The 251,760-nt window shown below is 42.1% G+C and overlaps 2 protein-coding genes across 7 annotated transcripts; both read right to left on the bottom strand.

Annotated features, from left to right (window-relative positions):
* Positions 1-25,383: 25,383 nt before the first annotated feature.
* On the bottom strand, positions 25,384-52,228 carry TRAF3IP2 (TRAF3 interacting protein 2). 2 transcript variants are annotated; one of them, XM_031504388.2, is made up of 10 exons: positions 51,852-52,228; positions 43,904-43,989; positions 42,913-43,662; positions 39,697-39,886; positions 37,309-37,484; positions 35,848-35,936; positions 34,085-34,153; positions 31,685-31,801; positions 30,502-30,576; positions 25,384-25,768 (listed from the first exon to the last, which is right to left on the bottom strand). In XM_031504388.2, the coding sequence occupies exons 2-10, from the start codon at positions 43,917-43,919 to the stop codon at positions 25,622-25,624; spliced, it is 1,629 nt and encodes a 542-aa protein (XP_031360248.2). In that variant the 5' UTR covers positions 43,920-43,989; positions 51,852-52,228; the 3' UTR covers positions 25,384-25,621. The 2 variants fall into 2 exon arrangements, with proteins under 2 accessions (XP_031360248.2, XP_077638396.1); XM_077782270.1 differs by lacking the exon at positions 51,852-52,228 and adding an exon at positions 51,489-51,535.
* A 7,446-nt stretch (positions 52,229-59,674) lies between these two features.
* Positions 59,675-196,660, bottom strand: FYN (FYN proto-oncogene, Src family tyrosine kinase). Of its 5 annotated transcripts, XM_077782269.1 has the most exons (15): positions 196,302-196,660; positions 137,071-137,141; positions 113,053-113,187; positions 100,436-100,693; positions 99,824-99,920; positions 95,752-95,850; positions 94,561-94,664; positions 90,196-90,345; positions 88,235-88,399; positions 87,607-87,762; positions 83,904-84,083; positions 82,048-82,124; positions 81,795-81,948; positions 73,112-73,243; positions 59,675-61,350 (listed from the first exon to the last, which is right to left on the bottom strand). In XM_077782269.1, the coding sequence occupies exons 4-15, from the start codon at positions 100,680-100,682 to the stop codon at positions 61,142-61,144; spliced, it is 1,770 nt and encodes a 589-aa protein (XP_077638395.1). In that variant the 5' UTR covers positions 100,683-100,693; positions 113,053-113,187; positions 137,071-137,141; positions 196,302-196,660; the 3' UTR covers positions 59,675-61,141. The 5 variants fall into 5 exon arrangements, with proteins under 5 accessions (XP_077638395.1, XP_021411163.1, XP_021411160.1 ...); XM_021555488.3 differs by lacking the exon at positions 88,235-88,399; XM_021555485.3 differs by lacking the exon at positions 87,607-87,762 and having other exon boundaries at positions 196,302-196,479.
* Between the last annotated feature and the right edge of the window lie 55,100 nt (positions 196,661-251,760).

Raw genomic sequence — 251,760 nt, 5'->3', positions numbered from 1 at the left:
AGTCTCTTTGTTGGTACTCTTACAAATCTATTTGTAGTTTCTACTTGCTTGTTATCCTTAGATCCTTTACAAATATGATACCTCTGAATATGATGCCATCCCACTGAACATATTCCAGAATCTGTTCCAGAATATTTCTCTCAGTCTTTTCCATAGCAGTAGCTTGCTTTTTCTTGTAGTCAGTTTAATTTTACAGTTTTCTGTCTGCATTTTAGCCTTACCAATTTATGTTGAAGTATCTCAGTGTCCTCAAAGTTGCCCACATTGTAGCCTCTTGTGGATTAATGAAGTTGTCAAATAAAACAAGGCCTCACAATGGTTCCTGTGGCACCACAGCTATAGATAAATTACTTCTTTTCTATATTATTATTATATTATTTTAATATTGAGATATTCTTCTTATTATTACTATGACAGTCTGAAGACCCCATTAGCACACAGATCTACCTGGACAATTTGAACTTTGCAAATAAAATTAATTTTCCTACCAGTGTATTGATCATTTTATGTCTCAAAACATGAGGGAAGGTACCACTGGATATGCAAAATGGGGAAAATTTATAGAGTAGATCTGCTAATCTAATGCTATGTACTAACTGAAATTAGGACAGATTGAAGGGCAGGGCACTGATTCCATTTCCAGATTTTGGGGAGGAAAATCATGTATGCTGTTTATGAACACGTAGTCGCATAGAGAAATGGGCCATGGCCTCTCTGGGAGCTGTGCAGTTAAGTGACTGGGATATGGTGCATGTTTCCTGCTGTGTCTTGAATAATCTTGCAGCTGTTTTACTTAGAAAATCAGTAACACTTGTTTTTGTCCAAAAGCAGGAACTTGATGACTTGGCTAATAAGATGAAACAACACTGCCCCCAAAATCTGTGAAGTACCAAGTATTATTTCATATTCGAGCCTCTTCACACACTCCACCTCCACCTTCCTTTCCATGTGCTACTTTATATCCTATTTTATGGAGACAGTATTTTGTCCTGTTTTTCTGAGGACAGGATTGAGGCTTTTTACCTGTTTCATTTTTAATCTCTAATAATTAACTGATGTGTTTTCATTAGGACAGTGGTCTTTTGAAAAAAAAAAAAAAGAAAAAGGTGAGTGAAATTACTAATACACAGGGGAAATAGGAAATTATTATGCCATAAAAATAACTTTGAAAAAGTCTCACATTGTTCAGAGAGGGAAGAGAACCTTCTAAGAAGTGATCACATTCTCCAACTCAGCTTTAGACACATTCTTTACCTTTAAAAGGAAACAGAAGATAATCAGTCAGTAAATCAAGTGTAGTTGTGGGCATGTCTGCAAAGCTGTAGCAACAGTCTGAATAAGGCATTAGGGCTGGACATTTGAAACAAGAATTGTCAGTGCCAAGGTCTCTTGTGCTTTGAGGATAATGGGTATGTCTTTCATTAAACAATACCTTTTCTCCATACCCTGATTTTTTTTTCTTGATCATTGTCTAAAGATAGCAGCTATGGTGGCTATTCTGGGTAGATTTTTAGGTACACATTAAAAATCAGACTGTATTTTTGTGCTGTAATGAATAAGCTTTTAAATGCATTCTAAGTTTTTTTTTTTCAATATCTATTTGTTTGAAGAGGAAATTTGATTTCTTATGAAAAATGTCCACCTTTACTTAGTTGCTGTTTGAGGGGAAAAAAGTATGTTTAAAGACCACGTGTTTTAGCTGCCACTGTTTTTTGTGATCAAGCTTTCAATACCAGTAATCTGAGTTTCCCCTCTCTTGTTCCAGCCAAGGTTACTAGTCAGTTCCCTAGTTTCCCTTTATTCTTACTGGCACAGAATTGCTTTTTTTTTTAAAGTACTTCAGAAATTACTTCTTTTAAACAAAGGAATCTACAGCATTCAAGCTTATCCTGACTAGCTTTAATCTTTTATCACAATTTGAAGTATTAGCATTTTTTTAATTAAATAGTTCAGTTAGAAGTAAATTCTACTCAGATAAAGGGAAAATACAGCAGTTGTTGCCAAAGGGATAAAGTCCATTACCTGGAAACATAAACAGCTTTATTTCTTGTGTCCTGAAAGAAAATGAGATGAACGAGCCTGTTACAGGCACAACTTTTCAGTAAATACTGTATTGATGTTAGCATAATATATATGTTCTTAAGAACCCAAAACTTTTAAAGTTTATTTTAATTTAATAATTTATAAAATTATAACACTGCTACTTCCAAGGCTTAAAAATTCAATTTTTTTTGGTGTGAACTGTAGCATTAGAGTAGAATTCATAATTTCCTCCTTTTGATCCTTTTTAATGTTATATTGCAACTATACTGGGAAATTAAAAAAGGCTGCTGAGACCACTGCATCACCCTGCCTTCCAGTGGTGTTCCTGACCACTGTGGGAATGCTGCTTTGGATGGCTCTTGCTCTTATGGTCCTAAACTGCCCCCCAGCACACTGGCCAGGTGACAAACAAGCAGGTGTTCAGGTTTGTTCCTTGGGACCATTTTAATAAATCAGTTTTTTTAAGTGTGCCAATTTGCCAAATTCAGGAAAAGACCTTTAGCGTTATTCAGTTTCATTGATTGATTTCTTTTCCATGTATTTCAAACAGAACCACAGAATGGTTTGTCTTAGAAGGCACTGCAAACATCATCTAGTTCCAAGCCTTCAGCCAAGGGGAGGGACACCTTCTACTAGGCCAGCATGCTCAAACACCCATCCAGCCTGGCCTTGAAATGCATTAATAACTTTCCATAACATCCAAATAAGTGAGTAATAAGGACCCCTGCCTAAAGGTCCTTTGTCCCTGCACACAGTACTGTGTATGTAAAGTATCTAATTATTGTCCAATGAAAAAAAACATCAGCAGGCCTAGGAAATTAAATTTCCTTATTCTTTTTGTCCTCTAAGTCTTCTAGTCATCAGCAATGATTGGCAAAAATCCCAAACTGGAGGTAAGAGATGCTTTATGTGCAACTACCTGCTGATTGAAGGATTCTCCTCATAGTGTGCCAGGCCTGTGAGACAGGAGAGGTTGGCTTGGTGTCCTTCAAATAGAAAGCCTAGAATCTAGTCTGCTGTTGCCTCTTCAGCTTCTGTTGGGTAATGCACGTCCTAACCACTCTGCTGCTACGTAAAAGTATGCAACAAGGTATATGTCCCAAAGAAGGGGGAGATAGCCTCTGCCAAAGACTTAATTCTAGAAAAACTTGTGCAGCGGGTGCAAATTTGTGCCTGAAGACTGACCTAAGTTTTGCCAAGGAGAGTGACAGACTGAACAGTAATAAATGTCCTGTAACCTGTTGTCTGGGCTACCATAAATATGTCTCTGGTTCAAGCTATGTCCTGGTTTGAAAAGCAAAACCAGAGAGAGGCTCTAAGTCAGAAGTACAATTTATTAGGAAAAGGAAACAAAGAACCAAATACATACAATAGCACAAAAGAAGGACCACATACAGAGTTAGAGATACAACCTGACACTTGCTGGCTAGGGCGGTGGTAGCAGATATGGTTCTGTCCAAGCAGTGGTCCTGTAGACTGATGTAGTTTTCCTCTGGAGGTCCAGTGTAGAGAAGGTCTCAGCTGTTCCTCTTGGAAGAGGGGCTCTACTTGCTGTCTGCACAACCCCGCTTATATCTTTGATGGCATCGTTTGGCTCCTCCCTCTGGGTGGAGCATCTCACAATAGAATGCTGTGATTTTATCAGTCATGTGGCTAAAAGAACAGGTCCTCCTGGAGGGACTTATCTCTGAGTCACCAGATAAGGAAAGAAAGGGATTGCAGCTCAAGGTAGTAATGGAATACACCGCAATATTATAACCTAGGACAAGTTGTTGAGAAGACAGGAGTGGTGGTGCATTACTGTAACCAGGTACTGCTGTTGGAGGACTAAACTCTCTAAGTTCCATACATTCACCCACCTCGTTGGGTGGGCACTGTGGCACCCAGTGGGAATAGCCAGGTTCTACACACCATTTGAGTTGGGCATAAATGGCTGCACAAAGGACAAAGTTCTAAAGAATTGGGACAGGAGGTTTAGTATCTAATTAGGCCTCTAATCCTACAAGCCACTTACAGTGTTGCATTATTGTATGTTGATTGTGTCTTAAAGGAACTACTCATTTGAGTGAACTTATGGGGGAAAATGCATGCAGGATCGGATCTGGGCAATCACATTTTGGCTTATTATTTGTACTGTAGCACTTTTGCAAATTAGGTATCTCTGATTTTATCCCTTCCTCAGACACAGTGAAGGGGTATGTGAAACTGAATATGTTTCTCTGAAATGGCTTGCACTCCATTACTGTACCTGTCCAAACCAAACACACAAAGACACATCATAGAAAGCATTTCAACTGTTAAGAGAGTCATGAGGCATAGATTTTCAATGCAAAAGGTCACGAGGCTGCAGTTTCACTGGGTAATGTGCTGCATTTGCATAGACACATATTCAGACAGTTAATGGTAGTGCAGAATGCTTTAATGATTTTCATTTCCATCAAGCTGTTCTCACCTCTTAGGAACATAATGGATAAATAGAAGAGGCCTTTTGTTTGCGCTTCATGAAAGTTACCAGTGATTAAGTGGTGCTGAGGGAACAGACTCATGCTCTCATTTGAAAAAGAAAACCAAAACCAACAACAAAACTGCCCATCAAAGCTGACTTCAAAGTGACCTACTTAATTTGGATTTAAAATGGCACTTGAGTAATTCATTTTAATGTTATGCAGATTTCCTAATTCACAACAGAGAAATGGTCACTGTTAACTGAAAATACAGAAATAGTTACTACATCAGTTGCAAAATACTCATTATTTGTTAGGGTACTCCTTATAGTGTTGACTTACAAACAAAGCTATATACACTTAGATCAGGTTTTCTTCCAAATGGATTCAGCAGTCACGTTTTTTATGAAAAAATTTGTCCAGAATAGTTGTGAGCAATGTGATACTTTTTGCAGTATGCTGTGGTGTTTCATGAGAAAATCCGTACCAGAAGCTTGCTAGAGAAAATCTTGTAATGATTCCATAGATGGTCTCCTTGTGACAAACTTCTTCACACCCTCCTGGAATCTAAAGGCCTACAGACTTTCAAACTATGTCCTGGACCCTTGCAACTCAGTATCAGTTTCTTGGGCACCTCTGTCATGCATTACCTCAAAAGATCCTTCTTGAAAAGTGTTTAAAGGAAGTTATATTAATCTCTGGCTCTGTTAGTTTTTAGGTATTTTCTGAAGGATTTCAGGTGCAGTTCATTCTCTCAGGATAAAAATCGGAGTGGCTTTTTGAGAATAAAACTCTATTCTTAAATACCTTTTTCTCAGAATAGTCATGCTTAAATTTTTGTTCCTAATTGTAAGCACACAAATTGTGATTTCATCACCCCAATTTGCACATTGGTGCCTTGGTATCAGTATTTTTAAATTACATTTTTCCTAATGTGTTAGAGTTTCAACTTTATGTGTAACACAGAGAAGCTCAGCCAAGACACTCCACATCCCAAATATCCAAATTTCAGTAATCTCCACTCAGGGTAAAAGGGTGCAATGTTTCTGAGAGTTGCTAGAATGAACAGGCTTTCAAGTACTTGGGTATTTTCAGTTAATGACTTCCAGTTCTTTCTAACCTTCTGCCTTCCAGATAGTGATCTAGAGTACTTCTTGTGGCATTCCAAGCCTGTTGCTTAAATCAAGATATGGAACTTGACTTCATATATTTGGAATATTCTCCATTTTCACAGAATCAGTAAGATGTTTGGGGAACACAGAATATGCAAATGCAGATCTGCTGAATGCATAATTTTTATGGCACTTCTGGTTTTTATTGGCTTAGTAATCTGTCCAGTGTTTGACAAAGGGGTAATTAAATTTACAATGAGAATATATAAGTCCCTCCTTCTCTTCACTGATTTTAATTCTTTACTCCTCCAGTTAATTTTCTTTTACATCTGCCTTTGTGTTCTCAGTATGCCATGAAAGGACTAGTCAACAGCCTGAATACAGGGGCAGTTGAGGGAGATTTCTGTCTGCAATCAATCTCCCCACTACAGGAGGAGTGCTGGATATCCTTACATGTACAATAAAACTGGCTGAATTCAGCGACCACTGACTGCCTGACCAGCATAATGATTCCTTAGCAATTTATGGCAGGTTTGGAGAGAAAGGATTCAGGATTACACTCAAGAGGTCTGTGCATGCAAGGCTATTAGTATCTTGTATTAGGAATAAAAGACCTGTTTGGAGTTAATGGGTAATTTCAGTGTATGGTAAGATGCAGTTCTTCTCACATGAAAATTAGACCAATTATTGACAGTGAATTTCAGTACATGTGGATAAAAAATGCATTTTACATGTATTATCCATGTAGATTTTTTGCATTTTGTGTGCTTATAGCCTCACAGTGGTCTTGATCATCTTAATCTTGTGTTTTAGTTATGCACTTGCATGCAATGAATGGAACTATAGTTTGTGTGGTATAAATGACTGAGGAGATATTCCAGAAGCAAATCCTAGAAGTGAAGGTGAAGCATTTTAGCTGATGCTGACAGAATTGCAGAAATTCCTTGCTATAGGGGGAAAACTTTGTTCAAAACCAGGAATGTTCTTATGGTTTTAATTGAGTGGCAGAAAATTACTTCTTTGTGGTCATCCCTGCTAAGAGATTCTTTAAAACAAACATTTTCCATTTTTCCCTGTTTATTTATTTTTTGGCTAGTAGTTGCCTTCCTGAATTGGATTTATAAACTATGAATCTAAGGAAGATAAAATGCTTTTTGAAGAATTTGATCCAGATGTCTATTACTGTTTCAATAGATATAGTTTAAGTTTTTAGGGTAAAAAGGGTTTTTGGGGAATTTGGGGGTTTATTTGGTTTTGGTTATTTGGATTTGTTGGGATATTTTGGTTGGTAGCTTTTTTGTTTGATTTGGTTTGGGGTTTTTGTTTGTTTGATTTGCACTTTTTTTTTTTTTTAATATCCCAGTTAGCTTAGAAGCAGCCAAATTCTTGCTGTGTAAAACTTAAGGAAAGTCTATAGTATTTCAGCAGGGATTCATGTGGCCCGTGAGTTTTTGGACTGTGTAGTGTTGCAAGCTCCTAAAATAAGACTATTTGGAAAGCTACAGGCTTCCCATCTTTTTGTCTGGAAAAGTTATAAAATGGAACAGGCAGGCTTTTCACTGAGCTGCTGAGAATGCACTTCTGGCTATGCAATCAGGACTAAATAAGGAGCAAGATCTGCACTAAAAATAGAAACAGAGGCTGATCCAACTGCAGCGTGAGTTATAATCCTCACACAGCAAAGGGCTGGTAGGTTCAGCTGAGGACACACAGTTGCAGAGAATCAAATAAACTTTATCCTGCCCCTAAAAAACTATCATACCCTAGCTGCTATAACCAGATTTTTACAATTCAGCAGAACTGTTATTCATGCCTGCAAATTATCTAACATGTTTTTTTCAAATGTAGATCTTTTGCTATTATTATTTTATTAGAGAGAGGATTATATTTGTGACATAGTAAGAGAGAAATGTGCGTTTGGTTTATGTAACTGTTTGAGGAACATGGTGGAAAATGACAGAGAGAGATTTACTGCACTCTTAGCTGGGTAGATATGTTCTTATCACTGCTTTGTGCCTTAAGCTAATGTGTCCACTGACATGACGTGACTCCAGCTGGGCACAGTGAGTTGATTTGGGTATCTGGCCAGGCCTGGGCTCTTGTCACATTCTGTGCAGTTCACAGTGTGTGCTTTGAGGGAAGTTGGTCTGCTTGTTTCAAGAACAAAGTACAGAACTATGTAGTTCATTCCTGTGTCCTTCCCTCCTCTTTGTTGGTAGAGTTGTTCAGAGCATATTCATCTTTCTTTTGTGTATTTCCTTTCCACTAACATATACCTCATAAGATTAATCCAAACTTGCCCAGGGAGTTCAAATATATCCTTTGATACAGAATAGATTGCTATTTCTTATTTATTGTTAGGAATATTTGGCTATTAAACATTTGGATTAAATTAGCCTAGCCGGCTACAGCTATATTCTGCTTGCTTTCTTTGTGTGTTCCTGCATCTCTCCAGGCAGTGATATGGCAAGCAATTTTCTGTTACTTCAGTCTTAAAAGGCAGAGAATCTGTAACAGACTCTGGTAATTCATCATAGAATTTCAATTATTCTAAATATGATTACATATGAACATTTTAAAAAGTAGAAGACACCAAATCACTCATCTACTTACTAAATGTTTAAAAATATTTAAATTAATTTTTAGTTTTCAATTAACTGCAGAATTTGTTACTGAAAATACACCCCATTCATGGCTTTTTTTTGCCTGTTAATCCCAAGAGTTGCTCAATCACATTGGAAGACAGTGAGTGGAGGAGAAACATCTGGGTCATTTGACACATGCAAAAGCTCTCATAGCAGTGGGAGTAAGTGGAAGAAGATCAAGGACAGAGATCATCAAACTTGCACGGGCCAAGAGCAAGACAAATAAAATATATGGTGTCAGTGAGTCACAAACCAATGGCTTGGTTGCATTTTCCTTCTTCAGTTCCCTCCACACCATAACATGAGCTACAATATTCCCTATTTCCAGCCTCTATCCCAGTACCCTTATCTCCTCTCTTCCACATCCCATGCTGAGTGCACAGCTTAGCAGAAGCTGCAAGCAGCTGTCTTGCAGAAAGCCAAGCTGATCAGCACCATCTTGTAGCTGGGGAAGCAGCAGCCTCATTCTCCAGCTGAGTTCAGAGGCCTTTTTTCTTGTTTTGTTGTTGTATTCTCATTATGCATGCTTGTATTTGAAGAGCTGTATTTTCTGGGGGAAAAAAAGGAGTGTGTGCAGTCCAGAAGGCATAGAAAAGGCATATTGGGTGATAATTGCTGTAAGTGCTTTACAGTGAAATATGTGTATCATGTTTTAGTCACATTCAAAACTTACACTAATTGTCTCATTTTTTGACATAAACTAAATCTTTATAAAACTACATAAGGTTATGCATTAGTTTAACAATTTTTTGAGATTAACAGACTCTTTATAAGACTACATAAGGTTATGCATTAGTTTAACAATGGTTACACACACCTAGTTTTTATGTACTGTTAGCTATTTGAAAGAAATACTTTGGTGTAATAAAAGCAATATAAGCCTGCAGAGCAGACACAGTAATTTTAGTGACTTTATTAAAAATAAATACTAGTATCAGTTTAGAGATTACAGTTTAAAAGTCACACCCAATCCAACTTAAATTATGTTTTAATAATTTGTTTAAATTATGTATAGAAAGGGGGAGATCCTTTTAATAACATATTTTAGGTAACTGAAAGTTACGCAAAGAGGAAATGGCATTGCTTGAACTCACTTTCAGCCCACATGGAGGCTTACGTGAACATCATATCCATTTACAATGAGTCCGGTTCTGTGTTGGAAAACAGTGGTGGTGGACAATGCTTTATAACTTAAATGTTAAGAGATAACTCCAAAACTACATATCAACAGGTGTGAGAGTCTCCCTTACCTGCCTCTTCACTATTAATTATGAAATTATTCCATGTTTTTATTACATTCAGAAGTCCTTATATAAACAGAATGAATGGCTCCAAATTAAGATTTTTTTTTCTTAAAGAGGATTTGTTTGTTTTTTATCAGAGACCTTTCGAAGTACAAGGGGAGGTCACAGCTGTTCACTTCATTCACATGTAGTCTAATAAAATAAACAACATATGTATAGGTCATGAGAGTTTAACACTCAGAACATGGGGATTTGTATATGATTTTGAAAACTGTAAATAACAAATTATGCTTAACCTTTATCATTCGGCCTATCAACCTGATTTGTTAGTAAAGATTTGTGTTAGAATTAAGGTTTTCATATATTACAATGCACATAAAAATAAAAACTCCCTCACCAAATGCAAGATAGCATGGTCCACATTTACATCCTCAGTCTTAATTCCAGTTGTCATAAGTCCTACAGATTTACATAATTACTTCATTTGCATAATCACTTAAGACCTGGATCTATGCTCCAATGAAAGCAGACCTGAAACCTTTTTGAAAATAACGCTTAACCACATTTTGTACTGCAAGGATACACGACTGACCTCAGAAATGGGCATGTTGTCCTTTCCTTAGAACACCTCAGCATCTAGGCAGCTGAGCGAGTCTGGTGGGTTAGTACAACAGCATCCCAATTGTCATGAGCAGTCTGCTGGTGGTCCTTGTGCCACAATATACCTGGAGTGGATAGGGCTTGGGGAGGAGGGGCTATGAATTATATACCATGTTTGCTCAAGGTCCAAAGGACTTTTGGTTCAACTACAGTGTCACACAGCTGTGGTGGTCTCATTTACCCTCAGAGGGGGGCTTTCAAACAGTGAGGATTAAAATAACAAACCCCAAATGCATCACTCAGTTTCTTATTAGTCAAGTGGGAAGATTAGCTGGAAAATTCATACATACAAATCAATGTGTCCTTCCCCTTTTTTAAGTTTCCTTGTTGAAGGCAGTGAGCTACAGAATCCAATCAATTTAGACATGGTCATGTGGCTATTTGCTTTTGAATCAGGCAATGAATTTCCCTTTGACTTCCCCAACCCATAGAACCCTTACCTTTCTTTTTACTATAAAAATTCTGTCAGTTCAGGGAAATTGTACTTGCTGAAACACTAGAAAGTAGGTAAATATTTCAGTGCAGAATAGGTGGTTGCTATTCTGTTATATGATAGTATAAAGTAATTCCTTGTAGGAAATTAATAACTTACAGGATATAGGTTAGGTCTTGACACCATACAAGTCATTACAGAAAGTTTTGTCATCTAATAGTTTTTGGATGGACTATTTACAGTTAAGTCAGACCCTTAAACCAGTTTCCAGTGGACAAATATTTGAACCAGAAAGGTCATCATGATTGTTAGCAATCTTATATGGCTTCATGTCAATAGTGTGAGAATGTGACATTACTCTCTGTGCCAGGAAGAAGTTAATTATAGTATTTGCATAAAATCTTTTTTTGTGTTGTGCTTAGTCTGCAGAGTATCTGCTTGAAAGATTTCAGCAGATACTCCTCCTCCAAACACGGATAGGAAATCAAAAACAGTTGAAGGCATCTGCTCAGAATAGAGTTGCCCTGAACAGACATCTTCAAGCACAGGCCAATAAGACAATGATTTCCATGTTCCAGGGATAGCTGTTTCCCTTTATTCTTTCCTGTCATTCCTTCTAATTGGCAGATTACTTGGCAAAATCAAGTAAGACCCAGCAAAATTAACCTTTTTAATCACTACTTGCCAAAAGAGTTCTGCTTTCCCAATATCCTGAAAAGAGTAACTGTAGAACTAATGGACTTCCAGCATTTGGAGCCACCAAAGAAAGGAATGATTTGGTATCTGTACTTCACGTTGTTCCCTCACTTAACCTTCATGCTGGATAGCTGTTAAGAATAGGAAGTGCTGCTTTTCACTCATTCTTGCACAATGGCAAGATCTCATTGAGGCAATTCTAATTGGCAAAAAAAAAAAAAAAAAAATTTCCTCCTAGACTTGTGAAGTATCTTGAGTACATTTTAGGAATTGCTACATGATGTTTTAAACCATCTTCTGGCTTTGGAGCAGTCGTCAGACCTGAAAGGCTGAAAGAAGTTGAACTTGCAGCAGTCTATATTCAGTGTCTTTGCCCACCTCACTGAATTCTTGAAGGTTCTTGAAGTGTGCATCTAATGTAAATATGGTAGTTCTCCTGTTTCACACTGGGACCTGTGTCTAGAACAATCAGCTCACAGAAGTCCCTATCCTTGACAAAAATTTTATGCCCTTAATGACTTTTGGCCATCACTTCAATGACAAGAGAGATGGAAAAATCAAGCTGATTCCTCTTCTGTGCTCTGTGCTCTGGATAGAGAGCGCTTAATGGACTCCTCCAATTCCTGTCAAAGATGGTTATGAACCTCATGGTTAGTCCACCTGAACTAGAAAATTCATCTTTCTGTATTCTTCTGTCAAACCATGTTATTGGAATCAGTCATCTCTTTACACTTGGGATGTAACAAGTGCCCTGTTAACTACAAAAAGTGAAGTATTTTAAGATAGTCACTTCCTACCTAGTTATTGCAGACTGCACGTCTGTTTTAAGATTGTTATAGCAATTCCAGGTAAAGTGTTAGATCATACTCTGTCAGAGCAACATCTGTGCTGACAATTTCAGCAAGAAAATTATTTATCTTAGACATCTACATAGCATCATCCTGAAGCTCTGTCTTCCCAATTCAACAGATGTTACATATATTAACAACTCTTGATGGGTTGCAACATCAAGTGTTGCTCCTGTTGCAACCCCTCAAGAATCTGAGTCTGCCAAGGAAGGAACTAATGGTTGTTATTGAGTACACTGTGGTGAAAATATAGATATATGCTACATGCGGCTAACTGCTGCGAGGAAAACAGAGAGCGAGTTACCTACCAGTAATGATGGGTGCTAGATGGGTGCACATATCCTTTTGTTGTACTTCTGCACCCTTGGGATTCTCACACACAAAGGCATGCTCAGTGTTTTGTTGTCCAAATTAAAATCTCCAGGTGCCTCAAGGCTTACATGTGCTATATCAACTATGTCAGCCCTTCAGTCCCATAAACAAATGTGCAAGTCCAGCAGATATGCAGATATACTTTTCATTGAACCCTGGTGCTATATTTTACCAGTCATTCAATCACGGGAATGAATATCTTTCCTGCAGGTTCTTTGTCCAATGCAAGTAGCAATACCAGATAGCATAAGCATGTTCAGTCATACAAAGGATAAAGTAATTTTAAAATGCATGCACAAAGCAGCAGTAAGAGTACCCGAGCAAACAATATTTGAAATAGAGTGAGTCACTTTTAAGATATTTTGCTTAAATTCCAAATTTTTAATATTATTAATGGAATGTGGCATCAATTAATAGCTTGTTCTAAACCTTTGCACAGCAAGCGTGCAGTTCTACTGTCATGTATAAAATTTAAGAGCACAAGCAAAATTGCCAGCAAACATCACCAGGCAAACAGTTATAAGACAACAGTAAGCCATCATCCCTAAAAGCAAAAATATGGACCAATCCATAATGAAATTAAAATTGCCAAGAGCACATCACATTTGCTCTCAAAGAATTCTGTACATTTTCAAATCACAGCCAAAAAACACAGGTAGACATCTGTCTGCAATCTGCATAGTTGCAGGATGTGTCTTCTGCCAATTCATCCCTTAAATAATGAGTATTTCTGTGCAATCCTGTTGTTGTCATACATTATATAGATTAGCTTAAACTTTTCAGTGTCTCATAAATAACAACACTAAACTAACCTGGAGGTTAGAAAGTGCAAAGCCTAATAGGAAAATAAGGATTTAGGAGACTAGACCAAAAAGAAAAAAAAAAAAAAAAAAAAAAAAAGGCAGAAAAGACTGAAAATGAGAGAAGAGCAGAAGGAGAGCAAAATAATAAATTCTGAGGAAAGAGTCAATGCCCATAAATGTAATATCCTATTCAAGAAAAAAAGAGCAAAGCACTGATGGAAACCGGAGGGCATGTTCATCCAAACTCATTATAGGAAAGCAGGACAATTGCTCCTCTTTTGTTCTTTACCATGTTTTAATGCTACTGTATAAACTCATGCATTGTAGCTATTGAGGGAAAGGTATACCTAGAATTTAAAAACAAGCATGTGCCATAAGAAGAGTCGTGAGCCACAGAGATAGGAAATAATGGTGTTGGTCATTCAAGGGCCTTCTGAAAGCCAGGGATCAGATTCAGACTTGATTCTTTCAATTTGGTTAAATAAGCCACAACTGTTTCCAGGAGGTTTGTTTTCTTGTGAGTCAAACTCCACTTTTACCTTTGCCCTTTTGTCTCAGTGGGAGATCAGCTTGTACATATGAACACAGAATTATTTTCTTTTCCATAATGATCGAACCCAAATGTTATTTTACCTTTGCCAGCTTTGTGTAGGGTGATGCGCCATCTTGCATATTTATTTTCCTGGAGTGATGCCCAGAAGTATGCTATGTTTTTTCTTGCTCATGTCTCACTAGCTTTATTTATGAGTTGAGTACACCAGGCTTTCAGTCCCTGAGGACAGGCCTACAAAGGAAATCTGTGGACAATATTTAATACATACAAGTATGAGACCAGTAAAAAGGCATCTGCTGAATGGCATTCCAAATTGATTCACAGTTTCAGATTAGATTGTGGATAAGATAGCATCCATTATTTAAAGCACCAACACCTTTACCTGTTTTGTCATGTAGGAGGAAGGCTCCTTTATCAAGTGGAAATGACTGAATGTGCAAATTTTTGCTTGGTTTACAGATTTAAAATTCCATTGTTCTCTGATGACTGAATCTAATAGCAGTATTGTTATTGTTATTGATTCTTACTGATTGCACAGAACCATGTTTTGAAGATACCTTTTTTCTTGCTATTAGATACATGAATTCCCTTTGGCTGTTAAAATAAATCAAAATAAGGCCCTCTTTCTCACATGGCATCACAACTGATGAGTTCTGAGAGGTGTATTATCCCTTCAGTTATAGTTTGCAATCCTATTAATTGAATAATAGCATGGCCTGGGGAAACTTAATGGCTAGTAAGGGTACCTAGGAAGGCTCACATATGGTTTGATGTACGTTTTAAACTGCTGTTGTGTTTACAGGTTGGCTTCTTGAAAAAAAACACCAACAGTTTTTACCATCCATTATGACTTTTTTGAGATTCCATAATTGCTGGACCATTCTTCAAAACAGGATGGATAAGCATTCTGATGGTCAAGCCGAGGAGCAGGGCATCTTCCCCCCACCAGTGCTGTAATTCCTATGACAAGTCCACTTGATATTCCTGCCTGTGTTCTTCATCTGGCAAATGTTTCCTCCCTAGGTCTCTTTGTAACAGCTGCACTAGGTGTGATGAGGCTGTGGACTCATGTGGCATGTTAACACCTTGCTATTTTATTTAAGGATGTTCCTAGACTTGCCTCTGGGCCAGCTCTAGTGTCGGTGCAAACTGCCAGCACTGGGTCTCACTTACAAGGCTGTCTGTGTGCCTGTGCACATCTTGGGGTTTGGTAGCTGATATTTAGTGAGGCGGTTTAGCAGGCTGCTCAGTGCAATGACAGGGGTGTGGCACTGCTCCTGGGCATGGGACGCAGATGGACTGGGGAGCACAGTTCAGTGCCAGCTATAACCAAACCTATTCTCCCAAGTGCTGTGCCAGAGACTTTCTAGTGATGGTGCACAAGTGATGGTGATGGCAACTCTATGCCAGGCTGGGCACTCTTGCCTTGAGGCAGGCAGAAGGGCAATGCAAGGACTGTACGTCTGATGCAGATGGTGCCTTTGAAGCCTGGCCTAGAAGAGAGGCTAGACGGAGTTAAAGAATAAAGTAGGTATTTATTAAAAGGCCTCAGTGGATACACCTTGGGCAGTACAAGAGCCCAGCCAGGGCTACACGCAAGATGCACCCAAAATGGTCACAAAATGGACAACAGGTCACAGGGTCTCACACTTTAATAAGTTCTGGTCTATTAGAATACTGGAGTTAATTGTCCAATTATAGCTTTAGCTTATTAAGTCCCATCCTTCTTGTTTTTCTGTCTTCAGTCCACCATTGTTTATGCTTGTGGGCCTGAGATTTGGATCATTTGTCCTTGGTCCCCAGCTAGAGAAGGAATTGTTTTGTCTACCTACTCTGTGAAGAGAGCTTACTGTCCCCTAATATGAAGCTCAGAACTACACACTAAAGCAGTACAGAATCTGAAGAATATAAAAGCTAAAACCTGAGGCATTGTAGGGATTAGCACTGCCAGTTTTGTTCCACTCTGTGGCATTGGCAGCTATCAGACCTACTGGTGACAGGCAGGACAGAGCTGCTGAGGTGACCTGCCAGATGTCAGGTGACCCTTTACCCTCTTCTCTCTACTGACACCTGAACTGCCAAAGCAATTCCCTTTAAGGCAATTCACCCAGTGACCCTAAAGAGCTGATTACTCAGTGGGATGATATGGAGCCAGGTAGCCTGAGGGCAGGCATTACTGTAGGCTAGCTTTGCAGCTTCTGCCATCTCAGCTACTGCTCTGTAAAGTTTGGGATCTGGACTGAGGGAAAACCAGTCAGTAAATAGCCTAAAGACAGGGGATGCCCTCATTGACCCTTTACTGAAATAAGGGTCCCAAGTAATACCAATTACCTCACTTAAGAGTCCAGCGCTTGTCTAACTCTCTGCATGCTTCCTGACATCTTTACCATACCCAGCTGGAACAGTTGCCTGCTCCAGCTGACACCCGAGCCAGGGATATATTGCTGGCCTTGAAGAGGCAGTGCTGTAATTTATGCTGGCTAACGGGACAGGAACCAGTGCATACATCCCATGCTTCATGCCAGAACCAGGATGCCTTTTGCAGAGGTGCTGTAGCTTGTTAGGCAGAGACAACTTGGGAGAGTAAAGAAGAGAGGCTGTGCTGCTGAGAAGAAGCAACAAAGCTGTGAACTGGGGGTGAGGAGAGAGCAGAGCAGATGTTGATGTATTACCTTGGTTCACTGGATGTTACTTGTGAGTTTATGTTAAATTGGGGTTTTTTTAGTTCTTTGGAATTTTTTTTCCCTATAGAATCATAGAAGGGTTGGGGTTGGAAGCAACCTTAAAGATCATCTAGTTCTAACCATTTCCATGTTTGTATGTATTATTTTATTTTCTTTAATAAGAAAGAAATAATTCAGAAGCATAACTAGAATTTCTTGCAAGTAGTTACATTTAGCTATAATCTGCCTGGTGACTTGTAGGAGAAAAATTGCACTAGTTTGAATTGGACTGAATAGCAAGGATACTTTAATCTGGGACAGCAAAGAGAAAATTGTGTAACACTGTTGTGTTGTCCTGAGTGGGAGAAGCCAGTGAATTGCATGCTTTTTCCGTCTTTGTAATCAGTTTGTTATGCAGAGAGCAATGCCATGGGATTCTGCATTTCATCTGCTGGGTTTTCCCTGGCAGCATCTGAAGAAGTTCATTATAAGTGTTTATCACATGATGCACTTAATCAAACCACTGAAACTCGGAGAATAAGTCATTCTAATAAGACCCTTCAGAGCTGCCTCATAAGCTACTTACTAATGTACTCTTCCTTGGTGAGTGTACAATGAGTTTCCTTGTATCTCAGTCTGTGATACAGGAAGTTCATTATCCCCAGTCCGAATTCAGACGTAAAGAAAGGAAGCAGGGCTTACAAAGAAGTGACAGATAATTTGCAAAGGATTTTAGTTAGCCACTCAAATCCCAGATAGAGTCAGACTGTAAGCTCTTCGTTAGAACAGCCTTCTGGTATTCAGCAGTAGGCACAAGGCAGCTGTATCTACATCACTGTTTCTAATGTTGTAAAATGCAGGCAACACACAAAAAATTATGAAAAATGCTTTTTTTGATTAGAGGTTCCCTAATGGAAGCATGTGAGAGAAAAGAGAAATCAGAAGTGAAAGCATGCTTTTACATCTTGCACATCTACAGCATGATAGTCAGAGCTGATAGGTGGGCTGATGCAAAAGGCCTCAAGCCTTCGCTAAATCCCCATGTGCACCAAGGGGTTGAGGCACTGAGACTTGTCTGACAGGCTTGGAGCTCACAGACATGCTGTTTGCAACCTGTGCTTGTACCCCATATGACTGGTAGGATAAATGCCTTTCCCTGTGATGTACCTAAGAAATGTCCTGGTTGTAGGGAGCAGGTAGGTTAAGGACTCTTCTTCCTTGAAGAGCTCGTTTTACTGAGCTCTGCCACAAGCAGTGTGACACCAGATTTCCTGGCACTTGTTGCCCTGATTTTTTAAGATTTTCTAAAGCCTTCTGAGTTTACATTCTTGTAGCAAACTTTCTCACACAATTTTCTGTAAATAACCTATTGTTTTTCATTCCTTCATAGAGGCAGGGAAATTTGATGGACTGGCAGTTTGTCCAGTGTCATTGGAGAGGTGGCACATTCACCCTCCAATCCACTGTCACCTTTGGTAAACTAAAAATGCTGGAGCCAGAGAAAATAAAAGTAGTCTCTTTATTGTGACAATAGCAGTAACTGCATCATGCTTTCTCGTGTCCTCTAGTGACAGGCACTCACTGGATTTTCTCACCAATGCTGTTTCACAGACAGTGTCTCATTAAGGCTTGTCTTCTTGCTCTCTGCAAAAAACCAGTTTGGGCATCACCGCAAATGTAGGCTTAGACCATACTTAATATACAAATGCTCTTGATAGATTTCCCCAGGCACCACCCTCTCTCCATACAATAGCACTGCTAAACTACACCTCTTATTTCATGTGATGTGAAGGCAGTACAGGATCACACCACATCCAGTGTTGATTTTGTGTAGGGATGCACAGGCTAAGCCTGATGTGGGTCTCTGGATGAACACTGAAAACAGCTGCTGTTGGGGCCTGAAACACCAGGCTGTTTGAGACAAGCTACTCTGTAAGACATCAAAACCAGGCAAGTGTGCACAACTAAGAAATATGGGCAGCAGAAAAATGATAACCTGGTTTGATGAGAATGGTGCTTTTTCCCTAGTACAGCTCCAGTAAAGCAAGTCACATCATCTGGGCAGTGCTTTGAGGGAGTGGTGAGACCTGTCTCTCCAAAGCCAAGTCCATCCAGCCCAGAGCTTAAATTTCAACCTGTTAATTACTCCTGGGAATAATTAACTCCAGCCTCAAGTGAGCAAGGAGTCTTGACTACATCAATCAGTGTTAGGGTCTGAGATGTGCAGTTTTCATTCCTTGTGTTTTGCACGTGTACCTGTGTACCTGACTTGCCTTGATGCAGCTGTCTGTCTCTTGACTGCTGATACACCGATACATCAAATTATCATCAGTCTGTGTCCTCAGGAGGGACTGTGCTGCTTTAGTAGGTTGGTTTCCAACTACTAAGTTAAAACGGGACACAAAAAAGCCTGGAGGAAAATACTGTTTTTCTCTTTTTCCTCTCCTTTTTGAAAATAATAAATGCTAAGTTATTTTACCTCTTAAAAAAAAGAAAAAAAGAGACCAAAAGAGATGAGTCTATGCTAGCTGATTAATTTTGCTACTGCATTCAATTTTATTACAGTGTAGCTCTCTTCCTCTTTCTCACTTCTTTATTGTACTCTGTCTGTCTTCTCAGGTGCTATTGTACCTATTTTAAGAGCTCCCCTTCATCTCTCTTTTGGGATAATTTTACTGCTGGCTTTCTGCTGTTTCAGCTTCTACACAGCTGGTGCTTCAAGGAAAAAACTATCTCTTGTAAGGCTGTGAGGAGAATGGAACCATAAAAATCAATACTTTTTGTATGTATGTGATTTTTTAATCAGCAAGTCTTCAGCAACCTTACCTAAATGACCACTTTACTATTGTCTCAGCTTCTTAGCTAAGGAAGGCTGCAGAAGAGTGAGTGAGTAACTTTCTGCTATCTGCAGCAGTGCAGTAATGAAGTGAAGAATAAAATCTGCTTTCCAAACGATTCTCTGCCCTGTATGTGGGGAAAGCCAGTACTGAGCATCTGGAACCATTGCTGGTAGGGATATTTTTAGTCTGCTGTTAAGAGGGGTGTCAGTTGTCCCCTGTATGCTGTTGGTTTGGCATTTGGGAACCACTAGTGCCTTATCAGTGCTGAGGATGGATTTCAGTGTCTCTGTACAGTCTGTCTGGAGGGAAGTTCTGGGAGGAGGACTGTGGCGAGAGCATCTGGCTGTGTGCATTTGCACATGTGTGAGATGCACACAGCACCCACTGAGAACTGATGCTACCAGATACTGACTAGACTGGGTTTGGTCAGTGCCAAGCTGGGCTCAATTCCCTCTCCCAGCCTAGGGATGAAAGATTCTTTATTGCATTCGCTGCTTATGGGATGTTCAACTCAATCCTCAATAGTGTTATCCGTTTAGAAGTCTTTCTCACAGAATTTCTTCCTTTGAAGACTGCAGGATTTTTAACAGTGGACTGCAGCACCTGCTGCTTGCTGGAAATCCCAAGGTTGGCACGAGAGCATTGCAGTGCTGAATGTGGCAGTCACAATGCATCACATTTACTTTTCACTGGGCATAGCTGATGAAAAACAGAACAGACATGCTGTAAGGATTGTCAGCCCAAGTAAAGGAAGGTAACTTTGAAGAAGGCCTCCAAGATAATATTTCCAGAATATAATTCCTTAGAAAAAAAAGTGGAAAATCCAAAGAATGGAATTCAGACAGAATGAGCTTACTGCAGGTGGTGCTTGTAATGATTTTTTTAAAAATAAATTTTAGTTATTAAGTATTTTAGTAATTTTTTTGGGGGTAGGGTGTTTGTCAACTGTCTGCCATTACAGTACCTTCTTCGGGCCCAGAGAAAATCCACACTTTTGAGGTTCTATAGAGCTTTCCAAAAGTGTGCATTTTCCCATTCTTAGAAAAGTACAAATCAGACAGAGAGGGCTTCATCTGCCTAGCCATCAAAGTAGCTCCTGGGAAGTTTCCTACTCCTTGGCAGATCCCCCTTCCACAACAGCCAGTCCTGCAGGGATTTTTATATCCACTGGGTTCATCCAAGATTCACCTGAGATTTCCTGGATCTGTTCATTAGCCCCAAGGACTTAGTACCTGGTGTTAAACTCCCGTTACCCCAGGGTTAGGTGGGCAAGCAGGCGCTTCCCCCTCACACTCTGGAAACTGGAGAAGTCCCTGATACTTTTCAATAAAGGACAAATATTTTTAAAACCCCTGATTTTGCTTCTGGTGACATTTTTCCAGTTTGCATGGATCTGTGCAGTGGCATTCAGTGCTCAGAGCCATGATGCAGGGAGTATCTGTGTTTGTATTTGTTTGGTCCCATCTACATCAGCGAGCCCTTGAAATGTAGCCCAGCTGGCAGATCTGGTTAGCTGGGCAACTTAGCTTTAGATGGTTTTTTGTTTGTTTACAAGTGATCTTGGCCACAGACAGAGACACACAGCTGGTGGTCTGTGCACTGTTCCATGATCAGGCTGAGGCTGGGCTCTGAGCCGATGAAGGCTGGAGTGGGGCTAAGCAATTCCATCTTATTCTTGGCCTAATTTGGAGTGGGATTGGACAAGCTGCTACTCTGCTGCCTTCTTCTATGGTCTGGCATCTCAGGGCCTGGTTTGGCTTTGCATGTGTAGGCAGCAGCATCCAGCACCCTTCTGCCATGGCAGTGGAACCTCTGCTTGCTCAGAGGTTCTGTATCCCAGAGACACCTCTTGCCGTGAGCAATAACTTGTTATACAAATGCCACATAAATACAGGCATTTATCTTCCTGCACTGGTTGTAATATGCAGGTGGGAGAGGTGTGTCTGATGTCTCAGAGAGGGTTTTGCAAGTGGCTGTTTTGAGATGCTCATGTGCCAGTGTGGTTCATGCTGGCTGAGGGGACTGTTCAAGGAGAAGTGACACACTGGAGCTGTGTAATACCAATGTGCAGTGTGCCAGCCTGGAACTTCTGCAGAAGACCCATGTTGGGGGTTCTGGGAAGAAGAAGCAGTGCCAGCCCATCAGTACTGCAAACTGGGTGCTGTGGCAGTGCTTCCCTGCAGCAACATCGTGATAAAGGGTGATAAAGGATGGTGGAGGAGAAGGCTGACGAAAGCTGTGACCTTCCAGGCAAGATCTGTTTCCCAAACACAGGTAAAACATTAGCAGACTGCTACAGATGTGGGCATAGAGGAACCTGTTAAATTAAAGCCAAAGTGTAACAAGAGAGATGTTTGCTTTGGGAGATAACATGTGCCTTTTCTGCACACTGAAGGTGAGGGAACCCTCTGTGACATGTTTTACTTCGTCACCACAATAGACCTCCTGCACTGTAAGGCCACAGAGCTCCCATTTCTTCCCTCCTACATCCCCTTCCCCTTTAAGACAAAGGGTCTCTGTCAGCTTTACCAGCGCCTCCATCTGACAACCCAGAAGCATCCTAAATGGTGGGAATTGCTCCTTTTCTTATCTCCTTGAGGAGCTTCCTGACCACACTGCCCAAGGTCCCTGCCCAGACTGATGCAGTTATTGAGATGCCCATGTCTCTGCTTCCTGCAGCCTGGTCAGTGGCTGGAGATGAGAGGAAGGGTCTCAGCAAGGCACCCTTTGGTGGAGCTGTTCAAATGAGACAGTTTCATTATGTGCCTTGCTGGTGGTCCCAAAGGGGCTGCAGGGAAGTTTGATGCTTTATTTTCTTACCTGGCATCAAATGATGGCAGTTAAGACCCTACTAGGAGCACATGAGCTCTTAGGTTCTTAGGGCAGCATTTCTTGTCCTGTATACAAGGCTTTATTAAATTAACTTTGTACTCAAATCACCCTACACATCCTTCTCTGGAGGGGTGGATCTAACTTGACTGAGGGATAAAATTTTGCAACCCTATTTTGGTCACACAGGTGACTTGCATAAAAAAATCTTTACATGCATTAATGTCATCTGAGTTTTGGCAAGCCTTCCAAGCTGGCTATCCCAATCCTCTATTTCTATCTTAATGCTGCACTCATCCCAGTGTTAAGTATGTAACTCTCTTGCTTTGCTTACTTTCCATGTTAGAGACAATGGATTTCCTCTCCCACTCCCTTGCAAATTTACAGGTGCTATGAGAAAAATCCCTGGTGCTGTTGCCATCCAGGTGATGCCTTTTGCCTCTGTGGGTACCTGCAGCTTGGCAGCTCCAGCTGGGCAGCAGGATGTCAGCCTGCAGGATGGAGTCTTGCATACTTTCAGCTACTTCTCTGTTATTGGCACTTAATAACTGACTCAATAATTCATCTATAAATATATATTTAGGGCTGCGCTTGGTAAATTTTCCTTCTCAGCCACAAAGCTCTTTGTTTTCTGCAATTTCCTTTTTTTTATTTTCCCTTATCCCTAATTCATTTTAACATTAATGTATTACTTTTGAAACAGCTGGTGTATTCGCAGCCTCTTCTTCTTCCTTACCTGATGATTATTTCCTTGTTTTTTCCTTTCTTCACCGTTCTCTATATTTCTGCTGTTTGCAAAAATCGGCTTTTCTCCTGCCTCTCCCTCTTCACAGCTCCCACCATCTGTCTCTCTGCAAATACAAAGCTTTAGGGGAAATGATTCAGTAGGCTGCTAGCTCATTACTCACACTCTCATGGTTTCTGTCCTTGTAGGATGCTCTAACTAATGTAAAGATCAATGAATCCTGGGAATTGTTATTCGATTAAAAAAAAAAAAAAAAAAAAAAAAAGGCCCCAGCAGTTAAATAGATTGGCTCTTTGTACTTCCCAAACAGCAAAGCTTACTTTTTCTTCCCCACTCTGATAGTATTGTTTTGCAGAAAAGAATCGTTCAAACAGAAGAATAGAAATAATCACTGGACCATTTAATGCAACCTTGTGCATCACATGATGCAGGAATTACTTAATGAAATTCCCTAGCCCAAACCATAGAAATCTGTGGTAAATCTAGAGCACATATTTTCGGATGACAGCCGAAAATGATGAAAGGAATTTACTACCCAGCCTCACTAATCATCTTGAATGCTTTACTGCACTCCCTAATACGCTGCTTTGCAAGCAGCAAAACTGACACAGCCTCATTCCCTACATGCTTCTCTCCTCCAGACTTGTGCAAGCTGTGTAACCCAGAAGGCCACCCAGACCCCTGCCAGGGCCAGGGTGACCAGCTGCCCATCTCTAGGAAGAGACCAGAACCTCTCCCTCCTCAGCATGTGCGTTTGGGAGTCTTCCCATGAAACTCACAGGCACTTAGTATCTTTGAGCTCTCCCTATTAAATGTGGCATAAATTAGCTGAGAGGCTCAGAAGCCAATTGAGACAGACAATTCACAGTGCTAAAACACTTCAGATACCTTAAAATAACAAAGGCAGCCATACTGAGTTGGCAGATAATGCCACAGCATTTCAGGAGACTCGCTCAACCTAGGGGCTGAACTCGATGCTGTAGTGCACTCCAGGTGACCCCAAATGTCAACCCACATCCCACTCCTTTTGTGTTTACTTTGTTGACCATTTAAGGTAAATTTCTGTCATGACTTTAGGCTGTCACCACATACTAGAAAATTATTTTCTTAATTGAAAATTTATCACAATGAAAATAGACCTCCCTTCCCCACGTGTAAGTAGGTGCCAAGAAGTACCATTGCCTAACACAGTCTTATTGTGCCTTCTCAGGAAGCTGCTGGCACATCAGGTATTGGCCTCTTTCAGTTGTTGAGCTTCCCTTTTGAAACTGGAGTTGCAAGAAGCACAGAAAATACCACAATAAAAATAATTGGAGCTGACAACAGTGAATACACCCTTCCCTTAAATGGCTGCAATTATTTTTGCAAAAGTCTGCTAAAGGAACATCTGAGTTGTAATTTTTTTCTCCATAAGCACCACAAAGCATGTGCTGCATCAACACATCATGTTGGTACCACCTCCATGAAAGCTAATTAAATAATTTGGATACTGTATAAGCAGTATCAACTTCTGGGCTAATTTTCTTTTCAGGCTACCAAACACATGTACTTTTTCATAAAGCCGTGTTTGGATCATTCTATGGCAAACATTAAAGCTGAGGAGGGTTTTGGTATGACTGCTGTAAAGAATAAGGGCTGCAGAATTTTAAGCCAATAGGGTCCACTGTTACCTCATTAAGGTTAAGGCTGTTAAAAACAAAAAACCTTCACTGAAGTCGTCCTTATGTGGTCTGTTAAAATATGTTTCATTTTAGCAGACGTGATGTTGTTGAGCCATCCTAGTGGCCAGCACCCTGTGGCTCTCCATCTTTGATTATTTTATTGTTCCATACTGCATATTCCAAGTTGTATGAATCAATGCTCTTTCTCTTAACAATCGCTGGCTTCCCAAATGCCAATTGTCCTTTGACATGCTCTGCTTTAAATAAGGGCTGAAGAGCAATAGTGAGTGAGGCTAAAGGCCTGCCATAAAAAATACTGCAGTGTTCCATAGCACTGACAGCACACATGTAGTCATGCATTCAGCTCTCCTTTTGGGGACTATTGCTGCAACACACTGGAGGTGTGAGGGACCAAGCTGTAAGGAAAGGGAACTCTAGAGATTTCAGATCTGAAAGTCCTCTAATTGAAGACGAGTCTCTTTATGCCAGCCAGGCTAAGGAAAATCTGCCTTACCCAACCCATTTCTCCATTATCCCCAGAAATAATAGAAGTAGACATGGTATATAAGATTGCCTTACAAGAGGCAAATATATTTAATAGTGTATATTATATCTACAAATTGATGGTTCAATAATGCTATACAAAGCAGGAATATCTTTAAAGAAACCCTGAGCAAAAAGGAAGATGTAATTTTTATTTTACACTTATTGCAATATTTTTTCTGGTATTTGTTTGCTATAATGACTAATAAAAGGAGTGTGTTGAAACCAGATGTTAAAATAAAAGTGGGCATTCTTTCCATTTCCAGCTTATTTAAAAATCTAGAGAAGAGGGTTATGCTCCATCAGCTTTGGAAATAGATGTTTAACAAGGTAGAGAACAAGCTGAGCCTGAGTAACCCAAGACAACCAATTCGTTTAGCAGAAAGAGTGTCTTCTGTCATCAAAAAGAGCCATCTGGAAGAGTGTTGGCTCCCCGCCAGGAACAACCCTTTAACAACCACTCTTCGTGTGCTTTAAGTCACAATGTTCATAGCGGCACAACCTGGAGTGTTGGTAAAGGTCCTATTGGAGGAGCAACGTATTCCTCCTCCCGCAGTAACCGCAAAAGGATGTTCTTCTTATTCCTTGGCCAGTTATAAATGTGAGTGTTCTGCAGCCAGGTAGGCACGTGTTCCTGAAACAAACAAGGAAAAGAGAAGCTAAATCCCATAAATCCGTCCGAATCTTTACCAGAATCTCAGATTCCGTCACACCCTGCCAAGGAAGATTTAATTCTGTCTGTTCTAGTCACTTCCTGTAACAACAAGAAATGTTAATTTGGCTTCAGAATTGTATTTGGGTTCCGAAATAAATGAACTTTATGCGATCTCACAGCTTGCCTGTCTCTCTTCTGCCATCACATTGGCTAATTTCACCATGTTTCAAAGGAAATCTGATGTCAATAACAGGCATTGAAAAGGAGGAGAGGAGAGGAGGGGAGGGGGGCATGGGAGGGAATGGGGGGGAGGGGAGAAGGAGAAGGAGAAGGAGAAGGAGAAGGAGAAGGAGAAGGAGAAGGAGAAGGAGAAGGAGAAGGAGAAGAAGGAGAAGGAGAAGGAGAAGGAGAAGGAGAAGGAGAAGGAGAAGGAGAAGGAGAAGGAGAAGGAGAAGGAGAAGGAGAAGGAGAAGGAGAAGGAGAAGGAGAAGGAGAATTTCAGTGCCCCTGGCAGGGAAAGGCTGCTACCCTAGTAGCTGCTAAAGGATCCATACAGCATGTTCAACATTGGGATGAGGATCAATAGGGAAAGACTGGGACCCCACAAGAACATTTCACATGCTGGTAGCCCTCTCCCCATCCCTTTGCACCATTCTTCGCCAAGCATGGTGTGCTCTGACCAACTGACCAGAAGGCTGAAGCTGATGCTGAGCTTGCAGAGAGACTAATGCATCTCCAGATTAGCAGGGTTAAACCTCCAATTTCTGCATCCTGCAAAAGATGCAGTCCTTCATAGGGGTTGGCTAATGCCCATTAACATAATGAAGCTGGGACCACCATGGCACTGGACGTGACAGCCAGCTGATAGAGACAAGCCTGTTCAACCCTCATGTTCCCATAGCCATGGGAAATTTCCATAGGGACAGCCTGGATATGTAGGGGTGAAGGGCTATTACAATACTATTAATTAACAGAGGGACAGATTATTGACTAAAACCAGTTCATGGTCACCATGAGAGAGAGATCTGTTTTGGAATTGGAGACATCAGAACCTAGCCAAAATGAGACAGCAGGTAAGCAACATGAAGAGCCAGGACATTCAGCACTTGGTCCCTGGACCTCTTATTTTCCCAAGATAGCCCCTGTTAGGAGCAACACAGTTCCTGTCAAGCTAGTGGAGCTAGCTCCAAGAGGAGAGAGCGAAAAGCTGCTGGCACGCACATCTCTGGCACCTTGCCAGGGGATGTCCTGGCATGGGCTGCACATGTCCTGCTGCCAGCAAACAGCCTAGCTGCAGCCCAAACCTGTCATTCCCATGATCATGCTTCTCAAGTTGGCTGTCTTTCCTTGGCCTGTAAAGCTGTAGGAACAAGGCCGCATCACTTTCCCTGCTCAGGGAGCAGTTTGTGTTAATTGATGCAACCACTCTGTTAGAGCTACAGGTTTTATGTATAGGAAGAAGGAGGTAAGTCACACAGACACCATTAGTATGAACTCACCTAGGCTTCTGAACAAGCAGCTTTATGATTAGCAGGGGTATCTAAAAACCTGACCTTCCTCTTTTCTCCAGTGGCTGAGAAAGGATAAGCTTTGGTCAATGGTCTCCCTAAAGTGGAGGTTGTTCTTCCAGATGGATATCTCACTGCACAGGGGTAAGATCCCACAGCATTCCTTTTGGTAGGAGCAAAAATAAGGCTTTTTGCCTCCACCTGCTAGTCTTTTTATTTTGGCATAGGAAGAGATTTTAATATTTTTGAATTTAATTCCTTTAACAAAGCTCTTTGGACTTGGCCAAGAGACTCAAATGTTACTGGGAGAAAGAAAGATAACTATGTTTGCATGCACATGCATACCATTGTTACATGGAATTTGTTTCTTTACTAAATCTTGTTACAAGCTATAGAAGGAAATGCAATTAAATGTGGCAGGGGGTTTACCAAATGAGCCCTTTCTCTGCCTTTGATAAGAAACTACATTTTTTGGACAAAGGATATACAGTATAGTCAGTCTAGATTGCAGAAATGCATTTGATAGAGGTCCAGATGGGTAACTTATTAGTTAAGATGGAAATTAGTGTGAGAAATGTGTAGTAAGTAAGAAATCAGCAAGTCAGGATATAATGAGAGAGGCACTATACATTCAGAGATAAGCTCTGTGCCTTGCAGTTTAGTTTAATACCCTCCATAATGAAGTCAGTGCAAAAAGCTCTTGAACATGAATCAGCTCTGGCAACAGTTGTAATTTGAGGGAGGTGTGTAGGGGTAAGGGGTAACTACAGCTGTTATTTTTATCCAGAGTGAGAAAGGGGCATTTCCATGCCATGCAACAGCATCTGTCATTGGAGGTGGGAGTAATGGGAAAATGGTTACTGTCCTTTACATTTTTAAAATTTGCCGTGTATCTGTGAACTGAGAAGAAAATTCTCTCTATGCCATAGGGAGAGTATTTGGTAACTCCACAGTTCAAACTGGTAGTAAGAGGGCAGAGTGTATTGGTGCAGAGGACAGGACTGTTCAGGGCTGTGACAGCAGAGCATGGTTTGACATCTTCTGCCTTCCCTGGCACCAGCCCTGTTCATCTCACTCCTTGACTGTTTCCAGAGGATGCCTCAGCATGGGGCAATCTTGGCTTAATGCTTTGGTCATCAGGTAGCCAGATGAGGAGGGCACATTTCTGTGCATTGTTGTGATGCAAACCTTGAACCAGCAAGACCCATGTTTCCTTTAGTAGCGAATATTGGAAGCTGGAAATGTCAGTTCCACCTTAACTGTGTGTTGTGCTTTCCTCGCCTCATTATTCAGTTTCCTAATGAACGCTCCTTGGATCACACAGATCTCTTCCTGTTGGAGGTCGACTAATTTTCACATACCAGCAGTGCTTTATGATGTGCTGTGTATGAGATTAACTCATCTAATAGCCCCATCCCCAGATGAAACCTCCAAATCTTTATTTTCTGCTTTTTTCCACTGCCAGCTATGCTAATACTTGAATGTATAAAGGACAGTATAAAAAAGACAAAATTGAAGTAATTTGCCTGCCAACATCATCCAATTGTATATATACTTGGCAGTTTTTCAGGTACCTCACTTCCTCTGACTGCGTCCAGACTTCATTACTGCAACATGTTCAGGCTCGGGTGCTCTCCTTCTACCCATGTCCTCAGTTACATTATCATTAAGCAGCTAGATGAAGGTAGGTGAGGTACCAAAGGATTATGTGGAGAAAGAGACTAAAGCTTAACAGCAGTAGAAAATGCTGATCTGCATAATTTAATGAGAAAGGCACCTCTCAAAAAACTAAAGGGTTATGGAGACTACAGAGGATGGGCAGGAAGGATTCCTGGAGCCTGATGCCCTGATAGAGGCAGCTAGATAAACCAACCCTGGAAAATCCTTACAGACCACTGTCTGAGAGAACTGCTGCTATACACTAAATAATCTTCTGATAAATAAAGCTGAGCCCAAATTAACATAACTCACTGTTCTGTCTCAGAGCCCCAAGACAGCTATAGTGCCTCCTGGGACACTTTTCTCTGCAACCCTTAAGGTGCCACATGGCTCCAGACTGTGTGGTCTGTTCATGGTGGGCACTCAAGTAGCCCCAAGGTTAGGAGCCTTTTTCCCCCATCCAACACTGACTGAAAATGCTGACTGCTTTTCTAGCTTTGGCCTGCCCAATTCCCACCACTGCTGTCTTCCAGGTACTTAGTTAAGATAAGTAGCGGACTAAGATCATTCAGGAAGGGATCTGAATGACATGAAATACCAGAGGTACTGTACAACCCACAGGACCTTACATATTTTACAAACTTGGGGACATATTTTCTAATTTCTGATCTTAAATTAGTGATTAAATAAAGAACTTCATTACACTAAAATCCACAAGTGCAGTGGGACTGCACAGCCCTATAACCATTAATAACATTATTTAAATTTTGGTTCATGTTCCAAAATTTGGGCACCAAAAGAAATATAAAGAATTTTTCCATACTTTTCTAAAATGCAGCTGTATCTAGGGGCAACATGATACCTACCCAACAATGCAGGAGACTGAGAAAGCTGTAAGTGAAGCTTTTTAATGTTTCTGTCTTTGTAAAAATCCAAGAGATCCTCTCAGTGAGGTAGAAGAGATGCATTACTTATTCTCAAATGAATCTTCAAAACAAGTAAGGAAAGAGGGCAGATGAAATTGCAAGTCCTAAAAAATCTTTGCTTGGCTTTGATGGGCCAGTCCAAGTTCATGAAACAGCCTTCTACTTTACTATTTATTATACTCTTTATTCTTATATTCTCAATACACCCTTTTCCAGACCCTCTCTTCACATCAGTCATAAATCCTGCCCATCTCACTCATCAGCATTGCATTTGGACAAAATTATAAAAGGGTTAATATAAAAAGCATGCTTCCTGGATAGATTGCCCCTCTCCATTTAAATTCTTTCAGTGCTCAAGGCAATTTGAATTTTAGTTGTACATTCATCATCAGAAATACATTTATACTCTGATTTATATTGTGGATGAAATGCTCTTTATTTGCATGTACATAACATAGGAACTTCAGAATGCATAAAACTATAAGCTTTGGACTATTACTTGCAGGCTGTTAAGAACCAAGAAATTGAGTGTTTGAGTTTTAAGATTCCATCTGCTGCTGTGATCAAAATAATATGCATTTAATCATGTGGAAAGTATATAAGCATGCTTGTATGTTACCTTCTTGGCATTTGGGAAAAGCACAGGGATGAATCTGAAGTTCATACTTCCTTGCTGTATAAACTCAATCTGCATCTAGAATAGAACAAAAAGTCAGTTTTATTGTAATGACGTGACAATTTTTCTCTGCATGCGTCTGATCCCTATGTATAAAAACATTCCTTGTTTAATTAAACTGCTCTCCTGTAAAATGAGTTGACCTATTCCTGGTGGACTTGGTGTTGTTTGGTTTGGCCACTTAATCTAATACTTCATTGCTACAGAAAGGATACAGGAAAGATCTGTCAACATTTGTTGAACATTTAGTTTCAGGGCATGAAATAATTGTGGGTTTAGCTGCAGGTGCAATCCCATGAAATCCATCTCAGTCTAGGGAAGCCTGACTTGACTAACACCCACCCCTATCTGGCCTACAAACAGGTGAAGCATTTCAGCCAGAGCAGGTCCGTGTCTGAGCCAGGGCCCAGCCTGTTCCCCACGGCCCTGGACACAGGCATCCCAGGGGTGGTATGGACAGCAAAGTACTGCTGAGAGCTCATCTGCTGGTGACAGCTTCTGAGAAACCCAACTGCATATTCCAGCTGGGGGATCAGATGGGTTACAGGCCGAGAAAGGCAGCTAACTGCAAACCAAGGGAGAAAGGATCAGCTTCATGGCTCTATGGGCTCTTCTGGGCTAAATGTGCATCCTGTGACAGGCTGTGGAGATGGGTGTCTAGTCCTCTGGCACCACTGTGCACTCCCCAGGAGCCTCACATTGTATCTCCGGCCTTTGCTTTGCAATTCCATCCTTCAGTCAGCTCTACTGCTGCCTTAGAAAAGACCAGGATGGCTGAAGCAACAGGGTCTGGTTTAGAGGGAGGAAGGTCAGGCACTGTTAGATAAGATTGTGCTCAGTGCTACACTAGGGCTCAAGAAGGTGAAGGAGGGGAAAAACATTGAACAATAAAGAATATGCAGAAATAAGATGAGCATGTTTAATAGGATTTTTCTTCCTTGAACCTCTTAGCAGATGTTAATGAGCATGTGGAGCTTATGAGAGGAAGGACTAATGATTTCCAAAGAGGAGTGTTTAACTATAGGGATTAGGGAAAACAAAGCAAAGAACCTGCCATTTGGAGACAGATCTGTCTTTTGAGAAGAAGACAGTCTTTGTAAAACAGAAAATGCATGTCCTTGCTTACCATCCTGTGGATGTATTTAGTATGTAAGCCATGTTCATCCCTGTCCAGCTGGGATTCAGCCCCTTCCACATCCTGTTTGTATTTTGGACTGATTGCTATGATTATCATCACCGTCTTCTGTTAGGGAGAAAAGCACTTTCATGAAATTGAGAAACGCAGCGTGTTTGGTAGAGGCAGATCGGAAATCTGCCAGTTTGTGTTTTAAGTGATCTTTGTGTTCCTGGCAAACACAAGAGGATCTCATACATTCTGGCAGGAAATACAGGAGAACTCATACACTCATTCTCCTCGTTATTTCTCAACATCTCAATATAGAAAACTGAAATATCAAGAGATGTATTAGCAGCTACCAGTTGACACTTGGAATCCTTGTCATAAAAAGCTACTTTTTATCAGTGTCGAGTGTCTATGTGTATACAAGGAAAACTTTTGTCTTTAAATTCAGACCCAAATGTTTTCCAACAGCTTATGTAGAAGTGCATCTCTTTAGTCATCTATGAAAAAGCTACTAAAGACAGCGGTCTGTGGAAGCTACTTCTAGGGCTCTCAGTGGCAGAAATTATGTCTTTTTTTGCTGATCTTAGTGGCAAAATGTGCAGAGAGGTTGCTGTGCAGACAGGGGGGCTGTTGTGGATGGTCTGGGCAGCTTCAGGGGTACCTGGCAGCTCTGTCACGATGGGCTGAAGGCAATGCTCCTTGACCTTGCTAGGACAACCTGGATCCTGCCTCTGACCTGTTTAATCCCAGCCCCACACTGAGCTCAGGTTTCCAGAGAGGGGCCATCCTTTATGTCTGGGAAACATCTCTCCGCCTTAACGGCAGGCCAGTTGAAATGCAGCAGATGAAAGCTTCCTGCTTGGGCTTACCTGAGGCCTGCCTTTCATCCCCGGCACATGAAGCCTGTGTAAGGCTTCTAAATCTTACAGTCTGCCTGGCACATAATTAACTCTTTCCTTCTGTGCTGTATCAAGAGAATCTGCCCCACCACAGGGTCAAATATGGTAAGGAACCATTATCCCTTTCACTGACTCAACATACTCCTGAATTACTTTTGCTTGTGCTTGACATGTGTGTAAGCACTTACAGATGTTGAGGGTTTGCAAGAGACATGCCCAGTTGCATACTTTCCTCTGCTTGTGTCCAAGCAGTCCCTTCTCCACACACATGTAAGGGTTTTGAAGTTAGAAACTGTCTCTACAGTCAGTGAGGGAAACCAAACTTTTCTGGGGTGGGTAGTCAGAGAAAGATCCTCAGGTGGAGGCAGGAGATTGTTCCCTGCACATACTGGTTTCTCCTACTGACTCTGCACAAGTCCCAGAGGAGATCTGCTAGCTTGTATTTTAAGTGACAATGATGTTTTTGGCAAAAGCAAAGTCACCCTGTCTTCTGGTTTCCTTACCTACATTACACACAGTGAGCCCAAGCCTAATTTGTCCTGATGCCCAGTAGGCATGACTGCATTTCCATGGCAGAGGTCCCAGGCTGGCTCTGCATGCAGTTGTATCCTGTCTGCATGGACACCTTCAGGAAACCTGTGTAGGACTGGCTCAGATGGTTGAGGTTCCTTGCTCAGGTGGAGGAGAGTCCACCACTTCTGTCATCCTGTTCCTGAACCATGGAGATCAGGCCAGACTGAGTCAGAGGCCCAGTGGCCATTCAGCAAGGCAAGAATCCAAGGAAGGCAGCCCATGATGGCTCCTGTCCAGCAACAGAATCACCAGTTTGCACCCAGCTGTGCTGGTATAGTCCAAGCACTTGGCTTGGTCCTTAGGAAAATGTGCCATCACTGCTCAGGGGAACTTCAGAGAAGTTGCTGCTGCAGGGGACAGCACTGGCAGCAAGATAAAATCTCCGTTTTACTGCTTAGATAGATACAAAGTGATGAGAGCAAATCTATTTATCAACCAAGAGAACACCAATTTCCAGTTTAAATGTAGGATGGTTTATCCAGAAGAACCCTTCAGATATTAGTATTTTAGATATCAGTGTAAAAGCTACAGGTGACAAAGAGGAACATGAGCCATGACTGTGCAGCCTGGGATGAAATATAGATATCACTGTAATGAAGCACAGCTAAACCCCACTATTGAAAAAAGGGATGGAGGAATAACTTTTCCAATGACAGTTTCAGGCTGGATGTAACAGGCAGCATTAGGAATTTGCAAGAATGCCAGAATTAGCACTTCATTTCTTAAAGAAAGCGCTCTGGGACCATCAAATACAGATGCGAGTGAGATTTGCTTACACTCTCTCTGCAATACCTCTGCTATTTCTACAGGGGCAGGGAAGACAACAGTAGGGTCTTGCATTTTCATTCTGTCCCTGCTGTGTATTAGAATAATTCAACCATTTTCCTCAGGTCACCTCTGCTATAAACAAGGTTAAATTGCCCTTACATACATCACCTAGGTAGCGCTCCATCCACTTAATGATGTCAATACCTCGTACCGTGTCCTCAAAGATATCAATCTGCAAGAGAATAAAAGTCCACAGTGAGCATCCCTTCACCTTTCCTCCTTATTTTATGGCACTGATAGAGCAGCTACTCCTTTGTTTATGACAAGCATTTCCAATTCCCTTAGGAAAAAACTGTGTACATGCACTTCTCCCCTTTCTGTGCAGTCTGGAGTCAAGCTGGACAGGCAGCAGGCAGAGAGGACTGCTGCAGGCACCTCCCTGGGCTCCCACTCAGCTGGCCCTTTGACTGGCTGCCCTGCCAGTCCCCAACTCCCAGGCATTTTTTACTGGACAGAACAAGGCGCTGCCCACCTTCTCCATCTGTATGCCTGCTATTTTCTGACTGCGAGGGTACACTGAGTGTGAAGCTTTAGCTTCATATTGAACTAAATATTCAGGGTGTGTGGTGGGAAGTCAGCCAGGTCACTGGCACAGATAACTGGGTTCAGTCACCCAGAGATCAATGACAGCAGAGCAGGAGGACTTCTTAGGACTGAATATGATCAACACTGCTTGCTTCTCTGCATGCCCAGTACACACAGAAACCAGCAATCAGTGACTGTCACCAATGGAGAAGTATTAACTTCTCCAAGTTTTCAAGATAAGGGTCATGATCTGCTCTCAAGTCTTTATTTTCGCCTTTCTGAATGCAGAGAGCCCACTTGTTTCCCAGATTTGGGGCCATTTTGCTGTATTTATTATTCTGCAACAGGCTCCAAAGGTTGCCTGTCCAGCAAAGGTGCTATTAATGAGGCTTCTACTCTGTAAAGCTGTGGTCATAGTACAGAATTGGTCATAGTACAGAACTGCTGGAGAGAAGTATAATTGCAGTCTCTGTAAAAAAATCTTTGATTCATGAAAATAAATAAGCATGTGCAAAGCTCCCCACTGAGTCTCGTTCAGTTTAATGATAGCCACTTGCTTAAATGCTTTCCTGAATTGGAGCCAAAGCATGAAGGCTGAGGGGTCAGATAGCATATGCTCTTGAAATAAGAAAATATTAATCAAGATTTTGATGAACACCGAATCCTAGAGCCTCTGTAGTCCTCTATGATGAAGCAAACTCATGAGAAATTCAGTAAAAAACTGAACGGCTTATGGGATTAGAGAGTACTACACAGACCTTTTCAGGCCAATGATTTTTAGAATCCCTTTTGATAGTATAACAAAGCAAAATCACTTTTAAAGGGATAACAAAGCAAATGAAACCATAAGAAAGGCTGTTTCATTAAGCTGTGTGAATTTTAGAATCTACTTTTAGATCTTTTTTAGCAGAAAGTTACTCACATCTGAAGAATCAATGATGTGATAGCATTGGAGAAAAGAAGATAGGATGGGAAGAACATAAAATTGACCTTTTGTAATACTCATATTACAGATCAAATATGAGACAATATTAATGGAATAGCTCACAAAACCTCACACTATTGCCCATCTGGTGTCACTAAGTGAAATTTTCCAGGATCATTATTAAAGCATACTTCAAAGCACAAAATTCAGTTAAAAGATGAATAAACAAAAAGGCAGATCATTTAAGTTACAGCTTGCAAAACCAAGGCTAGTTCATTCTATTTGTATCTTCTGTAGCCTACAAAATGTGATGACAACCAGAAAAAAATTTAAATGGACAGTGTATTGCCTCTGCTATTTTTAAAAAAAGTCTCTTCCCTGGCTGAAAGTAATTTTTTTCTGGAAGGAATACTTACAGCAGTTTGAAATCCGTTTACAGACAGGAAGTTCACAAATTTCATAACCTCCACTGCTGTATCCACTGAGTAGGTTATAAAGACCTTGCCTGGGAGAGAGAGTCTGTATGAATACGCAACACATTTAAATACACCATTAAGAGGGTGAGATTGGCACGGCCCTCCTTTTCCACCACGCTACAGGTTCTACCCACTTAGGTCTCTTTGGATTGTTCACTAAATGGATGTGGGATAGTGCAGTGGCCCAGTGTTGAAACCAACCCCCTGTACAAAACCATGCTCTAGATTTGAGCTCCTTCTGCTTTACTGACAAGCTGCAGAGGGCCAACTCCTCTGCTGCTCCCCCTGCCCTGTGGCCAGAGTGCTTTTTCCCAGCACTTGGGCATACCCGAGCCTGGGCTCTCACCCACAGCTCAAGTTACCTGACAGGCTGCAGCCAGCAGTTTTCCCCAGACCCACTGGTATGACAGAGCTGGAAGGGCCCTTATGCATGTCATACTGCCTCTCCTTGGAGCAACATTAACACCCTGTGCCAGCAGGATGCATGGCTGGTGACAGCAATGTCCTTGCCCTTGTGGGAGGGGTTTTCATGGCTTTGCATCAGGGTAAAGCAGCTGGCTGATCTAATCCAGCTGTGCATGTACCACAGATGAGCCTGTTTTACCCAATAATTAATTCCTCCATCTAGGACACACTAACTGATAAAGTAGGGTCTATCCAAGAGTGGCATCTGGTATCATAACTCACTCCTACAGGCCAAGAGGTGTGACTCTCTGGACTTGAAAGCTGATATGCAGAATGAAGAATAAAGGAAAAATCAAAACCTCAGGAGAGCTGTGGAGGGTTCTTAGCAATAGTACATCTCACCTGCTAGTCAGATTGGCATTCAGAAATAAGCTATTTTTCTGAAACCTGACTTTCCCTTGAGCTGGAGGGTGAATGCATATGTGGCATTGGTGGCAATAGAAGCATGTCAGAGCCCGTGCTGCCCTCAGCGTGTCCCAGAGTCCTCTCCAAACTCACCAGTTCAGGGAGAAACTGAGGTCAAGGCTCAACGTATCTGTCTGATTTGGGACAGGCAGAAACACTTTATTCCTCAGGCTTTGTTTGTTTTTAGTCTTTTACTGTAAACTCCAGCCCCTCCTGCCTCAAAGGGACATCCTGTTTAGCAAGGAGTCATAAAAACAATCTAAACAGTATTTACTTTCTGTAAACAAAACAACAAGCAATTAATGACCATTATGTTTTCAGGATTCAAGGGGAAAATTCCATCCCACCAAACACAGACACTCACACCCAACACATGTGGTGACACTTGGTATTTTCTTTTCTTGTTGTCTTTGTCTTAATGTCATTTCCCCTTGCCTTTTCCTCCCCCTTCACCACTCTGGAGCTCTCCCACCTAAAGCTGTTAGGCTGTGCTGTAAAAACTTGCACAGAACAAATTTGCTAACCACTTACGCAACTCCTCCGGCAGATTGCTGGTTCTCAGAGTTCCCCTGGCTGCAGGGTTACTGAGAGGTCTTGGGACAGCAGCTGGAGATGGAAAATTTTCAGAAGGACAACCACATGCTTCATCTGGTCCACATGCCTTGGGGGGCAGCTGACCATTAGGTAGCTGGTTGTATAGCTGGTTTCTACAAAGAAAAGCAATGGAGGATTTAGAAAATACTTATTTTTAGGCAAAATTCAGAATTTCTTCTCCTTTTAATAATACACTAAGAACTTTATCTGCATATCAGCTATGAAAAGTTCTTGCAGAAATGCTTGGCTCAGCACATCTGCTTAGTTATTACAGTGTCTTTGGAACGGATACCTTGGTGACAGGCTACCACAAGAAGCAGTTTATCGGAGAAACATTAATCACAGGAAGTAAGTCACATCATAGCTGAAAGCTGTTCAGTTTGCAATTAGCAGAAGCAAAGGCTGTTTCTGAGTGAGAAATAATGGCACGTCGTGGATGCTGTTATGCACATACAGCAGCAGGGTGGCCCTTTGGTAACCTCTTCCCATTATCTAAAGGTAAAGAACACTTCATGGCACCTCAGATACTCTCACAATATCCTGTGCAGTGCAAGAGGCTCAGAGAAAGGTGGAAATTTGGAACATGGGTCTAAAGGGCACTCCAGCTCGAGCTCTGGAAGGCCTCCAGTCTTGGACCCAGTGTTTTGCCAAAGGGAACAAAGTTCATTTCTTGACCAGCAATGGCAGACCCAAAGAAGAGTTTCTTATGTCAGGGACTGGCATTCCAGACCTGCAATAACCTTCCTCAATGTCTTCTCCATTGTAGTAAACAGACAGAAAGGGATGATTTTAGCAATTCTTGTCCTATTACACTTCGGTTTCAGATTTTAAGTCTGAAATGGGAAGGTGAATCTATAGAGATTTTTATGCAAGGTATGCTTGCAATCTGCTGGGTTGAATTTGTTGGATGAGTTTTAGGTTTCTCTGAGAGCTTTTACTCACAGAGCCATGATGCTTAGTCAATCAAGACCACTCTCTTTTTTTTCTTAGCCTTCCTTAAATGAATGATGACAGGCTGGTCACAGCATGTTTTCTGTTGTCACATTAAGATTTGGTTTATTCATTTTGGTGCAGATGTTTTCTGTTACAAAATACTCTATAGGCAAATATTACCAACATATAACTGCTGTTCCTGGAGTCAGCTGCAAGCAGCAGCCACACAGCCACAGGACAGACCCCGAGTATTCTGGATCTCTTTTAGCAGAAGAAAGTACTAATAAAAGCAACAAACGCCTCATCCATGGTCACAAAAACACTAGCCGGTGGCTAATTTACAGATCTTCCCAAAACTCCGCCTTATCTAACAAATGTACCAAAAATCAGGCTTTAACTTTTACTACTGCAAAGGATATCCACTATCCCCCAACATTTTTACATTTTCATACAAACTCTTCAGTGCAATTCTCTCTGCTGCAGGTACTCCCTGATCTTGCTGTCACTTTTCTGTTACAGCCCTTAATTTTTCACAGGCCAGATCAGAATGATATTTCAACTGTCTGCCCTCTTTTGTCCTGCCTATTTTCACAGTTCCCTGCCAAGACCATGTCACATAAGTGGACATTTTCAAGCACAGATGCCTGTAAGTTTAACACCTCTAAAAGCATTGTGGCACTTGAATAAAAACAGTCTGATATCAGGTATTCTCAAAACCTGAGGCTTTGTTTGATTTTAGATAGCTGAGTCTGAAGGAACCCCTGCATGAATAAGATGTCCCACCTGCTAATGAGATACTTATAAGAATATAAGGCCTGGTAAATTAGTATCTGAAAATCATTCAAAAAGCCCTGGATGAAAAGGGCCAGACATTTTGCTATGAAATCACATAGAAAAGGCTGCAAACTGCAATGTAGAGATATATCAGCAACTGATGGGATTTTCTCCCTTTTTCTCTGCACCACAGAAGAGGTATGAAGGAAATCACTGCAAGCCAGTGATTGAGTTGTCCCAGGCTGGTACAGTGTAAAGCTGAAGACCCCAGCAAGCCACCTAATTGACCTTTGCCCATGAGCAGGAGAGCTCTAAGATTTTAGGTGAGGTATTTTTCAAGCCCTCCTCCCTTTAACCTTCAAGCATTTATCTTCCTTAACGCATGCATTTCAGTGTGTGCTCTAACAATGTATCCGGCTTTGAAGTCCTTTCGGGAAGGGTCAGGCCCCCATTGGGTCTGAAACAGCAAATAAAGAAAACAACCCAGCATCTCACATGTACTCCTGCAGCCTGGGCACGCTCACAGTACAAGGATTCAGAATTACTGGTTGAAAGCCCACAAAATTAGATCAGAGGAACTTCCACTTCCCACAACCCCCGCCCCCCAGGCATACTTACGGGAATCGAGGAGGACCAGGGGAGGAGCAAGTCCTCTGGGGTGGTCGATCTCCAGTGCCTTTGGGAGCACGGGGGTTTGAGTAATTTGGGATGACTTGCTGGGCCGGGCGGATAACTCTCATGCAAGGTCCAGGAACAGGAGGAAGTGGTTGCGATGGCTCAGCAAAATGTTGGTAAGGAGCTCTGCCATCTGGGAGGGTGAGAAAATAAAGGCAGCAACTATCATTTCAGCCAACACATTTTTGCCTTAGTTTGTGTTTATTCCTTTCCAAGCATGTCTCAGGAAACTGAGCAGTTTGGAGGCATTTGCAGGTATCTCGCTCTGAAAGAAGCCAGATGAAGGAATGTTTTGGAGTCTAAAGCTTGCTATTTCCCATTCACATATGGCAGGGTTCAGATCCCTGCTTGGGGTTGGGCTGTTGGGACAGCTGACAGTTAAACATTCAGGGCTGCCTTGTCCCTGCTCTTACTGTGCCTCAGTGTTTTTTGGTTGGATTTTTTTTTTAAATTTCTTTTTGGCAATGACTTGTGAAAATGAATCATCCCGAAGTTCTCATGAAAGCAGATGCAAAATCCTGGAACAAATCAGTTTGCAACACTAAGGCTAAACAGACTGTGATTATTGTAAATGAAAAGAGGAAAAATATTCACTTAGCTTGTTACTTCACCCTGTGTGAATTTTCTGTCAAAGTGACATTTTAAGGACTTGTTACTGCTCCCGTTGCCATCCGAGAGGCTGCAGGGGAAGCCCAAAGTGATAATTTTGCTCAAGTAATTCTGAAAAACTTTACTGTTGCAGGTCACACATAATACTGATTAATAACTATTGTACAGTGGAACTGTTGGCATAAACTGAAAGAGAAAGCAATGTAAGCTGTTTGTTTCCCAATTGGGGAAAAGGAATATATTTTTTTCTCTCAGTCTTTCTGCTTGTGGTTTTCATTAGGCAGCAGCTCTGCACACTTCCAAGCTGCTGTGTGCAGATCAAAGTCCAGCCTGGCAGGGCTTATTAGCACTGTATGATTATGGTGTTATGAGCTGTCTTTAAAAGCTGCAGTACTCCAATACTCTTTTCCCCCTAAAACTGTTTCTTAAAATCCTTTTAGCTATTTTTGGGCCATGTCTTCCTTTCCCTAGCAGCCATGAGGACCATCTATCTCTTTTTGGTTTTTTCTTTAAGGGGAGGATAAAGAAGAAAACAAAGCTTTCATGGAATACTCCAATTCCAGGAGCCAATACTTAAGAAAAAACCCCCTCCAACCAACCCCATAATTACACAGATTCCTGATGAAATTGTGAGTCAGCAACATTGTATTTGTTGAGATTGTTTTAGGAGATTTTCCCACCCCCCTCTTAACAATTTGCAACAGGACAGGGTGAAAGGGACTGGGAGAACCATACTGCAAGTCAATATTGTTTCCTCCTGGATTCTTCGTGGCCAGCTCTAGGGAAGGTGACAGGGATTTGGGACACTTGGTTTGAAGGTTTTAAGGCCAATGTTTTATCAGCTTCCTCTGGATGTGTCTGGTGGTACAGTATATTGGATCCAGCCAGAGTTCAAAGCAAGCGTGGCCAGGCGTGTGTGCCCACACGCCCCCACATCCCTGGTAGACAAATATCTGAAATTATGGTCCCCAGGCACACGGCATTGTTGTGAACATTTCTTTGACTTCAGAAGCAGTTTTGTTGTTGTATCTCAAATAGCAGGTGCCCGAGCCAGCTTAGAGCCTCCAAGCACAGTTGCTATTCCCTAGGGGAGTGCAGAGCTTTGTTGTGGGTTGCCACTGCCCAACAATTATCTGAGACACAAGGAGCTGTCAAGAGGTGATTTATGCTGTAGCAGGCATGTGAGAAACAGGAGTACAGTTGCCAGCTTCTTGCTCCTGACCAAATCTGCTCCAGCCATCTGAGTTTATTTTACTCTTTTTGCCCTCTGGATATGGCTGGAATGGTAGTGATTTTTCTGAAGAAAGCCTTTCAGAGTTCCTGCTTTCAAACAAAATGTCCTCATTCAGTAACTGTCCTACTTCCCACGATGCCTGCTTGCGGAGGAGGTAAACAGAGGTAAATAGTGAGGGGTGTTGGGCAACCAGCTCTTTGTCTGCTTAGAGCTGAACTGAAAGGAGAAGGTATGAAAGGAAAACCAGAAGACATTTTCCAAATGTTAAGCTGTAGATGTTGGAAGTCCATCTGTAGCCCCTTCCCCTTTACAAAGTTCCAAAATCAGAGCTGGAAACCGAGTTTCTGAAACCCTCCTCTTTCATATACCTAATTATAGCACATAGCTGAAATGACAAAACTTAAACAGATGCAATATAAATGCTGTGGAGTCAAAACAGGTTAAAAAAAATATTTATCAGAACAGGCCTACAGCTTTTTATTACAAAGCCAGCCCAAAACAGGTCAGGGTCTCATAAGCCTAATGTAATATAAATTATATTAAAACAATGATATTGCTGTTGAATGTTCAAAGCTCACCTCATCACAGATAAAAATCTCAGAGACTGAAAAGGAATACTAATTAATAGCAGGCTGTAAACTGCACTGTGGTCTCCCAGAGCCAGAACACCCATATTGAGGGAGTCACATCAGCGCTCAGCGACACAATCACCAGCAGCTGAGAGGGCTCCATTTTAAGTAATGAGCTCTCATTTCAGCTGACAACAGAAAAAAAAAATTAGGATGATGGATGTCACGCTCTTTTCACATAGAAATAAAACACATGGGTGAGTCTGGTCATAGTGCTGGGAGATACTATTTATGGAGATCAAGGGTAACCTCCCATCCTGATCCTGGCAGGAAATTCTCAACTTTGGGGATCCAAAGGGGAGCAAGGAAATCTATGAAAACAACAGGAATTGAGTCGGTATAGGAGGCTGCTGAATGACTGATGCAAGGAGGAAGGAAATGACTAGAATATGAAATAACAGCAGGGAGAGGCTGTGCATGCTCAGTGTGCCCGACAAAGGCTGGTTTCTAAGCAAAATCATTTGCCTGCACTTGGTGAGTAACCACGACCTCTTTAACTTAAGAGGTTCAGAGGTTTTGCAGCAGAGAGTCCAGCCACATAACCCAAAAATCTGAAATTGTAAAATGGACTGCAATTAGATGTCTAAAGAGCTTAATAATTGCATGCTATGCTGGAAACACACCCTTGGTGAACAGTGGCTGATACACACCCAGAGAACCGCCCGTGGGGTGAGAGGTGCTACTCACATGGGCCCTGGGGGGGCTGCTGTGCTGGGCAGCGGAGCCTGAAGCAGCCGTGGGCTTGCGAGGGCGTGTTGGGATGGGGCAAGTGATGGCACATAGGGCACTGCTGATGCTCAGGAGCCAAAAATTCTCTGGAGATCAGCGGTCCTGGGAGGTCCTGGGGGTTCAGCACAGACACCAGTGGTAAGGGAGGCTCCAGATGCCTGATGCCCATGACATCTTGTGACTGAGAGTTGTACCCGGTATCTACAGTTCCCAGCTCTGCCAGGAGTCTGTTTCCTGAGGGTTGCTGTGACTGTGAACTCCCTTGGCTGCTCTCCTCCAGTGAGTCCTCAGGAACATCAGACAAGATCTGCTCTGATTGACTGGACTTGTGCATGGTGTCAGCTGAAAACTGTGATCTTGGCTGCATGCCTGGTTTGTCCACAGCTATAGAATGTGTCTTCGAGGGAAATACTCCTGATATTGATTCACCAGGGGAACAGAAGTGTCCACCTCCATCAGGATCAGTATATTTTGACCACAAGCTGCTGTCTGGCTCCACAGACAGTGCTGAGTGATGGTGTGCTGGTGCTCTGCAAAGGCAAGATGGATCAGCCTGAGGTGTTTGAGCAACATGTGAGCTCTGGGCCTCCTCATCCTCCATATCCTCTCCAGAAGGCTGCCAAGCCTTTTCCAAGACATGTTCAGGTAACTGGGACCATGGTATGGATTCATCCACTTCAACTGGTATGCTTCGACCCACAAAAGTGCCTGAAAAATTGAGAGAAGTAACACTGGAGATGGACAGCCACACAGTTGAACACCTATCATACATCATCATTCAGTGACTGTGAGCTGGAATACTGAAGGGCAATATGTATTCTTTATACTTTAATGATTTTTAAAAAGATGGCAGAAAACAGCAAGAAAGGTCTGGCTGACTTTTGGCAAAACAAGAAAGTAGAGGATTAGGCTGAAGTGAAGCTAGTAGAGAGTTATAATTTAGACTAACCTGACACAGAGGCCATTTTCCAAGGTTTTTTGTTGAACTGGAAGTGAGTCAGCTGCCTTACTGCAAGGCCAGGATTTTTCAGCAAGCTGGAAAACAAGAAAAAGGACTCTTGTAAACACAGTACAGTTTCACATGGGCAATAATCCTAAAATAACTCTATCTCAGATGCTGGAAAAGAAATAACAGTTAAAGTTTTGGAAACTGTGTTGCGCAAATCAAATGTTTTCTATGGGATTTCTGAAACTTACCGTTCCTGCTGACACTGCAGCAGGGCAAACGCAGATGAACTGTCTCTCAGAAGTAATTTTGGCACCCGACAGTAGATCAGACTGTTTAGGTCTGGAGGTTTGGTTTAGGCATAATCCAGGCAACACAACCATTTGCAATTATTTTACTACTGACCTTCTAATAACAGCTAATGCATCGGATCTAAACTTTATGACACACCTAGATGAGTAATTTCAACTCAAAATCTTGTTTCCAAGTGCTGCTGCTTAATTTATTGTGCCATTTCTTCTAGTCTATTATCACACCACTCATTATTTTTAATTGTTGAAAATTAAAAGATAATTTAGAGAGATTAGTTATTGGTTGGATTTTTTTTCCTTTTTCCTTCAGAACTGACTTGGGCCCAAAACAAAATTATCACTTCCTTTTGGGACTGCTATCCCAGTAAATTTGGTCTGGCCAAGTGACTCCTGATGATGGACACCTCTGCTTCACCCCAAGTCAGGTTGACAGCAGCAGTGATGGGTGAATGCTGAGCATGCTTCAGGAAGTGCAGCCACCTTTATCCTCTTACAGGGTGCAGGCTCAGCTTCCTCCCAGCAAATTCTCTTTTTCGTCATGGAATCTAGAAAAACACACTTGGTGCTCATCATTTCCCCAGCTATTCACCTTATATCAGATTGAAGAAGCTAAAATCCGAAGTAGGAAAGTTATCAGAGGAGAGGGGAGTAAGAACTCAAGCAATGGGAATGACAATATTTGGCAAAAGTATCTGTCCTGGAAGCTGGGTAGAGAAAGTCAAAATCACGTGTTTGAAGAGCTTTTAGAGATCCAAGGGTTTCTCCCAAATTCAGTCACAGTGTTTTGAACAAAAAAAAAAAAAATCAAATAAACAAATTTAAATGATCACTCTATAAAAAAAGAGTTGAACAGGATCATAGAGAGGTACAAAGCAGTGTCCCAGCCTTCACCCTGGCTTCCACAGTGATTCTGTAAAAGCAAATGTTGTGCCCCATGTTTATAGGGCAAGGTTGAGGCTTTACATTTTTGCTGATCATATCAAATGACACGTACTTCCCCCTGAAAGTACCTCTGGCACAGAAAATTCTGGGTGTAACATTTGCTGGGAAGTAGGATATAAACTGTGCTTTGCTGCTGGGCTGCAATGTAAACATTCCTCCTCTATGTAACTTAAACCTCCATCTGTGCAGGAGATTTGCCATATATGCATACATACCCTATGTTATATTAAGCACATCCACAGGGAGAGTTATCCTGGGATAATTACAGTGGGATAATTACGCTGGTAAATTTTCCCATGTAGGCAAGTCCTCAAAGCAGCTATTAGCTGCACCAGCACAGCACACACGCTGCTGCTGCTCCGACAGCTGCAGCCCCTGCACGAGAGCTGGGTCTGCTGCCAAACCAGCTCCTGCCATTCCAGCGCCCAGGCTGGAAAGGCTCATGGTCAGCTCATCACCATCACGTCTCTCCCTGAGGTTTGCACCCCTTTCCCTCTACACCAGGTCACAAACACCAGCCCAGCCCACTGAGTCCTGCTTTTCTGACTGGCATCAGAAAAGAGAAAAAGAAAAGAAAAGAGAAGAAAGAGAAAACCTCGAGCTCTCGGCACCAGCACAGGATTGTGTCAGGAACTTGATGCTGTGCAGGGGTGGCAAAGTGTCCTTTGCCTGGGACCTTTGGTCAGATGTCAGTTTAAATGATGACTGCCCTGGGGTGGTGACTCACCAGGGCAGCACAGCACAGTCAGATTTACACCAACCAGGCTGTAAAGCTGCTGAGTGGTCCCCTGACAGAGAAGCACCCTGACAGGAGAAGTGTCAAATTCCCTGCAAAGCATCTGTCTTCTGCTTACCTCAACAGTTTTGTAAACCTGACCCTTGGATCAGCTGGCCTTGAAGTGCCTGCTCAGACATGCTTCAACTTGAGCATATCTCTGTATGTTTGGTCATAAAGTGAATGATGCACACTCCAGCTGCACAAATCACATTGCAAACTCTTATTTCCTCTCTGAGCATATCCAGTAAACTGGTTCCTTGTGCAAAATTCACCCTGGTGTTCACAAAGCACAACTTGGCTGAGGACTGGGGTACAGCTCCACCTCTGTAGGCCACATGCATTGTTTGACCATCTCTCTGTTTGATATAATCCTGAGCAAACATGCCAACTAGACTTTTCAGAAAGAAATTTGCAGTGCTTCACACACCAAGATGCTGTTTTGATGGTCTCTGAAGTAGCTGGGTGAAAATAATAGAAAACACTTTGAATTCAGATCCTCTGTATTTAATGGCCTTTAGTTTAGCATTGTGACAAGAAGAAAAGATTTCTGTGGAGAAACTGGGATCTCAATCCAGAGCTCCATGAAGTAAGTGGAAATCTTCCTATTAACTTCTGTAGGTTTTGGATTGGGTGTCAGATGGGATTTAAGTCACTAAATTCCTTTGGAGGCTACAACCTCCAAAGTTTTGGGTCTTCTTTTTTTTTTAGTTCCATTGCTAACATCTGGATATCTATGAAATGAACTGCATGAATCTAATGAAAGGGAAAACATGGGCAAGAAAAATTCAGGTTTGCTTTCTTGAAGTTTGCTATTTAACGTATTTAGTCTGCCTTTTGGAGAAGGGATATTAGATCTTTATTAAACTGCATTGCAAATCACCAGCCACTAAACTATTCAAATGTCTTACTTCAGAATATTTCAAAAATGTCTGCTATTAGTTGAACATCAGAATGGATAAATGCCTCTTTATCTCCCAAATCAACTTAATATTTAAAAGACAGTCTTATTTCCTTCCTGTGTAGCATGACCTTAAAAAAATTACTCCAAATACCTGAGTGAAATAATTTGGTCAGACAGAAGAGACAACCAATTCCATCACTTACTGACGCGCCTGTCCCTCGCAGCCCCCAAATCACCAGGCTAGCCCAAATATATGGGGGCCTTGAGGGAAGGAGGGTCAGCAGCTGGGCAAAGATTCCAAAGAGGCTTCAATTCCCCTGATGTGGTTGTCCAAACTGTTTATTCCATGAGATGAAGGGGAAAAGAGTGTGAACCAGGAAAGGACAGGGCCTTACTTAGGCTCAGGAGAGGGAGGGCTCTTTGGCCCTCCGCCAACCCCGTTGGGGCAGGAAGGAGGGGATCATACTATCAGATCCCAGTTACAGGGGTCCCTGTGAAGGGAAAAAGCACAGCCCAAGAGCAATGCAACACCTTACGTTTTTACCTGCAAAAAATTCTACGTTTTTAGATAGGTTTTTGCTTAGACCCTGCTGCAGGGTGTAAGCAAAAGCTGAGCTTTCACACCCACGCACAGCCTCTGCTCTCACAGGGTCAAAGTAGGAGGCAGCAAGGGGATGAGGACTTTGGCATCAAAAAAGTAGGAAATGTGACTTCATCCTCCTCCTCCCTCAGTAGCCCTGGCTGGAGAGAGAAGCTGTTACAACAGCAGAGCTCTGTCTGTAGCAATGGCCCTGGGGATAAATTAAACCCAGGACATGCTGAACATCTTTTGAGCAATGCCAGCAATGGCATGTGGAGGGAAATTCCCAGGAGAAATCCCCACACTGCTGAAAATACAACATATGATTCAAAAATATCCTCCTCCAAAAGCAGTACTTCAGGGTGTTGTTTTTGCTCAGCTGAAGATTCTCAGCTTTTGGAAAAAGACCCAAAAGAGCCCATTATCCCTGTATTTTATGTTGCCTTGTGCTGCTGAGTTTCATTTTGTTTCCTTTGACTTTTCTAGTTAGCTTATCCTGCAAATACAGTTAGGCATAGGGCAGAAAAATGACCTGCTTGGTCTCCTGTGTTGAAGAGCTAGAGGAAAGGAATGCTTCAGCATACTGAAATACCCTGAGAAACCTGTAGCCTGATCCCTTCTCTGGCACAGAGGCTGCTGGAGAGCAGAGATCGTGCCCAACCTCATTTGGAAAGACACTACAACTTCAAGTCAGTTCATGATATTGCCAGAAAACGTCAAGAATTTAATATCCCCCCTGCACCTCTGACTATTCAGGAGATTACTGATAACCAGCTGGAGCCATTGCATATATTTCTGCTTGTAATAAAGTGAGGAGGCCCTTCCTAGAGGGACAAAGCCTGGACTGCTCCCAAAAATGTCAAGGGAACTCCTTAAACTACTCTTTTTCCTTCCTCTCCTTATACACCCAGCTCTGCAACGTGCATTAATTCAACAAATAACCTTTGGGGTGGGTGCTCAGTGATTCAAGTTCCTGAGAAGAACCCCCTTCCAGCCTCCTTGTGAAGTTTCCCACACCCAGAGAGCTTCTTCCTCGGCTTCTGCCAGGGAGACAGGGGAAGCCATCCAGATCTCCTGCTCACATCCAGCTGCTGCTGGCCATGGCCATTCCTGGAAACCTGCAGGGAGAGCATAAATGAAGGGGAGCAGATTCTTCTGCAGGCTACTAGAGATGGGCCTGGGCATCCAAGTTTGAAGCAATGGCCAAAATCCTCTAAAAAATCCTCCCACAAAGGCAAGGGGACAAGGGGAAGGGTGTTTGGCTTAGCTCATCTGTGCTGTTTTCTTGCAGCTGATTGCAAAATCCATCAGGTATTTATTTCATCTGTTTTCCAGCAGGAAGACTTGTCAGGATGCGCTGTCCCAAAACACACACCCTAACCATCTATCTGCTTTTGATTAGAAACCTTCTGTCATGAGGAAACAGAGAGAGAGACTGCAACATTAGTATGGTTGTGCTCTCTGCTGCTTCTGGAGAGGGGGAAAATATCTTTGCTCTTTTGATCAAAGTTTGATTTGTCTACCTTGTTAAAACAGAAAACTTTAGGATGAGAAAGAAGCCTCACTTTCCTTGGTGCACAACACACAAGGACAGGGTTTTTTATTCACCAGTCACAGCATTTTTGAAATGGCATGGGTAGAGATTAAAGCAAAGCTGGGATCACAAGGGGTGGGGACAGACAGGTATTTCTTGATTTCCAAATAATTCCTGTGTATTTTGGCTGAATCTCTTAAGCTCCCTGGTGCTGCTGATATCCATCTGCAGGATGGGAGTAAGTGGATGCAGAATCTGCAAGCTGCTGTGAGGATGCACATGCTGAGATCTCAAGGAATGCTGTTGCCACAGGGTGAGATGAGTGTAAGTGTGCAAGAGCACTTGCTCTAAGTGCAGCTTTCTCTACAGAAACACTAGACATAACTTTCCTCACAAAAAACCAGAGAGAAATCCTTACAGGAGGAGCATGTACAAATGTGGGAACTGGTTTGGGTCTACACTTTAAATAAGCACTGCCAAGGAAATCCAAGCTTCAGAATTTTGCACTTCACCGTGAGAAATTTCGGCTGCTGTCATCACAGATGCTCCCCTCTCCCTTGGGTACCCTCCACAGCAAAGACTAAGGACATGTGTCACATTCCTAGTCCAGACTTTTAGCCCTCTAGGGCAGGTAATGCTTATTTTCATGACTTCTGGAAAAATTAGAAAAATAGTATGTTCCTCTGGCTATATGGTTGCTCTCATGTACTTTCTGAAGCCATGGCAGGAAAATCTACATGTGCCAAGAGAACATACTTCAAACCCTGTCTGCACAGCAAACTTCACATTCTTTTTTGCACCACTAATGCTGCTTCAGTGGACAATCCACAGTGCAAAGGCTAGAGCAGACCTGGTATTTTTTGCCTTTTTAGTGTAGACATTGATATACATGTTGAAGGAATGCTGGCAGTAAGTAGTAAGAAACTAGAAGGGTGACACCCCTCTAGCAGGGTCCAAACAGGCACCTCAGATATAGGCAGCATTCCCTGCCAGCTTTCTAAACATTGTGAAATATGAAAATGTCTACAATTATCTTTAGTATCCTTAAAAATGTGATTGTTTTCCAGAGGCTACTTCCCACCCATTTTTGGTGCTGACAAAACTCTCACAGGCACTTAAGAACCCCCAGCCTGGGATATCCCAGGGCTCGGGGACATCCAAAACTCCTGTCACCAAACTGGGGCTGTCTCAGTGGGGTGGGATGGAGGGATCACCCTGAAAAGCATCAATTTCTTCAGCCTGCTTTGCTACAGCTTCATGCCTTACATCGAAGACTGTGGCTCCCAAAGAGCCCCTGGTATTTCTCAGGGCTGATGTCTCTCCCATCCGTAGCCACTCTCCCTGCTCTGCAGCACGAGGGCTGCGGGAGCGTGGGCGGCAGGAGGCTGAGGGAAGCCTGCGGGACCTGACGTGTCTCCCTCGGCTGGCGTGAGAACAGCCTCGCTCACTTGCAGTCATGAAACGTGCAGAAATGTGTGTATCTTTCAGACATGTACCCTCTGCCAAACTTCAAAAGCCACTGCTGGGGGTGGGGGGCACTGACAGACACGAACACCATAATTGCACATGCCTTGCTTCCTGCCTTAGGAAAACAGAAAGAAAACTCAACTCCATCGGAAAATAATTTAAAAAAAAAATATATATACAGCATGCTTCCAGGCACTGCCAGCATTCTGCAAGGACAAGGCTGGTTTCAGAGGCTGATGGCACTGCAGGCAGCAGCATCACTGGCAGCAACTCACCCACCCTGGCCCAGCCGCACGTGCCCCTCGCATCCCTGTCTCTGGAATCACCTGTCATAGATGTCACAGCAGCAGCTGGTCATGGTGGGGCACTGGTGTGGCCAGTCCAGGCCTTGAACCCACCCAGGGCTTGCAGGGAATGGGAATTTCTGGTCTCAGCGTTACTGGTGGTGGTTGAGGACCAGTAAGCTCAGATGTGCCAATCTCAGCGCCCAGCCAGTGCTAACCCTACAAAACCTGTATCCTGAGACTGGGTGAAATGGGAACGGGTTTTATATGGAAGCAGGTTTTATCCTAATAGAAAAGAAATACTACCACCTTGCTCCCACTTGTTTCTGTGCCAAGGCTATATAGAGGATGGGGCAAAAAGCATCTGTGATCCTGTTTTCTTCACACCTTGCAGCCACCTCTCCCTCACCAGGTCTATGGACTTGTCCTATGCAGCCCCGGGTCAGCTGGGGAAGGGAAGGGAAAGGAAGGGAAGGGAAGGGAAGGGAAGGGAAGGGAAGGGAAGGGAAGGGAAGGGAAGGGAAGGGAAGGGAAGGGAAGGGAAGGGAAGGGAAGGGAAGGGAAGGGAAGGGAAGGGAAGGGAAAAGGAAGGGAAGGGAAGGGAAGGGAAGGGAAGGGAAGGGAAGGGAAGGGAAGGGAAGGGAAGGGAAGGGAAGGGAAGGGAAGGGAAAGGGAGGGAAGGGAAAAGGAAGGGAAAGGGAGGGAAGGGAAAAGGAAGGGAAAGGGAGGGGAAAGGAAAGTGAGAGGGAAAGTGAGAGGGAAAAGGAGAGGGCCATCGGCCAACACACCACCTTGAGCCTGCAGAACCGGACAGGGCGGGATCGGGATCAGGCCTGGCCGCCACTCATTGCCAGGAAACTACGTAAATAGGCAGGACAACATTTCGACACCAGGCGTGTCCGTCCCCTGTGTTTACCCCAAACCCCTCCTGATTTAAAAAAATTAAAAGAACAAGAACCAACAAACAAAACAAACTGCAGCGAAATGGCTGAAACACCTTGTAACCATCTGTGAAAGCCGGGCTCCCATGCTCCGAGGAGGGGGAGAAAGCGAGCGAGGCAGCAATTTTGGGGGGTTAGCCCGGCGAGAGGCAGGCGCGGGTCAGCACCGAGGGCGGCAGGGCCGAGGGAGGCGGCGCCGCTGACCCTGCTTACCTTGCGGGCGAGGGGTTCGCGCTGGGCTGCCCCGGACAGCGAGAGCGCTGCGCCTCCCGCTCCCGCCGCGCCCGGGGCTCCTTCCTCAGCCGGCCGGGCGGCCTTCCCTCCTTTTACGACACGCTCCCAGCCTCTCCCAGGTGAGCGGCAGAACTGGCCTGCAGCAGGAAGTGGAAGCGCAGGCCGGCTCGGCGCGGTGGCGCCGGGAAGCGGCTCCCGGCCGTGCCTGCCGCGCTGCCGCGCCCGTGGGTGCCGCGGCTCTGCCCGAGCGCCGCGGCCGAAGGGCGCAGGGCAACCCCGGCGTGATTCCTAACCCGTGCGCCTCGCCGCGAAAGCCATCCCTTGCTTTCAGCCCTCGGCCGCTTGCTGTCAGGGCCAAATGGTAAATCAGCTGTGATTCAGACGGTCGAAGAGAATCACATGACGCGTGTGAGAACTATATAAAGAACAATAAAAGGATTTCTCGACTGGTTCTTTCTTTTATATTAGCTTTCTAGACACTTCCAAGTTTCTACACTCTCAAGGACCAGAAAATCGCTTTTCCTACAAGCTGAAACTTTGTGTTCTCCCAGCTCCGGAGATGCCCGGTGAGCTGCCCCAGGAAAGCCGCTCTGGCCGCTTTTATCCCAGGCCACGCCACTGTCCTGACCCCCACGCAGCGCATCTCCCTGCCGAGAAGCTCTTCGTGATCTCCAGCCTCATTTTCTTAGTTTCACCCTAGGAGGACGTTCTGGCACGGCTCCCCACCCTCCGGGTGGCCGCAGGCGGACACCGCGGCTGCCTGGATGCCTGGCAGGTCTGCCTGGCACAGGGACATGGAAACCACCCCCGAGCTCCGAGCTCTGGCAGTGCCACCGCTGCTCCTTCCTGTGCCCCTCCAGTGACACGGGGGGCCGAGGAAGGGGGCACATACCCAGCATTCCTGCCCTCGGGAAGGGCTCTCTCTGCACGCCCGCCACTCTGCCAGCCCCTCTTTCTGGTCCAAAGGCAAAGCAGTGACCCAGGCAATTATCTCCTCTCATCACGGAATGACTGCCCACATTTTTGGAAGTTGCCTTCAGGCAGCTGGGAGCAGGATGTGCCCCCAGCTGAGCACTAAGTGTGATTGTATTGATGGCAGTGCAGTGATGCCCTGCAGCCTGGGCTTACCTTCCCTGGTGAGAAATCCCACATCAGTCTGGCCCTGGAACTGGCCATCCTGACCCCCTCCTTCCCCGCTTTCTGCCTCCTGTGCCAAGGCAAAGGCCAGCAGGACACCAGGGCTCCCTTTTGGAGCACTCTGAAGTTGTCCTTGACCGCTGCCAGACTCCCTGGAGAGTCCCTGCTGCTCCCAGCCAGCCCCAGATGTGATGAGCACTAGATGCTTACGGCTGGAGTGGCTGCATTATGACCACAGCTGAAGGTTTAATCCCTCTGGCCTGGCCTCTGCTGCACAGCTGTTTTGCACCATGAGCACCCTGACAGCCGGCATTTTCTTCAAGGCTGCCTGAGCCCCGAGTTGCACCGCACTGGGCTTGGGTGGCTGCCTCTCCTGCCGGCTTTCCCACCGGCCTCCAGCTCAGGAGCAGTGATGGCTCCACTGCCACTGGTGTGCCACAGTGGGTGAGGGCGGTGAGGGGCCCACGGCCACACAGGAGCCAAAATCAGGACCTTGTTGAATGTTGACAGGATGGAAGCAGGGAGGGAGAGTTGCTCTGGGGAGCACCTGACCTTCCTGGGATGTGTGTGAGGGATGTATGTAGTGTTTGCTGTGCAACGACCAGCTCCTCAGGGAATGCAAGCAGCATGGGGACTTGGCAGACAGAGTGTCCCGTGGAATGCTTCATCAATACCCACATCTGTGGGGTTTCTTTATAAAAGGTTCTGCTATGGAGCCATCAAGCACCTCTCTTCACGCCGTGGATGGCCTCCCTCACTGACAATGGGTATGGACAGTCCTCTGTTCTCCGCTGGTCAAACCCTGGACACTGGTCTGTAACATCCAGCAAACAACAGTGTCCACCTGCCACCCCTGTAGACAGCTGTCGGTTGTCCAGGAGAGGAACATTCTGGTTGTGAGATCTGTCACTTCAGCTCCAGAAATGCAGAGATCTAATGATGTCTGCAGATGCGGCCAAAGAACCAGTCTCTGTCCCCTCTTTAACTTGCCAAGCCCCAGAAAACAGCAGATATTTGGAGCAGTTTCCTTTCTCTTGAGAATTATGTACTTTAGACAAAGAGGGGAAAAATAGCTTGAAAGTCACACTCTGTTGAATCTGTTAACAGCACTGTCTGCTGAGTGGGTTTCAAAGGTCCAGCCCAAACCTCAGTACACTCCCACAAAGCTGTAGAAACTGTTGTCAATTAACTCATTTTTGGATTAGGAAACTTGGACAATAGATACCCAAGTTAATTTTAGCATTTCAAAAACCTCCCTCATCCCCAAAACTGAAGCCATCATAATTGCCTTCTGAAGGCCTCCTTTATATATTTGAAGTCTTCCTACCCTACTGACTTCACTCACTGAAAGCCAGATAAAACTCTGAACTCTCTAAAGTTAGAATCTCATCTGTACATTATTTACAAGCAGAACGTGATGAGTCATATTGGGCCTGTCATAGAAAGAACAGATTCAAGTGCAGGATGGTTTTCTTTGTCAAGGCAAGTAACACGGACCATTTTTTTCTTTTTAAAATCCATTCCTTATCCGGCAGGAGTTGTAATATTTCTTTTTTCATTAGGAAGAAAATGTTGGTATTGAGTGCCCCGTCTCATATTTCTTACCACATCTCTGTTTTTGGAGAAATAAATAATGAATATTTTTGCTTCCAAATTATTAACTGTTTAAATAGCGCACTGTCATGTTACTCCTCTTTTAACATTGGTGCTGTGAATTAACCTGGAGACATTGCAGTGAGCCTTTAACCCCCTCTGCCTCAGCATAATGCACTGGTCTCACTCTGGTTCTCTGCATGTCCCTTGCTGCTTTTGCACTGTGAGGAAAACCGGGACTTTCTTCTATGTCTTGCTGTTTACATTGCTAGGCACATGCCTGCGAAAATATTTTCCACTTATTTTATTTTAAGGCTCTTGCTTTGTCAATTTTCAGTCACACCCTGGAGAGACACCTGAAAGGAAAGAAAACAGTACCTGGATGTTGGCTTGTGCAATGCATGTAATTAAACCCTGCATAATGACAAAAACACCTCCTGCCATTTGTTAAGATTTTCCCCACAGCATTATGTATCCTCTTAATTAAGAGCAGAAGCTAAGTAATACCTATTTTATTCCCTCTTGCATCCAATTAGTCACCCATTGATCATTACCCACTCAACATTTGACAATTAACAGAGCCCCCATTCTCTGCAGGACAGGGATGTGTAGTCCTTCAGAAATGACACGTCCAGAATAATGTGATGGGAGCTGTGTGGATGAGTCATGGGGGGAGGGGAGGAAAAGGCCACCCAAGTGGAACAAAAGACATGTAACATATGCAAATGTTCAATATGTGGAATGTGTTTTATACACTGGATATATATGAGGTCATAGACAAAGCTCAGCTGGTGGCTGCACTCCTTTTGGGAGGCATGGGAATTTGAGGGAGCACTTGAGCACTTGTGTGATCAACCGTAGCTAGTCCTCTCTGTTTAAGACACAAAGCTGTTTCTCCACTGTCACTGGGACTATGGGCTGTAGCACCACAGCCCCGGAACCCAAGTCACCCCAAGACCTGTCAGCAGCTCCACACACTTGTGCCTGAGCTGCTGCTAACAGAGCATGGCAGCTCTGGGTGTCCAAAGGGCCTCCAGGGAAGCTGCAGGTCCCTTCTGCATTGCCACTCTCTCCTGGAAGCCTGTCCCAGGAACAGTGATGGCCCAGGCCATGTGTGGTGCCAGGAGCGGTGTGCTGGGACCCCTGCAGCCCTTTCCCAACACCAGAGACCCTCCTATACGAGTAGCATTTTCTAGCTGGGGAAATCCAGCTGCCTGTGGAATTGAGAGGCAGCCCAGAGCCTGAACTGCAGCAGTGAATAAAGCACAGGGACTGCCAGGGCTCAGAGACAGGCCTCTGGCATGAGGCTGAGCCCCAGTAGTCACAAAACAGCCCTGCATTCTTTTTTCTTTTTCCAGATTAGAATTCATCCATTTCAGGGCTCAGGAATTTTGTGTGAAGCTGTGACAGTAGGTAGCTAAGCAAGGCTCTGGGTGCATGAGCTCAGCAACAAATGCTGATGCACAAAAAAGCAAACCAGAGCCCTTGGCAAGCTCTAGCCTGGCTGTAGGGGAAGAAGGATAATCTCATTTCTTTACTTTTTGCCCTTTTAGCTATTCACAGAGCTTAATGCTGAGTTATTTCCAACAATGAGCCAAACAATCCAACTTCATCTGGCCTAGTCAGGCAGAACCAGCACTTGCCTTGCAGTCACAGGCCACACCAATCCTGTGGTTTTTTAGCTCCATCTTGAACATACACTTTTTTCCTCTATGCTGTAACAGAGAAGATATTTACATTTGGAAGCAGAAACCACAGTTCTTGCTCCTCAGCCTGCTCTAATCTCATCACCCAAATCCCTGGGCACAAGAAGCACAGGCGCTGTGAGCACAGCTGGTGCTGCAAACACAGCTGCTGCTGCAACCTTTGGCTCTGCCTCTCCACAACACGATGCAGTGCCTGCCAGCTAATGACCTGCTTTTCCTGGGAGGGCAGTTCTCCCTGCACTCCTGCACAATCCCACTGCAGGCTCCAAACTGCAGCCATGCCCTTGGGAGAAATGTTTTCTCTCCCTGACTTTATGATAGCTGCAGGCTGCTCTTTGCAGTAGCCAGAGACCCACACCATCTCTGGACTGTAGCAGCAGTGCTTGCTGCTACCACCTCTCCTGGTGTGGGAATAGGGATTGTAACAGATCACGTAGTGGGAACCAGCAGGGAAAAAAAAAAAAAAAAAAAAGGAAAACAAGAAGAAAATAAGAGCAGCTCTTTTGTTGTTAACAACATCTTGTCCTCTAATCTATTCATGTCCCAGTTTTACATTTTTGTTAAGCTTTCAGCTACAGGGGAGAAATACAAGGAGATAGATTGATGTTTGTGTAGATGTTTTTATGTATGAATTTCCTATTGAGTTATAGATAACTGCACACACACATATGAACAGGCTCTGTATTAAAAGTCAACAGAAAATATTTAATGGACTTATGGGAAGACAACATTTCCTCTCTAACATTCAAAATGTGCCTCAGCAGCCTGGTTTTAGCTGTCAGAAGTTCTGAGAAATTTAGAAGCACTGAGAGGGAGGCACTAGCACCCTACTTATGTGGCAATCCCAGCAAGGGGCCTCTTTTCCTTTTTACGCAGAAAGGATACAGGTTCTGGTTTGTTCTTTGCAGGAAAGTCTGCAACTAAAGTGCCCCTTTCTTCGGTGAAGACGGCAGGGAATGCTGCTGCAGTTGACAGGAGTCCCCTCAGTGATAAAATATCCCTGTGTGTGAGTCACAGGAAATTATAATCACTGCTTTCCAAGACTGCAGAACACAATGAGATTTCTGAGCTACAAACAGACTTCAATTATTCTTGAAAGACAGACAGACCCTCAAACTGACACGACTGGAGAAAATAAATATCCTTTTGTCTGCACTGCTGGTGGTAATTTCCCATTAGACAGGAAAGGGCTTCTTTGATGAATGAATATTGTCTACACTTTAGAAGAGGAGCTACTGTATATCTCCTAATAGCTCTTGCATGCTTGGGCTCAGCCTTGTGTGAGGCCCTTAAACTCCTTGGGTGCAATATGGTAGTATTCATTAGTGTGCTGCATTTTCTTATTGGAGCACTTGAGAAACGGATGGTGCATGTTTAAATAAATTTGAGCAACTTTCCACTCACCTTGAAGTTATGTGGCAAGATTGAGATATTTAGCAATCTGCCTTCTTGGGCTGCAGGTAGTCCTTTCCAGTCTAGAGGCTTCAGGAGAAACCCTCACACTGGAGACAGATTTTCCATTTGTGATTATTCTTGTAATTTTAGCAGTTAATCACTTTTCTGTTTTGTATTTACTTTGTTTTTCTACAGTGGTAATTAAATCAAAACCAGAGCGTCACCCAGAAATGCACTGAGCACTGTTTACAAAAGTTAAAGAATATCATGTTAGTGCCTTTTGTCTTTTTCAAAGACTTCCAAGTCTCATGTAAGTGCCTTCTCACAGAAATATAATAACCATACTAACCATCCCTTTTGCAGCAGTGTCCCATTTCCACTTGTCACTTTTCCTGAGACAGATCTTGGATTAAACTTGGCTTAGAGACACCTGTGTCACCCCATGGAGTCCTTTCTGCTGCTGGTAGGTCTTCTAGAAGACCTCTTCTGGAAATCAGCCACCACACCATGAATTGGTTGGGAATAAGGTGGGCTGGTGAGGGAAGCATTTGGCCAACTGTTTTTACCTGTGTGGAATTTATTTAGTCTTACATTAAAAAATTACTGGAAGGAACAGAATATTCTTAGTCTCATAAATTCTCCTTTTACAGTCACCACACAACTACTTGTGGTGTATACACAATGCTTAAGAAAAGGCTTTTATTAATTTATAGCAAAAAAACCTAAAAACCTTGTTTAAATTTTTTGCTAATGTTTTTATTTGAGAGATTAAAAAACCCAAACAACAAAACTCCCAACATTAAGAAAAAGAAGCAGAAGAGCTACCAATGAGAAATGGTCTGGATTTGCCACTCAACAGTGGCACCAGTCTGCACACAAGCCAGCTGCAGGCAGAGATCCGGCAGAGACCAACATGGTACTCAGAGACCGAATGCAATACAAGAAACAGCAAACCCAAGAATCAGAAATGAAGGCCATAAAACCCCAACAACGCCCCGTCTGAGTCTTACTTCCAATGAGAAACACAGGCAAACTAACATTTTAGGCTCGTCCCGCATTATAGATGGAAACTGCACTTAAGTTTGTGGCATAGCAAAGGCTGCTAAGGAACTTGGCAGAATGGCCACGCTTCACCACCGGGCTCTGGGCTGAGGAGGTGACATTTTGGCTTTGCCAGCCCGCTGAGTTACTATCGAGTCCTCAGTTCCATGGATGATATTTTAAGGCAGGGGGGTAGCTGTGGGAAAAGAAAGAGGACCACGACTTGCTTTGTAAGTACTAAGAGGAAGCTAGAAGTCCAACAAGGATCATGGCCTCTTCAGTACTCCACAGCTCCAGGTACAGCAACATTGAAGAGATAATGTACATAACATTACTTATAGACTCTACATGTAAAATGTTAACCAATTTATCATGGAGATCTGGTACCAAGCAACATTGCCGTATAAACTCACACTTTGAGAAAGGCTAAGTGTGGAAGCCTCCTTTGCAAGAGGATTTTCAGTGAAAGTTTTGTATAGAAAATATTAAAATGATGACAATTTGTTCTCTGAATCTCAATTGATTATTGGGTTAGTTTTCACAAAGGAAGAAAGGTTCTCTTTAGAAAATGTGTGAATCTTCAGAATATGAATTCACAATCTAAGTACTAAATAATTAAAAAAAAAGTTTCAACTGTCAGGAAGTCTTAGTTGGCCACAATCTTTTAAAGCAGTAACAGCAATACAACACATAGAAAAGCTTTTCCTGCAATACTTGTAAATGTAAAAGTATTCATGTTAAATGCAACAGAACTAATAAAGAACAAACTGCTGTAGAAGAGAGACTAGCTATGCATTCAGTCATCTTCCTTACAGTTGAACTCCAGCTATTTAAAAACATATTGACTTCATAATTTGGAAAATGATGTCCCATAGGTAATTGGTCTGCATACTCCTATGAAATATGATGCCCCAAATGGCATGACACCCCTTCTTGAAAAGTTTTTAATCTCATGTCCAGCATTAGCTCCACAGTTTAAACAAAAAAACAACTATCCAAATGTAAAATGCTCTTTTTTTTTTAATTACTAAATTAAGAAAGTTAAACAGTTTTAAAATGTAAACTTGTGAATAAACCATAACACAATGTAATTAAGACTTTAAAATTTGCAACTCGGTATTAAAAACTCAATAAAAGGATTTTTTTTTTTGGTGGTTTTTGGTTAAATGTAAGTAATTCAAGGCTGGTACAGACAACTGAAAAGGTAATACTTTGTTCTGTGCATCCCCCATGAAATGTAAAGAAGTGCATAGTAATTCCACTGGAGAACTTGCAGACACAGAGAAAGTAATTTCATTAGCAGTACAGGACACTCAACACACTTATTTTACAATGGAAAAATGTTACACATAAAACAGAAAAATCCTAGTTGCATGACCAACAGTTTAGCAGGGGGACATGGCTAAAATGCTATTATTTTAAGACCAACTGAATGTGGTTACACGGCTTAATAAATCTTTTTGAAACATTTCAGTATACATGTTTTGATACAAGAAGTCCTTGCAGTTTCAATTTTCCAGTTCAAACGGTGATGGTGTAGTTTTCTTGCTTTAAATATGTTTGTTTTAATTTCAAGAACAAATCATCACACACTTGTCAAACATTGGAAACATTACTGTAAATACAGCACGTGATTCCTGAAAGAGCAAAGTTACAACCATCTACAGGTACATAATCATAAACAAAAAGTGCAATCCAATTTAAAAAAAATCATGCTTGGCAAAAGCCAAAAATTAGATCACTGGCTTTCAGAATCCCACCAGTGTTTTCATGTCTGCAGTAAAATTATCGCTTTCTGGGTACAGCTGCAGCAGGATTCATTCAATTCCAAATGAGCCTCCTCTGCAATAGCACCCATATACTGTATGTACAGGTATGTATATATATTATATATTTTTTATATATAAAAAAAGCAAAAACCCAAACACCTGTCCTGATTTTTTATTTGTTAAAACATGAAAAAAAATGTTTTAGACAAAGAGGCCACTTCTGGAAAATAATACTTTTAGTTGAATCAGGAGAAGACTAGTTAAAATCACATAGGTTTTGCATTTTAAAAAAAGGAAAGCACTAGGATCAGTTATTGGCACTGAGTTACTATTTACAATGAACAGAGGTTTTGCAGTTTACATAACATCAATACAATGCAGTTTTGGAGTCTTTGATTAAGAAAAAACAAGTGTTTTTCTCCTTTTCATCCAGGACATTCAGATTATTAGGACAAGTGGTCATAGGCAAGGGCTGTGGAAGTTCCCAGCTGCAGCCCCTCCTGTGCACTGCAGTGCTGGAAGATCTTGCACTCTGGAGAAGCCGATCACAGAGCTGGAAGGTGAAGAGCAGGTGGGACAGGGCTGAGAAATACCTGGTAATTCATGACAGTGTCTGGAAACCAGGGATTTACAGGTTATCTCCAGGCTGGTACTGGGGTTCTGTTGCAGTGAAGTAGTCTTCAAGAAAACCCTGTAAATATTCAAAAGTCGGACGCTCCTCTGGGTCTTTTTTCCAGCAGTGAATCATAAGCTCATGCAAGGAGATGGGACAGTCCTGGGGGCATGGCATCCGATAACCTCGTTCTACTTGCTCCAAGACTTCCCGGTTATTCATGCCTGTGAAGGGCATACAGATCCACAGTCAATTACAGGAAAATTAACCAAGTGCAACTGTATCTACAGCACACGTGGCTTGCTCAATCATACTAATTTATTTTGGTTATGACAAGTGAAATACAACCACAGTGATGTCCTATTTCAGCTCCTCATCTACTGCAAGGTAACCTGGATTATTTTCTTTCTCAGTAGAGGGTTTTTAGGATCCAGTGGTGAGCAGAACACTGCTCCCATGGTTACCCTCCTGGCTTACTCACAATGGGCAGGATTCAGTGCCTTCCATCTCTGACAGCAGGAATCATGAAATGTAATATGTGATGTGCTTAAGAAAAACAAATGCATTGCAAGAAATAGAAAATTCAAAATTCTAGAAATTAAGATGAATTTCTGAAACCCTCACACTGAGTGTGGGCCTTTGTGAAAACATTCTGTGAGGTCATGCTGCAGGGACTTCAAGACAAACTCTGCTACTCCTACCAGGGCTGTCCAGCAGCATTGCCTTCGGTGTCAGCCCAGAAATTTATTGCTGCTGACCTGCACTCCCTCCATCTATGCTGGTTATTGCAATTACTATCATATTTGACTGTTCCCAAACCAAAACAGAACAAAGCTCCTCACAAGACAAGTCAAATGCCAAGCAAAACATCTCCACTAAAGAACCATAGCTCTCTCTCTAAGAAGAAAAAAGTAAAAAGTGAATTACCTTCACAGAATCATAAAAACATTTAGGTTGGAAAAGACCCTTAAGATCACTGAGTCCAATTGTTAATCTAACACTGCCAAATCTACCACTGAACCATGTCCCTAGACTTCTAAATACCTCAAGGGATGGTGACTCATGTTGCTTGACTCTGAGAGTAAGGCCAGGCCCTATGCTACTTTTTCTTTTCTGTGTAACCCCTTGGCTCCTCTGCTGAAGTACTTTTCACCAAACATTAGCTGCAAGTCACTCTAAGCTTTAGTTTGCACCTCTCTCCCAGTACTCTCTTTTTAACAGTACCAGAGGTAAGACTGGCACCACAGGCATGCAGAGGTGTTTCAGAGGAAGCCTGCACACTGACTGCAAGCTTTGTGCTTGCCCTGCCCCAGTCCCTGCTGAAAAATATCTGCAGAACTCATTCTCCTGACTTAGCAGGTCCTGCCAAGCAGCTCTGCAGGAGAACCAGCAGGGACACTTCAGTTTCTCCATGACTGAATCTAGAAACCAGCACCTCAGTGTTTCACTTTCTGTTAGCTTATCCTCTTCCTGGCTTCCATGACACTGGGAATCCTCCACTTTCTTTTTGCAGGATGTCCTTTTGAGGAGTTTGTTGTTCCACCTCCAGAATCCAAAACCTCATATTTTTTGTTAACTTATTTATGAGGAACAATTCAATCACCTTCCTCAATACAGATTCATTTATCCACTCTACACTTTGACTTGTAGAAATGTCTGGTTTTTGTTGGGATAGAGTTAACTTTCTTCCTAGTAGCTGGTACAATGTTATGTTTTGGATTTAGTTTGAGAATAATGTCGGTAACACACTGATGTTTTAGTTTCTGATAAGGAGAGTTCATCCTATGTCAAGGACTTTTCACTTTCTCATGTTCTGCCAGTGAGGAGTTGCACAAGAAGCTGGGAGAAACTGTATTGTGCATAATTTGTTTTTCTTGGCTTATATGCCTCTCTTTTTAATTTCCAATAAAATTATTATTATATTTTACTTTATTGCAGATATTAAACTGTTATTATCCCAACCTCTTGGATTTCAGCAGGAGGTTATTATCTTGTCAAGATAAAAAGAAAAGCTTTTACCTTTTTTCTGATTCTCCTCCCATCCCACCTTTGGGGGGCCTGGGGGTGGGCAGTGGGAATGAGCAAGTGTCTGTGTGGTACTGGTTGGGGTTAAGCCAGGACAGGGAATAAAATTCTTACACGATGTAGCATTTAGGCTGGTAACTTGTCTGTAACCTTGGATTTGGTCTTTAGTCTGTATCCTTATGTCCTGGCTGTGTTTAATTTTTATGGATGCTTAGAAAAAAACATCTGTATCATTCAGCCTTTCCTGACCATCCACCTCTAGATTCTCATCTCATGTTACGATTACCAAACCCCCTTTTCCTCTTATCTTGTCAGTGTAATTTCCTCCTACTGATAGCCATTTGCAGTGTCTGGGCAAGGATCATATTCCTATCCTGTCACTGTAACCACCCCTGGCATGGTCTCCCCACTAATTCCTTTTAGTTATATTTAGGCTCTCAATTATCCATGTTGTGGTCACAGCATGGTTCTGCTTAGCTTACTGCAGCACCTCCCATTTTCAAACATGAGGAGTATTTGGTTTAGTTTCATATATGGGTTTTACTGCAAGACAAGGGAAAGGAGAAAGGAAAAGTAGGGCACTGTTTCTTTTGCTGCCTGTTGTTGCACACATGGAGGAACCTCTCCAGAAAACTGTCGCATACTCTTACAGGCCTCTCCTTAACCCTTCCTTTAGCAGGGATAATTGCAAAAAGAAAGGTTAGGTCACTGATTTACAGTATTCCCTAAGGTGCAGACCAACACTTCAGCACTGGTTTCTTGTGTTTCATTTATCAGCTGCATCCACCCACCATATTTGTGGTATTACATATTTATAAAATAGGAGCAAATGCTTTGAATGGCCTCAAGTGGACCATAGTTAGGTCTTCAAAATTATGAAAACAGACTAATAAATAACAAACCTCTGCAGATATCAGATTCTGCAAAGAGTTAAGGTTCTCCTATATTATTGACTCCAAACTGATGTTGTTAGGTCACAGAGGCACACAACAAATCAGAACACACTGAACAAACATTTGGGTGTTTCTCACTATCCAGTAAGAATATTTCCAAAGATATTTTTTCTTTTTCATTAGACTACAAAACTCTACTGGTCTGTTAGGCACCACAAACCCAAGGCAGCATCAACCCAAACTTTCTGGCCTTGCTGTTTTCAAGATACTACAAAAAAATGCACATTTTGTTCACATTCTGTTCTCAATACTAGTTTCATAAATTTATGTTTTGAACAAAAATCTGCACCTTTTTTCATATTCTTGTCTTTGAATCAGCTGAATTACATCATGTTTTGGGTGAGAACTTCTGCTGTGCTTTGCTTCCCTTACATATTAAAGGCTGTGAAAATTACTGTTACTGTTAACTCATCTGTTTGTGTATAAATAACCCCTAACTGCATTCCTTGCTTTTATTTTGGCAGTACATCCTTAAGTGCAACACGGATGGAAGCAACAGCAGCAGAAAAGCTCCTTCCCAACTGATTTGTTGTTCTAAGATATCAAATGTTTGGTATTTTTATCCAGTGCTTTACTCAGTGCTGCAAAGCACACTCTGAAACCTGATAACGAACTGTGTGCTGGAAGAAAAACCCTGAGGAGACAGAAGGGGGAGGGAAAACATAAACAGCTCTTCACTTCCCTTTGTTTGACAAAAAGGTAGAAAAAGGAACATGAAAGAGACATTGCTGTCTGAAATCATAGTAATTTTTTTGTCCCTGGAAAGTGAGTCAAGCCAGGTTTTTTCATCACAGTTTAATCCAGGAAAATTCCCTTCTTTTCTTTTCTCCTTTCCCCTTTCCCTTCCCTCACAGTAAACCCTGGTTATGAAACTAAAGCAAGTAATCCTCATGTTCCTCACCAGAATTCATACATCCAGCAAGGGCTGAAGTATCTAGGATTTGCCAAAGAAATTCTGTTAGTTTTGACATGAACTGCTAATTTAAAAACAGAGTTTCAAAGACTTTTATGTCTAAATCAATTGGATGACTAGTCAGACATAAAAATAGCAGTACTTCAGGTATACATTTTACCTCTTAAATGGCCTGTTTATGTTTACAAACCTATTCTATAGACTTACTTATTTTATCCTGTAAGTTTTAGTGTTTCTCTTTTGATAGCTGGAGTCTGTCATATTTTTACATCTAACACCATAAAGAGAATATCTGAGCAGTCTGTACAACTCTTCTCTCCTAATGAATACCCAAGAGTTTCAATTCTTAATAAATAATAAATGACATTCTGCTTGCAGTATGCTTCCAGACCCCTTAAAAGTTTATCCTTAAATCCTTAAATCTGTGAAATAAAATACTCAGCATTTTCTTCCACCTGGGTTGGGGCAGCACCTGGTATCAATCCAGGCTGGAGGACAAATAGACTGAGACGGGCCCTGCTGAGAAGGACTTAGGGGTGTTGGTGGATGAGGGGCTGGACATGAGCTGGCAATGGGCACTTGCAGCCCAGAAAGCCAAAAGTGTCCTGGGATGCATCCAAAGTAGCGTGGCCAGCAGGGCAAGGGAGCAAATTCTGTCCTCTGCTCTGCTCTGGTGAGACTCCACCTGGAACTCTGCATCCAGCTCTGGGGGTCCCAGCACAGGAAGGAAGTGGACCTGGTGGAGCTAGTCCAGAGAAGGGCCCTGAAATGAGAAATGGCTGAGAAAATCAGAATTGTTCAGCTTGGAGAAGAGAAGGCTCTGGGGAAACCTTATTGTGGCCTTTCAGTACTTGAAGGGGGCCTATTAGCAGAGCCTGTTGGGAGAGGACAAGGGGTAATGGTTTTAAATTGAAGGAGACTAAATTTGGATTAGTTATAAGAAAGAAAGGTTTTTCACAATGAGGGTGACAAAAAATTGGAGCAGGTTGCCCAGAGTGGTCATGGATACTCCATCCCTGGAAACATTCAGGTTCAGGCTGGACAGTGCTCTTGAGTAACCTGAGATATCACTGCTTATGGTAGGATCGGACTAGATGACCTTTAAGAGGTCCCTTCCCACCCAGACTATTCTATCATTGTAGAATTCTATGAAAAATCAGCTTGTGCTCATGATATTTCAAGAATTACAATTTGGCCAAGAAGAACACATCCAATTCCCAAAAGATGGCTTTTCCATTACATTTTTATTCCCTGAGAAGACCAAAAATCAAATATCCTCCCACCATCCATCATTATTAGTGAAACCTTCAGTAATCTCAGGATGCCACAGGATATGGCCACTCTAATGCTCAGTACAATAAAAATCTACTGCCCGTACAGACTGGGGACAGAAATGCAATACTGCTTGGCTTTTCCTAGAAAAGGTGTAGGAACTTTAAGTAATGGTTACCTGAAGAGTTACTGTGACACAAAAAAGAATGTGGAGTTTCCAACTGTGGCTGAAGAAAACACTGGAAAGTATTTTGGTGTGCTCTTAGGAGCTTGATTAGATGGAGTACAGCAGATGTACAAATAGAATGGATCTGGGCAATGCTGCTCTTCCAGAAGACAGGAAACATTACATGTCCCTGCATGCAAACTAATGAGCTATAGAGACTACTCTGGGAAGTGTGAAGTCCAGTGAGGAAGCAATTGTTTTAGGCTACTTTACTATTGCTTTCTTCTCTTAGACTGTAGTGGGTTGACCCTGGCTGGATGCCAAGCACCCACCAAAGTCTCTCTCACTCCACAGCTGGACAGGGAAGAGAAAATATAACAAAGGGCTCATGAGTTGAGATAAAGAGCAGGATAGATCACTGAAGAAATAGTGTCATGGGCAAAACAGGCTAGAACTAGAGATACCAACTCTAACAAAATCAGAGCAGAATAATGAGAAATAAAATAAGACCTTTAAAACACCTTATCCACACCTCTCCCTCCTTCCAAGCTCTAGCTCCTCCCTCAGGGGTGCAGGGAGACAGGGAATGGGTGTTATGGTCAGCTCATCACTGGTTGCTTCTCCTGCAGCTCAGGGAGAGAGAGGAGACCTTCCCCTGCTCCAGTATGGGATCCCTGCATGGGAGACAGTTCTCCATGAACTTCTCCAGCATGGGCCCACCCTACAGGTAGCAAACAGTTCTCCCCAAACTGCTGCAGCATGGGTCACTCTTCCATTGTCCTTCAAGGTCAGGCTGCTCCAGCAGGGGTTCTTCTCTCCACAGGCCTCCCACAAGGTCACAGCCTCTTCTCAGGCACCCCCCCATTCTCCCACTACGATTGCTTGGCCATGCAAACCCAATACACAGACTGGGAATGATGTTCCTTCCAGACCCACTGCATGCTTTCAGACTAGTGATCAAACTAATACAGTGCACAGAAGGGAACAACAAAGCTGCTCCTAAGTGAAGACAACCTCTGAATGCTGTTCTTACTGAGTGCAATGCAAAACAAGATAATTCTGGGGAAAAAGAAAAACAAATTTTGAAACTCTGGAAGTTATACCACTTCACCTAGAAAACCCTCAACATCTCCTCATCCTCAAAGCTAGACTATCAATATCTATTTTTTGCTTTGGTTTTGTTTTTTAAAATAAGTTATTTGCTTGGTATAACACATGAATGGATTGCAACCTTGAGCTACAGCATTTCTGAATGGAGCTTCCTTGCTTACAAATAAACCCACCTGACCTTATCTATCCTATGTGGTGAGTACACATCTTTCTTAACCTCTTATTTACCATCCATGATGATGTTACACCCACTTACCTATGCTGGCTCTCTGTTATGTACTTGGCCTCAGGCTTTGGTACCACATGCTCTCTGGCACTCTTGGCCCAGCTTCCTCCAGGCATGAGGAGGCTGAATACAGCTGCCCAAAGGCTGCAAGGCTGCTTGGAGCCCAGACTCAAAGACCTGCCTGGCCAGAGGCAGCAATGTGAGTAGCATCATAGCTATCACACTAGAGTTAAAATGAAAATGCTCTTGACATGACAACTGCAGCAGAAAGCAGAAGAGGCAAGGTCAGAGGTGCTTGTTTGGTGTGGCTGAGATTTTTGCCTATCGCAAAGGTAGCATGTTAAAAACCCACAAATTCTGCGACCTCTGTTAGGGAAGGGCATTTATCAAAGAGAAGAGAAATTGACACTGAAAAAGGTCCACTAAGCAGACTGTTTCTTAAGCTTGGCTCCTCCTCTGTCCTAATCTATTTTTCATTTCTCCACTGTAACACTGGAAATAGAACCTCTGTGTGAAAAACTGTGAAAATTGCTTATTTGAATCTGTTGCCTTGTGAAAAGCATAGAAAAGGGTATAAATTAGTTATCATAGTGGGCCCATTATGATCACTGATGGAGAAACAGTCTTGGTTGAAATATGAACATGAGGACACCTTCCAAAAAGGGTCTTGCTTGTGGGACCTATAGGGTTTGGGGCAAGGCTTCATTCTAAACTCTAGACTGATCTTTATCTCCACCAGCAAAATCTTTACTGCTTTCACTAATCTTTACTGATCTCACCACTGCACCAGCCTCTCTTCCAAAATGGGACATCAGGACAGGAACTGGTTGAAATCTGTAGGACAAAGAACGCCAAGTTCTGTGCCAGCCAGTCTGTTTCCCTGCTGTAAACTGCCTGCTTTCCCCCTCTGTCCTACTGTCGTGGTTTGACACGGAAAGAGAATTTTTTTCCGGAAGGAAGAGGTCAATTTAGATATTGACCAATTGAAGGTGAACACGCCTCTGAGAACACAGAGGGGTTGAAAGCAGAATTCCCAGGGGAACTCGCTCTCTTTGGTTCCGGTCAGCGTGCAGTGCAAACCTCCCCTGCCCAGCCACGAGCTGGGTGGGGAGGGGAAGCCCCATGGCCTGAAAGGTAGGCCCCAAGGGTGGTGGAAGAACTGGAACCGGGCTGGCCCCTGCAGATGGAAGGGTGGAAGAAATCTGGGATGTCTCCGTTCCCCCCCCAGAGTTTCTCTCCTGAGAGGGAGAGAGAAAGAGACAGTGACAGTCCTGTCAGAAATTCCACCGCGAGGAAGGAGGAGCTGGGGGAGCTGCAAGGTGCCCAGTTGTGTGGGAGTTGCTGGATGTCCGGGCATCGAGCCATCCCTGGGAGTTTGGACTTTTAACCCTTCCTTGAGAAATGAAAGCTTTGTGAATTTTCCTTTCCCCTCCTTGGTTTGAAAGAGAGGAAGAGGGACACCTTGGACCCTGGGATGTTAGAAGGAGGAATTCTGGATGGGAGGGGCACAAGGAGTGGCTTTTGGCTGGACTTTTCCGTGTTAGCCACAACCTGAACCAATCTTCTCCTCTGAGAGAGACTGTGTTTTGGGAGGATGCCAGTGAGTCAAGAGACCTGCTTCAGCTGGGAAAAAGACAAAAGTGAACAGAGAAAAGGTTAGGGGGTTTGTGGTGGCGTCCCCCTGTCCTGGAAAGGAAAGAGAAGAGAAGAAGATCTCTGTTCTTGAGCCCTCGGCCCCAGGGGAAAATGGGGGGGACTGTGGTCCCAAACAATGAAAACTGAACTGTTGTTTTCTCCCCTCTTGGCAGGGCATCCTTGAAAGGAAAAATCCTAAAAGCAGTCTGTCCATCCATGCATTAGTGGTGAGAGCACTGTGCATGGAAAGGAGAAGGGTCACCATGGCAAACTTTTTCTCTGGGCGGTGCCATGTGTGACATGGAAACACAGGATGTGGAGCTGTGTTTTCTTGGGGGGTCTGTGGCACAGGAGAGACTCCTCTCTCCCTTGATGGACTGAGTATCGATTGTTTGGAGGGTGGAAACCTGATTGGGGTCCAGATTGTGTCTCACTGTGGTTTGTTGGAGTTGGGTGGTGGGGGGAGGAATGTTTTGCAAGGTTTTCATTTGATCTTTGTGTGTTTTTTTTTTTCCTTCTTTAGTTTTCTCTTTTCTTTTGTAGTAGTAGTTTAATAAAGTTTTTTTCTGTTATTAAGCTTGGGCCTGCTTTGCTCTATTCTAGATTCCACTTCACAGCATTCAAGGGAGGGATCACATTTTCATGGGGGCACTGGCATTGTGCCAGTGTCAAACCATGACACCTACTCACTGTGCTTCTTCCTCCTTCTACACAAGCTTAAAACAATGCCTGGTTCCAGACATGGGAAGGCACGAGGTATGGTGTCCTGCAGGCATGGGTACCACTCCAGGACTGGGATGTGTGCTATAAATAATCTCTCCAGGCACTAAGAGCTTGTCAAGCAAGAGAGAAATCCCTTTCCCTGAGGGCTTCTCTCCACTTCTCCCAGCCTGCTACAAGCTGTAAGCAGGAACATCAGGACAACATGCCCACAACTATTACAGAAACTGGATATTACAGCAGACAGACAGTTCCATGACCCTCTTTGTTTCAAGGCTGACACTTTTCGGTGTCACATCTTGGGTACCAAAGTGCTGGCAGTGCCAACAGACAGCATTCTCTCACCTATGGGTTGTCTACTTGGATGAAGAGGGCTGAGTCTTGCCTCTCAGGACAACAGAAATCCCATTTTTCTTTGTTGCACAACACATGCCATAATGGCAAGAAAAGCCCTCTGGGTGTCTCTGAACCCTACTCCCTATCTCAGACAGGGATAGGTATTCACAAAACTTTGTCCTGCACAAGGTCCTTCCTTCTCCCAGTGTGAAGCAGGAGATAGATGGTCCCTTCTATGTCAGGGGAAAAGAGAGTATTTTCTAAGGAGCTCAGGAGGCTTATGTCACCTTGGGAAATCCAAGCTCTTTTCAATCCACTTGCAAAGACAGATCCTTCTGAGAAGGTCCCAATTCCCCTTCACTGCTGCCTCAGCCTATAAAAGCTTTCCCATTCAGGGTCTGGGAAATGAGACTGGACTGAAATCTGTAAAGACTTTGGACATTCAAATGTAAGATCCAGGATGCCCTTATGTAAAATTGGCAGAGAGGAGTGATGGTGACCATGAGAATTGTTAAGACCTCCCAGATGAGCAGCAGGGGAGTCCTGGTGGGATGGAATGGCCCTGGCATAGAGCCTGAGCAGGGTGTAACCAAGGCAGTACATGACTGCCCAAAAAATTGCTGACTTAGTAACACACAAAGAATTGCTTCCAGCTACTTGGTGTCTTCCTAGTGCAGGTGGAGGAGAGTGAGCCGGAAGGACTTTTGGCATGTGAGGGCTTTATGTAGTGAGGGATGAAGGGGTAGGGACGGTGCTGAAAGAGGAGAGATCCCACTGGTTGTCTTTGATGTGCTTAAGCTGCCACATAATAAAACTGTCCAGAATTTCAGGATACAGCCCATGCCTGAGATTACTGTCATGGCTCCTACAAGAAGTTATATATTGCAAGCACTTAAACACACATCCTGTGGACTCTTTCTCCTTTGGTGAGGTAAAGAAACATTTATGAAGTGCAGACATCCTCTGCAGCCGTGGCCAACCCTATGTTCAGCTACAGACTTGTGAGTAAACATAGGGCTTAAATGGTTGTTTTTGCATGGAATGCTATTTTCACCTTAACTCTGCCCTGGCTGGTGACAGTCCCTGTGCACCCACTCTGCTGGCAGTGACTAGACAATTCCTGTAGCCCAGTCAGGAACATTGCTCACCCTCTGGGAGCTGCACCACACCAAGTAAAGCTTATACATCTTTTTTCTCTCTTTGACCTTTGCACAGCATGAAATGTCTGCTTAAACTCTCAATAAACCCGCAGAAATCATAGCTTTCTCACACCACTACCAGGAATCCTTATGACAGAAAGACTTTTGTGCTGATTGGTGACACAGCTGCTCTGACTGGAGGCAACACCCCACATGGGGAAGTGCTGGGCAGAGGGACTCATCCATTCCACAGAAACATGCCATTACATTTTCTGCTACTTCATTTAGTTGTCACAGCCACACCTTTGCTGAGCTGCTCCCTGTTAATGATGCCAAAGTTCACTGCTGATCATGAGATGCCTTCCAGTCCCCATACTCTCAAATATCAGCTACTGGCTGCTAGGCGCTAGCAAACTTGAAATTCCTGGTAAAAGTCTGGAAGATTAGTTTTGCTGAGTTCAGTCTTCTGAAGGGGTGTGAGACATCACAGGATAAACTGAACTCCACCTTGATACTTCCCCTGCTCAATTTGATATATGGATCTGACTGCTTGATCACAGCACAGATTGGAAAACTGAAACTGCTGTAGGGCATTTTCCATTAAAGCAGCTGCAGTGCACAGAGCCAGACTGTTGAGTATTTATATATATATATATTTAATAAAAAGACTAAAAATGCAGCTAGAGGTATCTTGAAATGCAGGACATCCCCTGTTAATATCTATGCTGATGAGAAAAAGGAAGGATTGAATTCTTTTCCATGTAATGCATGGCTTTTACCTCACCCCGTTCCTCTTCACCTGAATGACTACAGTCTTGGGGGGGAAAAAAGAATAAAAAGCTCTTCCTGCACAGGCAGATCCAATCACCCCCTCCTACAAATCTTAATCCATTGGACACTTGGCAGGGTTTCAACAAAGAGCCATGGGGCCTCCAGTTCCCCCATGCAGAGAATCTGGCCCTGCTGTGACCCTGCCATGAGCTCTGAGCTGCACATTACCAAACTATTTTCTTCCCTTTCCATCCATCTCAAAAGTAAGGATTAAAATTTAAGAGTTTATGAAAAAGAGATTTGATAGTACCAGACGCTCAGACAGTCATCAAACCTTGCAGTGAACCAGACTGAAAGAATAAACAGAGTAAGGCCTCTGTGGGAGTTTAATTGTAGGTATCTTAAAGTAAATGCAATACTCTGGAGAGCTATTTGCTCCAAAATATAATAATTTTACACTGCTTTTATTAGTTATACAGAAATTATATTAATTGAATTCAGCACAATTAATAGAAATGAATATGCTGAATTGTCCCTTTGTCATTTTTATCATGACCATCCCAAAGCAGCTTTAAGTCAGAACTGTTTTCAAGCATACATGAAACTGACACATTATAGACATTCTCCTTTGAGCTCAGAGAATATAAATAAACATTGCAGCTTAAACATATGGCCCATTCCCACTCCTTTTTCCAGGTGAAGCAGGACATTTTTCTTACCTGGATATGGCACTCTCCCTTTTGTTACCAGCTCTGTCAGTAGAATCCCAAAAGACCACACGTCTGACTTTATTGTGAACCTTCCATACAGTGCTGCTTCTGGTGCAGTCCATTTAATGGGAAATTTTGCACCTAAAGAGAGAATACATGAGTCTTAACCAGAACAGAGACAGAATCAAAGCACCAGGTCACAGGTGACTCTTGTGTTCTGCAACACCTGCAGGTGGAAGGAGCTGCAGACAAGGTTAACCAACAGCTCCATAGAGTACAGTCAGAGTGGACAGGTGGGCAGAACATGTAGGGTATCAGGAAAGACTCAGCAGGGAAAGGGTCAGTTTGTCCCACATCACAAGAGAAGAATAAGATATTTTAACTCAAGTTTGAAGTTTTATAAAATGAAAAAAAAAAAAAAAACCAAAACAGTTTTAAAAACAAATAAGCCAAATATAATAGAAATAACTTCTCCCAAAGTGTTTTAAATATTTGCAAATCACACACAGTTACTACATATGTACATACATATGTACATACAGTTCCTTAGCAGAACTAAGATATACTGGATATGTACCTCCCAGTTTGCCTGTTCAAGCTGTGCAAAATGCAAATGAACAAGCATGGTGAAAACAAAAACTAAAAGCAAATCAAATATTTCATTAGAAACACACAGAGACTTTAAAATAATACTGCCATTTGAGTTGCTTGGAGTCAAGGCACAACTTTGGCCTGTGATTTATAACTTGACAGTGTACTTTAAGCTTCTGGCACTGAAAAGCCTGTAGTGCCTTAAATATGTGCAGTTCTAATGTGCTCATCCATCATCAGAGCTTGCAGGAGCCAGTTGCAAGGATAGTAAGATAACAAACCTTTAAACACTGATTTATTTGCTTTTCCAATCACTGATTGTTTTCTTAGGAAAAATATTTTCAGTATGACTTTAAAGAAAAGTCTTGTGGTAATAATTAACTCATAATATGTACAAAAACCATGCAGACATTTCCCTGGTGCCTTATATTAACATACAGGCAAAAGAGTTGTATTGCTTATTGCTGATCCCTAGTGACAAACACTCTTGAATTTGGAAACAGACTGACTTTGACTTCACATCACCCTCTCATAAAAGCTCCCTTCGCTTGTAGGAGGAGTGTGAAAGTGTAACAACATGGACAAATCAGTCTCAGAGAGTGAACTTAGGGCACTGTTTAGAGTTCCCTGCTGGCACTATTCTGCCATCACATCCAGGGCTCAATGTCCCGTATCTTCTGCCACACACCCCAGTCTGATGTGACTTAGAGAAAAAAGGAAACACGGTAATTCTCATCTCCTTACTTAGTAAAACTTTGATGTGCTAAAATTTTTTCTACATGTAAATGATCCTAAGAGAGACTAGTACTCTAGAACATGTTTTTTTCCCTAGGGAGTATTGCAGCTCAAGTAAGTCCTGCTAAATGACTTGAAAATGTCCTGCTAAAGGACAAAAAAGATGCAAGAGAAAGTTTCAGATACCTAATGCTTGAAGACAGGAACTTAAGTCTAGCTAAGCATCAGCACATCACTGGCTATATTTGCAAAGATGCCAGAGGATTTTGGATGCATGTTTGCTTTTTAAAGTCTGTCTCTTATGTATTGTCTCTTATATATTGATTGATATGTAGGCAGGAACTAAAATTTGGGTGCTTGCCTTTTGTGTCAATCTCCTTCACTTAGCACTTCTTTGTGTGACCAATCTTAGTTTACAAGACTCAAAAATTGCAGAATTTCTCTTTTTGCCTTGACTGTGATGTATGAGTCCTTTGCAGCAGAAGCTGCCATCACTTGAGCCTCTGTCCTGGACACTGGCCCTGCTTCAGCAGCACCAGCAGCCACATGGGGTTGGTAACTGGCTGCTCCAGCTGCTGGGAGGTCCTGGGGCTCTACAGCCCATGCCAATCCCTGGAAAAACTGCAAGCTGCATGTATCTGGTGGTCAGGCTGCCCGGGCCTGCAGTGCATGCCTTTAGATGGGTCTGTGCAGGCAGCCCTGAACACGAGGGCCAATGTCCCTCTGCTCTCTCCTACGTGCAGCCCAGATAGTACCCACACCCCGTGCCAGCTGAATGAAGGAATAGCTCCAGGCTGGCCAGGAGCCTGAAGCCTCGGATGCTGGTTGGTGCTGTGTGAGATGGCCGTGCAGGGGGGTTGGATTGTTCACGTGTTGCACACGTTTTATTAAACAATTTTCTTTTTCTTTAATCAGCTGTGTTTTTCTGAGAAACTTAGCCAAAACTGCTCTAATTCCCTTTTGCTTCAAACTCAGATCTAAAGGTAGCAACCACCTACAACTCATCTTTGGAGGAAGGAAATTTCTTCAGATTCTTTTGTGGCCAACTCCCCCAGTATTTCCTCTTCCTCAACCTACTGCCAGTGTGTCACTGGGAGATGAGTATGTTGTCAAACCACAGGAAAATGAGAAGCAAGGCAAGTACCTGAGAAGGGGGATCAATTCCAGGGGGGATCAATCCCTTTTCCTGAGAACTAGAGCAGTACAATCCTCACTGGGGTGTGATGAGCACTGCTGGAAAGATGAATGGTCTGTGCTGAGGATTTTCCAACAGCAGGACAGCTATTCATTACGTTTCTGTGCTGCCCCTGCTGTGGATGATTCTCTGTCTAAAGCAACCCATATAAAAAAATCACGTTTTGCAGTTTGTGCAGCATTTCCTGATAGATGACAGATTTGGAATGGTGGATGGGGAGGAGAAAAATGCAAGCTTGGCAGAGAGCTTGCTAGCAGAGCCCTGCCTCATGGTTTTCTGGCCCTGCAACACATGTTGGAGGCTAGATGGTTCAAGAGAGTCTGCAGTCCAGTATGGCAGAGCTGTCAGTGAAGGGAGATCAGAGACCTGGGAGAACCCACCAGGCTGGTCACCTGCAGGTACAACACATGCACTGCCCTAACAAGGAGATCACACACGGCGTGTGTGAATTGGGGGTGTGTGTGTATTTGTCTAACAGGGATCCCTCCAAGGTGCTGCCCCTCATTCCATCCCTGGAACTGGAGACAGAGACAGTGCACTGCTGTAAAAGCACAAAAAATTCCCAAATGTGTTAAGCACTGCCCTGAAGATTCCTGATTGCAGTAGCTCCATGGAGTGTTAGCACAGGCTGGATGCTGTGCATGGTTCCTGATGGACGCACAGTTCCTGTGCTTAACTCTCTTCCCAACACACTGATTAAAAACCCATTGCCTCTCTCTGCCTAGGCCTCAGAAGCTTATTAAACAAACTGACTTTGTGCTGCAAACAAATTACAGCATCTGATAAAACGTGCATTACTGACAAGCAAGTTAATAAAGCTGATAAGCCAAATCACCCCAGCTGACAAGGCAGCCCATCTCCTACTCTGAAGGCGGATTTTGCATCAGTGGGGGAGGGATTTTTCTCTTTTTGTTACCGGAACCTGTTTTATTACAAACCAGCACATCAGTAACCCCATGCATGGACACCAACAGCAGACTGCATTCATCAGGTCAGGATAACCTCTCTTTGCCCCAAAACAGAGTACTAATCTGCAGCTTTTATCTCAGTCCCCCTTTTTTTTTTTTTTTTTTTTTTAAATGTTACAGCCCAGGGAAAGCCTTTTTTGGGTTTCTGCACTGCTTGTGACCACATGAAACCACAGCTGCTGATACAATTTATGGTTAGAGCAGCCAGGCCCGAGCCTGTGAGGATTTTTGTGAGGCTCAGCCCTATTCTCGGGACCTTTGCCCAACTCTGCCCAGGCATTCACACAGGTTATCTCCCAGGAGGATTTCCCTGGGAAAAATCAATCCATGGCCCTGTTTCAATTATTTGCTGGCTATAAGCGGGTCATGTGCTGAGAAGGAGCAGAGGGGGTTGGGATGATTGAGTGACCTTGAGATACAACTCTCATCATGGTTTCTTCTGAGGCAAGCGAAAATCCCTCAGAGCTTTGGTTTCTTTTCAGATCTAAATCTTGATGAAGTAGAAACCTCTGAAATTCATGCCCCAGAGCCACTGCCAGCCTGATAATGATCCTGTTGCTGGAAGTGCTACAAAGCTGCTACCTCCTGTACCTTAAAACCAAACCCAATGGAGGACTCCAAGCTCTAAGACCCAAAACCTCGGAACCGCTTGGGTTAGCAATCAGGGAATGCAGTGTGGCATTGGATTGCTTTGCGGCTGGAAAGGGAAAGCTGTAAAAGGTAAAAAAGAAGCGCTGAAGCAAGCATGAAACAGGAAACGAGTCAGCCCCGGCCGGCGATGATGAGTGCCGTGTGGGAGGGACCGTGCAATCACATTTTTTGTTCTGTGAGAGCGAACATGAAATTACAAGCCTGGCAAACATCAGCGATGAGGAGCAGGCTCCGCAGGCGGACCCCTCCCCAGGAAGCGGGGGGCGGGACTGCGGCTCTGAACACTCCTCTGGCTCTCTGCCTGCAGCCCCCTTCCCTTCCCTTCCCTTCCCTTCCCTTCCCTTCCCTTCCCTTCCCTTCCCTTCCCTTCCCTTCCCTTCCCTTCCCTTCCCTTCCCTTCCCTTCCCTTCCCTTCCCTTCCCTTCCCTTCCCTTCCCTTCCCTTCCCTTCCCTTCCCTTCCCTCTCTCCCTGGCCGCGCTCCTTGCCGCGGGGCCGCTGGCACCTCTGCAGGATGGAACCGGGATCCCCCGGGACCCCGCTGGCTGGGAACCAGGAGTCCCTTCTCCTGTCCGCTCCTGGGCCGGCTCAGGGACCCGCAGGTAAAGAGCAAGAACAAAGCCCTGGATGCTACAGCCTGCAGTACAGTCAGTCACAAACAAAACAGGTCTGATCAGCTGGTGAACAAATCTCTGCAAAGGGACTGGAGAGAGCCTGGAAGAAGTGGGGGTGGAAAATCCCTGTCTATTTCTAGGAAATCAAAATAAAAAGTATCACTTGATTTTAAGCAGGGCAGGAAGGAGTTACTTCTAAGTGTTAAGAAGGCAAAAATGATCTGTGAGTTTGCAAACACATACTAGAGCTCCCAAAATAGCTCTGACTCATCTGGAAGGCATCAGAAAGATCCTTATTGTTTCATGTGTGCTTAGAGTGGCACTACTGCAAGTGCTGCTAAGTGTGTGCAGTAGAAAAATGGCCTGGAAAATAACTCCACACTTTTTATTTATTAAGAAAATTTTAAATTTGTATCAGCTGCTGCTGCTTAGAATAGTAACAACTCTAACCCAGTGACTCTGTGGAGCACTGGCACTCGCCACAAAAATGCCACGTACTTGGCCAAAACTCCACATAATTGTGAACCATATCAATGTAAGGATAGCAGAACTGCGTGGGAAATCCTTTGCTGGGGCTGATGGGAAGTTTGTCCTGTAGGATACCAGGAGTTTTAAGTCTTGCCTTACAGGGCTGACACAAGCATCATCACCGAAGGAAGGAAGCAACACTCCATGCCTGACACTCTGGGTGTGGGGAAGATGCTGCAACAGCAACAGCCAAAAGAAGCAATGGGACAGACTGCAATACAGTCTCCCAGTGTAGCCTTTGAAATGGGTGTCACTCTAAACAGGCATGTTTTTCCCCTTTGATTACTCACTTCCTGTAAAAGCAAGAGGAGCCAAATGCTCATTACAAGCCAAGAACTTTTTTTTTTTGGTATTATTTAATGGCAGTGCATAGCTGCTAGTCACACACTTTAAATCATTAGTGGCATGACCATCTTTCCCTCCCGACAATTGCTGAGAAATGGCAGTGCAGACAATGAAATGCTTTTTATTTACCTCTCATAAATCAGGAGCAGTCAGGCCTCCTTTGTTCAAGCCCAAAAGAAAATAAACCGGTCAGTAAAACATTACCACCAGGCTAAGTAATACCCACACAGGTTCAGGAATCCTGCACTCTAGCCTGCTGGGGCTCAAAGCATCCCCATCTGTTTCCTTTCAAAATATTTAATCAGAGACAAAAGTGACAGTGGGGGAAGGGAGTAGGAGATCAAGTGAAGCTGGAGAAAACCACCTCTTCTCCATGCCAACAATGAGCTCTGTACTAACACCCTTAAGCCAAAAGAAGGATGACTGCTGAGGAAAGTGACCAGAGACTTTAATCTTCAGATTTTGCAAGGAAAAACATTTCCTTGCTCCCACAAGATCTGCCAGTCTGGAGCGCTCCCTGTTCCCCTCCCCTCTGCTGGCCAAGCTTCCCTCCTGTGTCAAAATTCCCACTGAAGCAGTAGTCAGCTAGATAAACAGAGCAGTCCCCAGATGCATCCTCTTGGAGGCTGAAGTAATAGGTCATGGGAAACAAGCAGAGTTTCCTCCTGATACTGTGGTCTCCAACAAGCATTCCTCAAACTGAAGCTTAACTAAACAAGCCAGAACTGAAATCCAGTTAAAAAGAAAAAAAAAATCCATTGGTGCATTAGAAACCATTTTTCTCCCTCAATAAATTAAAGGTCTTAGGCTCACCCTGGCTTGGAAGCCAGGTTAATTGCAATGAAATGTAAATTGAGTGTGTGCTACTTGGTCAAAAAAAGCACCCCTTCCAACTCCTTAAGAAAGGGACAAAAATATTATTGAAAGTAGGAAAAACTTTCTACATGATGCCTGTGGCTACAGCTCTTTGGGTCTCTCTTTTAAGGAATCCTATAGCTCTGTAGGACTTCAGCCTGACTTGGAGATCATGGGGAGGAATTATTGTCCATTGCCCTCAAATATGGGAAAGATGGGTGACTTCTCCATACTGGCTCAAGGAGATGAAGCCAGGCAAACATGAGTCAGATCTTGCAGCTCATCAGCAATGCATTTTAAAAACCAAACTAATTCTCCCTTCCCAGACACTTTTCCCTCAATACAACTGATTTCTCCATGAAAAAAGGGCAGGAGATACCACAGCTATGCTCCCTCTCTCTGCCAGGCCTGGTGTTATACTTTTCTCAAAGTTCTCTACCCCAAATCCAGTGATTTTCATTTAAAAATCTAAACTTTTCTTCAATATCAGTCAAGTAGGTTTTCACAGCTTTTTTAACATGTGAAGAGGGCAAAACTGTTCTGAGAGATTTAAACTGGGAGGCAAACAGGTCATCATAGGATTTCCTAGGGATCAGGAGCCTGAAGAGATTTGGCCAGAAGTAGGTCACATACTTGTCTATGAAAACAAATAATTAGTCATGTAAAACTATACATTGGGTGGTTTCCAAAAGGAACAAAAGACATGGCAGCAAACCAGGCAGAAATGGAGATAATATAGGACACTGTTTCAAAGCCATTTTGCAGACTGGATCTGCCCGCCTTGTTCAGGGAAAACTCTTCTTGTTTTACACAGGGGAACAGCAAGCAGGCAGCTTTCTGTTTGCCAGAGCCTCTCCAGACACTCTTATTGCTCTAGACAGAATGACACAAGCCTATTTTTTCCTAACAAGAAGCAATTCCCACCCTCAGGCTGAAATCAATAGGAGTTAAGGCTCTGCATTAGTATCTGTCACAGGTTCCTCAAGGACCCCACCAAAATAATCAGACCTCGCTGTCTGACTGTGAAGCTGGCACCTTTTAGGGTGGATGCAGCCTGTGGCCCACACCCCTGTGACTGGGTACTGCCCACAGCAGTTCAGGGGGTGGGAACAGCTTGAGAGGAGCTGCTGCTCCCAGGCCAGGGCAAGGCGTGCTGGAAACTCTGGCTGCTTCTGTCAACACTTAGAGTAAAAGTTACAGAAAGAGGTTAGCTGTTTCCTAAGAATTAATGACAGGGTCCATGCTGAAACAGGGACTTTGTTCAAGAGAAGAAACTCACAAGAGGAAACCCACAAAGAGAGGTTTTGGTGATGTATAGCAGGGTTTAATGGGATCCCCCTTGGCTTTTGAACTGAAAGGATGGACTTGTGTTTACCAACGCATATTGAGCAAGCACTACCAAAGTACTGCCAGCAGGAAGAGATCAAAACTGTAGCTCTGCAGCTTGGACCAACATCTGACAGCTAAGCATGACTTGTAAATAATAACGAAAAAGGAGCCTGTGACATGGCTTAGTTTGAACACACATGCTTTTTAGAAAAAGCTGATACATTTCTATAGTGTATGAATGGTCATCTCTGCCCAGCACCCTGTGTAGCACTGGAAGATGTAATTTCTATTAAAACAACTTTTAAGGCATTAAGGCAGGAAGCCAGGCAGGCAGGCAGGCAGGCAGGCAGGAAGGAAGGAAGGAAGGAAGGAAGGAAGGAAGGAAGGAAGGAAGAAAAGAAAGAAAATAAGAGTGCTTAGAGAGGCAGCTCCATTGCACAGAGGCACAACTCTTGGACCTGTTTGAAATAAAGAACATAAGAATAGTACAGGAGTGAAAATAGTGGTTAGTAAATACTAGAAGGCACACTACAAAGTACCCTACACACACTTTTCTGGATTACCACATTCAGACTCTCATATAACCAGTAAGTAAAAATCTTCTTTGCTATGGCACCATGAAGATCCTGTCTCTGCTGTAATTTCCAGCTGTGTTCTCACTCATCACCTTTGTTTCATTTTGTTTTTCAAGGAAAAGACAAACAAATAAGACATTCTCTTTAGGACATGCATTCAACAGTGAACTTCTGACTAAGAGTTAATATGAGTTCAGGATTTACTGAAAGCAGCCTCGAAGCATAGGAGAGAGAGTTGTTCAAAACCACATTCCACTCTTTCCCTGCCACAGGAATGACATTCAGTGCTACATCACCTGCTGCATTACCTTGTCTGGCTGTATATTCATTGTCTTCAATCAGTCTTGCCAATCCAAAGTCAGCAATCTTGCATATTAGGCCGTTGCCCACCAGGATGTTTGCAGACCGCAGATCTCTGTGTATGTAATTCATCCGCTCGATGTACGCCATTCCTGCGGCCACCTGCGAGCAGCAGGAGAGACAAACCATGCATTTAAAACAAACTCAGTTCATACACGGACTTTAAAAAACACCTCAGTGCTCAGTGCTCTGGAGACAGACCTGGGCTGCCATGTCCACCAAGTTCGGTAACTTCAAAGCTCTTCCTTCTCCATCCTTTAAGAAATCTAGCAAACTTCCTGTGAATGCAGAGTTGACACAATAGAGAGATGTTAGGAACACAACTCATCAGAATGGAGGTGTAGCAATATGTGCAATATTAAAGACAACAATATTTCAAGTTCAAGGGACAGTTTCCAAAAACCCCATGATATTTCCCTATTGTACTCGCTTCACTCTTTAAGCTGGCTTGCAGAAGAATGAGCCACTAGAACAATGAGAATTGTAGGGAAAGGAAACAGGATTGTTTTAAATTTTCCTGACCATTACTGAGAAAGTTGATATTTCCTAATTTTTCCACTGCTCTTTAAAACTACATACCTTCTGCTCTCTAAAGGCCTCAGCTAACTGCAAAGCAGCAGCTCAGTTCCAAGCCACAGAAGTTATGGAAGAAGTCAGATCCTAGCTCAACCTGCTCCAAAGGAAAGGTCAGCCCAGAGCCTGGTGAGCCCAAGGGGGATAGCATTGGTAAAAGCTATTTTTCCTTAGAAATTAGCAGTGCTCCTCCTCTAGGTAACCCAGAAGTAAATGCAGCATGAACCATTAATTTTAGAAGACAAAGAAGAGATGAAATTAAAGCAACTTTAGCAAAAGTTATAAGAACATCACTTTCCTGTTCAAGGGAAAAAAATTAAGTACCATGTTGCTTCAAAAAAAGTGGATATTATAGGGTATTATAGCTTCTGTCTTAATCTTGTATTTGAACAGAGAAATGTAGCAGTCTCCTTTAAATAAGGTCAGAGAATTGGGTTAAAAAATAAAGGAAAAAGACAGATTATTAAGAGTTTCTCCCTTGATAAATTGTCAGTCTCAAGCTCATATCCAAAGATGTAAAATGTTACAGTACAAACCAGTAAAGTAAGCCAAAATAAACCCCATACTTCAGAAGGGTTTTGAAAAGTCTTTATTTTTAAAGGGCAAAAGCATATGCTTGTCACTGAGACATATGATTAAAGTATGAGTTAGTCAGGGTTTGGATGCCTCTGAGGAGGGAGGTGGGCAAGCACCTGCCAGGAAAATAAAAGTCAACTCCAAATAGACTGAAAGAATGCACTTAAAATTTCAGAGTGTATCCTCCAATGTACAATGAAACTTCCCTGTGAGAACTTATGTTTCCTATTTGGTTCATTTGCTTTTCCAAAACAAGCAGATTTTTTGCTCTGCTCTCAGCACCCTGCTGGAGATCTGATGGAGCAAAAAGTTTTCTTTCTCTCATTTTACTACACCATTAATAGATAAGTAGCTTAAGGAAGAGACAAGGGGGAAGGGGAAAGTGAAGGAAAGAGAGGAGGGAAAGAATAATACGTGCAAATCATGTATTAAGATGGTCATGGGGTGAACTGAAAGTGAAGTGTGATCTGAGAATGAGGTGCAGTGACAAGATTCAGGATTGGCTAAACGAAGAAACAGAAATCCTAGTCCAACAAGTACACACTGAAAGAAGATGTCCTAAGAACTCTCTGATACCAGGAAAAGCTAGGATCTTGGGAAGCAGCATGTGGTATCATCAAACCTACAAAGTGCATATCCCTTGTCAGGGAAGTTTAAATGCTGATGCAGTTGGTATCACTTAGCCTGCACTAACTTCCCTTTTCCCGCTGTTAGTACAGATTTTCTTTGTGCATCAGGTTTTGGGCCCAGTTTATAGTGGAACTCATAGTTCTTCTGAAGCCAGAGGTGACTCTAGTTTCCTGTTCCCTCTCTCCTTCCTTGCATGCACTCTGCTGCACCTCCCTCTGTATTCCCAAGGAGAAACAATAAAGAAAAAATATTATCAAGCACAGCAGCTCTGGCTTCACCTTTACTCATGTACTCTGTGACAATATAGATAGGCTCTTCAGATACCACAGCATAAAGTTGGACCAGTTTGTCATGTTTTAGCTTCTTCATGATTTGAGCTTCCTCTAAGAAGGATTCTGGAGACATGGTGCCAGGCTTCAGGGTCTTGATAGCCACTTTAGTATTTCCATTCCAAGTACCTACAAGCACAGACACTTAGTTAGATTAAATATCTTCTGTTCCTTTTTCTGCCTGATGCCTAATGTAAGCAAGGGGAAAAATACCAAGGACATTTAATTTAAGTTTTTTTAAAAAAAGTTTGGTTTCCCATGTTGCCTATCATTATATCATTCATATTTTAGTCTTTTTCTGTTTCACTGAAAAATAACACTCCCATTGGCACTGGGGCACAGTTGCCTTTGTCCTACTCAGACAATGTTTCCAGTGATCTCCACAGAAACCTTCTCTGAGTAAGAAACGTGGGACTGCTGAAATCCATCTTTGTGTATTCCCTTGCTAACAAGTAATTACTAAAGAAAACAACACAGCTCCAGTCACAGATTTGGACAACAAAACTGGTTAAACAAGAATTACTCATTTGCAACACTTTTTAACATTTTGGTTTTGTTTTGAGTCATGAAAAAAACCAAACCAACAACAACAATAAAAGAAAACCTCCTGCGAAACAAATCCTGAATTGATTTCATTTTAGAAACACAGGTGTGTTTCCAAACTGAAATGTGTCTTTTTCCTTCTCCTCCTTATCCCCAGGAGCTGCTGCCAGAAAATGAGGTGTTCCTGTCCACTTCAGTTTGCTCGTTACTTGTGGCCAGCAATGAAAAAGACAAGTTGCATTGTTTTTCAGCCCTCAGCTACCAAGCCCTCTGGAACACCCGAAAGCCTGCACGAGAACCTGGAGAGAACTGGGGAAGGCTGACTCAGGGCATCGTGCAAGAGGTGGGGCTTCACTTGGGTATTTAAAAAGGGGAGGAGGACTGGAAAGAAAAAAAAAACAAAAAACATAGAAGACCTGTTCATGTAAATAGTGAGTTTTGTTTTGTTTTGTTTTGTTTTGTTTTTGTGTGGAAGGAAGAAAAATTAAAATGGGCAGAAATACCACTTTCCTACTGTCTTCTGGTTGTCCTTTGCCCACATTAGCCAGAACTCTGCTCCAGAGTCAGGGCTGACATGGCTTTGAATGTGATCTGTAGACAGGGAACTGCTGTGTGGTAAGGCAGAACAACACGAAATGACTTTAGGAATTAATCACATTAAAAATTACTCCTTTGCACTTAAGCATGAGCATAGTAGAAAGCCCACAAAGTACACAAAGGCTGTGTAATGAAAAAAGGTAACATGTAAAATAACCCAGTTTATCTTTGTTAAAAGTACATGAACAGGGCTCAGCTGCTGCATGGGAACTAGTTAGGCCAAAATAATTTTATCATAAACTTTTGCAACCTACCAGAGTAGAAATGAGCCATAAAATGAGTTTTTTTGTGGAAATGCTCAGGCCCCAGGTCTACCTTGCCTGGCTGAGGATAGCAGAAGAGCAGTGAAGGAGCTGCTGCTCCTGTGCTGTTCCTCACTTTAAAGGGCAACCCCAAATGTCTGGCAGGGCTTGATGCACATATTAATCAAAAATGTGCAGTGCAAGTTTGGTTTCCATTATGCCTTGATTTCCTTATGCCCATTCAGTGCCAGCTATCACTGTACTGTCAGTGGAGTAATGCCTTGAGTTACCCACCTCTGCTACCCCAGAGAAGAACTCCTGAAGCCTTAATTTCTCTCAGTCCTTCAAACCAGAGCTGAAGCAGGACTTTGCTCTAGTGGCACTCCTGTGTAAGCTGGGAAGGATGTGGTTTTGCCTCTAATTTCAAGCAGCGTGGACAAAATCTTTTCTGATGGGTGACAGGGAGCATGTTTTGTCTGGAGTCAGTGAAACTCCAGACTGCAGTGTGCCGCCATCAGTCATGGCCACTTTGCAGAGATACCATTAATTATATGAACTAGGAATAAAACCAGAGTTTCATGGGCACCAGACTGGCCTTAATAAAATAGGCTCTCACCTTGTGTGTTAACAGGATTAATTGTGTCTTATCTGTTTTAATAAAAATTCCAGGGCTTGTTCTATTACCATGAAGTGTTGTCAGCAAGGCTGTTTTTAAATACTTTGATGAAGTTCTCCAGTTTAAAAAAAGAAAATAAAACAAAAATGCTGACTTATCATCTCAGCTCTAATTCCAGTTTAAATTCTTAAATTTTCTTTTTCTGTTTTGGTATATTTTTCTAATAGAAAAGTAGCATAGACTTCCCTCTGAATTCCTCTCATATGTAGTTAGTTACTACTTAATGTGTTTTTTATTAGTTTTTACTGTGTTAATCTACTCCAATTTGGTAATGCTTCAGGACTGTTAACATGTTTTTTACTATACATTAAGAAACAGAATTTCATAATTGTAATTATAATTTTTGCATTTCTGCAGCTACTTGGTACTGGTACTTGGCACTTTATTTTTCATACCTGATTTTCTTTTATTTTTCATTTGTTCCTTTAACTTGTTGTATCAGTTTAAGGTCAATGGCACACAGAGCTGACCACTAAGTAGTAACATCAACTGGAAACTTGTGTGTGCATTCAAGATGGAGAACAAGAAGGAGAAACTGCAATTATCAGGAAACACCAACAAAATGTAGGCAGCTTTCTTTGCAACAGGTCAACTGTAATCCTGTGAGATTCTATAAATTTCTATATTTCTAGTCTATAAATTCTGTAAATCTCACAGACTTGCTGCTGTGCTCTTTGCTGAAGCACCCACTGGTTGTTTTGGCTTTACATATTTTTGTGTCACTGCAACAAAAGGAGTTGCCCCCTCAAATTTTTGTGAAGAAAAAACATAATGATTCTTTATTTGAATTGGTAATTTTAGAGTCTATACAGAACACAATTTGACATAGAGATTGAGCCACATCTCATGAAATGGCCACTATATTGTTTCAATGCTATGGCCATACTAAGATTTATGTAAATTGTAAATTGCTGTTGTTTTATACTCATTAAAAGAATGAGGCCCATAATGGGTAAGTTAAGCTGGCAAATGTGCAGAAAACAATGTCAGTGGATTTGGAAAAAGTCAGTATTTCTGGACTTCAAAGTGGGGATTCAGTTGGGCCCAGCAAGTTTTGCCTCTGTTGTCCCTGGTCTCTATATCAAATTACTGGGTTCTGCTGCAGACACAAATTGCAAACAGACTTGAATAAGTGGATGCATGGGAAAGCTAGCTTGACAATATCAGCTTGCTGATATTTGCCATTATTTTTAAACTGGTAGAGTGGATGGAAACATTTTCAGGGTCTGATTCCATCAGTGTTACAACACACAAGGAAAGAAAAATGTCTACTTACCAGATTAATTTCTGGTTAGCCATACTGCCTTACAGGTTTAGCATCATTCCTATTTTAATGCCTAGCAATTGTGTAGTCACCCAAATAAACCCAAGGCAATTAATTAATTTTAATGCCCTAACCTCTCATACCACTGTGTGGAAATGAAAGGAAGCTTCTCCATGAATTACTGTATTTACATTTGACTGTTTCAGGCAATATAAACTAACATTTCACACTATTCTGATCTTTTAGCTATAAGATCTATATTGAAATGCTTATTTCTGCCAAGAGGGCCTTAAAAGATCCATCCAAAGCAAAATATATTCTCTGCCTTACCACGCCACACTTCAGCGAAACACCCCTGACCAAGCTTCTGTTCCAGAAATAATGAATCACGTGCAACTTCCCATGCATCTTTAGCCAATCCAACAGTTTGTGGGGTATTATTCGTAGCAATCACAGTTAAGTTAAAACACAAACCATCAGCTTTCTCTATAGGAGAGGAAATTAATAAAAAAAACACACTTATAATCCAAAATTATGCATGCATTGAGAAAGATGGAAGGTGAGGGTCTCTCAGTGCTGCATTAAAGTTCATTTGCAAACACTGTTTTTTGGATGCTGAAGGTAAGGACTTCTTTTGTTAGTTTGCAGAAAAAGGCTTTTTGGTATAGCTAAGAGATTACTATGTGAGCCTTGATTTATTATTATGACAGTGGTAATTTGTCAAAATCAAAACCTTCCAAGGAAACATGGATTTTCAGTTTTCTTTTGCCATCAATTATAGTGAAAGTTGAAGATTACCGAATTTCAAAGTCAAAGACATGATTCCAAAGACATTTTTCCTAACCGTTTGAGCTTTACTAATTTTTTTTCTTGTCGATCACAATGTCCTATATTTTCACCTTCCATCTTGTAATCCCCACACAGCAAGCTATTTTAGAGTAATTATTTTGCTCCATACCCATCCATACTTCCCCAAACTGCCCATTTCCCAGTCTCTTGATCAACTGTAGGGATTCTCGTGGAATTTCCCAGACATCTTTGGTTTTGACAGACAGATCAGTAAGCCTTGGCATTCCTTTATGACAGGGGACTACTAAGCGGCAGCAAAGACCTGCAGCTCTCTCTGATGGAGCCAGAAGTGAAGCCAACAGCAAAGGAGAGGAAAGAAAAAAAAGTGTGACATGAAACAAATACAGTGAGCATAAAAAACAATGCTACTCACAACAGCTGTTAGTTGCATACCACAAAGCATCCTGGAAGATTAGGAATTGAACATTGAAACATATTCATTTGAGACAGAACAGGAAATATTTTAGTCTCTTCACAGCCTGAAATGGAAGGTGACCACCATTGGTTTCTCTTGTAAACTCTGGATTTCCCTCCTCCCACCATGCTGCATTAGGATAACCTCTTGAGCGACTGGTTTATTATGGTACAGTATACCTTTTTAAAAATAATCTGTCAATTACAAGATGAATTGTTTCAAAACTGAGTAAAAGAAACACAGAGAAGATTAATTACTTGTTTTTCTGAAAAATCATAGCCATGAAAATTTGGTGGACTTTTTGTAGCCTGGGAAAAGGCATTTTTCTATATTTTGCCCTGTGAAAAGGTCTTTGTAGGTGTCATGCAAGTCTGACATTCTTTCTAGAGCAAACCTTCATTAGCATATGCAGTACCAAGCCTCCAGAGCTACCCTGCCTGGATCCCACTGATTATGCCTCTGTGTTGCACAGAAATGGCTGCTTCCAGATCTATTTGTTTCTGCATCTGTGCATGGAAAATATGCCACCCAAATAAGTTGACCAGAGGAAACTAAAATTTGACATATACCAACTGGTACAGTGAGGTTCTAAATTATCTTCCTTATATGTGAGTTTTTATACCTCATTTAGTTTAAAGTAGAGTCACCAGAAACAACTAGAATTTCTCCCTGGCAGCACACACCCATCAGGAATTGGGTGGAGAAGACAGCCAGATGTCTAGTGTGAATAGCATAAGAATACAGCAGACAGAATACAAAGAATACAGAAAAAATGCCCCGCAGAGAAGCTGATTTCCCAAGTAAAAATTATGAAAAGTTTTTGAGCAGCAAGCATTTGGGGTAATCTGTTAATAATATTATGAAAAGCTGAAGTAAAGGGAAAAAAAAAAAACCCAAACAATTCAAAATACAAATTTCTGCTTAAAAAAAGACCATTCTGAGATGCATGGCAATCTTCTGTGTAAGAACCAGTTGTCCTATGCAGAGGTTTGGGGAGCTTTGAAGCTGCATTTGTTGTACACCAATTGCCAGTGACAATAGGATGTACTTTTGAGTGGAATAATGCATGCCACACTATTTACAGGAATAATAAAAAAAGGGTTGGATGAGTGGGCACAAATAATGTGCATAAAGAAACACAAATATTGCCTTATTTATTTAACATAATGTAAATGTTAATACTTTGCACATAGAACAAAAATCCAGTGAGAAAATATATTTCATGTATCTAATACATGCAAACCTTTTGGCCATTGTTTTAGGTGACTGAATTCCACAATGCAGTTCATATTTGCTTCATTAGCAATAGTGTGCTGCAAAAAGGCACATATTAGCATTCGCTTATTCACAGGGAATTCATGCTTGGAGATGTCCAAGTCAAATTCGGTAATTCTGTTTGCTTAGAAGAGGGAGAGCTGACAAAACCTTTAGCACAGTAAAGTGTTAGGTTTTAGAAGCTCTGCTGCTGTACCCTGTGAACAGCACTCAAAGACATTTATAACTCTAATGGGAAAGGGATAACAGAAGATGCATTACAACAAGCCAGAGTCATAGATCAAACGACTCTTTAGGGCATCTTACACATACATCAGCTCAGCAGCAAACACTTTTGCTTTAAAATACTTCAGAGTGCCATGTATTATCTGAAAAATTACCTGAGTAATGCTGAACCAGCTGCTGAAGAGTTTCAAATTGTGCCCGAGTTGTGATATAATATCCACCATTGTCAAGTTTACGAATCTTATAATGTTTGACATGATCTCCTTTCATATCATCCCAATCTCGAATAGACAGGGAATAGGCACCTGTTCCAAGCAAAGGAGAAATAAAAAATTGTAATTAGCTTTTAGTCACAAAGATTTTGGTTTCCTGGTCAGTTGCTACAAAGTGAAAGAGAAATTGTTTCCAAAAAGCTCACTGTATCCTGAAAAAGAACAAATTAATCTAACACAATGAGGTAAGCGACAGAGAAATCCTGGGATGTTCACAGCATGTCCCTTTCACAATGTTCTAGAAAGATACCGGGACTTCTATGTAAATGAAAACTCACATTTTAACATTTACTGCTCCAGGCTGTTAAATTGACTTTTCCTATTCTCAGTGTCAGGTTACACTGCAAATACTGCACTTTATCTAAATGCCAGTGGGTGGTAAATATCAAGATTTTCATAGGAAGCTCTGGAGATAATGACTTTATATGTGGGCAGTGTTGTTACCTGGATGGATCCCAAACATCTTTATAAACAACCAAATAAGCATACTTTGTACACCACAGTCTCTGGAAGGCAATACTACACCAAGACTGAGCACCAGCAGATCTGCAAGAACTTCATGTTTAACTTCCCAAATCCATGTGGGGCTTTAGAGCTTACCAGTGGGATTCAGATGCCCTAGCACAGGGATTAAGTGCCATGTGAGATGCCTCAGGACATGCTACTTGGCAGTTTTCCCACAGGCTGTCACATTTTTCCAGCCATGTGGATGCCCTGCAGGCATTTGAAGTGGCTCTGGATGCTCAGGGCCATGTAAAGGAGCCTCAGTTGATGGGCTGGGTTTAGTCTCAGGTACAGTGGTGGCAGTCTGCAGGTGGGCTGGGGGCTTGATTGATACGCCCATGCATAAGCCCCTGGTGCTCTGGGGGGGGCTGAATGCCAGCCCAGTTGCCATGAGCGTGATGGCACTGTGGCCTGGGCACTCGGTGTCTGCGGTCACGGGCAGCTGAACAGCTTCAAAAACAGCTTGGCCACCTCCGTGGGGACCTGCACGTTCAGGTGTCCCACTCTGGAGGACAGTGCTATTTTACAGCCAGTGACACACGGGTTGGTTCTCTGCAGTGTCTGTTTGAGCAAAGCCACTTTTTTACAGCATCACACTGCATCTGAACAAAAACATGGCCCTTTTCAAAGGCAGCAAAGAAAATGAGTTTTTGCTCATGGCTCAGACAAATATTGTGTTTACTCAAGAGAATCTAGGTATTAAAATGAGAAGAGGAAACTGTCAGCTGCAGAGAGCTCAGGAAGGTCCTCCTTCTGGAGCCTCTGCTGTTTTCACTGGTAATCGTGTCAGCTGGAAAACCACCAGCCAGTTTTGTATGACATGAAAGGTGGTCCCAGTGTAAGATGTCTTTCTTGGATGTATCCTCAGGAAGAAGCCTCCTTGACCACATTGATCAACAACAGGTTACACTGGTGGTTGTCTCATCCCTGAGGGAGATGAAGTGAGCAAAATCTCTCCACCCTGACTCCAATGACTTCTCAAATTCCCTGTTGTTTGTCCTCTATATAGGAGGAAAAGAGCCAGCACTTAAAACAGATGATTCTAGTTTATTTGAATGGGAGGCACCCTTAAAGGAGTGTCAGTGGTTGTTTTATGTCTCTTTTTTTTCTCCTTTTTTTTTTAAATTTTATTTTAGTTTCATGTATTTATTTTGGTGGGGTTGGAGCTAGATGATCTTATAGGTCCCTTCCAACTCCAGCCTTGCTGTGATTCTATGACTTCCAAGTGCAGAAAAATACTGTTTGTTTAGAACAGTTTTCTAAAGAGGCTCTCCCCGAGTCAATACTTTTGTCTCAACTAGGAGTTCAAAGCTTTTATGGTGATTTGCAAGCACATTTGTGCATGCTTTGTACGACCACTCTGGGCTGTACATTGTCAGTCTCCTCTCGGAATTTTCCAGGCAGTCTTCTCCACCTCTGCATTTTTGAGTTTTGATCCACTGGCAGCAGCTGTATTTTCTTTAGTCACGCTCCCTGCATATCTGCTCACTATTTTAGATTCTTTAGGGAAATGTAAACAACCTGTGGTTCCAGGTCTGCAATCAGAGCTGTGTGGGTGGCCCTCTGTGGACCCTCACTGACCTCAGATCAAGTTGCAGGACTGGAGCTTTAGCTCAAACCTGGACATAAACAAGAACCACGATGTATTTCATTATTCATTTATTTATGTTGTTGGTTATCTATACTATCCATTACTCTCTGATGATAAATTTAAATACAAGAGATAAAAATAATAAAAATTTGGGATAGAAATACGACATTACAATATATCATACTAATGATTTTTTTAAAAAAGGCAAACAACTAAAACCAGACAGTCTTGAAAGGTGGGGATTGAAACCAGATAAAGGATTACACAGACAAGAGCTGATGAAGCACCTGTGTAGTCAGGCATTGAAAAAATGAAAAGCCAGCTCCATATGATTTATTTTGAAAGTAAGAAGAGAAGGCAACCATGATCAAGGGAAGTTAAATTAATGCTGAAATCATCCATGATGATACTTCTAACACAATCCTGATTAATTTTATTATTGCTATTATTTAAAGCAGAAGGGACAATTCTAGGTCATAAAACAATTCCTGCCTTAAGTCCACGACAACTAGGTGGGGTAGGGCATTTTGAGAAGCCTTATGACAGAACACACCATTTAAACCCACCCAATTGATTTTTTTTCTCTCTCTTGAACAACAAGCTCTCTGTTTTCTTTTAACAACATACTTAAACACCACAAGGATGAGAAAGGAAATAGGCATTTTTTACAATAAAACATGCATGTCTGTTTTTTTTTCCTATAGCTTTGATGCAAACTCTGCTTGAAGATGTAGAGAGCCTTAAGTTTGAATGCAAAGAAATTAAACTTGCTGCTGTAAGTCCATCCATGATTGATTACTACATTTCTCCAATGCTTTTGTGTCTCACAAGAAATTAGAAAAAACCCTGACTTGGCTAAGTAAACAGCGCTGCAAAACATATCCCCTATCACTGTATAAAAACTGGGGAAGCCAGACTAAACTGATAATGTGGTTTAGAGAAACAGTGTTGTGTTTGTTTTTAGGATCCATGACTACATACATGAGTGAGTTTTTAAACTTGGCACAGAATGGGATGAAGTCCTGCTCCTCACACACATCAGAACAACTGCTGGTGAAAAAAAACAGGTGGAGACTATTTGCAGAAAAAAAGCAAGTTAGAGCCTGTCTTGCTACTGGTGAGAGTGTCTCACTGCTATGGGAAGCATGGTGAAGCTGTGGGGTGACAAGAAACTGTCTGCCTGGAACAACAGCAAGTCTATTTAGATTTTGCATAAAAAACAGTCTTCAGAGTTATAGGCAGCAAAGGGAAGAATCCAGTGACTTCAGGAGGCAATAATACAAAACTTACAATTTTAGATGATTGAATGCAGCATCTGAAGATAGGTCAGGGAAAGAGAGGAGTGCAAGTACTGCTTCTCTTCTTTAAACTCTTTCACTAGCTGTGACATCTTGCATGCTAAGCGTAGCTGATAGTGTGCTCTGATCAAAGCACTGACAAGTCGGTGCTTTAATTATGTGAACCAGCATTAGACTACAGAACTTGTATGGAATTAATTCTAGTGACTTATGCCTCCCACAGCTTTTGTTTTGGATTGTTGGTTAATTGAGAAATGGCCAGGTTTGTTTTTAGTTAGTTGCAAGTTTTCTGTTCAGTAGTTGTATGAATTAGAAAGATCTTTTCATACATGTGAAGCTTTTGAAGAAGATGTTGACAGGCCTTGTGAGTAAAATGTAAAAGCAAAAATAGCACCCGCCAAGTAAATTGGAACTCTTCCAATATTTTTAAAGGGAAGGAGGAGAATACACCCTTCCACTTGACTCCAACAGAATGGATACAGTTGAATACTTTATGAATATATTAATTAGAAGTATATTCAAGTATTTTCCCTGTTAATATGTGAATTCAAAACTGCTGCATAATTTTTTTCTCCTTTTTTTGTTCCCCGCCAAGGATCCAGCATTTCAAAGGATCACACCATGTTGCTTGCACTGCAGATACCATGGGTTGAGCATGAGTTGTATTTTGGTTGTTCTCTACTTTGAACACTCACCCTAAGACCTAGGATATCCAGACATCCAATTCCCTAACACAAATACATGCAAAAATGATACTTCATCTCTACCTTCAGACCACTGAAAACAGTATTTCACACACTCAGCAAATTTTTTCCCATATTATCTTCTCATTCATAGTCAGAATGCCCATCCTACCTTTGGTAGTTTCACTTTCCCGGATCAAGAAGGTACCTCTGGGGTTTCCAAATGACAGCAGCTGCCTCTCTGCATCTTTTCGGCCAAGCTTGCCAAAGTACCACCTTAGGGAAATACCAGAAATAGTAAGACAACATGTGATGTAGCATTACTAAATAGTGTCACAAAGCCCAGACACGGAGAGGATTTTGTGTGGAAACCGTGATTACTCAGATACAGTTGTCCTTTTTGTCACACTGTGTCTCTTTTATCTTGCTGGAAAGCCAATGTGACAAATCATGTAATAGATGTTCCTTGTGTTGGGCAGTAACTCTTTGCATTAAGCTTGTAATCAGTAGGTGTTGAGAACACTTGGTGTCCTCCAACAAAGGCCAGAATTGGACAAGCAGAGAGAAAAGGGTAGAAAACTGTTGCTGCCAAAAAACAGTACTTGTACAATGTTGCTATAAATATTTAACCTACACGGTGATTTACTAGTACTCAATATTTTTGTTGCAGCACAGCTATAAAATCTCAGTAGAAGGACAAGATTCAACCACTTAACTTGAGGTTCTATACGAGGCTTTCAGAGGCTTTTACAGCCTTTTTTCCTTCCTGCAGCAATGTTTTTGTGTTGTTTCACAATCAGCCAAGGACAGCCTGAAGTACAGACTCCAGTACTAATTATTAAATTAGTACTGCTCGGCTCTATAAGCTCCTCCACTGTATCTTTCATATTGGAAATAACATGAATACACACATCACTCTTTTTCTCTGCATAGATGGTTCCTCATTAGGCAGCTTTGTGTATGAATTGTGGGCATCCTACCTATCCTAGGAATTGTATTTGTTGATACAACATGCCCTTTTTAATGGACAGTTTGCACACTAGTCGACTCAAAATATTTTTACAAGTTGGTTCAGGAAAAGCAAGGGCACCTTTTGGTTAAAGCTTGAAATTAGCTGACAGTTGAAAAAAGGAGGCAGACCTGTGTTCCTTTAGGTTTTCTTCCTTTGTTTTGACATTGAAAAAGCACTGAGCTCATGCTTCTTTTGTTACTAATTACCTAATTATTTATCAGTGCAGTTAAGAACTGAAATAAATATAACGTAAGTAATTTGAAAAATCGCTGCAATCAATCAAAAACAACTCCTCACACCTCCTTCTAACACAGCACTAATGGGTCTTTAAAACACAAAAAGAAAACATACTCCTCTGCTTGGATGGAATCGACTGGAGCCACATAATTACTGGGAATGTAACCAGTTTCGCCTGTTGTCAAGGAACGGGCTTCCCACCAGTCTCCTTCCCTGTGGAAACAGAGGTGAGGAGGAGAAATGAGAACAGGACACAGCTGTAAAGACAATGACCTGACTTCATTAACAGCACCCAAAACTGCATGGCTGCAAGAAGCTACAGCAACTTGTCTCTATCAGCAGTGTGCTTCCAAGAGAGCTGTTTGCACTTAAACCCAAATAATACACATATTTCTTTACATCTAGAATTATTGCAGCAGTGATTAGTACTTTAGCTTTTCAGATGCAGCATAATGGCATGAAGAGGCAGAACAGCCCAGTGTAATCAGGTTTGGTGAGGGATGAATTTGGACTAGAATATTGAAAACTGTCTCCATGGCAATTATTCTAATACAGACCCTTGAAAAAGCTTATAGGAAAATTGCCAAATTGAATGCTGTGTTCTGATTTTGGCTGGGAACAAGTTAATTTTCCTCAAAGTAGCTGGTATGGGACTATGTTTTGGATTTGTGCTGGAAACAGTGTTGATAGTGCAGGGATGTTTTCATTACTGCTGAGCAGCATTCCCACAGTGTCAAGGCCTTTTCAGCCTCTCACCCGAGCAGAGAGGGGCAGGGGCTGTGCAGGGATCTGTGTGAGGGGACACAGCTGGGACAGCTGACTCCAGTTGACCACAGGGCTATTCCATAACCCATGACAGCATGCTGAGCATGTAAAGCTGGAGAAGAAGAAGGACAAAGAGGGAATGTTTGGAGGGATGGCATTTACCTTCCCAAGTCATGGTTAGGCATGATGGAAGCCTGCTTTCTTGGGGATGGCTGAACACCCACCTGCCTATGGGAAGCCATGAATGAATTCCTTATTTTGCTTGGCTTCTGTGCATGACTTTTGCTTTACCTTTTAAACTACCTTTACCTCAACCCCTGAATTTTCTCACTTTTACCCTTTTGATTCTCTCCCTGATCCCACCATGGGAGAAGTGACTGAGTGGCTGTGTGGGGCTGAGTTGTTCTCTGGGGTTAAACCACAACACAGTGTCACATTCACTACTAATTTTAAATTTCTATGGGTGCAATTAATCTGAAACACAAAGATATCAAAAAGCCATCCATCTATGGCATTTTAGATGGCCCTTAAGGATCACTTTTCATTGTCTAGATTCCCTCTGCTGGCCACCTGGAGGAGGTAGCACAGGACTAGGCTGCATTTTCAAATGCTTACAAAAAGCTCTTCTTCTACAACGTTCTTCATGTTTAAATGCAAAGAAGTTCATGCAGGACTATCTTAAGGCAGCATTCTGTAGGCTTAGCATGAATTTTTGTTTTACACTGGTACACACAAAGGGACATGGTACTGCCTTTCAGACAATGCACATTGGTGCAGGATGTGCAACTTTAAGAGAAGTTTATTTCTCAGCTTTTTTGCAGGACGCAATGACTTTGGATTTAGCAATTTCTATTTCATTCTCAGCACCAGATTCACGAGTGTTTAACTCCTACCACTACTAATAAGCATTCTCTTTTCTATTTCTGGACTGCTTAGAAACTCTTTTTCAGTTCTCTTCTCTGCAAACCAGAGACTTGTTCAGTAAATGAAACACTATTATCAAATGTGACTGGAGAATCCAGCCTCTTCTAGAAACAAACAACTACAGAAAACACATTGTCTAAGCTTTTACTGGAAGGAAAGGTTGTGTCAATGTGAATTCTTTAAATTTGCAAGTTCGCTTTTTTTTTAACAGTTTAAAGGAGCATGAACTCTATGGAAAACAACTAGAAAACAGCTGTGATTAGTCAAAAAGGAGACGCTTCCAATTTTACAGTTCAAGAAACATAAAGTGCAAATTGCTTTTGCAGAGGCTGGCAGTTGATACTGTTTTAATACACCCTGTGTGCACTAGTATATCAGGCAAATGGCCCTTTCTGTTTGTGTCTCTAGTGCTGCCAGTGAAGTGCTAACCCTTCCCCCATATGCTGCTGTAGAGTATTTCTGAGGCATTATGCCACACTGAGCTTGATAAATGGTACTGTTCCATCTCTTCTCCTTACTGTGCAGAGAGTCCACTAGATGGAGGCATTTTGTCGTATCTAGGGAGGAAAAAAGCAGTCCTGTGGATGATTCCAACGTCAGGAACAACCTCCTCTGCTTTGACAGAGAAGCTGAAATCTCTCAAAGCACTGCCAGAAAGGAGGAGGAATGCAGGCTTTTTTCACAGCTTTTAATTTCAGATCTGCAGCTGAGGTAGGAGGCAGCTAGTCAATGGGGCCAGACAGGGTGTGGTGGTGGGAATACTGGGGATGGCCCAGTGTTTCGAAGCCCCAAAGTCAGGCTCTGCTCTGGACCACTCTGCAGGCACCTCTTTCACCCAGAATGCCTTTAGTAAAATATCTGGGTTCAAATCACAGGGATACCCCCTGCATGTAATTTCAGGTGTTGCGCTGAATGTTTACTCCAAAGCATAAATCAAATTTTGTTTCTTGAAAGTTAATCAAAATCCAAATCCAAACCTGTCCAAAAATTCCAAACTACTTTTTTGCACATATATGCGTTCTATTTGCAAGCAACATTGGCAGGTGCTTAAAAAATGGGCTTATTTAATGTAATTCCAGATGTAAGTGAAGAGAGGAAGCATTCTTATGGAAAAGCAGCTTTCTGGAGATTCCCAGTCTGGCTGTCACTACTCCAGGGGTGTGGATAGGGCCATGTTTATAAGCAAGTATACCTAACTACAATGGGAACTGTGCTTCTGTGATTCTACAGGAAAATCAATGGATGCTTGGTCTTTTTTCCTTGCTTGGAAACCCTTCTTCCAAGCAGTAATTACCTGCATCAAAATGCATGTGCTGCAGCCACCGACATGAAGGGGAATCTCTCTGTCTCACCAGCTCCAAGGATGATTGCTCTCTAAGTCTAAGTTGGGGAGCACTGCCAGATTCCACCAACTGGCACATACAAGGTATTTATAATGTGTGGAACTTCTTGTTTCAGGTTATGACATAGTTTGTGCAAGGTTAGGAAGGCACAAGGCAATGTGAATAAAAATGGATCATAGGTTTAAAAAGGGTTTGTTTCCAACCTCTAAGTCAGAAGCAGAAAGGTTTTTAATTGCTGCTCCCTCTACAAATCATAACTGAAGTTTCTGTGCTTTCATCTACATCAAAGCTCTTTAGCTTCATGAAATATTCTACAGAATTACCTGATTTTTAAAAAAACTTCAGTGCACATTGAGCCAATTAAAACCCTGCAGCTGCTATATTAAAATTAACAGGAGTTGCACCAGGGGTGAATTCACCTCATTGTCACATATTATAAGAAAAAAAGAGAGGACCCATATCACAAAGCCTTTAGAAAGTGACATACTTGGTTGTTAACCCATTTTTACCTCTACATGATAGCAGTAGTGAGCATAACTCAGAGCCTGCTACTTTATGCTCTTAGCCAAGAATTACAACATGTTCAGATATAGGTCAGTAGCACAGTGAGTTTTAGAAGTTATTTTTAAATTGCTAAGGGATTTTTTTTTCTATGGGCAGTTGATAAAATTAATTTTAGTTTTATGATTTCCAGGATGGAAATGTGGTTTTCATGTCAGATGCAACAGAACCTAGGAAGTTCTGACTGCATCACCTACCTTTAAAAGACAAAAATGCTTTTAAACTTGGCACATACATCTGGATAACAGCTCTTTTGTGAATCATCTTTTAGCTCATTTCTATGTAGGGATACTTGCAGCAGATTGGAAAATTGTTAGTATATGCCTTGCAGAACCTCTGTAGCTACTGATAAAGGACAGAGCTCGTAGTCTCAGTTCTGAATGTGGGGTTACTGTAAAATGTAAGCAGTAAATCACACATTCTAACACTTTTTTTAAAGTAAAGCTGCATGTGGTTGAAGTGTTTTTTCCCAACAATACAGCACTTTGCTTGAATATCCAACATAATATTTTACTAATAAAACAAGCAAACATTACTGTAAACATTGTAAGTTTGAAACTATTAAAAAGTAGATTCCCAAGCCTAAAACTTACGAGCTATTAAGTATCTGGAATTTTTCTCCTTTGTGAAAACTCAAGTCATCTTCTGTTCTTGCTTCATAGTCATAAAGCGCCACAAAAAGAGTTACACCTAAAGAAAAAGATAAGTGGGTTATACTCTGTCACAAAAGACAGGAGGGAAAGGAACCTCAAGAGATGATGTGGCTAAGCTACAGGTAAGCCACTCCAGCTGCTGAGGGGCAAACCAAACTGAACCTTCCAACTTTTTAAATTATTCCCATGTCTCTCGTCTTATGCAGTCAGTGAGCATTCCACCTCCTTCACTCTGTACAGTCACAGGATCCCAAGCAGGCAAAGGGGGTTGAAGAGACAGTTTAGATATAGCCATGCCAAGTATTTAACTACTTGAGGTGTCTCAGTCCACACTTTACTCTCCCTGGTAGAGGGATGAGGCATTTAGCCAAATTTGGCATGTACACATAATTTCTCAGCCCCAAGTGAACCTGCAAATTAGCAAAGGACCCAGCTCCACCCTACTTCAGTTCTTTGCGCTATTTCATTAAATAACTCTTCCTAAAAGCAACATGCTGAGGCAGTCAGGCCTCTGCTGTAGATTGAGCACTAAAATAAGATGTTCAAGCTCACCTGTTCCTCCTCTTGTACGCAGCGTCCCTGTATGAGAGGAGGAGTTGACTCCACCAAACACGGTCAGTCCTTGGCCTCCTGTGGCATGGAAGTTGTTGTAGTTTGGGATTGAGGTCACACCAAAGCTAGGATAGTGCTGCGGAGTAGGATCTGTCCCATAGCGGTAGCCTGAGCTTTGAGTTAAACTGCCATCCCTCTCGTCAGTCAGTTTTGTTGCTTCTTTATCCTTACATTGCACACAGCCCATTATCTAAAATCCTAGGAGAGGAAGGAAAGGACAGGTCCTCATATGTCGATGCTCACCAGATCTCCTCCAAACACACATATGATGAGGCTTAAATTAAGTTCACTGCTCAAATGTTAAGTACTTTGGAAAAAAAACATGCAATGGCTTGAATACAAACAGCAACATGTTGGAAAAAAAGCTCACACAAAATCTTCCTCTCAGGAATCTTCCATCAAGGCCTGGGAAAGGGGGTCCTGCCTGCTTTTAGGATAATGGCAGATCATTGTCCAGCCCTGACAGGCAACATTTTGCCCGGAGGGACCAAGAGGATAAAATCCACCTTGCTCACCCTTTTCCAGGAGGATGCATATGGCAAGTGAAGGACTCGGCCAAAAAAGTGCTGCTGGAGGTGTTCAAGACTGCCCTCAGAACACAGAATGAGGCACTTAGCCTGCGTTCATATTTGATCTTGCCAACTACACAGGAATGAACTTCACCTAAAGACAAAACCCTTCTTCCATTGCTGGAGCTCTGCATGGCAGGCAGAAAAGCAGCCACAGTGAGCCAAGAATTATTACAGCAGGAAAGTAGGAGGGAGCTATCAGAGGGCACAGCTAAAATTAAAAAAAAAAAAAAAGAAAAAAAAAAAGAGGAAGCTCCTTTTCAAGCAGGACCAATTTACCAATTTAAAGGTTGAAACCACTGGCAACAGAAGGCGGGGCTGGCAAAGGTAGTACACACATTAAGAAACTAGAGAAAGTCCCAGAAGAATTAACAAGTCAAATGCAGAGCAACTCCAAGTACAGATTCTGCACAGGATGAAACTGAGAGGGTTTCAAAAATTACAGCTTCAAAAAGGTTGCTCCAAGTTTTTTTAAATCTTGTAACCTCTTGCTCAGTACCCTCATGGGGTGCTAGCAGGGCCTGGGTTAATCTCTGTTTTAGGTGCCTGCCACTCTCAGCGTGGAGGGAGACAGAGGGTGATTTGCCACATCTCAGAAGCACTCCTGCAAGGTTAGTCCTGTTACCTGGTGTTGCCTTTTATCTGCTAGCTCTAACTTTCTCTAATCCATGTGGTGGTGTCACTGAACTCTTTCCTATTGGCCCAAATTGAACCTAGACACAAAACCTGAGTTTCTGGAGTGGGGTGTGATGAACCTAGGGAATCAGATACTTCTCTGGAGGCATCCTTGATCTGAACCAGTACAGAGACTCTTAGATGCAACCTGGCACACAAACAACGTACTCTGAACATCGGGGTTGGAAGAGAAATGGCCGAAAAAAAAGTTTAAAAATTACTTAATAGATACACATTTTTTTCAAGAATATATAAATAGGGAGAAAATGCAGAGAACAGAAAAAATATATATAGTGAAGTACATTTGTTTTTTACCCCACATTTCTTTTCACATTTCAGACCAATATCTGTCACTTTGGGTAAATAGAATGTCTATGCTTTTTAAAATTTCCTAATTGCTCTGTAGCTGCCAGGCTGGCTATTTTCTATGCCTTACCCCAGCATCAACACAGGAAATTGGTTTTGACAAACTCATGGGATTCCGAAAAAGAATGTTTCACCAGTGCTAATGCTTGAAAAATTATGCAGCAGCTCCCTGTTTTTCTGTGACAGTCTACAGTCTGGATACTGCTTCCCACATCTAACCTGCCTAATTAAAAAGAGAAACACTTCTGCTTTTCTACAGTTTTCAGGTACTTCCAGTTATTCTACAAGTCAGTTCAGAAAAACAAGCATAAGTTTGTCTGCCCAATGTGACACCCATCCACAAGAAGAACCAGAAGGAGGACCTGGGAAGATACAGGCCTGTCAGTCTGCCCTTGGTGCCCAGGCAGGTTATGGAACAGCTCATTGTGAGTGCAATCACAAGGCACACACAGGATCAGACCCAGCCACTTTGGGTTTAGGACACGGCCCTCAGTGCCATGGCCTAGTTGACAAGGTGGTGATCAGTCAAAGGGTGGATGCTATGACCTCAGAGGTCTTTTTAACCTAAATGATTCTGTTATGCTGCAATTTTATCTTTATTTATTTCCTGGAGTTGTATTTCCTGCATTTAGCATGGGTCTACCCTCTGTTGCTCTTAGCCTGACTTAAAACTGGTCATTTTGTGTTTCTTTATTCCCTTCAAGACACCACATCCACTCAGCAGGGCTCCCTCACCAAAATGTTTAAGTCTTTTGGGGAGAACAGAAAAATGGACTCCTGACTCCTCACTTGCTGAATGGGTGGCATGAGATGGGATCCCTGAAGAAACTAAAGGAACAACTGGTTGAGGGAAAGAGGTTTGCAGTCTGGAGGGTGCAAAACACACTGCTGCTGCTACTGCTGACCTCCTGCCTCTGCTCGCCCTGGAAGCTGGGTTGGAGCTGCAGGTGCAGAGTACTGTGCACCCCCAGGACCAGCAGTGACAGCAGGGGAGCCCACAGGGACCACGAAAAAGGTGCAGAGGTGCCCTGGCCAGCTTCATATCAGCTGTGAAAAGCTGCTTGTGGAACTATGACTACTGCTTTTACCATTTCAACAGCAGGACGGTCTGGCTCTGGAGACCCTTTGTTTGGAGATGTCACTCAGAACTGAGGTTTTCCTGGCTCCTCTCAGAGCCTCTGTGAGCATTGCCAGGGAGTGAAGCAGGACCACACAGAAGGCAAGAGCCCTGTGGGGTGATGGCTCATCTCCCTGCTCTCAGCATGGCCGGAGCCCAGAAGGCTTTGGGTGGGAGGGATGAGTCTGGGGCTCACTACTTGGACCCTGCTCCACCTCTGTGAAAGCGTGGCTGTGATGTGCAGAGAGCAAAGCGTGGCAGTGAGCAAATGCTGCCTGGAGATACCGCGAGAGAAATCCCAGCTCAACAGGAAGGGTGGAGAGGTGCTGACCACCTGAGCAGGGAAGAGTAAGCCATTAAATCAGCCTGCTTAAAAGCTGCAACGTGGGCTTATTCACCTACAAGCAACTAAGTGATATGCAGGATTTAGTGTTTAAAGAATTTCACAGCCTTCTTGTTGGCTTGCAGACTTTACATCCCTGTGAAACTCTATCACCTCCTCCCTTTCCCCTCCCAGCTCTGTTTCTCCTTATTTTTTCCCGTGCTTTCATGAAGAAAGAAGAGAAAAAATTAAAGAAAAGAAGAGATAGGAAACATGAAATCTGGGAGACCAGCGGGAGGGAAAGTGGTTTTCTTGTTGCTCATTCACAAACATTCAGCTGAGCAGGGAAAAAAAAAATCCCCACTGAAATCCAGGAATATTTCACGTATAAATTTACAACTGCTGACAAGACAACCCTACATATTTCATTTACACACTGATAAGGAAAAAGTTGAAATGATAAATCAGCTGCAAAAAGAAAAATTGCTACGAATATTTATTCTGAAAAAAAGTGAATAAACAAGGGGATGGTGTACATATGTACTGGTAGTTTAAAAAATGGTTTGGGATTTTATTACTAGGAATTATATGTATAGAGAACCATTGAACTATGAAAGTCTTAATTTTAGCTTGGTTTTTGCTTGCTTTATCTTTTTGCTGACAAAGGCAGCACACAGGGAAGAAGAATTTGATGCAAAGTGAACGACTGACAAAATGGGCTTTTTCTTTTTCTTGTCCCCTCCCACTGTCAAAGTGTCTAGACAATCCAAGTATAAAGACTGCTTGATTGCAGCCTCTTGTAAAATGTGACAGAGGGTGTTACATGCACACATCTTTTCAAGCCAAGTCCCTGAAAGTTGTCTGTTCTTGGCTCAAAGAAACAGCATCGTGGGGAGTTGGCTAAATGTGAGAGAATACATGTATGCATGTACATGCCTAAAGTGATTTCAGCTTACTCAGGGGTTTTACAGACAATAAATATCACCTCCATTCAGCACTGGCTTTTGTGTCAATGAATGGAATCCAAAAACTAATCTCCTTCAGTATCACAGAGCAGGATTTTAATATCCAAAAGTTTTATCTCCCTGCATGTCAGCATTTGGAGCTGTGGAAGGCTGGAATTATTCATCCAGCTCTGAGATCACCAAACAAAATCTGGAGTTGTTTTACACTAAACTCCCTAGAGATGAGAACACAATGTTACTCATCCAACATGCTGTGCATCTTAGAGTAAGGGAACAAGTTTTTAATATACTTCCACTAGGAAAGGCAGCATTTCTCAGATGTGTGAGTTACTGGTGGCACAGCATTATCATAATCTGACACTAGTAATGTTAAAAGGTATGTTAAAAGGTATGTTACTGACCTAATTAAAATTAACTTTTCTAGTGCAAGCAAGTTGAATTTGGTTATTTTGAAGTTGTGTTTTTATAGGCAATGTAAGATGTGTTTTTATGAAAACATATAACCCCTCATTTTCATGGGTTTTGAGACTTCCTTAGAGACAAATGAAAATAAACATATTATTTGCCTCCTTTCTTGTCCTTATTACATTTCTTGAACTCCAACATTAACATTGCAACCAATCCAACATGTGTCTAACCAGAAGAGTAGTTTCCACCCACATTGTGGAAACATTAGTTGACAAGGATATAAAATTCATTATATCATTATTAATCATTTATATAGTCATAGCACCTTAATCACTTTCAGGTAGGATATGGATTATGGCTAAGGAGATGAATTAACATTATTATTACTACTGTAAATAATCCCCCTTCAGTTTTTCTTTTTGTTCTTGATACAAAATGGAAGCTAAAACTGAAACACCAACAGAGCCAGACATCCACTCCATTAACAAAAACAAAAGCTGTCCTCGGCTAGCTGATCAAAACCTAGGAAAAGTCCAAGAGTGAGAGGAAAATTCCTTTTTTCATACTTCTATTTTAAAAGTAAAAGCTCCAACATATGATATCTGAAAAGCCAAAAGTACTGATTAACCTTTGCTTCTGCAGTAGTAAGCATATGGATGGGGGGAAGAATGGTGTAAATTCACTCCTTACAAGCATAAGAAGTTTTCTCATAAGCTTTTGCAACTCACATCTGAAAGTCTGATTTATGGTACATCTTCAGAACCTTCTTTTTTTAGAGTTGTAAGAGAAAATAGGTTTCAAGAGTGTTTGAGAGAGAGGTAAAATGCAGGGAAAAGCCTGTCTACCCTGCACCCTTTGATCCATGCTGTGGCCTCTGTCATCCAGCCCCTTGCACGTGAAAGGGAACTGGCACAGGAGAGGGCTCCAGCCTGCAGAAGAGATGGAGAGCAGGCTCAGACCCAGCAGGGTGCATCCTGGACTTCTCTGGAATGAAATCTGATGGCATATTTTTAAGATAACTTCTTTCAGTAAAAAACACAAAAGGGATAGGGTGGATGACTGGCAACTGCCTTTTCTGACCAAGTCTTACAACTCTTGTCTGGAAAGCATCAGCAGGGAAGCTGAGTTAAGAAATATTTATGTTAAAAGGAAATCAGAAGCAAAAAATCCTTGGCTTTTATTCAGTCTCTGTGGTGAACAGGCATGAATCAAACTAAGGGTTTCATCCAGCATGGCTGTGAAAAATTAAATCTCTAAGGGCCATCTTCATGGTGCTTTATGTTCTGCTGAAAGCACCACAGAACTATCAGTCTGTGATATCAAATAAACCAAATTTTATGAGCTACTGTAGGATTTAATATTCAAAATGCCACATTCTGAGGTACCGTGAAGGTTCAAGGAGGACGGAAAAGGCTTTCCAAGAATAAGAACTCCAAGAATTTTTAAAAGATACTTTAAAAATTACTGAAAATTACTGTGGAATGCCTCTTGCAGGATGTGTATGGGAATAATCAACACAGAAATTTACCCCAAAGTTGAAATGTCTTACTTTCCATGCCCTATTAGAAGCTCCTAAAGACAAAGCGATAGATTAGGTATTTGAAACACAACTCTGAGACACATTAAACTCCCCAATTTTCAGAGAAGTCTCACTCACCCACTTTGACCATTACAAGTCACTAGAAGGCATTCCAAGTTGGTCAACAAATAGGCACTTTAAACCAGTCTTATGTAGGTCAGTAATTCTCATGCTATCTGTTTTCTGACCTCTCTTTGACTCATATCTATGCTGATGGGAGCATTTTGGATTTCCAGAATTAATACTGTGTTAGTTTCAAGCCAACTCAAATGAAACAGATGGAATGAAACAGCAGCACTTATTGCATTAGTTTTTGGTTTTATTAATTAACTCTGGGACATTTTAGAGGACTGCCTACATTCCAGCTTAGCCAGTGATTTCCCAATTTTTAAGTCAGAGAGATACAACAAATACTTTAAAATTCAAAGTCCTGGATGTTATTCATGAGTTCCCAGGCTTGTGGGTTGGAGGTTACTGTATATACATATAATTTTTATACTAAGGTCCAATCTAGAAAGAATATAATTTTACTGCATTGTGATAGATCCAGTTCAGCCTTGAATAAAGCTGGAGATTTGTGCAGAATTCTTGCAAATCTACATGTGCACCACACTTGTCATGCTGCATTAAAAAATGTAAATCAGAGAAGACACAGTACTACCACTGGATGTCCTCTGACTGTTAAACATACGCAGAAAATCTCACATACACAAAGTCATGTTCCTGAACAAAAAGCCAGAAACACCAGGGCAAAACTTCAAGTATGTTTCAAAACATCACTCAAAAATTCCTGGGCTGCATAATTTGATTTTTAATGTTTCACTCCCAGATTCTGCTTTAGTGGTCTGAGCAGCAAAAATCCACCAGCAGTTCAATTGTTTATCTGTAGCAGTCAAAAGTTAGGCTGTTGCCCAGTGTCCATGGCCATCCATGGCTGGAAGAGCAGGAAGAGCAGTCTCAGTTGAGCTCCTGCTGCCATTCTGCCCTGGTTCAAAGCCAATGCCTTTTACAATGCTGGAGTGCTCTTACTATTGTTTTTTGTCAGCTTACAGTTGCTTTGGAAGTCCTCTACAATGGTGGCAGAGGGGGTTCAGGAAAGGGAGCAGCTCCAGCTGCTGCAAGAAGAGCAGACCCTGGAAGGGGCTTTGAAGTGCCATATTCTGCCCTGCTGTTCCTCCCCATTACTGAGTGACTGGGCACACAGCCCTGGAAACAACAGCTTCCTGACAATACAGACAAGGTCAAGTTATAACACATGCCTGCAAAGTGTGGCCCTGTGCTTGCCTTCCCTCTTTTCCTCTTTGAGATTGGCACTAGAAGACAGTTATAAAAAATTAAGGTTTGGGCTTCACCTTGCCCATTTAATTTCAGCCAGCCTTGGAGGTCAGTGTTGGGAAGAGAAGGTGCATGTTGAAGGACTTCACTGAGCTACCACCAGAGCCTTGGCTTCTGCCAGAGGCTGTGAGCACAGCTGTCCATGGGGCAGGGCGAGTGGCCACTCAGGGCCAGGAAGGAAGAGCCATGAATGTCTTGGTCCCCCTCTGGCAAGAGATTTACTACAACCCAGACAATCTGTTCATTATCCATATAGCTATATGATCTATTTATTACAAGTTAGAGAGGAAAAAGGAAGTCAGTGTTCCAGCTGGGCAGGGGGAACAATAACCACGTCCACGTGCTCTTTGAGGGTCAGTTGTGGTGGCGAGACTGGCTGGCAGCTGTCTGGTGGGGACGTCACCTGGCAAGGTCACAGGAAGCTGCATTACCACAATGCTGTTTGAGCAGCCATAATCAAAAGCTCCCCAGTGCAAGAAGAGAAGATGAACCCTCCAAACTGCCCATGAAAGACACATCTCCACCCTTTTGGTTTTGTGCAGTTTCTTTGCCAGCCAAGTCTGTGAATGTTGGGGCCTCATCTTTTTCAAAAAGCAGTGAATTCTTCTCCACTCCCTGTGATACATCCCTTTCAGCAAAACCAAACCAGAACAAAACACAAGAAGCAATTAAAGGCTCATGCTGCAATCTCTTAAAGTTACACTAACTGAGTTATGCCTCGTACTGTCTCAGGGCTTTTATTACTTTGAAAAAAAGATGCCCTAGAAAAATGCAGTAGTTCTGAGAAAATGCTCTTCTGTGTTTGTTTTTTCTTCTTTTCCCACCAACCTCCAAACTTCACTTGTAATCTGAAAGAAAAAGTCTTATGTGTAACTAACTTCAGAGGGAAGGCCTGCAGGTTTTACGCTCATGAACTGAACTGCAAGTTGGACTTAAAACTGCACATAGGATTCTTTTATGCTTAAAATGTATTAAAAGAATCTTTGAAATTAAGAACTAATGGCAGCAGCTACTGCTTACTCTAGAGTTAACCCCCACAAAGGACAGATCTATCCCTGGTTCTGAGAGAGCACCATGTAAATTCAATGGTGTGATTTCGAGCTACATTCCTCCTTCATCAGGCTGCTTGTGGTAGCTCTATTCATGAGCAGAGAGAAGTGGGTGGATGGTCTGCATAAGCATTCTGAGCTAATGCACCTAAATTTTGAAGTGCCTTTTAAGTGTGTAAATTAGAAAACCTATAGCAAGAGAACAACTGCTGCAAATGCCAGAATAATTTTGTCTTGGAAAGAGAAGAAGTAAAACAGAGTCTCCACTGATTTCCTCTTTCTTTTCTCCCATTAGGAGAACAGAAAGATGATTGCAGGTTGATTCACACTGTTCTGACTTTTTTCTTTCAATTCCTATTTTTAGCTTCTACCCAGGATTAATGGGTGTTCATCTAACCCACAGTATGGGAGCGGTGCAGAGCAGAGTGCCAAATGTGAATCAGGACAGACAGGGAAGGAAGGGAGGAAAGGGGAAGGACGCAGTAAATAAGTTCTGCAACTCTTTGCCACTATGTACCATGAAAGGGGCATAGAAAAATATTTTCTCTCAAAAAAAACCCTCACTGCTCCTCCCCATCCTCCTTCACACATGCAGGAATGAAACTAACCCCTTCTCTGCCTTATCTGATTTCTGTGCTGTGACCAAAGAACTTGGAGGATGTGATAGCAAGAAAAAGGGAGCAAGCTGAGTCTCAAATCAGGAGAGAGACTTACTTTGAAACCCTTCCAGGCACCATTCCCTCCTGAAGGGGCTCTCATTTCTTCTAGGTTGCTACTGCTAACATCTTAATAGAGTCATTTAAATCCCTTATTTGTCCAGTTACACTGGGGGGAAAATCCTCTTCTTCCTAAACACGAGCAAGTATTTGCCTGTGGCCAGCCCACAAAGAAAGCCTCAGATTTCTCACCATCATTGTAGCTGGCTTCACCTACAACAGCAAAGATGCTGATGGGCGGGGTCCCCAAACTGAGTGGCAGCCACATTGTGATAAAGGCAGTGAGTGTGAAAGTACTGACTACACCAGTAATGGGGACACGCAGAAACCCTGCCTATGCTCACACACACAGAGAAAATTCTCTAGTGAGACCTGTTCTCCCAAACCCAGCTGTTGCCACTGTGGTTTCAGTGTATGACAACAGCTTACTGCTAGACGACATCTCGGGTAAATTTACTGTGTCTGGATGGGGTTCAGTTTCTCCACAGCATCCCAAACCCTGCTGTGTGAGCAGAACAACGCTGGTAACTCACCAGTGTTTAAGTTATTGCTGAGCAATGCTCGCAAAGCATCAACACCTTCTTTGTTTCTCACTCTGCCACTGTCACAAGTAGGCAGGGGGAGGCTTGGGAAGGGACAGAGCTAGGAAAGTTGAACCCAACTGACCAAAGGTATATTCTACACCCTCAGTGTGTACAAAGTCCACTCTATTTCTGTGTATTTAAAAAAAAAAAAAGGCAAAACTGGGTGGTAATCTGGAGCAGATAGGGAGGGTTTCACTGAAAATGACCCCGTGATATGCCTTGTGAAATACACAACTCCTGACAATTCAGGAGATCTGGAGATCTTGTCTGGAGTTCCTCCCTGTTTCCTAGCACAGAGACAAAAAGCTGAAGGCCACTGAAATTAACAACTTTGCTGTTCCCACAGCATAGGGGACATGTCAGATTTGTGGATTGTGTTGTAAAGGGAAAAGGACCTCTTGATAGGGAACAAATTGACACTCTAAGCCAGGCTGGGAGAGTCAGGTCAAATAAGCAACCACAAGCACATTTAGCACAAACCGGATATCGAGGAGATCATCAACCAAAGCAAAGGCTATGAGAAGATGACCCTTTTCAGTTGCTTATATGCTAATTACAGGATTCTGAAAAAAATGGATAAACCCTCTGCCTATAAAGTAGCAATTCAAAATAGTACTCTTGAAAAATAATAGCTATATTTAGACTATTATATCAGTAACAGAAACAGCTGTAGCAAATTTAAAAAATCCAAATGGAAGAGGGTGGTGCCAGGCCATATGTGTCACAAATGACATCTGAGTGACTGACAACTAGGAAATAAATTATCTTGGAGAGTTATAGGGATAATGAGCTTCTTCAATATTTACAAACAAGAAGTACAAAATCCCCTCTGTGTTACTCTGGAGACCTTATGTGATTAGCATCAACACAAGCCTGTCCTTTCCAAAGGGCTACAAATGACAAGTAACCCCTAAATTCCAAAAAGGATTGGCCTTCCTAACCTTGTGAAATTAAGCTCTTGCCAATGAGTCATCTACAACATTAACCTGGCAGCACCAAAGGGGACAGGAGCAGCTCACAGCATGATCATCACAAGGTGAAGAGCTGAACTCCACCACACATGAACTAAACCCCAAGGTGGTCACACAAGCACCCACCCCATGTGCAGCAGGACCCACCTGCTTCCTGCCCCAGCCAGGGGCTGCACACACACAGCTCACCACTGGTTGGGTAACACAGCTACACCTGAACTGCCCGTGAGTCATACGTGGGTTAGCACAGGAGCCAGAGCATCCCTGCTTGAGACTTTGTCTCAGTAGAGAGGAAATGATCACAAACCAGAAGGTTACTGGTTGTTTAGACTGAAAAGGACCAACACTTCCTGTGCAAATAGTTAACAATGTCTGCAGTCAAATCCAGACCAGAATTTTATGCAATATGTGAGCGTATACTCTTTATAGATGCATAAATTAAAGTCCTAGTGCATGCTTTCTGAGAAGCAGTTTCACAAAACTGGAGTGAATGGGAGTCAAATCAGGCTGAAGGAGAACATACAGAAAATTGCTGACATCTGCAGTTTAAGACATTTCCTAAATGCCTCCAGTGTTACAACCATGGAAATGGGCTAGATAAAAATAACACACAACAAAAAAAAAACCCCAGCAGCTGGGTTTACCAAGGAAGTGAAAATACATATAAAATGTTATATAGAAAACTGGTACATGAAAGGGGGAACAGGAAGAGATAATAAGAAGCAAAAAAAGCTAAAATAAAGATTATATACAGGAAACAAGAAGATATTAAAAAAAAATAGAGGCACATAAAATCAGAAATGCATTTCAATTTTTCTAAGCAGATTATGAAGGATGAATCCTGAACAATAAAAACTGTAGAAACGTTCATAACAATGTGACAGCAGCAGAAGTTATTGAGTAAATGTTTCCGATTAGCACACAGGTAAAAGGCTGGATGATCTGTTTATGATGATGATAATGAAATAGCTTCCCACCACAGCAGCCCCTGGAGAGGGGATTTTAGGCAGCAGATAAACGATTCTGGGTGATACAGATTAGTTGCTAGAAATAAACTTGTCTCAGAAGGTTTACAGAAGTAGTCTTGGAGCTGCTACTGCATCTAAAGCAGTTCTTGGCCCTTGGGGAAGGACCAAGGACAGGAAGAAGGCTCATACTGGGCTACTATTTGAGAAGGGTAGAAAGTAATTACAGGCCAGTTGGATGAGTCTCCAGTATTTTGCAGAGGATAGATCAACCAACATCAGCCTCAATTAACAACTTTTTTCAGAGCTCTGTAATTAAAGTCAATTAACTTGGCTTTAAGGAAAATAGATCCTGTCAAACTAATTTGATGTAATTTCTTGCAAAAACTACAAGTTCACTTGATGAAGGCAGCATTGTTAACAGTATTACAAATCTAAGTAATTTGACTTGTTCTGTTGAATGCTTTAAAGCCTACATGGAGTGTTTCCATCTGTACATGGAAATCAGGACTCCACGGTGGAGAGCACTGTATAAGACAGGCTAAAACCTTGACCCTATTTTATACTGAAGTCACTTTTGAGTCCACAGTCATACTAGAAGTATTAAGAAGCTGACAAATTAAGGAAACCAAAGTGTAACTGTAAATCGGAAACTATTACCAAACAAATGGGTTCCTGTTGGATTCCACAGGCATTGGTGATTATCCCTTTACTATTTAATAGCCTTACCAGTGACCTGAATTAAAGTTAAGTCATTGCAGTTAGACATGAGACTGGGAATGGCAGAAAACAAACCACAAAAGAACAGGCCTGACACGGAGCAACTGGGGTCTGTAGAAAGATGGGAGAAGCCAGTTTAGGTTTAATATTAAATTAGGTTAATATGGCCAAGTAAAAAATCACCTTATGAGAATAAAGAATCCAGGCCATACTTACAGGATGAGAGGGAGAGAGAGGACTCTATCCTCCGAAGCACAGACTGAATATGAGACCTGGGGTCCTGGGAAGCAATCAGCTCGACATGAATTCCCCACGCAAGGCTGTGGCCAAAAGGGCTAATGTGAGCCTCAGCTGTACAAACAAATGAAAATCAAAAGATGAGTAGGTAGGTTACAGTGACACTGTATTTGGTTCTCGTTCCTCTGCTCCGTGAATAATGTATCAGGTTCTGCTGCTCCATTTTACAAAAAAACTGTTGGAAAAACTGGAAGAGTGTTCAGGGAAGAGAAATTAAATAACTGAAACCACTGGGCTAGAAAAAGTTTTGTTATAACAAAAATCTTAGAGGGAATTTTGTTATTTTGTTCATGGTATAGCAGTATTCTTACACTGAATAAATTTTATAACAGCAGACTCTGACCTAGCAAAGATAGAAATTGCATCAGGTCTGAAAATTATTCCAATCCAGGCTGTGAACAGGCAAGTTTGTTCTGCATGCTCAGCACTAATGGGTTATAGGCATTTAATCAGTAATTAACTCTTTGCACCACATTTTATGAGGTACTGCCCACCTCTGCAAAGCTGTGAAAGTAACCACGCTTGATTCAAAAAGGATGCGTGCCCACAGGGCTTGGGTTAATTGCTACAAAGCAGGAGCTCCTGCAGGTGAGCCAAGTGGTCACTGCATCACACTGTGCTTTGTGTTGCCACCAAGAAACACTCCTTCTCCTTGCAGGGTATTAATCCTGGCAGCCTTCCTGCTCACAGCTTACAAAACATCTCCAGGGAAACCCCAGGCTTTTGGGGATGAGGTGCCATTTAAGTATGGTTGACACCCAACTGTCCATCTTCTCCAGCATCTGCAGGCAGCCTCTCTCAATTCCCAGCACCTGGCTGCACACAAAACCTCACAGTACAAAGCTCCACATGCTGAGATGCCAAGGAAACCACTTTTAGGGAAACGATGGGTGTTGTTACGACTCTGCCACTGTGAAAGCAGCAGTGACTCCTTGTTTCAGCAATTCACTTCATCTGCTGTGTGCCACTGGGACCTTGGCCCAGGGATCTGGCTGGGATCTCATCGCAGCAGCACCGGGCCACAGAAGGTGACCTCAGAGAATTATGCTGCGGAAAAGAGTCCTCCATACCTCACTGGTATTTCCTCTCCCAAATTCACCCTAGCTACCTTCTTCATGGAAACAAGTTAGATCCTTATGCAGAATGAATGGATATGAGCACTACTCCTGCAGGAACCTCCCAAGTCACTCAGAGTGTCTTTGTGTCTTCTCCTTCCCTTTCTGCATGCCGAGGGAACTGGGTGCTGCCAAGAAAGCTTTTGGCTATCTGTCTCAAGGCTGGGGTTGGGCATTTGGGTTCCTGGGGACCATGTGTTTAGCTGTGGGGCCCTGGTTACCAAATTTGCTTCATCTCACAGCCTGCCAATATTTAAATTTGGTGTTTTTTAAGGAGGCAGCACAAGCTTTTGTGCATGCTGTCTGTCTTAACCTGGGCCTTTGGCCAGAAAGTATTAATCCTATCAATGTTCAGGAGTGGGAAGGCTGGAAGTGTTTGATTTGTGCCAGTTGCTGGCATCATCTCATTTTAAGCTTCTGGAATGAACCCATTTATGACTGAATGCTGCAGTGTAAATGCTGCAAATAAAACAGATAAAATAGTCTCAATTACTTGAACTCAGGACTACTTCACATATGCCACTCCAGAGATTTAGAAGGCGTTATTTCATACAAACATCTAATTAAATTTAATTATGGTTCTAGTTATTTTTATGCTCAACAGGTGGAAAAAACATGTTTTTCAAACTTTTGGTTAACTCAGTAAGTGATGCCTGCTAAAACACAGCATGCACTGCATAGTACAATCTTGGTCATATGTCACAAACATAAAAGAAAGATCCTGTCTTCAGTAAACACATAGTACAAAGCTTCTGCAGAGTGAATCACAGCCAGAAAGTTTGTAAAAATTTTAGGGAGGAAAAAGGCCCGTCCAAGGGTGGTGTGTATGTACATGTATGTGTACATGCATTCACACACACCCCACTGCTTCAGCTCTGCTATATCCAGCATTCCTATCAACAGTTCCTGTCAACAGTCAACTCAAAACTGTGATTGGCAACTGTTAGTCACTAACAGAGCAGAAGTTTAGGGAAAGCTGATCAAGGACAAGGTTTTAGAGCCACTAATAAAAGATGAATCTGAAAAAGTACAGTTTGAATTTTGCATTTTTGCATCTTTATACTTTCTGTCCTCCTGGATACATTTTCCCCCCTCTCCCTCTGGCAGAACCCCAGCTACATCCTACAGTATGAGGATGTTCTGTTAAGCACACATGTAACTGTGTTTTTAAACCTTGTAAAGGCTTCTGTCAAAAGATGTACCAAGGATCACATAGGCCAGACTCCAGAAATAGAATTTTACAGATGAAGTAACTGTGAGAATCTTCCTAACTATAAATGATAAAAACTACATAGAGGCAAAGAGCTTTAATGCATGGATTTAAAAATATCTTTTTTAAAAATATTGCAAAGTAAATCAGATGCAAGGCTTTTCCTTTTATTCTAGACACACAGACACATAATTAAATAGGAGAATGTGAAACTAACCATCCCATCTGCCTTTGTAATTCATCCAGACTAGACACAGAAACGCTATGGAATTTAATGCAATGAACCCCAGAAGTGTCACTTTCACAAATCTCAAGAGGCATCATTGACCTGAGGCTGGCTGCAGTTTCTGCCCCAATTCCAGTTTAATGTATTCCAGTCTGACCCTCAAGCGACAGTGCTGCTGGAGAACACGGTAAGAAACAAATGCAGGCAATTGCTTTGACATAATTCTTTTGGACGCAGGCAGATCGAATGTGCTGATGTCAACAGAGACCAGAAAAGAGTTTTATCCAATCTCCTTTCCTCACTGAGGAAAACAATGAGAGGAAACAAAGCACAACCCAAACCCCAACCAAACAACATGCTCACCTCCCAGCAGCAATACTGATACGTCTGAGAAAGGGAGAACTGAGACAAACGTTCCCAAAGTAGCATTTGTATGTATACACAGCATTTAATTTATAGCTTAAATTTGCACGACTTGTGTATATAACAGGTTCTTTGCACATAACACGCATGAAACATCTGTCCTATGGAAAGTACTAATTTAAAACCCAGGAACAGCCTAATTCAGTCCTTTATGGCCACAGTACATTCAAAAGAGTTCCTAACACTTCTCTCTACTTAATGTAAAGCACTCTTCCCTTTCTCACATGCTTCTAAAATTTAGGGGGCTGCATGGACCTGCTCTCAATACAATTGTCAGGACCATTCCTTCCTGCCTTGCCACTCACTTAAATATCCAAGCTCTAGCATGCTCTGGGCCTACATAGTTTGAAGTCAGAGAACATTGAGACAACACACATTTTTCTGCACAGGGACAACAAGAAGAGAAGCTGGGAATATTTTTTCCATAAGAAAGATAAATTATGGTAGGATTATACAATGTCTATCCTGAGGATAAAAGACTGAGTTGAAACTTTCCTTTTCCACTTGGTGGTGTTGCTCCTGAAATGACTTCTGTAAAAAGAGGAACACCCACACATCAATGATACAGTTTTTCAGAACTCACCAGGGAAAATACCAGAGTTGAACGTGGCTAGTCCCCCAACTTTATACAATAAAAACCAAATGAAAAAGCAGATCTCAAGCTCATTTCCTCCGCTCCCTTTTACTGCCTCTCCTAAGAAAGGCTTACAGCTCTGTTATTTACTGTTTTTCTTTCCTCCCAGTCCTCCAGTTCCTCCCCCATCAGTCCATACAGAAAGATTGTCTGCAATGGTTTAACACAAAAAACAGGTGAGATACTTAAGGCTTCCCCTTTCTGTGTTCCTGTAGTGTTTCCAGGAAGATAAAGTCCTGTGAGGATTCTCACTTTGCTCTTCTGCAGCTACTTGTGTAGGTCACTCTACCACAATAAAAGCCTGCATCTGTCATCTGACCATGACTGAGAGACAGATAAAGATTACCATTTTTAATGTCTGTAGGAAGTGTGGTCTGAGACAAGAGTGATCTTGTGTAACAGCCACTGAAGTTACTTGATGTGGAACATTAAATCACCCCTACACCAAGTAGAAACAGACTTTTGCCCTTTGTCTACCACCCTTTATGTGACCTGCCCCCAGAATGTGGCCACAAGTTGTGGCCCACAGTTTGGCTGAGCATTAGAAGCCGCAGAATCTTTCACTCTATGCTGGGACCTGCGCAAGCATCACAAGGCTCAGGCAATAAGGAATTATATACAATTTAGTAATAAAATCATAGAGTGGCTTGGGTTGGAAGAGACCTTAAAGATCATCTTGTTCCAGCCTTTTGCCATGGGCAGAGACAACTTTCACTAGACCAGGTTACTCAGAATCCCACCCATCCTTGCCTTGAACACTTCCAAGGATGGGGCATCCACAACTTCTCCAGGCAACCTGTTTCAGTACCTCACCACCCTCACATATCTCATCTAAGCCTACCTGGTTCAAGATCTTTGTTAATGGCATAGGAGTGAGATCGAGTTCACCCTCAGCAGGCTTGTGGATGACACTGAGCTAAGTGGTGCCATTGACACACTGGAGGGAAGGGATGTCATCCAGAGGGACCTCGGCAGGCTTGACAGGTGGGACTGTGCAAACCTTGTGAAATTCAGCTAGGCCAAGTGCAAGGTCCTGCACATGGGTCAGGGCAATCACCAGCATCTGTACAGACTGGGGGACGAAGGAACTGAAAGAAGCCCTGTGGAGAAGTACTTGGGGGTACAGGTGGATGAAAAATTGGATATGAGCTGGCAACATGGGACTCCAGTCCAGAAAGCCAGCTGAATCCTAGGCTGCATCAAAAGGCAGTGTGGCCAGTAGGTAAAGGGAAGTGATTCTGTCCTTTTACTCTGCTCTTATGGGATCCCACCAGGAGTTCTACATCCAGCTCTGGGATCCCCAGTACCATACCTTAGACATGTTGGAACAGGTCCAAAGGAGGGTCATGAAGATGATTAGAAGGATGGAATACCTTTCCTTTGTAGACAGGCTAAGATAGTTGGGGTTGTTCAGCATGGAGAAGAGTCCAGGAAGCCTTTAGAACAGTCTTAAAGGAAGCTTACAAGAAACATGAAGATAAACTCTTTATCAGGACCTGTTGTGATTTTTTTTTTTTTTTAATTCAGATTTCAACTGAAAAAGGTTAGTTTTAAACTGGATATAGGAAGAAATGTTTTACAATAAGGGTGGTGAGACACTGGAACAGGCTGCCTAGAGAAGTTGCTGGGTGTCTTGTTGCTGGAAATGTTTGATGTCAGGTTGGATGGCACTTTGAGTAACATGGTCTAGGGGCAGGTATCCCTGTCCAGGGCAAGAGTGTTGGAGTAGATGAACTTTAAAAGTTCTTCCAATGCAAACAATTCTGACTGGTGATTCTGTTACTGAATTGGATTCTCACCTCTATGATTCCTATCACAAAACACAGCTGGTGCAGTTCATGCAACTGGAACTTAATCATGCTGTAAGAGAACATGTGGAATATGGGTACAAACCCACATCACTGTAGACAGAGATAAGGGAAGCACGTGCACTCCAGGATAAAGGCACATGAAGAATAGGGGATTAAGATACACACATGGTTCTGTCTAAAAGCATAGATGATACAAAACAAAAAAGCAAGAACCAAATGCACTCATACCTTTACACTGCCATGTGTATGAAGAGTCAGTCTATTATTTCTCCCATATTGTAAAACCATGCTTGTTAGGACAAATCACAGCAATGGTTATGTAGTTCACGCTCACTGTCTTTTCAGAGCATGAAGATCCAATCATCTGCAGTCATCCAATACTTCCCTCTAAACATGCTCCTCTGACTTCAGTTTTCAGCAACAGCAGATTATTTGTTGTTTGTCTACTGCAGGCTGTTACAATATTTTTACAACAGGAAATGAGTGCTCCATACGTAAGAAGACTACACACTTACAAGAAATAATTCAGGAAAGTGATCTAATTTCTCTCCTGTTTCCTTCCTTCTGCAGTGTGCTGCATTGAGATGTTTGTTTCAATACACAGATACCAGTTCAAGGCCAAGATTTTATTTACCCTGATCATACAAAACAAGCCAGCACTTAAACTGCAACTCAAACATCTCAAGCTGTTGTACTCCATTCACATTCTTCTAAGTGATTTAGGTAAGTGGGCTTAAAATTTCTCCTTTCAAGGTTATTGAGCTTGTCTTATCCACGGCCGGATATTTGTATGTCAGTGCTATAGATTTAAAACTCCTGTGAATAAAGAACTCTTTCCAAAGTTGCAAACAGCAGAAAGAATAGGAAATGTCAATTTGAAGTGAACATCAGTATTGCAGATTGTAAGAAAATGTCCATTGTGCTGCATTTAGGGAAAAGAACACAACATCTTCACTAAGCACTGCACCTACCCATGGATGTTACTCAGCTACCACTGCTGAAAAAAGACATCTGAGTAACTGCTACACTTCACTTCTCTGCTTTTGGAAAACCAGTTTTTAGGAGGAAGTCTGAGGTAGTAATTTAAGAGGAAACTTTAAAGCACTCTCCTGTTTATTACTGGGACTGACAATACATGTATACAATAAATTATAAATTGCCACATGCTACTGCCTCCAGTCTGCAAGCTAAAAGCTGGCAAGAGACTCTATACTGCTACGGGGCCAAATCTGCATCAGGCAAGTTGTTGAATTTGGGAAGTTATGAACACCAGCAAATTCACAAGCTGGCCGGTCAGTGCTGACTGCTCAATGCCAAAGTTCTTGGAAAGGGATAAACAGATGGGTCAGGAAAGGATAGAACTCTGAATGTATTGCATAGCTGTAGAAATAACATCTGAGTTCATTTTTTCTCTGTCTCTCGTGCTGAAAACCATCAGACCATTAAAACTCTCCACTGTATCCTGCATTTTTTTGTGAGCTAACAGGACAAACTCTTTCATAATCACATGTTGGAGAGGTATTTAAATCACATGTTGGAGAGGTATTTTCACACAAATGAAATCAAGGGATACTTGCAAAAGTTATGTTTGTTTTGTATATGATATCAGTAGTGTATTCTTCTGGTGAGGCAATACTGTCTCTGAAATGCAGGAGATTTCCTTACAGCTGGGCTGGAGCCTCTGCTTTTTGTTTGCATTTGGGCACTTTACCATCTTCCCTGAAGATGAAGCATGAAAAATGAGGCTCCATGTTTCCTTTTGTGTATATATATATATATATATATATATGTATATATATATATTCAGATGCCAGGAGCATAAATACAAGCAAAAGAAAAGAGTCCCAACCTTGTCAGCTTCCCAGAATTATATTTTGTATGCTGGTGCTTTTGTCTTCTTGCAAGTTCAGCACTGCTTTGACGGCAGCACCCTGGATTCCCCCTGCCCCCAACAAGTGATACATATTAGTACATCTGTTTTCTCTGTAAAGTCTTTCTGCATTCTTTGCAGGGCACAGGAAGGATGTGGGCTCCTTTTCACATTCAAATGAGGCAAATTAGCCTTTGCCTGGTTCCGTCAGTATAATGCTTATTTTACATTTAAGCGTGAGAAAAAGGGAGGAAATAAACCCCAATACCTTAGTTGGGTAACATGTTCCATTTTGGTGCAAGCCTCACTGAGCCTTGTTTTGGGAACTGCTTTCCACAGGACATGATTTCAGGATGATAGTTTAATTAGTTCAATAGTGTAATTATGTAAAATGACCAAATAATCTGCACAAAGAAATAGCTGCCACAGACACATTAAACACGAGATAAAGCTGAAAATGCTAACCTGAATCAGCAGGGTTCAGGCAATCCAGGGCTGACCAGCTTGAAAGCAGCACTGCAGGAGAAAATCTGAGTGTTCTAGTGGAAACTAAGTTGAACATAATCCAGCAATGCTCCCTTATGGCATGGCAAAGGTGGCCATCAGCTTCCTGGCTTGCATCAGAAAAAGCACTTCCAGCACGTTGAGAAATATGATCCTTCCCCTGTATTCAGCGCTGGTAAGACATGACTGGAGTGCTGGATTCAATTTCGGGATCCCTGGAAATTTGGGGCTCCCTTGTATAGAAGAGATTTGAACTTATTTGAGCATATCCAGTAAAAGGGCCACAAAGATGGTTATGATTTCAGACCCTCCATCCTATAAGGAAAGGCTGAGAGAGCTGGGACTCTTCAGCCTGGAGGAGGCTCTTACTAATGTGTATAAATACCTCATGGAAGGCAGTAAATGAGACAAGGCAAGACCTTGCAGTGGTTTCCAGTAACTGGTGATGGACACAAATTAAAGTACAGGAAATGCTATTTAAACATGAAAAAAACCCTCTTGTACTGTGAGGGTACTGAGCACTGGCACATCTTGCCCAGTCTCCGCAGTCTCCACAGCTGGAGATATCCAAACCCCACCTGGATATGACTTTGAGACACCAAATTTAAGTTTGCTCTGGTTTAAGCAGAGGGCCGGAGTAGATGATTTCCAGATGCCCTTTCTAACTGCAGCAGTTTGTGATTCTGGCAGGTCATGTGAAGACCTGCTGCACTTACAAAAATCCCCCTCTCATTCCTTTTACAAGACAGAGACAAATGCAACAATTCAGTAAGGCAACAAAAGCGTAGTAGACATTTTGCAGGGAAAAGGTGTGGTTCGGAATCCCTCTTTTTTATGTTCTGTGCTCCAATCCAAGTGGTAAAGCTAAGGGATGGGATGCAAGGAAAAACCAAGCAAGTGCTTGGTTAACTGTGCTTTACCCCACACAGTTAGCACTAAGTGGAAATTCAGTGCATCCTCTTCACACTACAGCAACTTCTTGCACAGTTAATGCACCCTATGCACACCCCACATACAGAGAACAGAGAATGAAGGAGTCAGGTGCTGTAAATTTACATTCGGCTTTACTGCCAGAAATCTCCTCAGGCAAGAAGCCCTTAGATCTGTTGACAGTCGTGTGCCAGGTTTGACAGGTTTTACTGAGAGACCTGGAAGAAGCTTTCACACACCTGCTAACGCATGAAGTGCTTTATCCATCTCGGTTGCCATCCTCACCCACACTTCTGGAATATACCAATCTCACAGCAAGCAATGGGCTGTGTCCTTGGTCCAGAGGCTTGCAAGAGCCATGTCCCAAGTCCCTGCTTTGCTCACAGCCTATCCCTTGAAATAAGTTACTTGCTGTTGTTCTTGGTTTTCCCCCTGATCTGACCTGAGTCACGTACAATGCACTTTCCCTTCAGCCGGTGTGAGCAGAGCCCTGCCATGGTCTTCCACCCTCTCTGTGAGAGCCCTGAAGCTTCCTCTTACATGGAGCAGCAAGTTCCTACACCCTCAGAGCTGACACTTTTTTCAGATACCTGGCTGCACAAAGAACACAACCAGCTACTGCTCTCACACACCTCTCTGCTCCAAAGCCAAAGCCATCCAAACAGATAAATCTCGCAGCACCACTGTGTGTGTCAGCCTGAACTCCCCTTCACCTTCCATCTCCCTCCTTAAAACAGCAACACAAAGCTCCAACTCAGAGACCTAGAGTAAAAGATAATCCAGTCTAGACTTAGATCCAGACTTCCCCCAAAGCCTGAGCAGTGTCAGGCTCTAGCTACCCTCAAGCAGTAGAAGCAAAAGAGCTGCTCAATTGGACAATGATGCCTTTAACACTGCTTTATTTAGAAGTATTGTGGCAAAGAGGTAAGTGGAGAGCCCTGAATAATTCAGAGATCTCAAAAACAGTGCAAATGAAAATATACTTTAGGCATCCTAGGAACAGTCAGTTTCTGTCTACTGAAGCATCCATAGTACTTTTAATCCATAATTTCTATTTTAGCCTGTTAAAATAATGTGATTTATTATTCCTGTCACATGCTTTTTCTGAAGATGCTGGGAGGGTGTGGGAGAGGTAAGAGAGAAAATTAGTTATCAGTCACCACTTGCCAAGAGTAGATTAAGCATTCAATAGTTATACATTTATGTATAAATTACTTGAGGGAGTTTCATTTATTCCTTTTTTCCTAGTTTATATTTTTTCTTCGTGTCCTGCAGCCCTTGTTCCCACTGCTCTCAGTCACCACTTGCTTGCAGAGGACAAATTGGACAGTAGCAAACAATTCTGGATTTCCCCCTTTCATCATGAGAATTCATTTGGACTCTCTTTCCCAGACCTCAGAACATGCCTGATTCCTGGGAGCAGAACAGAGAACAAGAATGAGTTAATCTTTAGCAGCGTGATAAAAATCACTCTCACACAGACAGCTGGAGAGGGATCTCAACAGAGCAGTTGTGCCAAGCACCTGATAGCAAAACCTGAAACTGTTGCCAACCCACACCTTCCTGCTCACAGACGCAGCTCACTTAGTCTCTCCCCTGCACTCCCACTTTTCTACTAAAATCTAAATCGCCACTGGGTGAATCCTCTCACCAAAACGAGAGGCTACTCTTTCTGTAACAAACACAACCATGGCTGCATTACAGGTGGGGTCACCTCATCTCTCTATTTTTTTAATAATTGAAAAAATAGTTGTGAAAAGCACATTAAACAATCAGATTGGAGAGATGGCATAGGAGGACAGGACACAGGGACAGTTCATGGCTTTGCTGCAATCTAAGAAGCCACCAAGGAGCAGGCAGGTGAGCTGAGCAGCTGGGAAGGCAGGGGAAGAGGGGGCAGCAGGAGATGTGGGAAGGGCTACCAGCAGCTTGCTCTCCCAAAGCCAGAGTGCCAGCTGGCAGCTACATGTTGCTGGTTGCGTGTGGGCTGTGAGTATAACAGAGATGAGCCTTTAGGGGAGGAGCTGTCTGATAAATCATTAATGAATGAAAATATGAAGTAATCAGTCTGCCTGGGAGGCAGAATCATCTAATGATGAGGATGATGGACTAGGAAGCAGGAGATGAGGTTCCTATCTCACCCACAAGACCGCTGGCACATGAGCTCCTTTTGCTGTGAGTAAGAAGATACAGCCACTTCCTTACACTGAAGGGCTTCTCTCTTAAAATTAACACAGAAACCCCATGATCTAGGTGATAATAACATTTACAGCATCCTTTGTGGAAACTGCACCCCCAGCTTCTCTTTTGTTGCAGGCAGTGCACAAAGAACCAGTATTCCTTCTCAGAGATGTCTTCACTAAACGAGATTTTTTTCAAAGCAATAACAAATCCTAGTACGACCTTTCAGCAGGACCAGTGGCATTTAATTTTAAATCGATTAACTACACACACAGTACTAATTACCCATGGGTGGGGATTTTTTCTTTTTAGCAATCAGACTACTGGCTGGAAATGTAATAGTATGTCTCTGTGTGAACAGGGACACTCTGCTTTATCTATGCTGTCTGAAATGAAGAGGAAAGCACTTGAGAAATGATGTTTAAAGGGGCATTTGTGTTTATGGGGATAGCTGCAGGGGCAACCAGACACATGCAGTCAGAAAGTGATGAGGTTGATAGGGGAAGGGGCAGGAGGTTAGCAGAGTCTCTTTTGCACACAGACCTAGCAGAATGTGTCTGTCATGCTGCAAAAAGTCAATACAGCCCTTGCATGAAAAAGAAATTGTCAGGTTTGTACAGTTCTCAGGTTTATTTGGAAAGATGCTCCTAAAGGTGATTCTTGATTTTTATGAAATCTTTAACTGCTCTCTTTCCTCTGTCTTAAGATCCCTAAACATTCAAGGGTATTGTATTAAAATAGTGTTATTCTAAAATAAAGACCAAAGACACACATGGTACAACATGAAACCATCTAATGTTGGCACATTTGAGGGATAAGAGGTGCAAGGGCTTTATTGGCCAATGTACTTAAAACATGATTTTCCAGTGTGAATGATGCATAGACTGCAGCAGAAGCCATAAATAGAAGGCACATATGGCCATGACAGAGACTATGTTTATAGAAACTCAAACAAGCACCTGAGGAGATCTGTGGTTTTTAACTACATACCTATTTGTGGCACTGAAGTCCAGTTTAATTATTCTGCCAAACATTGCTGAGCCACAACAAGTTTATTACAGTTTATGGAAGAACCTGCTCAGGCAATTTTACAAGGAAATCGCCTGTGCCTAATCTAATTGCTAAGAAGTAGCTAAAATTACATTAGTCCTGGGAAGAATAAGAAAGAAACAGGAAGCTCCAAAAGGTTCAAGAAGCATCACAAGGCTGTTCCTGTAAATCACAGCATTGAACATTTGAGGATGAAATCCCTGGAGAGACTCCCAGGCACAGTCAGACGCTGTTTTTCACCCAGAACAAACATAACACAGGTGAGATTACTACAGCACATAAAAGTATGATTCCTCACATACTTAATTATTCTTTTGGTTACTGAATACATTTACATAATAAGAGGGGTTTGGAAATTACCCACTGATGAGATAATACAGATTTAAATGATCTGCAGTGTCAGTTTCTTCTACTTGCAAGCTTTAGCAGTCCTTGCAAAATATTTAACTGGGCTCCATTGAAGAAACCTATTTCTCAAGATTTTGTTTAATCATAAGATAAGCAACACCTATAAAATTTAACAAATGGGTTAGGATGACTTAGATGTTTCCAGACTCTTGAAGAATACTAGCATGCAATATCAGAAGGAATTATTTCTGTAAATTAAAGTTTAATTGGAGGTTGCTGGACATGTCAAGCAAGCTACAGTCAAGCTTGTTAACACATTAAATGTGTCATTACCTGCCACATAATCACAGAAATACCTCTGGAGAGTTGCTTACTAGTTTATGTCTTGCCACACTAACCGAGAACAGATTTCTGACAGCACCAACAGCTACTTTGACACTTCGCATGAGCCACCATGATTTCAGCTGGCATACAGCCTGTTGTTTTGCTCCTGTGTTCTGGGTTAAAGAGAAAAGTAAAAAAAAAAAGATTTTTAAAAAATCAGCTCCCTTCACACTCCCCTACTCCACTGACACAGAGGAGCCTACAGCAGACAACCTTGACTCAAACTGGTTAAATACAAGAAAGGGCAAGTTGTGAGAAGACAAAGCAAACTCCAAGGGCATTTCTCTCAGACTTTCACAGTTTTCTGGTACTTCAATCATCCCTGACTTGCAGAGCATATTAAATTTGCTGCTCTCACTGTCCAATGTCATTAGAGAACTGTCCATCAAAAACCAGATTTCTAGGAGAGCTGGTTAAAAACCTGAAGAAAATATACAACTAATTGCCAGCTGTGCCTAGGGTGTCTTCTTCCTCCACCCTGGAACAGGAAAATGGTTTTATATTTTTTTATTGTGCTTTTATCTAGTTTTGTTTGTTTGTTTTTGGTTTTATTTTTTTTTTTCTTGTGTTAAATAGTTAAGGAGAGCTCTTGTCTGGGTGACAAGTAAAAGCATCTCCAACCCAGTGGAGCCTAAAGCCACACCATAAAGCTCCTGGAATTTATCCTAGACATAAGAGAGTCAAAAGAGCATAGCAAGCCATTGACTACATTCATGAGTAGCTTCAAAAAGAGAAGAAATATTCTGGGGAAAAAAAAACCAACAAAACAACGAAAAAACCCAGAGAATTGCTGGTTACAGTGGAAGCAGAACAGTGTTGGTAACTTGACACAAAAATCTCCACCCAGCAGCACTCTTACAGCTCTTAATGAAGCAGGATGGTGGCCTGGAATAGTACTGGATTCTCATAGTATTGAACAAGAGTTTTCTTAGAGAAGAAACAGTGGTTAAAAGCGACAGCTTAGGAATTTTTTATTTCTTTAATCAGAAGCACAACCAGGGAAATATTTAATAGAGCAATAGAAACTATTGAAGTTAACAGAAATACTTCATACAGCATTTAGAAGACTCATTAGTGCAATACTAATGACTTCCAGTGCTGTCTCAAACATATGCCTCAAAATAAACCCCATCATTTTCTTTGAATTCTGGAAACATAGAAGTGCTGTAAAAGGGGTCTTGCAACACCAGAGTAACAGGTCTGTTTCTCACAAAATTTAAAATTCAGCTCTCACATACATTCACCCCAATCTCACATGCAGAAAAGTATAGATAAAAGCAGATGTAAGTTAGGGGACTTAAACTGGATGGTAAAGCAAACTCACAAAAACCGATACGAACGTGAGCTCTTCCCACAGACCACTGGCTGTGCACAGCAAGTAGCTCCAGTGCTTCCTCTCTGCCTGGAAACAGAGCTCCTTCCTCAGAGCTCTTCCCAACACCCATCTACCTTCTGAAGTCTTTTCAAGCTTGGCTGCTTTTTGCTGGCTATGTAATACATAGTCCCTCTGCACACTGCTGCAAGAGATGTTAGATGAAGAGTGCAACACCTTTTGCTGAGCATACTCCACATGAAACTGCTCAGAGCACAGCAGAGCTGCAGTTCTGTGCAAGATCTGCTGCTGCTGCTAGTAGCCAATGGCATGTTCCACACACATGACTGGACAAGTAACTGTGTCTGGATAACACCTACACCACATGTACAGGGTGACACACATGTGGCAGGCACATGCTGCACTAACACAGAAATGGTGAACACGTTAGTACCAACACGTAAAAATTCTGTTTTACACTAGAAATATAGCTTGTGTCTTCAGCAAGGTCCTATTTCTTTGGAGTGAGCAAAAGGCTGTTGCAAACAGCCTTGTAGTTCAACACAGGCTTTCCTTCTGCTTTGTCAGCTTTAATTAGTGCTCCCTCTCTCTCTCATCTGAAAAACTTGGCCTATAAACAGTCTAATCTAAAAAATAAAATGAAGACATATACTATAGTTTACAACTGTGCCTGATAATCTCCCAACACTATCCAATGACATACAGGAAAGCCAGTGGTTAAACTCAAACTAAGCCTTCCTGTGTAATTACGGTCAGTTAGAGGGCAAAACTTAACAGGAAAAGCATTGAAAAAAAGCAAATTTAATGATCTTGGGCTTCTACAAAGACATTTAGCAGATACCAAAATGGTTGTAATGGGTCTCTTAAAAATAGGACAGTGGATATTGCATTGTTTTCCCTGCCAAAAAATGTGCCCCTTCACTTGTACACAAATTTGTTTCCCTATGTTTTGACACATTTGGTATAATGACCATGGTAGAAAACAGTGAGAAGTCTACAGCATCTATCAGCTGTCAGTCTCTGCTTTCTATATGTCTAAGCATGCATTTTGAGATAACCTGCTCTATAGATAGAGCAGAATTTCCTGTAACAGATCTTTCATCAGCCTCTCTCTGACAAGAATAAAGGCATGTAGTGGCCTAAATATTTCTCATCAAAGGATGTAAATGGAAGGAAATAGGGGGAAAAGGGATTATGTTTGATAGTAAATGGCATGCAGAGAGACATTAATTCCCTAATATTGAGGAATTAGCAGAGAAGGAAAAAATGGACAAAAACTCTTAAGTGTCACGCACAAGCAACAAATATCGTGGAAAATGAGGACTTCCCCAGACTGATGATTCTGTCCAATTACAGCTAAACAGATTCAGCAGCCCTCAGTAACAGATGCTGGTGACTGATGCAATCCCTAGCTTAAAGCATACTATATTTCAATTTGGTGTAAGTTTCCACTGAAGAAAAAGACAAACTTTTAACTTTTGATAGGCAGCAAAAGAGGACAAGAGATGACACAAAATCCTGTTTCCATAGTGTACAATTGAGGTTTTGTTCACATAGAGTCTTCTTTCTATGTAGCATCTTAACTGCATGAAGGGGAATGTCTGTTAACCAGACAAAGTAGTTAACATTTCAGATCCTATTTAACACCTATGTCTATTTTTGACTAATAATTTCACAAATAATCTAAAATGTCTTGTGCTATTTTTATCCTTCTGTCTGTAAAGTCACTACCTTTAGTTATCATAATTTTGCATAAAACAAAATATAAGGTAAGAAATGCAGTGTGATAAAGTAACAGCACAAAACTTAAGCCAGTAAATCAATGCTATCTGAAATCCTAGAATCACAGAATCACACAGAATCAATTAGGTTGGAAAAGACCTCTTGAGATTGTCAAGTCCGGCCTATGATCAAGCACCATCATGTCAACTAGACCATGCCATTAAATGCTACATCCAGTCTTTCCTTAAACACCACCAGGGATTGTGACTCCAGCCCATTCCAATGCCCAATCACCCTTTCTGTGAAGAAATTCTTCCTAATGTCCAAACTAAAGCTCCCTTGGTGCAGCTTAAGGCTGTGTCCTCTCATCCTATGGCTTGTTGCCTGGAAGAAGACGCCCACCTGGCTATAGCCTCCTTTCAGGTGGTTTCAGAGAGTGATAAGGTCCCCTCTGAGCCTCCTTTTCTCAAGGTTAAACAACCTCAGCTCCCTCAGCTGCCCCTCATATCACAGATATTCCACATCTTCTTGTCACTCTCCTCAACTCTACACAGTCTGAAAACTCCCTAATACACAAAGCCTCCTCTCCTTTCCTGTCCCTTCTGAAGAGCTTGTATCCATCCATTGATTGCAGCCCTCCAGTCATGCAAGCCATCACAGCTTTCCTGGAAGGTTGTTACAGGATTCAACACCACCTTGTAAGATTAGGAAGACTAGTGCCTCAGCACTCAGCACAGCATTCAAAACCCTAGCAGAACGAGATAGTAGATTTTGTATTTTTCACTACTGCCATTGCATGACACGATCAAGGATGCACACAATATTCAAGGCATTTCAAGCTTTTGTCAGAGGAAAAATCTCAAAGCAGACTTCTCCCTGTCTTGTAATACTAAACAGGCTGGGCAGGAATGACATTTACACAGTTGAATCTTTTATTATTTTCTCTTCTTAAAACAATAGCAGCAATATGACTTTCTATATTAGGTAGAATCCTATAGGTGGGTGCTGAACAGGTATAAAGGGCACCAGGACAAAATGCTATTTATGAGAAGGTTTTCAGAGCTAACATGAACACAAACGTGTCATGAATTTAAGCTCACTGGATATTTTCTAAAAATCACCACCAGTGAGTTGCCTGATAATATGTCTTGGGAAGAGCTGACTATTCCAGACCAGTGGAGGCTGCAGAGGACCCCTTGGAGCACAGGAATGTTGTTGCCCGTTGCTAGCAGGGCAGCTGCAGAATGATGTGGAGCACACCCTAATAGAGCTTTCCACCTCAGCTAATGGAGTGTGACACCTCAAGCAGTAATCTCCCCCATCATTGAGCACTGGCCTTAAGGATCCACCCATCTTAATTTTTATTTTGGAATGGGTATTGTGATACAGCACTGCAGGCATTCTCAAGACATGCATTAATGCATCATCTTTACACTAGTTTCTGTTCTTAATTTTTCTGGATTGCATCCAAAGCTTTCTTTTATCTTTGAGCTTAGCAGAATGATAATATAAGTAACTCAATGTCCAAAAATATTCAGCTTTGGTAATCTGCAATGAGATCTGTCCTCCTCTTCATGCTCCTTTATATGCAGTTTCATTACATTTACGTCACATGAGCATTTAAACAAGAGGCAGGTGTAATGAGAGATGAAGAACTAGAGCAGTGTGCTTATGCTATGAGGTGAAAACAGACACACTTGTACCTGGAGATCCGTGCCAAACTCTTATTGAAGAGATCACCTGCCTATACACAATATATTTAATGCCCAACATAAAGCTTCACAAACAGCACTGAGAAATTTTCTAAGCAAATCCCATAATAATGAAATCCTGATACCACAGCATCCTGTATCACACACACATACATTCTGTCCTCCACTTAGTTTCAGCAACCTCCATTGAACCTGGTTGATAAAATAGTCTCCAAAATGATTGTAACTCTAAAATCTATTAAATCCATGAAGTATTGATGAGGCAGAATTAATGTTGAGAAAATTACTTTAACTATCTCCCTCCTCCTGTATCTCATAAAAGAAATATAGAAGGAAAGCAGTGCTGTGGCTGGGACTGCAAAATACAGCACACTTAGATCAGGAAAATCTACATCTGCCCACATGCTTATACTCTACCTATAGATCTATTTGCCATTACAACACTTATTCCTTTAGTAAGAGTAATATCCGCAGAAATGGCCTTATCAGATTCCCAGAGATCATGTTATCCTTTCTTTTTATTCCCAGATATGATCTGTGTCTTGCACACAGCATTATGTAGGCTCTCTACAGTGATCCTCACTCCCTATGCTGCAGGGCTCATTAGCTGTGGGTTGAGAGTATTACCTCCTAAGACCCTGTTGCTGCCTTGCACACATAATCTTGGCACAAACAGACCCAAGTTTGGCAGTATTTTCCATGCTGGGTGTCTGCTGGGAGGCTTTTTTCCCCCTTGCTTTGTTGCTGTTTTGGATTTTTGGCATGACGTCAGCCAAAATTTTTCAAGCTAATTCTGAAGCAAGGCATGGGAAACTGGAGTGATTTATTAATGTGAAAAGCTTCTGGTCACTCCTTGAGCAGCTCAAGAGGTTTTGTGATTTGGACCATAAACTTGCAAGGTGTCAAGGCAAAATCTTTGTGTTTTGATGTCTGCAGAAAACTCCCAAACATGACTAAATTACTAACCTCTGAAAAAAGAAACCTTAATTTGCATGAGCTCACTAAGGAGGTGATGCATCCTAGCAACTAAATTCCGTGGAGATCCCACCTACAATGATCCCACGACCAATTGGGTGGCACCTGCCTGCTTGAAGCTTCAGTTACACTGTTAAGTGATCAGAGCTGACCATGAGACCAGCTGCAAGGCTGTTCCATAGCTAATTCCATACCTCCTGAAAGGTGGGATGGCCCTGCATCACCTACATGTTTATATCCAGTTCTCTGCAGGGGAGGAAGGGGAACGTAAGGTGTGAAACATGCCTGTGTGATGGAACAAGAGCTTTACTATCAACTGCACCAATACACATACAGAAAAGAGCAACACTGATGTAACACTCCCTAAAGCAACATCTGAATTTTCAAAATGTAATGTTTTTCTTTTAAAAGAGCAACTGAAAGGCTTATTATCTTGATTAAAAAAAAATACAACCAATTTAGCACTTGCTAAACCCTATAATGGATACTCAAGCTGCTGTAACATCATGACCCAGTGCAAACATCTTTGCCATTGAGCAGCCACAAGAGCTGGGAAATACAGCTGGCTGAAGTGCTCTGTTCCACCTGCAGGTTTAACAGTCCTTCCCTATTTCTTCTCCAGTGGCTACAGCGGGACAGACATCCACATAGATGGCCCACAGATCAACTTCCTTTTGCTGAGTAATTCCAACAATTGGATCACCTTAAACTTTGTGAGGGGAGGGTGGGGGGGAGGAAGGGACAAAAATGAATCACCAGTGAAATGTAGGAAAATTACAGAGTCTGAGACACAAACATCTCTTCTGCAGGAGACTGGAATGTAACCTCGCTGTGTAGGGTTATCTGATTTAATAAAGTGAACACAAGTATAACAATGCTTCACAGAGAGCAGACTAAATCCAATCTGGTTGGGACTGGACACATGCAGTCCCGGGCAGGGGACAAACCACATTCCTCAGGAATCTTATGGACCAGATTTAGCATTTACTACACCCAGCAGCATCAACATTCACATCTTCTGAATGGATTAGACTGGAAGAAAAGAAACAGACTAAAATTGAAAGAATTACAAGCATAGCATAGCAAATCTTGGTAAGCCTCAAATACATCAAAATGTTAAAGTTTTTCCCCACACTTTCCTTCCTAAGGAGAAAGATAATCCTCACCCCAAAGGAAGAGATAATGAAGATATGCAACAGAACTACACTATTGAGGCACATCAGTGCCCAAATGAATGACTTCAGAAAACGAAAAGCTGCTAGAAATAGGACCAAAATGCATCAGGTCAGCCCTAATTACAGAGAACAGCTAACGACTTGGGCAAATCCTCTTGTGGGTATGGCAGGATACAGGTAATAAAGCAAAAGTCTCAGTAGCTTATTTTTGTAGTGAGAGCACAGATAATACATAGTTGCTCTATAATACTTTTTGTCAGCAACCTGACAGGCGTGAAGAATTATCAAGAGAAATTCAATAGCATTTTTGGTAGACATCAGGGATATAAATAATTGTACCATACAAATTGGACACCAGAAATGCACAGGGCATCACAGTCTTTCTAAAGGCAAACAAATTTACTATGTATACAGATGCTGGTTTTGTATAATTTCTTAAAATCAAAGCAGTCATTACCTGCTAATTTTTTTTTATGAAATAAAGAGAGAAGAAAAACCTGACTCTTCTTGGGGGAGAAAAAAACCCCAAAATAGTAGATGAGTGTATTAGCAGAAATCCAAATTTTCCTTGATATATCTGAGCTACTGATATAATAACTGTATCTATTGTTTAAGACGTGCAGTTGCTTCTAGTCTACAGAAAAGTGTGCAAATAGAAGCAAAGTATCTCAGATTTCAGCTGAAACATCAAAAAGCCCTCAACTTGGGACGGTATCCCTGTCTAAATTTGGAGGGAAAAGAGCCATGGACTCCCAAGCTCTGAGATACACATTCAACATCAAGGCTTGTCATTGAAGCATTCACAGCTTTTTTTGGGAAGAGGAAGTCTACAGGAAATGGACGAATGCTCAGTTGCACTCCTGGTGCAGAAAGATGCAGGTCAGGTTTGTGGTACAGCAGTCCCTCAATTCACTTCACAGCTTTATCCTCCCTGATCCTGATGGCTGTAACCAACTGCAGGGATGGGGACAGAGCCCCAAACTGTACAGTGTAAGTCATGCTTAGAAATACAAAAAATGTTCTGAAAGGCAAAAGTTTCAAGGGTAGTGTGGACTGGCAAAGAGCAGTGTGACTGTGAGAAAAAATAAAAGAGATATCACCCCGAGGTTTTCTGTCCTACATCAGTCAGGCTTCTTGTGACTCCTTGTGATGTGGCAGGGTGGTCATTCTGTGACATGACATGGTTAACACAAACCTACAGTGCCACACAAATATCTGCTCTGGCATCTACAAGGCTGCTTCACAGAAATCTCACCACATGAAGGGTCATCTCACACTGTCATCAGCTGTCATCAGCTTAGCTGAGGGAGCTTTAAATTCAGCCAAGATTCCCCTCCCAGCATTCAAGTATACATCTCTAATCAGCTCTTAAATCCATTATGAATTTTTGATCTAGAGGCTGCATGACCTTTTCTAGGACTTTGATACAAGATAAATAAATAACTGCTAAGCCTCTGAGCTATGTCAAAATAAATTCAAAATGTCCTCTTGATGTCCAGTACTTCTTTGAATCAGTAGGTTAGGGACAGAAACTGGGCAGAACTGTTTCCTTGTCATTACATTTTCTACAATTATTTTTAAACTCTCTGGGAATTTGTAATGCCATAGGCAAACATACAGTGGGGTCAGAGATATTTCAGAGATCCTTACATATGAGAAAATCAAGGTCCCTAATCATTCTACCTCAAAATAAGATGTTGCAAACAGTTTGAAGTGGGAAGCGTGAAAAGAACAGCTGTGAAAACAAACAAATTTTGCACTCTGTTTATACATTTTAAAGGCTGCAGGAAAACATATTTTAGAGCAAAATCCTGGAGCACAAACCCAGCTCCAGACTGACTTGAAAAAACTCCAGGATGTTTACAACCCAGGAGTGAGAAGTGCCTCTTTTCATTGACTCACATCACTATAAGCAAGAGAAGAAAACTGACAGTTTTCAGGTGCATCAGTTTGTCATCTAATCCTCTTCCATATTTCAAAATTCACCCAAGTCAAGCAGCCATGCTCTTCAAGTCTGAACTTCAACTACAGCTTGAGAAACATTGCCCAAGTAGAACCTCTGTGAACCATATTGTGCTTTGCTTTTTTCCCCACTAGCAAGTTTACTGCATCTGCATGCCACTACATTTCCATGGAGCCATGGGAAGCAACTTTCCTGATTTTGAGCTCTTCTTCAAGATTTCCCTCTCACAGGCAGAGAAGATGCAGAGTTTGCAGGGACAGACAGTGAAGAACGGCAAGAAGCAAGAAGAAAGCACTTTTTCCCCTCTGAGGATGGTGAGACATAACAGATGCCCAGAAGAGCTGTAAAGTTTTCAGATGGCTAAATTTTGAAAATCAAGGCCCTGAGCAACCTGACCTAATAGGACCTGTTTCAAGTGAGGGTTTGGACAAGACAACAGTTTGTACAAGTTTCTTGGCAGCTTTGTGGCATTTTTTTCCACCCAGGATTATTCCAGGATTCTAAGAAGCGTGCTTCTTTTGTCACTTTCCCCTTGCTGCTTTTCAACTGTGCTCTCTTATTAAGGTCAGTCATGGAGACCAGGCTGGCCTCAGCTGAAGCATCTTTGAACAGAAATTAGAACACAACCATCCAACTACTAGGTCTGCTGATAAACTTTTTTCCCTTGGTGTTACAAAGCATCACTATTTCCAAACAGTTCTCCTCTTTCACCTGTGAACTTTGTCATAACTCACACAAAATTCAGCCAATCTGTAAGGAAGAACACTGGACAATTTTTAGGATCAAGTATCAGTACTACCATGAAAAAGAAAACTAGATATAGATTGTACCCTCTTTTGTAGTAAAGTCGCAAAGTTTTGTGGAAGTCACCACAAAATCTCATGGACTAATGAACTCATGCTCTGATCTGTGCTCATCTGTGGCCCTACAACCAAATTTTAGTTAAAAATTTGTTGTTTGTATTTCTCATACGGATATAGATGCAAACCTATAACACACAGAAAAGCTGATCAGAAGAGAGAAAATAATTTAAAAGAATGAGCTGCAGTAGGGTTTACCCAGGTAAAATTGGGTGGGACTTTTCATGTGTTTGACAGCTTCTTTGTGAATTTCTGGGCTTGACTATCCTATCTAAGAGTAAATGTTTCTAAGAGTACATGTTCTGCAGAAGGGTAAGTGATCTACATTTACATTTAAACTTCTGCTAGCTAATCCAGGTCTTTCTATATGATGCAACAACATCTGGTGGTTTTTTAATGGTAGAAAAGAACAAGTGTTCTCACAGAGCCAGTCTTTAATTTTCAGTTTTCTACCCTGCAGGCTATCTGACTCTTAAGTCTTCTGCCAGTGGAGAATAAGCCAGTTTTCATCTGCAATCTGCACATTCTGCCTGGAGAAAAAACACCAGCCCAATAGCCTGCTTGGCCAAGGGAAAGCAGGGACACCGTCTTCTGCTGACATGTTTCTTTTCCGAAGGGTGATTGATTTGCACTATCCAGAACTGTGTATATTGATGGTCTCCTAGAGTGAAAAGCAAAATGAGCCCACTGCTCCAGATCTGCTGCCTCTATTTTTTGCAGGTTGGAAGAGCTTTCTCTGAATTACTTCCCTCTAGTTGGGACATGTCAATAATTACCTCCCGCTCTTCTCTCTCTCCTTCTACTTCAGAGTGGTGCAGCTCAGCAGCACAGACACACAACATGCCATAGTTCCAGAGCACTGAGGACCAGAGAAGTTTGTTGGAGGCTGATGCCTCTGGAAGTGTTGCATAAGCACAGTCAGACAAGCAGCAAAGCTCGTCATCTGGTATGGAAAGGAGGAATAGAAAAACTGGTACAGCACACATTAACTATCTCCTTATCTCTCAGACATAAGCAAACCATCCTAGTTCCACATGGCAAGGGTGTCAGTCAGACATTCTGGGAAGAGATGGAAAGATTGTAGAGTGACTGGACACCCCCACCACTTTGGGAAATACATACTTCTGCATTACTTCTGCTCCTGGTCTTTTATACAGCTAGCATGCTTTTTTTGTACCCCTTGTTTTTTAATTAGGCCTTTTTATTTCTTCTACTCCAGGTTTTAGCTCAACCACTCTTCAGCAGAATGGAACAGCTACAAACACAATAAGCAGATGCCACTGGAGCAAATGAAAACACATTCCTTGCCCTGAGGCCCAGCATGCTGTTCTCTGTCAATGCTTTTCATACTGCAAGTCTCGTACCAGAGAAAGAACACATATAATCAACTATATCTCTATACCTTCAAAAGCTAAAAAAAAAAAAAAAACCAATTAAAACTGAAAAAAGCTAAAACAATCTTTATGAAATTCTTGTTGAAAACCAAAATTGATTCAGACAGCACCACTTACCACAATTTCGCCCCAAAACAGAGCAAGTTTACATTCACCACATTTCTTCACAAATGGCTCAAAAGCATGCCCTGTAAAATAAGAGAGAAAGGGAGAAAAATAATAAGTGACTGGAACACCACAAATTATTTTACACTTTTTTCTCTCTCTACTAACATTTATGACCAACTTCCACCATTTTTCCTGGTTTAGGGAAGGAGGTAATGGGATCTGAACCTTCACAACTAATTATTGAATTTCACTAGTATTATGCAAAATATTAAAATAATTGCAGGGCTCCCTCAGACTGTTCAGACACATCACTGTCACTGACATGATGGCCATTCAGACTTCAGGGAGCCAAGGTCAACAACAAGAAATGCACAGCAGCACACAGCAAATGTGCCAATTATTTTAGATCCAACCCTAAAAAATTGGTCAACCCAGTATCTCTAAGTAATTCTGTTTTAACAAACTGGTTCATGACAGCCTCCTTGTTTGAAAACTACACAAAGTGAAAAAAGGGGTTGTGCCACACTTCATTTTTAGACTGTATTAATTACTTGGCATTCTCTAGGAGAACAAAGAGGGAGAAGAAGGAAGCCAACATAATATCCAGCTTGACACACACTAGGACCCTTTTGAAGAAGATGGAGAGCAAAAGTGACAAATGCCATCATTTTGCCGACCCTGAGTAAATTTCAAATGACAGCTAAGCTTTATTTTCCCTCAAGGCAAAATCTTTGAAAGAATAACTCATGGAGCACAGACTAACAATGATGTTAAAACGTTTAGTTTGTAAGCTCCTAGAAAATGGAGGAGGCAAGGATTCTGCTGGTGCCCTGGGTTGGGAGTGGTGACTGTGCAGCAAATGGAGAAAATCATAATTTTCAGTGCTCAGGTGTCCACACCAGTGAAGCCAGATTAAATTTGAACTGCTTCTAAGTCCCATTCTCCCCCAAGTACATGGCTGAACTTTTCACCAGAGAGGTATCTGTGAAATTACTGCTGGCTGAGTAACTTCACAGCTATACACAGATGACTTGGAGCCCTGCACTACTGATCAAGAAAACCTGCCTCAGCTGCAGAAACAGCAACTCTTGTGCCAGCGCCTCTCCTGGGAGACGCTGTAGGCATAAACAGGAAACAAAAGGGGAATGGCTTCTTAAATAAAATTATTTTTACTGGTCATCATTACATAAAAAGTGGTCACGAAATTAAAATTTCTATTAAGGAATAACCAAATAATTATTCCTCTAAAACACAGAAACTGAATCACATTGCTCTAAGTCCCGATTAGTAAGAAGGTATCTGATATTATAAAGCTCAGACTTTGAGTGGAAGGTTCAGGGTGGAGAGAAAAGAAAAAAAAACATCATTACAAATCAGAGGAGGCTGTTGCGAGAGATTTTAGGAACAGACATTTTCTAACAGAAAAGAACAAACATAATCATCTTCTCTGCTTTCTTTGTTTAGCAATTAAGAAAAAGAGTAGGTATATCAAGGAATGAAGAAAAAAAATGAACACCCCCTCCTCTCCCATCACCTTTTGTACAATTTGGCAAAGTTTATGAAAACACTGAAAAAAAAGTGGGTCTTAACTGCTTTGCTCAAATTCAGGGAAGGTGGTTATTATTCCGGTGCCATCTATTTCCCTCCCTAGCTTCCAGGCATTTGGCCTGGAAAGAAAACATCAAGTCAAGAAACTCTACTTCTGCCTCTGAACTAATTGGATAAAATCTGCATGCAGAAAAATTAGAAGCTTAAGAAATGAGCCAGGTCCAAAACAATCCAGTGGCACCTCAACTCTGGATTAGCTCATTATTTTCTTCTACACCATGAGACTGATTTAAAAATTTGCTCAGAGGAGGGACAAATAAGGAAACTGTACTTCGTGCTGCCAGTCTCAGGAATACTTGAAAGACAAGGGCTAGCACCATTGCCAAAAGGGGCTGAACTCCCCCCAGCACTGGTGTGGAGCTTCGGGATGCAGCCCTGGCAGCACTCCTTTCCTCTCCGCCTTCCTCCCTCACCCCAGCACAAATGCCTGTGCAGCAACCAGGATTAAACCAAGCTGGGGAAATTCTTCAAACAAGTTTGCAAGTGACAAAATAAAATAAAATAAAATAAAATAAAATAAAATAAATAAAAAATAAGAAGGCCCATGCTGACTCTAGGGTAAAAGGGAGGAAATAATGGAAAGGATGGACCAAGAGTACAGCTCCACTTGTAACATGTAACATTCCCATGTTACAGCATGGCAATGCAGGTAGCTGCTTTAATACATGCCAAGGGAGTCTAGTCCAAGCCTTTCACTGAGACCATGTATGACAAAAACTAGCAGAGAGAGCTAGGGAAAGGGGTGTCTTGTTAAATCTGAGGCAGACACAATTTGCCACATCTCTAGTCTTGCAAGATTTTCAGAACTGTAGGGATGGCAGATAGAAAGCTTGGGGAAGCATTTTGCTTGATTTTAGATGATGAAAATTGTGCTCTATCCATAACAAATAGAAGAGGAAACAAATGGTTTATCCAACTAATATCCAAATGAAAGCTGTCCAAGCATTTTCTCCTACATGGTAAGATACAGAAAATCCTTAGCACACCAGTGGACATGAAACATTGCGTTGAATCTCAGAGCAATGTGATTTGAAACATTAAAGAAAAGCAAAACACTTCTGGGGAATAATCAGAGTTATTATCTGCCAAGAACAGCCTTTTCCTGTAGGCAGCACGAACTTCAACGAACTTCCACCTTTTACCAAAATCCTATATTCCCCCCCTAGTGTTACATATATATCAGCAGTGCATTTATGTAGCCTTGTGGAAAAGTCACTTTCTTTTGGTAAAGAAGTATTTTGTGAAACAATGTGGCAAGTAGCGTAACTAGACATTTGTGTGTTCGGTTTCATGACATTGTCTGCTTCATGAGACAACCCCTATTTTTCCTCATCAGCTTTCAGATGTGTTTTTGTCAGCTCATACTGGGATCAGAATTAAGTTTATTACTACAGACAAAAGAGAAAGCACTGAAAGCAGACATGGTAAGTACTTTTTGCTCAAGCCTGCACTCTCAAATCCATCAGCACTCACCAACTTCAAGGATCTTCGGATCAAGTGCATTGTGAATAATCCTAGATGGGAACCCACAAAAACTCCTTGATTGTTCATTGAAGCAAAAACTGTTCAATGACAATTTACCCACCATTGAAAACAGATAATAACACGACTGAAAGAATAAAAACCACACAGAGGGTGCTGGTCTGGTACATGTTGCAGTTCATACGAGTCTTACCCAGCTGGAGGAAGTGGCTGGTTGAAGTCATAAGTGGTCTTACATACTTTTCAAATGCCAGTGGATGCAATTGAGTTTATGGTACTCAAACACAGAAGAAAATCTACATAATTATGAACATCTGTCAGTTTTCTATTAGCAACATGATTCTGCTGCTGTTTTTTCAAACCTCAAGTAGAAGCAGGCATTCCTGGTGCTTGGGCTGCTATTTTACTTGGCAAAAACTGGGATGATTAAGTTTTTCATGCTGAACAGTTTACAAAGGAACATGTCTGGATGAGGATCTGTAACCAATAAATAAACTGGATCCACTTTGTAAAGAAAGTGTAGGTTAGTCTCTTCAGAGTAATTGCTTGCCTTTTTAATCTGTTTCAATGTCAGTCATGCTTACGTTTCACTACATCATAGCACACAGATTTGGGGCCATGAATTGGTTCAAAAAGTTCCTTTCAGTAGTAGGTTACTAGGACTCTGCTCTAACAATCTCGAGTTACCCTTTACAGACTGGTTGAAGATTCTGTCACCCAGGACTCTGCTGATACTGCTATTTGAACAAATCTATGGAAGCATGTTCAGTTTTTAATAGGGTGCATGCAGCATTTTCCACCTATTCCTATCACCTAAGATTTGTAACCCTAATAAAACCAAAGGCCAAACAACCAAAAAAACCTTCAACTGACCAAAACCAAGAAACCCCTTCTAGAAGCAACATTGAACAGAAGGAGAAAAACAATCTCCTACATGCTGAATTTACACAGCCAGTTTATAAAGGAACTGCACATCTTAACTTACATAAAGTAATCCTTTACTGTGCAATGCCAGATTATATATAAAGAGCCCTTATCCTGTGAACATCTGAAGGCTTTCCAACAATAAAACATTTAAAGTTTAAGGGAAGCTTATAGGCTTGTTCTTACACAGAGACAAAAGCCTCCCTGTTAGCCTGAAACCACCCCCTTTCTAAGTGAGGTCCCAGATAGCTGGCACATGATATGAAAAAGCCCTGTCATCAACAGACTTGGGGGAAGAGAGCTGAGGGCAGAAAGAGAGCTCCCAACAAAATCTGCTCTTGCAACAAGTCCAGACCCAATCCTGGAGAACAGCAAAGGGAAAAAAACACCAACCACTCACTATTAGAAGACTTATACTAATCAGTACTATTCTAGTGGTTTGTCCTCCCATGCAACAGTGTCAAAACTTGGAAAGAGGAATCTTGGCTATGGAAGAGGCACTCTGCATTTTTTTATGTCAAAGTCACTGGATTTCTAAAACAGTTACTGGAAAGCTTCTGCACATGCAAGATGTAAATAAGGACAACTAGGTCCCTCTGTTCAAGGAGTCCAAAAGTAGTTTAGCAGTTTCAAAACAAGAATGTTTGTCTGCACCATTAAATTTGTTCCTGTCTAAAAACACGTCTGCCCTTTCCATTTGGAGCAGAAGGAACTCAGATGCAAAGTCACCACTGCAGTGGCAACAAGTCCTAAGAAACAGGAAACGTGGGAAGAAAACACTGGGAAAACACAGGCTTTGCTTGAACTTTTTCTGATTTAATAAAATGGAGCTGTGAAGAGAAAGAAACCCATAAACAGTGCTAAAGATCAAAAGCTGAGCTGCTGTATTGACTTACCTTTAGCAGATGTGCTGCTGTCAGCTGTTGCCCCTGTTCTGTGGCTCCAGCCCTGCCAAAGCTGCTTGCTCTCCTTCACCCTGGGCTGTGCCCCTCACCCAGGCAGTTCAAGCCTCTCGATAATGCCAGATCAGTATCGGTGATATCAGTACCTTTCCCCTTCCTCTGCTTTCAAGCTGGATAAGCTAAACAAAATCTTCATTCACAATCCCTTTTCCATGCATCAGCTTGGCTTTGTACCATGGCAGAGCTGAAAGCAGAATAAAGCTGGGATCTGGAAACATGGCACCATCCGACCTGCAACTCCTGCATGGAAAGCCCCAGTACAGGCAGAGAGTGTGGATTTGTACAGACACCCAGCTGAGGCAGATGCAAAGAATCAAAAGATGCCAACAGCTTTAAGAAACCCATAGTGGGACAGCCAGTGGTTGGCAAGTGGAAAATGGCACAGTGAAGCCACTGGTGACAGAAAGGTGATGGTGATGGCACTCATGGCCCATTCATAAATCTTGCCCTTTGAAAGTGTTCTGAGAGGAACCCAAACCCTCTGGCACCCCATGTCATCTGCACTGCTGGGAAGAGAAGCGGGAGTGAAGCTCTGTGTGAGCCAAAAGCCTCCCATGGAGGCCATGCACAGCTCAGCCTCCCCCTGGAACTCCTGTCCCTGGGTCAGGAGGCCGTGGGCAGCCACGGGAGCTGAGCAATCCATAGGGGAAGCTATTAGCAAGCTCAATACTGAGTAGGCACTCAGACTGAGAGTGTTACATGAGAGGCATGTGACTGTAGCAGCACACTTCAGTTCTCAAAATAGTAGAAAAAATACTTCATTAATTACGGGAAGAGCACTTGCATTTCTCTTTGCAGAAAAATGAGAAGTACTATGCCCCAAACCATTTTTTAAAAAATAAATGAATGGAGACCATAGTCCTAAAAATAGACTGAACTCTCTATTCCTCTGAGCTGGCTCCTAGAAATGCTTCTGGGCATCTTTGGAGCTGAGGGAGGGCACAGGTAGACAGTGATGCGGGGATATGGTGGCTAGAGCCAGTGCTGCATCCCTCTCTCACACCCTCTGCCTGCTCATCTTTACCTGCCCAGTGTCCCAGTAGCATCAGTGAAACACTTCTATGGCCAGAAATAAGTACATCATTATGAAAGTTAAAAAAAATACAGCAGGGGAAAAAAACCCCATGCATAATGGAAGGTTTCAGAAGCTTTTGTTTTAATAATAATTAATTTTCCAGTTTGCTTCATAGAAGAAAATGCCTTCCTTCTAAAGATACAGGATTGACCCAAAAGGACCTTTAGCAGAAACTGGCTAAAGAGTGTATTTACAAACCTTCTTCAGAAGCAGTAAAGGCCATTTAGAAGTGCAATTACATTGCAATGCAAATGTAGTTTTTTTGTATATAAAAATTTGCTTTTACATCAATTGTTATTATAAACAAATTCCCCCTTCCACTTAAGACAGAATCTTAGTTATACAATAAATATTTTTGTGCTTTGATCAGTGTGCAAGGTTTTAATTAAGGACATTTTTTCCATGACATACAATGAACACATACACAGAGAATATATATAGAATATATATGCTAGTGTTGCAATATTACAGTACCCATCAGTACTCAGTAGCTATTCCCATTATGGAAGAAATCATTAAAAATACACATATGGGAACACACAGACTTAAAGTCCTGACAAATTTACTTTGAAGCTTTAAAGGTTAAAAGAATTCAGCACAAGTATCTCTTAGGACAAACTGGGGCTGTTTACTAAGGACTTCTTGTACTTCAGTCAATACATGGATTTAGCTAATTTTAAATGAGCCAAATAATACTTATATCTTGTACATGTAATACCTTAATGGCTTGATTGCTTCCTACTGTGGTTTCACAACTGCTGCAATTCCAAATTGTCCGAGTGAAAAGAAAGCATGGGGGGGCAGGCAAGGCGAGGCTTTGCAGAAGATACTCCACCTACATGTGTCACACTTCCTGATGTGCAATACAAAAATGTTAAAAAGAGGCTGAAATTCTGCAAGAATGGGCTATTTGTAAACCTATTTCTGTATCAAAGAAGGTCTGTGATGTGAAAAGTAAACAGTGTAAGAAAAGAATATAGCAACATGATTAGAATACAAACAATGAGAATGCTGCACTGTAAACTAATTATTAACTACAACAAGCTGAAAATAAACTGTTTCCTTTTTGCCATGTTCACTTTAATCTTCTGAGAGGCAGGAAGGGGGAAGACAGGAGGAGGCAGTGGTTTCAGTCTTGTGGAGCATATCAAATCCCAGATCGGATGATTAGAGCACAGCTAAAAAGAAAACATCCTCTCTCCCCACCTCTCTCCCTGCCTAGAAAGGAAGCACAGCCTTTAGGACCAATCTGCAATGTTTGTTTGCTGCTCTTTAAGGGATTACTCTAGAGAGCATTTTTCTTAAGCTGTTCTTATCTCTTTCTGGAAGTTTCAAAATAAACAAGAGTACTGGAAACAGAAGAACAAAAAACTTGACTTTCTGGCTTATTTTTTTAATAGTGAGACATGTAAAGAAAATAAATAAGGCCCTTCATTGTCACATAAGACAAAACGGAAGAGAATATAACCTTGAAATCTGAGAAGTATTGCAAAACCTAGCAAAAATCACCAATGGGCTGAGAATGGGGATAAGTGAAAAAAAAAAAAAAAAAAGAAGGCTGTCCCTCATGCTACTTCACTGATTATTTATTTACTTACTTTAATGATGAGACTGGATGTTGCTGCATTCTATATTCAGGAAATAACATGAATAAATACATAAACAAATAAAAGGACCAACCACAAAAATTACTGTATTTTGACAATTTACCTTCAAAAAATACCTTAAACAACTACCTCTGCTCTTTAGTGGCTTCTAAAAAAGACTCTCCCATAGTGCAAACAGGAAATTAAATTCTCAGGACAACACACTAGAACTATGAATGAAAAGACTTTGCACTGATGTAATGTTTCAGCATCAAGCTCTAGATCAAGTCTTTATTCTTTCACACTGCCCTAAAAGATAACAGGTTTTCCCTCAGAAAGCAAATGTCCCAGTATGAACCAGAAAAATACAAGGTTTATGTAACTACAGGATTGGGCAACATTAATATAAACCTCTTTGCAGTGCAGAAGCCACACAAAAGCATTTATTTTGCTGAAATATTCTAAGGATTTTAAATGTCATTACTATTCAGTGTAAACTCCCTATTTTTTTTTTTTTTTTTTTTTTTTTGGCTTTTGTTTTTCAAGATTAAGAAAATGCCTGATTGGTGGAACAAATGAAAGTGAATTTCCAGGTCATCTGGACTTGTGATGCTAATGCTAACTTTACAATAAGAGTCCTTCCTTCCCACATTGCATCCAGGTGCTCTTGGCTCTCCCATACCCCAGATGCATTTACAGCACCCAGTCACATTTACTGCACAAGCCCTGCTGCATCCACTGCTCAGCTGCTCCAGGGGTGTCTGCAGCACCCTGCTCCTGCTGCCACCATTCCCAGCCCACATCCCTGCTAGAGAAAGAAAGAGCTCTTCCCAGAGAAAGGGCTGGGAAGTCAAATGCTGCCCCTGAGGCCTCTCCCTGGCTGGAGACAGCCTGAAAACTTATAAAGAGGAGGACTAGTGTACAAACACACTGAGTTAAAGCCTAACCCCCACTTCCTCAGGAAACTGGGCTAAAAGATCTGTTTTTTTCTCTTGCTATGCCACTCTCTTACACCACCAACTATGCAGATGCAGCTTTAAAGAAAAAAAGAAAAAAGAGTAGCATAGACATAAGGCTTAAGGGCCTATATCCTCATACAGCATCTGGATTTCTGTCTCAGACATGTTTCAGAAGTGTCATTGATTTCCTGTTTAATATTCATTCTTTATTGCTGCACAAAGCCAGCCTCCACACAAAGAGCGATATATTACTCTCCTATCCTCCAAGAAGATCCTTAATGAGGATATTCTGGTTTCTTGATATTCAGAGGCCTTCTGTTGGTATCAGAAGAAGATCAGCATACACTCAAACACATGGCACATGGACAAGGAGAAGTCAGCTCTGCCTATTAAAACAGAGCTACAGGAATAAAAGGGACCTTGAATGACCACCCAGGTGGCTTCCCTGCTCAAGGCAGGAACAACTATACTTATGTTATTCTTTTTATTAGGCCACCTGACCTAGCTGGGGTAAAGGAGATGCGCTTTGAGGCTCACAGTCCCCTCCTGAGCCTGAAACCTCTCCCCCGTGTTGCCCTGGTCCAGCCTTCATACATGCCAGTTGGTCTGGTAAGATCCCTGCCTGCAAGCCCTGCCTTCCTTCCATTGCCATGGTTACAATGCTGCTATTACTGTGCATGTTGAGCCTATTTTTAAAAGCCTGCAGTGACAGGAGATGCTGGTTAAGACCTTAATCTCAATAAGGTCTAAAATTACAATGAGCGCTTACTACTTGTGCAAGTGCTGCACTCTGAAAGCTGAAGATGGGTGGTGAGCTTCTCTGCATTGCCTGAATCCCAGACAAAAAGAGAACATTTTAAAGGCGAGACCTAAAGGACAAGACGAAAGAAGTCCTGCTGATACTAACTGGGTGAGTTAGGTCAGCAGAAAATCTGTAATGACATGTCAGAAAGCAACTCGTGCACTGGAGGAGCCAGACATCACAGGAGGCTGGAGGAGAGAGATGCCCTCTTGGAGCTGGCTGACAGATGGGAATAGAGAGGAAGGGAGGGTCTTTGGTGATAAAGATAGGTATCTTGTGCTGAATGATGAAATCAGTAGAGGAGTACATAGAGAAGGTTATACTACTAAAAAATGAGGAAATGGGGCAAATTTCATTAGTGAAGACATTCTAGACAGATGGAATTACAATCTGAAGGTGCCAGAGAAAATGATGTTGCAGTAATTCAAGACAACAAATGAGTGCTTAGATGTGAATTTCAACTGTGTGGGGTGGATAGCATAGGGCATTTATAAAGAGACTGTATGCAAGAAGAATCTGCTCATCTCAGAGCAAAGACACAGGGAACTAAGAGATGGACAGATTTTGGCCTGGCTGAGGGACACTGGTGTTGTCCATGTGAACAGCAGTGTGAGATAATGGGGAAAGCTGCAGGTGGAGGGAGGAAGGGAGGTATCAATGGATATTTGTTTAGTCATGCTGAATGAGACTTGATGGTTTGGTATCCACAGAGAAGTGAAAAAAGACTGATTGAGGTTATAGCTTGCATGAGGAGAGAGAGAGCTAATTTTATGTTCCAGTCTTAACAACCTTATATATCTACATACCTATGACTCTGGTGATTTTATATATATATCTATATATATATATGTATGTGTGTGTGTGTGTGTGTGTGTGTGTGTGTGTGTATGTAAGTACATATTTGTATAGACACATATTTGCATGTATGCATGTAATAGCTCTGTAGAGAAAGGAATCAGAGATAAAGTTGTAGTTAGAATAGGAGAAGAGAAAGAACACATCTCTGTACTCCCTGACAAAAAACAGAAGTGGAAAAAGGCCTTTCTCCTTTTTCTTTTTTTTTGTAGCATTGGTAACAAAGCATGTAGTAGCAAAATTCTTGCCTGCTAACCACCTGGAAAGTTTAAGTAGTCAAAAAAAAAAAGCACCAGGACTGCATCATGAAGCTCAACAAATCCTTCCACATTCAGAGGGCAGGTGTCCCATGCACCCACACTGCCACACACCTCAGAGGATGTGTGAACAGCTACTGGCCCTGTCAGTAGTGGCTTATCTGATACAACACCCTTTACAGCATGGGAGAGGCGTATTTTGGTCCAGTGACGGATGCGTGTGTAGCCATGTGTCAAATCTGCCAGCATGCTGAGTGCTGGAAACAAATGGCACTTTCAGAGCAGCGCATCTGGGTCACTGCCTGCTCTTGCTGTGCCTGTGAAGAACAGTGCAGCAGGGAGAAGCAGGCTGTGGATTTAAGGAGCTGTGCTGGCAGGTAATATCTAGGCCACTGCTTGTAAACAGGATACCCTCACCCTGGAACAACAGAAGTTGGTTTTTGGTACTGTAAGGATAAGTCTTTTGCCCCCCTGTGTGATGAGGAGACACTGGTTTATTTTCTTCCTACTCTCAGTCTTACAGGTATAACTAGAATAATAAACCTACATTCAATGTCCCCCCCATCTCGAGAAAAACAGTGAGAAATAACACACAGAAAGTACTCACAGGCTCCGCTTTTTAGTGCTGTAACTAGTTTGGATTCACGCATTTAGGAAATGTCACATTTGATTTTGACCTGGAATCCAGTTCACTCTGCCTCGCTGAAGCACAAGACGCCCCATTCATGCGGTGCCTGGAGCACAGCCTCCAGCTGCAGAATGTGGGTTACCAAAGCAGGAGACATCTGAGAAGGAACATTCAGAGCAGCACGTGTGCCACTTTCAGCCATGAACACATTTGATTATGAACTCCACAAAATGTATGAGTGGTACTGGCTGACGGTACAATCCCTGGAAGTACATATCCATAACTATCCTATGGAAAAAAGAGGGATGCACGCCTGAGAGCAATAAAGAGATGAGATGTTTTTCCCCTCTTTCTTTTGAATATGCAAGCCAGCTAATTAATTTCCCCGCCAAAAAACCATTTGCACAATCTGGGAGGGCCAGTTGTGAAGATTTCAACAGTAAAAACCATCAGCAGCAGCTAATCAATAATAATATTTTAAACCTAAACTGTACATGACAAGAACATCAGGTTCTTTTCCTCGCATATACTTTTTACATCAAAGGACACATTGTCCATAGAGTTTGGGATCACAACAGTCCCACAAAGCCATTGCCACTGCAGCTGGACAGTCTGTGCAGAAATGCTACCTGGCATGTCAAGATGCCCTGCTCACCATGCACTGCAGTTTTCACTTTGGATAACAACCAGTGTGTTTGTCTGCTTCCTCTCCCCATGCTACACACATGCCCATCCACTGCTTACTGCACTTCCAACCCACCCCCACAGACAGAGAGCTACAAGTTCTTCGAAGCACTTTGTGCATGGAAGGGTATCAAGAAAGGCATCTGTATTTGACCTTGTCATACACGCGTATGGGGAGTGAAAACAGTGCTCTCCACCAGCAGATGGACACAATTTAAAAAAGAGTACAAAAAGTAAGAGAGAGACTGGTTCCTCATAAACACGTGTGTTTTATCAACTGCCTGAACACCAAAGCACTTCCCTTTTCCAGACAGACACCTCTGGGTCACATCTTTCAGCTCTATGAAAATTTCAACAGCTCATTGGCTTCCCCCAAGAGGGGGAAGGGATATGGACTGAGCATCAGATAGTCAAATGCAGAAATGGATTTAAATGGAAAATGAAAATCTTCTCCCAAAGAGAGGGCTTCCAGTACCAAGACTATGTAAAAGGAAGAAAATAAAAAGCTGCAGAGTGACAGATGCATATCATATAGCCGGGACCATTTATGTCCATTGAGTTTTCACTGCATGAGCAGTAAGGGAAGAAATTTTCCTCCTAGGCAATCCTCTAGGATTCACAGTGGAACAATTATAAGCTTCCTAAAAGCCCTGCAAAGCTTTCAAGGCTTGCAGTAGCTACAGCTTATGACCCAGACTTGCTGCAAGCATTAGTAGAGAGAGAGAACAGAAAACATTGCAGCCTAGTTGAAGGTTTCAAAACCGATGTGCGCAGACTTCAGCAAGTCCTGCCCTACTTGCCTTAAAAATGTCCAGTGGTCCTTTTGGTATCAGTGATGTAAAAAATTAACACTGTAACAAGCCTGTTTAGGAAGACTGACTCCTTTACTCCATCAACAGAACAGCATTGTCCTGCAAGTGTCAGGCTTACCTCTCATTCTGTGGGGGGAAGCACCAGCACCAGCATGTACAAAGTAACAAGGATATACAAAGCATTTTATAGGCTTGGAATAAAACCCCATTTGTAGGATTCACAGACAGAATTTATGTTAACAGAGCAAGCTATTTATAGCAACTCTCCATAGAAATGAACTGTCTTTTGGTTCCTGTCCTCGTGAAATGCAGCTTTTTAGCCAGAGAAACCCTCTCTTTAAAAGCATGGGTGAAGGGGGGCATGGCAAAAGGGAAGCTAGTCTCTGACATAAACCCTGCTGGCTCCAGTTATACTGGAGATAAGGTCTTCCTGTGCTGTGGCACAAAAGGGAACTGATGGCCTGAGCCCAGTGCAGCCACAGCACCCTTCCCCAGCCCCCTCAGCTGTGCAGCAGCAGTGAGAGCTGCCTGTGCCATGGCCTATTGCTCACAGCTCTGAGCTGTGCCCATCCTTGCTCATGGACTCACAGGATCAAACAGGACTGCTCTTTCCCAGGTTCCTCAAACCCTGAATGTTTAATTACAGGCTCTTAGACAGCATTAATCCAAGCATACATAAGGAAGATTACAGTTCCTTGAAAGAGCGTGGGGACAAAGCAGGAGGGAGAGAACTCAGTCTCTCCCCAGCCAGCCCTTCAGAACATCCCAAACCAGAGCAACATGTACATATCCTCACATTTCTTACACTTTCTGAAGTAAAGGTGTACATCCTTAAATTCTGATCACACACAGCCAGACAGCTAGAAACTCACATTCCTGTATACACACCTCATCACATTAGCAAAATCACTACACCAAGTCTCACCTGTTTGTTACAAATGACCCAGATCCACAGTCTGCTTCCTATGCAAGCGTAATTAATTCTTTCTGCCAGTTTGCTCAGACAAGAAGCTGAGCAAACTGCAGGCACAAGCTTGCTGACACCAGGTTGTGTGGGGCAGTCGACATGCTGGAGAGAAGGAGTGTCATCCACAGGGACCTTAGGAGGCCACCTCTCAAACCTCCCACGATCCCTCTGGATGACACTCCTGGACTGTGCAAACCTCATGACATTCTACAAGACCAAGTACAATCAGGGTCAGGGCAATCTCAAACACAAATACAAGCCTGATGGAAAATTGATTGAGAGCAGCCCTGGGGAGAAGTACCTGAGGATGTTGGTGGATGAGAAGCTCAACATGACGTGGCCCTGTGCAGCCCAGAGAGCCAGCTCTGTCCTGGGCTGCATCCAAAGCAGCGTGGCCAGGCAGGAGATTCTGCCCGACTGCTCTGCTCTTGTGAGACTCCTCTTGGAATGCTGCATCCAGCTCTGGGGCCCCAGATATGGGAAGGATGCAGACCTTCTGCAGTGAGTACAGAGGAGGCCTTGAAGTTGCTCAGAGGGTTGGAGCACCTCTCCTCTGAATGTAGGCAGAGAGAGCTGGGGTGTTCAGCCTGAAGAAGAGAAGGCTCCAGGGAGACCTTGTTCACCTCCCAGTACCAAAAAAGGGGCTGCAAGAGAGCTGGAGATGGACTTTCTACAAAGGAATGTAGTGACAGGACAAGGGGAAATTGCTTTAAACTGAGAGTAGGTTTAAATGAGATATAAGAAAGAAATTCTTTATTCAGAGGTGGTGAGACACTGGAACAGGTTGCCCAGAGAAGCTATGGATACATCCCAGAAATGTTGAAGGCTGAGTTGGATGTGACTCTGAGCAATCTGGTCTTGTGGAAGGTGTCCCTGCCCTTGACAGCATAGTTGGAACTAAATCATCTTTAAGGTCCCTTCCAAGCCAAACCATTCTATGATTCTATTAACCACCCCACTCTGCACCACCCCACCCCCTGCCCCGTTCTGGGAAAAAAAAAAGCAAAATGGAACAGATTTGCTGTTTCAAAATACAAACATAGTAGATGAATACATCAGAAAATAAAACATGCGCATGCAGACAAATCCCCAATTTCTTTTAAGTACTTACAGAAATAAGATGCAATTGATTTCTATATCCCTATCCATAAGGGTTCTGTTGTTGGGCTTTTATATCTCAAGATCAGTGCTATCTGGCCAATAAACTAGACCATAGTGTTTACAGATTACAGTTTAGGCTGACTTAGAAAAGAGAAACTAATGAAAAAATATTTTTAACCTACAAAACATTTTTATACTTTGGCAAAAGCATTATTTCAGACTAAAATAACCTCACTTTTCCCAGTTGGGACTCTACATATCCTCACTATCCCCCGCAAACTCTAGAGAGAACATAGGCCGACCCTGCATAGTTTTGTCATTAAGTCTCATCCATCAACAACTCTGCAATAAAACATCTCATAGATGGATCCCTCACACTGCTTCCTTTCAATATCTCATGCTGACACTCTTAGTTGGTTTATAAAAAGGCATATCTTAAATCAAATTATTGTACCAATAATCTTAATTGACTAATGGGAATTCTGAACTGAAAATAAAGCTCTGAAATCTATAGGGTATACATATATCATGAGACTTTATTAAACTATAAATCTGTTGATTACAATCTTATTTTGTAAAGACAGAATTATCTTAAGCCAATTTGTTGCCGAACATAATAGCATTTGGTGTCTATAATGCAAATTAGATTATATCAGGCTAAGTTTGTTTATAATTTTTGATTAACAGAATTAGACACAGTGAACACAAAGTGTTCACACAGATGAAATAATGAAATGCAATACATTTTCCTTTCATTTTCATTCCCATTTGGTTCCCTGAGTACTTGCTTCACAGTACCAGAAATACTGTTTGAAAAGAAAAAATTCTTCTTCTGTATTTCACAAAGAGTTTAATTATGCTGCTACATGACATCATTTATTGAAAATGTGTACTTCCAAGACAAATCAGAAGTACTGATGAAGACAAACCCTGAGCTGTCCTCATCCCTTCGATGCAGAAGCTGTTCTGCTGCAATTCTCCATTGACCTCAGTTCACCTGATTTTCCCGTTGGTTCATTGCACTGATCACTGAATCTTTGAGACATGGGGATTTAATATCAATCACTTCAAAGTGTTTTGGTTTCAGTTATGGAACAGTGATGGGTGAGCAACACAGGAGAGCATGTGTGAGCAAGAACTTCAGAGGTTGGCTGTGTCACCCCAGAAGTTCTGTCTTGAACTACAGCTTGGAGGGAAAAGCAGAGCGCACACAAAATTTTTACACCCTTGCACTCAACAGAAGTAGAAAGGTACACCCACTAAAATGTAAGCTAAAATGTGATATTTTCCTGTGCTGACAACTCTTGAGTTTTTCAGACTTCCAGATCACTGATTCAGAGACTTTGCATTCATAGATCACTGACTAAATCACAAACTTCTGTGTGAAAAACATTGTGCAAGCTTCTACATGGTCATTTCTCCACCCTCATCTTTCTTCACAGCAAGATCTGGGTGATATGGTTATGTTCATAGTGGTTGTGTTCATATCATCCCTGGCTCTTGGTCATGGTGGTGCTCAGCCTTCTTTGGGAAGAAATTAATGAAAAATTGGCTGTGCCTCAAGCCATGGTTTTTACATATGGGCTGTTTGGGAGGATTGGGAGGACACTGAAGTGATGGTGGTGTGCAGCCAAAGCTACCTTTAAGCTTTTGCTCTGCCCTGCTCAGCTTTTCCATGATGATTCAGTTTCTTTGCAGTGGCTGGAAATCAACTGCAAAATAAGAAAATTTTCCTTCTGGCAACCTGTATTTTTAATTCTCTCTGTCCAGTGTCATAGGCAAGGAAGGAAAGAGAACAGTAGGGAAAGGAGATCCCACATACTTCAGTTATTTATTCAGATTTGCTGCAAATATTCAGAGGTCTCAATTGTCCTCTTACCCAGACGGTAAATAGCAGTAGTGACGCACTCCAAGAAAGTATCCCCCAAGCCCACTCTGAACAACAAAAATAACTTCTGCCAGCACCAACTGCCATATGTCAAAACTCCACGCTATTCTTGGAGCAGATGCAGGCTCGGGAATTTTTCTTTCTTTCTTTTTTTTTTTTTTAAGCAAAGTAATTTCAAGCCAGTGCAACCAACACATGTGATGTATGTGATGGCTTTGGCAGCCACTAATTTTCTAAATGATAATTACTGGCAGTTTATCAGCCTTAGCAGTTTGAGACAGGCAGTTTGACAATCTTACGGACACTGCTGAACCAAAATACAGTTCCCATGGGCTCTCTCACACACTTTTTCTTTCTTGCTGGTTGAAGAATTTCAAGTGCTCAGCTATGATCTGGCAAATCCTTACCCTGCACTGGTTCTCAAAGCACTGCCAGTAGGGCTCTATTAAATCTCCACAGCATACACCATTAATTTTTTTTTTTTTACAATGTATTAATTGTACCCCCTCTGACACATGACTGCAAATAGCTCTGGCAAACAACTGCACCTCAACGAATAAAAGTTTGTTTGACCAAAGAGGAATTTGAGTTGCTTGGCACTGAAGATGAATACAGCAAAGCTCCAGCTGACACATCTTGCACAGACTGTCCTATCAGGTCTCCTGTACTTATCCTTATATGCAACATACAGCAAAACCTTGCTTGAAACTTTGGATTCAAAAGACCAAGATCCCTGGGCAAACTAAAGTATTAGCCTCTTTAGACTCTGAATTTATCCTATTAGTCTTTTGCCAGTCAAGTGACTTCACAAATAAACTTTTACAAGTTCTATTTTTTCCTCTAGCAGATGCAAAATTTTTATTAAACACACATTACCAGAATACTAGCAAGGAAAAAAAAAACTATATATTTTTTAAATTATGAAAGCTGATCTTCCATGTTGCATTAGAAAGCTATAACTCTATACTTTACACTTGGATGAGCTGAGGAAGTTAAATCACAGGTACTAAATCTCTGGAATGTCAGAGTGTCATGCCCATTTCAGCCAAACCTTCAGTGCTCCTGATGTTTTTGCTTCTGTGAAGCCCACTTCATGCCATTAGTTGTCTACACAAGGCAAACAATCTATGCTATGTGTGGCCTTCTCCTCTTGCAGGTTTTTATACCTTCTGTCCTATAAAATTTCTAATGTTAATCTCTCTGGGCCAAGAATTTCAAAGCTTAGCCACAGAGAAGAAATGTGCTTTTTGTCATCATTCTGCATCCAGAACTCACTGCTCTCACTGACGGAGATTTTGTGGAATAGGATCTTCACAAGGGCAAAAGGCTCAACATCTCTAAGGACTCCTGGTGTGGCAGCTTTGCATTGTTCTTCTTATCCTTCTAATTTTAAATGAGGAAATTCCTACTCATTTCTGTAGAAGCATTCTCCTTCAGACAGGGAAAAAAAAAAACCAGAAAGCATGCACAACTGCTTCTGTAAAATGTAAGTTCCTTTTCAGGCAGCAGCAAAATCCACCACAAATGTTGCATTCACAAAATCACAAATATTCTCCCCTAACATAAAGTACTATGTGTGAAAATGTGAAAACGAAGGACTTTGGAAAGACAAAAGGGACAAATAAACCCTTTAACCTTTTTGTTTGAAAAACCTCAGATGGAAACTGGAACCTTTCATTTAAACTTTACACTACTATAGTGGCCTGAATCCCAAGGCAAAGCAAACACCTAAAAGAGACAGAAAAAGAGCCCAAAACCCTGAACATAAGCAAACTCCTGAATATATTGGAAAAGTAAACCCAGGTGCTTCTCCAGAAGACCTCCTCCATTCCTTCTCTGCCAGGGAGCTGCTCTCCAGCTCTGAAGCCAGAGAGCACCCCTAGCAGGTCTATGCCCAGCTGGGGAATACCCCTTTGCCCATCAGCACCGCTCCTCAGAGTGTGGCTGATGTATGAGATGAAAGCAGAACCTGTGGCCCCATGCACACACCCCTGGGGCAAGTCCCAAAGCTTTCAGCAGGGACTGCAGACAGGTAGCCCAGCCTCAGCCTCTTATGCCCACCTGAGAGTTCCCTTCAGAGGGCAGAGACTCAGTTTGGAGGGTGCTTAGAAAAAGTATGCAAGGCATCATCTTTGTCTAGCTACAAAATCCCAAACTGTGGGAGGCAGGTTGATAGCAGATCAAACATTCATCCCTGTGCAGGAACTTCAGAAGAAATCTTAAACTGTGGAGAAAGTGGTGAGGGGTAAACATATACTTCCTTCTGCCTAATAGTGGTGCAAGGAAATCCTTTACAGAAGGTGAAAGAAATATAATTTCAATGCAACTCAATGCCAGGCGATGCTGCTCTGTTACTGGAAGAAATTTTCAGGACAGTGAAGAATGTCTGGAGTGGGTATGGGGAAGAAGTTATCCCCACAAAAAAATCCCCCACCAACACTCCTCCCTCTCACAGTGACACAAGCAACTTGGCATTTGTAGCATCTACTCTCCAATCTGCGCAATGACCTCCTGGCGGGGAGGAGAGCAGAGTGGCACCACTCACAGCAGGTGTGAAAACCAAAAGATCAAAATTGCACATGGGTTTGAGTTCTGGAAACACCAAAGGGAATCTCTACTTTGGGAGGTGGGGGAGATGTTCTACAGAGCCCCTCCACCTCTGCACACCTTGTAGCCAAGACTCCTAGGGTAGTCTCAGGGTATCTGCGTGCAGATGCCCTGAACAGTCGTAAGGCAGAACTTCACCCAGACTCTGGTCAGGCAGAATGGGGAGACAGAGCCCCACAGGCTTCTATAAGAGCTGTGCTGAGCAATTGTCTGAAGATAAGGCATCATCTGCTTCATGCCACCATTTTCTTCCAGCTAAGTACTTATTCATGCTACAAAGTCACTACTCACTTCTTCAGAAGAGTAAGTGATTTCTGAGGAGGAAGCATCTGGCAAATCCCTCTGGCCTGCATCCCTCTGGAGGGTGAATGCTGATGCAGGCTGTGTCAGCTGCAAGTCCCCTGTGCAAACACGACTGATCGGTGCTAGCAGTGGCTTCTCACCTTATTTCTCTGCAGAGGCAGGTGAGTGCACAAGGGTTTGAGAGAAAACCTGTGTTCTTACGGAGGCAGACCCTGGTTTCGCTTTCTACTCCATTCTCCAGGCTTCTGGGCAATAACTAGGGAGAACTTCACATCAGGGTAGTAAAAAGCAGTCTAACAATTTTTTTGCTTCCCTTTAACTTGCGCACTCTTCTCTATCATCTCCTTTCACATGGAAAGATGGCTAGTAGCTTTCTCAGCTGTGACAGATTGTGAAGGCTATCGTTGTGACTGTTGAAAGATTTAGGGAAGAATCCCAAAAATGGTATTTAGGAAACTGGCTTTTAAATTTTATTCAGTGTAAGTTTATATCCTTAAGGATCACCTTGACTTTAGCTTTACAACTTTAACAAGGTAGCCAACAACATTTTGATTAATCACCTGTTCCTTCAACTTTATGTTTTTACTTCCATGAAGAAGAATGTGGCAAAATAACTAAAATATGCTTCTTATTTAAATAAAATAAGAGAAAGTCTGTGGTGTGCGCAAGCAACTGAGCATGAATGATTTAAAATACTTTGCACTGATATTTCTGAATGCAATCTGCTGCACCCAAACAGCTGAACATAACTGCAAGCAGCCATTAGATATATGCTGGCATGTAAAACACAAGCTTTTTTAAATTGTAACATTATTTACATGGGTGACCACACAACTCTCAGATTGTGAAATATCTGTGTCAATCCGATTTCCCTTTAAGCTTATATCCTTTCAGCTCTCTGTAGCTGTGATTTGTCATGTGTGCTTGGGAGAGGAAGGTAAGTTGGTAACAGCAATGTAACAGCAAGGTCAGAGGATGCATTTATTTGTTTCTGTGGTCACCCTCAATGTTCCTCAATGCACCCAAAAAGAACATCCTCTGGCTTCACCATGATCAACAGAGCATACAAACCAAAGTCAGGTTGTACTTGAATAAACTTCTGCAACCAGTGTGGATGGCATCTCATTAAACAATCCCCCACCCATTTTAGGGTGGTGAATTTAGGTGCCAGTGACAGGAACTGCAAGTATCAGTGAGCTTTCTGAGAAAGAAAAAAGGTAAGTTTCCTTCCTGGCAAGTGTAAAGACCTTGATAAACTGACCAACATTTCTCCAGGAGAAAAAGGAAGCAATGAGGAACAAAACCCAGTCCCCTCACAGAGGCTATGTGGTATCTGAGATGCCTACTGACAATTTCCCCAGCAGTGCATTCATAGTAAAGAAAGAGGGAGAATAGCCCAGGGCTCACCAAGGACACTAGCAACTTCAGAAAAAAAATGCTCTCTTACCTGTAATTCAGTAAGTTGGGCCAGATATCTCATGAAAGAAAAGACCTTACAGTTTCAAAAGCTTTACTGTAGTGCTGTTTCATGGAAGATTTGTATTGACACCAAAATACCCCTAGAAGCCTAAGCATCTTATTGTTCCTAACAAAAAGTGTCCCAAAAAGAAAAATAATTCACTGAGTACCCAAAGAATCTACTGGTGCAGCTCCCAAAACCAAGACTGGAAAATGGCAAATAATTAAGGATTTCACACATGTCTTTTTCCCCATCTGTACATGACATAATAAAACCTCAAGGCTTCAGTGTGCAGAATTAAAAATACAACAACCCCAAAATTATTTGCTCTATATATCCTGAGGAAACAGCACTTGCACAATTAAAAATTGCTGGTCTAATGCTTCTTCAAAACCTTCAAAATGGAAAAATGATGAGTACCTCCTAATAAAATCCCACATAAAAAGTAGGACTCCACTCCAAACTAACAAAGTATACTCAGTCTACAAAACAGTCCAAGGTCTATGCAAATAAGGAATTGAACATTATACAAAACAGTTCTAAAAGACTAAAATAAGTAGGTTTCCAAAATGACAATTACTATTTTTGAAAGTGATTAGTTATCCCAGGCATACAACTTGGCATTTGAGTGAGGCTGGATTTTTCCAGACAGTTTCATCAAATAGTCCCAAAATGCACAAGTCACTTTGTGACAACACCACCTCTGGGCATCCCAGAAACAGTTAAGAGGTTAACATCATACACATCCTGATTTCTTAGAGAGCCTGGACAGGGAGAGATAGTTGGAAAAGAATGAAATCTTAAAGGCCCATCTGAACATCCCACGAGACACACATTAGTACAGTCAGGGTAAGAACCTAATTAGCTCTCAGATTAATCACACACTATACTGATTCCTACCAATGCCCAAGCTGGCAAGCCTTGCCATGTAGATCTCAAGGATGGGACAGTGATGCAAGGCATTTCACACCAAACAACCCTCTTCCTTCATACCTGAACAGGAGATTCTTGAACAGCACCATGAACAGCACAACTGTGAAGAACAAAAGCCAGAGATATGAAGCAATTACTCATTTTTCCTCAAGGCCACATGATTCTCGAGATAGCTAGATATTGCACCATCACTTACAAGCTCCTACACAGGAGGTCAATGGCAGCTACCTCCTTTCACTCTTACTAGTGAGAACCATTCCACAGAAACAGATAATCTTTATTATTTATTCACCAGTTCCCTTTTACAGTTGAAAAATCAGTAGGTGGTATTAACTCCTGCCTGCAGTCTGTCTTCAGACAGCCCTGTCTGTAAACAGTCTCCTCATTCTCTTCAGCAATTAAATTATTTTCCGGTAGGAAATTAGGAAACCGCTGTCATTTCCATCATCTGTTGCTTTACAGTCACTCCAGGAGAAGACAGCTATATAATTAATTCAGATACTGACCACGTGCTATGAGATCAGAGCTTTCATTCCAGCGTTTCCTCTTCACCTCTACCCACATGCATGCCCAGCAGGACACGCACTGCCGTGAGCCAGCGGTGCGGGATGCGGAGGACGGCAGCTCGGACATTACAACACGAGCCTGCTTTAGGACTTCCTGCAGCAAGTAAGCAATCTGCAACTGGAAAGCCACAAGCCTACATCTGAAACAGTGCTACAGTTCTGCCAGTGGGTAGCCAAGAGGCAATTCTGCACAAGCAGCACTGCAGGGGAAGGAGACAGGTTATGCTCAGAAGGGGTGACAGAGTGACTCCTCAGAGACCAGCCTGTCACTGCAGCACGGGACAGTTACAGCAAATGCCACCACACAGGAAGGAGCATCTTCAAGCACGAGGCAGTATTACCCAGAATATCACTATTTCAACACACCAGTTGGACTTCACAGGATGAAACACACCAATGGCAGCTTCAGCTTATCAGTTAACATAGGCCCATGAAAAAACATGTTCACTACCAGTTCTACTAAATTACATGATAACTTATTCAGGTAAAAACAGCTGCAGCCCCCATTCTTCATCCCCCTTGCATTGCTGGGGCGAGGAGGCAGAGAAAACTGGGAGTAAAGTTAAGCCTGGAAAGAACGAAGAGTGGGGGGAAAGGTATTTTATGACTCAGTTTTTACTGCTCATTACATTATTGTCATTTCATTGGTAACATTAAACTAACTTTCCCTAACTCTTTTGGTAGTAGTACCAATCACAAGTGATCTCACCCTGTCCTTATCTTGCCCCATGGATGTTTCATTATATTTTTTGTCCCCCGTCCAGCTGAGGAGTGATAGAGTGGCTTGGTGGGTACCTGGCATGCAGCCAGGATCAACCCACCAAGCTCATAATTCATCAATAATATTAGATCTGTCAGAAAGAAGTATAGAGCTGTGATTCTGCATGGTTTATGTAATTGATAGAATTAGGTCTCTGAAGTATTGCTTTCATTGAAAAGATCATCCTGACATGGCAATCTGAGGTATTTGAATACTCAATAATTCAAATACACATATCAGGCCATTTCCTTCCTTATAGCAGTCCAAAAGGTTTTGTGAAAGCGATACTCACTTTTTCCAAAAACATCCAACAATATAGAGCAGACATGCAGAAATACAGGTATTTTGTACAGGGTGCATGCATGAGAGAAAAACAGGAAGGTAAGATGAAAGTAGACAGATTTGAGAGAGCTCTCCAAAGAAAGCCAGTAAAGCTAGTTTTTATGGCACACAGAAGAAATTATCTCCCCCTTTAGTTTGCATTACAGCAGCACAGTAAAGCTTGACCTGAGATGAAGTTTTTGTCAGTTTTCCTAAATAACAGATATTAAAAATAGTAATTTTAAAAAATCAGATTAATTCATCAGGTGAAGGGGAAGTAGGACTCCCCAGGCCTCAGACCCACTGAATTCACAACCTGAATTCAGCCAGGATGAAGGCAGCACATCTCTTTGCTCCTTGGCTCACATAAGAGAGATGTAGAAGCAAGAGTCACACTCACTGAGCCAAAATGAGGGGACTTGGGTGGCTGCCTCAAGAGTGATGCTTTGGGCTTCAGAAAAGTTTCATCAGCCACCTCTGATGCAACTTAGGTTCCCATAGGTGATGTAGCTTATTTATGGGCTCTTAAAGTGAGATTAGAAGTCATGGGGGGAAGGAAAAAGATACTTCACTTGACATGATTTGGAGATTTCTTAGTGAAAATTGCCTCACCATCACTCTACCAAATTAACCAGAAAAGAAATTAAAAGCATGAATATCAGCAGTGCAGTTGCTGTAATTAGAAATCAAGACTTGCCTGGTTCTCAGGCTGTAGAGTCTTAATTTAAACAACTTCAGGCAGAATATTTTATGCATCTCTCCTAGGAGCCATTGTAATTAAGTCAGTGACTATAGGAAAACAGATGATGTAATCTTTAAGTATTATGTGTGCACACAGAGAGGAATTTCTTGGAAATAAATCCTACATTTTGAACCAATAAATATCAGAGATTATGCTAAAAGGTACAGAAGTTGATCTCAACTGAGATAATTTCTATTTGTCTTGATCCACAAGCAAAAAAACAGATGTTCAACGGAGCAGATGCTTTTGACAGAATTCCTCACTGGGATGTATAATGGGGCAAACCCAAAGAGAAGCTGTGGCTGAAGAAGCACAAGCCCTGCAGCTTCTTTGTGGTGCTGCATTCTCCTGCTGAACCAGGACCAGGCGTGGCAGGTTCAGCAGGCAGCCAGGCTGGCCAGGTATGGGATCCCAGTCCTAGACGTGCTTATGCTATGCCGAGGTTCCTGGAGCTTGTGATGTGGAGCAGGACAGGGCTCCTGCTGTGGAAAGAACCTCAGGCATGATAACTGGTGGGCTGGAGACCTAACAGGTGAACTCTGATATTCTTCAGTGTGCAGAGAACAAACTGTAAACCCAGTAAAAATTCTGATCACCTTATGGGTAGGACCACCAGCTCAGCACAGAAATTACTGTTTCAGGTTGCCTACTAGTGGTATTCAATCTATGGGCATCAGCTTATCCCTCTCCTGATACCAACCTTTTCCAAAGTACTAATGGGGAAAAAAAATATTCCCAGGGTATTATGCAACTTTTGTGCTTGTGCAAAGCTCTTCCTTTGGACATCAAAGATGCCTATCAGGTTTATTAACTTTGCTTTTGAAGCTACATAAAATATCTTAACACTCAAACTGATACACTTTCTCTGTACAGCTTCAGTTTGGTGTGTGGACAAAGTGAAAAGGTTCCTATTTGACAAGCACTGCCTTGCCAAGCTCTCACACAAATCAAACAGCATAGCAGGAATGACTAATAAATAAATCTCAAAAAAAAGGGGAGGTAAAAGGATGTTTACAGATTTCCACAGAGATGTGGTCTATTATGAAGCTATAACTTCCTATCTATTGAGTGTTTACTAGAAAGGCTCAGTATTAAGATAAAGTCTTTTGTGGACAGGAAATGATCCAAGAAAAATTATACAGATACAGCAATTCACCATCAAAATGGGAGGAAACACTCTAAATGCTAAATAACTAAAAGCTTACATGGTACTAGAATACTATTTAAAATTAGGAGCAAAGATTTATCTTAGACATGCACTTCCTCAAAACCTTATGTGAGATTTCATCCAGCCCTCTTTTACTTGATCACATGGCTATAAATTCCAAGGGTATTTTGACAGATTAACAACTAGGATTAGACATATGTTTAATTAAACACAAAACCACATTGTGTGATAGGTATATTTGAAAAGCCTATTCAGTTTAAGTATGATTGATATCTACAGATACATCTGCACTTAAAAAAAAACCCAAACCCACACTTAAAGCCCCATATGTGAACAGAGAACTTACAGGAAATAATATGCAGAAATATTTCAACCCTAGGCTCACATCTAATGGTCTGCTTTCTTCAATCATGTATAATTTAATGAAGTAGCTTTATTACAGCAACAGATAACAGACAACACAGAGCTTGGGGAAGAAAGATATAATCCATCAAGATCATATATTTAAAATTTCAATATCTATATCTATATCTATATATATATATATAGATATATATATATAGTCATTTTATATATATATATCTATATATAAAATATCAATATACAGCCTAATCTTCATTTTTTTTGCCTGCAGAATGTTATGTTACGTGTGGCAATTTTAATCTAAATTCCACAGGAAAGGCACTTCGCATGTGCAGCTGAGCTCTCAGTGCACACCCAAAGGCTTCATTCAAAGTCTGCTGTTCAGCAGCCAGCACTAGCGCTGCACATGCAGCCATGCCACCAACAAACACAAAGGGTTGCTAACTAGTCATGATAAAGAGAAACCAGCACATGAAAGGGACTGAAAATGGTTCCATGCAGCCAATGGCACCCGCTTTTAGAGAAGTACTTTGAAAGAATACCATAGAAGGGCCTTTTTGCCAAAGAACTGCACTGTCAATGACTGGTTCAATCCCACTGATTAGGGTCTTTCCATTAACTTCAGCAAGTTCCCCAGCAGTCTCCAGATTTTTGTTATTAAAATAGGCTGACAAACAATGTAGGCTCAGCTTACAGCTGAGGCTGGCAGTTTATCACCCTGTACCATAACAGCCTTCACCAAATCCCTGTCATAGGAGGGGAGGGGTGTTGCCCTGATTTTTAAAAGTGTTAAGTTTTCTTTATAGTTCTTTTAAAAGTTTTTAAGTTCTCATAAAACTTCTTTAACCTTCTGATAATGTTTACATATTTCTACTAGAGTTCTCACGCACTGTTCATGCAAATAATGATTGTTTTACATTCTTCTTTGTGAGAAGAGAGAATTGATAGACTGTTAGCTTAACCAGTGTAGTTAGAGAGGTAGCAATTTCATCCTCCACTGTGACTTTTGAAATTCTATATAAATAAAATAAAAATAAAATTGGCTCTTTTTCTCTTTTAAATTTATCAAGACTCTGTGTACTCATTTCGTATCCAATAGCAACAGAGGGGAGTATCAGTGCTTATGAACTGGATATAGAACCACAGAACAGAGTTGGAAGGGGCCTCTGGAGATTATCTAGTCCACTCACCTCACCAAGGCAAGGTTACCTAGAGCAGGTGACATGGGAACATCTCCACACAGGAACTCCATGACCTTGCTGGGCAGCCTGTTCCAGTGCTCTGCCACCCCCAGTGTAAAGAAGCTCTTCTTCATGTTGAAGTGGAGCTTCTTGCATTTTAGTTTATGGCCATTACATATGAGGCAGTTGCTAACAGTACTTTTATTTTTGGTTCCTATCATATGTTCATATAAACATACATTCATCATATGAGCAAGCATCATGTATTACACAAGAAGCACTTTGGCCAAATTACAAAACTGAAAAATAATTTTAAAATACATTAGCAAAATTATTTTTCATTAGCAATCATTTGATAGGGCATCAGAATATTTTGGGGAAGGAAAAAAAAAAAACCCAAAAAAAAAGGAAGAGGTTAATTCTCACTTCCATCTTTGCTTTATCACTCCAGAGCTAAGTATTATTTAGTTTTTGGCCTCTTTACCACAACAAAGCTGGGACTCCTCTATGCTTTCACCAAGATACATGTCAGCTTGACACATTAACAAGGAATTAAATTTGTGTTATCTGTTTATATTGAGAGAAGTAATTAAAAAAATAACAAAATAATTAAGGTTTGGTTTTAGATTATTGACAGTGTGAAACAGTGAAAACTAAACCAAGGCAAGGATCTAGTTACTTTTGGGTTATTTTAAAGTAGTCTCAAAGATACATGTCACCAGAAAACAATGGCACCTCAAGTGAGTGATTAAATCCTGAATCTGCATATTGTAAATGACAATAGATGAAGGTCTATCTAGGAACTTCAAATGTCATGGCCATTTGGAATGAAACTGGATACATATACAAAGACAACTTCAGTCTTTACCCAAATTAATCAGGAAACATTGTTTTCTATGAGGGAAGACAATGACCTCCTTCAAAGCAACCCTCTGCCCTAAAATGCAGATTGCACTAACATGGCTACAAGGTAAGTGTTTCCCACAAACTTCTGTGTAAATGGAGGCTTAATCTGTGTAGCTCAAATTTCGTGAACCTTGGGCCAGAAGTCCCATGTTCTGGTCCCAAATGCTATATAATAGCTTGTGACAGCTTGAAAACTTATATTAGAAGTTGCATATTAAGTGTTAGTTATCCACAAGCATACTTTTATCCTGTGTTATAACTGCAGGAGAGCTCTGAGTTACTCCAGACAAAGGGCTGAGAATTTATACAGCAGCTGCTGCTCAGAAACCCACAAGCTGCAAGTATATACCCCACCTTATTCCACACTTCTTGTTTTCTCTTAACACCTCATTTCTTGTAAGTAGCTACTGCTCCCTACACTCATTTAATAGGTGCAATACTAAATAAAGATCATGCTGAAATTACCTTTAAAAACTTTTTGCAAACAATTTTTTTCTTGCATGCATGAACTGATGGCAAATATCTTCCAAGTTAATTTCCCCGTTGGAAGCAACCAAAAGGATGAAACTGTACTCATTAGAATATACAGAAAAAAGCAATAATCCAAAGCTCCATGCATGCTTATCAGAAAACTTTGAATTGCTCTTCATCTCACTGGTCAAATTTAGAAATAAAATTATATTGACTCATTATAACTCAGATCACCAACCAACCATTTAAAACTACTTAAAAACGGGGTTTAAGAGTCATACAGAAGATACTTAAACTAAAAAGGGAAACTGAAATTAAAAAAAAAAAAATCCCAAAAGTTTTAATTAAATGGATGAAGTGTTAATTTCTATAATAAAAAAGTAAAAACAGCTGGAAGCATTAATAAACATACTACTAAATTAAAATTTACATGTCAACAACATAAAAACAATCTCCAGTGCAGTTCTCCCCCAAAAAGAAACAAATCAAATCCATCCACTAAAAACCCTGCTATACACAACATTTTTTGTACTTGTAAGACACGATTGCTTAAGGCCTACAAAAATGGGGCAATCTAGGAGTCATTTTGTCAAAGGAAATGCCTCTGAAGTGCACAGAATCACAGAATACACTGAGCTGGAAAGGATCCACAAGGATCACCAAGTCCAAGCTGTGGCATTTCACATGCGAGCAGCCCCAGCTTAGGTCACAGAAGGTCAAGGTTGCATTCTCAGGCTTAGAGAGAAGACTAGAAAAGCAAACCAAAACAGTGAACTACTAAAGATCAGACTCAGTTAAGAGAAACCCTTCTGGCCTGTGCAGTGAAATCTCATCAACCTCCCAGAAGACATTATTATACTCCCATTGACCACTGAAGAAGCAAACAAATTTAAATTCAATTTGGTCAAATCTAGCTCTGATTAGTGCTGCTGAAACACACACAATAAATTGCCAAATTGCTTCAGTAGCCAAGATGACTCTGGCTTTCTTACAGCTGTCAGTGACAGATACAGTGAAAGTACAGACCATCAGCAAATATTTGAGTTTGGTGGAAAAACTATCCTTCTATCAGAGCCACACAAATTTTGTCTGAAGAGATCCACAGGAGGACAGAAGAAGCTGATGCTGACACAGAGGTGCTTACAGGAAAGCTGAGCTCCCCATCTTGCTGCCCAGTGTCCTAATGTGAACCTCTAGACAAAAGAAGCCAAATCCAACAGAGGCCAACACTTTCTGGAGTTAAGCTTTTAATTTTGTATCCCAGGACTTGAGAGTCCTGAGGAATCTCAAAAAACCACAGATTTATGAGACAAGGATGATGAACAAAGCCTTACAAGAAAACTGGGGCAAGGATTGGGGAGCACTTTCTCCATCTGGCTCCACACTAGAGAACCACATCTCTTGCTCACAAGCTAGTCAGTGTTGCACAAGCCTTTCTTTCACAACTAGAGAGTTTCATCCCCGAGTCCACCCTGCTACTCCAAGCTCCACCCGCCCCTCTGCATCAGTATGTCAATCCAAGATCCCTACACTATGTGACCACAAATGTTGGCTCCTCTGCTCAGCTGGCTTTGTAAGTTATGAGATTTAAGGCTACCAACAGAAGAGAAGCAGCAGGGGATCATTCACCCATCTGTTTTAACATGGCTGCCTCAGCTTACTCAGGGCTGTCATGTCAGAGGACCGCAGGCTTTCACCTCTGTTCCAGCTCGTCACACCTTCTGCAGAGGACAAAGATGTGAAGAAACCTTTTCTGTGGCTCAGACCACACGCCCCAGCACCCGCTGAGCCAAGCCATAACCACTCACCTCATTTTAACATGGTGAAAATCAAAGAGCTAAGGCCAAGGCAAAAGCCTTACAGCACTGAGGTGTGCATTAGTAAGCACATCACTAACAATTTGAAGTGTCAGAACGCAGATTTAATTTATGCACCACAAATACTACAAAACTGAGTGAAGAAAAATTCTGAAGTAAGCTGCCTGAGGCAACACAGTTATTGTAATACTGTTTTCTGTATTATAAACCATAATGATACTCGTTTATAGCCTTCTGTTTCAAAAGTTTTAAGTGGTAGCTTTACGTAAAATTTTCTTTCAGAAAGGGGAAGTCTGGCAGTTATGACCTGATTTTGCCGTTTATGTGGTGGCTGCAACACTGAATATCCTGATGAAAGGAATCTCTGCTGAAGCCTATACTCTCTCATTTCTTCTTCTTAGAGCTTATTCTGCAGCACTTCAGAGACCTCCAAGACATCACTGTGTCTATACCCTATGAGACACAGCACAGATACAGCTGCTTCTTGGGATTTCAAGAATAATTAAAGGCGCAAGACAACAAAGGAAGGATGGAAGAAAGAAAAATGTGAAGGAGGCAACATGAGCCTCTTGCAAACAAATACATGCACAATCAAGTCTGTTAAAAGGTTTACGTTTTTCCATGTGATGTATTATCTTTTCTACTAGGCTAATTTGATGGAATTACCTCAGAGCATTTTTATTCCAAGAAAGCAACATAGCTGAAGTTTATCCATTTTGTTACAAATTTGCTATATTTCAATATACTCCCAGAATGTAAACTATTCCTATGCTTTTTTAAAATTGTGGCAGAGATAACATCTGATTTAATTTAAAAAAACTGTGATTTAATTAAAAATCTGAAAGTAGATGTATATTTTACAGGATCAAGTTTACAACCACTGTTTTAGCTGTTCGTGTTTAGTGGCAGTTCAGAAGCCTCTCAGTTAACATGAAGGAAAATTCTACCAAATGAAAAAACAGCAGCAGCAAACCTAACCAGATAAAAAAGGAAGGGAAGGCAGATTACTTCACTGTAGGAGGGGCTGCCATGGCTTCCTGGAAGTCTAAAAGCACCTGTGTTCCCTGTGCAGGAGCCAAAGAGGGCTCAGATGGAGAAGTCTCACCCACCCAGCCATCCCAGCTGGAGGTTAGGAAGTGCCCTCAACCTGATACAACACACAGATGTGCTGGAGGAACAGTCAGTCACACAGTCACATTTCCACAGCATGGAAATGAAGTATTACACAGCCCACTGTGGCTCTCTTGTTGTGCCTTTCTGAATTCCACAATAACAAATGCATCCGATTAGGCTGAGGTTGCTTCTCCCCCAGTGTCCTTGTTCTCCACAAGGAGGTGAGCTCCAGGACTTCTGCACACTCCTTGTTACCCAGGTCCTGGAGAGCTGCAGCCAGGCAATGGCACCTCAGACAACGAAACACTGAAAGGGAAACCCACAAACAGCCTTCTTTCCCCCATGGCACACCTAGAAGACTAAAAAAAACACTTCTTACAGGAATTGCCTTTATTTCCTTCAAGAAAGCTGAGAGAAATATGACAGATGCCTATCACCACCTTCCAGTCTGCGCCCCCAAAGCACAGTTACTTCTTGAGCACTTCAGCAGTGACAAACAGAAAGCAACAATGGTAGTCAGGCTGGAGACAGAGTAACTCCTGCAAATATGCCACACTAATGATTAAATATATTAACATAAACATGTGTTATTTATAGCTGAAACACATAACTTATCACCACTATGGTCTAGAGCATTTGCAGTTTCCAAAGTGAGGGAAATGCTTGTGGAGCACAAGTAGTTTATCATTTTATCAACAGCTCTCAAAGCCCCAAAAATACTTCTTAACTACAACCAGAAAAATTACAGACCACAGCCATGTTTGCCTTGTGATTATTTGAAAGCTAAATAAATCTTCTCTTTAAAGTGGAAACGAAGGTTTTTGAGGGTTTTACTGAGTTTTTGGCAACAGATTTTATATATAAAAGCACTGATTTAAGACTTATTATATCCCAACCAGGATAATTTTTGGAAACACTCTGCTTACTTCTTGGATGGGTTTATGTTTGATTCAATCACAGTAATTCTACAGCTCTCATAATACTGAAAATTAGTCAGGAAAAAAAAAATTACAAATATTTCCATTTATAGGTGACTGGTCTGCAGTTCAATGATCTTCCAACCAGGAGTGGGAGAAATCATTCTCTTATTTTCAATATCATATGACAGAAGCAATTAGAAACAGCCTGAAATAACATGAATTCTCTTCTCCTGATTTCATAAACATACCCTTCTCTTAAGCCTTTAGATAACTCTCACGTCCCTACTCTGAAAAACTAACACTACATCTCAAGTCCCATCTTTGCTATCAGAGACTTCCCTAACTGTACCCTGCAGCTTTTTTTTTTTAATATTATTTCAGGACCACTACAACTCTGAAGAAACACTGAGGGCCAGGTTAACATCCCTTCTAGAAAAGTCTGTGTGAAGAGATGATGCTTGATTAACATCTGCAGAACCATCTGGGTAGCTTTGTTGCTGTTCAAGTCAAGGTGGGCATCTCTGAATATTGCAGATCCTTAAGGAATTCAAACTCGGGAAGAAGACCCATTATAGAAATAAAGCCAAAATACACGGAATATGTTTTATTCTACATTAGAAGTCTGCATGGTCAGACTGGATAGGATTCTGAGCAACCTGATCTAGGTGAATATGTGCTCAATCATTGCAGGGGTTGCACTAGGTGACATTTAAAGGACACTTCCAACCCAAACTATTCTGTGGTTCTGAGAGAAATGAGTGGGCCAGGAATGCAGGTCCATTCCTCCATATCTGCTACATGCAGAACAGTGCCTATAGCTTTCCTGCATTGCTGCCAGTGGTGTTGGAAGGGCTATTAAATGTCATGAGTAAGATTTTATTACAGTCTAATTACAAAGGAGGTAAGAGAAGATTCAGTGTCTACTCTCTGTCTCATGTGGTGTTAAAAACATTTCCCAAAGCAACACAATCTGGTTAAGTCAAAATGAGCTGCTAGACTTGTTGAGCCACAGGTATGACCTAGGTGTAGCAACTCTGCCTTTTGGTTAATAAAGAGGCAGAAAAAAAAAAAAGGCTGTGTGATTGTGTGATGATTCCAGCAGAAAAGGAAGAAATGGATCAAACAGAATTCTGACATGAAAATTTAAAATCCCAGATCTTAATGGAAAAAACCAGCTATTTACTTTTGGGGGTACCTGTAACTTCCCAACACATTGCACTTCATTGCTTAGGAAACCTTTGTGTCTGTGGACCTTTTGTGCTGAAGTTGTATGCCCTGAGTTCAGGCTGAGTGTTCTGAGGAGCTGCAGCCAAAACAACCCAGTCACTTCCAAGAATGTAGCTGGGCAAAAAAGGGAACCTTTTATTCTCAGAACACAGAGCATTGAAACTTGTCCCAGCAAAAATTCTTTTCACTCCCCAACTTGTGAGTACTTGAACGTGGAATTCCAAACCGGCTCTTCCACAGTGTTTTTTCCATGGGTTTGTATAAGTCAGGTGAAATAAAAACATCATCCTGACTACTCTTTTGCAAAATCTTCCTGTTTAAAATTAGATATACGGGAATGGATAGCCAGTTTGCTAAATCAAGGACTTAACACTTCTCAGTCATTTGATAAGCACAAACTTGAATAGTGCTTACTTGTACAAAATGATGGTGTTGGGATGTTTTATACTTACATTTCACAGGTGTAACTAAGTTCAACCAAAGCCCATTGAGGACTCTTATCAGATGAAGGCTGAAGAGACATTTACTTGCAAGAGGTGAGAGAATATTTAAACTTTTATCATGGTCCATGTAATTTTCTTGAGAAACTTTTATTTCAAGACATCAGAGATATGAAGTCTGTGTATAAAATATACTCTGCACTACAGCAACTTCTTTTCTATTCAAAAAGGCTGATTCTCATTTTAAAAAAGCAGAATTAAACTGCAATCTCAGCTCAGCATTAACAGGAACAGCAAATACAGTACCCTAAGATAGAGTGCCTATAACATACATAACTTATCTGTACAGAACAAGCTGGCAGTGCAGTTACATCTTTAGCAAACCAGACTCAATATAAAATGGATTTACTTGCATGCAGGAACATTTGCAGTCTCTGTGCAGCTTTACTTTGAATAGATTTAACATTTAACTAGTTCAACCACATTAATCCTTGAGCTCCAGACTCCTGGAAAAGTATTTATCATTCTTCATTTTGAACCAAAAATAACATTTGTGGCAACAAAAGATGAAATTTCAAAGAACTGTATGCAAATTTTGAAACATCAGTATCTAAATATGAAAACCTCCCAACTTCCTCAAACAAAAAAAAGAGTAAGATTCCTAGCAAAGCTATGCTTTCTTCATTTATATCAGAATAAGTTTTAAGCTTTAAAAGCCAGAACTTGGAGCAGCTTTTTCTCAGATAGTAAAAGCCATCACTTTTGAAGTGCCCCAATTGCAAAAGCTAAATTGCAGCAATAATTATGAAATACTCCAGTCAGAAGGACCTCTAGACTGAAATTTTAAATGAGAAACCAACTCAGTGCAGTTACTGATAATGCAAGTTAATTAAAAGCATTTTTGAACATTTGTCCTATTTTCTCACTGTGATTTCCAGGTTTGCTAAAGAGTTTCCTATTGTGCTGCACATCATGCTCCAGGGTACAGCAGGAGCTGCCCTTTATGAATGCCTTTATTCGATACTTTGAATTTTACAGTTTATCTTGAGATAAAGGCATAGAGAGACAGATTAAAGGACAGTGTGTTTTACTGCCATCACACTGCTTTCCTGCTGGAGAAGGACAGATGGGAGTCTGTACAGCTAAGTCCACCCGTGGTTGTCTCCCACTCCCTGACACTACTCACTGCTCCTTCCCTCTGCTGCAGACCATAGACTTACAAGAAAACCCCACCAAAATGCAAAAACCCCTAATGCCTCCATGTGTTAATCCAAGAAAGGAGTATTGAGAACAAGCAACATTAAAGCAATCGAGAACAAACATGAGAGCCCTACAATAGTACATCCCCCACTCCAAGACAGCTACAGCTATGGAGAACTGTTTTGACATTTTTGGAATGTGTACGTATGGACCAGCAGGCAGAGAGGTTGCCATGTTTTCCTATCCCAAGTAATATATGAAATGCCACAGCACCTGGCCCACAGCTCTGGTTCATGGAAGAATAACTTGCTCTTCACCTTACTAGCTTTGGGATAACTTTGTCCCTCTCACAAAAGGAGACTTACACAAAAGCTCCACCATCACTGTGGTAAGAAAATTTCCTTGGACGCCAAAGCCTCCTCTCCACTTCAGAGAGATGTGAGAGATGCTTCTGCCTTCTGCAGTGGGGTCTGATTTTTCAAAAATACGTCATCCACTGATTTATTAAACTGAGTTTGTAAAACACTAAGTGTGCCTCCTATTAGTTTAATCAGATTTCCTGCCCCTATAAACCACAAGCCTAGAAAATCCAGCTTCTCTCCCATTCCCTAGAGAGCGGCTGTCTTGAGAATGGCAGGAGAAAGGAGACTGTCTCCTGCTCTGCATGCAAAGATTCCCATCCCTCTCTAGTAGAAAGCATTTCACCTGCTTGTCATCCTGTTCAGTAACTTGTCTTGGAAAACTACAATAGCTTGAGCAAGTCTCATCTGGCTTGTGGGTCTGAAATTTGATAGACCCTCACACTTCAACAAAGAACCTTTCTTTTTCCTTTTTATTTTAAAATTTTACTCTCCCAGGCAGACACCAGAAAAATCCCTTGTATAGCAACTTTTCCTCTCAATACTACATTCAATTTGCATTTTCCAAATAAAAATTCTCATCTTTTCTCCTACCAGTTGAGACTTCTGCTGCCAACTCTCCTAGCTCTCTTAATCAAGCATATTTGTCAATGAACTTGCAATTACAATGTGTGTGCTTGATAAAGCAAAGATATGTGTAGGAAAACACTGCCAAACACTTTCACAAATTAAACAAGACATTAAGCCGCCTCTTGCTTCCCTCTCCCCAGTTCAATCCTTCTCCAAGGCCTCGTATCCTCCTTCTGTCTGCAGCCACCTCCATGCCTGCTGTTCTGAGCTGTTCTGCCCTCAGCTTGACTCAGCATTTCTACATTTCAGCATCTTTTCCTCTGTCTCACCAGCATTATGCTTAGACTGGGACAATGCAGAAACCATTATGCCACTCCTCAGTAATAACCCAAGTTAAACAAAAAAAGTTCCAGCCTGCCACATTCTAAGCAAAAGCACTTTCTGAAATACCAAAATGCATATGCCTACATTTTATAATAAGACAACCAAGCAGCTTTCTGGTCAATGAATGTAAAGCAGTTCAAGTTTTTTTTTTAAAACAAACTCCATTTGACTTCTCAGATTCAACCCACTCATTAATTATACAGGTCTGGGGCTTTTCGCTCATTTCACAGCTATGTTGTTTGCTTTAGCTTTACTCTTTCTGCCTTCTGTAGATGTTCTCCTTTTCTGGCTGTATTTTTTACAGTCACTATCTCCACCCCTGAACCTTTCCTCAACCTTTATTAACAAAAACCCCAAAACCAAAAGACCAACATAAACCTCACCCAAATTGTATTTCTCACCTCACCCACGTTCTGACAGATGCCTGCTGAAACTCCCAGGCTTGTTTGTGATCTGCTGCCTGCCTGCTCTGCTCAGAGCCCTTCCGGGCATCTCTGCCCCCAGCAGCTCCCTCTAACACAGCCTGGAGGATCAAAAAAAAAAAAAAAAAAAAAAAAAAGACCACACACAAAAAAAACCAAACAAAAAAAAAAAAAAAAAACCAAAGAAAAACCCAAAAAAAAAAAAAAACCAAACCAAAACAAAACAAACAAACCAACCAACCAAAAAAAAAAAAACCAAAAAAAACCCCCAAAAAACAAAAACCCAAATGAAATAGCCAGCCCCACCTGTACCCTGCTGCTGTTTCTCCTTTACCTTGGAATAGAAGCACTCCACTAGAGCTGTTTCTTTCAGAAAGAGGGCTGCCTGCAGCTGTGCTCTGGCAGACAACATTGGTCCACCTCAAATAGAGAAACAGGGTTTATTTCCATATAAATAAACATCCTCCACTGAGGAGGAAAGGAAGCAGAACAGAAATATTGCAAACACATGATTTCTAGTAAGTTTTGTCAGTGGATCTTCATTTCTTTGCAAAGGCTATAATACCAATCCACTTAAACCTTACTTTGTTTGCAAGGAACAGGACCTTCTTTCCCACTACTGATTTCCTGACTTCAGCAGGTTCACAGGAGGGTTCACAATCCCTCTATTGTCCCCTTTATTAACAAGCATGAAAGTTTTAATTTACTACTTGAGCTTTCCATGAGTTCTAAAGATCATGAGAGATACTACTGAAATGCAATTTGATTGCAAGTAAGCACCAAAAGAATAAAGTGGAACCATAACTTGCAAGTACTAGTTACTTGCAAGGACTTGTGACTGGCACAAAGATCCCTCCCTTTGCAGATAGATACTACTTTTTCTTCAAAGACTAAACAGCACAAACTGTGCCTCTCCTGAATGTTCCACTGACACCACTTTTTTCCTGAACACAAAGTAAGTCAATGTGGTTTTCACTCTGTTTCATTCCCTGACCTCTTCAACTAGCCTAGGCTGCAGCTCTGTGGGAGTGGGAACAGTACATTGATATTGCAGACCACTGGACTGGTGGGGGAGAGGGCAAGGAAAAACATTTAAAGATAAACTAAAATCCCTTTGAAAATATTTCTGATCCTTTAAAGTGGTTGAAAAATCATATAGATACGGTGTTTGCTTCCCATAGGCTTCAGGGGAGTTTTGCAAGCAAGACTTTTCATTGTACTGAGACACAAGAAGATCAAAGTCTGGGTTTCATCCCACTCCACAGATGGAATGGAAGAGGTCTTAATGAATAGATGGTAGAAAATTTCAGTTCTTGAAGAAGTGAAACCCTCAATACCATAGACATGTAATCTTTTCAGTGTTTTTGTGACACACATGCTTTGGTCACACAGCAGTACAATATGTGCTACTGTAAACTTGCTTAAAAGCACCTTTCCTGGACTCTGAGGCAAAGGCATTAGAGCTGTATTTCAGAATTTTATTGAATAATTTTTCCTTTATATGCTGTTTTAACACGAGTGCCTCCAAAATGAATCACAACATGATTACTCTTCCACAAACACACACTACTGGCATACAGTAAAATTTGTCAGCACAAAACACTTATGATCTTAAACAAAACCAAACAGAAAGAAATAAAAGACAAAGGACCATACAGTCAATTTGGGAAATGCTTCCTAAAGCTGGAGAGAGAGAGGCTCCCTGCAGTAACATCTGCACAAGACAGAAAATTTATTTCCCCCTCTCCCCAGAAAGAAATAGAGATGGAGGGAGAAGAGGAAATGGCAGACAGCAGATAATCACTATTTTACACCAACAGACAAAATGACAGTGGAAAAGACTTCTGCCCTCTGGGGTTCACAGGAAACCAGTCACAGGATATGTGTTCCTTTCAGTTCAGTAAGTGTACACCCTGGCAAATTGTGTCATTAAACACAAGCGGATTTTTCTTAAAGTTACAACCACAAGCAGCATCACATTTTGCAAAATCTCTTACTATTAGTATGTTGCAGAATATTATTATAGTCTTCAATAAATATTAATATATTTAAGTCTAGAAGCAATGATACAACACCTGATTTTATATATATATATATATATATATATATATAGCTTATTATTTGCTCCATTAAGCCCAAGGAAGAAAGCTTCTAACAGACACAACTGACCTGAGGTTGGTTTGTTTCTGGGGTTTTTTTGTGCGTTTAAAGAAACAAAACTGAAATTGCAAATCCAAGTTCCATCAAAAGGCTTTCAGGTAACCTTTTCTCAGAGCACAGTATAAATGTTTACCCACTTCTCTCAAAATGTCATCAACATTGTGTTGGGGACAAGCAGTGCAGGCACTGAACCATGTTTTACTCACACAATAATGTTAATGGGCACAGGATGTGTCTGCATTTTTATTATTTCTTTAGAGTCTTTTAAGTGTTTTATCAAGTGTCCAAATACTACTGACCATGGGCTTTTCAGGATTTTCCTTTTTATTATAATTCATAAGTAGTTTATACAAGCCCACCAAGGATTATATTATTCAAATGCTATTTTGTAGCTTTAAAAATATCTTTACTTCAAATAAAAGTCAATTGCCAAAAAAGTTCCTCTCAGCCCTGACCTCTTCTAACAATCCTCTCCCTTCTTCTTCTAAAAACCAAGGTAGCAGTAACAAAACAAAACAAAACAAGCAACAACAAAAGCCCTCAAAAAAATGAAAGAAAAAAAGCAGAAAACCCCAACAACTTTCAATGTCTCTGACAGTTTGTCAAACCTATCATGTTCAAGTTAAAAGTCATTGTAATACTGAAAACTAGAAATTTTTGAAAAACATAACCTCTTGGTTTTACACTATTTTTTTCTGATTGACACATGCCAGCTGTTTAATGACTGTTTTAATGCCTTCTACTTCCACTCTGTCAGTAAAAACAACAAAAAATTTCAGTTCACATTTAACAAAGGACTCATTTACAAACAGCTCATTTAGCAAGTAAAATTTCTATGTAGTTTCATCCTTTAATGTCTTCTGTTCATCCTATAATCTCATTCACCAGCACAAGTGCATTTCACAATATCCTATCACCCCACTGCCACAGTAGAGAGATTTATACATATCCTTGAAGTCTCTTGCTGAGAGTCAGAAAAGGACAGCTTGATGAGTTTGTCCTTTAACATGCAAGGAGCCCAAACAGCTTTCAGAAGGTTTTACCTCTTATTTTTAAACAAAAAATGTTATAAAGTTAAGAGAAATTAACATGGGAGTATCAACTGTCAAATGAGACGGGGAAAGTGAGATCATAGGACTGAGCTCTTTGTAGAAATCCACAAAAAGAGGTGCTGATGGTTAATTAAGATTGTGCTGCTAAGTGCCAAAAGTCAAGTTCTCAATTTCCCCTACACCTTTCACGTATAATTAGGTTTAAAATAAAACAGAGTAACGGTGGAGACAGGCATGGGATCACTTGTTTATATTCTGTCTCTGCTTTGTATTACCTGTAAAGGTCAGTAAGATTTCATACATATGCATTAAAGAGCTGCTTCACATTCTTTGACTGAAGAGCTCTTAGCATGGTACGGACTGAACTCATAAATATTACTGTTAAAAAACAAACAAACAAAAAAACCCAACCAAAACCAAAAAGAAAGAAAACCACTCTGGTCACCCCAAACTAGAGCCAGGAAATTAGAAAAACAGAAGTCCCATTTGTAAGCTCTTTCCGAGTTGCCAGGCTCCCTTGTAGAATAAACCATGCTGTCTCTAATCCACTGGGGTGCATGGAGAGCCAGCCTGTGGCTCAGACCGTTCCCCACACACCCACAAGAAGGGAGAGATGAGGAGCCTGGAACGCCTACTCTCCCAACAGCACCAAATTTCCATTTCTGTGTCTCGCTGCTTTCTCGCTCGCACAAAGGCTGGTTTGTCGTCTTTGCCACAAGCACTGCAGGCAACAGCAAATTAGTGTTGTTCACATGTGCTGACTTGCAACACCAGTTCACAGCGAGACCTCTCTGGTTATTGAGTGTGCTGCTTCATACCCGAACAACAGAAAGCTTCACGCCTCAGCTTTCGCTCTCCCCCATCTCACTGCAGATTCGTGGCAAAAGACCAATTACACACATGTTGGCGTGATAAAAACAAGGCTATGTATGAAGTTATGCACCCAAACCCCAGACTTCCCAGAGCTGTTACTGCTTGTGTCACTCGCATTTGCCTGCCCTTCCCCAGCTTGCCCAGAACTTCACTGTGATGAAGCTCTTAATTACATGGTCACATGAAAAGCTTCCCATAAGAGCAGAGTCTCCCATTCAGTGCCTAAAATGGCTGGTGCTTATTCAATGTGGACGTTTCATACTTTTTTTCCCTTTTGACATTCACTGTCATTTTATGGAATGATCTTCTCAGCTTGCTCCAGAAACACAACCAACTCACTTATGGGTCCCTGCACTGCTCAGCACATGAGTTCTCCCTCACAAAGCATGCATTTTTTAATACCATCCTAAGACACCAGAAGTATTATTGGTACTTGATGACAAAGACAAGATAAATTCCAACGTTCTTTATTTAGGCGCCCAGTTTGAGAGAACCAAGGCCTGATTATTCAGTACATCCACACCAATGAGTCCATTGACTTCCTTTGCAGTTGCACTAACTTGACACTTCTTCAGTCATCCCAGAGTTTATTAGATTGCTACACAGCAAAGTAAGTCACTTCTCTTAACAAAGTGTGCCTAAGTGGAGCCTCTTCCCCGGATGCCTAACAGGTTTTTGTCTTTTCCTTCCTCCAAACTTCCCCACCACTTTCATGTGGCACCTCCCAACTCCTGCAACAGGTGAAATTGTGACTCAAGAGGAGACAATCTCTCCTGCTACTGCCTTGGTCTGCTCCACAAGGCACTAAAGGAAACACTGATCTCTGCTGAAAAACCCAGGATCACATCAAGCAACTAAAACCCAAACTGTAATACACAAACACTGATACTACAAGTACTTAAGCATGCTTGACATCAGGAAACGTTCTTTGAAATAAGACTATTTTAAGATTTTTAAAAGCAAATGTTTCCCATCCCCTGAGAAGTTCTCATTATATGAGTGCGTGTGATTAATCAGCAGGCTGATGCACAGTCTCTGCTTTTTAAGCTGAGGGAGAAATGGGAAACTTCATGCTGTTTTTACTGCTGGGTTAACCACAATCAAGGGGGAGGACAAGAGGTCCACACCATTTATAAACAGATTTCATGGGTTGTGGATACCTGCAGAAGGAAGAGCCCAAGCCCTCAAATCTTCAGTTCAATTACTTCCAGAATAGACAAAGCAGACTCTATAATCCATGACTTCAACTTGCTTTAGAGTCTTTTCTCTGCTGGAAAACATTGGTCAGGATGATTAAAAAGTAGAGAGAATGGGTAAGGAACACATGAGCAGCCTTGAAAGATGAAGGCTTTTACAAAGTGACAGTGCATTTTACTTGCACAAGAAACAAAGGCAGGAATAGACAAGCTTCCAGGACCTGTTCCCTTTTGGTCAGCTGTTTCTCCAAGCACACAGAAGGTAACAGAGATGCTTTGTGCAAATACTGATGACAGCTAGATATTAAAAATTCTCCAATAACCAAAGGGTGGAGAGAGCAGTTGGAGATGCTCTTCCCTTGAACTCTAACTTGTGCCATTAGGACTGGAACAACTTAAGACCCCTGCATACCCTAAATTTCTACTATGCACAGTTTTGTGTCACTCTCATAAGCTGTTCTCAGAAAAGCAAGATTCACAAAACCTCAGCTGGCATCTGCCCGCCCTTATTTCAACATGCCTGTGTGCTTTGTGGTTTAAGACACAGCCTGAGTCAGTGATGATGTAAATACATACATGTTGTATCAGTTCTGGATACAGACACTGCAAAAGCCATGAGAGATATTTGGCAGAGATTATGGGTGGGCACTCCTCCCACTTAGCACCCATTACTGAGCACTGCTGATGTACATGCTCTAACAGCAGCTGGAAAGCTCTGGGCAATTATTCACAACTGAGATGGCAATTCAAGGTTATTCTTCTGTACTTAAAAAAACAAATTTCCCTTAGAGAAGCAGCAGGTTATTAGTATAGAAGTACTGGCAATACCTTAGGAGCCACACATCTCCAATCACTCCACTCTCCTCTATGAGGACCATAGGAAGTCCCTTTCAAAAGGCAACGGAGCTATTGCAACTGCAAATCTCTAACTCTCTGAAGTAGGTGAGAAATGGGCATCTATTAGCAGACTCCTCAAATATATCACACAGAGAAGATCATAAAAACAAATTACTATGTGCATTATATTTTTCTTCTAGACACATCTGCATAGCAATTTTGGGGAAGATCACTAGAGAAAAAAAGAAAGCATTCTACTAGATGTAAGTAGCCTGTTAAACCTCCTGGAAGTTCAGGGTGTCATGGTAAGAATCCACACTGCCTGCAGCTCAGCCAGCCTACAATTGTAGGATGCCTTTGCACAAACCTGCCAGCCCAGGTACTCTGCTGACAGCAGTGTGGAAAGAGGGACAGACACCTACACGCCCCTTGACCCTTTTCACCAAGAGCAAGGCCAACACCCCAGCCCCAGCAAGCTGCCTAGGTCTGTGCAGCCTGCAGGAGGGTAAACCCAACACAAACCATGTAATCCAGAGTAACTAGTGAGTGTCCACCTCAGCAGCATCCGGCAGAAGGGAAAGCCCAGACCAACAACACATAAAAAGCCAAACCAAACCTGAATCAAGCAAAAAACACCCCAAAATCCTGTCCAACCTTGAATAAATCCATTAGAGCTCACACATGTGCAAATAAATCCTTTTCACTGTATCAGTTTAATAAAAGACAATATCAATTTAAGCCAAGGTGGCACAATTTTCTCAGTTCTACTCAACGAGAACTAATGCAGGATGCTTACTCACAAAAAGAGTAAGAAATGGTTAACAAACTGACAAACCATTCAATGCTTAACAGGAAGTCTCAAGAAACACCAAGTTTCTCAGTACCCAATATTGCAGCAATATATTTCTTCCTCTCCTCTCCCTCCTTCTTTCTTATTCTCTAGAGGATGAATTTATCTCAATTCCAGTAAAAGCATAAGACATAAAGGAAAAAAGCAGCATGTTGGCTGGTACCTTTGTTGCTGTTGAAAATGCAGAACAAATATGAGATATCAGAGCATGATGCTCCTAGAAGAAAGGGCTGGCCCTAGCCAAAATTTCTAGACTAAAGCACAGACATAGAAACCTCGGCCTGCAAACAGAATGAAAAGTTTTGTCTGTTCCCCCTTCTGCTCAATTCACCCCAAAATTTTCTTATACTAAGTAGTTTCCATAACTGTCACAGAAATCAAACCTGCAAGACCCTAAAGAGATCAAGCAGACAGATTCCGAACTTCTGGAAAATGAAAGAGCTACAAATGAAACGTCTTTTTTTGGACACTAAAAATCACTCCTAGGAAGAAGAGACTGAAAATTACACATTCTGAGTACTACCCATGTGAATTTAAATATAGAAAGGCATTATTTCTGGTTACACACCAGTCAACCATTCTTCCAACAAACTTAAGGAAGAACATTACTGAGACGCAGATGCAGCAAAGTAACGTCGCTAAAATGCCATGACTGGCTGGTAGAGCAAGTCTGGGAGATTGCTGGGTATGCCTAGAAGGCAAACTGGTTATCAGGCTTTCAAACCCTCTATTGACCATTGTGAGTTCAAGTGGCTTGGGTTGCTTTTGCTCTATAAAAGCCTGATAAATAAATCTACTGATAAAGATTCTGCATTGAAAAAAGGAAAAAAAAAATCGTTACTTCAGGTGTTGAGTAGCTACAGTTTGAACTTACTAGAAATAAGGGTTACTGAATTTAAATATCAAGTTGTAATTACTGGGCCAACAAAGCTCTATTTCTTACTAACATATCATCCTTTTCTCCCCTTTACTTCCTAGTTAGTTGTGTCATTGAGCCTTCCCTTTCACTCCATGTCTCTTGCCACCCTAAAAAGGTGAGAGAAGAGCTATGGCTGGTCAAGCAGAACATACATGCTGACTTGCTTTGACATCCACAAGCACCAAGTTTGAGAGTCCTTTCAGGAGGGTTAAAGGCAGTGTCTACACACCTGCCGCTTCTGAAAAAGCATTGGTCATGAATATCATTCACAGTCATCTTCAAATTTACTCTGAGACATCAAAAGACTCCAAGTTTGAGGGACAAGTGAAAAAACTGTTTAAGGCTTATGCCTACAGGAAACAAAATGTAAAAAAATTCCATGATTTTAACATCTATTTATTTTCTGTATTAAAAACCTCACTGCACTCCTTAATACTTTTTAATTTTGCAATAGATGGACAGCTGTACTGTGTGATCCCTCACACTACAGGGACAGGAGGCCAAAGGTACAGTTTCAGAAAGCCATAAAAGTGGCATGAATCTTCAAATATTCCTTAAGTAAACCCAAAGAATTTCTTATACTTCCTATTATGCTTAATTTGCTTGATAAATATTTCTGTTAAAGAATGTAAATTTTTATACAGGCACAAAAAAATAAAAAAGAACTGGTATTAAAAACTGAAGCAAAGGAACACAAACCGCAGGTGCCAACAAGGAATTTAAAATTTATTTGAGGAATTCTGCCAACTAATCACAAATGAGCTCTCTTAGGAACACCAAAATTAGGTTAGCAGTTTCTTGTGAACATCAGGTAAAGAAAAAATGCCCCAAAACCACAACAAAACTACTGCCAAGAAGGCTGTAGTTTATGCTGCTTTTCTTCTGATTTCAGCCATTGCTAATTAATATGAATCATCATCCAGGTCTCTCTCTCCCTTTGAATCAAAAAGGGGTAAGATATCTCCAACATGTTCTCCCACTCCCCCAAAAACCAAAACCCAAAGGAAAAAGTGTTATATAAAAGTTAGCTATATATACAGGCAATGGCAGGTGCTACACCTCCAATCCAAGCATGTGGCACGCACTCAGTTTTAAGCACATCAGCAAAGGTAGTCTGCAAAATTATAATTCAGAGATAAAGTTACTTGAGATCCACTCAATCCTTTTGTTTTAATACAGTGTATGCTTTACTTTGCCTCTTTAGCATATGTGGTAATTGCTCTTTTAAGTTCCTAAAAAGTAATTATTGACAAAAGGACATCAGAAATTCCTACACCAGAGAGTGAGAGGGAATAAGAAGCCACCTTAAAACAGCAGTCAATGCGTGATGCTCTGGGTGAAGCCCCAAGGCACCGCATTTCAAGCGGTAAGCCACCGCATGCATGTCAGAGAATAAAGTCACAAGAAGAGGAGAAAAAAAAAACTCTGACTCCCATCTATAACATGAAGGGACCATTTCTGACATTTTTGGTTTATACACATATTGCACACAGGCTGCCAGTGTGCTTCAGCAGCCAAGGTCAGTTATCCTGGAGGGCATCTCTATCTCCAGGAAGGTTTGAGACTTGGCCAGGGTGGAAGGGGTGAGGGTACAGGGAGTCACTGGGCTTGTCTGTTTGGACAGCACTGATAATGCTTTAACCATTGCAAAACAGGGAAGAGAAAACAGTGCTAAATGCTTCATACTGAGCAATGCTCCAGCTCTTATCACTTCTTTTATAGAGGACTTCCCTTGTTTAATTTTTTTTAAGAGATTAAAAACAATACACAAAGAAGTCAGTGTATTGCTTAGAAACATCTGCCAACATTAACATAAGAAAATTAAGAATATTTTTAGGATCATCCTCTATTACACCTGTTTATGCATCAGCAATTTCAAAACAGCATAGATCAGCCACAAATCAACTCTAACAACTAGTCTTCCAGACAGAGCAATCAAAGTATATATATATGAAAAATACCTGAGTCACACTGGTGGAGCTGACCTCCAACACAATTTGAATGTGTTAAACTTAATTAGAAGGTGTTGACAAGTACACAAACATTTATTCCATATAAAAAGATAGTCACCTTTGAGATCTTGAGCAGCAGCAGCCACCACACTACCTTGGACCTCGCTGGCCAAATGAACATGCAATGTGTCTAGCTCTAAACTCCCACCCATTCTTCCTCTCCTCCAAAACCACTCAAGTATTTAAGTATTTGAGGTTGGTAACACTGGTTTCCAGTCTTGCCACCATCCAAATTTTACTCAGGGCCAGGATGCAGAAGACTAAAGGAGCTGGCATTGTCTGGAGTAGGCAATGATCTCCTGCACTTAATGCTGTTTGTTGCCTCATGTCCCAAAGTTTCTACCAAGATAATACATATCACACCCTTCAGAAAAGGAGTTTTTATTACTTTTCTCTCTATCTTTTTGACAATAACCTAAGTTTAATCTTGTGCAGCCCATTTAAACAAATATTCAATGTGAGTTGAATATTTGGTTTGAAATTTGGCCAGGTGATGATTTTGAAACACATCCCCCTCATCTTGCCATTGGAACTATTTTACTCAAGGTGCAACCAAAACCAGAAAGCTTGAGAGCTTTTCACATGACTTAAATCAAAACTGGAACAAAAGTTCTGAATGCTTTCAACTCTCACTCTCTCCCCCATGGGAGCTTAAATGTTGGAGCAAGTGGCTCTAGTTTCTGATTAAATAAAAGCAAATAAATAAAAGCATGCACCCTTGTGAGCTGGTAAACCTCACCTCAGCGGCCACGGTAAGAGCTGTTCACCAGCACTGCCAATAGTACCTGGGCCGGACTGTGTGTGTGCCCATTATTTACTGCGAACAGGCAAAACTTCCCATTTGTCCACTCAAACCAGTGATCAGATTAGTAGTAAGCCTTCACTTTGAAATATCTCTTGCACAAAGTCCTTCTGCTCTGTAACAATGCCTATCTGAATGAGCTGTGTTACCCAAGGGTTGCTTCCAAACTAGGAGGGGCCTTTGCTCACTCTGAGCTGCAAACAACTCAACCTACAGTGATAATCATACTGAGTGAAATAAAAATACAACTAATTTTCTGGGGCTGGGCAAAAAAGTAATCTGTCTTTTTATTTTTTAATCACCGTGAATATAAGCAGTTCTGCAACATTATCATCAGAGCATTGTGAACACCCACTAGCTCAGGGATAAACAGCTCATTTGTGTTGGGAAATGAGAGGATTTGCAGGCAAGGCAAGGAAGATGAGCAGTGCAGAAGACCAAGGTAAGCAAACATGAAGACAGTATTGCTGTAAGCAGGGTCAGGGGAACAGAACAGATGAAAGAGGGACAACTAAAAGAGCTTCTGTCAGTCATAGCTGGTGCCACGGAGCTAGAACAAACACCCAAAGAAAAATCAGAGGAGGAAAACAGTGGTAGCAACAGCCAGAGTTGGAAGAGAGACTTTGAACAACTTTTCTGGTGGGAATAAATATTAAAGGTTAAATTAAAAAAAAAGAAAAAAAATAGAAAAAAAATAAAAAGAGCAGCCTGACATTGCCCCTCCCATGGTGACCTTCCCCTGCTCAAACCTCTCTACCACTTCCTTTTACACCAATGGACTGTTAAGGCTTCCTTTTTCTTTGATGGAATAGATACCCAGGAGGTCCTTCAGGCACAGCAAGCACTCAGCCCAGCCATCTCCCTGACCACCAGTCAGTCAGGCAGCACACAGCATGCACTCAGCACCTCAGACACTTTGCCACAGCTACCTGTGAGCCAGAATTTCCTAAACTAAACATTAATATATTACACATTAAAGTAGGTACATGCAGGTATAAAATCTATACTTTCAGCTGATCTCCCACACTGGACCTCTGAGCTAGGTAGGTGATGTGAGCCACTGTCTCTTAGAAGCAGCAACAACTGCAGGATGAGTCCCACGTGCACAGGTTTGCTGATGGTAGGGGGTTTATCTTGTGCTCCAGTTGTTCTGTGTTTTTTCAGGCATATATTAATTTCAGTACCTAAACCACTAATTATGAAATTTTCATTATGTGTGTGTTTGGAAAAAAATAATCAAATAGCGTAGGAAGATTAGACCTTAAAAACACAAACTACAGCAAATCACATGCAGTACATCAGACACCTATAACAGCCCACACACAATGACAGAGCCTCAGAAACCTAGTGGAGAAGAAAACACCTTCTGGGTATAAAATTTTAAGCACAAGCTTTTGTCCCACAGCTCCTGTGAGGCTCACCTGCATGGCACAATCCTCATTTCAATCTTCATATTTGCTACCAAACATTAACTTTAAAGCAGGTAACTTGGCTAATAGCCAAAGCATTGCCAGGAAAAGAAACAGAACATACACAATGCATCTCTTTGCATATGCTGTTTACTATGGATTTGCTTCACTGTTTTAACCAAAATGGGATACAATCTTGCTGCTTCAGGTTATATGGCAGTATGAAGTGTGAAGGACTGGTGCAAAAAATTCACTAGAGGGATATTGAAAACCAGCTCCAGCTTGAGGAAAATGAAGATAACTGGCAACAACTGAAGATCTGGCACCAAATAAGCAATTTAATTAGCCGACAGGTGGAGTGAAGTAATTATTCCTCTCTGCAGCATTTGTGAGACCACATCTGGAGTACTTGGTCTGCTTTGGGAGTCCTGGGAAAAGGAAGACTGACGTACTGGAGTGAGTCCAGTGGAAATCCAAAAAGCTGCTGCAGCACTTAACATATGAAGGCGAGATTGAGAGTTGGGTTTGTTCAATCTGTCCTGGGAGATACTCAAAACCTGCCTGGATGAGGTTCCACCTTTGAAATTATCTCAATTCTGTTCAGGGAGATTATTTCCTTCAAACCTGTATCTTACCTCAGAGATGTTAGAAGAACTATTACAAAGTAGTTTAATGAAAAAGTTAATAAAAAGGTACTTCTAGGAGGAAATGTTATCTCTAGAGAGATCAGTTACAGAAAATAAATTTTTATAATATGATTGGGTAAAAACCCCATAGGTGATCATTCCTTTAAACAACACTAGGTGTTTCTCCCCATTGTCCTCCACCCCCTTCTTAAAGTATGATGTGGAAGAGTTCAAAGCTTATCACAATTTAAAGACACTCAGCAAGTTCCCATACCAACAATCATGAAGTAAATCTACATGATGAAGTTTACTTCCATTTTCAAGATATTTTCTCAGAAATTATAACTCACAGTGGCAACTGCTGATTATGGAAGAAATTCTTATCGCAGTTTGGGGTACCTACATTATTGGCAAACTCATTTTATTCCCTTTGCAGAATTGCTTACATCTACATTTTCTTAATACTTCTGTGATATTTCACTTTTGGAAGAGAGTGTCAACAACAGTCCAGTGGCATTAAGAAATCCATAGATATGTATTAAAACTTCAAAATTAAACTTCAACCACAAGCTCTCTGCTTACTTTGGTAAGACCTCACTCATCAAGAATTACTCTCTAATTCTTATGGTGATAAAATTTGAATACATCCTTCTTTAAAGAAGGTAGATTGAAAATAAACATTGCATATTATCACAGCACCATTGCATACTACCATAGCACTGTGTCACCTTAAAGTTTGTGGGTAGCTGTTCTAGATGAAGCTCCTATGGAACATATTAACTTGTCATTCATGGGGCAGATAATGCAAAAAAAAGAAAACAATAACAATAATAGTAAAAAATATTAAGTTTAGTAACAACTAAAAAAAAACCCAAAAAACTAGTTTGAGTAGTCTGATGCTATGAAAATGAACATTTATCTAGTTAGCCCACTCTTTTTGGCCATTGCTTTCTTGCCTCTTCTTTTTTATGCCAAGAAGTGAGGTACAGCCTCTACAAGACCACACAGATACGCTCACAGCAACCACGAACATGTCATGGTGGTTTTGGAAGCAGTGCAGGCACATGAGCACAGTGTTCCTCTGGGCTGCTGGGGCTCTCCTGAACCTCACATGTGAGCTCCTCTGCCCACCTTAGCATAGGACTGTGCAGGCACTTGGGTATCTGGGGTCCCAGACTTGCCCTACCCAAGGAAATAAAACCAAAGTAATGCTGTCCACATGCAGGCCCAGATTGTTCTCAGCACAGTCCTGCTGTGCCACACTTGCTCTAAAGAATGACAGATATCTTCTGCCAGACTCCAACTGACATGACAAATCATGGAGGAACTGACCACAAAAGCAAGGTTAAGCTGACTCGTTTAACACCTACATCTATACACTCAGCTTCATAAAGCAGAACTGCCTACTGAACTTTACTGCGTGGGGAGGAAAAAAATTCCCCCAACCCAAACAATGTAACCTCACGATTTTGAATTAAGATTTGCTGCAAGAGCAGAGACAAGCTTACCTCACCCTTAAAGAAGCCACTGAATCACACTAATGGTCAGTGGTTAAAAAAAAAATATCTATAAATGCAAGAATTTTTTTAAACTTTTTACAGGACCAGCAGCAAATTGCTGTGAATGTCGAGTCATCAAGCAGTGCAAAGTGATGCTCTCCCCACCCTGCCAGCCATGACTGAGGAGGAGGAAAAGGGACACAGTCTTCCCTGCACACTTTTATCTGCAGCCCTATTTGTTCCTTTTTGGCAGCCCCACTTGAACATTAGGACAAGGAGTTCTGCAGTTTTTAGGCACACCAGTAATGCTGCCCTAAGCAAGAAAGACAGTCAGTGCTTGTCTTCTACCTCCCCCAGTGCACAAAAGGTCACTTCCGACCTTCAAATGTAGGGGAAGTTTCTTCTACAAGGTCACAACATTTAGCAGCCCTCTTCTCAGGCAAATTTTTGGGCTCACTACTTTTCCTGCAAAAGAGAAACTCCTAGAGAGGTGCTCAAAAGAAATTGAAGCCAATGCTATGTGTGGGGTTTTTTGAGAGCATACAACCTGCTATACTGAGAGTTAAATCTGGCTCATCACCTTGTCAGCCCCTGCACACTGATCTTATCCCAGTTGTAGGCTGATGGGCTTACAAAGTTTTTCAGCAGTGAATACAGCTAATAGAATGGGTTTCATTAAACACTTTTTTTCTCCTTTTAAAGGTGGTTTGCCTTGGCCTTTCTGAATAAAATAGAAGAGATATTAAAAAATAAAAATAAAAATCCAAAAGCTATTTCTCTTCACAGGTCCAAAGTAAGAGGTCTTATGAATATAAAAATCACTGACCACTCAAAGATACCTGTAGAATTTAATATTTGGAAAGAAAGGCCTGCATATTTAGCCAAAGATTGTAAATTAAAATTATGAATAACCTCAGATACTGTGATATTCAAAAGATTAGTTTTAAATAGTTTTATTCCTTCTTGAAGAGAAAGAAACCAGCAAAACATTTTCAATTAATTTGGAAATGGGACTGAGAGTGTTTCTTGATGAAATCACCAATTTAAATGCTGCACAGAGTGATAACATCCAAAATTTTCATAATCTGTTTGCTATCTCACAGATTAACCCCAGAAGGAAATTTAGGAGCTTTCAATTACTTCCCAGAGAGGAAGATAGGCAACAGAACTGGCATTTTTGCTGGTGTTTAGACAAAAATGTTGCTGGATATGGATATGTAATTCAAAATTTATTAGCATACAGTGACAGCATACAAGAGGACCTGTTCACAGGAAGTCCTAAAAGTATGCAAGAGGTCATTAATTTCACCATAATAAATGCTCTCCACCATTAACCTCATCACCAAGAACAAACACTGAGCATTTACATATAGTTTAAGACAAGAAAGAGCCAAACTGCCTACTCAGACAACAGAGGTTTTCATCCCAAGTCTCAGAGATGCTCTTCTTTCTTGGAAAAAAACATATCATAGCTGTCTAGCAAGGAGGTGCCCATAAATAAAAACCAGTCCCAAGAACAAACAAATATGCTTTCTTTTAGGATGAGAGTTTGGTTTTGCATACACCTGCTCAGCCCCTCGGTCCCTGGGGTGAAAGCAGCTGGCTGGAGGACACAGTTATCCCCATCTTCCATCACCATCATCACCAAACAGGGCTATGAGCTGGGCTTCTCTGCTAAGCGCTAAGAAATGACCAGGTACAGGATGAAGCTATGTGCACAACACTTTCATCACCCACTGTGGTGGCTTCTGGCTTGGAGAACTTCTGAACTAACCAACAACAATTCTTCTCAATCATTTTGGTCAAGAGCATCAACTTCAACTATAAGCTCCAGAGCAACTCTGTGGTTTAAAGGTCAGGTACAAAAGGGGAAAAACATACATGTTAAAAAAATGAAAAAAAAAAAAAAACCAACAAAAAACCCAACACAATTATCTGTACATTGTTATCAGCAGCCAAGATAGGAAATACACAATATTCTAAAGTCATGCCAGGAAAACTTTCAGAGCTGTCTTTTTTTAAGTGGTACAGCTGCAAGTCAAAGATCAACGTTACGCAAAGTGCTCTTTCACACACAGGTTGTTCAAAAACAAGGGAGGTTGAAAGGTCTTTATTAATACAATAAAAAACCTTCAAATGAATGTTAAAGTTTATTTGTTAAAAACCAGCAAAACAAAAAGACCCAACCCCACCCCCTCCCAATCCACAACAAGTAAAATAATATAAATTGTTAAGAAAAAGGATGCTAGGAATCACCAGACAGGTCATCAGGGAACTCTCATGAAATGGTAAAAATTTTCTTTAAAAAAGCACAAACTTGAATGGGCATTTAATATTAATCTTCATTTTCACAGCTTGTTTAACTTCTGTATAGAGAATATAGCAGATTTAGACCTGCCATGATTGAGATTATCTGGCAAAAATATTTTCAACTTGGACTATACCAAAAAGGATCAAGAACTATTTTGGTCAAATCTGTTAACAGAAGAAAACTAGAGCCAAGAGGAAAAGGACAATTTTAAACAGAGAAGATATTTCATGCAAGCCAAGCCAATCATTTGAGGTTTCCTCCTTACTCCTCCCAAAATCACTAAAACAAGAGTTATTTTCATGTTAAAGTGGTGCCAAACACTTCTTTTCTTTTAAAGCAAATGTCCTCAATCATACACACACAAGGGCAGCTTCCTCTGCCTGTTTCAGCCAGCTCTTCCCTCAATGTCCCTCCACCCTGCTACTCTTCCCCTTCTTCATACATTGTCCTGGTGCTATTACCATCACTTTAAGCTTCAAATTCACCACTGTGAGCAACAACACTTTGGTGAATAAAACAGTACTTTCCAAGCATTTTTTGGAAGATCCAGTACTGATGGTACATTTTGTCTGAAATGTAAGGTCTCAATTTCAGGTTAAAATCGTTCTTACACAGCCAAAGCTTTAGATGTCGATCTGTCTTTTAGAGCTCCCAAGCTGCTGCAAGGGAGTTTGGAGGATGTGCAGATGATCTTCCAGAGGCCACGCCAAGAGCTGTGAAGCAGAGCTATGTGAGGTAGAGTCTTTTTGTTCAGGGCTGGTTGGCAATAGTGCCTTTGTTTTAGGGAGAGCAGACTAGGTGCTCTCACAACACAGGATTCGATACTATTAAAAGTACCTCTGGCTCCTCTGAGGAGCTCTGACTGGGATCCTTTGTACTTTAAAGCACTGAACACATCACTCACAGACACTTCTCAACATCCCTCCTTTCTGGCTGTAGCCACAGGGAACCTAAAGCAGGATGGAACAAAGAATTTCCCTAGGCCAGAAAAGGCCTCCAGTCATTGTTGCCTCCTAAAAAATCCACCAAAATAGAGTAAAACAAATAAGCACGGAAGGGTCACCTTCCCCATTCTCATCAAAACATTCTCACATTGCAGCTGCCTTGTAGAGTTCATCACATTAAGCCACATCTCAGTATGATGAAGGAAGGGGCAACTTTCAGAGGTGCAAGACTTCCTTGAATCAGGAGAAGCTGGGCAGAAAAATGTGAGGTAACCTCTCCCTATAGCACCTTGTCACAACCAACATTGTCCATTCAAACTGGGATGTCTTTGAGACAAAAAAGAAGTTGCATTTTAGGAAGGGTAAGTTTAAAATTAATCTGCTATCCTCTTTCCTCTTGAAAAAAAGATTTAACTTGGACCATCTAATTCAAATCAGTTGATACTTCCAGGCTATATTTTTTGATAGCTTTTTCAGATTAAAAACATTCATTCAAATTCATGGTATATGAGGAATAGAGCTGGTCAGAAAAAATCCGACAGTCATTTTCTGCACGATTATTTAGTTCTCTTGACACCTTAAAGCTCTGCAAAACTGCTGCTGATTTTATAGTCCAGTAAAAAGTCAAGGTGTCAAAGGTTCTGTTTTGCTCCAAACAGGTGGCAGTATTTTGAGTTGAAATCCTTGCTTTCACAGCAAGTTACCATTTAAAACAGTCAGAAGCAAGATGAGGCATCATGTTTTGACTGACTTGAAATAATATGATTTTTCACCTCCCCCAGTAAAAGCAGTGATACCGTTCAATTTTGTTTCCGTTCCAAGTGAACTAAAGTTCCGAAAACGCTCTACAAAATGTGATGTTTTCCTGCAGCCAGTGGTAAGGACAGCATCAGGGTACTTCTCGTTGGCTGCAACTCCTGTAAGGTCAGGCCTGTTTCCAGTTTCAGGGCTCAAGGACACCTCCCACAGACAGGTTTAACTTGACCACTGTCAAACCGGGAGGCAGAAACCAGAGCCCTGCCTGAGCCAGCAGTGAGACTGCCCTAGAGCACAGTGCTAACGGGGCTCTCGCTCCCTGAGGAGTGTCACACACGCCTCGCATGCACCAAAACAGCTTCAACCTTTCATGTTTCATCTGCACCTGTCATTTCTCTGTCTGCAAGTCAGGCACTAAGGGCAAAACCTATGACAGGATGCAAATGCTAGAAATCCCAATTCTTCTACACCTGCATGTTTATTGTCTACTGAAATGCAAAGCTGGTTGGGGATTTTTGTTTGTTTGTTTCAGTTTTTGTAATCTTGTGGGGGGGGTTGTTTGTTTGTTTGGGGTTTTGGTGTGTTTTCTCTTTTTTTTTTTTTTTTTAATATAAGTTATTACTACCTCACCAAAAGAAGGTTAGGTTTTTTAACCTCTAATAGCTAACCTTAAGCCACCGTGATACCAAGTGAGACACCCGCCAGGCAGGCAGATGCAGCCCTGAAGTTTCACCTCCTTCTGAGGTGCTTTGCATTGGGTGGCCCTGGCAGCGTCTCCCTGGCCGCTGGGAAGGCGGCTCTGAGGTGCACAGTGCCTTCAGCACAGCACAGCAAGCAGCCACAGCCCCGGCAAAGGAGAGCCACATCTACAGGCTCCACAGCTCAGGGTGCTCCTCACTGAGGCACGCAAACCCTTTTGTGGGTTTCGCCTCAAGTAAATGGCTGACTTGCACAATACAGATCCGTAGGCCTTTTGTCACCAAAGGAATCCTTAATTGCTGGATTTCAATGAGACTGCTCGAGTGAACTAGATTTGTCAGTTCAAGTCCTGTTTTTGGAGTAATGGGTCAAAGCAACTTGTGAAGACACTTCTGTGGGAGCTGCAGGGGTGGGAGAGGGCCAGGAGTTACTGGTTTTCTCCCTCTGAAAGGAAGGTCACTTTGACAATACACACTGCCAGCAGCAGACTTGCCCATAAAGCAAATTACAAAGCACTGTCCATGACACAAGCAAACACCATTATTATACATTCAAAGTAGTGCCCAAACTGAATTAAGCAGAACTTTACAGAACAAGTTTGAATCAAATATTAATGTGCACCCCAGAGAGAAGGACGAAGGGAAAACACATGGCTCCAACACTTTTTCTCCCTGAAGTAAAAGCACAGTCATGCAGCAAGACAGAAAAGTGAAGGTGCTGTTAAATAAAAGTAATTGGGCATAAGATGGCAAATAGCTCTATACTTTGCTTAAGACAATTAATCATATGATATTGTAGATGTACCATATTACAGTGTGAAATCATCACAAATGTGCTGGACAGTTTTCGCTCACCTTAGCCACAATTTTATTCAACTGTAAATCAGTGCCAATGATACCATGTCCAGATTAGTATATTCAGCTGAGCCACAGGGCCAGTGGTCACAGACACCCTCACCATATCAGACTCCACTTATGATTTCAGATGACACCATTTAACTATTTCACATAACAGTATTGTGGAATCTATATCAGTCTGTCAAAAATAACTAGTTCCCCAGCAATTTTTTCTTACTCATATGAATTAGAAATTTATCACTGGGTCCTAACTTTTAAAGACACTTGTTAAAATGATTAATAATCAACTTTTTTATACCACCTTACTCATTTCTGGCTTACACTGACTGCCATGCCCATATGCCAAAGTCATTTGTCCCTCACTGAAGACACGTACTTACTCAATACCAAAATAATTTCCAGAGAAAGCTGTTCAGGGTTTTATACTTAACTGGTACTTTATGCCACTATGTCTTTCACCAGCAGGCAACATAGAATTTCTGAAACAACATGCCTGACGCATAGACCACAAAACACCACAGCCAGTGGCCTACCATCAGACAACTTCATACTGAAAGTTATTTATTTTGCCAAAGACAAGCCATGCAGAGGAGGCAGTAATTTGTTGGAGGTGGAGAGGAAGGATGCTTACAGGCAACCCTTTAAGTATCTGAACATTTCAACAAATCTGCAGTCTAGAATCAACAAAATACAAGTTTCTAAAGCATTAATTAGGCTATCTTTCTTTCTCTTTTTCATCAAAATTATAGCTTTTTGGGGTTAAAAGGGCTCAAGAAGGTAACCAGTATCTTTTTCACAAGAGATACCATTCTTAAAATGTTCTTATATTGTGAAATGACACTGACCTACTGACATCCATCAAGTGCTACCAGCTTTCTGAGCACACACATCAAGGTGCTGAAAACTCCTGAATCACTGGGGCAAAGGTAACAACCTTTCCACTTTAGTGATACTAAATAAATGTGCAACTGCAAAAATGAACTGTAGCCCCTCCAGTTTCCCACTGGGTCAAGCAGTGGCTAAAATGGATGTAACTGAGAAGTTGGAGATGTTGCCTTCCCTCCCTTCCCACTCTGGTATTTTTCTTCTGCACTCCTTTGTTCACTTAACAGAACTTTGTTTGAAGTGTGTTTTTACTCCTTCACTGCATGACCAACCCACACAATCAGAAGACAGGCTTACAAAAACCACAGATCTCCAGCAGGGAGCTCAACGGTGGGTGTAATATTGGACACAGCTCTCCATTCATCACGCACATTCTCTGCATTTCAAGTTGACAGTGTCCCTTTAGCTTACTGTTCCTCCTCATGGGAGACCAGACCAGTCAAACCTAATGAAAACACTTCCTCCACCAGCATATAAACAAACAGATCCTCACCTGAAACTGTTCTTAGCTTCCAGAACGCTAGTTAAAAAGACATCAAGACAAAAAGAAAAAGAAAAAAAAAAAAAAAAGAAAAAAAAAAAAAAAAAGGTGGGGTGGGATCCTAAAAAGTGTTACAGCTGCAAGGATGGTGGAAGGAAGGATGTGGGAGTTAAGGAGGTTGTATACAAGGAGGAAAATGACAAGGTCTCAAAGGCGTTCCCAGTCTTGCATGCATTTCAAAAGCCCGGTCCGCCCTGGTCACTGGTTATTTAGCATTTTAAGAATCAGAGCATATCAGAGTGATGGATGAGCAACTGCAGAGGGTTGCTTTCCACTCAGCCCAAACCTTCTCCACCAGCACCTACTCAGCCCTGCCCTCCCCGTCACTGCTGAACGGACCAAGGTATCATGGGCTCGCTCCCACAAAGTGACCCCCTTCCTTGGCCAGCCCTCTCCCAGAGCTCACGCACACGCAGAATCCACACAGAGCAGAAATCAGGCGCGATCCCGAGGAACAGAGGCCAAACTGAACAATATTAAGGAGGTCGGGCGACACGTACACTGTGGCTCTGCAGACGCAGCAAAACGCTGGCACCCATGGTGTGGCGTTTGGTATCTCTCCCTAATCTCAAATGTAGCTGAAAAGGAACTGGCACCAGATCAGCGGCCTCGTCTGGGAAGGAACAGAGAGGCTCTAGGGGAGACACAAGAAACAAGCCTCTTTTCACATCCTACCACCCTTGGGCATTTTGTGCGTCCCTTCTTTCTTCCCTGAAAGAGGCCTTTGTCATAGACGCGCAAATCCTATACGATTTATTTCAGAGGGAGAGAAGGTCTTTTTATTTATTTCCCCCCCGCCCCTTTTTCGCAGTTCGGCGACAACAAATACGTCCCTGTGCTGCGCCCCCTCCCCTCTCCCCGGCCGGTGTCCGCGGGGGCGGGGACCCCGACACGGGCGACCCGCGGGCACGCAGGGGCCGCGCTCGGGCGGTCGCGGGCGCCGCCCCCGGCCCTGCCCGCGCTGCGGCCGCGGCTCCCGGCGGGGGAGGCGGGCGCGGGGTCCGCGTGTGCGTGCGCGGGGGAGACCCGCAGCAGCGCGGCCGCCTCCCCTCGCCGGGAGCCCCCGCACCCCGTCAGCGCTCGGGCGCACAAAGGAAACAGACCCGCCGCAGCATCCATCCATCCATGCGGGCAGGCATCCCCCCGCCCCCGCTCCCGCTCCCCCGGGCGGGCTCCGGCCCCTCCGTTACCTGAGGCGGCTGGGCTCGGCTAGGCTCAGCGCAGCGCGGGGCCGGGGCGGCGCCGCCGCACTCGCATCCTCCTCGCTCCGCTCCTCCGCCGGCTGCCCCCGCCCGCCCGCAGCGAGGGGCGCCGCTCCGGGCGCCGCTGCCTCTCCCCGGGGCAGTCGCGCTGCGCCGAGCCGCGGCCGGGCGCGGAGGCGGCGACTCCGTGCGGCGGCACAGCCGCAGCCTGGGCAGGGATGAGCTCGCACGGGCTGTCCGCGCTGATGCTGCTGCTGCTGCTGCTGCTGCTGCTGCCGCCGCCTCCGCTCCGCCCGGGCGAGCGCGGCTCGGGCGCTCCCTCCCACCGGGGCTCCTGACAGATGGCGCAACCGCAGCGCCGCCGCCGCCCGGCCCCGCTCGCCCGCCCGGAGCCGGCTGCCCCCCCGCCCGCCTCGCCCCTCCGCGGGGGCGGCCCCTGACTGACAGCGTCGGCGGCCAATGGCGAGGCGCGGTCCGCAGCAGCCGCCGCTCTGATTGGCGGGCGGCGGGGGAGGCGGGGCGCGCGGCCGCGGGCGGGCAGCGCCCATGGACGCCCCCGGGCAGCGGCCGCCGCTCCGGGCGCCCGGCGCGGCCGTGACGGAGGCGGACGCGGGCTGGGAAAGGAAGGGGACCGGGGGCGAAGAGGAGGGAGCAGGAAGGAGATGAGGGGTTGTCGCTCTGTGTAGAGGTTCGCGACCGGCAGCTGCCAGCGCCGGAGCGGTTCGCGATGCTCCGCGCGCCGCTGGGGCGCCTCGGGAGGAGGAGGGAAGAGTGAGCCGAGCGTCTCAACATCCCCGATGAATGGGAGAACAATCCCAAACAGATTATGCGTCTTTGTGTAAAACGACGGCTTGTTTTACTATTACGGTTTTTTTCATCCGTAATTCTTGAAATTGGCAATAGTGGGTGATACGGCAACGGCGATAATGAAATATACGCGGAGGTTTTCCAGAGTTATGGTTTTATTCCATTTTCCACATTTAATCGCGGAGTATTCAGCGAGCTGTTGTGGGAGGAGCGTCACCCCACGAAGCTGTTCTTTCAGGGGTGTACCTGCTGTCCCCACAGCGCGGCTGGGGCTTCGGTCTTGCACTGTAGTCAAAGATGTGCGGGCAGCCCTGTCCTCCAGTCACGGGACACCCTGCTCCGCAGGCAGGTGATTGGAAAAGTTCTCTGTACACTTTGTTTCCCTTCAGGTTCTCAGCCGTAATTGCTCCCAGCGTTTCTCAAGGTGTTGCATCCACCTCCAACGCCCATTGAAAGCACCACATGCTCCAGCTTCAGGTCCTCTCCCCAGCACCGCCCCGCCCCGTCTGTGACCTTGAGTGCTCCCATACTGACAGATTGGCACATCTCACTGTCACTTGTCTCCTAGGCTTGGAAAGCTCTTCTGCCTTAGGACTGAAGAAATTGCAGTTTAGACTTCAACAAGAAAAGGAGAGACATACAAAATACAAGAGCAGAGGGAGAGAAAATTAAGTATGTTGAAATAGCAGAGAGAACTATAACACAAGTTTTCAATAAATGAGGTTTACATTTCTCTCCCACTTCTCTCTGAATTTCATTTTTGTATGCTGGTATTTAACCAGAGAACTATCTTATCTTGGCAATTTGATTTCCTGATGAAATTACAGTTTTACAAGTTCAAATAGAAACTTGTTTCTTATCAAGATGTCTACAGCTGGGTGCTCAGAGCAAGAAAGATTTTCCTTTCTCTTTCTGGGTGATTGTGTAGGTTATGTGTAGGTGACTCTTGATCATTACATTTCAGGATGAAGCAGAGTTTGTTCCACAAGTTCACATAAAGAATTTGGAGGAGACGGGGAATTATGAAATAAAATGTCACTTGTGTCACTTCTCATTTTAATGAGAAGTGTAGATCTCATTGTAGATGTACAAAGAAACAACTTTTTCAGGTTTCTAGGTAGGTCATTTTTAGTTTCCATCCTAATCCTTCTATGCAGATTTTAATTATTTCTTTTACCATGTAAATGGTATAATCAACACAAGAGTAGAAATGTATAGCTCAACTGAAAAAACAACTTTCCATTTTCTTCCTGTTGGATGAAAACTGCAGCTTGGTGGAGAAGTCTGATTATGCCTGTCCCAGAAACACCCATTGGGATCATGATGCTGCAGACTTTGAGGAGTTCAGGCTGCAGCCATTGGGCCAGCAGCAGGCAGCAGGTACCAGTCCATGCAGAGCAGAGCTTCATCAGAGCAGTTTGGAGGCAGGGCAGATTTATGGACTTCCAGCTTGGAGACCATCAGGACTGCAAATGGTGTCTTAATACTCCAGGCTCCTCAGCAGAAAGTCAGCATGTGGTTCTAGGGAAAGGGGCATTTTTGCATGCCTTGTTTGCCTTTTTTATAGGTTTACACATAATCTTACCTCCCACAAGTCAATAGAGGTTTCTTAGGGACCTTAAGCACCTTGGAAATTAATCAAACAACCAGGTATTCTTTCTGCAAAAGCTACAGGACAGAAATGCACTTCGTTTTATAATCAAAAAGGCATGAATAAAGAATCTTTGTCTGAATTTTGAATGCTCTTGCTCTGAATGAAAACTAGAATGACACAAAGAAGGAAAAAAAGATAGAGAAAAACCTACTTGATACTCTTTTTTGAGCCAAAGTAGAAAGTAACCAACTAATCAATGAAAGCAGACCAAAAGAACATCACACAGCAGCCACAGGGCTGCTGTAAACCTGGGCAGAAAAACTGGCTCAGCAGCATGTCATCAAAAGTCTGATTCTGAGCTTATATAGCTGAAGAGGAATAAGGTGTGGAGCCAGGAATCAAGTGCTGGTAGTTGCATAGGAAGCATAGGATGAAGCCTTGGGTTTGCCCTGTAGGGTACCTATACTTCCCTTGGGATCACAAAGCTGCTGCAGGCTCCTGCAGCCCCGGTGGCAGGGGTGAGACGTGCTGGAGTGTTCCCTCTGTGTGAGTCAAGCCCACATGTCCCCACAGCCTCACACAAGTCTTGTTCTTTAGTGCTCAGCACCATGGTTTGACTGTATCAATATTTGCCTTCAGGAATCACCCAGAAAACCTGGCAGTTAACCTCCCACTTAAACAGAAGGAATAATTAAATTTACCTATGTGACACAGGAACAGTTCTTTATACTCTTTTCTCTCAACTTTTCTAAATACTTTAAGTTCATGACACTGTGTTCTCCCACCTTCATCTGTGTAGCCTTCCTCCTCATGCCAAACTATTTTCTCCTTTCTCCAAACTCACTTTAAAACAGTTATTCATTAAAATATTGAAATAATATCCATTGAAATGCTGCTTCTCCATCAGTCATTTTCATGGAAATACTGTCAAAACCTTAAATGTGCAGCCGTCTGTACTGAACAATGTGACGTCAAGATTTTGTCCTCTCCTTCCTATTTCCTGCTCCTATCTCCCTGTAGAGATACATGGCTTCTCACAGCAATATGAAAATTACAGATTCTGGTTAGGATTTATTTGTATTAATAATTTAGCATCTGGAAATACAGGATAGCAGTCACAAAATTACACACAAGTGTCTTTTGGACTTGTCGGTGGGCAAGAAGTCAGTGACAGCCATCATGACTGTATTTGAATAAATAATATCCACAGTTTTCAATTAAAGGTAATATTTTGAGCAGCCAAACATATTCACAGCTGTAATAGCAAGGAGATGTAAAAGCAGCTCTTTTGTAGAACAGGGCAGAACATCAGTTCAGTTTCCTTGGTTGTGTCAAACCACTCTTGGTAAAACTAGGCTGACTCTCAGGAATAACCATCAGAATTATTTGGGATTCTTCTGAGCCATAATTTGTAAAAGTCAGATCCTAATGAACTTGTAATTTAAAAGATCCCCAAAGTATTAAATGTTATAGTGTCTTTATTTTTTCTTTTTTTTTTTTTTTAATTAATAAAAAATTTTAATATTGAGATTACCTTTCATAGGGATAAAGAAACATCATGCTTAAATTCTTCATTCAAACCAATACACCAGTCACAGACTGATAGGTCACTAATCTGCCTCACCGTTTTATCTTCTGTCTTACACTTCCTCCCTTTTTACATTGCTAACTTGGCAACACTTCCATTTGTTTTGGTTTTGACTGGGTGTATTTTACCAGCCTGTCATGTATAGCATATTATAAATAATTACAGAGTAGTGGGGTGGGGGGAAAGGGATCTGAACTTGCCTACAGTATTTTAGGAGGCTGACAGCATTTGCCTCAAACATCCCACTGTATTTTCAGGAGGTGCTTCAACTGGGGAGTGCTAAATGGGTCTTGCTGACTCACAGGTGATTACTGCCAGGGAATGCTGAGGTGATAGGTCTGCCTCCCTGGGGACAACATCTTTGAGGTGTGAACAGCAACCTGGAAGCAGAAGGGAAGGTTTGAACTGAGCTCTTCATCATGCTCATCAGCAATAGTCACACTAATACACAGAAGCTGAAGGAAGGATATTGGCAGAGCTAGGAAAAGAGCGTTTTGGCATTTGTGTATTGGGTAGATAATTTGTGGGAGCAAGTGTATAGAAGAAACGTCTTTACCTTATGTCTTTAAGGAATAAACAGAAGAGGCCTTCCTTATTGCTGTAGAGGCTCTAATCTCAAATATTTACATCCATACAAGCCTGCTTTTCTAACTGTTTTAGACTATCCCAGAAACAAAAATTGGAAGAGATGTTTCCTCAGACGCTACACAGGTGTTTTCCGAAACCAACAAATCAGGTGTTAAACTGTAAGAACAGCATATTTAAATGGCATCATCATGCATTTTCTAAAAGTTAAATTTCCATGTTTATAATTTCCAGATGTGTTTGCACTCTGTGGCTACACATTGACACAAGGGAAAAAACAGATGTGGGACAACCTTAGGAAATCCAGAAATAGCAGAAAAATATTAAAGCCATTTTTCATAACTTCCAGATTTATTAGAAGTCACATCCTATCCAACTCAGAAAAACATTTCTTATTCTTACTTTACATACTCAAATAAACATTTAAAATTCTCTGAAAATTTGTAGAAGGCTTTGACTTTCAGTAAAGATATTTTTTAAATGATGGTGAGGAATCTGTGGAATAAGGACAGTAAATTGTTGTATGTATAATCCAGCCAAGGAATATAGCAGTTCTCTTCTGGGATAGGATATTTTCAAAGATACAGGAGGCAGTGTGTATATTACATCACATAATTGTGCAGAGATGAAGAACAGATAATATACATAAAGGTGTGCCATTGTCCTCCTTCTGCTGTCAGCATTAGCCCTCTGCTGAGCATCAGAGGAATGCTGGGAAGGCTGGCTTCCTATAGCAGAATAAAGCCCAAGTTTATTCTTAAATACTACTTTCTTCCTTTATTGGTAGACACCAACACCATAGTAGATGCATTGATAAACCGCAGATATATTTTCAGGAAATAGTCCCACGTAGGGCTTTGTGATTCCCAGAAGGATGCAGTTTTCAAAGAACTACCTCTAAATGCAAAAAAATAGATGTAAACAGTTTCTTGTCTGCCACTGCCTCCAAGCCACACTGTGTGTAACAGAACTAACACAGCAATCTTCAGGTCTAAAATGTCAGCACATGCTAAGAACTGACTCCATGAGGATACTCAGATTATCCAAGGGAGTACTTTGACTATAGTACTTCTGTTCCCAACATACAAAATGGGGACAAAAATGTCTTCTTAGTTGTGCAGTCTGAAGATTAATTACTATTTGTGAAAAATTATAAATATTCTAGGCATGCTGTACTGCAGAAGCATGAAGAAAATTAGTAATACTCTTTCCATTGTGGGGCTGAATTTTTGCACAGTGCCATCTCCTGAATGTGAGGAGAGGCATATTTCTATTTTCTCTCTGATCCTTTTGGCCATTACGTCACCAAATGAGTCAGGATCCTCTCAAAAAAACCGATTCATATTCCTGTGACTAACTGCTGCATGCACTCAGGGAGGCTACAGCAAGGTTATGTAAACTGTCCCAGTTCTGGCACTACCCAACTGTTGAACTCTTGACCTTCCACTTCTCATGTTCTTTTAATCTATTTTGGGTGTGATTTCCTAGTTTGCTTGGTTTGTTGGGTTTTTTTTGGTTTGTTTTTTTTCCCTAATGGTAAAATAACCCAGAGATCTGTCAGCTGGAAGTAGGCTGGTTCCATGTGTATCAATAGCAAAGACATATGCTAATGAACTTATTAAAGGGTTGGGAGAGTCCTTTGGCACTCCTCCTCCTGAATACCACTCAGAAGCGGTGGGCTGTCCTTGTCTACCTGGGACAATTATTAGGAAGGTACAAAGAATATATATGAGCAGCGAGTTTCCAGCTATCTGCTGACAGTGGAGTGCTGGTGGGTGATCCCACAGTTTGGGGTAGAGGCCGAGCTTGTCACAGATTGTCTTACATGCCTTCTTTCCCACATCTGCCCCTTGTTACTCATGCTCATAGAGGCTGTGTTCTCTCTAGTGCCTCATCTGTTTGTCCCTATCACACACCAACAGCCTTGATGTAGTGTTTTACTGACAGTAACTCTCTTTCTAACGAGATGCTGACTTGTGGACAGGATTCCAAGTAAGCATTAATAAGATTTGTATTTGCTTTCAGCTTATTAATCAGAGCTTCTTCTGCTGGTGTTATCTCCAAGGAAAACACACCCTAGCCAGCAGTGTGCTCATCTTGCTCTTTACCCACACTGTGTCTGCTGGCACCTGCAAATGGATGTGATTCAGTGCGAACCTCCCACAAAGCAGCCTTCACCTCGCTGTCATCACATTGGCAGCACTGTTGAATGCTGTTGTGGAGCTGCAGTAATGCCACTGCCCTGCTTTTGCATCATTCTCACCTCCTGTAGTATTTTTGAACAGACTACTTTGTTGACAATGTCAAAGTGAACCTGTGCCCTCATCGGCTTATTTTCTAACTGGGAGCCTTTATTGCTTGGCAATTGCAATTGCATCTGTCATTAGGGATGAATTCTGGATCCTTCAGCTAAAGAAAAACCAATAATCATGGCACTGTGCCATAGCTTCCTGTATACAAATGACCGTGCTCATCATTTGGACATTCCCTAGCTGCACTGGAAAACAGATATAGGATGTAATGAAGCCAGGCAGAAGGAGGAATGAAATAAATGCGGCTGCACTGCTCTCTGAGATGCCCAGCCACTAAGCTGTCTTCACCCAAGTGCAGAACTAAAAACTTTCTAAGGCTGTTTCTACCCTAAAAGAGTATCTGATCGGTCTGGAACAGATGACCACTTTGCTGAACTGTTCAAAGCTCCTTTGATTATTAAATCTTAAAGTACCTAAATATGAGACTGCTCTTCAACAAGCCTCCCAAAGCTGGAGCTGCATGCAAGGGTGAGGAGCAGTGTCCCATGCAATTGCAAGGTTTAAAACGAACCAGACCCAGAACTGTTAATCCACTAGTAGAAGAGAGAAAGCGCAGAAAGGTACCCATATGAATGCAAAACTCAAATGCACAGAGGCAAAATCTAGACAAACAAAATTAAAAAGGAAAAATGAATAATCTGAGTAATAATAAAGGTCTCCCTGCACAAAGACTTTGTATACAGTATTCATGGAAAGAGAAGTCATTGAGATTAAATGTACTGATAAAAGCAATAATACAAAATAACATTGTCAAGCAGGCAGGAAGTGAGACCAAGAGTCAGATTTTGCAGACGTATTATTAATGTGGTGCAAGGGCATGGAAACAGGAATGATGCTGTAAACCTCAGAAAACCTATACCGGGTAGCATCAAAAAACCTGTTTCAAGATAAAACCCCATGATGCAAACTGAAAAAAAAACCTCTCGGGAAATCAAATGCAAAAGAAGCAGTAGGATAGTAGGAAATATGTGAAGCAATAAGATTTCAGTATTGTCTGAGAGAAAAACTCAGTCAACCAAAGTCCTATAATGGTGGTAGGATTGTATAAAATTCAAGCTGCCAGCATTATGCTGAGTCCCTTGAAGGTGAGGTCAGCAGGGCTGTCACTGTGTCAATGACTCTACCAACTCAGGCGGGATAAGCATCTTCTGTTACACAGATCACAATGACTCTGTGCAAGAGTGTTTTGCTGCACCCTTCTCTTACACACTTTTCCTACCAGAACCAGCAGGATGTTATTTCTTTTCACATGCCCATGCTTCACTTCACTTCAATGTTTATTTCATTTGAGAACTAAAAAGGATTGGCTGGCAATCAAGCTCCCTTTTCTTGAAAGTACCTTTTGGGTGTCCCTGAAGCATGTATGTAAGTATGCTTCCACTTTCCCCATGCTGTGTCTGGATGAGAAAAAGTTCAGCAAGCACAGCAACCAGGACAGGACAGCTGGAGTTCATGACTAAACACCTTTCTGGATGAGGATTACTTGCTTTGAAGAAGCAGGATGATTCCCAGTGCTTCATGGCCAATGCTGGTAATGTTAAAAGCCAGGTAAGTCAAACTGCTACTCTGCAAGATTATGACCTCATCTAGATAGAGAAAGTTGGCAGCAGCATTTAGGCTCCTATCTGCAGAAGTGAGTAATCCCTGTCAACAATATAAGTAGAATTAGCTTAATCTACTGGGATCAGCATGTATCTCACAACCTTTTGCTGGCCTCAACCTGGTTTGATAGAGTTCAGTAAGTGGGATAAAATTTGACTGCAACCACAGAAAAATGTACTTTTCTGCCATGTCATTCACATGCATTTGCTGACCTCCTTAGGGTTATGTGCCAAAGAGGTAAAAGCCACAAAGCTGCACCTAAAGATAATTTCTAAATGCCTTTAATAATAGTTTTTCAAACTATCAGACATTATTTGTACTATTTTCCCACCATCAAACAGCTACTGAATTCTGAAAAAAAGGAAAAAAAAAACCAAACCAGTACAAACGTGGTTATCACATATGACCATTACATACCACCAGAAAACAACCATTTATCCTGTCCCAAAATAAGGCTGTATGACTGAAAAGGCAATGCTATGTGATGTTAGTGAGTTGTATTTTTGAGTACCAATTCCTACAGCAGAAGACAGCTGGTGGCTTTTTGTCTGAGTTCATTGTCACCACAGAACCAAAAGACACCCAAAGGAAGAAGAAATGTCTAGCAATCATGTTTGATGTGAGTCTTTTCACCATTAAGTTTGAGGGTGTAAAGCAACTGAAGTAGAAAATGACACTAAATCACTGGAGAGCATTTTAAAAGAGTTATTGCTTGTAACTCTTTATGATGCTGAAACTGCAATGCTACAACTTTTAGGTACACAACAAAAAGAGGGAATTAGATATACATAGCTGACTTAATTTTCTGATCATGAAAGTACAGCAGATGAACCAAGATGTGAGATCCTCAAATTGCTAGAAAAATGGGTAAAAGAAAGGCACAGAAAGCAATCAAGCCAATTATTTACCATTGTCAAGGAAGAAACTGAAAGGAAGCTGACAACAAACCATATGAAACAAGTGCTCGTATCTATAATTTTGTGGAATTGGGCACATGCCAAAGGAGAGCTCCCACCCACATGCACAGAGTACTTGAATTTTTGAGGCAGTCTGGGCATACAAGATAGAGCATCATAGATAAAGGCATTTGGCTCACAGCATTCAGATCACAGATGCTTCCTCAGAGCACCTTCTGAAACTGAAGTGTGTCTCCAAAAACCTGGAGATGTCACTGTTTGGCAGACATGGCCAGAGATATCAAAGACCTAGTAAACAGTTGGGGTTCATGTGGGTATGTGCCAAACCAACCCAAATCTGATGAAATGTACATAACATTTAGTCTGTGCTCTACATAAGAGAGAGCCTGGGAATGAACTTGAGTACCAGAACATTGGCCACACTGTTTAATTATCATTCCTGGCTTCTCTTGGATGATTCTTGAATAGGTTTCTTCAAGCAACTACCCTGCAGATTAGTAGGCATGATCTAGTGTGTTCCATTTGAAAATTGGGACCAGGAATTAGTCCGTGATCCTCCCTTATTCAGTGGTGTATGCATAGATAGTTACAGGTGCCTCAGAAAAACGTGCCCTCCCACCCACAACACAGATACTTTTCACTACTGCCTGACTAAGCTGACCTACCTGAGATCCTGAAATTGCCTTGGCTGCCCGTCCCTCCCTGTCTGTGCACACATTGTGCACAGTCTGACAGGAAGCAGATGACTGTCAGACTCTGCACTGACCACAGCAGGAATCATTTCAGCAGGCCTGGTACCCTTAGCCTCGTGCTTTCAGATAATAGCCCTGACGCAGGCCACTCTGTTCCGATGATTTACCTTGGAAGAGGAGTCCTACGTCACCATCATTTTACAATGATAAAGCTTAATCCCTTCTTAAAAGTGCCACAGACCTATAAAAGCAAGCTGCTAAAAAGAAAAATACATGCCAAGCCATCCCTGAATATAGTAACATTCCCTACAGAATGTGTTAACAGCAGCCTGGTGAAAATTCTTGCTGTCAAGATGAATATATATTTTTGGTACTTTACCCCATTGAACAGAAGTGGTAGTAAGAACAAGAAATAGGATCAAAGGGAAATACTTATGGGCCAAAGCCTACCACTGTGAGCAAACTACAATCCTCCAAGAACTTAACATTAAATTGATAAAGCTGGACAAGAAAATATCAGCCCACAATTACTAAATACTCCACCGACAGAAGTGCAAAGCTGTTGGTCATCAGTGGGAGAATAGACTGATACATATTTTGGTACTGAGCACCTAGAAAGTATGCACCTGTCTCTTTACAGTGCCTTACAAACCCAGGGTGTTTGCAGTCAAACAAGCAGATCACTCAGAGATTACCTCTAGAGATAATTAAGTGCTATCTTAACATGTGAACAAGGAGCAGTATCGACTCTCAGTTTTTGAGTCAAATTTAAAGACAAATCACCCAAGTGGGAGGCATTATACCAGGATTAGGTACGGGATTGTGTCTAGGCACCTCAAAAACTCAACATGTAGTGTTTGACAAAGGTAGAGAGTTGCAGCAGCTCTTGGCTCTGCTGGTACTGGCAGTTGCAGTAGAGTGGGAGAATTGGGGGAAGGCTGGGGTGCCTGCCAAGGGCTGCCAGGGACAGGAGGTCCAGTTTGCTCCCTACACTGCTGCCATGTGAACCATTCCATACCTCTTGGCTACCACGCAGGGCAAAGGGATTTTTATCTTGTCTCTCCCTCTTTCTGTCTGTGCATGTGTACAGAACAAGAGGCATGATGTTTTGGAAGGACTTGAAGGCCAGCCAAAATGAAAGAGAGAAATCATTGGAGCAGCCAACAGGCTCCAGCAAGAGGAAGAGGGGACACTAAAGTACGTAGAAGTCTTTCCATAAATTTCAGCGCAGGCTGGATCAAACCCATATAAGCCCAAGGCTAGAAACAGGAAATGTCATGCCAAATATTAGAAAGCAAACCGTGACAGTGAAAGCAATCAAGCAATTTGTGCACAGAGAGGGAACAGAGCCTTGTCCTACTATGGATGGTGACATACTACTACAGTACTCTAGAATCCTTTAGAATTAATTTCCTCACTATCTCATTATTTAGGATTTCTTTGTTTTGTTTTTAATACATCATGCTCTGAAAAAGAAATATGAAGAGAACTCTTCTTCCTTCCATCCTTGGGAATAACAGGCTATTTCAGCCAAAGAAACCTCTGGCACATCAAAGAGCAGAGGTAGAGCTAACATTCCTTAATGAATTATTTGGTGACATAATATGATAATGCCCAAGAGGTTCATACTTTGAAAAATATTTTTATTTAAAATTAGAGAAGAGAGCACTTAAATCACAAGGCAGAAATCTCCTTTTACTCTTTGGGGCCTGTTACTTTGTTCTGCTTTGAGGTGTGCAAAATTTATTTTGACATCTCTTGCTTTGTGTATATTTAAAGTTTAAGATTTTTTTGACAAAACAATCTAATTTTCAGAGGTTTGTGCTTCACACTTCACAGATGTTTGGAGTCAGATGGGCCAGATTCTCATCTCTACGAAAACTCATGGTAATTATCCAGGGAATTTTAAGGGAATTCTTAGGTCAGCACAGTGAGAAAAACAATGGACTTCACTATGAGCATCTCTCACGGAAATAATGAAACAGTATAAGTTGGCTAAAACTGTTTTTTTATATCACAACATGTATGGTGTGTATTTTACTCACAGTCTTCTCACAAATTGCTATGGTTGGTTTTCTCTGCAAAACAGGTATTGTTAAATCCTATCACTGAAAAAACTAGAGGTGGGAAACGCTCCATAAGCAAACTCAAATGCTCAGAAAATCAGCAATCTATGGCTTCTCCCCCTTGTTCTGGTCTGAGCTATTGTTTTGAGCTGTTGCTGGCACAGTATTTTTGTCCTGTCTCAAATCTTTTTTTAAGTGCAGACACTTAAGATCTATTCAGTTTTAATGACCATATGAAACTAAGGGCATTATCACACAGCACTGTGCAGTGCAGCTCACTGCAGAGCTCCACCTGTCAGCATCACATGAGCTCTTCTGGACTGGGAAGATACCATTGTGCTGCCTGTTTTCCCAACAAATTTGCGAATTTCATGCACGATTTGGGAACCAAGGTGAAGATTTCTGCTAGGTGCTTTGTATGCCTCATGGCATGCAACTCTGAACCCAACTTTTGGCATCTGGTGAATTCAGGCATTTTAACTGTATGGTCTTTGGAGTAGATCCACCTGTAAAATCAAAAACAGGATCCTCTTGAGAAAGAAAGGTAGGCTCTAAGACCAGAGGGCTGGCCTAGGTACAATGAAAAGGGGAAGAAGCAGAGAAGAAGTGGCACCTACCATTCATTCATCCAGCAGCTCTTTCATGCCTCCAGAGCCAGCTGGTATTCCTGTGGTAGCCCTCACTCCAGCATGGTCACTGGGCTTACCCCATGCTCACACTGCTGGCACAGAGGAGCCTTTGTAGAATCACAAAACCCTCTGGCAGTCACACCAACTTATACATCAAAGAGCAAAGTTGTCTTGGAACTGCAACAAATGTGTCAACAAATGTGATGGCTGGCATTATAGTGCGTAGTTGATATTGCATTTTCCAGTCTAAGGATCAGCTACTGACAGTGATATGATCTATGCTAGGACAATTGTAGAAGTGTCAAGTTTGCAACAAAGGAAGCAAAAGTGTTGTAGTATGGATTTTCATTTTAATTAATAGCTGCATGAAATTACGAATGAAAGGCTGGAAACAGTTTTCAATAGTGTTTGGTCAGTCGAAAGCTAGGTGAGATGTTAAAAGATGTCTGATGAGTACCACTTGAGGCTGTATCATATCTAGAAACTACAACATTTTAATTTTGTATCAGAGCATTCACATAAGAGCAAAGGGAGTCGAGAATTTATCTGTGCGGAGCTCAACCAATTTATAACCTGGAATAGGAATATGAGGCTTAGGTAGGAAACATGACAGATGGCAAATAAAAGAAGTAAAGGACCAAGGAAACCTTGCCTTATGGAAACCTCTTCTCAGCACCTGAACATCCTCTGTTCAGTGTTCAAATACATGTGAGTGAGCTGTGCTGGCCACCTAAACCGTGCTTCACAGGGCCAAGAAAGAAAAAACCAAAACCCTAAGAGTAAGCATATAAGGAATTAGCTATCCACGCTTCTACACAAGTGGGACTGGTGCCAGAGAAAAGGATGTCAGTGTTAGCATCCTGAGGTGCCCAAGAAAGAGAAATGTGGCTTTGTGGTGAGCCCTCAGTCCAATACAGTCCATTCTAGCAGCCCCAGGGTCCTCTATTATAATGACTTTCTCCTGGGAAATAAATTCCCTATTTGTGCTATGATTTTTTTCAGTATATTATGTCTTATTCTGAAAATGTTTTCAACATATTTCCTTTTAATATGTGCTTACAAATTGAATATATACTCATGTTTACGTAACTGTGACTAATTGTATTTGTTTAAAAGAATCTGTGATTTTTGTTCTTGCTCAGCATGGGCTTTTCATACAGAGTTTAGAAGTATCAAAATCTAGTACTTTATTTATTCTTCACCAAGGGTGTTTTTCTTGATCAAAAGTATTCATATGTATAGTAAGAGCATTCAAAGACATTCAGGCTCCATAAACTAATCCACGCAATACAAACACACAGAATTCAATTTTCTTCATTCACCTTCACCAACTGCTGTCATTTAGCTCCAAAGTAATTCTCTTTCTCCCATGCTCCCCAACTCCCTCCCCTGACCCTTTTTTATTTTGTTATGCAAACTTGGTAGATTTAGGCTACATATTAGATATGTTTGAGAATCATGCTTTTGCTTTGGACTGAATGGAAAAAATGTAATTTTCTGCTTCAAGGGGAAAAATCAAAGAAATTAACACTAGTTGGAAACTGTCCTCTCCGGTTTCCACCTGAAAAAAAAGTATTACTAAGTTGCATATTGTTTATGAGACTTAAGTGGTCCACAAATCATGATCAAAAGTTTTCTAATTTAAAGTTATTTAAAGAAGTACAGACCTTTCCAGTTAGCCAGATATGAGTTTAGAATTTACACTTGTATCAGGATAGAAGAGGGTTCTCCAAGGATTTTTTGCTTCTGAATGGATGTTGGTATTTGTCACAGGTCTGAGTGTTTTGGAAAGGAAAAGGAAGCATTAATTGCTGTTACAAGTCCACTTCCCACAGCTTGAATGTCTTGACTATCAAAACAGCCTGTATGTCATTTTAAGCAGTCTTTTTCTTCTTTGTCTCTAATGTACCCATAACCTCTCAAATGCCATGTTTTCATCTACTTTTCATACAATACCCTGAAACTAATAACATTTACCTTGGAAATGCTTTATTTTGGTTTAAATATTTTGACTTTGCTGCATGCATTTGGAAAGCATATCAGATTCATAAACAAAATATAATATGGGTTTTCTCTTTTTATCAAATGTCATTATGCAGTGAGAAGAACTGTGAGGTGCTTTTATTGAAGTTGTTTGCTTCTCTGTTATTGCTGAAGGCTTTCAAAAAAGGTATGATCTAAATGCTAATTCATGAGAGCACTTTCAGGACTGATCATGATGTCACAGTGGGACTGCTGATGTGCAGTTATTGGGGGATTTTGCCACATTTAGTGGAGTTGCTCCCAGTTTATACTACTACAGATGAGAATAGTCACAGAAATAAAGGCTGTGAAGCTCTTGGAAAAATGTCATATTACATCTTTGTTGTTTTAGACCTCAATTTCCCCATCATTTGAATTCTGATTTGAATCTCAACAGTTCATTAAATATTGTGTCAGTGAAGTCAGAATTTGGAAAATCTATTAATGAGTTCTACTGGGGAAGGCACCTTAATATGATGGATGTGGTTTTGTATTTTCCTGAAGTAACATTGAGGAAGATTTAGGAGGCTTATATAGGAGTACTGGATGATTTAAGGAGAAGAGGAAGTTAACTGGAATTCTGAAAAATTGTCCTGTTGGCTTTGTGAAGCACATACTCTTCTTGTTTTTTCTGTGGGAAGAGGGACAACTGAGCAACCGCCTCCTCCACCTGGATATCTGTAATCCTTGTACATAGTATGAAATATGGTAAACCGAGACTCCATTACATTAACTGTGGGCAGTTAATGTAATATTTTTATCATAAACATTTATGGCTAGCTTAATTCTCTCCTCCTTTCTGTACGTGGTCATTAAAATTCAGTTTCCCTCCCATTTTTTTTTCTTTATTTAAAAAAAAAAATGTTTAGCTTTGAATCTCTTCCAAAAGTATTCTGAACTTTATAGCACAAATCTTTGCTTGGCCAGGCAATATGTGCACTTCCTCTCATGAGGCCCACCACTGGGATGAATACAAGAAACTCGATGAGGTATCTGAAATGGCTTCAGTCCCTACCCAGCTTATCCCCCTCAAGTGACCTCTCTGAAGTCAGCAGGCTTTGTAATGCTGCCTACAAAGTGATATTTTATATTAACGTTATGCAAAACAAAAACAGATCAGAAGACTTTTGAAGACTAAAGCATACCTGTAGCTCCCCAAAACTTGGTGATATCCAAGGTCTTTTTATCTTCCTTCTTTTCTTGATTTTTAAAAAAAAATATTATATATTTAATCCTTTCTGCCTATGAGGCACATTATCACCAAGTATTAAAAAAATAGCTCTGTTAGACTGCCTCAAGGAATAAACTTGTCCACAGTCCTTGCCCAAAGCAGGAACAAAGCAGGTCCAGCTATACCAGAATTATTCCAACTCACATCTGTCACATTTGCTTTTAGAAGCTAAGAGTGATGGATATTCCACAACCTCCCTAGGCAATCTTTTCCACTGTTTACTGTCCTTATCACTAGAGGAAGCTGTCTCTCGCACCAACCCTTAGTCTCTCTTGGTGCAATCAAAATACATTACACTTGTCCTATCTCCAAAGAACATATGAATAATTTCTTTTCTCCCTTTTTGCATCTGTCTTTTCCTTAAAGGCTCTTAATATCTCTCCTTAAGTTTTTCTTTTCCTACTAGACCAATCAGCTTCAACCCTTCCTAGCAGTTCATTTTTCCTACACCCTCATTGTTTTATTTCTCAGTTTTTTGAAGGATGGTACCCCAAAATGGTTGATATTATCCATCAGAGACATTAGAAGGAAGCACCAAATAGAACATGAAGATTATTTTACATGTTTTAATTGTTCTGCATGGCTTACTGGAGTCCATTAGACCCCATGTAATCTTCTTCAGTCTCGTAAGCCCAAGTTTCCACCAAGCTGAGATGCAAGTCACTTCCTTCAAAAGGCTGCTCAAGCTTACAACGACCATGAATCGAGGTGCTATTTGAAGATGCAAGAAGAGCCTGGAAAGCAAACTAAAGGACTGGGGACCCACTGTAGGGTGCACTGTGTGGACAGTCCCTTTGTGTTTTAAATCTGCTTGGAATCATGGAATATAAATGAGTTAAGAGATTTTAAATTGTAGGGAAAAAATGCCCCAAAAAATCACTGACCCACAACCCCCCCCCAAAAAAAACCCCCAAAAAAGCCCCCAAAAACACCCCAAAATACAAAAAAACCCACCAGACCAGCCAAAAAAAAAAAAAACCCACAAAAAAAACCCCAACCAAAACAAACAAACAAACAAACAAACAAACCCAAAAAAAACCAAAAACCCCCACCAAACCCTCACAAACCCCTACCTGACCAATAGCATATTTAAGCTCTAGAGCTGACAGGTGCTGAAGGGATTCAAGAAATTATCCAAGATGAAAGCAACTGGAGTTACCCTAATATGAAACTGCCAAAGTGTGTGGGGACTGTCAGAGGGTGTAACATGTGCTTTGCTTTTGTTGAGCCAAATACAGTAATGGAACAAATACCTGTGATGAGGGATGATGAACATATTCTGGGGCGATTAATCAAAACAATGTAATCCTTCACTTACATATATTAGAGAAGTGAGCCAAATGTTTAGACATTTACTGTGGATGAGATAGAGAATATCCAGACACTACCATCTGACCTGGAAAATTGCCCAAATGAGAATGTTAATTTTTCAGATGTTTTAAATTAAGAACTGTGCCTGGAAGTTCACTTTTCACTTAACAATGAAACCTCATTTTAATCCAAGGTCTGTCTGTTGCAGGCATAGCAATCACCAGTCATGCCTCTCTTAGTGTAGTGCTGACTTTATGAGTTGCACGTGGTTTGTAAATGAGGGGATTAATAGGTATCAAACGCTCTGTGCAAATTTACCACAAAGACATCTGGATTTGAGAACATCCCAGCAGGCAAGTTGCTAATGATCTCAAATGCTTCCTTCTAAGAGAATGACTTGGTTAGGTCTCTGTACTCTTTAAAGATCCACAGGAAATTCAAGCAGGGAAATGGCATAGGTTTATTTTTAGTCATGGACACGACTTCCTCAATTTAACACGCATGTCAGTCTTGTGAAGTAAGCTGCTTCTTGGTGTTGTGCATTCTCAAAATGCTCATGCCTTCCTGTCTTGCAGAATTAATAATATTTATATTGAAATGGCAATATTTCAGCATGGTGGTAGTGAACCATGTTGAAATATAACTGTTTTATGGATTCCCTTGGCAAGGATATGTGTCCCTAAGGGAAGCATAGTTTGGGTAGCTTTGCATCAAGGATTACCTTTCATCAGCCCTGAGACTGAGGAAGGATGAGGCATGGAAGACACTGTGATGCTGTGGCAATCCCTAACCAGTGGCTCGACTGATTGGTGCAGCTCAGCAGATCCTGCTGGGTCGCTCTTCAGGACCAGCCACCACCAGTCTGACTTTCAGCCTTAATGCACTGGTTCAGTTGCTTATCTCTGCCTTAGCTGGGCTGGCTACATGGAGAAGTCACAGCACTGATCAAGCCAGGGTTTTCCTGCTCCAGTAGTAATTAAGGGTGATGATATAAAAGCCTTAGGGATCTGTTTAGCCATGGATGTTCTAGCCCAGATCCTGGGAGTCTGAATAGCCTGGGAGTCCCTAAATCACTCCACAACTTTTGCTGAGGACTAGAGCAACAGTTTACAGTGTTGATGGATAAGGTCTGATACAGAACCCCGTGGCCCTAGGACTTCTCTACATTGAAATGCCCAAGGTTTTGCTCAGTCTAAATAAATATGTTGCTAAATGTTGCTAAATACATCACTAGAGTACTCAGGGAGCACAATCACTTTAGGTCATAGAATATCTTTTAAGGTTTTTTTTAAACCCACAGGATGAGTCTTTGCCTTTAAGCCCAGTCCTCACAAATGTGTACACATAGTCCATTTTTTCACGGAAAGCAAGGCCCCGGGATAGAGGATGTTGACATTGGAAAGATTTCCTAGTCAAACTGTTTTCCTGCCCTGATTGCTCTCTGGGGTCCTGGGCATGATATACATTCTGTGGTAGGGACAAGGAAAGAAGGGGGGGAAAAAGCCTTCAAAAGGGATTGTGCTGCAAGTTACCAAGTTTTGTGTAGTAACTGGCTGCAGAGACCAAGCTTCTTTTAGAAACCCTTTCTCAGGGAGATCTCTCCTTCCTCAGGGGAATCATCCCAGGCTTATGCTGGGTCACACACACACACACAAAGCAGAACTACCCTATGCTACTGGTCTCTATCCTGCTTTTTCCCACCAGCTTGTGCACAGTATGTATAACCTGGGCTTTACGTGGGCTTTGGTTATTTTTCCCCATTAACTGCATGAGCTGCAAGACAATTCAGCCTTATGTGACTCCCATGTCACCCTTAAACAGAAAAGACCACTGTAGTTGGGGCACTAGCAGTGAGACTCCATAAAAACTCAGTGTAAATCTGATGATGCTCTTTAGCTGCTGATGAGGAGGGATGTGTTTGGGAACCTCTCCCAGGGTTAGCACCAACAGTGTAAAATCCAAGTTTTCCCCTCCCCTCTCTGTATAGTTATGTGGACACTTGAGACCAAAGAGGACTCCTGAAATGAAAGGAAGATGAAAATATCTTGGCAAATATATGGCTGGTTACTCTGGCAGCCTGTCTTGGGATGCAGGCTCCTCTATTTGCAGCTCCCTTTGTTCTGCCTGAGCAGGCTGTGTACAACAGATGTCCCCAAACAGGTCTATTCTGCTTTCCTCTGACGGAAACAGTTAAGAGACAAACAACATTAGTTTGGCTACAGGGATTTTGATCTGTGGAGAGAGGTTTAAAAAAGCTTGGTATGACAGGGGACATTTCTCTGGCACCAGGCAGTTTGGCAGTGACACATCTGGACACAGCCCTGTGCCCAGAGCCTGTCTGCTGACTGTCAGCTGATAGCAAAAGGCTGGGGTAGATTTACTCACTGGTCAGATTTTCCCATCTCTGCCTGCGCTAAATGAGGCAAACAAAGAAAATATGGCCAGATACAGGTGTGTGCCACCTCATGGAAATCCCGGTTTGGATTAATTGGTGAATTAGCCCGGGGATGGAAAGTTAGTGCAGCTGTTGCTTAGGTAGAAAAGTGAAGGAATAACAGCACAGTACAATATACAGTGAGACAGCAACATGAGCTCTGTGCTAAGCCCTGTGATGATCCCTTGACAGCACTTGGGCACTACAAAAGGCAAGGCAGGGAATTCTCTCATCAGGGAATCAAGAATGAGTTGGCATAACAGCTCTGCACTAACCCTACCAAGTCCCTGGGATGTGGCTTAAAGCAGGCAGCAAATGTAAAATGGGAAAGCAGTTAAAAAGACAAGGTTGTTTCCACACCCTGTTTTTAAATATATGCCCAGATCCTCCCAGGTCTGAGGCTGGAGCCAAATGGGGGCAGTTAGAAGCCCTTGTGACCTCAGTGGAGTCACATCTCATTCTAGCATTGCTCATCTTGCTATTCCACTCAGTCACACACAGGCATGACTTCCACTGCCTTTTACTCCCTCTCTAGGTTTGCATACACTCACACAGGCTTGGCGCTTCTAAAAAGTGGGTAGTGTATTCCTCATGCAGCTGTACCTTGGATTTATATTTAGATCATGGCTGCCCATGAGGCAAAAGATGAGCTAGAAGGAGACCATCCATGATGGAGCTGCTAAACTTCTGGCTGCTAAACTTTTTGCTGTGTACATATTTTCATATTCATAACCTCTTGGGAAAGTCTGGAGCAAACTTTCTAGCCTTCCACCTCTCCTACCTAAGACATGTTTTCTTCCTCTCTCTTCTCCATGGGACTCTATTTAGAACTGCATAATTCTAGACAAACTTCCCCCAAACAAATGCTTTTGTTTGCTGCAAGCTTGGGGAAAGGAAAACAGGAATTTTAGATCACATGGTAGGAACAGTTCCTGGGAGAAGTCCAATAGTCCATGTTCAGGAATGTGAATATTTCCCTTGCATTAAAATTAAGGGCTGCCACTCTCCTATGAGAGCAACAAGAAAATCTTAAAATTAATATACAATAATATACTGTTTTAATATTTACTGCCGTAATTCCATACCTCTTTGTGCAAGTTTTGAAGAAGTGTCTAGAATGCAGTACTGACTCCTAGCTGCTCTTTGGCTTTACTTGCAAATGAGTAAAACAAGGCAGCATGACTGAGATGCTGGGGCTGACTGGTGGGGGTGGGTAAATTTCCCTGCTATCCAAATGTGAGTCCCCATCCAAAGCACATTGGAGACGTACTCCTTGGCACCCACGCTCCCCTGGCAGAGTGCTGAGTGGCCCCAGCCCTGGGCCACATCTGTGCCAGAGCAGTGTTGTATTTCTCAGCACAGGTGGGTGTGACAGCTCAGTTCAGCCCCTGCTGCCTGAGCAAGCCACTCTGGGCATGAGGAGCCCAACGTGGCACAGTTCCGTGGAACATGAACAGTGTTTCTGCCCGGGGCTGATGGAGCCAAGGTGGTCCTTGAGTGCATGTTGGCTGCAGATTTAAAAATCCCCTCATGAGCACTGATAGGTCTGGATCTGTTTGGACACAGCGGGGCAGGAGGCACATCAAAGCTGAGCTCTCCACTTTAAGGCAGATATGAAGGATATGGGCTACTCTTCCCTTTGAGTGATTTATTAGTCTTTTCTTGGGACCATTTTAACACAGCTGAACTCCTCTCTACATGTTTGGAATCAACAGTGCTGCTCGGAAATCATTTTTCTGGTCAATTTTCCGTTGAAGTTGATTGTTTACATTCCCAAAATGTCACCTCAGGTTGGGTTTTGTTCCCTGTGAATGGCTGGGGATGTTTGTTGCTCTCAGCAGGGCTTCTGCAGCATGTCAACTAAAAGAACACAAGTCCCCACATGGCCATCAAAATCAACTGTGACAATAAACATCACTGTCCTGAGGGGTGAGAGAGGAGGGTGGTAGGTTAGAAGGCACAGGAAGCTGACAGCTTGGGTCAACTTTTCAAATTATCCTGGCTAAAGCTGATTTTGGGTGAACTTCATTGAGGGGCCAGCTCCAGATAAAAAGGCAAAATTCTCAGTTATTCTGATGCTTTTCCATAAAACTCTGGTAGACAGAGCTTCAAAAAGCAGCATGTTAAGGAGTGGGTGAGATTGCCAAAATTTGAGGGGAGCAGCTGGTTTCTGCTGTGAGTAGCAGGAAGACTCCTCCCTGCCAGTTGTAGACCTCACTTACACAGCTGTGTTGTCTGGGTGAGCTGGGCTGGTGTTTACCAAGCTCTCCTTCAGTCCAGCAGCATCTTCTAAAGTTGTATCATCCAGCTGAGGGTGCCCAGCTGGAAAGCTGTTTGTCTCTTGTCTCTTTGCCATCTCCTTTACAGCATGAATGAGATCCCAGTGTGACCTGATGAATAAATTTAGGAAAAGCTTCTTATGTTTATTTGAAAGCATCACCAGAAGTAAAGGGCTTTGATATGGGATGTAGGAAGTCAGATAAGGAGGCTGATAAACTCTGGGTTTGCTCTAGATTACATGGTTGAAGAAGAGTATTTTGCAGTACTTCCAACCAATCAGCTGAAACTTTTTAGGTCAGGTAATTTCCAGATAGGAGTAATACAACTATGCATTTTACAGATAATGTCATTGATGGTCTTGTCAGGAAAGCAGATGGATTAAAAAAAATCTTCCTTTACATTCCGTGTTTGTGTCTTAGCTTGGGGATTGAAATGCAGTTTTTAATTTGGGTATTTTTGCTGTTAGGTTCCTGCTGCTGTCTTACTTGTGGTGTGGTTACTACATGGTAGCATAATATTTATTTATCTGAACCAGCTGTTTTTACTGGAACAGAGCCCCCTCCCCAGCAAACCTTTCAAATATTTTCTCTTTATTTCAAGTTCTGTCAAAAAAAAAAAAAAAAAAAAAAAAAAAAAAAAAAAAAAGAAAAGAGAAAAAAAAAGCAGGTTGTCTGTAAGCCGAAGTAGCCTTTTAAATATAATGATAACTGCCAAGCACTGATGAGAGAAAATGCCTGTGCTGCAAGCAGGTACTTCGGGACTGCCCTGCATGAGGACTGTGCGTCTGTGGCCACCAATCTGCCCTCCTGTTGGGGTCCAGCAGCAGGGCTGAGAGCATGACAGGCCAGCTGCCCCTGAGCCCAGCACGCCCTGCGGCCCGGGACAAGCTGCTGGAGCAGAAGGGATGTGTGGGTTCTCTGTCAAGGCCCCGTCCTGCACCATTCTGCCTCTCCAGAGCCCTGGGATAAAGGCACATTAGGATTTTCCATGTCATGTGTCCCTTTAGTTACTTTATTTGCCGCCCTTCATGATGGAGCTTTCCTTCTTTCACTGTTCTTCTGCTCTGTGTCTCTCCTGGAAACAGAAACATGGAGATTATTCAAGTCTGATAATTCACTGTTCAAGCAAAACCTTTGTCCAGCTGTGTATTGAGTATTTCTGAGCACCAGCAGTGAAGAATTACACTGCAGTTCTTCCCTAAGTATTTTTCAGTGTTTATTTAATTTTTAGTATTCATTTCACAGTCACTGCTGCTGGCAGCACAGAGACATCCCATTCACTGTTTTGAAATCTGGACTTTCCAGACAAAGTCTTTAAGAAAGTTCTACTGAATATGTGTCTGTCCCACACGAACCTGAGACATGGATGCTGCTGGAGAGGCACACGAGACCAGGGTGCCGGTGTGTGACAATGCCCCCGTGCTGGCAGCCTTGGTGGCCCTGGCATGCAGAGGGATGCTGCCCTGGGTCCTGTGAGCGCACCTTGGCAAGCCCAGGGGCCTTGAATTGCTTCTCATCAGTGCCCATCTCTGCATCAGGGCGCTCCAGCCCGCCTGCTGCTCCCAGGGGACTGCCCTGAGCCCAGGCAGTGCCCGGCAGGGTGCCCACAGTGGCAGAGCCTGTCCCCTCTGCAGGCAGGGCTTTTGTCCTCCCTTTACAGCCATTTGCTGTCCTTGGGAAATCTCTCTCATCAGCAATAGCTCTCCCCTCTCCCTGGCGCTTACCCCCACCCGTGTATTTATAGAGAGAGCCGCGGTCCTGCTTAGCTAAACCCAGGCTGTTCAAGCCCTGCTACGCCGCTGCTGTCTGTGCTTTGACAGCCCCTGCCTAATAAAAATTCAGTCCCCTGGCTCCAAGTCTAGAGTTCACATCACTATGCACAAACAAATGCAAATAAGGGAGAGATCTTGCTGGTTAATGCAGGTGAGCAGAGGATGGTGCTGCCCTTCTATTAATCTTTTTCCTGTCTTTGCTTTTAGTTTTGACCTTATTGCAAGTCTTGGCTCTGGAATTTCCACTGCCTTTTCCTGTGGCACTGCTTGTATAGGGACAGAGTATGTTAGCAATCAGATTCAGCATAATTTTTTCCACTGTGTCTGGAACTCTGCAGCTCTGGGTGTCAGCTCTCCTGCTGATTGCTTTGAAGCTACCTTTCACCATCTCAAAAGTGCCACTAAGTTTTGAGACATCTTCTTGTTAGAAAAGGCAGGGAGTGGTTGCTGCTCAATTTTCTTTCAGTTTCTCCACTCAATTATTCCTCAGCAAAACTTATTATAACATGTAGTCATTCTCTTTCTGACCAGCATGGATTTCAGCCAGTTGATTTCCCATCAAGTGCAAATTTTGCTATTTTTTTTTTGCTATTGCTTCACTTCCATGGTTTTTTTAAGTGTATGTAGCACACAAGATTCCTACAATGCCAGAAGTAGATTGAGCCTATTTCTGTGGTTTATTTATTGGTATCTAGCAATATTTATTTAATGTTGATTTTGAATACATGTATTCTAGAATCTGAGTCTTTGGCAGTTAATTTCTACATCCAGGCCATCAGCTTGTTGTTAATTTTGGGACAACTGCTCCTCTGTCACATTTTAAATACTGTTTTTGGTTAGGGATGGGCTATCCAGTTTATTTCAAGTAAGAACAGTTCTTAGCCATCATGCCTCACACAGACTCAGAGGGGATCAGCCAAAACCGTGGGAATAGAATAGATTTTTTTTCCTGAGGCTGAAGAGAAAGTTTCATTCGGGGACTCAGTCTGGTCCTCTTCAGATGTCAGTCAGGTAAATTGTTCCTTCAACATGGTTGGCAGCTCTTTCTTGGCTGAAAACAGACAGACAGCTCAATCTAATTGCACAGAGAGATTTGCCTGCTTTCCCTTTTCAAGTAAAACAGGTTTATATGTTTCTGTGGGGCTGGCTGAACAAACAGGTGGATCTAAAAAAAACCCTCTGGAAAATCCCTACAATTGATGCCCTGGGAAATGACAGGGGAGTGTGTTAGAGCCACTCCCCTCTCTAGGGTAGCCTGTGCTCTGCTAATGCCCTGAGAGTGTAGAGAAGTGGAAGATAGGGACAGTGCCAGAGGGTAGCCTGTCGAGAGAGAACAGGTCCTGAAAGTTTAGGTAAACTGTGCAAAACTCATTACTTTATGTGCTTGTCTGTATTCAGCCTAAAATCTCTGTCTCTCTGAAATTTCTAGGGTTCTTTAAAAATCCCCCTTTAAATATAGGTGGGCATTTGTGTGCTTGTTACACAGATCATTGTGAACATAAAAATGGGACATGATGACTTTTCATGTAGGTGCTAAACAAGAATGTGGCAGCACAGGGTACGGTGTTAAATTACTTGGTTGGTTTTGAGCGTAGTTCCACTTAAAATATGCAATGTGTACCTCTTTACCCTACTGCCCATACTAAGTCTGCTACTGCTGCAGTGGCACAAACCTCCAAAAAGTACTGAACTTTTTTTTTTTTTTTTTTTTTTTTTTTAATCTTTCAAGAGGAGCTTGAAATTGGATCAGATTTCATTCTTAGCCATTGATCACTAAATCTACTATAGCCTTTTTTCTCTTGAGGTACTCAAGGGGAGGAAGGGCAAGGGGAGTGATCCACACTCAGGGCTGTGGGGTAAGGAGCAATGGATGAGGAGGGAACCCACACCCCTGACCTGCTCCTTATGCATCCAGGTAAATAAACAGGATTTTCAATACTTTACGGCAGGCAGCAGACCTGGTTTGTAGGTGAATGGAAGTACTGCTGGCATTTCATAATAAATAAAAAACCAACCCAACCCAAAGCAAGTCAAGCAGTCCCTCCATTCTAAGAATTTTATCCGCCTCCAATACTCATTTGGCAGCATTTTCCCTGACAGTGACTTGTGCTGATAAACACTGGGACATGCTTGGAGATGTCTCCTATTCATCTAGAAACACAGTTAGAAAAATAATCTATATGAATAACTGCTGCTCTAAAACATCTACCTTTGGTTGCAGCATGATGCCCCAGCTCAGCCTACGTGCCTCTGTTCTAGAAAAGGATTCATATTTTTATCAAAAACAAGGGCTGGGAATCCATAAATCTCGGTTGAGATCGTGCTGTGTCCAGTCCTCTCATCCCATTCTTCTGCCCTGTAGCCTGCAGTGCCACCTCCCTCCTGCCTGCCCCCCAAGGTTTCCCTCAGCCCAGAAGGAAAGGGGGTTGTCCTCCCCACACTGCCTCTGCCTGGCCTCTGGCCTGCACGGAGGGAGGTGGTATCTAGTGAGTTTATTAGCAAGAACAGAAAACAGCTTTTAATAAGCAATGAGACCAAAAGGCATCCCCACGTGACCAGGTGGGGCTGCTCATTTCCAGTGAAGTGTGGGATGACACCTACAAAGGGGTTGGTACCTGCCTGCTCCTAGTCCTCTGCTCAGTGCTGCCTACTCGAGAGCAGGGCCCTCTTCTCTTTTTTGCAGTTGTTTTCTGGTGGACCTAATCCCTCTAAGAAGTTTTTCCCTTCGTAGTGACACAGCAAAGTACCACCCAGCCAAGTGTATCTTCACAAAGGATTTTTTGCAATGGGTGAATTTCTGTGTTATGAGAAAGGACCTCTCTGAAACAGCTAGGTCACAAATGTTTTTGGTGTGCTGTGTATGGCATTTTTTTTTTCTTTAATTGCTTTTAACTTTAGCTAACAGTTCTCTGGTAAGCATCATTAAAGCTCACCACAAAAGTTGTAGTGACCTTGCAACTTTGTGTGTTTCTCTCAATAGAGAGCAGTTCCTGGGAGGAATCCACAGCCCGTTGGTTCAGCACAGCCTGTCTCTGGTTCTTCTCCCTCTGAGTCACAGGGCTGTGTCACTAGGAAGGTCATGGGACTGCCAAACATACCAGTGGGTGGATTTGGGGTTTCTTTCATCATAACCTCAGCTGATACCTCTTTTCCCTCAGTGACCTTCTGTGGATTTTTAAAAAATCTAAGCCATATGCAGTGTTGGCATATAAGTATCCAGTCAATATTTAGGTTCCTGGGAAGCATCCCTTCCATGTGGATGTCACCAAGTTCCATATCCACAGATCAGTTTCCATAGTAACTAATGTTATTCAATGAGAGGGGGGAAATCAGAGGATTTTGAAAGGCGAAGACTAGCACTGGAAGGGAGTAAGAGGAACAAACAGCATGTACAGTGGCTAGGAACACACCACAGGTTTTATGATGTGTGTTTTAGAGAGACCTGCATGGTTTGGGGACCATTCCTTTCCTCATGAGATGTGCCAAAATCTTGGCAGTGCAAAATAAAATGGTGCTTCACAGTATCACACTCTTACAAATTCTGTGTCAGCTCATATTTATTCACACACTTGTGAGCCCATAGAGACAAGAGAAAAATGAGTTTTATTCCCTGTTTCAAAGAGAATTCATATCAGTATTTTGGAGAAGGAAACATGCATTCTTTTGATACTCCTGCCTCATGTCTGCTGCAGAAATGAAAAAGTGGAAAAGAACAGGACTGAGGCAGAACCACTTTTTAGCTTCTCACTTATTCCTGCTGTCATAAATGCCACCTTCAGTGGGTATGAAATGCTAGTGCTGCTAACATATTCGTACATATGGTGGTCAGAGTAACTACTACTGATACATTGCTGCTTGAGCTGCAGGATCTGATGAACAGAAGTGTGTATTTTCCTTTAGCCATGTGGTATAACTCAGGGAACAAGTATATTGGTTAAAAATATATCTGAAATTAATTTATTATGTGAATCTAGAATCTTGCACATTACAGATTGTATGGCATGACATATATTCCTCTGGAAAGCAAATGTTCAGAATGTTAATTCTGCAGAAATAATTATTCAGAAGTCAGGAATGATCAGCTCAAAAAGCCATAGGAAACTCTGCATTAATACATTTGTACAAGTGTACCTGTTAACCATGCATATGGCAATGCCTTGTCCTAAGATTCAGTAGGCTAGGTAGAGGCAAAACCACATAAAGGAAGATTCATGTCACCCAAGCTTAGCTGGGTGAAGAAAGTTGTCTGAGTTAGTTCTCTTGGCTCCGTCTTTAATTAGTGGATAGTAACAGATGTCTCCTGTTGGTGACTCACCCCATCTATTTTAGGTTGCCCATTCGAGGTTCCTGTTTCTGTTCCTTTACTAAGAGGGAAACGAGTGGATGATTAGATTTAAACAGCCAAAGGCTGGGGATGTGAAGCCCACCTAGAGGTGTGCATCCCGTGATGGTCAAAGGGTGGTAACTCTGCAGAGAAAGAAGTTTGGCTCTCCTGTTCTTATCCCCATCTACAAAATGGACTGTTTGTTGTCACTGGGGCACAGCATGGACTTTGTTCTTAGGGCAGTACATTTCACCCTCCAGGTCTGGGTAATTGCACCAGCCCTCTCTGTTAAGGATGGCACCTGTCCCTGCTGGCCCTGAACTGGTCCTGGGCACCATCTGAGACTGTTCTGTGGGGTGTTGGCCTGAATCATGCAACATAACCACAGGGATAGTTTGACAGTGTGGAAAAACCCCAGGAGAAGAGCCATGACACAGCATTGTTTACTAGTGAAGGTGTAGCTAGAGAGTCAAAACCAGGACCCCATGACATGGAAAGGCACAGTGACTGGTGTGACATTATGTCTGGTAGATAGAGAGATGACTAAGAAATTTGCTTTAAGTTGGACAGCTCATGTGATGGCTGTGACAGAATTAAAAAAGCAAATCCACACGGGTGGTGAAGATCTGGGGCAGGCAGGGAGCACAGCTATTCTGGGCCCTGGGGAGGCTGACAGACGCACGCAGCATTTCCTGGCAATATGCTCAGGAGCGGAAGCTTTGTGCTCGGTTCAGAGGTACAGCCACTTCTTGCCTCCACAGCTAAAGCAGGTAGGAGTAGCTGGACAGGGAACACCACATAACTCCAGCTCCCTGTTTACATGGTCCATCTCCTTCTGCAGCAACATTCAGCAGGAGGAACTAAAACGTCCTGAAGGAAAGGAGAGGTGAGGGGAAGCTAAATATGCTTCAGGGCTGCAGATGAGAGAAGCACTTTACTCTCTGTGTGCTTTTCCAAGCTGATTTGTGTTACTGGGGCACAGAGGTGAGCGACTGAGCAGGAGTTACCATCCCTTAGTACCTGTGAACCCTTCTGCACCAGAGGAAAAGAAGAAAGACAGTTGCCAAGAGGTGAACACCCTGAAGAACGCTGGGGATTGTGCAAGCTGGACGGCACCGCGTCCTGACGGCTGAGGAAACCAGAATGCAGCCCACAGAGTGCTGCAGCCGCCTGGCTTTATTGCATTTTGCTCTGTGATAAAGAAATTACACAGATTACAGCTGCACACGGAAAATGTGATTCATCCGGTCTCCAAGTACCGAGCCCTCCATCCATCACGTCCGAAGCGTGCAGCGGAAGCTGAGGCGAGGCTCAGTCTCCGGGGAGCCGTCTGTGAGGCTCCATCTCTTCCTGGTCTTTTTCCCTTCTTCCTAAATACAGGTGACAGGACCTTGTTCGTGCTAAGAAGACGTGAGGGGGAGTTTTGTGCTGTGGGAGTGACCAGAGGCGCTGCCGGTGAGCAGCTGGTCATGCCGTGTGGCTGAGCTTCCCCATGGTGTCGGTGCCTCTGATGCCTGGGCAGACCCTCAGCACCTTCATCTTCCTCTGCCTTGCGCTGCCACCGCCTGCCAGTGCCACGGGACAGCGTGGATGCCTACAGGAGTGCCTCAGCCCAGACCCTTTGACGAAAATAAGTCATTGTGATCCATGCACTGAAGCACTGATGAGAGCAGACGAAGCACGGCAGATCCTTTACTTCTGCAGATAAAAGTAGCGTCCTGTGTGCAAAGGTTTCCTTTAGTAACACTGCTGTGGTTAAGCCTGTAGTCCAAAAGAGTAAGCTGAAGCTACTGGAGTTCAATTTGCATCCTGAATATGCACAACTGAAAGTGTTAATTATTTCATTGAAGATGCAGGAGCCACAGCCAAAGCATATGTGTAACTCCACTTGTAGCTCAGGCAGAGCAGTAGGATATAGGACAGGATATGCAGCAGCTGGTGTAGTACTCAGAAAATGAACGATCCCTCTTATCCACCAGCACTCGCAATTTGCAATAGCCACACAAGTTTGAAGACTGCAGCAAAAATCCTGTAGGGCTTTGCATTCCTTACCAGTCAGAAAAAAGCTTTAAAATTGGGATAAGAGAGACAGCTAAGAACAGAGAAATTGTAGTAGAAGCTTTAGTATTTGAAATTTTTCATTCATATTGGAATCATTACCCAATTTTGTTGTCACAGAAGCCTCAGGATTCATCAAGGACTCGGAGCTTTTAGGTTCAATTAAGACACCATCATTTCACGTGATACCACAAGAAATATTGTTCGGATGTGAAGGAAGAGACAGCACACAATCATGTTAGCACAAATTCATTTTACACCTGCCTGTTAGCCAAGCTGTCAATGTGCCATTCATAACCTTCCCCAGCACAAGGTAACATTGCTGTACCAAGCTTCAGTGAGGATTATCCGAAAGCAGGATTACTCTGCCTTTGGGCAAGTCTGAGGTTATAACCTGTGCCCTGCCCCCCCCAGATATTGTCATTGTAAAACATATGGAAGTAGAAGACTCTGCTCTTTTATTTTCCTCTTACATTCTAACCCCAGTCATGTTCTATCACCTGTTTTTTGGGGGCAATTTGCCTGACAGGTGGGACAAGTCAGGGACATATAGGGCAATCCTGGTCTCTGCCAATGCAACATCAAGTGATGAAGCCTGAACTGCTGCAGGGGACTGAAAGATGTATGTTCTACTCTGCTTGCTTTGTTATGGCAGGAGGCAGCCAGGGACAGAGAGGTAGTGGCAAACAGTGTGGAAACAGGTGATAAGCAGTTTGAGAAATGCATGTGCTCTCTGAATATTGCACACAACAAGTGCAGCATCCCCACAGATCAGCAGCAACTCCTGAAGTCAGAGCTGTGGGATTCACACTCAGTCATGAGCCCATGCTCTGAGTCTCAGGAGAGTGAGTGGTGCTGAAGAACTGAAGTCTGAGGTAGGTTTTATGCCTTTCTTTAGAAGACCAAAATCCCATTTCTAGCTATGCATCAGCCTCTTTTATGCTTTTGGGAAAATTGCTTAAAGGCACATTTTTCAAAATAATAAATCGGAGACTTCCTTTGATGCAACTTCCAGGAGTGTCTGTGATTAGCTCCCAGAAGCTGGATCATGAGAAGGCATTTTAACTTGTGTCTGATACCAGGACACTGGAGAATGTCTCAAAATAGTGAGGACAGTGCCTGAACACAGGCAATTCCCTTTTTGCTCTCCATGATTTGTTTTCCATGGGAAGGAATACTTCATGTTAGGAGGGTGAGACTGCTTGCTTTGCTGAGCTTTCCATTATCTGGACCAACCCCAGCTTAGCGCCTCTCTGATGAGACTAAAATACCTACTGATGCTGGCAGAACATCACAACAGAAAAGTGAGCTTCTGCTAGGGCGTTTCATGATTAGTTTAAGGAAAACAATTCACAAGAAAGCGGAGAGAGAGACACACAGAAACATTAAATATTTTAGTTACACAGTCTGGTTGGGGGTGTTTAAATGCATTCAGGGATTAACACTTTAACACTGTCCACCCAAACTCAAAATATCACCCTAATAAAGTTTGCAAAAGTGTATGTAAATAGTGAAAGTGGAAGATTAAAGGGAGGATATTGGAAATAGAAACCTTGAATAAGTAAAATAGTTTTATAACCTGTTACTGTTATTTTGACCTTTCAATATGTGTTCCTAAGTTTTATTATGAGGCAGTGTTATGTTTGGAAAGGAGGTGTCTGACCTGTGAGGTAGTGTTCAGTGGGAAAGATTGCATAATCAGTGACGAAACAGCTAGGTCCCTTTTCTACTTTGGGTAGGGTAAATTAAATTACAATTTACTATTCTGGTTTCCTAACACATTTTGCTTCCCATGGCCCAGCATACACATACACACATGCAGAGCAGCCATGAAATTAAGTTTTAAGTTAGTGGTATTTTGAAGGGAGAATGCCCATTTTTTTTTTTTTTTAATTAAGAAAAAAATTCCAAATCCTTATGATTTCTTTTTTACTTTGCAAAGCAGAAGTGAGTGGATGGAGTGTGCTGATTTTGGCTAGGCCAGTTAACTTCCTTCATAGTATGGGGCTGTGTTTTGGATTTGTGCTGAACACAGGCTTGATATCACAGAGATGTTTTTGTTTTTGCTGAGCAGGGTTACACACAGCCAAGGCCTTTTCTGCTTTTCTTGCTGCCACGCTGGCATGGAAATTGGGAGTGAATGGGAGGCTGGGAGCAGACACAGCTGGGACAGGTGACCCCAACCAACCAAAGGGATATTCCAGACCATATGACATCATGTTCATTACATACATGAATTACTATTTATTTCATAAATAATAATTCTATAAAATGGAGGGAATAAGGAAGAAGAGGGGGACATTGGAAGTGATGATGTCTTGCCACGTCACTCTTATGTGTGGGGGCCCTGCTCTCCTGGAGATGGCTGAACACCTGGCTGCCCATGGGAAGGAGTTAATTAATCCCCTGTTTTGCTTTGCTGGTGTGCACAGCTTTTGCTTTCCTTATTGAACTGCTTTCATCTCACCCCATGAGTTTTCCAGCTTTTACTCTTCTGACTCTCTCTCTGATCCTGCTGGGAGGGCAGTGAGCAAGCAGCTGTGTGGGGCTTGGCTGCTGGATGGGGTGAAACCATGACAGGATGTAATCACTGACATCATTGTCAAGCAGGACCACCAGGTGACCCCTTAAGCCTCTGAGCTTGAATCCTTTCTTGTGTTTAGTCAAAGTACTACTGTTGTCCTTTCAAGAAGTACCTGCTGCTGATGGTGCTTTTTGGCTGTAGATATGTGTTGGATTTTCTTCAGGGATGGTGAGGATCATTAGAAGATTAGTTGTCTCTTGATGGCAGCATCACAGGCATTGCCTTCAGTGTTGCCTTGTGCTAGCAAGAACAATCCTCAGGACCAACAGATTTGCTTGTAGATGGGTATCCTCCATGTACCCACAAACGGAGGGATGTATCCCTCTTTCTTTCTGAACCAAAACTAACTCAAAAACTAAAATGGGACTGCTCTCTAACTTTCCAGAACCCTCATGCTCACACTGCAGCTTATTGTCCAGAATAGTGCATTGTAAATATGATACTCAAGAAAGTGAAGTCTGTTCCTGGCATAAGAAGTCCCTTCCTGCTGTTATTTCTAATTAACTTGTTATAATCTTTGTGGATGATCACCTTTTTATGTTTCTTCAGGTTTATGTTACAGTCCCTATTACTTGTGAGTAGCATTAATAGATTCCATTGTTCTTCTTTCTAGTTTTACCAGTACTGATGACCTGACTCTTTCTGTTCTTCTATGTTGACATTTACATTTTTCTTGCATGGCTGTTAGGACAAAGAATACTCTTCTGAGATTACTTCTTTCAATCAAATTGGAAAATAGTTGTCTGCTAGCTCCTTGTCCAGTCTGAATGGCAGCAGTGGGTACAGTAATAGCCAGTATAGAGCCACTAAGATATAGTTTTTGTGTAGACATGTATTTCTTATAAGCAAAAGAATCGAAGAAGTTCAAGCTCTGTGCTTCTCTGGACTTGTCATGAAAGGGCTGCGTTCTGTGGTGTGTTCCTTCACCTTTTTCCCCGAAACATTTAAAAAATTAGTTTGGTTTGAGATTGCAGATTGTTTATCTCCTTCAGATGCTGTAAAGATCAACCCCATTATCACCTTCCACTGAGCTCATTTTTCTACAGTGCTTTCCACTTAAAGTCTGCAGGTAACCTTGCACTGTTCTGTGTGAAAGCAGTAGTAAAAATTTCTTTCTTCTGATAAAAAAAAAAAAAATGTTTTGATCCAGACTTCACAGAAAAGCAGATTCACACAGGGGTCAATGGTGATGATAATTGTAGGTAATGATTTTCATTAATAGTCTTCTTAAGACTTTGCCTCAACAGCTCTGCCAAAATGAAAGTTCTTCAGATTAGTGACCAGGATGTTGTATCTTTTATCCCTGTGCATCTCTTAAATGACTTGATGAACCAGTTTTCTGGTTGTACATGTATACTCGTGGTCCCAAAAGCACATCCCCTGCTGCAGGCAGGGAGTCCAGGGTCTTGCCACCAGACTTTCCTTCCCCCCTTGCTTGCACAATGCCTCTTTCTAGCCTTGAGATGGGGAGGGTGTGGTCCTCCTGCCCTTGTCTCTGCAAACTTCTTGGTGATGCTCCAGTAATTAATTTTCAGAGCCCTTCTGAGGTAAGGGTCTGCCAGAGTGAGACAGGGCATGGTGGAAGTCTCCTGCAGCAAGGGTGTCCGGCTGCAGCTGGGGGAGGAGGCAATGTCCTGCCAGGGTGGCATGGCCATAGGTAGTCATCTATTAAGCAGTTACACAGGCAGGGAGGATAGGATGGCACGTGTCACCTTGTGCTGTTTCCAGGAATCCCACATCCCTATAGTCACAGAGATGCAGTTTAGGAAATGTCACATGTCTGTGGAAAGCAATCTGGACAATGAAAGCCTGAGAAAAAAGAATCCTCTCTGTAAGCACAAGAGTCTCTTGTGTGTCTTATTTTAAATTGAGTACCTTTGCATGTTTATGTTTTCCTTTGTTTTCTTACTAAGAGCACATAAAGGCATTGACAATGAGTAAGTGGAATTTAGTTACAGAATCCTTACTCCAGTCAGAACATCTTGCAAATAAATTAATGAATTTCTCTAGGATTCTCTGAGGCAGAGAGAGATTGTTAATATTACTCTTTGCAGATATCTTGCTTTTGTTTTGACATGTTTTCCACACATGAAGGATGGCAATATGCTTACAATCAATGCACTCTTGTTTTGGTTGGGAAAAAATGGGATGGGAAAGGAGGAATAGCAGGTGAGCACCAAACAAAAGCACCTCTTCATGAAGAGATGTGTTCCTTCACATATCATGTGGGGCATCTGCATGGCTTGACTGAACAGCAGCCTGCCTACCACTGATCCTCTGCAAACTAGGGGGAACCTTCCCTCCGCCATCACAGAGGCTCAGGAGCCTCCACAGCTTAACCTTATGTTAGCTACCAGTCTGTGAACATAGAGAGTTTTGAAAAAGGTTAGTAAAAGTCCCTCTGGGAAGGCTAACTGCTCAGAGAACCTCTCTAGTCATCTCAGACCTCTCCAAGCCATGCTTGCTGTTCCCAGTAAAGATGTCTTGTACAGTGGCCAGCATGTGCAACTCAAAAGGGCAGTGCTCTGGGGCCACAACCATTGTTCCCCTAAATAACCTAAATTGTGGAGGAATCAAAATTTTAGAGCTTCCTGTCCCAAAATCTTGAGAGTGTCTCAAATGGCTGAGCTCTGTGGTTTCTGAGTCTGTCTGCACAGTCTGGTATTAGGCTCCAAGAACTTTCCAGAAACATTCTTGGAAAACAGCAAGAAGAGGCTGATGTCAGGACTTCAGCATCTTTAAAAGTCTACCCGGGAAAAAAATAAAGCCCAAAGCATTCAAACAATGAAATTTTACACACAAATTTCCATGACTCAGCAGTACAACTTGCTAAATACTAATAATGATTTGTTTAGTATCCAAAAATTCATCATACACTTCCATCCTAGCCCCAAGGAGCATTCAGCCAAGTGATATGATGAAATTTTGTGTGTACAGTTGTGATCCTACTCCTTGACAACACTTGAAAACAATGAAACGCTTCATCCATACAAATACCATGTGAGAGCATGAACTCGCTCAGGGAGAAGTGCACTAAGATCAGACTGACCCTCTGGGGAACTTGGATAAAGCAGATGTGGAAATCCCAGCCTGGAAAGGATTTGGGAGGTCACTACGGTCAGGTCCTTGTGCTTGCAGGAAGTTGTGTCCCAAACCTCATCCCAGTTCCATCTTCAAGCTAACTAGGGCATTTGTCCTTCTTCCACCCCTGTTTTGGAAACATTTAGATCTGACATTAAAGTTGCTTCTTGTAGTTGCAACCATGTATCTTCATGCATTCCAGGTAAGTAAGTGATGAAGCAACACACCTTATGACTCACTTATTATTCTCTTTATATACAAGCTTAGAATGTCTGTAACTGCAAAAGGGAAATAGACATCCAACATAAGTATTATGTAAAATGTGGAGATAGAATTTAATGTAGGTTAGGATAAAGTCTAGGCTTCCCGGAGTCTTCCAAATCCTTTTCAGAATGAATTTGTATGAATTAGAAAAATGGATGAACATGTCAGCTACATAGCCTACTTTTATTTTATGAATAAATTTCAGAATCATTCCTGTTGTGGTCTTCTGACAAATGTTCTGCCCTCTTCAAGTGTCATGTGCACATCACCAAAAAGCTTTCCAGACAATGCTGATGCTCATGTGCAAAATCTCCTGGAGATCTCAGGGTCCCAAGGTACCTTCAAATAAAGAATAGGAGTAGGGGTATAAGCTGAATAAACCATGTGTGCACGCATGTTTAGACCCCAGGAGAAAGAATGAAGAATGTGTGTAGATTCAGAGCATGTACAGCTGTCCAGCCTAGAAATGTACTCTGCTTCTGGATCTATTGCATGTAACAGCATCAAAATACACCCAACCTGAATGCAGCCTCCCCTATTTCTTACGATACATTGGAAAGGTCAGTGTGAGCAATACTCTACAAAGGCATTTGAAAGAAACCCCATTTGAGAAAAATGAACAGTCTGTAGCAGTGATTTTTAAACTTTTCTTCTCATGACCTTGTTCTGTAGTGGCCTCAAGTGGCAGTGGCACTGGCACGAGTGCTCCCAAGCTCATGGCTCCAAGAGAGGGAACTGTTGACCTGGAAACACTGTCTGGCCAGCAGCTCTGAGGCAACCCCCTTGCTTATTATTTATTTGTACTGCAGGGAGGCCTAGAGAGATGCTGCAGGGCTGGGTGCCAGCAGGGTGCCTGGCAGTTGATGACAAAGAGGGTGGAAGTGGCTCGGTGGCTGCAGCAGGAGAAGCAGGCTCAGGCTCCTGAGGCTGGGGGACAGGCACGGTGGCAGAGGCTGCTTGAGAGACCAGCAGAGTAAGACACCTTGGGTTGCTCAGGGGCTATTGTGGGGACTTCCTTTCACAGCAGATGTGTGGCATGGCAGAAAAAATTTATGTATTTGCTAGAAGAGTTTTGCAATTATTGAGCAACACCGGGGGAATTATGCTATGACAGGAATTCCTCCAAATGACCAACATATTTTAGCTTGCTTATTTGATTCAGGGCACAGAAAAGAATTGGGTTTTTTTTTTGTTCCAAGCCTGTCAGCATTTCAACAGCTTCACAGCGAGGTTGTTTTCAATTACAAAGAAGTGTAGGAAGGTAATAGACATGACCAGGGATATTTTGCTAGAAAGCAGTCTTGTAAAACACTACCAGTACTCATAGGTCCAGAATGGTGCTTCCCAGAATTTGCTCTAGCACACTATGTACTTTATATAACACATGCTACTTTAAATGAAAATTATCAGACCAAAATAAACCCTAAGAATTTTTTTGCCAATAACTTTTTCTTGGGTGGGTAGAGACTTAGCAATGAGATGAATGTTGGAAACAGTTTCTGGTGAATACAAAGTGAAAATGGATTCTCAGGAAGATGTAGGAAACCTGAGAAATTATCATGCTGAAAAAGGCATAGGAGAAATAACAGACAGGCAAAGGTTGAACTGGACCTGAACCTGTAGTATAAAGAATCTTTACAAAGCTGACTCTTAAGTTTCAGTTGCAGATGTGAAGCCTAAAAAGCATAACAGCAGATCAGATTTCAGAAGGGAAAAAATAATTTGCAGGTATTTGAACAGTATTGTCAGAGGAACTGAGAAGTAATTATTTGACTATTCCTTAGCTACAGAAAACAAGCAAGGAAAAAGAAAGACTATTCAGGGATAAGAAAGATGATAGCTACAAAAGAAATATATAAACTGAGTTTCATGAAGAATGTTTTGGCAGAATGCTTTATAGAGATGGAGTGATCTGTGCAGAAGCTGATCAGGTCTTAGGTGGCTTCTGTAGTCATGATGAGTTTGTCTCTTGGTGTCTGACACCCGACCAAGATGAAACATGAGAGATCTTACAAGAAGTGAGTATGGGCATGGGCCAGGCCTGGGAGATGAGCTGACCTCACATCACAGCTGCCCACTACAAAAGTACATCTCTCTGTCATGTTCCTGCTCGACGTGCCATTTGATGCAGGAGAAGAATGAGATTGTGAAAATTAAGTGCATGGGAGAAAACAATGCCAGAAGGATGTGAAATGCTGGAACTAAGACTGAATAAGGAGAAACAGCTGACAAAATATGTTGTTGTCTACTGTGATAAGAAATTCCCTGCACAGGATGTGCCACATGAAGATGTGCAAAATCATCAGGAACCATGGTTCCTATAAAGGAAACAAAACAGGAAATGTCATGAATCATCAGCAAACAGGCTGTGGACAGGTTACATGGCTTGATCTTGAACAAATTAATAATTCAGCAAGGTTGGGGAAAAAGAGACTTAATTAGCACCATAACATTATGACACAAGCTTGGGAAATACAGGCTGAAAATTGAGGCTGATCATCTGTGCTCAGCCACAAGATGCGTGTGAGAGAGAAGCTACACTGCCACAGTGTGGGATGCCTCATTAAACAAGCAGTCCCAGACACTAATTAAGGGTATATAGAAACAGATAGCAAGGAGGCAAGCATGATTGCAGACTTGGGAGGCTTTGGGATAAGTTGAATTGTGCACAGTAAGCAGTGACAGTCTCTCCACAGGAAACAATTTTACTGGTATCCCATCTGTAATCCTCAACTAATTACCCACTGGTTTGCATCTCTGATTCATATTAAAATTCCTTTTGTCCATTTATTACTAGTATAGTTTAGCAGAACTTGAATGGTGGAGATAAAGGCAACATTGAGGTTTTGGTCAAGATAAGCCAACCCAGTAGTACCCGTTTCAGAGAAAAAAAAAAAAAAGGAAGAGGACCAGTGTGACAGAAATCCCACAGGCTGACATAATTATCAAGTTCCAATTAAAGCAATAGAAACCGATAAAAGTGAACTGGTGATTCAAAATAAAGGGCCTTATTCCCTTTATCCCCTTTCTCTAAATATCTCAATATCTCTCAGTTTTCATCCATAGCTGAATGGCATTATTCAGTGATTCTTTGCACTTGATACAGTATAATTCAGTTAGCTGTTGCTTTTTGTATTTTTTATAATAAATAGGGTGCCTTAGCTGCTAGACAGCTCTTTCCTTTATTATAGCAGTGACCTCTAGTGTACAGCTCTCAGTATCCAGACTTAGCAGCTCCAGCTTGCAGAGCAAGGCCATTTCCCATTTCATGAGAAGGAAGCAGCCTTACAAAGTGACCTTTCTCTTTATTTTGGATTTCATTTAAAGAAAATAAAAAAACACTCCCTTGAGACTTTAATAGTCATAAAGTCAGGCTACATCAGCACACTGTATCTGTGGCTGCCCAGCCCTCATGCCCTAAAACATTTTCATTTTGGAGAGGCTCAGGAAGAAATTCTGCAGCTTGTAGCACTGCCTGTGCTGTTATTTTATATTTTGACAAGGTAGATTACCTGCACATGAATTTTCTTTGTTAGAAAGCTAAATGTCAGATGCATTTTAGGGCAGAACACACTAATCTAGTGCCTAGTAGGTAAAGTCAGCTGGGATTTCTTGAAATGAAATGTGCTAATTATTTGTAAGATGAATTACGTTTAATTTGTTTCTGCTGTAGAAATTCCAGGGGAATCACTAGGACACACAGCAATAATCTTCCTCTAGCTTTGAGCTCTGTCTTTGATGGAGGCCAGTGCAGGATATTTCACCACTTGTATTCCTATAGGAATACTGTGGATTTCATCGTGTGATGCTGCTTCTTCCCAGACAGTGAGGATGGAGGTTGCCCTGTTCCACTGTAGCTGCATGGAGGGAGCACTCTCACACAAGCCAGTTACCTGCCAGACATCTCTCCAGGGACCACTGAGGGCTGCCAGAGAACTGAATCCTTTATTCCTCTCCCTGGAGAGACCTACAGACACCTCAGCCTTGTTTCCCCTGGAGGCAGAACTGGATGCTGCTTGGAGAGGAGCTTGCCCATGGCTGGTGGTGGGCATCAGGGATCTCTCCAGGCTTCATATCTTGCCCACAGAGGGGCTGGGATATGAGGCTGGGGACACAGGAATGGACTCTTATGCCCACAAATTTGTCCTGAGATTCGCCCCTGGCAAAATGAGTCCTGTCATCCAAGGTGTGATGGTGTATTTCACCTTCTGGTGGTCTGGCACCACAGGCCACTTCTGGTCTCCCACAACCAAATCTCTTTGATTGCATTTTCATATTCAAGGACTATTGATAATTATCAATACTAATTTGACTTAAGGACATAAATCACCATGTCAGGAAAACAACTCTTCCTAGAAACACAATTTTATTTCAATCTATCCACTTTGACAGGCATTTCCATTTAGTGGTCACAGATGTTTCAATATAATTGATAAAAAGAAGCCATGATTCAAGTAATGAGGAGGTGAAGGGTGGCTGGTGGGGTTTATTTACCATCATAAATAACATAACCTCACCTGTACATTGCTCTCTAGATGGTGAAGTTACAGCAAATCATAGAGGAAGGGGTCAGGAGCTTTCAGGAAAGTGAAGAAAACACATTTTAATGCTGTTGGCTTCCTGCTGCAAAACATCCAGCCTTACTGCTGAAGTGTTCCAAAAATAGACAAGCTTGCTCATTAGCCTTGTGAGCATTTAAATAGGAGAGGGATCGTTACCCAAATTACATCCCTTAAAAAGGACTTTCACACCGGGGTAAACTTAAAAAAGAACATTTACGCAAAAAGCAATTTTCTTTGCCTGCAATCTTCTGTATTCCCCTAACTCTCGTTGGAATAAAAAACTTCCTCCCTTTCCAGCCCGATTCTCTTTTTTTATTAATCCAGCTGTGAAATCATAAAGCTCAGTGTTTATGACAATAGTTAGCTACCATGGAAACAGCTATGTCGTCACAAATTTAGCCTTATGATATGACCTCCCTGACTGCAGGAACAGTCAAAAAGGAAGATATGTTAGAAAGAGACCTTGTTTAATCAGAAATGTCTATTTTAAATCCTTTTGCACAGCACACTCAGCAGCTCTTTAATAAGAGGACCTTTGATACGAACTGTGTACCTCATTATATACTGCTTTATTATGCCTTTTGAATTGCTTTGAATGTCACTTTTGAGTGTGAGGTGTCCTTTTATTGTTGAACATTTTGAATTCCCAGTGTCGTAACACAGCACTGTGGTGATTTCTACAACTTCAGATCATTGCCCTTCTGAACAGTTTACTGTACCCTGTGGTTTTGCTTGTTTTCTTCTTTTCAAACTAAAAAAAATATTCAAAGCAAAAGAAAATTCTATTCTTGAGCAGATGTTGGAGGGAATCTGTTTGGATCCTGGGACACCTCCTGCTGCCACACTGTGTGCAGTCCTCTCATCATCACTGTACAGAAGAAGGATCTTTTGTACATTTGTGTAGACAGATATATAAAATCTGATGGGCATCTGCCACACCTTGCTGTGGTGTCCCCTGCCTCCAAGTGAGACAACCTAGGCCTGTACATGTGCCCAGGGGTTTCTAATAGTGCTGGCTAAACTAAACAGCAAAGTGCCTGATGAAAGACAAGAGCAGTGTGACCCTCACTATGGAGAAACAGATGTAGAATTTGGCATCTGAAGCCATAAGCAGTTTAGTGCTCCTGTGCTCTTGCTCACTGAGCCCAGGAGACACTTCCCTGCAGACCCCTTGCTCCAGTGAATGAACCCATCTGCTTTTGCCATGCAAGCCCAGTGGCTCTGGGGAGCTGTGGAGCATTGGGGAGTTCCAAGGGGCTTTCTGGTCCCCAGCATCTGCAGGAGACAGCTGTGGGAGGAGGCTACAGCATAGCATAGCCTTCCCCCTGAAAACCAAAATAAATCTTTCAGAACATCCACAGTGCACCATTTGTGAAAAAAATTGAAGCCTTGAATTTAGGAAAAGGATTACCAATTTCTCCTCAGCATTTCAAAACAACTGACCATTTCTGTAGGAGGCAGTGTCCAGCTCCAGCAGAGGACAGGGGGACATTCTGAATTGTCACACTGTGGGAAGGTCCCTCTGCACCTCTCTTTGCTGATGTATTACTTTGGATATCCACCCAAAACAAATTTACATAATTTTCAACAGATTAGCTGTGTTATAAACAAAGGAAAAAAATAAAGCTTATGTGAGCAAGATGAGCAACATTTTAAAGTGCCTATAGTTCTAAGCAAGAAAATCCTTCTAAGGATATTTGTGTTGAAAATGCTCATTAAGATAATTACACTGAATGAAGTGTGGGAAGTGTTATCGGAGGGGCAATGGGGCAAAGTTCCTCCAGGTGGGAGGAGGAGGGAGCCTGTTAGCACAAGCTGCAGGAGCTGTCAGGGCTCTGCTGCTGCATGAAACTGTGATGTGCCCACAGTAGCTGCAGCCAGAGTACAGGCCTGCTTGGACAATACAGCATGTCCCATCTATTTCCATCAGTTGCAGAAATTCTGCATAGTTTCTTAAAAGTACATGTAATTTAATATTTGCTTTCTCTGTTTTTCCTATGCTTGTTATTTTGTCCTCAATAAATGGATATAGACTTTGCAATTGTAGAAATGATCTTCTACACCTCACTGGTTTCTTTGGGTATCTTGCTACCTCTTTTGAACACATTTAGTTTCACCTCCTTCAATTGTCAGATTATTTTAAATGTCTTTTTTTCATTTTTTTTTTATTTCTCTCTCAAGATTTTCAAGATTTTCTCTAGCTTTTTTTTTTTTTTCTCTTTTTTTTCCTTTTTTTTTTTTCCAGTTGTGACAGAAGGATGCCCCACAGATAAATGCTGTGCTCACACTTGTGGCAGTCTACCTCAGGAAAAGGCCCCGCTAGTTTTAAGCATGAGCAATGTTCCTGCTTGGGATGCACATGCAGAGCTTGTGTATGGCTCAGGATCCACTCTCATCTGAGGCTGGGCTGAGCTGTGCAGAACAGCATCCCTACATTCTGTGTTTATGCAACTGATGTTTCCCTTAGACAGAAAGCATTTCACATTTGTCTTCTTAAATCTCAGTTTCATTGCACTCTTTCTGCAACTTATCTGCTCACACTGTATTTTAAAGCTCTTCTCTTCTCTTCTCTTCTCTTCTCTTCTCTTCTCTTCTCTTCTCTTCTCTTCTCTTCTTTCTCTTCTCTTCAATTGCAATACTGACTTGACTGAGAACCTTGTTCTCTCTCTTTGGTGACTGCAGAGGAACATTTACCTCAAGAAGGCTCTTAGCCCTAAATAAGCTTCATGTGTCAGACTGCCCCAGTGTCTTCAGTACTTGAGTATTGTAGAGCCACCAGACATTCCCACACTGCTCCTTCAGCCTCACACCTTATCCCATTTTGGGGTGCCTTGTCAGCTGTGAGTGCGTCCTTTTAGCATGTTGCTTTCTCCCCCTCTGGTGCTAAGCAAAACATGAAAGGCTCTGTCCTTTTGGTTGCTGGCTGTGGCTTGCAAAATGCAGATGTACAGTAAATGACAAGCCTGGAGAGGGGTGTTGAAAGGAAGAAGTGGTGGGAAGCATTTCAGTTTAAGGAGAAATAGCGTGGGTGTGGTGCAGCACTGAGAGAAAACTGGATAGAAAATGGAACTGGGAGTGAAAATCTATTTTTAACAGGGCTTTGAAAATCTGGCTGGGGCCAGGCCCTGTCTGAAATGATGCAGAGCCATAACTATTTCTGTGGCTTGCATTTTCCATAAGGGAGAACATCTGATAGCAGAGCAAGAGGTCTGCACTTTCTGAGTACATCCAGTGAAAGCCTTATTCTTATGGGAGAAAACAGAGCACACTTGTTACCCTGCACACAGCACAGATGTCTGGCTATTCTTCATGCTAGGTGAGATCTTCTGGGCATGAAGGGAAAATGAGAGCTCAGATGGTGAGAGATGCATCTCTTTGTAGTAGAGAAGTGACAGCATCTCACCCGGGCAGACATTGTACTTGATGAAGAACTGCCAGGGGAGACATATGCATAAAAAGGTGATGATGTAGGTACTATACCCACCAAGTTTATTACAAAAATACACACTTTTGTCTCTACAGCCAGGATTCTTTGTGCTCTGTGCTTTGTGAGGGTGCTCACAGGAGGAAAAGCTGCTGGCGTTGAAAGCAGATCTCTATGCAGTTCCAATGTGGGGTTCCCTGGAAGTCAGGAGGGATACTGGGGAGCATCTCCGCTGCTTGCACACTTCTGGTGCCCACTGCTGCCCTGGGCACCCTATGTGCCCCTTCCAGCTGAAGAACAGTAGATCCTTCTTGCATATGAGTCATTTGACTTGCTTAGATCCCTCTTTCTGAGAAAATAAAATGCACCCAAAGAATAGTTTTTATCCACTGAGGACAAAAAAGGGTGGATATCCTTAGATGTGTATTTGGAACAGACATGTACCTTGTTTGCAACTGAAGATATGCAAAAATCCCCAAAAAACCCCTACAGTCAGCTGCATCTGGTCTGACAAATTACAGCCCCAAGCCTTCCCCGTGGAGGAGCCAAGTCCCAGCAGGCAATATCTGTTGGTCACTGCAGTGGTACATGAAGAAAAAACCCCACAGTAGGGTCAGAGGAAATGGTTCAGCAGTAGCTCCAATGAGTCACCACTGCCCTGCAGGCTCCAGCAGAGTGTTTAGCTGCAAACCATCTCTCCCCAGTGCCAGGCAGCTGTGCAAGGTTGCTGAGAGCATCACTAAGTCTTTGAGGAATTTTGCTTCCAGGCCTCAGAGCAGTGTCTGGTGCACTCAGCTGGGAGCTGGTAGGATGGCTGTGGGAAACAGGTTGGCAAAGGCTGTGCCTGCAACAGTCCATGCTGATCCAGAACTGCAGGTCACCCTTCAATAGGCAACTAACCTCACCCTACAGTGCTTGGTGAGGCCATTTCCACTGAAGTACAGCCCCCAAACCAAACCCCAAACTTTCTGCCTGGCATGAGTGATTTGGCTGCTGACACCACAGGTGATGGACACCACTGCTGGTGTCTGAGAGGAGCAAGGACTGTTGAAGGAGCCGTGTCAAGAGCTACTCTAGGCAGCCTCCTCATAGGGGTGCCAGTGGTAGATGGTGCCACTCTTTTGCACCAGACTCTGGCTTCCAGCTGCACAACCTCAGCAAGGACTGACTGCAGGAAGAGGTGAATGCTGGTGTCACCCTCGGGGGAACTGTGCTGCTCTCACCAGCCCTGAGGGGTTAGTAGAGCCCTGAGGTTACTTGCTATCATGCTTCAATGGTAGGAGGGTCTGGTTTGCCCTGCAATGAAGGAAACGCAAATGTGGTCTGAAAACCGAGTTCTGAGGGTGGCCAGATAAAAGCAGCATCATCCAGTTTTCATGCAGGCTACCAAATAGAACATATTCAGTCTGGACACAGAAACTTCTCACAGCAGAATGGCAACCCTCCTGATAGTCACTGGCAGGCATTTTCTGTCTCTGGAGAAGTTAGCCTAGAGGCTGTAGAGGAGCACATAGCAAACAGCCAGCAGCAAAACACAGCAAAACACAGCAAACCATTATGTACACTTTGGGAGAGCAATCTGATTTCTTTTTTTCACTGTTTTCTTTTTTTTCCCCTCCTTTTCTCCTCTTTGTTCACCTGAACAATAGCTACTTTTATTATAGCTATGTAATATCTACTACCAGTTTAGCTATACTGTGCAACACATTCATAGTAGTGTTGTGCATATGTATGCACACAGAAATCTTCTGTTTCAGGTGTGGTTAGTTAGCCTCCTTTGGAAGCACACCTTTTACTGCTGTTTTAAGCTGTGCATGAAAACTGTGACACTGAAAGTTCCTTCCTTCCTTCCTTCCTTCCTTCCTTCCTTCCTTCCTTCCTTCCTTCCTTCCTTCCTTCCTTCCTTCCTTCCTTCCTTCCTTCCTTCCTTCCTTCCTTCCTTCCTTCCTTCCTCCCATGCTGAATCCAACAAAAGGAACAGCAGAAGAAGCTGCATTGCTGATGATTCCAAGGCAAATTCAGGCAGAAGAAGGAGTCAAGTTGAAGAGCATTCCTTATCTCCACATGCCTGAATATCTAAAATCCCTCACATCCCGGAGGGAAGCAGTGCCCTTTTTTATAAAACATCCTGCGTTTGGGAAGAAGGTGGTCCTGACAGGTCATCCTAAATCCAGAGTGCACATACTGGCTTGGGCCTGAATACCAGATGCCTCTCAGGTGAATGTTAACACTGAGCTCTTTTTTTTTTTTCGCCTTCTTATTTGTGAGGGGAGAATCATGTCTCTGCTATCAGCTGCCAGCTGGTAAAAGGGTGCTGCTGTGGTCTCTCAGCAGGGCAGTTTCAGTCTGTGTGCACGCAGCCCATCCACCACGCTCCTCAGAGCAGTCCCACCAGAGCTGGGCAGCCAGTGCTGCAGTACTGCTCTTTTCTACAAAGACAAAAGCTCTGGCTGGGGCAAGTGCACCATCAGGAAAGCTTCAGCTAAGGAATACCAGGGTGTCTAAAAGCCATTGAGGTGCATAACTATGAAGCATCAGGCTGAAGAACTGCAATACCCTTCAGCCTTCAAAGAAACGTTTACCCTCAAAGACATTTTTCCTGAGCAAATATTCGATTAAGCCATCAGGGAATTCTTTTAAATTCATATCTGGGCACCAGCAGAAGCAGACACTGCAGCTACAGAAAGTGGGTACTGACTGGTTTTCTACAAAATGCAAGCTGGTGGAGGGAGCTGCCATCACTCAGAGCCACCTCCAGCACCCAGAACTCAGGTCCTTGGGTCACCCTGGGCACATGTAGCTCTCCAGACAGCCTGCAGTGGTAGTGGTGTACTGGAGGTAGGAAATGTTAGGAGGATTTGGCTCATCAGAAATAGTTTCTTGAGGGGAAAGGAGATGGAGATCCACTGTAGAACTTTGTCATCTATAATTGGATTTTCCCTTAGGTCTAACTAAAAATAAATTAGCTAATAGTATATTCAATTAATTTTGCCAAATTTGAGCAATTCTTTTAATTAGGAGGGAAGAACTTAATCTCACAGAAAACAGACAATTTTCAAAGGCTGCACAAGAGCATGCCACCTGAGTGTGTCTGTATGAATTGCTGTGAGATGAGGAACACACACAAACTTATGCAGAAAATATAATTACATGCAAGTAGTGGAGGCAAGAGTGCAGTGTGAGCTATTTAACCTTGAGGAAGTGCCATGTGAGATTGGGAGGACAGGTATTATGGAGCTTTTCATTATTTTAGTGAGAGACTGTCAAGCTAGTGTGTTATGATAAAATCAGAATTTCATTTTAGTGCTAAGGCTGGGCACATTAACTGAGTGTCCTTACACACAGATGGGTGAGCAGAAGAGGGACTGCAGCTTTCACAGTCATGTTGCTGAGAAGTACAAGTGCTGCAGGAAGTTTATTTACTAAGCTTGGGAGGAAGCAGGAGGGGAGAGACCTGGTGTGGTTGTGGCTTTATTGAGGTTACAGGGCACTGGTTGCAGGCAGAAATTTCAGGATTCAGAAAGGATCCTTTTGCCTTTCTCTCAGCACACCCCAGTAAGAATGACCTTGTGGTGACAGACACAGAAACTCCATTGCTGTAAAAATCCCTCTTTTTGTGCCTGGCACCATATATTTGTGCATGATCAGACTTTGGAAAAGTCTGATAGCTAGCTACTCCTCTTTGCTATCTTATTGACAGTACAAACAGACAAAAGACAAAGTAATAAAATGTTCTGCTGCTTTCCATTTTTTATTAAAGTATCTGTTAACACACTGTCAGGTTAACAGAACTGTGTGTGGGATTATAAATTATAAAATCTGACCAAATTTCACAAACTAATTTTTCATGTATTATGCATTTATTTCCATTTCTGTCTGTCATGTTGCTCAATAAAAGAAGCCAATTTAGTATTTACTTCTCTCTTCTGTTATTAGAAAAACTGAACTGGGAAATATGCTGAAGGGAGGAGTGAATGCTTCCCAGCTGAATCCAGCTGGATGGACAGAAATCTGCTTCTTTCTGAATGCTCCCTTACATAGAATCTGAAATATTAAGTATAAAAACACTCAAAGTGCTTCAGAGTACTACACTAGTAAAAAAAAAAAGCCCACATCAAAAAAGCGTCTTCCAAAAAAACCCAAAAATACCCACCACCAAATAAACAAAAAATATTCCCTCCCCCACGAAAAAAACCCCCAAAAACACCCAAAAGAAAAAATGAAAAATAAAATAAAAATTCCAGTATTTAGATCTTCAAGAGTTTCCATAAAACCAGAGCATTTCAGAGGATTTTGAAACCATTGTTCTCCACAAGTTTACATGACAAATAATGTGTGATGTCAATTCCAGAAAATTATCAGGAGTCTTGTGATCTTTGGTGGTTTTTTTTCTTACAGTCTCAGTTTGTGTGACTAAACAATTCCTTGGCAAACTTGTTTTTCAGTTTTGGAAAAAGTTTGTAGCCCTTTGGCTGCAGAGCTAACCTCAGGGACCAGAAGTCTAGAGATTCAGTAAACAGAAAAATAATAAAAATGTTAATTTTAAAAAATTATGTGCTTTTCAAAACAACTTTATGAGTCTTGAGGTTTGTGGCATGATTGTTAAGTGTGTTAATTTAGGAGTGTTAGTTCACATTTGGGAGGATGAGCTCTTTCTTCCCTGTGTGTCAACATGGCACCACTCCTTGTGCTGGGGACAGTTATGGATACTCAGCTGATGCTCCAAGGAATTATGGCCCTGGGCCCAAATCTTTAGTTTTTCCAGGCAAATTGTGGAGTTTTGTTGTTCTTTTGTGGCAGAGAGCTGGCGTCCTGCAACCCCAGATGAAAAGGTGAGTTGGGTTATCTAGCCCAGCTGCTGCCCATTCATTTTGATCAGAGGTTAGGCCTTGGCCCAGCATTGTTATGGAATGAAATCTGGATAGTTTTTCAGATGAAAGAAATTGGGCTTTTTTTACTGTGTATTTTTTCTGCAACATTGTGGTGTTTGATGTGATTTCTGAAAGGCACCTGTTGCTGCAGAACCTGGACCTTTTCTGTCCTGTTATTGGGAAGAGGGAGGACAGAGGACTGTTCCCCAGAAGCCCACAGGGATAACCAGTAGTTTTATATCACAAAATATCTCCTAAGTCTCAAAACTTTTTTATTTTGAAACCCCAGTGATGGTCACTGTAGAGACTTGTCTGTAGCTTCTGTGGCACATTACAGCTGTGTTTGAATTAAATGTATTTCTATTTTTAACCAAATTAACACATGGCTGTCTAAATCTTTTCCCAAATCGCCACTGGTCAGAGGAGAAGCCTGTTTTAGTAACCTATTTCCACTCTGGAAAGCGTTCATTCATTATTAATATTTCTTGTCTCACAACAAATTTTGCTTACGCCTTCCTCTTTACTTAGCTTTTGAAAAACGTCTCTGGGGCAAATATTATAATAATTCTCTGCTTCCCTCTGACAGTACAAACTGTTAAATCGAGGGTAGCACATACTTCTTTTCTGTAAATTGCCCCGGCTGCTGCTCGGCGCTGGCAGCTGTGTGAAGCCCTGGTTTGTGTCCCGGGCACCTCCGTGCGGGAGGGGAGCTGTCCTTTCCCGGCCCTTTCCCGGCCTTTCCCGGCCCTTTCCCGGCCCTTTCCCGGCCCTTTCCCGGCCCTTTCCCGGCGCTTCCCTGCCAGCAGCGCAGCCGCCTGGAGGCGGGCAGAGAAAGGGCAGCCCATGGCCCGGCACTGACAGCCTGCGAGCTGGCACACTCCCACATTTCCCGTGTAAAAAGCACATTTTCACGGGGTGAACCATTAGCGGCTCAGGCAGCAGCCGAATCGCTTTTCCCTAGGAAGAAGGCGATCCCGCCGCGGGGAGCGCAGGGGCGGCCGTCCGTGCCACGGCCCCGTCCTTCATGAGGCGAGCAATTGGTGCTCGGGAAAATCCCTCTGCAAAAGCTCCAGCTCATGACCCAAATTCTCAGTCCCCTTTAGGTGACACTAGAACTGTCGTTGCTATAAAAAGAAATCTTCAGTGGTTGCCTCTCAGAGCTGTAGCTGTCCAGGAATACCACAGCAAAGCCACTTTCATATTTTCTGTGTTTTTTTTTTTTTTTTTCCCCTGATTATTGGGATACAGGCTTCTTCACAGCTTGACACTTCCAAAATGGCACTAATAACCCAAGTGGTGAGAAATGCAGGGTCTGCTGGACTTGCTGCTGGGTGTGGGGCAATTACTCTCTCCTAACTCTCACCAGATATTCTACTTTCTGCAGAAATGAGGATTTCTTTGATGTATAAGACCTTGGCAGGATGCAAAAGGGACTGTGAAACATTCAGTCTTTCCCCACTACAAAATTCAGCCCAAACTCCCCTCCTGTCCTTCTGTAAAGGAGAATAATGATTGTGAAACAGCGTGTGTTGCCACCCACACTTAGACAAAGCAGACAGCCTCAGGAAAGAGGGCTTTTAGTCTCCTGCCAGCCTCACCAAGGCAGCCGTCTACAAGAGCCTGGGCAAAACCAGGAGACAATCAGGTCAAAGCCCTGATCTCCAAGTGGCCATGGCCAGTGGAGAGACACCCTGAACAGCCTCCCTTGTAGCTGCTGGGCATGCAGGTACCCATGTTGGCCTGCTTCATCGCTTCTCCTTATTTTCTTTTATTAAACCTGCAATTTCTCCCTCAATTTCAAGAAAGATTGGCTTACCTAATCAACAATAAGCCTAAAAAGTCTCAACCTACGAAGCAGTGAGCAGCTCCTTTGTAAACACTGTCTCTGGCCAAGGCCAGCCTGTGCTGAGGGTGGCAGGGGTTGACAATGGGGATGGAGGCACTCAGGCCATCCCATGGGGTACTTCTGCTTTGGGCTGCTGGGTAGCAGCTAGTCTTGGCTGGGGATGGAAGTTGAGTTCGTAGAAAATCAGTATAAGCTTTTGTTCTGTTATAGTTTTTCCAATATGTGTTGCTCCGACTCTGACTGTGAACAAGAACATTCCACTAGAGGGTTTCTAAATTACTGACATGTCCTAAGTAAAAGGAGGGGCAATAAAAACCAACAAAAGAAGATATGGCTCTCCTCCTTTCTTACCTCCCATCCTTTATAAGGAAAGAGATCATTTAGAGGAAAAAGTATAGCACCTGGAGATAAACTGCAGATTAGTTGATCCCTTATTTTGTTGTGCTGCTGATGTGCGTGATCCATGCTGGGAACAAGGAGTCACTTGTGAGAATTGGTGGCTGAGGGAACCTGGACCAAAGGGAGCCCCTCACCCTGCACAGTGTTGTTCCCTGGAACTCACACTAGCAGGAGCTCCATCAGAGATTGTGTGTGAACCAAAATACAAAAACAAGATAAAAAAGCTGATAGAGAAAAGGAGAAGGCTAATATAGAAGATACAAGTCCTGCACCTGCACAAAAGAAGATGAATGTGGGAGTTCCTTATAACCTACAAATGAATGTTTGGGATACATTCAGAGAAAACATAAAGGGTCATTATTTAAAAGGAACAAGGTAGTCAAACGGTTGAACTTCAGATTCAGGCAGGCTGGGGATATGCATTGGACTTGTTTACACAGAAGGGGTTCCTCAAATCGAGACTGGACAGTCTGCAGATAGAAATGCTGTAGGTCAGTAGGAAGCTTCTGCACTCAGTTCTGGAACTATCTGGCTCAAAATAAAGCTCTGTGTTGGGTTAGGTTGAATATAAAGATCTCAGAGATTTTAAATTATAGGTCAAGTGACAGGGCCTAAATCAGGAGGGATTCCCTTTGTTACCTCCCTTTTTTCATCATTGGACAGCTGGACACATAATGTGAGCAACTTGATGGAGCTGAGGTTGTTTGCATACCTCAAGGCCTTGATGGGACTCAATTAGTTTGAGCATTTAAGAAGAACTTCTGCATTTGTCTCTCAAAGGGTCAGAAGTTACCCATCCGAAATGGCTTTTGGTGCTGCTGAGTGCCTCAGCTTTGCTTTCATCCAATCAAGATTGAACTGATTTACTACTCCTTGTAGTTTCCTCCAATTTTCTGTGCTTATCATGTCAGGCTCATGTTAGGCACAAACCTTTATGCACATCAAATAGTCCCTCTGTGCAACTTCATTGGTCAGATGAAAGCACATCCTGAAGTCTTTGAAGAACTGAGGCCTGGGGTCCTGGAGGGAAGGTAATACTAGTTAAATATTAGTCACTCCTGTGGCATGATGAAAATAATAATAACTGCTGTTCAGTATTATTTTCTGCATTGTGCGCATTTTTTCTAAACATTTTATAGCAGCGCTGATATTCAGGAGAACTGCAAAAGGTGTTTACTTTCCGAGTGCAGTAGTTCATGCTGTCAGAAGGAAAGGAAGGAAGGAGGAGAATAAAGGCAGGTATTTTCAACAGCAGTAATCACTACTGTGACAGACATCTGCAGAAGGCAAGGGGAGAGCTGAGGCACTGCTGTACTGAGGCTGCTCTAGCCACCAACAGCAACATTGGTTGCTGGGGATTTGCTCTGATTTCAGGACAGGCTTACACAGGTTTCAGATCCTATCAGGCCTCTCATGCCACTGGCCTCCCCCTTTTCTTATGTGACTACTGATTTTAGGTCTCAAGTTGTTGTTTTAAGAGAGAGGGACAAACCAGGTTTTTTTTAAGCCCAGTTTGTTTTAAAGAAGTATCCGTTGGATGCTCTGAATAATTTGTCACCTTTGGAAAGGCAAGCAAAGATATTCTGTTGGGCCAGATTTCCATGCCATGGCAACTCTGTTTGCAGGAACCCCAGGTAAACATTTTGAAGGTGTACCTGGTGTTTTCAAGAGACCTACAAAAGGCTGACAGTCACATAGACACAGTCTCAATGTGCATTTGAAGACAAAAGCTGGCAACTGCCAGATGACTATCACACTGATTGAATGAAGTGATTTTAATGATAGTAATTTCCTGATTTAATGCATAATAGGCAACTGCACTCTGGATCCTGTTAGCAGAAGGTACATGGAAAAATGACCAGGTACATTTTAGGCCCAGAGGCTGTCTCTTCACTGTAATAAAGCAGAGCAGAGATCATTACCTGGCCCTGAGGGCTGCCGGCACAGTACTGCTTGTATCTGTACTAGTAAATTCACTTCCCCCACGAACTGGATCAGTGTCTGTGCCCTAACTACTACAAAGGGTGCCAGACCCATGCTGAGCCCTGACTGTCTGGGAGAGTGTGAGCAGCTGGAAGTCCAGCATCACTGAGGAAAAGTTAAGCTTGGTTCATTGCTATGAAGATGCCTGAAGACTACGCGGGCTGTGCATGGAGCTGAGGTGTTACAATCCATACATGAGCTGCTAAATTTAGATGGTGCGATCACCCTGCCTGAAGTGGTGCCTTTTTGTCCTCCCCTCCAGCCTCCTCTCCATCTGGGCAAAGTTCAGGCTGCCCATAAATGTGTATGAGCAACGTGGATGCTAAGTGAGACTTTGCTGAGATTTTAATTGACAGCTGAGCTTTACCCTTCTATACCACTGCAACTGCATCCTCTGGGCCATTTCTGTGGGAGTGCATTTGCCCGTGGCAAAGGTCTGGAGTGTGAGTTCTGCAGTGCACTTAATGTCACCTTCCTGCTGCTGCCATAACACAGGCTGGGTGTCAGGCAGTGCTGCTCAGCCATGCGTGTGCACCCCGGGCTGTCTCCCAGCACACTGTGACCTTGCCTTGGAAAGGATACATGACTCAGGGAAGCATTTTTGCCTCAGTTCTACACTGTTTTTGTCAGGATCCAGCTGTAGTTGGGGCAGGACTAAGTAATCTGAAAGGTTTAGAGTTAGTCTGAGTCCGCTGTGGGGAAGAACTTCTGGAGGGTCGGAAAACCTCACAAGTACAGATTAGATATGAGCATTTTCCTGTTTTGTTTCTGTGTCAGTATAGAAACTCCACAGCATTATTTGCAGTTGTTTCCTTTATCTGCCTGATAGCTTTCAGAGAGGAAATTTGCTTGTGTTTTGTCACAGCAGTAAGAGTTACTGTGTGAAACTGGACAAGACTATTGGAGGAAAAATGCAAGCTCCCTACCTGAATTCAGCAACTGTCCTTAATATCCCACTTCCAAACACCATACTTCAGGGAACATCTGCCATTGTCTGCAGTTGCAACAGCATCTCAAATAAAGAGTTACTAAATACCACCTTTCATATTTTTGTAAGAAAAAAAAAATCTAGTTGCCAGTTTATCTAACCTTACCTGGGTGTCTCAACAAAAACCACTTGGGGCTTCTTTTCTGTTGAATGTAGCTTAAGTATGTGGGAACAGAAGCCAGAGCATTAATTTCTTCTGTTCAGAGTGAATGAGTAATGTGAGCATATTCAACATCTTCAGAACAGTGAAGTCAGAGCAGTGACAATGAATGAATCCTCCATGCTCAGAGGTGCTCTAGTGAGTCTCCTTAAATTTTTTTTTTTTAAATTTTTTTTTTTTTTTTGTTGAAGCCCTCTTCATGTTGAAAGGAAGAAGCTGGTAGAGGGTGCTGTGCTGGGCAGAGCTGCCAGGTTGATGCTTGCTGGTGGCTGATTTCTTCTGTGACTTCACTCTGGGTGCTGCCAAAGGGCCATCCTCTCTCATTGCCCCTTATATGATGCAGGGAACCAAAAGCACTTTTCAAAGTCATGTAGATCACGGATTGGTCCTGACTGCCAATGCCATGCTAATGACTCTCCTGTGGTGCCAGCCCCAGAAACTTAGAGAGAAGGCCAGAAGGGACTGTGGGGTCATCTGAGCATGTCTAAGCATCAAGTTTTACACTGTACCTGGTCACCTAAAAAAATAATTTCATTCAAGTAGTTGTGCCAGAGAGATGCCTAGACAGAAAACTCACACTTGCCTCATCAGATGTCACACCAAGATCCCAGCATGGTCCCCAGAAACAAAAAGGTACAGAAATACTCAGACATGCAATTAATTTCAGCCTGAAGATAAGTGTCCATTTGAAGAAATGAAATTATCTGTGCCATGAAAGTACCTGTGGTTCTCCAGAAACCAAAAGGGTTCCTAGTTGACACACACCTGACCCCACTGGAGGACACTTAAGGGAATCTCACCTAAAACAAAGACAGAGAACTGCCACATGCCTCCATATACTGTGTTGTAGTTCATTCTGTTAAATACAAGAATTTGGCTTGAGGTTCCCTTTGTTGTGTCTTTTTATCCCTCTCTTTCTTTAGATAAAGGGTCTTTTGGTACCTTGGTAGTCTTTCCTCAGGGAGTCTCTCTGGAGCATAGATAAACATACATGACCTGTTAGTCTTATGAGAAAAAACCCCAACATTTTCCCTTAAAATGAACCTTTTCCTTTTCATGCAT

Source organism: Lonchura striata, chromosome 3 (assembly GCF_046129695.1).
Source record: "Lonchura striata isolate bLonStr1 chromosome 3, bLonStr1.mat, whole genome shotgun sequence".
In the NCBI taxonomy this organism is placed as follows: Eukaryota; Metazoa; Chordata; class Aves; order Passeriformes; family Estrildidae; genus Lonchura; species Lonchura striata.
Note: the sequence above shows the minus strand (reverse complement) of the source record. Positions and strands in the feature narration are given on the sequence as shown.

Bases quoted from the DNA above. Each gene is read 5' to 3' on its own strand.
- TRAF3IP2 (XM_031504388.2), bottom strand. The intron at 35,937-37,308 runs GTAAGTGGTTAG...TCTCTCTCCCAG, and splicing joins CAATCTGCCGGAGGAGTTGC to GCAAGGTCTTTATAACCTAC. The intron at 31,802-34,084 runs GTATGTAAGGGC...TCTCCCTAACAG, and splicing joins TGGAGCGCTACCTAGGTGAT to AAGACGGTGATGATAATCAT.
- FYN (XM_077782269.1), bottom strand. From the start codon at position 100,682: ATGGGCTGTGTGCAATGTAAGGATAAAGAAGCAACAAAACTGACTGAC. The intron at 87,763-88,234 runs GTATGGAGCAAA...CCTCTCCTATAG, and splicing joins GTTTGGGGAAGTATGGATGG to AGAAAGCTGATGGTTTGTGT. The intron at 81,949-82,047 runs GTCTGTCTCCAG...TGCTGCTCGCAG, and splicing joins TGGTGGACATGGCAGCCCAG to GTGGCCGCAGGAATGGCGTA.